Source organism: Meriones unguiculatus, chromosome 10 (genome assembly GCF_030254825.1).
Source record: "Meriones unguiculatus strain TT.TT164.6M chromosome 10, Bangor_MerUng_6.1, whole genome shotgun sequence".
Taxonomy (NCBI): domain Eukaryota; kingdom Metazoa; phylum Chordata; class Mammalia; order Rodentia; family Muridae; genus Meriones; species Meriones unguiculatus.
The window spans coordinates 16,315,559-16,601,283 of NC_083358.1; the positions used below are offsets into that span (position 1 = coordinate 16,315,559).

The window sequence follows — 285,725 nt, forward strand, 5'->3', positions numbered from 1 at the left end:
CAGCTCTGCTGTCCTGGAACTCAACTTCGCAAGATCAGACTGGCCTTGAACTCAAGAGTGATGTCTGCCTCTGCCTCCTGAGTGCTGGGACTAAGGGAGTGTGCCATCACGCCTAGCTTAGTCACTCATTTATCATTTTTAACTAAAACTGTAATATGACTCGGTCAACAGAAAATCTTAGTACTGGCATTAAAAAAAAATCTTCAGATCACTAGGAATGAACTTCCTAGTATGAAGAGAGAGTACTTCTTTTAATGTTAAACGTCAGAGTCAAGCCAGGCATGGTGGCACACACCTGTAATCCCAGAACTTGGGGAGGTAGAGGCAGGTGGATTGCTATGAGTTCGAGGCCAGCCTGGTCTACAGAGTGAATCCAGGGCAGCCAAGGCTACACAGAGAAACCCTGTCTCAAAAAACAAAGTCAGAATCAACTACCTTCAAAAAGAAAAATCCAGGGAGCTGGAGATAGGTTAGTGATTAAGAGCTCTGGCTGCTCTTCCAGAGGACCTGGTGTTCAATTCCCAGCACCCACAGGATGTCTAACAGCCGTCTAACTTCAGTTCCAGGGGATCTGATAGCTCCAAAGGAACTGCATGCACACAGTGCACAGACAATACATACAGGCAAAACACCCATACACATAAAATATTAAAAATAAAAATCCAGTTGTTTACAATTCCAATGCAAAATGAAAAAGCTAGCTGGGCGCTGCTGCGGCACACATCTGTAATCCCAGCACTCTGGGAGGCAGAGGCAGGGAGATCTCTGTGAGCTCGAGGCCAGCCTGGTCTACAAAACAAGTCCAGGACAGCTAAGGCTACATAGAGGAACCCCGTCTTGAAAAACCAATTAAAAAAAACAAAAAAAAAACCCTAAATTTGTAATTTGAAATCAAGCTTCAATTTCAGTGGACAAGGGGAAGTGGAAGAGAATAGGGAAAAAGGGGGAGGGACAGGAGGAGTAGAGGGAGGGGGTTTCAATTGGGATATAACATGAATAAATTGTAAAAAAATAAAATAAAAATCAAGCATCAAATGATCGTTTTTCAGTTAGGAAAAAACATGGTTTGTTTTCAGAGAGGGCTTCCCTATGTAGACCAGACTGGTCTCCATCTCAGATCTGCCTGTCTCTGCCTCCTGCGTGTTGGGAGTAAAGGCTTACACTACACCTGACAGAAAAACCTAACTTTGTAAATGTTAGTCACCAACGTATAGAGACCACTGAAGTCTAGTTTACCGTGGTCTGAATGAGAGCAGCCCTGTAGGTTCACGTTTGAACACGTGGTCTCCAGTTGATGGAACGATCTGGTGAAGATGAGATGTGTTACTGGAGGTTGGCCTGGAGGTCTGAAAGCCCACGCCACACTCACGGGTAGCCTGCTCTCCTTGTGCCCGTGTCTCGCGATGCGCGCTCTAAGCCACTCACTGCTCCCTCCTCTCATGGTGGTCATGGAACTGTGTGAGCCTCGTATCTTGTCAACACCAAGTGACAAGGTGACAGCTAATGCTAAGTCAGGTTCCAAAGGGCGGTGTTATATGGGGGAAAAACAAATACCTCTTCTAAAGGACACAGCAAAAACAATTTCTAAAGCGGATTATGCACATGGTAACTATAAAAAGCAATGAAACAGAGCTCTTGACAATTCTTTTTTTCTTTGAAGTCTCTGAGATGTAACATTTCTGAGCGAACAGGACCCCCTACCCATTTTTTTTTTGACAATTCATAAAGCATTAAGAGGAAGACAGAAACATTCAAAAATAGTTTTCTGAGCACACAGTATTTTGGAAACAGACATGCACTTGTAAACGCTTCAGGGAGAAAGAACAAGAGCATGACAGATGAGGACATGCCCTGTACAGCACAATTCTGTTCTGTAGAGTTCACACCTGCCTCCTTTTACTCTCTAGACCTCACTTATCTCAGACCTTTGCATATGCATAACCCAGAACCAGGCTAAAACTCCAGCAGTACTGCTTTTTCTTCAGCGCAGTAACACTGTCACAGCAACTTGTGCGAGCCAGCTGCAGAGGGAAATAGGCTACTTTAAGGTCCATCACGTCTTTCCTTTAGATGCACACTGGGTTGAAAGGTGCAGAGACACACATGGGGCTGAGTATGGGAAACCTTGTCTGCTGTGATTGAAATTCTCATCTATGGTAGTTTAAATTCCCAGGAGCTATTAAACTTACATAACGGATTTAAAACAATTCGTGTTTGGTGGCATACCCTTACATACAAATCTCTAAGGTACTGTCCATATATGTTTTCTATTTCCTCTGAAACTGTGGACTAGGGGTGTAGATCAGTGGGGGGAAAAAAACCACAAAAACAAAACAAAAATCAACAAACTTGGCTAGCACAGGTGAGACCCTAGATTTGGTCCCCAGCAGCACAAAAAGCCAAAGCAGCTCATGGAAATCGAGCTGGGTATGCGTATTTACAGCTGAATATGGAGAGATAGATACTGAAATACATACACAAGAACATGTGCGCTTTAGCTGGATATTAGAACTTTCAGTATATTTGTTGCCGTATCCTTTTTTCTGAAGTTTTTGAGTTAGGTTACATCTCAATATGATTTCCCAAGTTCCTTTAGCCTGAGGGCTCGCTCTCCCTGAAAGAACTCTGGTGTGGTGGGTTTTCCACAGTGCAGTCTGGCTGCAGCCTCAGGACCTAGCCTGTGTGGAGCCTCTGGTGGACGCTGAGCCGGGACTTTCTGCTGAAGGCTTTCCCGCACTCGGCACACTCGTAGGGCTTCTCTCCCGTGTGGATCCGCAAATGTAACCGAAGAGTTGACCTCTGGCTGAACGTTTTGCCGCATTCAGTGCATTCATAGGGCTTTTCCCCAGTATGAGTTCTCATGTGGATGATGAGCTGCGAGTTCTGGATAAATGATTTTCCACACTCACTGCACTCGTAGCGTTTCTCCCCCGTGTGAATTTTCTGATGTATAATGAGGTTTGACTTCTTAAAGAAGGTTTTTGCACATTCGTTGCACTCATAGGGTCGCTCTCCTGTATGAATTCTCTGGTGTGTAGTGAGCTCAAACTTCTGAGCAAATGTCTTTCCACATTCATTGCATTCATAGGGTTTCTTCTCCATATGTGCTCTCTGGTGCACAATAAGGTTTGACTGGTGGGTAAATGCTTTTCCACACTCAGGACATTCAAAGGGTTTCTCTCCGGTGTGAATTCTCTGATGTTTGATGAGGTTTGCCTTATGGGAGAAGGTTTTCTTGCACACATTACATTCATAGGGTTTTTCTCCTGTGTGTATCCTCTTATGACTAATGAGGAGTGACTTGAAGGAGAAGGCCTTGTCACAGTAATTACAGACAAAAGGCTGAACCAGGTTCTTAATTTTCTGATGTTTAAAGATGACTTCTTTATGGCTGAGAGCCTTTCCGTTTCCATTATATTCTGAATATTCTCCTCCAGCATGGGGCTTCTCTTGCTTCAGATACAGAAGTGTTTTCCCAAATCCATTGCATTCATCAGCTTTTTTTCTTACACAGCTTCTACTGCTAAGTAAGTCTGAATTGTATTTCAAAGTTTTTTCATATAAATCATATTTATAGGGAACCTGTGTTAATGAAACAAAGTCTGTGTTCAGATTTAATGTCTTTCCAAAGAGACTGCCTCTTTCTTCAGTTGGTGGTTGGTTCTTGAGGGTTTTAAGTGGCCTCATCTGCTTCTCAGGGTCTCTGGGATCCTTCTCCACCTGGTCGTCAGCCTTCCACACTTCTAGGACAAAGCACAATGAAAGGTACTTTCTTAATCCCTCTTTGTTAGAGTGGCAAATCCCCACAAGTGCTCCCATCGTAGAGCGGACTCTGGTTTTCAACCCAGTCTCTTAGCATTTAAAAAAAAAAATCTGCAGTGCAAATCTTTCTCTCCTCTTAAGCTTTAGATGGAAAATAAATACATGCTGGGAAGAGGGGGTTCCTGAGGACAAAATGACCTTAAAGTGGGCAGAAAAAGCTGGGCATTGGTGGTGCATACCTTTAATTCCAGCACTCAGGAGGCAGAGGCAGGCAGATCTCTGTGAGTCCAAGGCCAGCCTGGTCTATAGAGCAAGTTCTAGGGCAACCAGGGCTACACCCAGAAATGCTGTCTTGGAAAATAAACTAAACAAAAAAAAAGAAGTGGGTAGAAAAAAAAATAAACAAAGGTCAAAGCTGGGACACTGTGGCTATAATCCTATAATCCTAACACTCCAAATGCAGACTTGAGAAGTCTAGCCTGAGTTTAAGGGTAGTCTGGACTATACAAAAAGATCCTCTCTCAACAACTAACTTCCTCCCTGTGGTCACAAACAAAAATAAAGATCAGCATAAGATGACATGGGAAAACAGCAGTTCAGGAATGAAGATTCCCCAGTCCTCTCACGACACTAACTAGTTAGCCTAGAGACCAAGAAAGCATGCAGGTGATGTTAGAGGAACAGGCCCAGGGAGAGTGGCCATCTGTGACTGACTTCGGTCTAGATGGCAGTGGCATGCCAACATTGGTCCACTCTGCTCTGTACTGTTTTTATCCTTTCTGAGACTGGGTTTCACTATGTAGACCAGGCTGGCCTAAAATTTCCAGCAATCCTTTTTACTACTGGCATGTGTCACAACAACTGGCTGCAAAGAATTTTTTTTTCAGTATGTGTGGGTATTTTGCTTTTGCGTGTGTGTATGTATAGCTGTGTACCAAGTGTGTGCCTAGTACTCACAGAGGCTAGGAAGAAGGTGCCACAGTCTCTGGAACTGAAATTACAGATAGTTGTGAGCCACCATTTGGGTGCTGGGAACTGAACCAAGGTCCTCTGGAAGAGCAGCAAGTAAGTTCTCTTTTTCATTTTGTTTTCTGGTAGCTTTGGCTGTCCCGGAACTCACAGAGATCTGCCTGCCTCTGCGGATTAAAGGCATGCACCACCACTGCCCAGCTGCAAATATGTACTGAGCCATCTCTCCAGCTCTGACTTTTAAAATCTTTTCTTGAGATTGGCTCTTGTGTATCCCAGGGTGGCCTCTAATTCCTTATATAGTGAAGGATAACTCTGAACTCTGGGTCCTCCTGCCTCTATATCACAAGTGCTAGAATTACATGTGTATAACCCCATGACTGCTTTACTATGAGGTGCTATGAATCCAATCCACAACTTTCTTTTTGCTATGCAAACACTCTACCAACATGTTACACCTCTTACATCAAAATATTTAAAAAAAAAAATTGGGCGGGCATAGTAGCCCAAATCTTTAATCCCAGCAGGTGGATCTCTACAAGTTTGAGGCTAGCATGGTCTACACAATGAGTCCAGATAGCGAGGGCCACACCGCCAGACCCTGTCTCCAAAATACAAACAAGCAAAAAAATGTGAGGAAGGAGTATCTTTTCCCTTTGACCTTTATACAGGTTCTAGGATTAAAGTCAGGTCATGAAAGTGGTAGGGCAAGGGCCTTTAGGTACTGTGCCGCCTCACCAGCCCCCAAATAACTCAGAGCTTTTCCTTTTCTTATTTTCATGTACCTGTGATGTGCATGTCTGCATGTATCTGAGTGCACATGCAGGTGGAGATTCATGGTTGATGTCGGAAATCATCTTCCACTGCTCTTCTTCTGTATTCAGTCAGGCAGGGTCTCTCAGTCAAACCCAGAGCTCACTGATGTGCTCAGTCTTACTAGCCCTTCCAAAGAGGCTCCCATCCAGCCCTTCTGTGGGCTCTGGGAATCCACTTGCACAATCTCCCCCACCCTGAAAATAACTTATTTTTAAAACATGTATAGTGCTGGAAAGATGACTCAGAGGCTAAGAGCACTGGGTGTTCTTCCAGAAGATCTGGGTTCAATCCCCACACCCACATGGTGGCTCACAAGCATCTGAGCCTCCAATGTTCTCCAGTGCTCTCTTCTAGCCTCTACAGGCACCAGGCATACACATGGGACACACACATATGGGCAGGCAAACCACCTATACATAAAATAATTTTTTTAAAAGGTTTATTTACTTTTATTTTATATGCATGGGTGTTTTACCTGCATGCTATGTCCGTATACAGACATACGTTTGCAGTGCCCCCAGGGACCAGAAGACCGTTAGCCTCATATAAACGCTAAAAATCAAAACACATATTCTCTGGAGTACTCTTAATCACTGAACTGTCTCTTCAGCCCACCACCACTCATTTCATGGCGAGAGCCCTGGCTACTCTGGAACTCTTCGTGTAGACCAGACTGGCCTTGAACTCACAGAGATCTCTCTGCATCTGCTTCCTTGGTGCTGGTATTAAAAGTGTGTAACACTATACCCAACTTATACTTTTTACTTATTGTGTGTGTGTGTGTGTGTGTGTGTGTGTGTGTGATAAATGTGAGCACCCATGCCTGCATGCCATGGCACGTGAGTGAGGTCAGGGGATAATTGCCTTAAGTCTGCTCCCTCTACCAATATGGGCCCGAGGGATCACACTCAGGATACTGGGCTTGAGCAAGCACCTTTACCCACTGAGCCACCTCCTCACTGGTCCAAAAAGATGTCTGTTTGTCGTTTTTGTTTTTGTTTTTCAAGACAGGATTTGATTTTTGATGATTCTTTGATCAACAAACCCTGGCTATCCTGAACTTGCTTTGCAGACCAGGCTGGCCTCAAACTCACAGAGATCCATCCGTCTGTCTCTGCCTTCCTTTAATCCTGGGATTAAAGGCCTGCACCACCATGCCCAGCACTTGTTTTTCTTTAATGTCTGTACTCAGGCCTGTGTATGGGTACAGGTGCCATCAGAGCCATGGGCTTCAGATCCCTCTGGAGCTGGTGTTCCAGGTGGTTGTGAGCTGCCTAATATGGGTAATGGGAACCAAACTCAAGTCCTCTGCAAAAGCATATAGTATACACTGTTAACCAATGAGTCAACTCTCCAGCCCCACAAAATCACTTTAAAGTGAGCATTTCTCACAGGCCTGCAGAGAAAATTACGTTGTGGTGCTCCGTGCCTCTGAAGACACCTCTCAGATAGACAGCAAGATCTTGGGGTTAGCTGGTCGTGGTGGCACATGCCTTTATGGAAAGACATGCCCTTACAATCACACACTGGGTTTAAGGCTTTCTTACAGAGGCTGCTGAGGGTGGCTGCATTATGATGCTATTTACCTGAACAGATCTAAAGGGGCATTACTCTGCCCTGGTCTAGACCTTTAAAAGCCTGATTGTATTACTAGCCACTCCTTATGATCCTGCTCCTACTTTGTCTAAATGTCTAGTGACATTGATACAATGTCATTCTTGTATTTTAAAAATCTGTGCCAATTCCCACAAGCTAAAATACAAAGCATCATTCTGGTCAACTGAGAATAACCCTAACACCCAGTACTCGTGTGTGAGGCAGGCACTGATAAATGTGGAGAGATGAACATCTGGACGTGTGACAGGATAAGAAGTACAGGTCATCCTGAGTTCTCAGTCATCTCTACATGGTTCTGGAATTGAACAATGGGGTTCAAGGCGAGGCTGGGATAGATGAACCCTTGTCTTAAAAAAAAAAAAAATCTCAAATATGCCCAAACTGTTCAAAACCTCAGATTTCACTTCCACAAGCCTTTCATTTTCCTGCTCATAGCTTCCCCAGAGAATTCTACACTGACCGTTCTAACCACACTCTCTACAAGTCCTGCCATTCCAGCTGAAAGATCCGATCCCCAAGGCTGTCCTTACCCACTGAAAGTAAGTTGCTGTAGTTCTCCAGCATTACATCCATGTAGAGAATCCTCTGAGAAGGGTCCAGTTGCTCCCACTCCTCCTGGGTGAAGTCCACAGTTACATCAGTGAATGACACCGATCCCTGAAATGACACGTTTCGGTCTAACGTGGTTAGCTTTGGGAGACTGAGAAAGGATGCATGAAAACTCACTCTGGCCACACTGGAAGCTGCTCACCGTAACACCAACTGCGCTGCCTGTTCAGCCTCAGTGAGGACCGCTTTTCAGCACAGGTGTAGTGGTGCATACCTTGAACCCTAGCACTTAGGAGGTAGAGGCTGGTGGACCTGAGTTTGAGGGCAGCCTGGTCTACACAACAAATTTCAACCTAGCCAGGTCTCAAAATAACTAGAAAGAGGCAAATCCACACTGATGCAGAGGTCTGCATCAAATAACAGGAAAATGAAGATCTTTCAAAAACACAAGGTCTGAAAAGTATGTTTCTCAGGGGCTGGAGGGATGGCTCAAGGGTTAAGAACACTAGCTGTTCTTCCAAAGGTCCTGAGCTCAATTCTCAGCAACCATATGGTGACTCACAACCATCTTTAACGAGATCTTGTGTCCTCTTCTGGTGTGCAGACACACATGCAGGCAAAAATGCTGTATCAATAATAAATCAATCAAAAAAAAAAAAAAGCGTGTTTCTCACCCCTTCTTATGGAACCACTGAAAAATGCACTGCAGCCAGGATCGTGCCTTTAATCCAGCACTCGGGAGGCAGAGGCAGGTGGATCTCTGTGAGTTAGAGGTCATCCTGGTCCATCTATCCACAGAACAGTGGTTCTCAACCTTCCTAATGCTGCTACCCTTTAATACTGGTCATCCCTCCAACCATAAATTTATTTTGTTGCTACTTTGTAACTGATATTTCTACTGTTATGAATTATAAATATCTGATATGCAGGATATCTGTTAATGGGACCCCAGAGGGGTCACAACCCACAGGTTGAGAACCACTGCCATGAAGTGACCTCATCTCAAAAAAAGAACACAGAAAAGGACACAGGAAGGGACAAATGGGCAGAAATGCCCAGGAAGAGTTTGCAGATGAGCAGCGACTGTGAGGACACCAGACCGCTTCTAGTGTGGACTGGAAGGAATTCAAACCCAGGCATTCTGAGGCCTAGCATCAAGATAGCTGCTGCTGCTGCTGCCAGATTTTAGCCAAGCCTGCCCTCCGTGCAGCTTCTTACTCACCCTGGTTTGTCCTGGGCATGTGCTAAGTACATTTCTCTCCCCCTGCCACACCAAGCTGCCCTGGATCAGAAGACACTCAGTCCACCCATCTAACAGACCTGCCTGCTTTTGACCAACTGCCAAGAGCTGGCAGGCAAGCGGTAAGCCAAGATGCACCAAACACTGAGCATCTCGCTCTGCCGATCGCAGCCTTACTGAACACTAAATACTGATGCACACTCTGATCCGGCCAGCTGCGCCAACAGTGTAGAGCTCTGTGTTTCCTTATGCTTCTCATGACCTTGTAATGACTTCTGTGACCTTTCGGGAAAGCTACTAGACTATGACCCAGGAACTTCTCATGGCTCATATCCCAGCAAACTTTGCATACAAGTCCTAGATAAGTAGGCTAAGGACTGCCTCATTGCGCTTGCCAGTTAGACTATCTTTTATTTTGCCGCCAGCAATGTATGAGTCACTTGTTCTCTCGGCACTGGCTAATGTAATCTGAACACAAAGAAAGGGCCAATGAGATGGTTACTTGGGTAAAGGTGCTTACCGTCAAGCCTGAAGATCTGAATTCCTTACCATATGGTGGAAAAAAAAAACAACCCTTGCAAATAAGTTGTCCTCCGACCTCCACATGTATACTATGGCACAGGCCCCGAACCCCACCCTATGCACACAAAATTTTTTAAATCTAATTAAAAATTAAAAACAATCTCCCTGTCAGAAGGGCTCAGCTGAGATGGCATTATAGGGAGCAGATCACGTCTTAACCCAGGTGTGTACAGATCACCCACACTGCACATGGTTTCTCTTCTGGGGTGTTGGGGGTACTAGGGATCAAGCCCAAGGCCTCAAGGATGCAAGGCAGGTGCACTATTAGCTGAGCTATATCCCTCCCTAGCACTTTATTATGTACATTGTTATTACACAAAGAATTAGGAACAAGGGCTGGCATATGACTCAGTGGTAAGCCTGACAACCCTGAGTTCAATCCCTGGAACCCACAGGAAGGAAAAAGAGCCAACTTCTGAAAACCAAAACACGCATGCTGTAGCACACACACACACACACACACACACACACACACACACACACACACAGTTTTTTAAAACTAGATGCGGTGTTGCAAGCTGTAATCTTAGCAGAGGCAGAGGCAGGTGGACCTCTGTGAGTTCCAGGCCAGTCCTGGAACAGTCCAGGACAGCCAAATCTACAGAGAGACCCTGTCTCATAAAAAAAAAAAAAAAAAAAAAAAAAAAAAAAAAAAAAGAGAGAGAGAAGAAAAGAAAAGAAAAGGTCTGTGAGACAGTCTCATTATGTTGCGCTACTTGGAGCTGAATTTACAGAGGTCCAGCTGCCCCTGCCTCCTGAGTGCTGGGATTAAAGATGTGAGAACCACACCCCTCAAAACATTTAAAAAAAAAATGAAGCAGAGGATGAGGATGCTATCTATGCTCTCCTAAGGAACAACTTCAAAAGACGTTATCTGGTATGGTGGTGCACACCTGTAATTCTAGTGCTTGGGAAGCTGATGTGGGATGACCAGGATTTCAAGGCAGGCTTGAACAACGTGAGCTACATAGTGAAACCCTAGCTCAAACAGAAAAATAAACCTAAACTTAAGCCACTGAGTAATCAAAAAGATGAATTACAAACTAAAAAATTCTTTGTAACCAGTAACCAGGTGTGGTGGCCCATGCCTTTAATCCCAGCACTCTGGAGTTCGAGGCCAGCCTGGTCTACAAAGTCCAGGACAACCAAGGCTGTTACACAGAGAAACCAGAGGTTAAGAGCACTGGTTGTTCTTCCAGAGGTCCTGAGTTCAATCCTAAGCAACCACATACCACATGGTAGATTATAACCATCTATTATGAGATCTGGTGCCCTCTTCTGATGTGCAGGCACACATGTAAGGTAGAACTGTACATACATAATAAATAAATAAACAAATATTTTTTTAAAATACCAAAAATGAAAACATTTTTTTTTCTTTGAAAAGCACTTATCTGATAAAGTATTTATAATGCACAGGAACTGCAGAGATGGCTCAGTGTTAAGAGCACTGACTGCTCTTCCCTTCCAGAGGACCTGGATTCAATTCCCAGCAACCACATGGCAGCTCATCACTGTCTGTAACTCCAGTGCCGGGCATCAGATACCCTCTTCTTGCCTCCAGGAGCACCAGGTACTTATGTGGTACACAGACGTATGTTGCAATGCAATATTCTGAAAACATCTCTTACATTCTAAGAGAATGGAACTTTTGCTGGACCTCACAGCCAAAGTTAGTAATACCCTTAAAATTTAAGATGGCCAGCATGCTGTGCATTCAAACTTCATTTACTCTGTCTTTCCGAGAACAATGTAATAACCAACCATAGTTGGCTTGGGTTTACTACGTAATCAACTTGTACAACCTAAGCTAATGCCTAGCATTAATCTTAAGTATGTTTCCTGTGCCCCTGACCCAGAGTAATCATGTGTATCATTTGCTGAAAGCGGCAAATACAGAAGTTGAAGGCAACTTCCTAAAATCCACCAGAAAGGTTGAAAGCAACCATTCATGGTTACTGGCTGATAATAATGTTTGTTATCTGGGTCAGCTGGGATCAGGGACTTAATCCCTTGGAGCACTCTGTTAAAAGTTTTGGTAGGGTATCCCATTCCCCATGTGATGCTTTCTGGTGTTCGGTAAAGACAGAGCAAAGCCCTGTATCAGGGACAGACCCCACTCACACACAGACACATACTGCACATATAGACACCATTACAGAGCAGACAGACACAGGGACAAATTCACACGGAAGCTGTTGGGCAGATTCAGACTCATAGGACACAGAACAGAAGATATAGGGAGCATGATATAGAGAATTCACACCTGAACTCACTCTGGTTAAATGGCTCCTAGGGGAAGTGCTTTTATCTCTTAGTTTGCTACCAATGCGTTGCTGGTAACTCAGGAAATCACTAACGCATATAATCTGTGAAGGCACGCATCATACAAAACATCCTGTGATGGATATTCTTAATTGTCAACCTGACTACAACTGGAATTAACTAAAACCCAAGTGGCTGGGTATAACTGTGAGGGGTTTGTTTATTTGTTTTTAATTAAGTCATTTTAAGTGTGGAGACCCGATTTTACTTTTGATTCTTCCGAGGTGGGGGGATCCATCTTTCATCTGGACCACACCATCTGCTGGCAGCCTACATAAAGGACACAGAAGAAAGAAACTTGCTCTCTCAGCCTGCTTGCTCTTGCTCTCCCTGCCAAGCCTATTCCTTCACTGGCATTAGAGCCTCTTTGTGATTCCAGCATATCCTGAAGATAAGCTGGGACATCCAGCTTTGAGGACTGAACTACTACTGTATTCTTAGACCTTCAGTTTGTAGACAGCCATTGTTGGACTAGCTGGACCAAAGCCTGCACACCAAACCATTCTAATCATACTCACATGCACACACATACACACATGTGATTTATATATTATAAATAAATATACATTTATTTATACATATTACACTGTATATATAGACATTATATAACACCTGGCTCTAAAGATGAATTTTTTTTAAAGCACCTAGGATAAGCTTTCCAATTTGCCAACACCACCTCCAGTTACTGAAACCTCTTCTAGAAGCTCAGAGAGCACTGAAAGCCCAGGGTGTGGCTTATTCTACAAATTTAGAGGCAAGTTCATTTGATTCATCAAGTGTGAGAAGCTGTCACTAAGTATAGAAAACTTTTGACAATTTGTAGAAAAATAAAGAAAATGATGCTGATCAGTTGCTCCAGCATCTCCATACAATTGAGCTCCGTGATAAAATTAACCCACTTCTAGCATCGCAGGTGAAGGACAAACTCAGTAATAAAAGTCACCGACTCCAGATCTGCACAGTCTAAAGGTTTCCAAGTATACCCTGGAAGAGAATCTTCTCTTCAGCAGCCACAGAGCTCAAGTTGTGGAAAATCAAACCAAGCCCCCATTATAAGGTTGGCTGAATTACAAAGAAAGCAGCCTCAGAGAGTGTCAGCAGTGAACGAAAGGGTTACAGAGTCCCGTAATGGGACAGAGAATCGTGGGAGGACTGAGGCTGAGAACTTGAATCCTCAGATTCTCAAGGGTTTATCTCACCTGATGTAACCCCAGCCCCATCCCTGAAATGTTGCCTTTTCTACTTTTGATTGAGGAAAATAATCCTTCATTGACTACTAAACCAGCAGTGACTTTCTCTGAAGGAGATGCCAGGCAAGACAATACTGACGTCACAGCACTCAACAATAGCTGCCTCTAGACCTACAAATAGCCCTAAGGCTAAAGAGGCCCCGGAGGAAATGTATCCACAGGAGGTGCACTAGACTGAAGAACTTAATGAGTTCACTAGTTTGTTCAAGCAGAAGTCTGAGGGATACGGGTGGGAATGGATTTGAAGGGTGTGGATAATGATGGAAGGTATGCAAAACTGGGTAGGGCTGAGTTTATTAATATGGGCCCTCTGAGTGGAGCTTCTAGGTTTGATAGGGAAGCTTCCACAGTTAAAAAAAAACATGTCAAGCCAGGTGGTGGTGGCGCCCCAACTTTAATTCCAGCACTTAGGAGGAAGAGGCAGGTGGATCTCTAAGTTTGAGGTCAGCTTGGTCTACAGAGTGAATTTTAGGACAGCCAGGGCTACACAGTGAAACCCTGTTTCAAACAAACAAACCAAGGTGTTAAAAGTCTGAACGGTTGGCTGAAGCATTTAGGCTTAGCGTTGATGAAGGGATTTTAAGGCTCAGGGAAAATGCAATGCTAGAGTGGGTTCCCTGTGTAAAACCTAATCCTCCACATTGGGAAGGCCCAGAAGACACGCCCTTCACTAGTCCTGTAAGATGCAAAAGGGTGACGTGACAGGGCCACCAGCACACTGAAGAGCTTTGTTGTTGACCCTTTCCTCGTGCCACACCTTCGGGCTGGGGCTGCTGCTCTGCTGGAGTTTAATCAGCCCCCAGGTAGCAGGGGCCAGGTGGCAGCACGGAATCGCTAAAGGCAAGGTGATTGCACTTATCATAAAGGGCAGCACAGACAAAGCAATGTCCACAACGGCCTAATCTGTAATGGTCAGCACAGGTACAGTGGATTTTGTAATGGCATGACTCACACGGACCTTTGGTACTAGCTAATCAATCATGACAGTTCCAGGAAATAGATAAGAATCCTATTGCCTGTTTGTTTTGTTTTCCTAGCAGCTGTATAAGTGGAAAAATTCTCAAACAAGTGAAAGTGGTCAGGTCCTGAGGAAGGACAATAAATACTAAAAGTTTTACTCTTATCCTTTCCATAGTCCTTCCCCAGAGGGACCGACAGCCTTTTATGAGGGTAACTTACACTGGGGGAAAGGAAGCAACCTGACTATTCTGAACTGACATTTCAGGAGACCCCAAGAAACATTGTTGTCCTCTCATTAAGGTAAGGGCTTATGGAGATCATACAATGCACGGAGTTTTGGTTGATGTCCATCCACTGATCTCCAAATTCATCCTGTGGTCATTTCTCCAGTCCCAGGACACATACTATCAGGATAGCTATACTTACAGGTTGGCAGAATTCTCAGGGCTACATAATGAGACATGAACAAACAATCCTTAAAAGTCAAGAAAACAAATCTCCTGATTAAAAACTAAGCAATAGATCTGGCCACTTCACACACACAAAGGTTGGGAAAGTGTCAGAGAACTGAATATTGCAACAAAGTACTTTTACGTACTCATCAAAATGATCAAATCTAGAATCCTGGCCATGCCAAATGCTGGCAAGAATGTGGAAGCTCTTACTCACTGATGTTGAGACTGCAGTGTTAGAGCCACTTGGAAGATAGTGTCATAGTTTCTTGCAAAAATTGTCATGCTTTTACTATATGGTCCAGCAATCCTTGGTATTCACCCAAATGAGTTGAAAACTTATGCTCCCACATAAAAAGCCCCGCACATGAACTGTCAAAACTCCCTCATTTTCTATAAACATAACAGTCTACAAGCGCACTGAGAAGACAAATGCGTAACAGACCGACAACTCACCTGGAACCCCATCATTTTCTGCGGTTGGGTCAAGGCACTGCAGCACGAAGGCACAACTGGAAGAGAAGAAAAGGAAGCTTGTTACTCTGGATCTGGCCTGCCTGGTACCCAAAATGTTTTGTTCGCACTACTACACAACCTGAACATTACTACCCTGTAAAAGAAACGTTTATATGCCTGGCTCAATTGTTGTCTGGAGGCTCACTGCCTTCTCAGTTAACCTAGGCCTAATTCTGGAAGCGTCCAGCCTCTGTACGATTAACCTAGGCCTACAATGTTTTCAGCCTCCGAGACTTAATGCTTAATTGCTTAATAGTGGCCTTCCCCCCCCCTCCCAGTTCTTACTGAGCTCTGGGCTGGCTGGTTCAACTCAGCTGTTCTGGCTCAAACTCCTCTCCCAGCTAATTTATACAGTCTGGCATTTCTCTTGGTCTCTGAATTGCTGTTTGGCCTCAAACTAAAACTAACTCCAGCAATCTGCTCTCACTTCCTGGCTCCTCATTCTCTGGCTCATTTGGTCTTCACCTACGTTCTCCCTCTGCAACCCATTTCTCTATTACTGTCCCAGTAAAACTAGTCTTCTCTCTCTCATTGCCCCTTCAGTAGCTTTCCCTTCCTCTCTCTTCTCATGAGAGTTGGATGTATCCTAGTCTGTCAGGTCTTTCTCTAATTCATCACTGTTTCTGCCACTCAATTAGACATCACTTTCAAACATGGGTGCTCCCTTCTACAAATTAACTTTAACTTCATTGTTTGGGATTAAAGGCATGTACCACTATGCCTGGACCTAAGCTTTTCTTTACCTGAAACTTGCTCTATAACAGGCAAGATCTGCTTGCCTCTATCTCCTGGATTAAAGATATTTTTATATTCCAGCTGGATCACGCAAACCTAGAAGGTCTTTGGATGTGATCTGCCAGACAGCCATGTTCAGAATTAAAAATTCTCTACACTAGCCCCTGGCAATACCTACTTTCAATCAAACATGATGAGACACACAGAAAAAAAGGCAGAAATAAGACATCCCACCATCAAGAGAGAAAACAGAACCCCAACTCCTGAGGCTGTCAATAATTTAAAGTAACTATGATCTCCAAACTAATATATAACTCCGTGCTTTTTCTCCTGTACCCCAGCTTCCGAAATAACGACTCTGAGACTATATTTATGAATAAACACCTAGGCCAGAAGCTTTGGCTCGTTCCCTGACTAGCTCATAATTTATTTTACCCACGTGTCTATTTAATATGTGCCACAAGGCTGGTTACCTTTCCTCCAGTTTCTGACTATCCCAGAGTTCATTTCTCTCCCTGCTGGAACTCCTATCTCCTATTCCTGCCTCAGCTAATAGGCCAATCAGCTTTTTATTGACAGGTGATGCTTCCATACAGTGCACAAGAGTCTCTCTACAACAGTTTTTAATGTAAAAGGGAAATATGAAAGAATAAGGAACTCCAGCAAAGACAGAAATCACAAGGGGAAAAAAATAGGAAAATGCTAAGGGCTTAGAGTATAGCTCCATGGCTGCCAAGGTTTGGCGATGAGGTGAACCCCTGAAAGGCTCAAAAGTCAAAGGCTTGGCTGGCCCCCAGCTGCCAGGTTCAATCATTGACAAGTGACTGAACCACGAGGACATGCCTTCATCTATGGCTTAATGCCCAATGGACTTTCATGGTAGCATTAGTGAAAACTAGGAGGTGGGGCTTAGTTAGAGGAAGCATGTTGCCAGGGTAGACCCTGGGAGTTAAACCTTGTCTGCAGCCCCTGTCTTCCTGCTTCCTGGCTGCCAGGAAGTGAGCAGAGACGAGCGGCCTCTACCATGTGCCCCGCTGCCATGATGTTCAATGTCACTTTAGATTTAAAAAGATGAGCTCAAGGGACCACTGACTGAAATCAGGAGCCACAATAACCCCCTTCGGAGCTGTTTCTCTCAGGCATTTGCTATAACAAAACACTGAGACAAGAAGGTAGCTGGGGGTGTGTTTTCACACCTACGATCCTAGCAGTCAGAAGGCTGAGGCAGGGCCATTGCCCCGAGTTCAAGGCTAGCCTGGGCTACACAGTAAGTTCTATCCAGACAAGACGAGGGTATAAAGTAAGTTCCATCTAGGCTAGTGTGAGCTACTCTGGGTTTGCTGTCTCTAACAGCAAAAACAAAACAATACTCATGCAGAAATCCTACCCTGTACAAACCAGTTGCTGCACACCTGTGCAAGCCACATGTCAAGCCAACTACATGAGCTTTACTCACTGCTTTCTCAAAGGACAACCCCTCCATGTGCTGCCTCCTGGAAGCTCCACCATAGGCCCTGACAAAGCCTCATCTGATGACAGTATCGGCCTCTTTGTAATTTCTAATTGGAATTAAGCAAAATTCATCATCCGGGCTGAGGGATGGTAACTGTCTTAGTTAGGGTTTCTATTGTTGCAACAAAACGCCGTGACCAAAAAGCAAATTGGGGAGGAAACGGTTTACTGGGCTTACACTCCCAGATCACAGTCCACTACTGGAGGAAGTCAGGACAGGAACTCAAGCAGGACAGAACCTGGAGGCAGGAGCAGAGGCCATGCAGGGGTGCTGCTTACTGGTTTGCTTCCCACGGCCTGCTCAGCCTGCTTTCTTATAGAGCCCAGGACCACCAGCCAGGGATGGCACCACCCACCATAGGCAAGGACATCCCCACTGACCACTCATTGAGAAAATGCCTCACAGCTGGCTCTCATGGAGGCCTTTCCTCATCTGAGGCTCCTTTCTCTCTGATGACTCTGGCTTGTGTCAAGTTGCCACTCAAAGCCAGCCATTACATCACCAGTTATAGGGCCTCCTCCCTGCCAGGCTCTGCTGCTTTCACACAGGCACAGCAGCTTGGTTTTGCATTAGCACCAGGAAGCTAAACTAGCAGGTAGAGTTAACAGCCACCTCACTGCCCCCTTCTCCAAACTAAGAGACAAATTCAACATTTTCGAGGAACGGCAAGTGTACTGGTTGCTCTTCTCACTGCTGTGACCAAACATCTGGCAAAATCAACTCAAGAAAGGGGTTTGTTTGGGCTCACAGTTTGAGTACTGTCCATCAGGACAGAAAACTCACGGCGGCAGGAGCATGAGGGCAACTGATCACAGAGTCGTTGTCAGAAGCACAGATGAAACTGATCCTCTTGTTTCTCCTTTTCACCCAGTCCTGATCATGGGAGTCTCCCCACCTCAACTAACCCATACAAAAGCTCTCTCAAAGACATGCCCTCTTTGTCTCCTAGGTGATTCTAGATCCTGTCTAGTTGACAATATTAACTATCACAAGTCTTCCATTTGTCAACCCGACAGACAAACATTAATTTTAAGCCTCACCTTCCAACTCTTGTCCCTAGATACAAAATGCATTCAGTCAGTCAGTCCAACTTCAGAAGTTCCTTTTTCTTTAACAGTTCCAACACCGTTCAAAAGTGTAAGTGCAAGCTGGGTGTAGTGGTGCACACCTTTAATCCCAGCACTCTGGAGGCAGAGGCAGGTGGATCCCTGAGGCCAGCCTGGTCTACAGAGTTCCAGGACAGCCAAGACTACACAGAGAAACTCTGTCTCAGAAAACAAACAAACAAAAAAACAAAACAAACCCACGATTTCCATATTTCCAGTACATAATGGCACAAACTCTCTTTCTAAAAGGGAGGAATTGGTTTATAATAAGGAAAGATTATGCCAAAGCAAGCCCCAAACCCAGTAGGCAAACACCAAATCCCAACGCTCCATGTCTGAAAGGATGAAGTTTGGTGTGGTAGCACCATCATAAGCCAGCTACTCATTTGCTGGGGGCTTCAATATCATTTAAGGTCAAATCAAGGGCACAGGCATGTTTTCCTTCCATGGTCCAGTAGCAAAAATCAGGATTCAGGGTTAGGATGAGCCTTTATATCTCAGGTTGTACAAGGTACAGCCTTGGAGGTTAATGGCTTATCACCCCCAGAGTTCAGGACAAACAGAATCAACTGGACCCTGCTGAGGACCTGATGGCACTCCTCCCCTTTGCTCTTTTTTTTTTTTTTGAAAGATTTATTTGTTATTTATTATTTATACAGTATTCCTTCTGCTGGTGTGCCTGCACGCCAGAAGAGGGCACCAGATCTCATTATAGATGGTTGTGAGCCACCATGTGGTTGCTGGGAATTGAACTCAAGACCTTTGGAAGAATAGTCAGTGTTCTCAACCCTCTGAGCCATCTCTCCAGCCCCCTTTGCTCTTTTAAGAGTTGGAAATATTCCCTATTTTCAAGGAGTGAGTCCTTGTGAAATTATGTGTGGAAGACCTTCTCCAGTCTGTCCTAGACTGAAGTTGCAGTCTAGGACATACTGGAGGAGTTGCAGAAATATCTAACAGTTACTCCAGTCTGTCCAGGCCCTACAAAAAGATCCAGAAAAATCTGTTCCTCCTGTTGTGAGCAGTGTACCTGCTTCCCACTGTCCCGCACGGGTTCCAGTCTGAGTTAAATGGCATCAAGCAGACTCTCTGACGCCCCTCCGGAAGGAACCTTGTACAATGATCCTGATCACTCAGACTGCAGCTGCCAAGGTGGATAGGATTAATCATCTCATCCAAAGGAAGACGACCCCTTGAATACCCACCAATGGACAATTAAGTGAAACCCCGCTCGCCCAATAAAGCTAAGACTGGTCAAATCTTGATTCTTTTCTGTTGGGTTTTCATGTCCCTGCCTCCGGCTTCAATTATTATCAGCCTAAGGTTTGTGACTGGAAACTACTGAACACTCAAACAGGTTCCATGGTAACCAGGGGAGCTCAGCAAACCCTACTCAGTCCGTTAGCTTTCAAGACAGAGCTTTGCACATTATGGTCTGGATTAGGGAACTAAAGGACAGTCCTGGTGCCTCACTATCTGGGGCCTCAGGAGCTAGAACTACTGTTACGTTGTGGAGATTTGGAGTTTGAAAGGTCTCAATAGGGATCATCATTTTTTATTTCATTTTAGTTTAGTTTAGTTTTAGTTTTTGAGACAGGGTTTCTCTGATCACTTTGTGAACAAAATGGAGACTATCACTGTAAAAACTGGGGGTGTGAATCTTGGTCCTCCTGGTCCAAAGACAATGATCGTTATATTGCTATTACCATAGGGGCCAACAGAACTTCCAAGTTGGAGCTGGAGAGATGGCTCAGAATTTAAGAGTACTGGCTGCTCTTCCAGAGGTCCTGAGTTCAATTCCCAGCAACCACATGGCTCACAACCATCTATAATGAGATCTGGTGACCTCTTCTGGTGTGCAGGTAGGTGTACATGCAGTCAAAACATTGTATACTTAATAAATAAATAAATCTTAAAAAAAAAAAAAGAACGTCCAAGTTTACTGTAACCTTATAACCATAACCCTAAAAAGTTGGGATTCCTTCTAGGAGACGTCTGGGATAAAGGATGGACCTGGGAGTCTCAGGAAATATCAGACAGGCAGAGACCTGGGGACTGAACTTAGGGACAATACTTTAGATCACTCCCAAACCCTGTAGGACCAAATAGGGAGGTCGATCACTCACTCCTAAATCAAAACTAGAGTCTGTGGCCCTGGCAACCCTAGAACAGGAGGCTGACACCCATACATACAGCCAGACACCTGTTTCCCATTGAACAAGAACTTAAAAAGCCCCTATTGGACACCTTGACTGCTACCTTTGCTAACCACAATGTGAGTCAGCCACGACTTACTAAAGATGTTGTCAAAGGCTTTGGTTAGATCCAAGAACCCCTTATTACACAGGGGTGCGGTAACTCTAGTCTCTCTTGAGCCCAATATAACCAACATTCGGCAGAGTCCTACACACCAGATTGGAAAAAAACAAAACAAACACCAACTGCCCGTGGCTCAACCATGCTTCCCTCACACTAGAGGATCTGCAAGGAACAGGAACATGCCTCATGTTCCCTACTTACCCTTTGGTAAAAACTTATTCTCCCAGTTCAATTGTTGTTTCGGAGTCTTACTGCCTCCTTCTGCTAACTGCTAACCCAGGCCTAGAATGTTTTCACCTCTGAGACTTACTGCTTAATAAGCTCAGCCTTTCTTGCTCTTTCAGAGCTCTGGGCTGGCTCAACTCGGCTGCTCTGGCTCAAACTCATCTCCCAGCTGACTTTCTCTCGGCCCCTGAACTTCTCTGCTTGGCTTCAATCTGCTGTAATCTCCTGACTCCTTCGGTCTTCACCTGAGTTCTCTCCCTCTGTAACCTGTTTCTCTCTTACTGTCCCAGTAAAACTGCCTTTTGTCTCTCTCATTGCCCCTTAAGTAGCTTCCCTCTCCTCACTCTTCTCATGAGAGTTAGACATATCCTATTCTGTCAAGTCTTTCTGATTTATCATGGTTTGTGACACTCAATTAGACATCACTTTCAAACATGGGTGCTTCCTTCTACAAACTAACTTTACCTTCACTGTTTGGGATTAAAGGCATGTACCACCACACCTGAACCTAAGTTTTTCTTTACCTGAAACTTGCTCTAGAAGAGACTGGCCTTGAAACTCAGATCTACTTGCCTCTGTCTCCTAGATTAAAGGTATATTTGCATTCCAGGTGGATCACAAAGACCTAGAAGGTCTTCAGATGTGATCTCGTCAGAACAGCCATGTTCTGAATTAACATTCCTCTACCCTCTTTGTCCTGATCCCCTAATCAAGGATGCTGTGGTAACACCTTTCTTTCTTGGGATTTACAGGCTGTAACTGATTCTGGCCAGACTTGTGACAGAGCCCCACTACTACCTGGTTTGCATGCACCCTTGCCATCATAAGGAGAACGAAAGATACGAGGTCTTGGATGTTGAACCAGCAAATATGGAGGGCTGGTTGCACACACCCAGTCACAAATAAAACTCAGCCTGCATATCTGAGAATGCCCCAGTGGCTTATCTGAGCACTAGACGGATTCCCACCACTGCAGCTGGGAGGAGGAAAGCCTGGGAAGCTGAGAAAGGCTAGGATGCTAGCATGGATTCTGAGGCACATAACAGGTATTTGTGATACTGAGAGAGCCTAGAGGCCACCGCGGGCTTTGATAAACTGACACGTGCCACTGGTAGCCATATGTCCCTGCTGCATAAGGGAAATGACTTCTTTTGGTAGATGGGAACCAGCTTCACAAGTTCCCGGGGAATGCTGGCTTTAATTTAAGTGCCAGAAATCCTCCTACAGTCCAAGCTGAGCTTATTTTTGGCTGTTTGGACAGCCTTTTGGAGTTTGGGGAATTAGAGTGTCCTTTAGACCTGACAGCTTTCACAGCTTCCTCCTATGGCCATTTTGCTTGGCCTCAGCAGCCTTCCACAAATTTGGCATAAGCCTCCTGATCCCCTTACTCTCCCATCTATTATACCTATACCATGATGCCAAAGCTTGATTCCAGTGCAGCTTGGCCCTTTTGGGCCAGACTTGTGTCAGCCCATCTGCCTTCCAAGCTTACCTGGAGGAAACACCTTCCCAAGGGGTGGTTTTCAGAGGGCTCCTTCAGTGGCAACCTACTTCAGGCTCTCTGCATTCAAGTGAATGCTTTGTTACAAACTGCAACCTTCTCTAGGGCAGTGCCCTAGAGCACGTCCCCTAAGGTCTTAGTGAGAGCAGGTCTCCCTCTCTAACAGCTGCAGCCGCCTTCTCAGCATCGGCCTCACAGCCTACAGGTTTAAGTTCCCTCCTTTTCCCCACCAAACCACACAGTTTTGCTCTCTTGCTGTTGTCTGGCGCGGAACACTGGGATAGGAGTAGCGTGCAGTAAACTTCATAAAGTCTGCATGTCATCCAAAAGATGGCGTTAGAATTGAACCCAGGTCTTCTCGAGGAGCAGCAGTGTCTTAATCACTAAGCCACCAAACAAATTAATCCACTACTGTTGAATTCAGCCTCACTCAGATTCTCAGGATATGGACAGAAGGCAGCCCGGTTCTTGGCCAGCATATGACATAAATGGCCTCTAGACCATTTCAGGGAAGGCCTTGCCTCCCTATGAAACCTCACTAGCCTTCACTATCTGTGTTCCTCTCCCTTTCTCTCTAAGATTTATTTTTGCGTATGTGTGTATGTTTACAAGTGCATGCCACGTATGTGTGGGTGCCTGAAGAGGTCAGAAGAGGGTGCCGGATTCCCTGGAGCTGTGAGTCCCTCGACATGGCTGTTAGAAACTGAACTATCCTCTCAGCGAATGCAGGGAGCACTCTGAACTGCTGTGCTCTCCCAGCTCCCTAAGTTTCTCCTGGCGCTGTCTTCTGCACTCCCACCAGAGTGGCTCACTACGGTCCGCTTGCAGCATTTTAGGGCTTCACCCCTCACCCCCCCCCCCCCGACAGGGTTTCTCTGTGTAGCCTTGTCTGTCCTGAACTCGCTTTGCAGACCAGACTGGCCTCAAACTCAGAGATCCACCTCCCTCTGCCTCCTGGAGTCCTGGGATTACAGGCAAGTGCCACCGCGCCTGACTCAAGCTTTTCTTGATTAAGGGTGAAGCATCAAAACTTATGTCCTGCAGCGCCCAAAGATAAAGACACGCCACTGGCTTAGCAGCACATTAACACAGCATCACACGCTGATGACAATCCTGACCTGCCAAACACTAAATTATGCCCTGTGACAGAAAAGCGGAATTTGAAAGGGGGAGCTCAGAAAACCACGCCACCGATGTGCCGCTAGCCACAGACCTCACAGCCCTTTGAGCCATTCCTGTCCTTCCTGCCCTAATTGGATTTCTACAACTTGCGTAAGTAAATAGACTCTAAGTGTGGGTCTTTGGAACTACATGCCCATGTGGCCATTTGGAAAGAAGAGTTATTAATGGCCAAAAGCTCACCAGTGAAACAAAGAACGGGCATTTTCTTGCTAGAAACACTGATGCAACCTCAAAAGCAGCTTTTACTCACTTGTAGTGATCACTAAAAAGACCGCTCTTTCACCAGCAAAGGAAATACATGGGCAGAGAAAGCCACCAAGTGGGCAACCTGGAAGCTGAATCAGATAAAATACCGAAAATACTGGCTGGCATGACAGAGTAGTCATTGAGACCAGATCCCTGCTTCTCATCAAAACAAGTGGTTCCTAAAAGATAATGGAAAAAAAAAAAAAAAAAGTTCAACCAGGGCTGGAAAGATGGCTCAGAGGTTAAGAACACTGGCTGTTCTTCCAAAGGTCCTGAGTTCAATTCCCAGCAACCACAGCCATCTATAGTGAGATCTGGTGTGCAGGCACACATGCACACAGAACGTTGTAGAAGTAATAAATAAATAAATCTTTAAAAGAAAGAAGAAAAAACGTCCAGCCTCACTAGCCATCATAGATATACAAATCAAAACTACAGTGAGTTCCATTTGTCTTAGGGTTCCACTGCTGTGAAGAGACCATGACGGCACAACTCTTCTAAAGGACAATACTTCATTGGGGCTGGCTTACAGTTTCGGAGATTTAGTCCATTATCGTCACGGCGGGAATCACCATGGTCTGCAGGCAGACACGGCGCTGGAGGAGCTGAGAGTCCAACATCTTGACCCGCAGGCAGAAGGGGACTGTGCCACACCGGAGACAGCTTGAACATATATAACCTTAAAGCCTGCCCCCGCAGTGACAGAAGTCCTCCAACAAGGCCACACTTCCTCATAGTGCCGCTCCCTACGGCCAAGCATTCAAATACAAGAGTCTATCCAAACCGCCACACACTTCACCTTAGTCAGAATGGCAACCAACCAACCAACCAAGAAACGCTGGCAAGAATGCGCACAAACGGCGGAGCCCTCACACCACCGGGGGAAGGGTTAGTCCAGCCACTATGGAAGTCAGCACAGAGGTCTCTCCAGAAACTGACAGATCGTAGTCAGACGTAGGACTCCGCTACATCACGCCTAGGTCTTCATGCGGAGATTCCCGTACCACAGAGACACATCGTTTTGCGGGGGGTTTTCCCCAGCATCATTCACAAAGAGCTATGTTACAGATCCAACACAGGTGTCCAACAATAGAGGAATGGATAATGAAAACATGACATACATAATTCTTAACTTTTTCATGTGCGCACGCGCACATGTTGGGTTGGAGAACAACTTTCAGAAATCTGCTCTCTAGTTATCTCCGTAGCAACATACGAGTTCCAGGGCTCAAACTCAGATTTTCAGTATTGGTGGGAAGTGGCTTTACCCACTGAGCCTTCTCACTAACCCCACAAGGGATTTTTGTTTAGCTAAAAAGTTATGGGCTGGAGAGATGACTCAAAGATTAAGTCTCTGAGTACTTAATCAGTACTTTGGCTGTACTTCCAAAGGTCCTGAGTTCAAGTCCCAGCCACCACAACCATCTACAATGAGCTCTTGTGCCCTCTTCTGATGAGTAGGAAGAATACTATATAAATTAATTGATTTTTTTAAAAGATTGAGTTATATCATTTGCAGGAAAATGGATGCAACTGAATAGAATCATACTAAATTACTCTCAGCTGGGCACGGTGGCCCACACCTGTAATCCCAGCACTCTGGGAGGCAAAGGCAGGCGATCTCTGTGAGTTTGAGGCCAGCCTGGTCTACAGAGTGAGTCCAGAAGAGCCAAGGCTACAGTGAGACCCTGTCTCAAAAAAAGAACAAACAAACAAATTACTCTCAAAAAGACAAATATGTGTTCTCTGACTTGTGGTTCTTAGATTTTTATATAGAAGCACAAAATCATGTACTGAAATGAAACTAGGAGGTTAAAGGGAAATAGCAGAAGGGGAGGGTTAAGCAAAGGCGACAGCAAGATATGGGGGGTATGCTTAACATACAATATATACGTGTATGAAAGCTTTTAAAAAAAAGTAAAAATCACAACTCTAGTCAGGAAAGTAAGAGGTAAGGCTGGGCTTGTCCAGTTCTCGAGTTCGAAGCCAGCTTAGGCTACATGGCAAGCTGCTGGCCAACCTAATCTACCCAGAAAAGCCAAAAATAAAAAAAATAAATAAACAAATCTGTGTATGCTGAAGCTCAAACCGGAAGTAACGGGGGAGAGGTGATAATTCCGTGACAGTCTAACTGCAAACACCAAGGAGGCTACGGGACGCCGCTAAGCGGGCCTCGGGGGCGTGGCCGGCGGCGTGGGCCCCGCCCCCACCCGCTCGCGGAGGGGCACGCGCGCGCCCGCCGGGCTTCCGGACTCGTTCCCGCGCGGCCCGAGCCCCGCGAGCCCGGCGGAGGCGCGTGTCCTGACAAAGAGGGGCCGGAGGCGGCGGCCGCCGGTCCTCCTCCGAGCGCACGCGCTGGCGCACAGGGACGACTGTCGGAAGGGATCGAGGCCCGACCCTGCGGCCGGGGGTCGCCGCAGCCCGCGAGGCGCCCGAGTTGGGGCTCCGGGCCCGCGCACCCCAGGCCGTGCAAACATACCTGGAGGGGTTTAGCCTCCACTCGCGGTTCCGGGTCACGAGGCGCGCGGACGAGGGGGCCCTGTCACCCACTCGCGACTGCAGGTGGGGGAAGGGCGACCGCCAGCGCGTTCGCGCAAGCGCGCAGATCCCAGAGTCCCCCGAACAGTGACGCTAGTTTTAGGACTACAGTTCCCATAGGCCTCCGGGCCGCGCCGCTGGGGACTCTGGGAAGTCTACGCGTTGTTTGTAGGGCAGGAAATGCTGTTCAAGTTAAGTGAGTCCGGACTGTTCTGATCTCACACCTGACTGTGAGTCCAGTCCCTTCTCTCCTCCTACGCCGTTAAAAACCTGGGTTTTTGGAAATGACACGAGTATTCGATTGCCACTTTTCAACTACAAAGTATGCACACTAAGGCAGAAATCAACCTTAATCTCAAGCGTGTAAGGATCACACACACCTTTCTGGGCGTGGGAGTGCAAACCTTTCATCTCATCCGAGGGAGGAGGAAAGGAGCAGAAGTGACCCCAATGCTCAGAAGTAGAGCATGAGGATTAGTTCAAGGCCAACCTGGAATATGTGTGATGTCTCAGAAAGAAAAGAGAGGAAAATAAATGTTTCTAGTTTGTGATAATTCTGTAATCTTGGCACTGAGGAGGCCGAGGCAGGATTATTTCTGTAAGTGTGATAACGAGCGGGGCTGCTACACAGTGAGTTCCAGGCTAGCCTGGGATACAGAGTGTGGACCAATCTCAAAAACAGGCTTGGAGTGGCTTTAATCCCAGTACTCGGGCGGCGGAGGGAGTTAAATCCCTTTGAATTTGATGCCAACCTGGACTACAGTGAGTTCCAGGACAGCCAGGGCTGTGTAGATTCTGCCTCAAAAAAACAAAACGACAGCAGAAAGAGGGCTGGTAAGATGACTCAGGGTATAGGTGCTTGCCACTAAGCTTGACAATCTAGTTATATCCCTGATCCCCCACATGCTGGAAGAGGGGAACCAACTCCCACAAGTTGTCCTCTGAGCTCCACGCTGGGGCACATTTGTAAGGGCATGCACAAACACGCTCAAAAATATCCTAAAGTGCTTTTAAAAAGAGAATGTGCATTACATCTTCGTTTGTATTTGCAAAAGACTGTAAACAGTATAGGTCTTTCAGTGTTTGTGAAAGTGCAAATAGGATTGGAAGAGATGCTGAAAACGATGTCTGCTGATCACATAATGGAGGTGTCTAATTAACTGAGAAATGAAAAATAAAGGCAGGAATTATATGAGAATCTGTCAAGTGTGGTCCTATTTCGGCTAGAGATTCAATAATTCAATAATAGAACATTTGCTAGCTCGTAAAGACCTTGGGTTTGATTCCTAGCACCACATATACACATCTGCACAGGAATGGAAATGTCCCTATTCTTGTAAAAAGGTATGCATATTTTGAGATGAAGCTGGGAGATACCAAAAGAAGAGTGAAACTCCCCCCCCCACACACACTTTCTCTTATGCTAATACCACCGAATGAGAACTCTTTCTGAAGAACTTGCAAAATTCAATAAAGGAAGAGTTCAGAGGAAGCTGGGGTTTTTTGTTTTGGTGCATTTTTTTTTTTTTTTGTATGTTTGTTTGTTTTTGTTTTGAGATGGGGTTTCTCTGTTTCAGTCCTGGCTGTCCTGGAACTCACTCTGTAGACCAGGCTGGCCTCCAATTCACAAAGGTCTAACCAGCTCTGCCTCCTGAGTGCTGGGATTAAAGGCCTGCACTCCTACCACTACCACCAGGCTCAGAGGAAGGTTTTAAAAACACACTGTGGCTGGAGAGACTGCGGAGTGGTTAAGAGAATTGGCTGCTCTTCCAGAGGTCCTGAGTTCAATCCCCAGAAACCACATGGTGGCTCACAACCATCTATAATGTGATCTAGTGCCCTCTTCTGGCGTGCAGGTGTATGTGCAGATACAGCATTCATATACATAAATAAGTCTTAAAAATGTAGTTTTGCTAAACATTCTTTTTTAACTATTTATTATGTATGCAATGTGTGTTTCCATGTACACCTGCACACCAGAAGAGGGCGCCAAATTTCATTTTAGATGGTTGTGAGCCACCATGTGGTTGCTGGGAATTGAACTCAGGACCTCTGGAAGAGCAGCCAGTGCTCTTAACCACTGAGCCATCTCTCCGGCCCCCTTGTTAAATATTCTTTGTTTCTTCTTTCTTTTCCTGAGACAGGGTCTCAAATATTGAAGACAGTTCTTGAAGTTAGTACCCAGGAGTGGAGTAATCACTATGAAGCCAGAAGAGCCTTAGACCTCTCATTCTCCTGCCTCTTCCTCCTGAAATGCTGGAATTAAAGGTGTGCATTATTACCTTTGTGTAGGTCTAGAGATAGAACATAGGGCTTTGTGTGAACATGCTACCAGTTGAACTATATTCAGTTTGAAACGTGACATCCTCCTCCTTCTCCTCCTCTTCCTCCTCCTCCTTTTTGTAGCCTTGGCTGTCCTGGACTTGCTTTGTAGAACAGGCTGACCTCCAACTCACAGAGATCTGACTGCCTCTGCCTCCCTGAGTGCTGGGAGAATGCTACCACGGGGTTCTCTGCTCCAAAATAAATATCCAGGGAAGTATTTTTACTGGGTCAGCCTGGAAGGCACAGAGAGGCTGATGTAACTGTGTTCCTGGGGGAACAAGATACATCTCAAGCTTGAGATGTTTCCTTGTTGCAAGAAAATGGAACTTGACCATATCTTCCACATGGTAGTGATTTTTTGTTTTGTTTTAAGACAAGAAATATGCAAGAGTAAGGGGGTCACAGAAGTTTGTGCTAAAGTTCCAGAAAGCTTCCCAGTCCATTCAGTGTGTGGCAGAGTCAGATTCTCTGTAGGGAGGCCCTGAGAGACCACTGTATGAAGGTCTGAAGGTGAAGCCTAACACTGCAATGGGGGCTCCAGGATGTTGGAGAGGACAGGACCTTGGGATGTCTGCTGAGAAAATCTGCAGGCACGGATTGGAGCCTGGCCAGTATGTGTACTTCCATAGAGCTATATGGGCAGAGCTGCCTAAGGCTGTTAGAGTCCAGATGGTTCTGTTTTGAGTCCCAGAGGCCAGAGATGGAGCTGCAGGGTTTGGTGTTTGCCCTGCTGGGTTTTGATCTTGCTTTGGGAAATATTTCCTTGCTATCATTTCATTCTTTCTTTCCGAGCTGGGAATGTGCACTCCGTGTCATATTGGAAGTATGTTGTTTTGTTTTATTTTCTGTGGACTCCTGCTTTAGAGATTGCCTTGACTTCATAGAAGACACTGGGGCTCTTGAACAATTTTGGAACAGTTAAGATTTTGGGAACTTTAAATGTAGGCTAAATGAATTTTGCATTATGAGATGAACATGAGCCTTTAGGGATCAGGAGACTGAAATTACTTATTCAAAAGTGATGTGTTTGTATAACCATCCTTACAGGAAAGAAGATAGTATAAACAGATACTGTGTCCCTCCCTTAGGCTATCAAGCTGTTGAGACAATGGACCACAAGCTGGAAAGAGGAAAAGGCTGGGATTCTGGTGCCAACCAGAGGCAAAGCTTGTCTCCCAGAAAGAGAATTCATGCAATTCTGACAACTTGTCAGAACCACCTTGCAGGAGAGACTGGAGCTGGGACAGTGATGATGGACTGGAGGTGAGTGGGTCACTGGATCTCCTGGCTCCTCTTCCTAATGATAATGTTTGTATATCCAACAATAATGGTAACTTATACTGTCCATCCCACTACATGGGAATAGTTCCAAAACTGACTGATTGGATGTCTATGCAAACCATTAATTCTTATTGGCTACAAACTTCCCATAACATGTACATGCCATCCTTTCAAACAGCATGAATAAAGATTTACAGATGTCTTCTGCTCACACAAAGAGCAGAGAGCCATCCTTAATTGATCTGTGCATATATTTATAATTTTAGGACTGTATTTAGGACTTGTAAGAAATTATATATTTTCAAAACAGAAGAACTGGACACCAGTGATGCTGGATCAAACCTGACAGGATTCATCCCTCCAGCATGCTGAGACGCTAACACATCTGTTCCAGCATCCTGCATGTTCCCAGCATTCTACTTGTACTTCAGTTGCTGTTCCTCACCGAAGCCTGCTCCCAAAACAGCTTCAGAGTAAGCTGCTGATCTCAACTGGTCCAGTGTTTCAGACTGTTCCAAACAGGACTTCTATGAAGTCTGGAATTTCTCAACATTTAGAAACTGGATCACAAATGTTAATGCTAGCTTACTTAACTATTTTCCCCAATTTCCTTTGGGCCCCCAAATAGGATTTTTTTTGTATCTAAATCAGGTAGAAGCAACCTTGAGAGTGAAGTTGCATTTTCCTTAAGTTTTTGGTTGTTTTGGGAGGCTATGAATGTTTATTGTCATTGAGAGATGGTTATAAGTTATTAATGGCCTTATTCAGAGAGAAGACAGAGTTAGATTCAGGGATTTCTCTCTTTTCTTTCCTCTATCTTTCTTTTTTAGATAAGGAGAAAAGGGTTGAAAAGAAAGGGAAATAAAAACATATCTTATAGGAATAATAAGACAGAAGGTAGATTATTGAATCTACTCAACTTAAGACTTTGTTATTCTCAAATCAGGTTATTTTTAACTCATTGGCATAGGATTTTGTATAGTAATACAAAAGTAAGTATTTATGATACATTGGTATAAATTTTGTTAGATTGATACAAATTTAAGGCTAACTTTCAATACTTTAAAACTAATATTATAAGCTTTTAGGATATTAGGTAATACAATTGGTAATTGGTAAATGTAATTGGTAATCAACTCATGGTCCTATCAGACACTAGTCTAATCTATCACAGAAATATATATCCTAGATTTAACAGATAGACATGATTCTATACACAGATAGATTATATAAAAATAAATAAGTCTTCAAAAATCATAGAGACCTACAGAACATGGCATTTAAAATGTTTTTATTATTTTAATGATTCTTTAACAATGAGACATGTCATCTCCCGGTAGCACCCAGCCTACCTCAAAGAAGATGATGAGCATCAAAGAACCTCCATGTGGAGATGGCTTCAAAAGTGGCAAACCAGCCACTTGGGCAAATAAAATGCCCTCGCTTCATAACAGACAGAATTCTGCCTAAAATGGGCAAGCTTAAATACAAACCAAGTAGACTGCCGAACTCTGCCAAGACAGGGTAAGCAAGTCCTAAATAGCTTCTGCTTCACATATACATCTGTCAAATATACTGGGCCAGAAGGCTGAAGATGATGCTCCAGTGTTTAAAGAGTAGAGTTCAGGGAGCAAACTGTCTCTGTCATTTTGGTTATTTTTGGAAGCTGCTAGCATGTACTTCATATTTACTCAAATAATTAATTTTATTCCTTCTCAAGTCTCTGATGGGGTTGAAGAACAGATAGTCATAGTTTTCCAACTAGCTTAGTTGCTTAGAAATTAAAGAGATATTTCAGGTCTAGATAGATGTTTTTAAGTTTATAAATGCAAATTATAATAAAAATAACAGGTACAAATCTTTAGACTCTCATATACAGGATAGATATTTTCTTCAAGATAGCCAAATACATTTAGACTAGAAGACTAGAATATATATATATATATATATATATATATATATATATATATTCTTACCTATTAGTTTTTTAATGGTTTCATAATTATTTTTACTATATTAAAAATGGCCTTTTTATTTAGACAGAAAAGGGGAATTGTTGGGGTTGGTCTGATGCTTGTATTTTGTTTTTGTTGCTAATTACTGGCCCTCAAGATCTGTTACTGCCATGATACACCTGTCCTTGTTGTGTAAACCTACCTGATTGGCTGATTAAATGGCCTATTCCTGGGCAGGGCAGAATGGGTTCCCAGGCTTTTGAGGACAGGAGGATCATGGGAAGAAGATGGATGGGAAGAGAGGAGAAAGGAGGATGCCACAGTGGGATTAGCGTGAAGAAGAAACCACATGGGCCATGAGGAAGGACTCCAAGAATGGTGTGGATGGAAAAACACCAAATATAAGCAAGTATTCGTAAGATTGTTGATGGTAGGTAGCCCCAGATAAGGATGGTGAAGGCAGATGCCATTGGATAGGGGCTGGACGGTGGATGGTGAGGTTGTTGAGACAGTGTAGGTAGAAATATCTGCCCAAGGTAAATAAGCAATTCTAAAATCTACCAGGTGTCTGTGTCTTATTATTTGTGATAGCGGGCTAAATACCACCACCACAATAATTATAGGGCTAGTAATAATAATATGTATTTTATAGCTCAACACTCATTTACATTTACAACCACATAATATGGTCACATTTAATAAATCTTATTCTGCTCTTCAGTATTATTTGTTTGCTTAAGTGGCCTGTTGGCAGTGGGTGGCTAAACCTGGCTTGTTAGACATGCCGGGGCCCAGGCTCTGGCCCTAGCAACTCCAAGTCACAATTTCAGTGACCTAACCAGGAAAAGAGAGACTTCTTTTGGTTTTATCCACTTAGGACAAAATGATGTCAGGTGAAGAAGATTGAAGGGTCCCACACAGCTGCTGGTGTCACTTTATTCCAGGACCTTTTCCTTTTCTTCCCATTTCAGAGGACATCAGTTGCTTCTTACCTTTATTGGATGAAATAGAGAAAAGAGTATTTAGACTTCAAAAAATTTTGATTCTTAGTTTCTTTCTAGTCAGTGCATCCCAGGCTTTGCTTTCCTGTTGGTTTGGGGCACCTTTGAGCTGTTTAGGTTCATTTTGAACCATTTTCGTAATTGCTGTGTGGTGCCTGGCTTTGTCTTTTAGAACTCTGAGCTGTTTGGGTTGTGTTGAACCATTTGGAATATTATGCCACTGTATGACGGGATTGTTAATTCGGAAATTTGGGGGCCTCTGTTGAGCCAGTTAAGGTTCTGTTCAACCACTTGAGACAGAAATGAAGGCGTTAAGGAAATCCTTACTGTGATTTGTGTATCTTGATGCCCCCTAGGGAGAAATTTGATTAGAGTTTTGTATGCTCGTGGTGGTTTTAAGGCAGTGTGCAGCAGCACTTAATCTGTTTCAAGAATTCCAGAAAATAACTGAGTTGTAAACTTCTGGCCTTTTCTTTCCTTTTTCTTAAAAAAAAAATTTTTTTTTTAATTTATTATGTATAATGTTCTGCCTGCCTGTGTGGTAGCACGCCAGAAGAGGGCACCAGATGTCATTATAGATAGTTGTGAGCCACCATGTGGTTGCTGGGAATTGAACTCAGGACCTCTGGAAGAGCAGCCAGTGTTCTTAACCTCTGAGCCATCTCTTCTGAGAAACATTGTTCAAAGACAAGGGGAGGAAATGTTAAAATTGAAATGAAGTCACATTGGGCATGGTAGTGCTTGCAGCACTTGGGAGCCTGAGGCAGGAGGATTGTGATTAAGAGGACAGTGTGGGATTTGTAGCGAAACTCTCTGTGAAAGCCAACAAAAATGGAATCACTGTGCCACCCCTTCCAAAGTAACTAAAACCAAGTGAAATGGAGAAATGACTCGAAGACTTGGTTAATGTCAAGTAACTAAATTAATTGTCTTCAGACTTTGATCCCTGCTTGTATTATGTTTGTGATACTTATTTCAGACACAGGCATATTATACCCCAGGACTGAAGTATAAAAACAAAAACTGAGAATGTATCCATCTTGGTAGGGATGAAGATGTTCTAAAGACAGACCAATGCCTTACCCTTCCTTGGTTATCAGAAAGACAGAGTAGCCTGGGGTACTGCACGAGGCTACACCCCTCCATCCTGAAACAGCCCCTGGACTTTCCCTCCCCATGGCCTCTGCCCTCTACAAGCCCCTGATAAAGAACCACAAGAAATGAGAATTTCCCTGGGAATCTCATAACGGGAGAAGGAAATGCCTGCTAACAGTCAGATGGGGAGTTTGTCTTCTTCTTTCTGTCACACCTTGAGAAAAGAAACTAAAACGGAGACCAAACCAAAATGGAGTTACTATTAATGCCGTACAATCAAAGCAAAACTGTAAGGCAACATCAGGCTAGCTTTCCTGCCAGCTGAGATTCCAGCCCACCTTGGTCCTTGTGAGAAGGAAACCCCTGAAGAGAAGGTGGTTGGGGAAGTAAGTGTGGGGTTGTGAAAAAGAACAGAGGTGTAAAGATAGGCATGTATGAGCTGTGACAGTGACTCCCTTTGTAAGCTAACACCAACAAAAAGTCCCCTCTGCTTTAACCTTACCGAGAGGGCCAACCTGATGTTAAACAACCAGTTCCTCCACTCCCACCCCTACATTCTTTGTGAAGAAAGAATCTTAACCCATGTTAAACCCTACTGTTCCGCCACTGTCCACTGGGCCTTGGTCTGATTTTGTAGACTTGGAGGGTGCCTCAGTTCATGGAGAGAGAATAAAAGACAGTTATATCCCTGATTAAATTTGTAATTTTGCCTTTTTTGCTTTGTTTTTGTAGCTCAGGCTGGCTTCTCCTCATCCTAACTCAGTGGCCCCCTGTGGGATTATAGGCGCCTACTGTTGGGATCCGGTAGCAGGCATCTCTACGGCCAGCCCCAAGGGACCTGACAAACCAGATGTCAGGCATCTGTGAAGCTACCTATGGACCACCTGAAGCCACCTGCACCATGCTCTAGGTCACTTTATAAGAGAACTGACACCACCTCTAATCTCTCTCTCTCTCCTGCCCCTTCTGCCCCTTCCCCCTTCCCTTAATACCCCCCCCACGGAACCCCCACGGAACCAGTCGCATGGCGTGATTTGTGAGCCTGCCGTGTAACTTTGCTGCTCAGTCCTAACACTGGTGTGCTTGGCTGGGAATAGGTGCCTCCAGTGGCCATGCCACGTGGTGGTTGCTTTTTGGCGCTGCTACCCCACCTGAGCTGCTAGAAACCTATTTCATTCTAAACCTGCTCGTGACCCAGAGCAACTAGATTGCTATGGACTGGATTGGTGAGTTCCCCTCATTGGTCAGCATAAACACCTCTCTTGGTAGGGGAAGATTGACTGTTGAGCATCCGGCAGCAACTTCCTGCTACCTTTTGAGACAGAGGAACCCCAACCACGGTCTTCACTGTCTAGGGTTGACCCTTTTTCCTGACCTCCATTTAGGGCTTCCCCTTTTCCTTGGGAGAGATTTTTTTCCCTTCTACATGCACAGTTTCTCCCTCTCTCACACTCACCTACGAAAATCCTAGCACTAGGTAAACTGTGTCTCCTACGGGCAGCTGTGCCCTTGGTCTCTGGCCAAAGCTGATGAGTTGTTGGATCAGGTAGGGTCATACTCTCCTGAGTCAAACCTTGCCTTTGGCATGCCTCTGGCAGGTCACTGACTCCTACCCTCCCAATGGGAACTGCCCATTTGTTCGTTCCTCCAGACTGGGATGTCTTCTGGAGAATTTTAAAACCCTACACGTGGAGCCTGAGTTAAAGGCCTCATCGCTCATATGCCTCTGTAATAAAACTTGGCCTACATATTCCTTAGATAATGGTCCAAATTGGCCAATTAATGGCACATTAAATCCCAATATTTTTTAATACTATTGTATTTTTTTTAAGATTTATTTATTTATTATGTATACAGAGTTCTGCCTGCATGTACACCAGAATGACAGAAGAGGACACCAGATCTCATTATGGATGGTTGTGAGCCACCGTGTGGTTGTTGGGAATTGAACTCAGGACCTTTGGAAGAGCAGTCAGTGCTCTTAACCCCTGAGCCATCTATCTCTCCAGCCCCTAAATCCCAATATTTTATGGGATCTTTTTAATCACTTTCAGCGATCTGGTAAATGGGAGGAGATATCTTACGTTCACGCTTTCTCTCTTCTCCGCTCTAACCCTTCTCTCTGCTCTTCCTGTTCTCCTACCCGACTTTTTCTAGCTATAAAGTCTCAATCTCAAGAGTTCGCTACCTTTGACCCTGTAGATGAAACTCCACCTCGCTGTTCTCAACCTCTGGCTTTTTCTCAATCTTCTCTGCTTCCTCCTCTTCCTCTTTGGCTTCTCCAGCACCCTCACCCCAGTCCCTAGCAACAGGCTATCCTAGTCATCTTTCTTTGACACCCACTTTCACCCCACCAACAGCTACTAGCCCCTGTTACCCACGCTCGCTCTATAGTGACACCCCCTTCTTCTACTCAGCATAAACAAGCCCCCGTTCTTCCCTTGAGGGAGGTGGCTGGTGTGGATGGCCTAGTTAGGGTGCATATTCCCTTCTCATTAACTGAACTCTCTCAAGTAGAAAAGAGACTAGGATCCTATACCTCTAATCCTTTTACTTTCATTAAAGAATTTCAATATCTCACTCAATCTTATAGTATTACCTTCCATATATATATATATATATATATATATATATACATATATATATATGTATATATATATATATATATATATGATTCTTACCAATAACCTATTACCTGAGGAGCACAGGCGAGTTTGGGAACAGGCTAGAATGGTTGGGGCTGAGGCAGTGGTGCCCCGGTGGTGCCCAACCAGGATCCACAATGGGATTATAATACCCCGGAAGGCATTTTAGCCAGAGATCAGTTTTTGACCTGCCTCCTGGCTGGTCTCCACAAGGCTGCCCTTAAGCCAGTTAATTATTAAAAGCTCCAGGAGGTCATTCAGGACAAGAATGAAAACCCGTCTCAATCCTAGAGTACCTTACAAAGGCCCTCTTACAACATACTAATCTAGACCCTGAAAGTACAGAGGGCAGGCAACTTCTGATGACCTATTTTTTTTCTCCCATAGTTACCCTGATATCAGGGCTAAGCTTAAATGCTTGGAGAGAGGACCTCTGACTCCACAGGCAGAAGTTTTAGCGCTGGCCTTTAAGGTATACCATGGGAGAGATCAGAAAGCCCACAAGCAAAAATACCAAATGCTGGCCAAGGCTATCTGACCAGCTTCAGCCACTACCCAGGCTCCCTTGCCTACTAGAAGGCATGAGGAACTCATTGTTTCAAATGTGATCAAGAAGGTCACTGGGCCCAGTTTTGTCCTAACCCCCTCAAGGCACCAGGGCCATGTCCAAAATGCCACCAAGAGAGACGTTCGGTTGTTGATTGCAACCGTTTCTCCCATGATATGGGGACATCACTCCCAGATCACCCTTCGGCCGATATCCTAAGCCTAGCTATCGATGACCAAAGGTGTCCGGGTTCCCTTGACCATACTATTGCCATCACTAGCCGGGAGCCACGAGTGATTATCATGGTATCGGGGTGGTCCATCTCCTTCCTTGGGGACACCTGAGCCACTTGCTCAGTCCTGACAGAGTATTGGGGACCAACCTCTTCTTCTAGTTCCCCTATTGTTGGGGTAGGTGGACAGCCTTACCAGCCTTGCTGGACTCAATCACTCAATTGTATTTTCATTGCTGTTCCCTTAACTCATTCCTTTTTAGTGATGCCAACCTGTCCAGTTCCCTTACTGGGAAGGGACTTTTTAGCCAAAGTGGGAGCCTTTATCTCCTTTACTCCATCCATTTGCCTAACCCCAAGTTCACCAGCATCCTCTTTCCTCCTTCTCCTAGCTACCCTACCTACCAGTTATGAAACATCGCTTCCTTTACCAGCCTCGCAAGTGGACCCCCAAGTCTGAGATGTCCAAAACCCATCTGTTGCTAGGCACCATTCCACCTGTGGTCATTCAGCTACAGGATCCTACCTGTTATATTACCCAATCCCTGGGGATGGGAGAAGTAGAGAAGGTAATTAAACACTCCTCTAAGTGTGGAGAGCTGCTTGTCTAGCTACTTTGTTACTTATTGAAAAACAGTTTTCACCCTGGCCTTCACCTTGAGACTGAGAAAAGAGGGAGTTTCACCAAGTTCCTTAAAACTTGTTTGTGTGACCTTGGACCATATCTGCTATAGGGAAGTAGTTTTAGAAAACAAGTTTGGCAGTTCCACGAACGTCTTTCTTGTATTGATGTGACTTGCTTTAAATTTTTCAATCCTCACTCCCCACTCAGGAACTGTTCGACTCTGCCAGCGGGCTCCGGCATCAAAGGCCATTGCCTCTCTGACTTTCCCCCTCCTAAATAATACAAACCTGTCATTTTGTCTCCTACTTCACACTCTCACCTCAGCCTACAAGCTCCTTAATGTGACCCAACCAGGCTTTTTTAAAGCTGGCTGGCTGTGTGTCCCACCTGGGACCAACTCAGAGCTACCACTGACAGCTTCTCCAGTGACTCTGTCAAGTAACCTTACTTCACTATTCATCAACTGCCCTGACTCTGATGTTGCCACAACCCCCCTAACCTTTTTCATATCACCCTCTTTGGCATGGCAAGCTGTTTCAAGGCATCTGGAACATACTCTGTAGGAATGCTAAGTTCCTTAGAGTGTAATAAAACTATAATCCTTGATACTTCATCTCATCCCCAATGCCCTACTGCTAATAATACCTCAATTCTTTGTGGTACTCAGGTCTACCATCATCTGCCTGCTGGTTGGTCAGGAGTTTGCAAGCTGGTGTTCCTCTTCCCGAGCTGGGGGTGATAAATGAAAGGGAGCCCCTACCAATCCCGGTCGTGGACTCAATAGCTGCCAGCAGGATAAAAGGGCAGTTCAAATCCTGCCCCTCTTGGCCGTTGCAGGAATCACGGCAGCTGTCAGGATCGGGACAGCAGGACCAGCCACTTCACTAACTTCGTATCATCAGCTTTCTTCCTAGTTCATCCAGGACCTCCAGCAAGTGGCTCAGACAATACTAACTCTCCAGGGACAGACTGACTCGCTGGCAGCAGTAGTACTTCAAAACCGACGCGGATTGGATCTCCTCACAGCTAAAGAAGGTGGCCTTTGCCTCTTCCTCCAGGAGGAATGCTGTTTTTATGTCAACCAGTCAGGTATAGTAAAGACAAAATCCAACAACTCCAGACAAATCTACAAAAGCAAAGGGCCTCTACTCAAGGCCTCTACTCTTGGGCCTCCGAGAACCTCTTATGGAAATGGATTCTGCCCTTCCTCACAGCTCTTTTGCTCATCTTTCTGCTTTTGCTTTTTGTACCCTGCTTTATTAACTTCCTCTATGCATTCTTCCAACAACAAATGCAAAAATTCTCTAACCAAACCATTAATCAGTTACTCTTACAGGATTATCAACCTCTGCCCACAGAACCAGATGACAATGACTCTCCAATCAACCCTGATGGTGGGGACCAGCTGTACCCTGAGATCGACAACGCCCCTAATCAGCAGCAAGTAGCTTGAAGAGCAAAGGTTGCCCCAATGCCCTCACCACCATCACCGCCTTCCTAGCTCCTTACTTTTTAATAAAACAAAAAGGGAGAAATGTTGGGATCCGGAAGCAGGCATCTCTACGGCCAGCTCCAAGGGACCTGACAAACCGGATGTCAGGCATCTGTGAAGCCACCTATGGACCACCTGAAACCACCTGCGTGTGCTCTGGGTCACCTTAGAACTCGCACCACCTCCAGTCTCTCTCTTCTGCCCTGCCCAGAGACGGTCTCTGTGACCCCTTCCCCCCTCCCTTAATAAACCTCCCACATGGAACCAGTCGCATGGCGTGATTTATGAACCCGCCGTGTTACTTCGCTGCACAATCCTAACATTTATGATACCTGGTATACTTTTTCTCTTCTGACAAATCCATCCTAACGTGGTTGGGAGAGTAGAGAGAGAACCGACTCCACAAAGTCTGCCCTTCACCATGCACAAGTACACAACAATAGTGAATAAAAACTAAGTAACTGAATTTGCCAGGCGTTTGTATTCCTGACTCAAAGCTGTAGGTAGCTTATCTCAACGGTGGCAGCAAAGGCTCCCCCGGAATTGCTGTGGGAGTTGCTTGGAAGCAGCACGGCAGCCACACTGCTCGAGGACGCTCTGGGAAGCGGTCTCCTTCACCTCCACGGGCAGCCCTGCTGCTCTTCAGGACTCCTCCAAGGAAGCCTTTCCAGGGCACTGCACTATGCTACCCACTTCTGTCCTGGAGGGTCGGCTACAGTTTCCCTCCTTGTGGCCACGGTGGCAGCCCACTCTGTGACAGGCTGCTGAGGCCTGAGGGGTGAGGAAGAATCTGCTTGTCGGGGAGTCGGGAGAGGATTCCAGGTGTAGGGTACAGTGTGTGCGCGCGCCAAGGTCGTGAGACCAGCCTAATGGAATAGAAAGAGAAACTGGAGCCTAGTGGTCAAAGAAGAGGTTGGAAGGAAGTGCAGTGGATGGAGAAGTCCGAGAAGCCAGTGGGACTTTTAAAGCCTCCGCACACGGTCTTTGTGTTCGAAGGGCTACAGGAAGCAATTTACTTTTAAGACACAGAAGTGGCTGCGGTCCTTGTTTTTCCGGATCTGCAGGGGCCACCTTAAGCCGGCTCCACCTTAAGCAGGCTCCACCCAGGGCAGCCATTGGGCCCAGCTAGAGGCAGGCTGGCACTGCCTCCCCCCTGACTAGTACTCTCTCTCACCTTAGCGGCGGTTATGGCTATGTTCCTTCGGGTGGCAACCCAGAGGCTGCCTCCCTGGAGGGGCTACTGCTCCAGGGGGTCACAGGTAGAAGTTCGTGTGTGGTGGGGTTCCCGGAGGGTGGAGAGCCTGCCCCGAAGGCTCTGTGACGTCATCCTGCCGTCCAGACCCCGCTCTTCCCTCCTGCCACAGGGCAGGGCTGTGGCTACTCTCTTCCCTCTGACCCGTGCGCTGTTTCTCCCTGCAGGGCGCACTCAGCCAGGACTTTGTGGAGGCTCTGAAGGCAGTTGTAGGGAGCCCCCACGTGTCCACTGCTTCTGCCGTCAGGGAGCATCACGGGCACGATGAGTCGATGCACAGGTACCAGAAGCTGCTGCTGGCACTCAGGGCCCTGGGCTGTCCTCATCTCTGCCCACCACTCTGGCAATTCTCCCCAAAGAGGGAGGTATTCTCTGCCCCACTCTGCTGCGGCCCTGTCCTCAGGTCCATAAACAACTCCAGGTTCCTGGAAAGGAGAGGGCAAGAGGCCGCCACACCTTTTCAAACCTCTGAGTCCTGTCTGCTCCTAGGTGTCAACCTCCTGATGCCGTGGTATGGCCCCAGAATGTGGACCAGGTCAGCCGAGTGGCCACCCTGTGCTACAACCAAGGCGTTCCCATCATCCCATTTGGCACAGGCACTGGTCTTGAGGGGGGAGTCTGTGCTGTGCAGGTATATTGGGGTGTCCTGGGTCTGGTCCCATCATACATAGCACATTTACAGCTGTCTTCACCTGCCATCCTGGAGCTCTGGTCTAACTGCTGGGGGCCTCAGCCCAAGAATGGGGCTCTAGGGGCTGGGTTGGCAACGTTCTTGGTACCCTTGCTACCAGGGCGGAGTGTGCATCAACCTTACCCATATGGACCGCATCATGGAGCTGAATACAGAAGACTTCTCTGTGATGGTGGAACCTGGCGTCACTCGTAAAGCCCTCAATACTCACCTGCGTGACAGTGGCCTTTGGTTTCCTGTTGGTAGGCCTTGAGCTAATAATTTTCTCAGAGCCCCGAGGGATAGGGGGTGCCATCTGGGGATTTCAGAGGGTCCCATTTTTCCCACAAGAGGGAAAGGGCCTCCCCAGTTGCCCTCCGCAGCGTTTTATTCTCTAGACCCAGGTGCAGATGCTTCTCTGTGTGGCATGGCAGCCACTGGGGCCTCGGGCACCAATGCCGTGCGCTACGGAACCATGCGGGACAATGTGATCAACCTGGAGGTGGTGCTGCCTGATGGCAGGCTGCTTCACACTGCAGGCCGGGGCCGTCATTATAGGTGAGCAGGGCTTGACCTCGTAGCTGGGTCTCCTGGATAGGCGGCACTCAGGAATGCCCCGGAAGGAACTCTGTCTGGAGGACCAGTGCTAGTGTTGGAGTGGGCTCTCCCTGTGCAAGGCCTCTCTGGGTCATTGGCGCCGAACGGAGACAGGGCCAAGCCTGTCTTCTGGCTTTAGGCTTCAGGCTGGAAATCAGGCGGCCTGTGCACTCAGCTACTTTTGTGTGTCCCTGGGCCCAGGAAGAGTGCAGCTGGCTACAATCTCACAGGACTCTTTGTGGGCTCTGAGGGGACTCTGGGCATCATTACGTCTGCCACCCTGCGCCTGCACCCTGCGCCTGAAACCACAGTGGCCGCCACCTGTGCATTCCCTAGTGTCCAAGCTGCTGTGGATAGCACAGTTCAGATCCTCCAGGCGGCAGTGCCTGTGGCCCGCATTGGTGAGCCAGGGACTGGGTCAGTCTGGGTGGGTTCCACAGAAAAGGACCCATTAGAAGACCAGGCCTTACATGACCAGCCCTCTCCCTGGTTCCAGAGTTCCTGGATGATGTCATGATGGATGCTTGCAACAGGTACAGCAAACTGAACTGCCCCGTGGCACCCACGCTTTTCCTGGAGTTCCATGGCTCCCAGCAGGCACTGGCAGAACAGGTGCAGCGCGCAGGTGCGCCGGGGAGAGCGCCGCAGTGGGGCCTGGTCTGTCTTATTGTAGGGCTAAGGATCGGCCTTTCTGTTCCTGCTGCAGAGGCGATCACTCAGGATAATGGGGGCTCTCACTTCTCCTGGGCCAAGGAGGCTGAAAAGCGCAGTGAGCTTTGGGCAGCGCGGCACAATGCTTGGTATGCAGCCTTGGCCTTGTATCCCGGAAGGAAGGTGAGCAGGGGCAGGGGTGGGTCTGCAGCTCAGTCCACAATCCCTTTCCTCAACCCACTACTTTACCGCACAGAGAAGGCTGAGGCCCACCAAGGGCTGGCTGAGTGGGCGTGAGGCTCAGGGCCTTGTAGGCCATGGCACCCAGCTGTTCCAGACTGGTCTAAGGGGCAAACTGTTATATGCCCCAAACCTGGGGAAATTCATGGGAGCCAGCCTCAGGTGCAGTGTTGAGCTGAGCCCTTAGAGATTTTATTTTTTAAAAAAGATTTATTTTATGTATATGGACACTGTTTTCATGCACAGCAGAAGAGGGAATCCTATCCCATTACAAAAATGGTTGAAAGCCACCGTGTGGTTTCTGGGAATTGAACTCAAAACCTCTGGAAGAATAGCCAGTGCTTTGAACCTCTGAGCTGTTGCTCCAGCCCCAGTCCTTAGAAACCTTAGACACAGAGGGAAGACCTCATGGGGAAGGACTAGAAAGGAAAGAGGCAAGTCCACCCAGAAGAGAAAGCTGAGATTATGTGGAAGCGCAGAAGTATGGGGTGCTGGGAGCCTGTGGGTGGTCCAGGCTTGGATTCAGGGGAGTAGTGAAGACCTGGATTAGTGAACACTCCCATGGCCAGTGGGCTGCAGGACAGATGTTTCATTCCAGGACCTCAAGGTCCCCTGGACTGGTCATAAGCCTGAGCCTTACAACCCTTACGTTAGGTGATCCTTACTTTAGGTGGGCAGTGGGTGACTGGGAGAACCACACAGCTTGCCTTCTGATTTAGGCCTATTCTACGGACGTGTGTGTGCCCATTTCCCGGTTGCCGGAGATCTTGGTAGAGGCCAAGGAGGAGCTTATTGCCTCAAAACTCACAGGTTTTGTTCTACTTACTTTATTTGGGGACACTGGGGTTAGCCAAGGCCCGGGCAAGGAGGCTAGAGGTGGCAGCGCTGTTCTCTGGGCCCCCTAGGAGCCATTGTTGGGCACGTGGGTGACGGCAACTTTCACTGCATCCTGCTGGTCGACCCAGATGACGTGGAGGAGCAGAGGAGGATCAAAGCCTTTGCAGAAAATCTGGGCAGGTAAGGGACTGAGCCAGGAAGGGGTGGAGGCTGGGGAGGGCAGAGGCAGAGGGAGGAGAGGCTGCTGAGGATTCCTTCAATCGGCCTCCTAGGCGTGCCCTGGCACTCCACGGGACATGCACCGGAGAGCATGGCATTGGGCTGGGCAAGCGGCAGCTGCTGCAAGAGGAAGTGGGCAGCGTGGGTGTGGCGACCATGCGGCAGCTCAAAGACACACTGGATCCCCGTGGCCTCATGAACCCAGGCAAAGTGCTGTGAGGATCTTGTGACTCGGCCCACGGTCCCCAGCACGCAGAGGCCCTGCTCTGTACCTTTTCTTCACGCCACTGACTTTGCAAGAGATGCTATCTCTGCCCGCTGGGTAGAGATACAGACCTTTGTCCTCTGCCGCTGGGGCTCAAGGTGAAGGTGAGGAAGATGGACTCACAGGAGAGCTATATTACCCTGGCTGTTCTCAGGAGCCTTTCACTCCAGTAGAAGTGTCTCTCGGTGGATTCCTGGCTGCCAGAGATGGTGTGGGCCTACTCCAAGATCAGATTCCTTTGTGGAGGCCTCTCCTCTGCAGGGCAGGGGGGTAGGGGGGGAGCATCACCACAATTCATCCTGTATATAGTGATAGGAACACCCCTTTCCTGCAAAGGCAAGGAGCCCCCCCACTGCACAGTGATAGACCTTTCTGTCCCCACCCCCACGAATGTGAACCCCACTTGCAGCTGTACCCTCTCCTCCCCTCCAGGTCTCTGACCTTGGGTAATGAGCCATTTGTTTTAGGCCTGTGACAGTGGCCTGGCGAGGTGGAAGAAAGCTAGCCCTAACCCCTCTGCTTTTGCATCCATGAGGCAGAAGACTGCCTGTGGTGGGAGGTTCAGTTTCCCCACAAGGCTTGGACTAGAGCACTTTCTCCAAGCTAGGCAGGTCCTCAGAAGTAGAGATGAGGCAATCCTCTGTGTAGCACCAGCCTTTACCTTCAAAGTCAGGGTCTTGCCCACTTTGAGGCCTGGCAGTTTTGAGATTCCCTGGCCAGAGTTTCCGTCTGGAGGTACTTGGCAGTTGTTCCCCAGAAGTCCACAAGAGGGCACCTGACACCATAAATCTTAAACATCACAGCATTTGCTTAGGGCCAGCTGCAGACACCTTCCAGGGGCCAGTCTCTATAGATCTTTTACCCAACGGGGGTCCAAGTCAACTGTAGCACCATCTCCCCTACTTCTTCCTAGCTCTTTGCGTTGGAGAAACGGGAAGAAGCCACAGCAGGGAAGCAGCCTCTCGCACCCTTCTCTCACCAGGCCTGGGGAGAGGCTGCCATCCCTATGCTTTCTCAGTCCAATTTCACCTCTCAGGACCCCTTCTCTGTAATGTCTGTCTCATGGTTCCCTGGCTTGCTCCCAACCCACTTCGGGATGAAGAAACCCAAACATCAGCAGCAGGGAAAGAGAGCTCTAGTGAATCCCACCCCTCTAGACACAGCCAAGACTGCTCACTCCTCCCACAAATCTTCCCAAGTTCTGCCAGGCAGGGTTCCTACATACATTGCCCTCCAATAACTGTCAACTCAATAAACAGCCATTTCCCCACAGTTTCTTTTATTAAAGAAAATTCCAAACATACAGAAAAGTTGAAAGAACAAATACACTATTCACTGAAGTATCAGTCGTTGAAGATTCAACAATGGACATTTTTGCCTTATTTGCTTTGCGTATTTTTTTGGGGAACCCTTTGGGATTACACATTTCTTGAAGTCATTCAGCTATATAATTCAGCATCTATCTCCTAAGGAGGACATTCTCTTATGAGCTTCAGTACTATTAAATGGCTGTTAGATGGGTGGTTTTCAAAGAGGGCTCCCAAGAGCAAAGGGGAAGAACCCATCTCTTATTTTTCTCCCCTCTCAGAAAGGCAGAGTAGGGACAACACAGGATTCTAGAGAGCTGTCTGGATGGAAGGTGACAAACACAAATGTCACCTAGGAAGCCAGACAAGCCTAGTCCCACCCTCACACCAGGCACTGGCCATCTGGGTCCAAATTCAGAGGACGTGACAGCCAACGAGAGGGCTTTGGTGTGCCAGGTGGGGGTGGAGTCACTGGGGATGAGATGAGCACCAGCCTAGAGAGCCTAGAATAGCACCCGGTATGGGGCCCAGCACTGCCCCAACCAACTCAGCCACAGCCTTGCCAAGGCCGCTGGGCTCACACAGCCAAGGTGGGTACACAAAGCCTGTCTCCAGGCCTAGGGGTCAGGCAAGGAGATCTCTTTCAGGGCTGGGCCCTGCCCCGCCAGCTCTGCTGGTAGGATTATATATAGTAACAGGGATACACAGTTGCCAGGCAGAAGCTGGAGGTGCTGGGAATAGAACAGTGCCCTTTGCAGTGACAAAGCTACAAGGAAGCCTGCTGTGCCAGGCCTTTGGGGCAGATCCCTAACACTCACTGAACTGAGCTGCATGACTGTATCCCCACTTCACATGCAAGGAATCAAGTTCAGATGAATGAATACTTCCCCACCATTCTGCCAAGAAGTAAAGTGCCCCAGAACAGACTGCTCACAGCTCAGGTCCTGAGGTCTCCCACACTCAGGCTCTAAAGCACTTAGTTCTCTGAGCTTGCCTACCTGCCCTGGCTCGCGTCCACCGGCCTCCAACAAATGTCCTTGCACATAGTAGATGCTTCATGAAGCATCTGAGGGCAGGGGACCTCAGAGCAAGGGTGGTGGCACAGTCCAAACTTGTGGGCCTGTTGGGACTGGGCCCTGAGGCAGCAGTACAAGAGGCAGTTCTGCAAATGGTCATGGTGGAGATGGGCAGCCATCTCCCCCAGAGCTTTCTTAGCTGGCTCTGCAGGAGGCCCTGGAACGCAGCTCCTGGAACCTGGCTAGGAGTCAGGGCAGGTATGCACTGCAGGCCCCTGCCCTGAGTTTCCTGCCCAGCCTGCAATTTGCCAACGTTTATGAGGCTGAGTGGCCGGTTCTGGTTCAGGGACTGTGAGCTGGCACAGCCCCAAACCAGGGCCTCTTTCTGGGCCTCAGTGAAGCATGCCCATGAGTCAGCACAGAGCTGTGGATGGAGCAACAGGCAAGCAGAATGCAAGATGGGGAAGAGGTGCTGAAGGACAGGCTAGGCTGGCACCTGGAGGTACCCACAGTCTTGCAGCCTCTGATGACTGTAAGATCTGTGTCCCAAAATATCTTTCCAGAAACATTCAGTCACAACCAGAGATGACGGGAGACTGACAGTCACTCCATGATGCTTAAGAATTCATCAACTTCAAAGACACACCTGAGCCACCACAACAAGCCTCTGCCCAGGTGTGGCCAAGAGCCCTGCAGGTGCTGAGGGAGTGCTGGGCTGGGCAGGTGGGCAGGGGAAACTGGCCTTTGCCTCCACTTCTTGATCTTGTAACAACACTTCATTAAAATAAAATCACACGGTGCATCTTTCATTAGACATTATTTTAATACCATATCAAAACACCTTGACTGATGAAGCTTTTCTCCCAACCTCTGAACATTTTAAAAACATTTTGTAAGGTTTTGTTTTTTTGTTTTGTATTTTAGTAATATAAATACAGAAACCTATCCTGCATGGGCTAACGCCACATGTGAACATCAATGGCTAAAATGTTCTCAGTGTGCCTGAAAACAGGGGCAGCAGTACATGTTCCTTTAGTAACTCTAAGTTTTCTCTGGAAAAAAATCTCACAAGGGCCTAAGAAAAATGTCCAGGCATTTTTTCCAATGTATTTATGATTGTTAAGTTCTCTGATTAGACTGATCCAGGGAAAGGCAGGGAAAACATAGGGAAGGAAGGGGGAAGTGTCCTTGACAGGCTCTTCTTCATCCTCCTTTCTCTTTTTTGGCAAGAAAATCAATATATCGGGGTTTTAAGAGGAGAAAAGTGCAAAACCAAGCCAGAAAAGTGGGACAGAAAAACAGAAAACAAAAAACAAATCCCCCGGTAGAAAGGTTAGTGATGCAGAGAGCCGTGTGCCCGTCCACCCGCGGTCAGCGCTAGCGGTGAGGACATGGCTATGCTTGCTTCTGTCACTGAGTGGGTTTTAGCTGGGCAGCAAACAGTAATCTGTAAACATCACGAGGGAAAACACCAGTCGACACTAGACTTTTTTTTTTTATATAATTTTGTTGTTGTAAACACTTTAACGACAGACCCACAACGCCTTTCAAAGGTGAAAAAGAAATGCCCTTTCCCTCCTGGGCTGAGGGTGAAGGGAAGGAGAGAGGTCAATTCATTCTTCTCTCAGACTCGCTCTCATCCAGTTGCGTGTCCTCAGGGAGGAGGGAGGACCATTTTCTGGAAGTCAGTGCAGAAGGGATGCCCCGTTCCCTCTGGTGTCCCAAGCTCAGCTCTGTCCAGTGTCCGAGGAGCCTCCTCCCAGGAACAGGGGTGTCTGTCCCTGTGTGGGTCGGAAGAAGTCAGTCGTGCTCCGTCTGGCTGAGAGCTGTGGCTGCATTTCACCGTGGCAGCAGCGTGTCCCGCCGAGGGCAGGCTGGTCTGCTGGGGCGTCTGGTTCAGGACAGGCAGGCCCACCGGAAGCCAAACATCATGCCGGCAATGTGGACCTGCACTCTGGAGCTGGGATCCAATCCCTCTGCCTCACTCTCACCCTTGCTTTGTCTTCTCCCCTTGTCATCAGATTTTGAGGTGAAGGTAAAAAGAGCAAATGTCCCTGATTTGCCTGACACCGTCAGCTGTTCTGGGCATTTACTTGGAATAAATAAAATAAACCTAACAAAAGAAAACAGAACAAAGGAGAGAGAAGAAAAGAGATCCCCCCAAACCTTTGGATGTGAGATGAAGTAGAAAATGGGCTTTCTGGGGTTTAAGTTCTGTCTGCCAGGGGGGAACAAAAAAGACAATGCCACCACAGCCCTCAGAAGGCACAGGCAGGGTGGGTGACAGAATGGGGGTTGAGGAGAGGTGTCATCAGTGAAACAAGGTACCCTGGGAAGAAATGGATGTCAGATCCAACAGTTACACCAGAGACACATATGCATGTGTGGGAGGGAGTTGTCATGCTGGCCTGCTGTTATTATGACATTGTGCTGTGGACAGCTGGGCTGAGTATGGCCTGGAACCCTCAGATTCTCCTAGAAGTGGGGTGAGGTGGCCAGCAGTGAAAAGATCTTAGACAAGCACTTTGCAGTGGACAGTGTCCATTCCACAGGTCATTTATTTAGTGAGTCTTCCCTTCCAGAAATGGAGTCTCAGGGGTGAGGGAGGATGAGACAGCTGCAGAGCCTGGCTGGGACTCATCTGCTTCAGCCCATGCACTCTGCAGGGACCTTTTTGCCAAGGAGTGATTCTACCTTTGCATGGAGTTCTTCATGAGTATGTTACTATCCCTCTCTTCTGCTCTCCCTACCTCCAGGAACATCCCTGCACTTCCTGGGAACTGCTCACTGAGGAGATGGCTTCTGTCTTTCCGTTTCTGCTTTCTCCTTGGTGGGGTGTGTATCAGGCAACCCAGCTCCTCTCTCCCAGCTCCCAGAACTTGACCCTAAACCCAGAGCCCCCTGCCTAGTATGGGCTCACCTTTGAGAGGAGTCAGCAAGCAAGCCCAGCAGGGTCAGTCAGCAGGGTGTTCTGGACAAGATCTGTTCACTTCAAACCATGAGTCTATGCAGCTGGAGTGGGGATCAAAAGGAAACACATTAGCTACTGACAACACTGCTCCTGCCAGGGCGCCTTTCAAGGAGCTGGACTCTCAGGCAAGGCCCCAGGGAAAGTGATTATGCGTCCCAGCCCCTGAAGCAGGAGGAGAATATAAAAAGGATATTCGGAGGGTGGGTGGACAGGCAGGTGGCAAGTTTGAGAGATGGGTCGGTGATGCTGCTCTTCCAGAGGACCCAAGTTTGGTTCACACCCACCCCATGAACCCAGTTCCAGGATCTCTGGCCTTGGTGGGCTCCTGCACTCAGATGCATGTACATACACATGGCCATAATTTAAAAATATTTCTTAATAAAATAATGAGGACTTGGGAGAGGGCTCAGTAATTAAGAGCCCTAGCTGCTCTTTTAGAAGAGCCAGGTTCAGTTCCAAGCACCCACACGGTGACTCAGAAACAGCTCTAACTCCAGGTCCTGGGAATTCGATGACCTCTTCTGGTCTCAGTGGGCACCAGGCACACATGTAATGTACAAATCATGCGAGCAAAAAAACCCATGCACAAAAAAATTCAAAAAATAAGCTCAGTGTGGTGGTGGTGATACATACTTTTTTTTTTCAGTTTCTCTTTTTTTAAAATTTTTTATTAATTACACTTTATTCACTTTGTATCCCCCCATAAGCCCCTCCCTCCCCCCTCCCGATCCCACCCTTCCTCTCCCTTCTTCATGCATGCCCCTCCCCAAGTCCACTGATAGGGGAGGTCCTCCTTTTAATCCCAGCATTCTAGAGGCAGAGGCAGGTGGGTCTCTGTAAATTCAAGGACAGCCTAGGCTACACAGTGAGCTCCAGGACAGCCAAAGCTATATAGTGAGACTACCTCAATAAATTAAATAATAAATTAATTATAATAATTAATAAAAATAAATAAAAAATAGAAAGACAGAAAGACAGAAAGACAGAAAGAAAGAGAAAGAAAGAAAGAAAGAAAGAAAGAAAGAAAGAAAGAAAGAAAGAAAGAATGATCTTGGCTCAGCAGGAGACAGGAGTAGTAGGTACAGGTTCTGGTAGAATCTGGCCTTACAGAAAGAACAAGAGTGGGGGCTGGGGAGGTGGCTCAGTGGTTAAGAGCACTGGCTGCTCTTCCAGAGGACCCGGGTTCTATTCCCTGCACCCACATGGCAGCTCACAACTGTCTGTAACTCCTGTTCCAGGGGATCCAACACCCTCATACAGACATACATACAGTCAAAACACCAATGTACATAAAATGTAAATAAATAAAAAAAAGAAAATTTCTGAAACAAACAAACAAACAAGAACAAGAGAGGCCTTATAAGGTCGGAAACCCAAGTGTTGGGAGCCCAGAATAGCAACTGCTAAGGAGGAGAGAACAGGTGGACTTCAAAGGGCAGAAGGTTAACTGCCTGTAAGGTTTGAGAGGCAGGGAGTGGGGCCAGATACAAGAGGCTGGCTAGTGATGAGGGTGGCCAGATCTGGGATGATGAGAGCGCTCCTGAGTCCCAAGGAGCGCTGTATCTACCTAGCTTAGATACAACGGTAGAAGGGGGAGCTAAAAACTGGAGAGGTGAGGGAGGGAAGGCTGTAGTAAGACCTCACTTTACAGTGGTTATGGTGGACTGTCTGCAGCCAAGAACAAACAAAACTCATTTTCTTTCTTTTTTTAAAGACAGGGTTTCTCCATGTAGCCCTGGCTGTCCTAGAACTTACTCTGTGTATCAGGCTGGCTTTGAACTCACAAAGATCCACCTGTCTCTTCCTTTCAAGTGCTGGGATTAAAGGTGTGTGCCACCATGCCTGGCACATCAGGGCACTTTCAAAGAGAACAACCAGATAATTTTCTTAGGTCTCCCAGAGCCAGGGGTTTCCTTTCCTGCCTCTGGTTAATGTTGCAGGGATCTGTGATGGAAACCAGAGCCACCGTTCTCCCAAAGGCCAATCACATACAGGCACAGCTGTGACACTGAGGACCAGCAGTCTGGGGCTGGGCTTAGAAAAGCCCCTGTGCAAGCTGGAGGAGCAGAGAGCAGGTGCTGGCCCAAGGAACACAGGGTGTCCTGTCCTTGACAAGGTGTCTTCTTTCCAGTTAGAAAAAAGACGAAGGATACTGCTGAAGGCAGAGGACGAATCTTGGCCTGGCTAATTATAGCAGCTCTCAGTACATACAGGTAGTGGCTTCTCCTGCCTCCTGGCCCTTGTGGGAGGAGGGTGCTGCACAGACCAGTAAGGACACTACTTCTACCCTTGACACCTCTAAGCAGGACAGGGTTCAGAGAGGAGGAGGAGTCAAGCTCCAGGTGCCATTTACACACGCCTAAGCCAGGTCTACCCACTGATTTCTATTATCTGACTTGCCGAAACAGAGTAGAGCCTTGAGCAGTTCACCTCTGCTCTGCCCTGCCAGTAACTGAGCCTTCCTGTCATGCCTGACTCCTATCAGCGAGCAAAGACTATACAGGCCATCCTGTAGCCAGAGGACTGGATGACTGGTGAAGGGGTTCTACCCCATGGACGTGGGATTTGGCAGAGCTGTTCTTGCCAGGCCCCTGTACCTTTTGTGATAGATGCACAGGCATGGCAGCCTGGCTATCGTGTCCCCCTGAAGCAGCTCCTCCAGGCAGATCACGCACTCACCCGCATCTTTAGTCAGCACATCATCTGCAAGAGAGACAGGGAGACCAACAGGGTTAATCACCAGTGGGTGGGTGGCAGGCACAGAGCAAACACAGGTCTAGGAGCGACTTGTATGACCTAAATAAACCACAATGCTTTGTGTGAGGGGAACACAGTAATGGGAGAAATATGCAGAGAACTAGACAGGCCTTCTGACCTAGAAGCCTGGGTATGAGGGGCATGGAAAAAAGTGCTTACTCTGACAGCAAGGAAGGCTTTGGAGAGCTTCACAATAATATGAGCCAAAGGAATAGGCTGGGACAGGAAGGATGAGATTCCAGGCAAAGAAAATAGTGTCAGACACCTGGGAGCTTGAGGAAGTCTGTTAAGAGAGGTTGCAAAGACACTAACGAAGCCATAGCTAAGGGTAAAACCAAGTCCCCAGGAGCAGATTCTGGCGCTGTGCTGTGGAATCTCGGCATTATAGGTGGAGTATGGGAACTCCCTCTGGAAGCAACTCTGTGCAGCAACAGCACACAAGCTCCCAAGGTCAGGGCAATAGCATGCATCTGTCACTGAGACACTCCACAGGAAAAGGCAAGGTTAGAGAGTCTATCGGGTAAACACCAATGGAGACTCCAGATGTGGGACAACATATACAGACAGTAGGATGGAGAGACTGTCAAAGGAAAAATTCAGACTAAACTTCAAAAAAGCCAGAGGCAGGCCTGGTGATGCAGAGGTGACATGGAATTACCAGCCACAGAGAGCATCCAGTGAGCAGGCTATGGCTGTTCAGGAAGGAGAGCTTAGAACAGGTCACTTCCCAGCACTATCAGTCATGAGTTGTGTGGACAATACATGATGAGATTCTGTGTGTGTTTTTCTCTGAGCTGCAGATCTAATCAGCTAGCAAGGTACATGTCATGTGTGAGTGATGAAAGAGAAGCACAGAAACATCACATGTCTTGCCTTTGTCAGGAGTCTTGAGAATGGTTGTGCCAAGATTTGGGTACTTTGCTCTAATGACCTTTCTTCCTATTGCTGTCTCTTTGTGTCCTGATTATTTTGTTGGAAAGAAAGCTATTAAGGATTCATAAAATATGGATTATTCATAGGCTAGAAGAGCCTGGCAACTCAAACTTCCCTACCAGAAACCTGGAGAAAATAAATAAAATAAAGTGGCTACTCCCACCCCTTTAAAGCAGTAGATACCATATATAACTGTTTGTGCAGGTAAGGAAAAAATGTGGAAAAATATAGCTTTAAAGTGACAAAAAGGAGGATTAGAAGCAAAGTAAACTTAGGTTCTTTTGTGTTATATTGACTGCTTGAACATACACTGCTTTCATACTTAAAATCCTCCATAAAGAAGTGCACTGGAAACCTGGAGCTGTGGTGCATGCCTGATAATCGTGCAGAGGCAGAGGCAGGCAGATCTCTGAGTCTGAGGCCAGCCTGGTCTACAGAGTGAGTTCCAGGACAGCCAGGGCTATAAAGTAAGACCCTATTTCCAAACAAACAACTAAAACCAGACCAATGAATGAATGAATGAACAATCAAACAAACAAACAAACAAACAAGCAAACAAGCACGCTGGCGTGGTGGTTTGAATGGGAATGGCCCCCATAAACACACAGATTTGAGTGCTTGGTCATTAGGGAGTGGTGCAACAGAGATCAGAAGGTGTGGCCTTGTTGGAGGAAGTACATCACTACAGGTGGGCTTTAGGGTTTCAAATGCGAGGCCACGTCTGTCTCTCTCTCTCTCTCTCTCTCTCTCTCTCTCTCTCTCTTCTAGTTGCCTGATCATCCAGACATAGAACTCTTGGCTACCTCCCCAGCACCGTATCTGCCTGTGTGCCACCATGCTTCCTGCCATGGACTAAATGGCTTCTGAAACTGAAAGTCATCCTCAATTAACTGTTTCCCTTTACAAGAGTTGCTGTGGTCATGGTGTCTCTTTACAGCAATGCCTGATGCTTTTCATGGTGACCTACTGGAGGACAAAACTCTCCCCAGAGATGGGAGGAAAAGTTGTTTAGTCCAGAGATCATCCTTGGAAACATCCTTGGCCATTTCTTCCCCATTCTCTGGGGCATCTCACCCCTGACATGGACTTTCAGGCTATATCCTTTCATAAACTTTGTTTCTTTGTCAGATTCCAAAACAGTTTCCCTTCAGATTCCCCCTACCAATGGGTAACACAGCAGTGAACTCAAGAAGCAAGTTAGACTCCTCTGTGTCCCCAACAGCTCTCCAGACGCCTATTCCATTCTTGCACCTGCGCCTTCTCTAAGAGAGCCCGTGTGGCCCCATAGGTGACCAGTGTGGTGCAGGCGAGCAGATAGGGGTTTTTGTTTTTTTTTTTTTTTTTCCCACATCAAACTAGGCCAGGGAGAAAAGGGTGATTCATTTAGTATCCATGGATAGAAGCTTGAACACTGGTCAGTGAAGGGCTGGCAGACCCAGAATTGAACACCTGTTGATTAAATACACACTTTTTGTGGCCTCTTCACAAAGCAATTGTATTTACCTTACCAGCCAGCCTGGGTGTCTCAGCATGGCATGAAGAACTGAGCCTTGTAGCTGCCCTGTTAGACTGACACAGAGCAGGGAGCACAAAACATTGGGATTGAGGCTGCGAAAGGCCATCTGGAGGCTCTAAGGTGGCCCAAAGGAATAAGAGGCTTGGAATCTGGGTTGGCAAGATGGCTTAGTGCATAAAGGTGTCTGTCACAAGCCTAAAGACTTGAGTTTGGTCTCCAAGACCCATATGGTAAAAGGAGAGAATCAACTGCTACAAGTTGTCCTTTGACCCACACACACATGAAAATAAATAAATGTAATGAAAAAAAGAGAGGCTTAGAATTTGACAGCATGGGGAATCCAGTAGTGACTGCACCTAACCCAGACCTGAGAGAGGAGAGGGCACAGTTCCTCAAGAGATCTGCCTACACTTTCCTGTTTCAACCACCAGAGCTGAGAGTGAACAACCACCAGATGTCAGAAATAGCTGAAGCAGAGGCTTGACTATCAAGCACTTCTGTGAGATTTCCACACTCCTGTGACAGGGACTCTGTGGCACAAAGCGAAGGTCCCTGGACCCAGTACACATGGAGGTAATGTAGACAGACTCAAGTGCTCCGTGACATGCCCAGGGCCTCTGAGGAGGGGGCTCAGCAAAAGCTGGATGACAAGAAGACAGGAGCCTTTGCCTTTGGTTCTTTTCTTGGTACCTCTCTAGAGCTGCTTGCACCTTTCTTGATGCCACAAGCAAAGCCTACCGATGTTACTGCCTGTGGGGAAAAGAAAAGTGAAGGAAGAAGAAGAAAGAAGGAAAAAGAAGAAGGAAGAAAAAGAAGAAAGAGGAGGAGGAGGAGGAGAAAAAGAAGAAGAAAAAGAAAAAGAAAAAGAAAAAGAAAAGGGACCTTGATTTCCTGAGCCAGCTACAGACCAACAACTTTAGAGAACCCTCAGAGACTCCTGCAGACCCTTGGCAGATGGACAACTCTGCAGCTAAGTGACTCTCAAGTTTGGGTTCCTTCAGTCTTGCTACCTTGTTTCCTTTAAAGGTCCAGGACACCATCCATCTCACAGAGAGATTAAGTTTTCCATTTCTGTGAAGTGTATGGGGTCCCCAGGTGACAATGAACAGGGCAAACGAAGGATCAGCACTGATGCCTCTGACATCCCAGGACTTTGGTGCCCCATGGAGTGCTCTGGCAAGGCACTCAGCAAGGGGCCCCAGAACTCTCTGTGGCATGGACTTGGGAGGGAAGGCTGAGGTGCAGCTCAGAGCTAGCTAAGAGCAGGGCCATACATCTACTTTTCCCCTTGTGGCACATCAGTAAGGAGGATGAAAGGCAAAAGGAAAACTAGCAAAAGGTGTAGCTCAGGCACAGATGAGTGCCTGGGCTTACACCATCTCTAGTAGAACAGACCTGCTGCTGGTCCAATGTGTTAGCGGACAGGACAAGGAAGGGGCACCAGAGTCTGGTATCTCGGACTCCTTTCATAGTATTGATGGAGTGTCCTACTCTCCAGAGAGAAGATCTTAAGCACAAAGTGTCTCCTATCAGCAACATCATATCCCAATAACCCTGGACTATGAGGTGTAATCCAATGTTTTGACAAGTTTGGCTGCAATGAGGATAACCAGAGGGGTAAAGAAATTAAATAAAGGAAAAGACTGAGATGTTTTATAGTGGCAAAAGCTGTCCCCGGTTTCTCCATGCAGTGCCCTCTCTTCTAGCCTCCCTGCCGCTCCTGTGTACACATTAGTAGGTAATCTGGCCAGGCTGGTCATCAGCAGCCAGATGAGCAGCTGCCTCCTTCTAGCTCTTCTCTAGTGGAAGGAACATTAGGACAGACACAGCCATAGCAGCCAGGCTCTGGTTACTGCTTCAGCACCTAGCAATAGCTCTAGCCAGAGCCTAACTTAGGGCTGGGCCAACATTTCAGGCAGGATCTGAGTTACCTAGCCTGAAAAGGGAAGAGTACTTCCACCCCAACTATAAAGTCTCTGTCAGTAGAAGACAGGAACATTGTACTTGTCTGCCCAGGTCACTGGCTCCAACCAGGATAACTATAGCAGCTGACAGTCAAAGCTTTCCTGCTTTTAGGAAAGCCAGGCTGCCATCCTTTAAAGAAAGCTGATGTGGGCTAGAGAGAGATGTGTGTGAAGTGCCTGCCTCTCAGGCATGAGGTCCTGAGTTCATATTTCCAGCACCTATATAAGAACTAAGCATGGCCAGGCAGTGGTGGCACACGTCTAATTCCAGCACTTGGGAGGCAGAGGCAGGCGGAATCTCTAAGTTCAAGGCCAGCCTGGTCTACAGAGTAAGTTCCAGGACAGTTTCTACACAGAGAAACCCTGTCTTGAAAAAAGCCAAAACAAATCAAACAAACAAACAAACAACAAACACCCCAAATCAAACCAAACAAGAAATAAACAAAACCCAAACCCCAACATAATGGCACATGCCTCTAATCCTAGCACCAAAAAGGTAGAGACAGGATAATTCATCTAGCCAGCTAGCCTAGCCAAATCTGTGAGCTCCAGGTTCAACAAGAGACCCCCATCTCAAAAAAAAGGAAGAGAGGGCTGAAGAGATGGCTTAGCAGTTAAGGGCACTTGTTGCTTTTCCAGAACCTGGCACACACCTAGAGGCCCACAACTTCAGTAACTCTAGTTTCAGAGTATCTGATACCATATTCTGACATCCAAGGGCACCAGGTATGCATGTGCTGGGCACACACATGCATGTACACAGAGGCAAAACATACATACATATAGAAATAAAAAAAGCAAATCATAATTAAAGTTAGAAAAGTTAGGAAGACACCTGCTGTTAACCTCTGGCCTCAACATGCACCCACACGTCCCACCCCCTTCAGGAAAGCACGCTGGGCCGGCAAGATGGCAGAGTGGGTAACTTGCTGCAGAGCCTGGCAACCTGAGTCCAATCCCCGGAATAAACACGGTCCCCTATTTTGTCTTCTGGTCCCACTTTTGTGCAATAGTGCACACCCACATGTGGACATGTGCGCGAGCACACACAGGCACCCACACTAGATAAATGAAAAGGGAGGGAGAGAGGAAGGGAGGCAGAAGGAGGGAAGGCACTCACATTATAGCATAGAGCTTTGCAGAGAGGGTAACATCCCTTGGCAAAGAAGGGGGAGGCTGCACCCAGAACAGAATCTGAGAATGTACTGAAGCAGTGACTGGTCACTATGTGTGTCCTTGATGCTGTGGCAAACTCCCGCCTCACCAGAACATCCCGGCAGTGAGGAGTCCTGGCAAGCCCTGGAACAACACCCTCGAACGTTCAGTCACCTCTGTGGCATCACAGTGCTCTTCTGCTAAGGAAAAGCCACTCCTCCATCTTAGGAGCTTCTGTATTCCTACATTTCTCATTGGGCAGTACGATGGCCAGAGAAAGAAAAAGAAATAGGCATTGAAGCCAACTGCATTTACACAGGGGTAAACCCTCTGTTCTCCGAAGCTCCCTCAGCTTCAGGGTATTCCTAGGTTCAGAACTGCCACAAGAAAGCTTGGACAGGTAAGAAGCTAGTGGCTGGTGCCTGCCTTTCCTGCTCCTCCAGGCCTCTGCTGGTCACTGGTCTCCCTTGTTTCTCCCTAGCAGCACCATGGGCCAGTTCTCTTTTCTTCTGAGCACTGGTTGGACCAGTAAAACTGGTCTTGCTTTCCCTAAATTAAAAAAAAAAAAAAAATCTGGCAAGCACCTATTGGAGGCCTTCCAACCCTCCACTCAGGCCAACCTGCATATTAAGAAAAATACTACTTTCTATCTACCTCATTTAGAAAGTTTCTACTTTTTACTTTAGTGGTTAACTAAATTTCACCTTACTAACCATCATAAATTCTGTAAAAATTTCAGTTGGTGCCAGCAACTGTGGAGGGCGTGAGTGGGTGAGCGAGGTGTGCGCATGTACAGGTCTCCAGGGCAGTGACCAGGAGACTCCAGAACTTGCTTGTGTGTTCACTCGGGATTACCCTTGCTATCCCCACTCATTTTTTCCTACTTCGGGAAATGAAACAGAGCCTCCCACATAACAGGCAGGCACTCTATCACAGGCTGCATTCTCAGCCCTCAAGTCATTTAAAAAGTTTTTAAAAAGATTTAATTCTTTTGTGTGTATGAAGTGTTTTGTCTGCGAGTATGTCTGCGCACCACACGTGTGTCCTGGTGTCCAGAGGTGGTGATCCTCCATGTGAACGCTGAGAATCAAACTGGGGCCTTTACAAAGAGCAAGTCCTCCCAAGCACTGAGGCAACTCTCCAGCCCCTGCAGTCACCTTCCATGAGAAAACAGAACTTCATCACCACTGAGGAAAGCCACATACTGCCCCGTCCAGAAAGATTCTAAGAGCTTATGCTTTATAGCCAGAAATTTCCTCCTTATTTTTTCTTTAATTTTTTTTTTCATTTTAAAGATCTATTCATGTGTATAGGTGTTTTACCTGTATGTACGTTTGTGTAACACAAGGAAGGCATTAAATTCCTTAAAACTGGAGTTACAGATAGCTGTGAGCTGGCATGTGGGTGCTGGAAATCTAATCAGGTCCCCTGAAAGAGCAGGCAAGCTGCTAACTTCTGAGTCATATATATATATATATATATATATATATATATATATGTGTGTGTGTGTGTGTGTGTGTGTGTGTGTGTGTGTGTGTATCTATAATTTTTTTTTTAAATAGATAAGGTAAAGTATGTGAGATTGCGGTGATGAGAAACTAGGAAAAACATGTTGCCAAAAAAAAAAAACCCAAAGTAAGCCCCAGAGTTCATGTTTTGTCTGAATTTGAAACATGTTCTAAGCACTCCAGTCTTCACACAAACCTAGGTAGCAAACAGTGTCCCTGAGTCCAAGGAGAGCATGCTGGCACAGCCCCCTTTCTGCACTGAATGTTTTCCTTTGTAGGAGTTGTCATGGTCATGGTGTCTCTTCACAGCAATAGAAACCCCAACTTAGACAGAAGTGGTACTGGGAGTAGGGTATTGCTGTGATAGGGCTGACCATGCATTTGTTTGGAGGAATGTAGACTTTGAGACTAGATTAGAAAAGAAATTGGATGCTTTAAGTGGGGCTTAATGAGTAATCCTAGTAGGAACATGGAAGACAGTGGTGCTGAAGGCGACTTTAACAACTGGGGCCTGGCCCAAGAGGTTTCAGAGGAGAAGAATATTAGTATGTAGCCTAGAGACCATTCTGGCTAAGAATGTGGCTAATTTCTGCCCTGGTCCAAAGAGTCTACTTGAGGCTAAATTGAAGAGTTCTGGATTAGTTGCATTGGCAGAGGAAATTTCAACACAGCATAGCACTGACTATCATGTGTTTCTTAGTATTCACACTTAAGATGATCTTTAATGAAAAGGAACAAGCTGAGTAAGAGAGACATACAAAACATACACTTAAAAAAAAAAAAAGTGGTACCAGGAAGTAGAATGGAACTAAATCCTGTGGTCAAGGAGATAAACAGATTAAAGGAAAGCCTGATATTAAATGGAGTAAGAAGTGTGCTGACCTCAGATTAAGACCCCATCCAGCCAAGCTTCCAACTTGTGAAAAGAAATTAAAGAACAGCTTAGCTCCAGATGCACTCAGATAATCCCAGCACTCAGAAGGTAGAGGCTGGTGGATCTCTTAAGTTTGAGGTCAGCTTGGTCTACAGAGTGAGTTCTAGGATAGCCAAGCTTAGGTGGTTAAGGAAACCATCAAAAACAGAAAGCTGGTGAATATGTAATTGCACCAGGACGCCATGTTCTAGTCCCAGCAAACAGCAGAACCTGGCAGCTTTGGCCAAATGCTTCTGGCTTTAGAGTTAAGGACAGAAGAAAGAGGTTACAGAATTTCCCTTTGTGACTAAGGAAAGCCACTGAGGCCAAGCATGTATAAGGGGTGTTCCTGTATGGAGGCCGAGAGATGGTATTGTGTGAACCTGTGAAAGTGAAGCCTGGATTGCCCTGGAGACCCCAAAATGTTGGTGATGCAGGGCAGAACCAGCCCAAGAGAAAGAAGTGTGTTACAGTCAAAAAAGCTGAAAGGAGTTGGAGACCTGAAGAGCATTTTGACATCAGACATGAAAATGTAGAGTTTGAACTAGGCCCAGCTGGTTTTCTGTCTTGCTCTAGTCTAGTATTTTCTTACTACACTCCCTTTTGGAATGGTAATGTACATCCTGTGCCATTACATGTTGGAAGCATGTGATCTGCCTTTTAATTTTGATTTTATAGGGAATTACAATTAAGAGATTACATGAGTCTCAGAAGAGACTTTAAACTTTGGACTTTTAAACAGTGCTGATATTGTGATAGACTGTGGGGGCTTTTAAAGTTGGACTAAATGTATTTTGCATTATGATATGGCTACAACCCAATGGGAGTAGGGAGTGGATTATGGTAGTCTGAATACAAATGGCCTCCATACATCCATTAGGAGTGGCACTATTAGGAAGTGTTGCCTTGTTGGAGTTGTGTGGCCTTGTTGGAGGAAGTTCATTTTTTTCCTGCTGCCTGCTGATCTGGATGTAGAACTCTCAGCTTCTCCTCCAGCACCATGTCTGCCTGCATGCTGCCATGCTTCCCGCCATGATGATAATGGACTAACCTCTGAAAATGTAAGCCAGCCCCAATTAACTGTTTCCCTTTGTTAAGAGTTGCTGTGATCACAGTCTCTTTACAGCAATAGAAACCTTAACTTATCATGTGAGGTGACTTTGATTCTGCCACAGACATTATTACAGACTTCTCCCCATGGATTCTAACAGCCAAGTTCTCTCAGGCCAAGACCCATGTGAAGCTTCTTTGTGCTGTGACAGCAAAGGCAGTGTCTTCAGAGAGCTCTCGCCAGCAGACCACAGGACAAAACAGTCTTCATAAGGTCTCGACACATGTGGGACAGAAGTAAATGCAGTACTTGAAGCTTCGGCTGCCGTGAGCTCTGAGACACAAGACCCATCCTTCCATGGTTCCAGGAAGAGACAGGGATAAAGCTGAGCCTGAGCAGGGGAAGACTGGCTAAAGCAGTGACATCAGACCCAGGAGGATGGCAGTCACAGGGAAAAGGAAAAGCTATCTGCTAGGGAAGAAAGAGGTTCAAAGACAGGGCCACAGGCTGGCCTGTAGCTGGCCCTCTTGCACATCTCGAGGTCTTCAGGCCACATGTACCAAGAGAGATAGCATACCCTCCTGCAACTGGCAGGAGGAGATGTAAGACAAGTAGGCAAGTAGGAGATATAAGACAACCAGGCAAGTAGGAGATATAAGACAACCAGGCAAGTAGGAGTATAAGAACAAAAGTCTTGTTGGAAAATTTAAAATATATTTAATATTATATTTTACAAGGCCCTGGATTCCATTCTAGCACCTCCCCCCATATTTTATATTTGGAGCACTAGAATGGAATCTAGGGCCTTGTGCATGCTAAGTGAACATTCTACCACAGAGCTACACTTGTAGCCCTTGAAATTTTTGAGTAGGGACATGATAATAAAAATTTTTGGATTCTAGATTGTTCACGTTAGAGGTGTATAATTATTTATGTCTATACAAATGTTCAAAAATTGGGAAAACTCCAAAACTTAAAACATTTCTGGCCCTAAGAATTTCATGTAAGATCAACCTGTGGTAGGATGATTTTTTAAGAGAAACAAGCAGGTTACAGTCATCTGATTTATTTTCCAGGATTGCATAGGAGTCATGAGCCCTCCCTAGGCTCTTGGAGCATCCACACTCTTCCTAGTGCCTGCTCTGACTTTAACCTGTGAAGGTGGGCTAGGGCTGAAAGCATGCATCCATCTTGTAGGGAAAAACACACTTTCCTGGCAAACACTGTTAGACCAGACAAACACAGAGGGATGGAAAGCCAGAGATCCCCGGCAGCACTGTCTGGGCAGCATGAAGTCAGTGAATGCTGTGGAGCCTTGCTTCTTCCATGGCAGCTGCAATTTCCTAAATATTGCTATGTGTTGAGCTCTGTGCTAGAGGGCTCTATGTGCAAAAGTTGCTATCCTTATTTTATGGTCAGAAAATGAAGGCAGCACTTGTCTAAATTATATAGTCGGTGAGCGGCAGAGGAAGACTGACCTCTGATCATCTGAACTACAGAAATTTACCTACAATATACCAGATAGATCTGGCACTCAACTTTATCCCCAGAAACATGTTAGCATGACCTAGGTGTCATAGGATCCCCTAGACTATGATTCCATCCTTGCTGGATTCATACTCAAGCCTTTTTTAGTTTTATTTTTTGAGACACGGTTTCTCTGTGCGGCCTTGGCTGGCCTATAACTCACAGATATCTGCCCGGCTCCGCCTCCCGAATGTTGGGAATAAAGGTGTGCGCCACCACTGCCTGGCACATCCTCAATTACAGGGCAGCCTCTAGGTAGGAAGCCATGGTAGGGACAAAGACCCTCCAGCACTCAACTCCAAACGAACCTACCAACTGAACATTCATTCCAACTACTGTCACGTGGCTTAACCAGGTGCTCACCTGAGCCGCAAAGAAAACAGGAAATGATCAATTCCCTGTGGGTACCTCCAGCACCATCCTTTTCCTTACCCATGGAGAGAAGGTATTATCTTTTGACTCCTCTGATGGCTCTTAGAATGAGTCCAATTGTCTTGGAACTTGCCATGGTCAGGGGCAGCGTAAATAGGGAAAAGAATGGCCACGCCTCCCAACCAAAGGCCATAGAATGGAAGTGCAGAGAGCACAGGACTGACTGAGTGGCTGAGAGCCTTCTCAGCACTGTGGCCTGACTGAGTGCTTGACCCAGGACTTGGATTCCCTGGCTTCACCTCATCTACTCCAATTTATAACCAAGGCTCTCTGGAACAGCAGGTTCCTCATCACCAAAGATATTGCTGCTAAAAGAAAAGTATACAGGGGTTGGGGATTTAGCTCAGTGGTAGAGCACTTGCCTAGCAAGCGCAAGGCCCTGGGTTCGGTCCTCAGATCTGGAAAAAAAAGAAAAAAAAAGAAAAAAAAAAAAAAAAAGAAGTATACAGCAGCTGGGCGTGGTGGCACAGGCCTGTAATCCCAGCACTTGGGGAGGCAGAAGCAGGTAGATCTCTGTGAGTTCAAGGCCAGCCTGGTCTACAAAGCCAGTCCAGGATGGCCAAGGCTACACAGAGAAACCCTGTCTCGAAAAACCAAAAACTAAAAAAAAACAAATAAACAAGCCCCCCTCACCTGGAGGCTATGCCTCCAACTGTCCAACTCATCTTGACATCAGGAAGCAGACAGACAGACAGACAGACAGTCCTTACCATTGTAGGACAGGCGAGGTTTGCTCAGACACATTATAAAGTGCATTTCCATCTCATCGGACGCCACAGACTTGGAGCAAATGGGGCACTTGAAACCTGGAAGAGAGGAAACAGCATGAACTATCTTCTTCAAATGCAGCTATCCACAGTCAATGCTCAACCACAATGCTGAGTGGGGTCAGCACTCAGGACAGTGACAATGTGGACAGTGGAGACCCATTTGCCCGAAAACACTTTGCCACACACCATTTAACAGAGGTTGCTGACTTGTGTTTCACGTTCTTTTAGACCGTTTCAATGAGGTCTAGTAGACAAGGAAGCAGCAAACTAAGGCAGCTGAATAATCTTTAAATATCAGAGCTTACCATGCATCAGTCCCTCTCAAGGGAGGAATCACTACTGCCATTTGCACCTCCATCCCTCACCTCCTCACATACCTAGCAACTTCGACATTCACCCAAGCATCTTCTTGCCTCTTGAAACTAAGGCAGCTATATCCTTTAAGAAGTATGTGAGCAGTTAAGGGAGTTGGTGGTGGGGGCTCTCCAGAGTGTTCCTAAATGCTAAGTAAAGCAGCTGTTTCCATAGCCAGGCAAACACAGCCATTGTAATCTGTTGCTTTTTCCCAGGGCAACAGATTGTTATGCACTGTTATGCACCAAAGGGCTTCCTCAGCACTAAAGCAGCATTGGTAAGTTCTGGTTGAGGATCTTCTGAGTTGAGCTACAATTAAGCAAAGCTAACTTCCTTTTTTTTTCCCCCCCCAAGAAGGGTTTCTCTGTGTAGCCTTTGGCTGTTCTGGAACTTTGCTTTGTAGACCATGCTGGCCTCAAACTCACAGAGATCCACTTGCCTCTGCCTCCTGAGTGCTGGGATTAAAGGCTGGGGCCCACATCACCTGGCAGAAAGCTGCAGAAAGCTAACTTCCAGATGGATGAGCGCGCACGCGTGCAAACACACAGTTGCTGCCTCACCAGCAGGCTAATGTACTGATGAGCAAACATGCCCAGTGATAAGATTGATAAGACAGTTGAATTATTATTCCAGTCTTTTTCATTTTATATTACTGAAACATTTTCAAAGAGCTCAATTCTTTGCATGCAGATTCTACCACAGATCCACCAACTCTGAAAAATTATTGATTTGTCAGCACCCATTTGTGTACATCAGTGTCTTTTTTGGTGACAGTGACTCTTACCTACCTGGTCTGGATGTACTAACATGCCATAATACATCTAGTTTCAGTTAGAGTTTTCGTAGTCTAATGTTGATAATGGCCATCTACAGTGTCTATTCATTTTAAAGATGTGTGTGTGTGTGTGTGTGTGTGTGCTGCTTGCATATACATTGTGTGGGACATACATGCCTAGTTCACATGGAGGTCAGAAGAGGGCATCAGATTCCCTTGAAATGGCATCGCAGATGATTTGAGCTGCCATGTGGGTCCTGGGAACCATTCCTGCGTCCTAAGCTAGAGCAGCTAATGCTAGTAAACTACTGAGTCACCTCTCTAACTCTACTCCCCAACCCTTGCCGTTTTTGAGACAGGGTCTCACTGTACAGTCTTGGCTCATCTGAAACTTGCTATGTAGACCAGGCTGGCCCAGAACACACAGATCCACCTGCCTTTGCCTACCCTGCAACATTCTTAAAGAAACAGTAAAAGGCCAAACAGTCAAATACATGGTCGTGAGTCCCAAAATAAATGACTTCACACCTTCTCCAGTGGTCCACACATGCCTTGCTAATCTGTGTGGAAAGCTGTGACTGGGGTAAAGTGGCAGAGAGACAGGAAGCAAGTCACACAAGGTACTTACTTGAAGTCTTCAAATCTTTTTCTCAGTGATAATGCTAAAAAATATATATGCATATATATGTATGCTAAATGCTAACTAACACACACACACCACACACACACACATACACAGTCCTGGAACTCGCTATGTATACCACAGTGGCCTCAAACTCACAGAGACCTGCTCGCCTCTCTGATTAAATCTCTCTGCTGGGATTAAAGATGTGTGCCACCAGAGCCAGTATCTATAATGCTACAGGACCAAAAGCAGACGTGGTGTTCAGCTAACTCCAGCTGAAGTGGACTCCATGGCATAACTCCTATCCCCCTGGCCCATTTAAAAATTCTCAGCATCTACATCTCACCAATACCTGACCTCTGCTTGGTTACAAGTTCACAAGTAGCAAAAGCAGAAGACCAAAAGAAGTTTGAGAATGGAGTTTCCTGGCAGAACCAGGCTGCTTACTTTTTAAAACTAGCTTAGAAATGTGCAGATTAGTGTCACATATGCAATGGAGAGATGAGGGATAAACCTGAGTCTCAGAATAAAGACACTCTTCATTTCTAATCTAAGTCCTGTGTGATTACAAAAGATTTTCTGTTGTTTCCCACTCACAAGAGCAAGGGTTCTTAAGGATTTAAATGGCTTAGAGAATAGGTGTTTGCTGCACTCCCTGAGTTATCGCCCACATGTAGCTGAACGCTGGGGCTGTAGTGGTAGAGGGACCACAGGTCCTCCAAACCTAGCCTGGGCACATACACAAAGGTGTATTCAAGTGATCTGTCACTAGAAAAAGTTTACACTTCCCATGCTGCGTATTTCCCTAGCATTTCTGAGAAGATTTAGGTAATTCCCGAAATAACACCTGTATTCTAATGTGAGGCACTGAGTGAAAGAGAAGGGGTCAAATTACCAAAGATATTGGCAAACAGGTCACTCAGCGAGGTCTAAATGTCACTAGACATTTATATCCTAGGGAACAACAGCTGAGACTCTTAAGTTTAGAGCTATCTCTTCATTGTACTGAAGAAGGAGCAGGCCCCCATAAGGCCTTGGTGCAGTGTAAGGTCACATAGGAGACACTAGAGCCGAGACTACACCGGGTCTTCTTGGGTCTCTAAAGTTCTTTCCATGAAGAAAGAAAACCCTGGCGTGGGATTCTGAGAAAGAAGTGAGCTGGGGAATATTACCTCTGGTAGATGAAGTGCAATGTGGCAGGGACCATGTTTTAACTAAACCAGTTAGGGTCTGTGCCTCTCAGTACTTTCCTTTTAACTTATTTTATAAGGCTCATGAAATAATTAGAACTATTTTTTATGCAAGACAAAGGAATTTTCTAGACTCAAGACTTTGGCAGGTAATATATCCTTTCTTGGCCCCCAAGTTTTATTACTAGAAAAAACGGAGGAATTCATCCCATTGCAAAGACCAAATAAGATAACATCATCAGGCCTAGAGCAGTAAGTGAGGAGGAAGAACAAGAGGCTAGCGGAGGGACTGAGGCTGGGAACTAAGGTGATAAACACAGACCAGGAAGGGACTACTACTTTCCACACTGCCTGTGGAAGCAGGTCTCTTCTTACAATATGATAGTAGGTAAACAGTATTTTGTGGGGTCATTTCCAATGATAGCCACTGTGCTTTACATAGCTTTCTTCTTCTTTTTTCCCTCCTGAGACGGTTTCTCTGTGTAGCCTTGGCTGCCTGGACTCGCTTTGTAGACCAGGCTGTCCTTGAACTCAAGAGATCTGCCTGCCTCTGCCTCCCTGAATACTGGGATTACAGGTGTGCACCAGCTCGCCCGGCTACAAAGCTTCTTATTTATGGTACAACATAAGTACTATCAATAGGCATATGCTATATTACTCTGTTTCATAGAAACACAGTGAAGGTCAAATGCTCAAGTGACTTGTTCAACAGAGCTGACATCCAGCAAGTCTGACCTCAAGCCAGCACTGTGCTGTTCCACTGGCCCACAAGAAGGGTCAGCCACAGCACAGGGCAGACACAGCTCTTCAGATGGCTTCAGATTTCTTTGTTGTCCCACACCCATGGCTCTAGAAAAGCCCTAAACATAGATAGATAATACCTTTTTCTAGGAAGTCTGCTAAGAAGGTCAGAATTCCAGAATTCAGCATTCTACTTGGCACAGAGCCTACAGCATTGGCTGTAAGATGCTGAGTTTGCATATTAACTTTCAAATGAAAATAAAGGGCAAAAGGTAAGAGGGGCAGGAAAAAAAAAATGGAGAGCTAAGGGGAAAAAGCTAATGTCCCCACCTTCTTTCCTGAAAGGTCATCCGATGATCAAGACGGATTCTACCATTTTACTGCCCCAATCTTTTCTCGTATCTGTCCAGTCTTGATTCAGCACCAACAGCCCTATGGAATGACAAATACTGATATTTATGAACTATCTGAAGGTTAAAACTTCTTTATCCTGTTTTGAAAGGAAGTCTGCACTGAATGAAAATCACCTTTGCAAACCAAGGTAAACCAAAGGTCTGCAGAGTGGGCCAGTCCACATGATTTTCTCACACCTCCTCAGTGCTCCAGACTGGCTAAAAGCAGCTTTATTTTTCTTCAAGAGAAAACCACAGTAGTCTCTTCAAGGTGCTCCCCCAATTTTCTGATGCATTCACCCGGCACACCTAGAGGTGGCCACTGCCTCTAGTTAGAGCTTGCGCCTGTCTCCAGACGGTGGCTTATGGTCCCTTGACCTGATCTGCTAATGTCTCAGTAAGGAAAAAGTGCATTGACACGCACTGGCCTGGTTCTGTGGTTGGTGGTTCTATATGCAAATATTGCTACAAGATTCAATCAAGAGTAGCCAAAAGTAAGCTGGGCCTGGTGGCACATGCCTGTGTTCCCAGCACTCAGGGAGGCAGAGGCAGGTGGATCTCTGAGTTCGAGGCCAGCCTGGTCTACAAATTGAGTCCTGGACAGCCAAGGCTACGCAGAGAAGCCCTGTCTCGAAAAAAAACCAAACCAAACCAAACCAACCAACCAAACAAACAAAACCCAAAAGTAGCCAAAAGAGGACAGAAACAAAACAAACAAAAACCCCAATTTCTTCCCTTTCTTTTATGCTTTCTAAGCCAGAAAAGCAAAAGAAACTGAATCTCCAGAGCCCAGCTGCTTCCTTTCTGCAAGTGCGTGGTTCAAGTGGGAGTCCTTTGGCATTCAGTTACCTATCAGAGACGCAAGCCAAGAGAAGATAGGTCTGTACTGTGCCAGGTCAAGGGAGCCTGTTCACAATGTCAGGTTAGGACCACTGGCAGGTGAGCCAAGAGTGACCTCAAGAAAGCTTACAGAGTCATGTGGATTAAACACATCTTCCTGGGGCAGGCTAACCTGGCCTCTCAATCTGACAGCACTGGAATAAGGATGGAGATAATGGGTTCTGAGTGCTCCCGATCCACCTCCACGTTCTACAGTCTAAGTCAGCAATCTCCACGCTCTGGGCACAGCTGTACTTCTCATTTTTCCAAACTGAAACCTTCTCCTTTAAGACCTGATTTCCTGGGCAGGACCAAGAGCTGATGCTTGTTGCTCCAGTTTCTCTCCCCACCCTCCCTGCCCCTCCCTGATGCTGATGAGCTATTTTAATGGCTGCCCCAGTTCTGCCTGATTCTGGGATCACCTAAAGGTGGAGGATTCAAAAGAAGTAACCAGGGTGAAGGAGCTGCACCCCCTGGGGGGGCTCCTGTCTGAGAAAGAGTAAGGAACAATGTGGCACCCTCCAGCTGGGAGATCCAAGGACATCATCACCTCTGTTCTCCCCATCAGCTCCCAGATGCCAGGGCTCATTTTTCCTGCCATATCCTGTGATGGTTACTGACAATAAAACAGGACTTGGATACACAAACTGACTAAGTGGGATTTATTACAGACAGGTGACAAAGACGCCATGGGGGTTGATCCAGACATTTCTATACCATAGGTTCCACATTCTTCACGCACAAACACACATATATTTTCTCTTCACACTCTTTCCCTCTCAAAAACCCAATGTATAATACATCTATCGACAGAAAAATTGAAGTTTGAATTATGTCTCCTGAAGAACATTCTGAATATAGAAAGGCCCAGCCATTCTAATTCTTTTCATTTTCATCAACCCTCTTCTGGACTTGGCATCTGCAGTTCACTTTTAGAGGTCAGGGGCAAACCCCCATCCCATAGGCATGCACATGAGCATATGTGTGTGTGTGAGAGAGAGAGAGAGAGAGAGAGAGAGAGAGAGAGAGAGAGAGAGAGAGAAATACTGTGTGCCAAGAAAGCTGGGTTACAGGGTCCCCAGATATTTGGCTGAATATTATTCCTGGGTGTTTCTGGAAGTGTATTTCCAGAAAACTTGGCACCTGGCTGAGCAGACCCTTCCCAGACCCCCCCCCCCCCCCAGTGTAGGTCTCATACAATCAGTTGAGGACATGAATACAACAAAAGGGCTCGCTAGGACAGACTGATAGCACTGTGTTTCCTGGAAACACCACTGGCTTTCCTGATTTCCAGTTTACAGAAAGCAGACTATGGGATTTCTCAGCCTCAATAATCACGTCAATCAATTCCTATAATAAATCTCTTTACACACACATGCACACACACAGAGAGGCAAGTGTGTGCACAGTTTCTGTTTCTTTGGAGAACTGTAATACATTTGTGTCCATCAAGATGTCAGATAATAAAACTGACATTACCAAATGCCAGTGAGGATATGGAACAGCTGTAACAAGAAATGCTGGAACGACAGCCATTTGGGAAAAGGTGGGTGTGTTTCTTATAAAACACACTCCTAACCTATGATCAAAGCAATTCCTCTGTCCCTATCCCCACCAAATGAAAGCATATGTCTATAAGCAGACATTTATATAAGATTATATATCATTGCTTTATTGACAACAAGCAAAAGCTGGGAACAGCCTACCTGTCCATTAACAAAGTGGAGAAAAATGCTGTGATACACATACAGACTACAAGGGGAAAACCACTCAGTAGCAACAGCTAATGACAGCTCATACATGCAACAACATAAATGCACACTAAAAACCTCCAGTGAAGATCATTAGGACACACAGAATGACTCTAACTAGAGGACACTTTAGAACAGGCAAAACTAATAGACTGTGAGAAGAACCAGAACAGTGGTTGCCTCTTGGAGACAGCAGCTGAGACACAGTTGACAGAGAGGGAAATGCGAGAATTTCCCAGGGTAATGGTGATGTTTTACGTTAAGTGGACGTTTGGATTACACATGCATAGCCATCTATCAAAATTGATCAAATAGACACTTTAGATTTGAGATTTCATTGTTTCAAAATTTTATCTGAATTAAAGAAACGTGTACCAGGCGTGGTGGTGAATGTTATATTCTTGGCGCATAGGAGATGGAGGCAGAGGCAGGAAGATCAAAATTTCAAGGTCATCCTCAGTTACACATTGACTTTGAGACCAGCCTGGGCTACAAGTGACTGTCTCAAAAAAAGCGTAAGGAAAAAGAAAAAAAAAAAACATTAAAAAGCTAACGTGTAGTGAATGACATGCTGCTGACTCGTGGAGGCTTAGGTGCTTACATTAAAATAAAAGCAGTGAGGGGCACAGGCTAACCAGCTCTCAGCTTTGCTGTGGGCTGGAGGTCTTCACAATGAGCCACTGGACCGAGGGTCAGGCAGCAGGCTGTGATGTGACTGCAGACATAGACGACCTCCAGGAAAGAGCTGACAGTGAACAGAGATGCCGGCCCTTCAGAAGAACAAAGGGCTGGGGAAATCTAAGAACACATCATGCAAGCATGGGGCCTGCACTCAAGCCCCTGGCACCTGAGTAAAAGGCAAGAAGGTCCACACCAGGAATCCCATCACTGGGGAAATAGACAGGAAGTTTCCTGGGGCTTCCCGGTCAGCCTAAGGGTCTCAAAGATGAAGTGGAGAAGCAAGTGAAGAAAACATCTGGCATCAACCTCTGGCTGCCACATGTACCCACACTCATGTGCATCCACACCCATGTAACCCCCCATATACCCACATATACATGTACCCACATATATGTACCCACACTTATATACCCCCTACATGTACCCCCCCACATGTACCCATACTCATGTGTACCCATATGTACACCCGCACTCGTGTACGCACAGACATGTGTACCCACACAAGCACGGGGATACACGTGCACACACACCTCAACAGCAAGACAAAGCATCTAGGCACATGAGGACACAGACAGTGGGGGAGAGTGGAGCACACACTCTGAATCCCTACACAGGCTCAGAACCCCTTCTTCCCCTCTGAATATGAGATTTCTCTGCATTCCTTTAATCCTTTGTGGTCTACAGAAGAGATTCCCCATCTGCTAGCTTCCAGGTGCGGCAAACAGGCAATGTGGGGGCAATTTAATTCTTTTTCCTTTGTAAATAGTTTGTTCATTTGGCCTGAAACGTGAAAGGTTTTTCTTCTCACAATACCAGTTCAGAAACATTATTAGGATGTACTTTTCCCGTTCTGACAATATGCAGGCTCAACTTTTCTCTATCCTCTCGTTATTTCCCTCGTGGTAAGTCCTGAGTGCGACTGCTCAGTTACTTCTAGCTTTCCAGTACAGAGCAGCACTGAACTTGCTTGTTCCCCATGAGTTAAGGGTGGGTTTGGAAAACACTTTAGGCAATGAAGTGTGAGTCCACTCTCACAGCCAAGCAGACGTCAAGAGTCAGTATGATTCACCAAGCTACTTGCAATGCAGGGAGACCGAGCTTCTGTCAGCTTGGTTCCCTGAGTAACAACTGCCAAGAGTGGGCAGAGTCCCAACTCTTGACTGGCACTGCATACCGTATGAATGTGTTGAGCGCAGATCCCGAGCTTGCAGGACTGCTTGTTATGATACTACAACCTAGTCCTAGCCTACCCTGACTGATACACCGTCTCCTTTTAGTATTCCCACTATTTCTATGTTGAGTATCTCTTCCTCATAGCTTCTTTTAGGTTGGGGGTTTTTTATTGTTTGTTTGCTTTTCTCCCCTGAAGCTTCCTACTGTCCTCTGGGCTCTGCCTACATGCTCCAAGCACCCTGTTTAGCTAAAGAAAGCAAAAAGATGGCAGTGGAAGTTAAGGAGATGTGCCTATGCCAGAGCTCTCTGCTCAGGTAGTCCTATTCTTCCTTACATACACATATTTAGCACAGTATGGAGGCTCACTCCTATAATCGCATTATTTAGAAGGCTGAGGTAGGAGGACTGTTTCAAGTTCAAAGCCAGCCGGACTTCATACTGAGTTCTAGGGCAGCGTGGCTACACTCATACCCACACTCATGTACCCACAGACATGTGCACCCACACTCATATACCCACACTCATGTACCCACAGACATGTGCACCCACACTCATATACCCACACTTGTGTACCCACACACATGTGCACCCACACTCGTACTCTACACTTATATAATTATATGAGTGTAGGTGAGTACTCATGAGAGTGATACCCTACTTTAACTCCAAAGACAAGCCAGTAATATTCTACACTTTTTATTTTTAACATCTGTAGCACATGTTGACATATTATGTTTATTTATCTTTCTGTTAAGAGTCCCAGAACTCTCAGAACTCTCCCAGAAGTAATTTTGATTCTCTAACCAGACTATATTCCAAGCTTGACACAGTTTTTGCTATTCTGGATTCTGCAGTAGCCTGCAGGAAAGAGAGCCAGACCAGAAACCAGAAAAACAAAAAAAAAAAAAAAAAAAAAAAAAAAAACAACCAAGCCCCAGAACCAGATTTTGGCACATAATAGCCAGGTGGCCTGTACAAGTTACTTAGTGATATTCATGGAGTACTCTGCATACTGTCTCGCACTGTGACTTGTGAATGTTCCATGGGAGGCAAAAAAATATGAATGACATGTGACTGTTGCTCTTACGGCCTGTATCTGGTACTGCTTATTTATGCTGGTGGGGTGAGAGGGTTTGCTGATTAATCTACCTATTTGAGGGAACTGACAGAATCTTCACATGAAAAATCAATAAATGAAGGTGTGCCGTGTTGGCACAAGCCTTTCAATCCCAATGCTCAGGCAGGAAGGTCTATGAACTCAAGGCCAGCCTGGTCCACCAAGCTACTTCTAGAACTGCCACTGCTACACAGAGAAACCCTGTCTTGAAAAAACAAACAAACAAAAACAGAACAAAACAAACAAACAAACAAAGGAAATTGAAGAATGAGGCTGGAGAGACGGTTCGAGGGGTAAAAGTTACTGCTGTGCAGACCTGATGACCTGAATTCTAATTCCAGATCCCATGGAGGAAAGAGAACTTATTCCTAAAAGCTGTTCCCTGACCTCCACACATGTACCATGATGGCATATGTGTATACATGTGAACAAAAATAGTTTATTTTTTAAAAACTGAAAATGAGTTGTGTATATATACCTGATATGTTGTGGACTGAGGTCATTGTACAAGGGATGGTACTCACACCATTATCAGTTTTTCACTGAGTGGGGGAAAAGCTATCAGCTATAAGTCTAGGTGTCAGACAACAATCCGCCCCCTCCCCCAGGGGTTCTCTGTGTAGCCTTGGCTGTCCTGGAATTTGCTTTGGAGACCAGGCTGGCCTCAAAGTCACAGAGATCCATTTGCCTCTGCTTTCCAAGTGCTGGGGAGGCATGTACCACCACTGTCAGGCTAAACAATTTTGTTTTTTGAGATAGGGTCTATTATTATGTAGAACTGACTGTCCTACAACTTGATATGTGGACCAGGCTGGTCTTGAACTCACAGAGATCTACTCGCCTCTGCCTCCCAAGTGCTGGGGTTAAAGACGTGTGCCACCACACCAGGCCATATGCCAATTTTTTGAGTTGCTAAATTTTGAGCTATATATGCAATGACCATATAAAAATGCATACTTAAACAAATTACAGGCTCACTCACAGAGCCAGTATAGTTATTATTTCCACTTGCTGCACACCAGAACAGGTTCATTGAAGATATCTACAACTGGAAGCAGAGGAAACCGTGTGCTTAGAGGTCCTGGGAGCCGCAGAGCATCCTGCTGCACGACAAATCTAGGCTGCCACAGCAGCATTCCAGCCACATAAAGACCAAGAAAATTACCTGCCAGGAGCAGGAGCTCAGGCTAGTCCCTGTTGTATATCTCTCTCTTCCCTTAACCCATTTCTTGAAACAGTAAGAAGGGCTGCTTAGCACAGAAAGGATGGTGAATGGGAACAAAAACGTGATGAGCCAAGCCTGATCAGGTACAAGCAAAAGAAACCTTAGCCTGAATGTGAAATCAGGTTTCACATTTTTTTTTTTTTTACCCCTTGAAATGACTGGTAAAGTTGAACACTGGTTTATTGTTTCTTGTCACTTGGTTACCATGCTTAGACAAGTTTATAGGCATTCCAACTGCCACACACAAAAAATGTGGGTGTAAGGTCTCCAGAGGGAGCATTTGGCTTGCATATTGGAGATGTCTTATTTAAAGGATGGACCATCTGTTGAAAGGGAAAGACTGTCCAGTATCCAAAAGATCAAGCCAGACTTCTAGTTTTCAGACAGCAGGGATTACCTAAAAGCTAGGCAATTACAATAGATAACTCTAACCATGAAATGCTTATTTAGCTGAGTTCTAGGTTCTATTCTCACCAGACTCTCCCATGTTCACTACAGTCTCTAACATGCCACATACCTATTCTCCTGGTACTCAATAATCCTGCTCAGGCCTAGTGTGGACTTTCCAAAGAATACTCTTCAAGAACAGAAGAATTCCCTAACTTGTTCCAGTCCAATGACCACTTCCCCAAATCAGAGTCAGAAGTAGTGGTGGCCTATAATTCCAGCACTCGGGAGGCAGGGGTAGGTGGATCTCCATGAGTCTGAGGCCAGTCTGGTCTAGTGGGTTCCAAGACAACCGGAGCTACATAGTGAGACTCTACTTGAAAACAACAAACAAACCCAAAGTCAAACAAGGGGGGGGAAAGCTGGTCTCTGAGTAAACAGGGCAATTAGCAGCTCTCAATGGTTGTGGGCTGTCTCTATATTACAAGAGAAAAGTGAGCCTCACTTACAGCACCCATCCTTAGCAAACTGCCCAAAGAAAACTGACTGGTCTTGCAACTGCCTTAGGGCAGGCTTTCTTCTCCACTGGACAGAGAATGCTTTCTAAGTCATGGAGCTCTTTATTGATACAGTTAAAAATCCCAATATTCAATTCACGCTTCCCTCCGGCAAGAGATAACAACTTTGGATCCCCCCCTTCCCAAGACAGGGTTTCTCTGTGTAACCCTGGCTGACCTGGTCTCACTTTGTGTATCAGGCTGGCACTGAGTTCAGAGATCCACTTGCCTCTGCCTCTGGAGTGCTGGGATTAAAGGCGTGCACGACCACATCCAGCTAATGATTCCAATTTATTTTTATTTTTTATGTGCACTGGTGTTAGGCTTGCATGTATGTCTATGTGAGAGTGTTGTATCTCCTGGAACTGGAGTTATAGACAGTTGTGACCTGCCATATGGGTGCTGGGAATTGAACCAGAGTCCTGTAGAAGAGCAGCCAGTGCTCTTAACCTCTGTGCCATCTCTCAAGACCAGCTTTCCTTTTTTTAGTCATGGAAAGGAGAGAAGGGGAGGGAGAGAGGGAAGGAAGGGAGGAAGCAAGGGAAAGAATGAGCACAAAAGCGTTTGGGAGAAGAAAATGTCAGTTAAGAAAAAAGAAAAGGACAAAGAAAGAAAAATAATACCAAGAATCCATACTGGACCTATTTCTGGGTTTCTAAAGGCACTGTCTACCCCATTTGCCGATTAGAATTTTTCAATGACAAGAGAGAAAATGCTTGATCATGATAGTATAATATTGGACTTATTGGCAAACGACTATGATACTTATACAAATGATTGCTCATGTAGAATAAAACTGTTTGCAGTGTGCAACTTAACATCTGTTAAAAGCACTGGTCCCGGCCTTTACATCACTGGAAGTCAACTTAGAAGGTTCTTCTGAGGTACACATTATAATCCCAGATTGCAGAACATATACTGTTCTGTTCATTTCTCAGGAATTACCAGCTAGTAGAAACAATGACAATTTGGATTCTTGCTTGGATTTAGCCCTGGCTCATTCTCTTGAGTCTGTCCTCTGCTCAGTTGTACTTATGCACTGAAGTGCTGGAGGCCAACACTCGAGACATAGTCCCAAAGGCCACACTGTGTTTTGAAATGGCACCTAAAGAAAACAACGCCAAAAGTGTACAATGGAGTTTTTCTGAAGGGCAGAAGTAGGGCAGCTCTACCAAAGGGAGTGCCAGGGTAACATTCTTACTGCTTTTCTGTCACCCACATCCTAGAGTGCTATAAGGCACTAACCAAAGGGTCAAAAGGAATTTCCTAAAGAGTCCCTGGGTACAGCACAAACAAAAAGGACTCCAGTTCTAAGATCCCTAAAACAGTACATGGTCTCTACTGAGGCACGAACAGCACAGACTGTTCTCTGGCTCAGATTACTTGACTCTGGTAGACAAGAATGAGAAAGTCAAGGGTGGGTACAAGGAGGCTGGAGGAAGACTCCAACATGGGAGGGGGAACAGGAGCACAGCTCATTAATCTCCACTGCGACAACAGAGCCAAAAAATAGAAAGCCAAGGACCTCCAAATGATAACAAGAGGTCTATAACAGGATGCTACATCACAGTCAAGCACAAGTCAGCAGACAAAATACCATGTCAGGATGCAGCCTGTGTGCCGGACCATTCCCTCATGAACGCTTATGAAATGGGAGGACCACAAAACTGCAAATTCCTTCTTCAAGTTGACATTTTGTCTTGAAGATTATTTTTATATCGGCTTTAACATTTCCTCATTTCTAGTCAGCACATCAATTTCCCAGAAGATTGTCTTCAGGAACATAAATATTGACAAATACTGCTTCTGAAGTGTGTGTAAAGAATTAAAAAGCAAGCATCCAGACAGAACAGAAATAGACTCACCACTCTAGTATTCTTATGCTTTCTTTCTTCTTTTTTATACAGTGTTCTCCTGTATGTGAGCCAGCAGGCCTGAAGAGGGCACCAGATCTCATTATAGATGGTTGTGAGCCACCACGTGGTTGCTGGGAATTGAACTCAGGACCTTTGGAAGAGCAGCCAGTGCTCTTAACCTCTGAGCCATCCCTCCAGTCCATGCTTTCTCTTCTACTCAAGAGAAATGAAGCCAACACCAGGGCACGTCCCCTCCCAAACTGTGTGCAGGTGCACATGTTTGTATGCCATGTGTCCATGTGGGGGTCGGAAGGCAATCTCAGGTACCGCTTCTCAGGCATGTCTACCTTTTTTCTTTTTGGGGTGGGATGGGATGGGGTAGACAGTGTCTCTCACTGGCCTGAATCGTGCCAAGTAGGCTAGGCTGCCCAGACAGTGGCCCCAAGGATCTGCCTGCTTCTGCTTCCTCAGCCCTAGTACTAACAGTATGCAGCATGAAGCCCAGTCTTTTTGACATGTGTTTTGAGACTCCTATTCAAGTCCTCCAGGTAAGCCCTGTGCTGAGTGAACTCCCTCTGCAATAATCACGAGTGCTTTTACTAGCCTAACCATTAAATCAGAACATACGTGTTCACATTATACAGTGTGTAGTGGGCAGAATGATGGCCCCACAAAACATCAACATCCCAATCCCAGAACCTGTTGCAAATGTTACCTTACATAGAAAAAAGAAGAAAAAAAAAAAAAAAAAGAAAAAGAAAAAAGAAAGACTATGCCACTGTGGTAAGAGCCTTACACCTTACAATGGGATGAGATTACTAGGTGGATCCTATATAATTCCCTACAAAGAAAGGAGGGAGGCAGGAGATTGTCAGAGGAAGAAATACAACTATGGAAAGCAGCCAGGAAAAGAAGGGGTCACAATAAAGGAAGCAGATGACCACTAGAGGCTGGAAAACTAGGGAACAGATTTTCTCCAAGGGTATTCAGAGGGAACCCAAGTTGATCTGTTTGGGTTTTTTGTTTGTTTGTTTGTTTGTTTGTTTTGAGACAGGATCTCTCTACACCACTCCGGCTATTCTAAGACTCACTATGTAAACCAGGCTGGCCTTGAACTCACAGGGATCTGCCTGTTTTTATCTCGCTAAGTACTGTGATTAGAGATATGTGACACCACATCTGACTCAAAGCATCAGACCGAGTTAAAGCCCGGATGGTGGTACATGTCTTTAATCTCAGGAAAATGAAACTAGAGGATCTGAGTTCAAGGCCAGCCTGGTCTGCACAATGAGTTCCTACTGTGGCTACAGAGATCTTGTCCAAAAAAGAATTTACTGGTCACGGTGCTGTATGCCTTTAATTTCAGTACTCTGGAGGCAGAGGTAGACGGATCTCTGTGAGTTCCAGGCCAGACAGGGTTACAGAGTGTCTCAGAAAAGAAACAAAACAAAAATAAAAACAATAAAAAAAGCATAATTGGGATTCCTTGGTTCTGCTAAAAATTATCTGGGCTATTTTTGTCAGTTTGGCTTGCTATAACTAAATACCGTGAACTGGGTGGCTTAAACGGCAAACACTTATTTCTCGTTGTTTTATTGACTTGGAAGTACAAGATGCAAGGTGGATGCAAGGTGGCTAGCAGGTGTGGTGTTTGGTTCCTGGCTTGTAGACAACAGCCTACACGTTGTGTCCTCATATGGCAGAGAGTGCTGGTGTCTCTATTTCTTCCTCTGAGGACACAACCTTATCTAAAGCTAAACACCTCCCACAGACCCTCCCTCGGAACACCATCACAGTAGGGATGATGGGATTCCACACAAGAGTTAGGGTGGAGCATACACTTTTAGCTCAGAGGGTACAGTATGTTCTCTAGGTACCAGAGAAAATGTAGCTGCCAACCACATCCAGGATGGGCAATTAAATCAGTCAGTCTGTCCATTCACATTTATTCTACATTGAATAGTAAGGATATACAGCAAAGCATTAAATATAATTTCTAGTCTTGGTGAGTAAATGGCCACTATTAGGGAAAAGATTTTCTGAGAAATGGATCCACAGATTTAGATTGTTAAAAGGGCCTGAGCTCAAAAGTTCAGAATATTTGCATAACAAAAATTATAGGTGGAAGATATTAAAACACAATTATAGATATTTCAGGAATGGACCAACCATTTGTGATTTACTTGATGAAACTCTAAAGGATGAAAATAGGCCTTCAGTGTTCTACACTCCAGGATCAAGGTCATTTATATTTGCTATACAGTTTAAGAGGGGGTATGCGGTGGTGGCAGGCCTTTAATCCCAAGCACTCAGGAGGCAGAGGCAAGCAGATCTCCGTTAGTTTGAGGTCAGCTTGGGCTACAGAGAGAGTTCCAGAATGGCCAAAGCTACACAGAGAAATTCTTGTGTTTAAAAACCAAAAAAAAAAAAAAAAAAAAAAAGACTTTAAGAGAATTGTTTACGATGAGTTCCACCAAGCATACTATAGTTTGCATCTAGACTGAGACACATATACCCTGTTCTTCACACAACACTCTATCATCTTCCCATACCTCTAACAATGCTTTCTTTACAACAAAGCCAATAGAAAAAGCTGTTTGCACTGAGTCTCTTTACTTCTCTCCTTCCTGTTCCTCTTATACCTATCCCAATGACCTCTACATGCTCACATCCTAAAGCTGATTCTTGAACCCTTAGCAGCCTGTGAGAGATGACCTCCTTTCCACTTGCTTATACCCTCCCTTGTTGCTACTACTTTTTTGGTCGCTGTCTGACACCTGCATAGATAACCCATCCAGCACAGCCCCTTTCTCCAATCTCAGTCCCCACCCATTTACTTTTTTCTTAGCAGTCACTACTGCTGCATCTGATGTCAGGGGCCCCAGCGACAATTAAGTTCCTCAGAGGTAGCCTTTCTTTTACTACTGTATCCTCTAAGCCTGGCATACGAGAGGGTATCCATTGGACGAATGTGTCACACTTCGTGGAACTGTGTGAAGAAGGACCATGCTCAAAGACATAACCAATTATGGGCACGGAGCCTATGCTGGAGCTTGCTCCCAGCAGAGGCTGCCTTCTACTCCTCAGTTCTAGCAACTGCTGAAACAAGAGTGAGGGTTAAGTAGGACAGGGAAGTGTGTGTGCCACAGAATGTCGGTTAAGAGCCCACTGTCTGCAAGCTGCTTTCTGCACAGATAACAATCACATGTGCCTGTGTACAGATCGCTAGTAGGCTGTCGTATGCATGTGAAGGGAACTATTGCGGTTGGTCCCTGGGCAGGCTGAACCAAGTCACATTGGGCTAGAACGACCTGCAGTTTCTCATTCTTCCAGTCAACAGGAGCAGGCGGAGCCCTTCTATCAACTCCTCCAACTCCACCTAGAGGTGCCCAGGGTGCAGCCGGCAGCAGATGACCTAAGCTTACTACTCTTAATGGGCTGGCAAGGGACCCAACAGCCATTTCCTGAGCAATAAAGACTATTTTTGGAGGGTGGATGGGGGACAGGTATCAAACCCAGGCCCACGTGCAGGAAATGCTCCTTCACTGTACTGAATCCCCCCCAGCTTGACAATGGAGACTTCTGAATGCTTTAGCAGTCTACACATCTTCTAGAAATCTTTATTATGGAAATCTTCAAACAAAAATTAAGATGAGCTTCCAGATACTAGTCACCCAGCTCCAACAATGATCAGCTCGGGGTCAGTCTCATCTTGTTTCTCCTGGGGTATGCATGTCTAGGTTTGCTAGGACAATCCTGGTTATAACTTGTTATCCTGGTATAATTAATAGCTCTCTCCTTTAGTCTTACATGTGTCTGCTTTTGGATGGCAAATTTTATACTCATTTGATCTCCACTGTACCCACTTGCCCTGCCCCAGATTATTTTGAAGCAAATTCCAGATATAAGTCCACCATAAATGTTTCATACAACTTAGAGCAGTGTGTTCTTTATTCTAAATACCCGTGCTGTGGCTTTTCTTGCCTCCCAGCAGGACGGAAGAGATGGGCAGATTCGATGTATGCTGGCAAATGGACTCCTGATATCCAGCCTGTGGCCTGGGGGCCTGCCTGCAGCTTATGGATGGAGCTGGTACACACAGAGAGAAGCCAAGTATGTGTCCAGGTCAGCGTGCTCCACTGTATAACCTGCCTCTGTACCTTACTATCTCCAAACAGAGCTCAGAAACAAGTTACAATCTCAGGACAGGAAAATAAGTCTCTGTAATTAACAGAAAGAACAGCAGGCATTTGAACAGTTCAAGGTGATTCAAAACAGTTCAACCTTCAAGAAAATAAAACCCAGCCTTTCTCTCTACTCTCTGAGAGATCACTGGAAAATTCTAGATCCAGGGTAAAGCTGGACATCTGAAAGCAACTTTCCATCCCATATAGGAAAACAGGAAAATGGGACACAGTAACATCTTAGTGCTTGGAAGAGGCCCCAAGAAGTTCACTGCTCTATGACCTAGCAACCCCACTTCTGGGTTACTTCTTAGACACAGATGTTTGTCACAGCATAGTGTTGGGCAGCCCATAATAGCCCCATGGAAGACAGGCATGTGCAAAAGAGACACGTGTATCATGAGATAGTACAGTAGATCCTCCCCTACACCCACCAACAAGCAAGCACAAACAATGGACTAAATACACATACAGGAGCAGCTCTAAAACAAAGGCTGAGGAACGCGCGCGCGCACACACACACCCCCACATACACACAGAGAATTGATAGCACCATGCGATGTACTTGAGTTAAAAACAAATACACACACACAACTATTTAAAGTCCTAAGGGTCTGAAGAGATGACACAGTTGTTAAGAGCACTGGCTGCTCTTCCAGAGAATTTGGGTTTGATTCCCAGAATCCAAAGGGACTTCAGTAGCTCTGGTTCCAGGGATCTGACACTCTCTAATGGCAACTGCTGGCCCCTGAGCCATCTCTTCAGCTTCCTCCCCTTGGAAAAAAAAAATGCTTTCTTGGCTGGGCACAGTGGCACATGCCTATAATCCCAGCACTTTCAGAGGAGGTGGGTGGATCTCTGTGAGTTCAAGGCCAGCCTGGTCTACAAAGCAAGGATAGCCATGGCTAAACAGGAATCCTGTTTCAAAAACAAACAAACAAACGCTTTCTTTTATCCAACTAGATAGTTGGCAAAAATGATTCAGGACCTGAGGGCTGGGAAGGAGAGCAGGACTAAAAAAAGATGTTTCAGTTCTTCCTGTAAGTCACAGAAAGGTGCTCTTCTTGCAGTTCACATATGGGAATGATATGACTAGTGGCTTATGTGTCCAGAACTGGACTTAACCCCCTTCCCAGCAACCTCTCCTATCACAATGAGGGCCTAGGATTGCTGCTCACTGGACCGTCTACTTTCAGTTAAAGGACTCCATTATGTTTATATTTCTAACCTACAAAAGGAGAAAAGACAATCTAAAATTGCTTCCTGTTCTAACACTTCACTGGTTGCAGGAGAGTATGTGCCCAAATATCCTAAACTATGGCTAATTCCTATGTGTTTTACATTGTGTTTGGTATACACATAATTGTCTCTAATAGGCGGACACTAAAAGCTGGATCTGTTTTCTCTGCTTCACCGTGGCTCCCTATACACTAGACCCTGGGAAAATCTGGGCAGGCACACAGGGAAGGGAAGATCTGTTTTATGGAGCACCAACTCTGACAGGGGACAAAGACAATGAAATAGGCAAAAACATGCTTCATAGTCTGTATTGTGGTAGGGCCAAGACAAAGAGCCAAAACAAGAAGCGGGACTTACACTACAAGTTTTGGGGCTAGGATGGCAGTAATGTCAGGAAAAGCTTCTTGTTAAAAGAAGAGAAGACTACTACGTTGTGACTAAAGGCAAGGACAGGCCAGTCAGTCTTGAGGTGGCCAGTACACCAGATGAGGCTATCTCAGAAAGGAATGACATCATCATATAATATTATACTTATCAGCTGGAAAGTGTAATGTTTTCCAAATGGCCTAAGCACTGTTTTTACTCTTACACACTTCCAGAATTTCTGTGGTGTCCTTCAGGGCTAGAGTCTATTTTTCTTACCCTTGCACCTGAGTGGGCTTGAAAATATTCGGACCAAGAGTATAGCAGTTAAGTTATGTTGTACAAGGCAGGGTCATAAAAGGATATGGCTGCTGCTTAGCTTTTATAGGACCCTGCCCTCACAACTAATCATCAGTCTAAGAGGAAGCTAGATCACACAGGGACCTTGGGTTGACAAGCCTTGCAGAGGCCTTTTCTGAGAGACAGGCGAATGAATGAACCATCTGTCCTAGTTTCTTTTGTGATAAGATTTCATGACCAAGACAATTTATAGAAGAATTTATCTGGGGCTCACAGTTTCAGAGGATTAGAATCCACAGACATTATGGCAGGTGGCATGGCAGCAGGCAGCATGGAGGTGGACAGTAGCTGAGAACTTCCACCCTGATCCATAAGCAAGAAGCAGGGGAGCTGAGTCAGAGTGTGTGGGCTTTTGAAACCTGAAAGAGCAACCCCAGGGACACACCTCCAACAAGGCCACATCCCCTAATCCTTACAAACAGCTCCCCCAACTAAGCATTTCAACAGATGAACCTGTGGCGGGCAGGGCATTCTCATTCAAACCACCACACCACCCAAAGATATTCCCCTCAGAATGTCGGCTGAGACTTCAGGCCTCTCGAAGCAGAGGCGAGCTGCTCCTACCAAGCCCACAGAATAGACAGTGGTTGTATACCATGACGCTTAGGCTATTGTTATGCCTGCAGTATAGGAACAAATGGGTAAAGTTCGGTTCATTCACATAATGGAAACTATCACAGCAAAGCTAATTAAAGGTCTTCAGCACCACATTACAATATGCTGGCTGGCTCTCACAAACATCGCTCAGTGAAGGAGGCCGACCTATAAGCACATACTGTTTGATTTTATCTACTCTAAGTACAAAAATAAGCCAGGCAAATCTGTTCTAAGGCAGGAACAGCAATTACCCCATGAGGGCAATGACAGGGAAAGGGCAGGAGGCAGCTCCTAGGATACAGGTCATAAGGAAGTGTTCAGTTTGTAAAAATCCATCAAGATACTCACAGTCTGAAGAGATGGCTCAGTCCATAAAGTGAGCCCAAGTTCAGATTCCTTTTTTTTTTTTTTTTATTTCTTTATTTTACATATGAGCGCTCTATTTTTGCGTATACATCTGCATGACAGAAGAGGGCACCGAATCTCATTATAGATGGTTGTGAGCTACCATGTGGTTGCTGGGAATTGAACTCAGGACCTCTGGAAGAGCAGACAGTGCTCTTAACCTCTGAGCCATCTCTCCAGCCCCCCCCCTTTTTTTTTAATTATCTGTGTCTGTGTGTGTCAATGTGTGACTGTGAGTGTATGCACAGATGTCTGCCAGGGACAGAAGAGGATGTCAGGTCCCCTGAAGCTGGAGTTACAGGTGGTTGTGGTTGACAACCTGGGTACTGGGAACCAAACTCCAGTCCTTTTTAAAAAATATTTATTTATTTACTATGAATACAGTGTTCTGCCTTCATGTGTGCCTGCACACCAGAAGAGGGCACCAGATTTCATTATAGATGGTTCTGAGCCAGCATGTGCTTGCTGGGAATTGAACTCAGGACCTCTGGATGAGCAGACAGTGCCCTTAACCTCTGAGCCATCTCTCCCAACCCCCAAGTTCAGATTCCTAATGCCCATGTAAAAAGCACATGCCTATAATCCCAGCGCTGGGGGGTGGGAGTAGAGAGAGAAAGCTCCCTGAGCCTCACTGTCTCGTCAGCCTGAATCAGCTGAATCGGCAAGCTCCAGGTTCAGTGAGACCTTGTCTCAAAAATAAGGTAGGGAGTGATTAAGAAAGACAACTCAATCACTAAGTCAATCTCTGACTTACATATGCATACATGTACACACACATTAACATGCACATACCCACACTATACAAATATGTACACTCATGATATATAGTACTTAGTTTTTTGTTTGTTTGTTTGTTTGTTTTGATACAGAGACTCACTCTGTAGCCCTGGCTGGCATAGAAATTACTATGTAGATTAGGCTGGCCTTGAATTTCCAGAGCTCTACCTGCCTTTGTTAGATTAAAGATGTGCAAGCATGATCCTGAGTTTGGATCTTCAGCACTCACATAAAAATATGAGGGCATGCACCTGTAACCTCAGCAATGGGAGAGGACAGAAGCAGAGAAAGGCAGAGTTCATCAAACCTAGCACAATCAGTGAGTTCCAGGTTCACTGAGAGATACAGGGCTCAACATTAAAGTGAAATACCAAGAAAGACACCCACAAAGCTGATCTCAGTGCTGCACACCTTTAATCCCAGCATCCTGGAGACAGAGGCAGGTGGATCTCTGTGAGTTCAAGACCATCCTAGTCTACAAAGGGAGCCCAGGACAGCCAGGGTTATTACACAGAGAAACCCTGTCTTGAAAAGACAACCAAACAACCAAACACAACCAAACAAAAAAAGACACCCACATTAAACTTTCACTCACACACAGACACATACAGGAGAGAAAGGGAGAACGAGTGGGTAAGAGTAGTCTGGGAAACCCTGAAGGCCTGTAGAACAGTTAAAGAGTTGCTGCTCTTCAGTCTGTTGGTCGTGTGAATGGAAAGAACCAGGCCTCACCGCCCTGCCAATCCCTGGTAAACATGAAGGTCCCCTATGCTACTGGGGCCTTGGGCTGGTGCCCAGTGGGCCATCTGGTGGACTCAGAATCCAGAAAGGACATCTGGCTGACTTGACTCTGAACAATTATTTATCCTGATTACTGAGCTTTTTGGCATCCACTAATAACTTGTGCCAGTCTATAGTAGCAAAGTACACAGGTTAGCATAGACATTGCCAGTAACAGTACTAACTTGGAAGATTGAGGCAGAAGGATTACAAGTTTGAGATTAGCCAAGGCTATATGGCTAGACTGTGTCTCAAACAACTCCAGCAAGTGCATTTCAGTTTATAGTTTAAGACACAGAGAAAACCAGCTGGTGGTTCTCACGAAGATGGGATCCTAGGAAAATGGCTACAGTCCTGATCTTAGAAGCGATCAGGGCCTCAACGCTCCCTCCTGCCGTGACTGCTGATTTTCTACCTGCTCGCCCTCCTGAATGTCTAAGCGCTGAATATCATCTGTGTTGTTGCTTTGTGGGGCTTTTTCAAGTCTTTCATTGCTTATCTAGCACCCACATTAAACTTTCACTCACACACAGACACATACAGGAGAGAAAGGGAGAACGAGTGGGTAAGAGTAGTCTGGGAAACCCTGAAGGCCTGTAGAACAGTTAAGGAGTTGCTGCTCTTCAGTCTGTTGGTCGTGTGAATGGAAAGAACCAGGCCTCACCGCCCTGCCAATCCCTGGTAAACATGAAGGTTACCTTATATTTTCTTATTCCTTCTGGCATCTTATTCATGAACTTGGGACCAGCAGTGTGGGTTCAGACCTCTCCAGACTTAAGATCCCATTATAGTGCTCATGTAGTACCCAGTACTCATGTACTTACCACCATACGCATTGCTCACTGGGAACCGCTCCTCAAGAAATTGATGCCTTAGTTGGGTGGTAGTGGAACATGACTTTAATCCCAGCATTTGGATGGCAGATTTCTGTGAGTTTAAGGCCAGCTTGGTCTACAGAGCTAGTTCCAAGGCACCCAGGGCTACAAAGAGAAGCCCTGTCTCAAAACACCAAAACACCAACAGCAACAAAAAACAAACTCAAAAGAAATTGCTGCCTCAGATGACCACTGTCTTAGGGTGTTATTGCTGTGAAGAGACACCATGGCTTTCACAGGATGCACCTACTCCAACGAGACTATACCTCCTCATAGTGCTAGTCCCTATGAGCCTATGGGAGCCATTTTTTATTCAAACTACCTCAACCATTAAGTTTTATCATTAGATGACCATCATCATCAGTCATTTGGTTGCTGCAGAAGTGGACATCTGCAAGCCACCAATTAACAGTTTGTAAAAGTGATTAGCTCACTGCAATGGGAGAAATGAACCTTTACAAGGGAAAGATGTGACAATCACCACAATAACCAAATGACCAATTTACAAGAAACAATGATGGAAACCTGGCATTTGTTACATGCTGCATCACATCATGATAAATAAGAAGTACATGCCAACAGCACTTTTGTTTTTGCCCAAAGTTTTGCCTTAAACTGAAACTAATCAAGTATTTAGACACAACCTAATTTCCACTCTATAAAAAAATAAAAGGGACAGAGGAACAGGTTAAATAAAAACCCTGAGGAAACAATAAGAAAATATAGAATAAAGGCTATTCTAGAAATCAACTGGTTCTGCCTTTAAAGGAAGTCAATGTAAGACTGGAGGTGTAGCTCAGCAGTGTTTCCCTGTCATACACAAGGCCCTACCTTCAAATCCTAGACAGCGTGCGTGCACGCGCACCCCCTTCCCCCAGAGGGGAGGATTTCTGGACCAAAAAAAAAGAAAAAAGCATGACAACCAAATATAATACATGAATTCTACCAGATCTTGGTTGAATAAAGCCACCTAAGGAAAGAAATTCCTGTTCCCTCTAAAGTCAGACGTTCCTGGGATTAGAATCAAAGGTCTAAATCTAAATTAGAATCAAAGGGAACACAGGCCTCTTTCCAGAAGGCATCCTCAGAAAGCTTTGTTTCCACTAGCATCATACTACACTTTCCAGTGTGGTTTATAACAGTAAATGTTAATAATGTTCACTAAGCATTACTGCTCAATGCAATAAATGATGTTCAATAAACACATGTTGAATAAGGAAAACATTTTTTAGCATAAATGGAGGAACCCAGTGTGGAATGGCTCTAGGATGGTTTATAGCATTGCTGAAAGGCCATGCATGATGGCACACATCTGTAATGACAGCACAATGTGACTGCAGGAGGTAAAGAAGCTCAAAATCATCCTGGGCTATATAGCAAGTTCCAGGCTAGCCTAGGCTCCATAAGACCCTGTCTCATAAAAAACAAACAAACAAACAAACAAAAAACTAAAATCATTAATTAAAAAAAAAAAGGTGCAGTAAAGTATTTGTTCATATTAAATAAAATGAATAAGGGAGGCTGGAGAGATGGTTCAGCAGTTAAGAGCACTGACTGTTCTTCCAGAGGACTCAGGTTCATTTCCCAGCACCCACATGGCAGCTCACACCTGTCTGTAACTCCAAGATCTGACCCTTCCCATAGACATACATGCAGGCAAAACACCAATGCACATAAAGTGATATTAAGTAATTATAAAAAAAATTAAGATGTGTAAGCTTATAAACAGTTTCACCTCAGCTCAAGCTTTCAAGCCATGTGGGTCAAGAATAAGTGTCTGGTATTCAGAGTGTTCAGATTTCAGGTTTGTGGATAAGGGATGGTTGAGATGTAAAAATTCATTTTACAGTATGAAAAATTCTCATTAGGTCTATAGCCATCTATAATCTACTACCACATGTGGCTTCCTATGAATATGTAGTTTTGTTTCTCCATCTACTCTGGCAATTTTCTCAGCATTATCTACGAAGAACCTGTCCTTTTTTAATTGACTTGTTGTGCCCCCATTATGTCATACTAAGTTTCCATGTACATAAGAGTCTGCCTCTGAGATCTGTGTCTATCTTTTTCCATTACCTGTGCCTGCTGACACCATTCTGCTTTTTGGCTTAACAGCTTATAAATTCTAATACACCATTGCAAAAGTTTACCGTTCCTGTGCTGTTGAGGATTGAACCCAAGGCCTCGTACTATGGGTTGTAAATGCTATGTAAATGCTCTATTACTGAATTATCTATCTAATTTCCTATCCTCTTTAGTTTTGATTTTTTATAGTAACAGAGATTAAACTCAAGCTTTACCCATGACAGGTGAGTGTTCTGGCACTGAGTCACATCTGTGGACTTATCTTCTTCAAACAAGGTTTTGTGCTAAGTTCCTCGGCCTCACCTCAAATTTGTAATTCTCCTGCCTCAGCCTCCCAAATAGCTGGAATTACAGGCATGCACTTCTATAAAACGCTTTTTTTTTTTTTTAAAGTTAGCTAATCCTGATACACTTAGCAATGTAAGTTTTTTAAAAAGTCCAATTAGAATTCTGGAGCTCGTGTCTGCTGATACAGACCTGTCCAACTACACAGGTGTGGTGATATGAAGTTCAAGCTCCAACAACTGGGCAGGTGTAGTGGTACACCTGTGTTAACTCCCAACAATCACACAGGTTGAGGCAAGAGAATTGTAAGCTCCAGGCCAGCCCGAGATACACCTTTCTTAAAAATAAACAGAGTACAAAAGCTTCATTTAAAAACAGAATCTGAATAGACTTGTACTTTGTAGCACACTGCTATTTCTCCAAGACAGATGTGATACCAGGACTCCTCTACCAAGAGCCAAGATCTCTATGTTCTTTTTCACCTGAAGTCATCTTGCACCTGAACCAACAAAATGTGCAAGAGATGATTCTATATAACTTCCAAGGCAAGGTTAAAAGGGAAATGTGAGCCAGGCACAGTAGCAAACGCCTGAGGCAGGCGGATCGCTGTGAGTCTGAGGCCAGCCTAGTGTGAGTCCAGGACAGCCAAGGCTACAGAGAGAAACACTTTCAAAAAACCAAAATGTGAAAAGTGAAATGTGTTCAGGTGTAGGACACATGATAAACCCCCCCCCCTTTTTTTTTGAGACAGGGTTTACGGAGCCCCTAGGTGTCCTGGACTCACTTTGTAGACCAAGCTGGCCTCGAACTCAGAGATCTGGCCACCTTCTGCCTCAAGTACTACCACTTGGCCAATTACAACTTTAATTCTAGCACTCAAAATACAGAGGCAGGCAGATCTTTGGGTTCTAGGCCAGTCTAGTCTACAGAGAGTTCTAAACAAGTCACAGATACATAATGAGAGCCTGTCTCAAAATAAAGTAAAATTTGATGCAGATCCTGCCAGGTTCTTTTATAATGACAGCCTTAGCCAAGTTAATTTACAATATATACAGCTACCCAGAGAAACCTTTGAGGCAGGTCAAGTCACATACAAAAACTACACAAAAACAGATGGTAAAGAATCCTAGCCATTCGTGAGTCTCTGCAGACGGGTGGCAGACATGTAAGCGAGGAAGCCTTTAAGACAGTCACCATCCAACTGCAGCTTCATGGAAGCTGTAAAGGCCCCATGCCTCATTGAGCCTCCTAATTTCCTGCCTTATAAGTACCATGAGAGATAATTGTTGTCGGCTTAAACTATCAAGTTTTAGGTATTTTGTTATGAAATAAGATATGCCATAAATTATTAGTGACACTGTTCTTTGTCTTGTAGGGGAGGCTTATCTTGGGAGAACCAACTTTATAGACTTAGCTAACTACAGAGAAGGGGGAGGTGAGAAGAATGTGCAGAACTAGAGGCAGGATAGCCACGTGAGCATCTCTCTGCTGTCTGAGGGAAGAGACTGGAATTTGGATTATCTCTTTCTGAAGCTAAACACTACAGAGAAAAGACTTGTGGATACTAACATCTAGTTGTTAGAAAACGTGCGAATGTTGAGAAACGTAGGAAGGTAGAGAAATGTGCGCCTGTGGAGGTTACACGCGGGTCCACAAATCACACCACAAGATCGGTTCCACGTGGGAGGTTTATTAGGGGAAGGGGGGTTGCAGAGAGAGGGAGGGGGGGGAGAGAGAGAGAGAGAGAGTAAGAGTAAGAGAGAGAGAGGAGGTTCCGAGAGTTCTTATAGGGTGACCCAGGGCATGGGCAGGTAATTCCAGGCGGTCAGGGTGTCTTCACAAATGCCTGATAACTGGTCTGTCAGGTCCCTTGGGGCTGCCTGTAGAAGTGCCTGCTTACTGATCCCAACACTAGTCACAAATGGAAAAGCTCCCTGGCACCTCTATTACACAAAGGCAAATACACTAGAAGGTAACTGATGGCGGTATTAAAGACACTTACGTCACAGAAAGTGTAATTTCCCCCTAAATACAAGGTCTCTTCTACTGCTGTGATGGAACACCATGACCAAAAAGCAAGCTGGGAGTAAAGGGTTTATTTATTTGCCTTCTATATCATTCACTGTTCATCATCAAAGGAAGTCAGGACAGGAACTCTAACGGGGTGGGAACCTGGAGGCAGGAGCTGATGCAGGTCATGGAAGGGTGCTCTTAATGGCTTGCTCCGTCTGCTTTCTTCTAGAACCCAGGACCACCAGCCTAGGGATGGCACCACCCACAATGTGCTGGGCCCTCCCCTTCGATCCCTAATTAAAACAATGGCTTACAGCCAGATCTTACAGAGGCATTTTCTCAACTGAGGTTCCTTCTTTTCTGATGACTCTAGCTTGTGTCAATCTAAAGTCCTTTTTTTTTTTTTTTTTGTATTTAAAATTAGGCAATACACAAGGAAACCTTACCATGTCCATAGACCAAAGAGGCGAAAATGATTATTTCAATTGGTACAGAAACTAGTTGGAAGAGTCCATTACTACTTCATGTTTATAATTCTCAATAAAACAGAAAGGGGAATACTTAATAGAAAAAAATATATAAATATCTTCACCAAAAATCGCAGCAAACTTACACTCAATGGAGAAACTGTTGTTGTTCAGTGGAGACACTGATCCATAGGTTAAGGAGGGAAACATAAACATACGAGTTATACAGGAAGAGATAATAATTGCTTTTCTTTTTCAAGACAGGGTTTCTCTGGTTTAGCCTTGGCTGTCCTGGACTCACTGTGTAGACTAGGCTGACATCAAACTCACAGAGATCTACCTGCCTCTGCCTCCCAGAGTGCTGGGATTACAGGCGTGTACCCCCTGGCTTGAGACAGGGTTTTATGTAACCCAGGCCAACCTCAAACTTGGTCTCATAATTAACCTTAAATTGATCCTTCTGCCTCTACTTGCCAAACACTGAGATTACAGGCTTGTACCACCCAGCAGCTTCGTAAGCAAGGACACACGTCTCAACTCCCACTGCACAACCTGAGCAGGAGAGGTGCAGAAGAGATTTAACCTTTTATTTTGGTTGTACTATTTGATTTTTTGTAATAATGAACTCAAATAATTAAAAAAAGTTAAATCTCTCCACCTCACTTACCTCAGGATGACTGAGGTCTCAGCTAAGCCAGCATGGTACAGATTGTCACTAAGATATAAGCAGATAGTCTCGAACCGTGGCTCTAGCAGAAGAACCCCGGGGTAGTTGGGCAGAGTGGTCATTTCCATACCTAAGCAAGCTAACACATCCACTTCATGGCTGCAAGAACAGCCCAGTGCCTTAGCCTACAGAGACCATACTAGAAAGAGAACTGAACAGCTTCCCTAGGCTCTCGGCATCTGTTTTCGGATCTGACTGCCTGCATTATCATATTACTATAACTACCAAGGCAATGGGATTTGGATAATTTCTCATTCCATCAACACATATTATTCCCCCTTCCCTTATGAAAGCACAAGGCTGTGGAGCAGTAGCCATAGGAACATGGCCTGTTCTCAAACCTGTGAATGGGCCCTACCCTCTCAGCTCTGTATTTCAACAATCTTGAGTTATATGAATGATGCCTGTCTATACAACCTGATCTGTGATCTAGTGGCCCATCCACGTTTTTCACTGCTCTTTGCTGGGCCCTGTGAGAAACACAGCCAGGCACACACTGAGTTGGGGCAGGCTGGGCAGTCAGTCCTTTGGAAAAGCCCCAGTAGCTCTCATTGATACAAGACACATGGAGTGCCAAGAACTGGTACTTCAAGAATAGCCAATTATGGCCAGAAAACATCTCCATTCTCTCTCCCCAGCCACTCTGAGCTTGTTGCTCAGTCAGCTTCCCATCCACCTAGGAGGGTTGTGGGAGGAAGGAAATACAGCAATGGGAAGAAAAACACAGGCAGCAGCTATGGCATTCCCATGTGTCAACTCTGTTCTGAGTGTTTTACATTTAAGTTCTTGAGCCTCTGGGCATGCTCTGACTCATTCTTATTGCTACCTTACAACTGAGGAAATCAAGGTAGAGGGGAGTGAGGGTAAGTTAGCTGTGAGGGACTGGACCCCAGTCATACATCTGATCCCCAAGTAACAGGCAAGAAAATGCCTAGGGTCTGGTGGTGGTAGCAGAGGGTGGGGACAGAACAAAACAAAATTTGAACTTTTAGCAATTTGGTTTAAAAATCAGGCTCATATCTCAAAGATTCTCTATTTGGAGACTTGGATAAAAGAAGTTTCAAGGAATAATATTATTTGTGTGACACAGAAATATACAAGAACTAAAAGAAACAGAACAGAGCTGATATTTTAACAGAAAATCTCAAGTTGGAGATCAAGTCCCACTTCTTCATTCCACACAAAAGGAAGGAGACATGACAGTGTTGGCTATCAAAAGGCACCTCACCTTCCTCTACTGGCCTTTTTTCCCTTCTCAGGACCCGCACTGGACTAAGAGCAGGACAGGTTGACAATACGCTCACAAGTGTTCATTTCTCCTGACATCTGGGGACACAGAGGTGTCAAGTGTCACCAGGTAAGTGGGGTTTCCAAAGTATTCAGAATGATTTCATGAGATGCATCATTCACTCTCAAAACCACCCGCCTGTTCTCTACCTTCACCTATTAATTCAAGTGTGTTTAAAGGGTGAGCACGGTCTCAGGGCTAATCATTACTATTTTGCACAGCACTAGGGTGCATGTGAGAGACTGGGCCCACATTAGAGACATGTACTGCTACTACTGAGCTAGATTCCTCACTCTCATCAAATTATTAGGGCTACATAATTCTGGCCCTGGGCTCATGCAGTAAGCTAAGGTCAGGCTTTGAACTTCTGACTCTCTTGCCTCAGCCTTAAGTAGCTGGGATTACTGGACAATTGGGCTAAAATTTTAAACCACTATATACATTTGAACATCATAATATCACCTTTGTCTAAGGCAAACACTGTGGGTGCCATGGCAGGGCTGGGCTCAGAAATGAAGGGAATGAGGGAAAAGTGGGCAGTGTCTAGCTGGAACTGGAATCTGCTGGCTCACCCACAGCATGTGCATCCACCTGCAAGTGGGCAGAGGTATTAGCCCGGACCTCCTCCACCCTCCCCTGACTCCACAGCAGGACTAAGCCATAACTTTCACACAGACAGCACATGAACTCTTAGAAAATGTCCCAACTACTGTTGTGATTCTGGAGAAACCTTGGTGTCTGTTTTTTGGGACAAGTCTCATTACTATATTACACTGGCTGTACTAGAACTCGCTCTGTCGGTCAGGCTGGCCTCAAACTCATAGAGCTCCACCTGTGTCTGCCTTCTGAGTGCTAGAATTACAGACATGCACCACCATGCCTGGCTCTATTTTTTTTCACCTGTAAAGTGAGATGAAGAGACTAGTTTATCCCTCTAAATTTTCTCCCAGTTTGATGACTCTGTGCTCCATGTGGGTGCCTGTTGCCTGCAGAGGCCAGAAGACAATGCCAGATCCTCTGAACAGTACTTATAGACTATTATTAGCCTTCATGTGGCTACTGGGATTTGAACCTGGGTCCTCTGGAAAAGCAGCCCATGCTTTTAACCATTGAGCCATCTCTTCAGCCCTAAGGACTGGGTCTTGATATAAAGTTCCGCACCTACCAGCAGCAAGGCTAGAGAACAGCTGGGAATATAGAGTCAAGAATACATCTATAGGGGCTTGGAGAGATGGCTCAGTGGTTAAGAACACTGGCTGCCTCTTTCAGAGGTCCTGAGTTCAATTCCCAGCAACCACACAGCAGCTCACAACCAGCTATAATGAGATCTCATGCCCCTTTCTGGTGTGCAGGTGTACATGCAGATAGAGAACTCACATTCATAAAATTAAAAAAAAAAAAAAAGAGTACATCTATAGTAAAAATTTGTGGGGGAAGCATAATTTTTCCATTAAGCTACACAAACTATGGATGAGAGGGCGGGTGACACGGAAAGGAGTGCTTTGGCATGGAGGGCAGCACTGATGGGGAGATTCTTGGGGCTTCCAGCCCAGCTCAAGTGAGCAATGTGCAAAGTATATGTAAAAATGACGCAGTGGTAACAGGGGTCACTTATCAGGCTTTAAATCAGGGCTAATGTATATTCAGTCTTACTGGTTTCGGCCAATAGCTGTTTAACTGATGTACTTCTTTTATTCCCTATCTCATCCCTCTCTCAACTTTGCTATCATTTTTAGGGCAATGCAGAATTTCCATTTTTAGCAACACGAGGACTATAAACATCAACGATTGCTCCTCATTCCTCCTCTGTACTAGGTACAGCCAGGGCCATGGGATGTCTCTCCCAGGATGCTTTACTGAATGAACTCCTGTCCCATGCCTTTTAGGTCTACCATGTACATCCTGCTGGAGCACAGAATTCTCCCAGGGATGCTCTGAGGATGACAAGTGACGGACTAGCAGGCTGCCCCAGGCACAAGAGCTTCTCTAGGTGACGCCTCCTGTGCACCCACTATCATATGATGAGACAGCAAAATGAATTCAGACATGCGAGGAAGGTAAAGACACACCTACGTTTGCACTGTTTCGAGCATCCCTTTTAACTGACCCTTTTTGATAAACAATTCATTTCCCTTCAGCAACTCTCAACTTTAGCAAAAGGTCAGAGTATTGACCATCAGTCACTGACAGTGGACACTCCTGTGCTGCTGTCAGAGAGATCAGTGCTGTGTAAAGTGTCCGCCTCTAACACCCTAACCAACCAGGGCTGGGCTGGTTGTTGTTCCAGTGAGACACTTCAAGACATTGCCCTTCTAAAACGCCTTTTAAACACATCAGGTTCAAGGCTTGTTATTACAAATGAGCTGGAACAGCCTGTCAAAGCCAGTTCTTTAAACTGTTTCAAGTCCTTTGAAGTCACTGAACAGCCATGTGCGCAGAGTGTCTTGTGTGTAGCATCACAGCAAAAACAAGGGCATTGCTTGCTTACATTTTGTCAAGAGTGTAACCTAATTTTATGTTTCTCTTACAGATTAATTTGAGAAAAATGCAACAGAAGCTAGCATCAACTCACTCCTCAGCAGCAAGCTCAGGCAGGACAGAAACTAACACACAGAAGACTCCTGGATTTACTTTAAACAACAACAAATAAACAAAAATTGGGTTTCCACTATTCAGCGCCAGCTGGCCTTAAACTCACAAGATCCACCAGTCTCTGCCTCCAGAATACTAGGATTAAAGGTGTGTGCCATCATGCCCAGCTAGATTAACTCTTTAAACCAAGCTGAGGACAAGTAGATTAATTCTATGGAAAAAAAAATGTTGGAGGGATTATATTGGGATATAGACATCAATGATAAGCCTCATACTTCTAAGGTTTTCTTCCTTTGACTGAGCTGTCTTGTTCATACAAAATACCAAATCCCAACAATGGCAAGAATGTCAGGGTCTGACTTTAGCAGCATCCCTCAAATGACATCACCACGGGCAGCTTTATGTAGTAGATTTTCCCTTCTTTGCTTAGCAACCTCCTCCTTATACAGTGAAGGAATTCTAGTAACCTCATATAGCATAGAGAAGAAATAAAAAGATGACCCAGAAGTCTTACCTCAAAATGAAGGGTATCAGCCAAGAATAAAATCCAGGTTTTTTAAACCTTAAACTCTCACTTTAAGATTTCCTGTGTCCAGTACACTAGGGTGGATTTCATGGTCCTGATGCTCTTATGTGTAGATTGACATTATTCCCCACTCCTGACACCAGGCTGAGAACTGTCATTCCCTCTTGGGTCAGCTATGGCAAATCCAAGCACTTGTGGTGTTTTGTTTTGTTTTGTTTTGTTTTAAACAGCTCATATTGCTGGACTGAACCAAATAATTAAACCAGTATGCTTGGTCATATAATCCTATCCAAACTGTACATGCAAAGGAGTGAAAGGAGAAATGACAGGAAGGAACACAAAGAATATAAATTCCAGAAATCAAAGGAAACAAAGCCAGCCTGGAGAACGGAGAGGAGCCAAATCTATCTGCTTAAAATCTAAGTCCATTTTGAAACTGATTTATGTAATTTCCAACCACTACTTGGGGTAGAAGAACTTTTGGCTCAAAATACTTCTTTACTCACATCTAGAAATGGAAAGATCAAGTAAGACTTGAAAACAAACTTCAAGAGAGTGGAGTCTTTTGATGGCCAAAAAACAAAAAACGACAACAACAAAAAACAGAAAAAGACCCCCCCAAAAAAAACCAAACCAAACAAACAAAAAACAACCTGGGCCAGTTCACCACAAACAAAAGTAAAAAGGCTCTAGTCTTCTCTGATACTACCACAGTATCTGAGATTTATCATGCTGTTCTTTTTGAAATTTTGCAGATACTTGGTGCCAAGGCTACAATAGGGAAGGGTAGCTACAATTACCTGTAAGGAGTTCCAATGTTTCCTCTGAATTAGCTCAGACAGTAGGCTGGTCTTACAGCTCTTACTATAACTAACAAATCTATAATACTTAAAAATTTTTCTGTTTATTTTATTTTACATGTATGGGTGTCTGTCTGTGCACCATGGTTCACACTGAGGCCAGTAGCATAGCAAGTGTCAGATCCTCTGGAACTTTAATTACAACAGTTGCTAGCTGTCATGTGGGTACTGAGATTTGAACATGGATCCTCTAGATCATCATCCAGTGCTCTTAACCACTTAGCCAATTCTCTAGCCCCAGGCCAGGGTCACTTTGAATGTTTCCTTTACGGACCACAGAGTGGCAGGATTAAGGCCAGAATCTGGTCTTTTACTTTTCAATATGAAAAGCCTAAGAGGTGCAGCTCTTGACAGAAAAACTTGGTACAATTCAGAAAAAAACTGAGGAAAACCAACGTGGCCAAATACTCCCAACCAAGGCCCAAAGAAAGTTATGTTCATATTCTGATCAATGTGACCTGGTTTACTTAAAGGAGACAATGAATATGAAATAGGGCTCCTGGATTCAACCAGCAGCGCAGGAGTGAGTACTACTACCTACTGCCTATCAGGCCTCTTGGTCTCATCTGCAATGGGGTACCAAATCCAACACAAGTTATCCTGCCTCATGCAATGGGCTGAGATGCGCTGTTCACTTTCTACTAAACTGCTCAAAGGGAGGTTAGGATTTCCATTCAACTGGTCTGGAAAAGCTGCCCTCATCTTTAACCATTTATTCTCATTGCTCTATGGAGCCTTGGTCACTTTATCCCTCCCTTTAATTCCCACTGCCCTCAGTGGTGCTGAGCCAGCTGATTTATACTCTGGTGTCATAGTGTTAGTCTTACAGTGATTCCTGCAAGCAAAGCTACTAAAACTAACACAATACATATATGGATGAGATCAGCCCGCCAAATGGGTGCAGCCCGAGACTACCATCAGATCTACACATTCCTATAGAGAGAGTAAAGGGGAATTCCCACAGATATCAGTACACTGATGACAGGACAAGAAGGGGGAACAGAAGTTCTTTATTATGCCCTGTTTTGTCGAGGGGCTTTTAAAAGCACTGATACCCTTCTTTATACACAGCCCACCATGTATAAATAGCCATTTCCAAGGCAAATAGAACATTTCCTCCAAAGGAGCTGCCAGCGACAATTCTGAGGCTGGAGAAGAGGAATTCCTCATTTGCTCACAGAGTTTCAATTCCACTTGTGAAGCCAGTTTTCACTCAATCTCTGTCTTTGGAAGTAGAACTAGAAGGTTTAAGGATGTGAAAGAGCAGAAGAACTGGACTATCTGCTGCCCTGCTACAGAAAGGCTCTTTATTTTGAAACTGGAGTTTATCATGCACTTCTCAACCCAGGACCAAGTTAATTCATTTAAAATGTCTCCATGTAGTTATCAAACCTTTAGTTCTCAGCCAAGCATGGTGGTAAATGCCTTTAATCCCAGCACTCAGGGAGGAAGAGGCGGGTGGATCTGTGAGTTCAAGGGTTAGCCTGGTCCAGCCAAGGCTACTCAGAGAAACCCTGTCTCAAAAATAAAACAAAACAAAACCCATTAATTCTCAAAGAGCAAACAAGAAAACAAAAATTTGCAGCCATCTATGTTTGCATTGGAGTAACCTCACTAAATGCCATTTAGGTCAGAAAACCGCTTGGCATGCCTAGCACAAAAAATGCATTTGAATTATTTTAGAATCATGAAAGCAAGGCGAGGGAGGAGGAGGAAGGCAGGCTGGAGGTAGTCTAAGAAGCCTTAGAGCTACTGGACTCTGAATGAGGAAACCACAGGAGATTCAGAAAAAAAAAAAAAAATCTGAAAGAAAATGCAATAGCAATTCTCTGTAAGAAAAACTGGGGGCTGGAGAGATGGCTGTGCAGTTAAGAGCACTGGCTGCTCTTTCAGAGGATCCAGGTTCAATTCCCAGCACCTATATGGTGGCTCACAACTGTTTGTCACCACAGTTCCAGAGCATCTAACACCCTCCTCTGGTCGTCATGGGCACTGGGCATGACACGATGCACAGACAGACATGCAGACAAAGCATTCAGAACATAAAATTTGAAAAGTAAGGAGGAGGAGAAAGCTGTCATAAGTGTAAACGTGGAGCTCCAGATGCTTACTAACTTGATCTGGAACTCAGTGACACTGAAAGTCTTTCTCATGAGACCAGTCCACAGGCTGTAGAGATGAAGTTTTATCTTCCCACACTGAGTGGGAACTCTCACTTCTTTTTTTTTTTTTAAGATTTATTTATTTATCATGTATACAATGTTCTACATGCATGTACAGAAGAGGGCACCAGATCTCATTATAGATGGTTATGAGCTACCATGTGGTTGCTGGGAATTGAACTCAGGACCTCTGGAAGAGCAGACAGTGCTTTTAACCTCTGAGCCCATCGCACCAGCCCCTCTCATATCTTTTAAGTCTTTCTATTATGGTCAAAGAATAAAGATACCAGATTTATTCTTTAACCAGGAAAGGTAAACACCAACAGGCAGAATTATAGATTTGACTTTCATACACCTCGAACTTTATGAGACGGTTGTCACAGAAAATGATGGCCTCTTGATCCAAACTGAGCCCTTTCAGAGCCTCTGGACAGAGCTGTCTAATGGAAGTATGACAGACATAAAGCTAGTTGGCTTGCAGCCTGGGCTGTAGGGAATAGGGTGAATTCTTTCACAAGGTCAGCTTCTTTAAGGCTTTGCTTCTAAAGAAGGCTTTCAATTTATTTTTATGGGCACTCCAAAAGAGACACCAAAAGGAGGTCTACGGAGACATGGGGAGTGAGACCTGAAAAACTAACTCTTGCCTATACATATCTAAAATGAGTTCCTAAATTTACTCCAATATGTATAAATAGAACCTGCCTGTTTGGTAAAGAAATTGACTATAAATTCTGAACACCCTAAGGATGCCTTTGGGTTATCAGACAGGAATTACCAGAGCAAAAACATGCTTGTTTTCCTTGAAGCTAATGGTCCCAAGGAAGACTCTCTTAGTCCTTCAAAAATAGAAGGCTGTTTTTTTAAATTAGAAAACCAATAATTAGTTCACAAGACTGCATGTACATGTTTTTAGTCTATTCAATCAAAGCCATTCTGTCAATTAGTCCACATGGAGAGCTGCTCCCTAAGTCCTGAGGTCAAGAGACAGTATTCTTACAGCAGAAATGAGTCGCTGCCAGGTGGGCAGCCGACATGTCCATAATACCTATTATGTGAGCCATAGGGACAAAAGAACATTCTCTTTTCTTCAGTATAGTATGCAATTCTGAGGAATAAACTGGAAATATGCAAACAGGTGAAAAGAAATACTTTATTAACATAAAAGTACACAGACTCACATGAAGTATGAAATTATAAAGGGCCACATGGTTGATTTCTGCAGCATTCTGGGCTACAGAAAAAGTAGGGGTTTGGCATGTCTAGGGATGTGATGATAGAGAAATAGGCCCTAGGACGTCTAAGTGCTGAAGGACCCAGGAGGGTGGGCGGAATAAGCGCACTGGGAACAATGGCTGTCGTGCTGTGCAGTTTTTCAGAGAAAGACTCAGAAGAGCAGACGGTGCTAGCAGGGAAAGCCTCTTAGGGCGAGGTGTCAGACTCCGAGCTCCCTTTCCTGTGAGTTAATCTCTGTTTACTCAGACTCCATGGAGGGAGCCTTTGGTAATCTCACATCTACTGGACACACATCCTTTAGTCAGGCAATTCCAGACAAAGTTTCTCCTTGAATCTGTTGCTTTCTGAGCTTCTGAGTTTGAAGTGTGAGTGGGTGGGGGTGGGGGAGCACTGTACTTGAGAATGTTGTCTGGGTTTCTACAGAACAAAGAGAAGCCTCTCTCCCAGAGAGAAAAACAGTGTCTGCCATCAAGCCCACAGTCTAGCCCACAGTCTATCAGAGTAGACCTCATGGTCTGAGAACAGGTCTTGTCCTATGCCTAGCTCAGCAGCATAGAATGTACTGGACACCAGGTTCTTCAGGAGAGTTATCCACCCTTTCAAGACAGGGCCCTGTTCTACTTCAAGACAATAACACCCAAATTATATGTGTGTTAGTGGTAGAGGGACAGGTAGGAAAACAGAATGGATATATGCTGGCTAGTTTTATGTCAACTTGACATAAGCTAGAGTTATCTGAGAAGAAAAAAAACAATCACAGTTGAGAAAATGCCTCCACAAGAATACTCAGGCAAGCTTGTATTGTCTTGATTAATGATTGAAGAGGGTCCAGCCAATTGTGAGGGGCACCACCCCTGGGGCTGGTGGTCCTGGGTGCCATAAAAAAGCAGGCTGCACAAGCCATGAGACAGAAGCCAGGCAGCAGCATCACTCCAAGGTCTCTGTGTCAGATCCTACACCTCCAGATTCCTGCCGTGAATTTCCTTGGTGATGGACTACAATATGGAACTTACTCTTTTCTCCCTAACTTGCTTTTGGTCCTGGTGCTTTTATCACCGCAATAGAAACCTACCTAAGACAGGAGACGTGCACTAAAAGCGCTGCATTCCACTAAGCCAGCATTGTACCTGCTTGCTTTCCAACATCCCTACCTGCTGCAGGGTGTGGCTGGCATATACCCAGACCCCTATCCTGAACTGGCCAGCCCAAGAGCAAGGGTTTCCCCTCCTCCTTCACTATATAATGCAGACATTTTGGTTCCACTGCTCTCTCTGCTTCTCTTCCCTTGACCCCCCCTTCTCCCTTTATTCCCTCCCACCCCGCTCCCAATAAACCTGCATTTATATACTGTAACTTTGTCTCGTAATTAGCTCAATCAGTGTTTCAGTCATCTGGTGTCCATGACTTGGGGGTAATTTAACCTTCTCAGGTCTCTGATGGGTTTGAAGATCAGATTAACAGCAAAAAAAAAAAAAAAAAAAAGCTTCAGCTGTCTTCTCAGAAAAGTGTGAAGTTTATGTAAGTTAAGAGGATCTAAGAAAGTGTTTGAGGGTCTAAGAAAATGTTTTAAGATTGGTAAATGCAAGTTACGAAGTTTGGAGGTAAATATCTAAAATTTATCTCTTTTTGTAACCTTAAATTCTTGTAAGCTGCAGGGAATCCACAGCCAAATGGACTCCAGATAAGTACTGTCAACCAACAACAGCCTCTTTCCAACTATCTGCCTTTCCCTGGTCATGGGATCTAGTCTCCTCCCCCTGACCCAATTAGATTCAAAGACACACCTTAATTTTTTTTCTCTCCCTAAATTCCTTAACTTTATCTTTTGCCCTTAACATATATCTGTTCCAGTGTCCTGTCAAGTACAGGTGCTTCCTCAAGACCTACATCCAGAGCACAGTTGCTCTGGCCTAAACCTCATAGACTGCTCTAACTGGGCTTGTACTTTCCTAGCCACAGATGGTCTCACAGATCCTAGACAGTAAGTAGAACAGCCTTCTCTTCCCAGACTTGGCCAACAGTAACTTTATTTAAACAAGAATAGTTTCCTTAGAAAGCACTGAGATGGGAAGAAGGGCAAAAGTCTAAATGATATGCCTGGAGAGGCCAGAAGGGAGCACTGATCCCTTGGGGCTGGAGTTACAGCTGGTTGTGAGCTGCTTGATGTGGGTGCTGGGAACTGAACTCTGGTCCCCTGCAAGAGCAGCCAGTATTCTTAAACCCTGGGCTATCTCTCCAGGCCCCAAGTCAGAATGTTAGTCTACATACTTTCCTGAGTTGTATGATGAAACCTTGTTCCATCTGCTTGAGATATGAATCACCTCTAACCAGTGTAGCCGTGCTGTATATACTACCCACGGTTAAGTGTCAGCTATCATAGCAACGGTGTATTAAAAAAAAAAAAGGGGTTGCTTTACTTAATGGCTCCAAATTTCAAATGGAGCAATGCAAAGGAGACACCACAACAAAATTTGGAAAGACAGATTACCCATGATTAGCTCTAAGATACACAGAGGAACACTTTAAATTTAGTCTGTGATCCTAGCAACCCACTGAGGACCTTAGAAACTATCCCTTAAAGAAAAGGAGAAACTACTATGTTGTCTAATTGCTAAATTAATGATTTTGTCTTACCTTTCTAATTAGAGATATCTTACTCAGAGATCAGAGTTAAAGCTGAAACAAAAACCCAGCAAGAGGACCAATAGTCTTACACAACAATTTTTTCTATGATATTACCATTTCTATCCTTTGTCACCTCATCCTCTGTGGACCTGCTGGGGGAATTATACCAGGATCTCAGACAAAAAAAGGATGCACTGGGGCCAAGCTTGATCCCAGAGCCAGAGATCAATAGGGTAGACCAGAGAAAGGTCTAGCAAAGCCAAGCCACATCAATTTCTTCCATAAGGCCATCATTCTTCTCACACTAATTTCCAGAACTAGAGATCTGAGAATGGTCCAGCCCATAACAGCAGTTGTTGAATTCTAGTTTCCTTCTTCAAGTCCAAACCACATTTCTGAAGGTTCACAAAGCTGAAGGTTCTTCACACTCTTGAAGACAATGTACATACGTGAAACCACTAGCTTAATTACCTTCACAAGGACTTCTGCCTTTCCCAGTAGAACCACAAAGTCACAGAGAACTAGGGGGCCTTGCTAGAGGAAGGGAAGGCATTAATCCAACTGTCAACAAGGAGAGAACAAATAATTTTAAGTGGAACACACCATTAGCTCAAAATGGAGTCATCAAAATGCAAAGTTCTGGCTACGCCTGGAAGACTGATCAGCAAAGGAACAGACACTGGAAGAACTTGAGTTGCTGTATCAGGATGAGCAGAACGAGCCTACTGTGCCATCGACAGTAGCCCAGGAAGAACCTACAAAAATGCTAATCCTTCTTTGCAAAGTCAGATTTTCTTTTAAGACGTGACAGGATATGTTAAAGTACACAGACAGCACAATGGAAGTTTATGAGGAAAAGTCTAGTTCAGATAGTCAAATTTGCTTATTTAACACATGAATTATAACCAAGGTCAGTGGTACACACCTGTAATCCCAGCACTCCCCTAGGGGATGCTGAGACAGGACCATCTTGAATTAGGAGTCAGTCTGTGCCACATAATGAAGACTCTGTCTCAAAACCAAAACCAATCAAAGTAACATGCGAGTGGTGTTTCCAGCATGAAGTACTTATAGCCAGAGTCATGGATGTGCAGGGAGGAAAGCTGTCAAGGCTCAAGTAGCCCCTGACAGCTGCAGACACGAGGAGGCAGCTGCCATTTTTATCTTTGCAGTTGGAATCCTCAAGTTAGAGAACATGGGTTCTTTTCTGACCCTCTGTTCCCACCTCCCATGTATATTTAGATAATTGGTGTTTAACTTCATGGTTCTAGCCACCCACCTGAACTAATTTTATAAGGTAGGGTGGGAGGTGATATAAAATCCCTTAGATTCCCTCTGAGGCCTATAAATAGTGCCTCAGGAAGGCAAAGAGCCCACCTTAGGCAGGACTTTCAGAGTCCAGTTTCCTCAGGAGGTTCCTCCCTCAGGTCCAATCTAGGCACCTCACAGGGCTAAGTCTGAGCACGTCTACACACGTCATCCATGTGACAGCCAATGAGAAAGCTCCTGTCTACAGACTCAGGGACTCCTTTTCACAGGGGCCACCAGTTCTGCTTGCATGTGTAAGTCAGTGCTCCATGCAAGCAAAATCATTGACAACAGAGAGTACATTTAAAGTCTGCATTGGACAAAATCCTAAAGATAAGATGAAGGGCGGAAGGGAGGCACAGATGATCAGTCTGTGATAAAGCAAGTGTGGGAAAGCAAAGGTGTGTGCAGGGACCAGGCACAGGGGTGGGGTGGAAGGTGGTGATGAGTGGCTGCTTCTCAATTTTACTGCAGGAGCAAGGCTAGCACTCCACCAGAGAAAAAAGCAGCGAGCACTCCTGACACGGTAAGCATCAAAACCGGAGACACCACATGCCGGGGTTCACTGTAGGGCTCTAAGATGGGCGGGGAATGTGAACTCTTGTCTAGAGAGGTATTTGGTTGGGCTGAGAGGAAAACTCGGTGAACATATACTATGTGTGTATTTTATTATATATAAACTTTACACAGAGAAAAATACCACTGAAGTACTGCATTAAAATACTCAGAGATGAGTCTAGGACAGTCAAGGCAACACAGAGAAACCCTGTCTCAAAAAAAAAAAAAAATCAGAGGTAAGTGTACAGTTTATTTGAAAATGAATCAAAATAGGTTAATGGATGGACAGAAGAACAGAGACAGATAAATATATGATGATAAACAAGATAATAAATGTGCTGAGTCATGACAGATGCTTCTTGGTTTTTCAGGTGCTGGAGACTGAAGGAAGGAATGGCTTCTGTCTGCTGGACAAGCACTGCCGCACTAACCCTTGGAGCTTTTCAGGGAAGAGTAAAGGGGGAGGATTGTACTATAGAGCCCGGGTTGATGATCTTCTTGCCTCTCTACTTCCCTAGTGATTATAGGTGTGCATCACAATGCCTGGAACCCTGTATTAGTGTTTTCTTTGTTAGTTTGTTTTGTTTTGTAAAAAGTACCTCAGATGAGTTAAACAAATGGCTATCCATTCACACCATGGAGTATTATTTATCAATAAAAAATGAATTAACTATAGATACTTACAACAGCTTGAATAGAGATCATGTTGACAATGAAAAGCTAATTCCAAGAGTTACACTCCACATGATATTAATTACATAGGATTATAAAAATGGCAAAATTATAGTGATGAAGAACATAGCCGTTTTGATAAGGCCTAATGATGGGGGAGGCAGAGGAGAGCGGTAATACCAAAGCACTCTCTCATATGTTGAGATTTTTTTATCTCTGTAATGTCGAACACACGAACCTCACAAATGATAACACACATAACATATAAACACACATACACAAATGAGGCCATGTAAAATCCAAATAAGGCTTGCCAATTGTACCAATGGTTCCAAGGCCCATTTTCTCATTTTGAAAACCATACTTATATAAAGTAAATCCTTGCAGGAAACAGCGAAGACTCAAGTTGTTTTTACAACTTTCGACACATCTATAATAATTTCATACTAAAAATTTTAAAATGTTCCTCAAATGATTGTGAAACACCTGTGGTTAAGAACTACCAATTTAGACAGGCATGGTGGCACACACCTTTAATGCCAGCACTTGGAAAGTAGAGGCGGGTGGCTCTGGTGCATTTGAGGCCAGACTGGCTTACACAGGGAGGTGTTGTCTCAAAACACACACACACCTAATCAGTACTGTAGAGACGTCCACAGGCATGTCAACTACAAAAGTTTACATCTGTTCTAATTCTAACACCAAAGGAGTTAATGACGGAAATGCTCACTGCTATTTCTGAGCCATAATAGATGAATAAATACTCTCCTCCTTCTTTCAGATAGTAAACCTGGCAATGCAAACCTTTGTTCCCTCAAGACATCAGCACGTGACAAGCCAAACAGGTGGTGACGGTGTAAAGGTAGTTGAAAGACAAAAGAAAAATACAGGCGTTTCCTATATTTATATTGGGGCAGCTGCAATCTGAACTCTAAAGCAAAGATATGTTTGTTTTGAGACAGGGTTTCATTTTTTAGCCAGCCTGGCATGGAATTTCCTTTGGAGCTCATGCTGGCCTCACATCATGACACTCGGATGCAGCCTCCTCAGTGCCGGATGGTACGTATGCATCTCTACACCCAGCTGCTTGCTTTCTTTTGTGTTTTCCACTGAATATCTGACACCTATTATACGGCTTGAATAAATGTCCTTTAAAGCCCAAGTGCTATAAAAACAAAACAACAAAACCAAACACCAGTCCTGGGCACTAATGAGAAGACTGTAGAGCCTTTAAGAGGTGGGTCTGGTTGCAAATTTCCAGTCATATGGAAGCGTGCCCTTGAAAGGGATTTGAGGTGCCAGAGAAATGCCTCGGATACAGGCGCTTGCTCTGCAAGCCTGGAGACCTGGATCTAAGCCTGGGAACTGACAGAGATGGAAGGAGAGAATCAGCTCCAAAGGTTGTCCTCTGACCTCCAAATGCACACTGGGAATGTGCTCCCCACAGCCCACACCATGTATACACACACACACATGCAATAATAATACATATTTTTTAAAAAAGGGATACCGATTTATTGGCTTTCTGGACCATCCTCTTTCTCTTTCCTTGCTTTCTGGCTGCCAGATAGGAGAAGCTTTCTTGTACTACATGTTTCTCCCATGAGTAGCCACAGGCCCATAAGCTATGACAAAATGACCATGGACTAAAACCTCTGAAACTGAAGCCAAAAGCAAACTTTTCTTCTTTTTAAATGGATTATTTCAGTTATTTTGTTATAGTAACAGAGCTGAAGACCACAACAATGCCAGGTTCTCAGCTACTACTTGCTGGTAAACTTAAGCATGAGGTAGTATGCTCTACCCACAGCTCTTTCCATTTGCTGTTAGAAATAAGACACTGGCTTTTAAAATATGTGTATTAAAAGATCATAAACTCTAGAAACCAGAGGCTCAAAGGAGTGAACCACGAGCCCCTTCATTTCAAAATATAGTAATTTTCTCAGGTTTAATTGTACTAAAAAGACAACCATGCTTTTCATGTTTTAAATGCAGATACACTGATGTCCATAAGAACTAAAGATCAAGCAGAAAAGATACTCTAAGATGTAACTTAGGACTTGCCACCATTCCATCCCTTCTCCAATCTCTAGTCATTAAAAAAAAAATAACTTGTAAGACCTCTGTAATCAGGGTTAATCATAATTTAAGAGTCAATATCCTAGGACTTTTTAAAAGATGAGAAAGATATCAACTATAGTTACATAAGAAAGCTCACAGAAGAGCATAAATTCAAGTCTTAAAACCCCTTTGAAGTTTGAGTCTCAATACTGAAAATGAAAATCCTGGGAACTTCCAGTTACAGCAACACAAATCAATGCCCATATAACAGAAAACCCTGTGTTTCAAATACCTTATGCTGATGTAGAACAAAGAAAGAACTGGAAATCCCCAGGTAATAGAAACCAAAAGAGAACTGATATAGGGGGAAAGAAAGAAGAGGACATTTCTGCCTGTGCTACACATGGACGAGAAAGGTTTCCCTCCAATTGGCAGTCACAGGCACCATCTGTGTTCTCTGTTTAAGATGACCTCACAGTCAGTTACAAAAAAATTCCAGGGGCTGGAGAGGTGGCTCAGTGGTTAAGAGCACTGTCTTTTCTTCCAAAGATCATGAGTTCAATTCCCAGCAACCACATGGTGGCTCACAACCATCTATAATGTGAACTGATTCCCTCTTCCAGCAGGTGTAAATGCAGATAGAACAGTCATATACATAAAATAAATAATCTTAAAAAAAAAATAAAAACAACTCCAACAAGAGCAAGGGGCAGGAGATACTGTAGTCTGATAGATTCAAGTAAGTATACCTCAGGCTGACAACAGAAAAGGTAAGACTCAAAAATCCTAGAGATACCATTGAAAGCCAGGTTTGTTTGGTGGCACACATATTAAGCCCAGTGCTGAGAAGTAGAGACATGTGGATCTCTGTGAGTTCAAAGGCAGTCTGGTCTACTTAGAGAGTTCCAGGCCAGCCAGGCCTGCATAGTGAGGCCCTGTCTCAAAAAATATAATAATAATAATAATAATAATAAATAACAAAACAAATACTATTGCTGGGCGTGGTGGTACATTCCCTTGGGAGGCAGAGGCAGGCAGATCTCTATGAGTTCAAGGCCAGCCTGGTCTACAAAGTGAGTCTAGGACAACCAGGGCTACACAGAGAAACCCTGTCTTGAGAAACCAAATAAACAAACAAGCAAATAAATAAATAAATAAGCAGGTAACCAAATAAATAAGTAAATAAATGAGCTTGAGGAGAGGCAAACTAGCATCATAGTTCAGTAGCAGAGATGATTATTAATGACCCTAAAACTCTTGGGACCAAGATTACTAGGATATGAGACAGCCACAAGTTATCAAACCACAGATATCCTTTGCCTAGCAGACACAGAAGAGTACACATCATCTGCAGTTCTTGTCTGCAAAGGACATTTAACCCGAGTCTAAATCTAAGGGAAACAATCTGACAAACCCAGATATACAGCATGTCTGGTCTTTGTTCTTCAGAAATGTCAATCTGTGAAGAGAGAAGGGCATGTTCTAGAATAAACACAACCATGGAGACATGATAACTTATATGTATAAAACATGTTCCTTGACTGAACCTTCTGTCCATCTCTGCTTTGTCTTAGGTTTACTGTTGTCATCTGAGAAAGGTTCATCTAGCAGAGACTGGCTCCAGCCTTAGGCTAATCTTTCTTGAACTGAGCTGAGATCACTCTATATGCCACTATATCTGGAACAGTGACTTAATGTGGTTTCCATCCAAGAAACTTATAGACAGATATATCAGAAAGCCCTGGGGGTTCATCTGAGAATTAGTTTAATTCATGCAATCTGGATTCCACAATTCCTAAAACAGCAAATAGTATGCATTTGTATTAGATCATCTAAGGAAATGTAATTGCCAACTTCATCAAAAGATCTAAGAATAATTCACAATTCTATAACTATGAATCCTGAATACCAAATTACCATAAGGCTTCTTATTTTAATATCAAAGTGGAAAAAAAATATCAAAGTGATTCTTAGAAAGAAACAACACAAACAGGATAGAACTATTCTTCAAGCCAGGCACGGTGGCTCATACCTATAATTCCAGTACCAGGAAGATGAAGCAGAGGGATTATTTTGAATTTAAGACCAGCCAGGTCGTCACATAAGTTCTAGTCCAGCCTAGGCTACACCAGGTTATCTTGCTACTGCCCTCACCTCCCTCCCTAAAAGTCTATGATTAAACAGTTTGTGAGAAGCTAAGCCTGTAGTTCCAGGTACTTGAGAGGGGTAAAGGGCAGAGAATCAAGAGTTCAGATTATACTCAGCCACATACTAAGCTTGAAGCTAGCCTGGGATACACACGACCTGTCTTGAAACAACAAAACAAGCTTGAAGGATACATTTAAAGGAAAACATTTCCACTTATTTATTTATTTATTTATTTACTTATTTTGGTTTTTGAAGACTGGATTTTTCTGTGTAGCCTTGGCTGTCCTCAAACTCACAGAGATCCACCTGCCTCTGCCTCCCTGAGTGCTGGGTAGAAAATATATATATATATATATAAATCTATACAGACAGAAAGTACACTGCATTGGACTACAGAAGTTGGAGGAAATGGATCTCTACAGGGCATGAGAGCTGAACACAGGTGTACACACTGGAATTCTTAGGATGCTGAGGCAGAAAGGCTACGCAAGTCCAAGGCAAGCAGGATAAGGACAAGATCTTGTCTCAAATAAACAACAAATAAAACAACCCCCTCTCTGATATTTTTAAAATATGGGATAGGTCAAACCAGATGCTCAGGAGGTAAAGGCACCTGAGTTTGATTCCTGGGACCAATATGGTGGAGAGAACTGACATTCGCAAGCTGTCCTCTGACCTCCACACTGTGCCATGGCGTACATGTTTGTACACACACACACCCCATATGCGTAATTTTAAAGGATAATTAGTATTTTTTTAAAGGTGTGGGAAATTTTCCATTGGGGTAATAAAAATGTTCTAAAATTAAGTATTGTGATGGCTGCACAGCTGTGAACACACTAAAGAAAATGCATATGCTAGGAAGTAACAACAACGGGAACTTAGCGCCCAGGGAAGGGGCCCAAAGTAAAAAGAAGACGAGCAGACCAAAGAAGGCTCCTAACAGCGAGCAGAGGTGTAGTGACAGAGCAGAAAGAAGCCAGATGAAATAGGGGGTTCCCACAGAAACAGTGAGGCGTAGCAGAGCAACACTGGGGCACAGACACAGAATGGAATGGAACCTTTGTGCTTGTGTCTGGCCTGCCAAGTACACATGCCTTTTTCTGCTGTTCCCTGCTCTGTCTGAAGCTCCTGTCTTCCAAATCACCCTTAGAAACAGCCCATGTTATCTTTCTGAACCTTTCTGAGCTCATAAAACCAAGTTTGCTGAGCTCTAACTTGAGGCAGGCCTCATGCTCTCCCTTCTTGAGAACAAAAGGACACAAAGAACCTTCTCTGATCTGATGAACAATATCCACAATAGCCTCCTTGTACTTGTCACGCTGAGTGACAAGGCTCCAAGAGCATTCCCCTTGCAAAAGAACAAAGCAAGGGGTCCATTTTATTTGCTTTAATCCAAGGATGTGTTAGAAGCCAAGTCAGCATATTTAAATGAGGTTCTAGGGTAGGCCCTAATTATTCTTGTAAGAGATTAGAACGCAGACACAAAAGAAAGACCACATAGAGACACATGGAAATGTGGCCATCTGCTAGCCATAGACAGAAGCCTCCAAAGAAGCTTCAAACCAACAGTTTGATGATGGACTGTAAGACTCTGGAGCAAAGTACTCACTCTGGTACTTTCTTACAGCAGTCCTGAGCATGACAAAAATGGCATAAAGGACTCAGGTTAAAAAACACAACCGTAACAAGACCATCCATCTGCACTGGGAGACACAAGAGACCTCTATGCAAAACCCACAGCACCCTCCATGCTAATGGGTAGAAACAAACAGATAGAAAGGTGTTCACTTGACTCTAAAGGCTAAATGTGGTCAAATTGGCTCTTCCTTGTGCATACGGACTAATAAGGAGAGCTTCATGCCAGACAGGCAAGCACCATCTCAAAAACACAACACAGTACTAAATTTTAAAAGGAAATTTCAAAGAAGCAAACATGGTGGTTTGTTTTGTTTTTGTTTTTTTTTTCCTTTTCCTTTTTTCAGTATTAGGGACTGAACCTATATCTGTATTCATACTAACACACAAAACTATGGGGACTCCTGGAAATGGCATGAGAATAGAGAAATCCAGGCCGGCTGTGCTGCCTCACATTTATGATGTCAGTATGATGAGAAGCTGAGGCAGAAGGATTGCTTTCAGTTCAAGGTAATCATAAACTATATATTGAGTTCCAGCCTAGCCAGAAAATCAATAAACAAACAAACAAACAAATAAAATATCTAAAAGACATAAAGACACATAAAAATATACAGATACTTCATCTTGGTAATAAGTATATATATTTGCTCTACATGTGTGCATGTGTATATATTTGAAATGCTTCTCTCTCCTCCCTCTCTGTATGGTTAGAACTCAGGCAGTCAGGCTTGGTGACAAACACCTTTATCCGGTAAGCCATCTTATCTGCCTAAAATCCTACATTTAAAAAAAAGTGACTCTGGTATCTATCTGCACTCAAACACTAAACTCTAAAGGGTTATAATTAAGCATGTTCTACTCTGCTGCCCATTACCTATATATTATATGCAAAGGCCTCTTCCAAATTATAAAGCTCACTACCATCTTTCTGTTATACCAGCAGTGAATGTACATACGGGGAGATAAAACCAGCAAGAAAAGCAATTTATTTTATAGTCAGAATATATACCAATCTTGGGCAAGAGCCCCTTGCCAGCGGTTTGAATGCTCTCCTACAATCTGAGAGGTACATGGATAAACATAACATTGTCTCCTGGGGACTGCTTGGTGAGCTCATTAAGGAGCAACCTAGCACTGGAGGAGCAGCACAGGTATCTTGGCCTGGTTCAGGAGAGTTCACACTCACAGTCAAGACTACTATGGCTTATGTGGGGAAAGCCAGGGAGTGAGATCATCATAGCATCCTTATTGTTGAACTAAAACTATTTTAAGTCCAGCAAATTTTTACCGGCCCAGATATGCTTATTAACAGCAACCTTCCTGCTTTCTCAGCCCCTTACTATGTCTAGGATAACTACTCCAAGTGTCTTCTTCCCAGCCATGTCCTAAGAGATGAAAAAAAGGCTCAGGACTTCCCAACAACATCAAAACGTAAAGCAAAGGGCAAACTGAGTTTAAGCATTTAATTTTAGGTTAGTTACCAGGTTTTTCTTGATCCCTAGCCAGGGTTATTCTGGTATTGGCACTGGAAACATGGATTGCACGTGTGTGGGCAAAATTAAAAGAAAACATACTCACACCAAATGCTTAAAGAACATGTGCCAAAGCCAGGTCCTTGAGGCCACCAGACAAGCACCATCCTAATATATCCAACTAAGAAACCTGACAGAAGATTTTCTAGAAGTGAAGTCCCACCCCTTTTAAACAGGATGGAAAGGGAGGAGTTCCAGGACAGTCATGATATAGGGAGGGTGTGTCCAGGAATTAAAAGAATTCCATTTTTAAGAAGTCCAGGGAGGGGGCTGGAGAGATGGCTCAGTGGTTAAGAGCGCTGTTCTTCCAAAGGATCGGGGTTCAATTCCTAGCACCCACATGGCAGTTCACAACTGTCTGTAATGCCAATTTCACACTAAAACACAGAAAATAAAAATTAAAAAAAAAAAAAAAAAAGAAGTTCAGGAAGAAGCTGGGATAGTGATGCATGCCTGTAATCCCAGCACTCAGGGAGGCAGAAGCAGGTGGATCTCTGTGAGTTTGAGGCCAACCTGGGCTACAAAGTGAGTCAAGGACAGCGAAGGCTACACAGAGAAAATCTGTCTCAGAGAGAGAGAGAGAGAGAGAGAGAGAGAGAAAGAAAGAAAGAAAGAAAGAAAGAAAGAAAGAAAGAAAGAAAGAAAGAAAGAAAGAAAAGTGGAAAATGATTCACAGAGGTGGAAGACGCTGTCCCAAAAAAGGTAAAGCACTGCAAAAGATATCCAGGGTTTAATACCAAGAGTCAAGGTTTTATTGTTTATATTGGGAAGCTCCCCCAAGCCCAGCAGGTTCTGAAAGCTGGTGGCCACGCTACTCCACATGCTGCCTTTTACAACTACTTGTGTGCTTATACTTGCTAACTTTTACTAAACTGTCAAGTTCCATAACAAGAGGCACGATTAGCTATTCCTACACACTTAATAAGATCTAAAATGGCTCTTGTCTATTTAAATTCTCAATAAATACTGGTTAAGTGAACTGGGCATGAAAGGCCTGATGAAGAAGGAAGATGGCAACTTTTGTTAAGATACAATGTTCTGCAAAGTTACCCCAGGGGAAGAAGCACTAGTGTGTGCTGTGCGCTTCCTCTCACAGCCTCCTGAAGAGACAACACTTCTGCCTGGGGGGTACTGTGCTAGCCACTTAGGCAAAAACAGACAAGGAACCTGATAGGAGGAATCACTAGAAAATTTGCCCATCTCTCAGGGAACAGGAAACCTAACTTAATCAGGTAGCTTGGAAACTCACTGGTACAAAGATGGCTTTAAAATAAAGAATGGCAGGGGTGACCTTGAATTCCTGATCTTCCTGTGTCAGCCTCCCAAAAAGATGGAAGAGAATCCTTAACTTTCCTTTATGGCAGACACCCTGCTGCTCCTATACAAGCATACAGGAAGCCAACTTAACAATGAGATAGAGTGAGGACACTAAGTATGTATGGAAGTGATGGTTGAAGTGATGGTCCTTTTAACAAATGGTTTTGGATTTGTAAGTATTTTTTAAAGATCCTTAAATTAATGCATAGTATATAACATGTATGAGCTAAAAAACAGAAACAAAACTTTCCTCTCAATTTTGCTGTGAACTTTAAAGACTGTTCTAAAGTGGCCCTACGCCCAGCCACGTCCTGCAAGAATTGCAGCTTCTGCCTTAGTCACTCAGAACGCTTTTCTCCTGGAATCCAGCTGTCATAGAGAAAACCCAAGCCAGTTAAACAGAGACGGGGCCCTATGGAGAGAGGGGCTCCTGCTTCCTTATCATGTCACTCAAGGTGGCAGAGACTCCAGCAGCTACTGTAGACATTCCAGCTGCAGTCATTGTCTGAATGCAGTCACCCCAGCTGCTGCCACACAAAGAACAAGCGCACCGAGCCCTGCGTGCGCTCCTGGGTCAAAGAATACGGTTGTAAGCTACTACTAAATTGTGTGTGTGTGTGTGTGTGTGAGGTTTTGTGTGCATGTGGCTGCAAGTGCGCATGTGTGCAGAGGCTGAGGATAATCTCAGGAGTCCGGCCTCAGGTGCTGCCCAGCTGTTTCTTTTTGAGGCAGGCTCTCTCAGATATCTGGAATTCGCCAAGTATGCTAGGTTGACTGCCCAGCAAGCCCCTGGGACCCGCTACCTTTGCCTCTGCAGCACGAGGGTCACAAGCACACACCATCGTGCCTGGCTTTTCCCATGGGTTCTGGGGACTGAACTCAGGCCCTCATTTTGTACAGAAAGGGTGTTATCAACTGAGCTACCATCCCAACCCATGTTTTGAGACAGATTTTATTACCTAGAAAAAAAAAGGGTTTTGAATCAGCTCTCAAATTCATAGAGACTTGGAATCAGGAACCCAACTACCATGAGGAAAGAAGGGTTCCTGAGCCAGTTCCAACTAATTGCCTTAGCGTAGACTGTTCTGTATCTGTCAGCAAAAAGTTTTGTGGTGTCTCAATTTCTATCTTAAAAAGCAAGTTATGGGGGGCTGGAGCAATGGCTCAGCAGTTAAGAGCACTGACTGCTCTTCCAGAGGTTCTAAGTTCAATTCTCAGTAACCACATGGTGGCTCACGACCATCTGTAATGGAATCTGATTTCCTCTTCTGGTGTGTGTGAAAACAGAGCATTCGTATACATAAAAAAATAAATAAATCCTTTAAAAAAAAAAAAAGCAAGTTATGGGCTGGAGAGATGGCTCAGCAGCTAAGAGCACTGGCTGCTCTTCCAGAGGTCCTGAGTTCAATTCCCAGCAACCACATGGTGGCTCACAACCATCTATGAGATCTGGTGCCCTCTTCTGGTGTGCAGGCAAACATATAAGCAGACACTGTATGCACAATAAATAATCTTTTTTTTTAAAGCAAGTTATCCCAGAAGGTGGGAGGCAGAGGCAGAGGCAGAGGCAGAGGCAGAGGCAGAGGCAGAGGCAGAGGCAGGTTGGTCTTTTTGAACTCAAGGCCAGCTTGACTGTCTGCATTATGAGTTTCAGGTCAGCCTGAGATACATAGTTAGACCTTGTAAAAAAAAAAAAAAAATTAGGAAGTGGAAGGAAACTCCAGGGATTAAAATATGAAAAACTGAAACTGACATTACACACATGAACCTATCAGTGTGGTCCCATTTTTAAGAGTTTGTTAAAACAGGCCAAAGAGAAGATCCCAAAGAGCTCATCAATATCATCTGTTTTTACTCCTCCCCCCACCCCACAGCAACATTTCCTGTGAATTGTCCAACAGGAATGAGAACAAATACAATCACATTTAAATGCTGCCCATCCTAAAGGTTGTGAAATACAATGCAGATGTCAGACAGAAATTGTGACGGAGTAATTTCCCACCTGTACGATAGGAAGTAATTTCCTTCTATGTTTGGGATTGTTATAAAGGAAAAGGGAGAATGCACGTAAAGGTCTGTACCTGTGCCTGGCACAAATCACGCACTCAAGAAATGTCAATGATCCCTTTCTTCCACCTTACATCAATGCAATTGGGCCTTTCAAAGTGCTACATAGCCCAAACGTTTTCTTTAAACACATTACAGAAACTGACCCACACATGGCTTCATTCTTTAAATATGCTGGTATATACAAACACATACCGTCAATGAATAAATTTTAACTGTCCAAGTACCAGCGTTCCTTTATAAATGTTTAAAATTTTAGTAGCTCAAAGGAATTGAGCTGATTCAACATTTTTAGTAGACTTTCAGGATAAGAGAACAGATAACTTGGCTGACAGAGGTGGGTCCTTAAAAGGAGAACCTGAGATGAGCCAGGAGCCTAAGGGAGCTCAGCAAGTCTTAATGATGCCCATGCCTGACAGAGAGCTGGCTAGTGAATGATGACAATGAAGCAACAGGTCCTTGGATTTAGCCCCTGGCAAGACTGAAACAGGATAGCTGGTTTTCAAACTCAGAAGGCTAGCTAGCAGTAAGAGTTCTGAATTTAGAAGACTGAGCTTCCCATGATCCTTCTGCATTCTTACGTAAGTGGGACCTGCACTGCATTAAACTGATAATGGCAGCCTCTTACTAATTATAGCTCAGCCTTCATCTGTCTGTTAGATTAAAACATCCCTCACTCCTTGAACTACTTGAAGCACAGAATCAGAAAATGAGGCTGTTTGTGACTTTCAAGTGTTTTCCTGTAGCTTCATCTTTATTACCTCCTTACTTCACATGTCTGCTTTGTGAACTGCAAACTCTGGGTTTTATTTTTTCAGCTCCTACTCATTTGCTTTACTCTCAGGCAAATTTGAGACGGTAAATATTTGGGGATCTGCTGAAAGCTGATGGGTGTATTTATGAATTCATTTAAAATCACATTTCTTTAAAAGATAATTAACTGGTTAAAGCAAAAGTAATAACCAACAACCAAAGTAATGTGAGGTGGTGTGTGTGTGTGTGTGTGTGTGTGTGCAAACATAAAATACATGAAAATGTCATAGAGGTCTGGAAGAAATGAATGGAAGAATATTATGAGGTATGGCTAGTTGGTGCAGCCTCAGCATGTAGGGAGCCCTGGAGAGGCAGAGGCAGGAGAATCCAAAGTTCAAGGTCAGGGCTGTGTACATAGCTCTGAGGGCAAAAGAACCTGAGTTCAAATCCACAGCAACTGCCTAGAAAGCTGGCTGCATATTCATTTGGACCTGTAACCCCAACAATGTGGGGGAGGAGACAAGAAGACTGATGTCACCTGTTGGCTATCAGTCTAGCCCCAGGTTGAGTATGAAATCATTTGACAAAGGAATAAGACAGAAATTGACAGTGTAAGACACCAGGGTCCTTATCCTCCTTTGACTTCTGCATATCCTCCTACATTCCCAGCCACATAGTGAATTTGGGGCTAGCCTGGTCTATATGTTTCAAAAACAAACAAAACCCTAACTAAAGATACACTGTAACAGCCTGGTGCTGTGTTGCTCACCTATAATCCCAGAACTCAGGAGACAGAGGCAGGTGGATCTCTGTGAGTAGGAGACCAGCCTGGTCTACAAAGTACAGGGCAGCCAAAAAAGATACATTGTAACAAGTAAAAATAAATCTATATTTTAAAACCTAGAGTAATACCTTCCTTCTAAAAGCTAAAAAAGCAAAATTAATAAGTTGGAGTGAAGTTTTTGTTCTCTGTTTTTTTTTAATTTTTGAGACAGGGTTTCTCTGTGTAACAGCCCTGGTTGTCCTTTGTAGACCAGGCTGGCCTTGACCACAGAGATCCGCCTGCCTCTGCCTCTGCCTCCTGAATGCTAGGATTAAAGGTGTGTGATACTTTCCTGGCTACTAGAGTAAACTTTTAATTTAAAAAGGGACTAGAAGGGGCATAGGGGAAGAAGAGGGACGAAGGGTGGGATTGGGAGGGGATGGGAGAGGGGGCTACAGCTGGGATACAAAGTGATTAATAAAAATAAAATTTTAAAAAAGTAAAAAAAAGGGGGGACTAGAAAAGTTGAGGAGAAACAAATGGGGAGAAATAAACATTGCACTAAATGTGAAGTTTCCAATTTAAAGCAAATATATATATATATATATATATATATATTAGTCTGGGATTAAAAAAAAAAGTAAAATGCCTTTAACTACCAGAAAAATCTCTATAGATACAGATAGTGCCTGGAGTGGTGGAACCTGGAGCACACCTTTAACCACTGCTGAAACAGGAAGATAAATTTCCTTGAGTTCCAGGCCAACCAGGGCTACATAATGAGACCCTAAAGAAACACACACACACACACACACACACACACAAAGAGAGAGGGGAGGGGGAGGGAGAAAGGCAAAAGCCAAAGGACAGACAGAGCTAACCACAACCATGCAAATGCTTATCAGTGGAGCTGGTGTGGCTTTTTAACAGTTCTCTGCAATTAATTAAACAAGCAGACAGAAAACCTTTATAGTTCTAGAAGAATTGAAAAGAACTACCCAACCATCAATGACAGAACAAGGCTCCAATGGCAGAAAATACTTTCTCTTCAAACATGTGTGCAACATTCACTAATCTACCATATGTTCTGGACCCTAAAACTGGTCTCAAAGAAAAGGTGAATGGAGGTAGGTTCTAGAAACCAAGCTTGGTTTTCTGCAAGAACAATAAATGCTCTTAACTGCTGAGCCATCTATCGAGTCCCGGAATGATAATTCTTTTTTTCTTTTTAATTCTTATTTTTATTTTTTTATGTGCATTGGTGTTTTGCCTGTATGTGTCTATATGTGGGAATCAAATCCCCTGGAACTGGAGTTATAGATACTTGTGAGCTGCGATGTGGGTGCTGGGAATTGAACCCAGGTCCTCTGGAAGAAAATCCAGCACTCTTAATGCCTGAACCATCTCTCCAACCCCAGAATGAGAATTCTTTGGGAGTTTTGCTATCCTAGAAATAGTGAAATGAAAGTAGGATATAATGTTATTGCTATTTTCAAGTGGGAGAAATGCCAACAGTTTGTACCAGTGCTGATAGGAATGTGTCAGAGAAGCCACATTTAGGAAGGGGCAGAGGACCTGGAGATCAATTGCTATGGATTCCATAATTATGGAAAATGGCTGAAATTTAATATGCAAGGAGAAGGGTCAGCCTTTGCAAAGAACATGGATAGCTCATACATACTGCTACAGGAAAGACAAGGACAGCAGAGATGTACAGAGCTGGGTAATGGGTAGATAGGGTAGTTAACTTTTCTTGGGGAGAAAGAAAGGTCTTCCCCAAAGGCTAAGAGGGGTGAGGAGAGATTGACAAAGGATCTTATTAATCTCATTATGCATCCCAGATTCCCCTAAAACTAGCAATTCTCCTGTCTCTGCCTCTCAAGTATTGAGACTGAATACCTGTGCCATCACAGTCAGGTAAGAAGGGAGTTCTGAAGAGACAACCCTCTAGGAAGTTGGAAGAAATGATCTATAAAAATAGGTCAGGGTGCTGGAGAGATGGCTCAGCGGTTAAGAGCACTGTCTGCTTTTTCAGAGGTCCTGAGTTCAACTCCCAGCAACCACATGGTGGCTCACAACCATCTACAATGAGATCTGGTGCCTCTTCTGTCATGCAAGCACACATGCAAATAAAATGCTCATATGTAAAAATATATTTGGGGAAGCATTTCCTCTCTCCCAAGACTACAGCCACATAGCAGGCAGACTTGATTTAACCAAGGCTGTGACTTGGCCAAATTGTAACAAGTCAGAAGAGGAGCAGGGCACTGAAAATGACTTGCCACTCCTAACTGTGGAACTTAGCTATTTAAAGGGGAAAACACAGGCAGGAGAGGGAGAAGGAAATAGGGTTAATGGACCTGCTGGAGTTAAAGGTTTTCAAGGGGACTGGCCACAAAAAGGAGTAAAAGAATGCAACTTTCATGGATGACAGAGGTAAGACAATGTTTTATTTCTCCATTTTACAGAACAACAAAGGTTTGTAAATTGAGGAAAAGCCCATCAGGACTAAAAAAGAATCCCAATAACTCCATTTCTGAATGGCCACTTTATTAACAGTACGAGGTGCCATTAATTAGAGCCACACCACTTTCCTGCTTTGTGACATTCCGAAGTGCTGGGTCTTAGTTTCTGCATTTGCCAAATATGTCACAGGACAAAGAGTGAATATACCAAACACATTTAAACAGTGCAGACTTTTAGCAGACATTCCTTAAATAAATGTCTTCTGTCAGAAATATTGTTATCACATGTTACTATTTGTTACAATTCTACTTGCCTACTTTAAAAAGATGCACTATCTAACAAAACCCAAGCAAGAGTCCCAGCAGGGAAGAGTTCAAGTGTTCAAGCACTATGCCTCGCTCAAGCTCAAACCATTACAGAATCTCCCCAAGTGGCTTTTTCTAGTCTGCTCATTTCTTCACTTTCCCTGGGAAAGGAGGGGAACCGACACGTCATCTACCAGAACTCAATCAACAATAGTCCTGCTGTTGGGTAATGGTTCAGCTTCACTCTAAACCTATTAACAGGTTCTAGGCTACAGTACCTAATTCTTGCCCTGCAAGGCTTCAGTCACCATGTAGTAGCAACATCTAAAAAACCAGCACCAGGCCAGTGAAATGGCTTAGTGGCTATGGGCTCTTGCCACCAAACCTAATGACCCGAGTTTGGAGAGAACTGACTCCTGCCAAGTTGTCCTCCGACTCCACATACTTGTGAGGTGTGTGCTCGCTCTCCTCCTCCTCTCTCTCTCCTCAAATGTATTTTATTTTAAAAATGAAAATAAATCCAACACACCACCAAATGTGGTAGCACATGCCTGTAATCCCAGCACTTATTTGGCAGGCTGAGGCAGGAGGATGGGGAGCTGAAGCTGAGACTTACTGAGACTTTGGCAGAGCACTGTCTAATATGGATAAGGTCTCAGGTTCAATTTCTTGCACCAAACAAAACCCTAATACTTAGAAAGGGCGCTCTTTCTTACTCAGGGATATTTCACATGTCCTCTTGGACACAGCAACAGAGCAGAGGTCTTTTGTAACTCAAAAATGCAGTTACTGGTCATTTCATGGTCTCACAGGTTACTAGAGGAGCCAGGGACCATAAGGACAGATGCCAGACTGATAGTTAACAGCTGCTCAAAGCTTGGGGCTGGCAGACTGACCTCACTCACCTAAGATCCCTCTGTGTGATCCGATACAGTTCCAGTCATAGGCCAGACTGCAGCAGATGACTACAGGCCCCACCAAAACGCTGCTCCTTTGACAGTTTCAGTGTGTAGCATCCCAAGGAAGCAAAAGCATTTTCTTTTAGAGCCAGTCAGATTGTGAATCCAAGACATAAAAACAAAGAAACAACTTTATGCTCTAGTCTAGTCATTGGCAGGAACAATCCCACTAGATACATTAGATAGAAAAATGGAAAGAAACAATAAGCAAGTCAGGCCCAGAACTGAGGGTTGGGAGAGAAGGGCTCCTTGAGCCCCACAGCTGGTATTTTTCAACACATATTCCCTGCAGTTGGAACCCAGTTCTGAACTCTTAAAAAAAAAAAAAAATTTTTTTTTTTTATAAGTGAGGCCAGGACAGCCAAAGCAGGCAGGTGGATCTCTGAGATGAAGGCCAGCCTGGTCTACAGAGTGAATTCCAGAATAGCCAGGGCTACACAGAAAAACCCTGTCTTGAAAAACCTAGGTAGATAGACAGATAGATAGATGATTGATAGATTGATGATGGATGGATGGTAGGATGGATGGATGGACGGACAGATAGATAGATGGGTCCAGATTTACCCCCAAAAAACAAAATCACTCATTTAGAGACCACAAAGTGCTATTAACTTTTGTTTATGAGTTCTCTGTATAAATGCTGCCTCTGAATTTTTTTAATTCCCCTTTCATCTCACAAACCATCTTTTTGTCTTCAAATTAATTTTTCCCAGGAAGTTAGCTCCAAGCCACCTTTGCCAGCCCTACAAAACCATCAGAATGAACTTAGCATTTGACCTTTTTTATCACAAATCTCGTTTTTCTTAGCTTCTTTTTCATTTAAGTACCTAATCAGTGCCTTGGGCTATGACTGCTCATTCTTTAAAACTCTTAACTAATGTACTTGGCTTACATTACCAGCATCATTGACGCTCTCTGAATACAAAACCCAAGACTCAAATTCCTGGCAAAGGATAGCAACAAGGAACACGGCAATGCCATGGATGGAGTTGGTATGATGGACACCTTGAACACTGTTCAGGAAGGATTCTGGGTCTCCATGAGCCCTCCATAATAGAATGAAATAAACTTTGACATTATCTGTCATGAAAAAAAAACTAGGACGACTCTTCATTTTGTTCACTGCCTTTTTGGGTTAGGGCTAGCGTGACCCATATTATTCTTAACCTTTATCTATCTGGATTTCTGCAAGGAAAATGCTACTATATGTGAATGGGGAATGAGATTCGGAATGTGTGTGTGTGTCTGTCTGTCTGTCGGTCAGATTTCAGTAAGATCTTATTACTGGCTTTCTCTCTTTGGCTTGCTCAGCTTGCTTTCTGACACAACCCAAGACATCTACCCAGAGATGGCAGTGCCCACTGTATGCAAGGCCCTTCTGTGCCTATCAGTAATCAAGAAAATGCCTAAAGACAGGCTCACAGGCCAAGTAACAGAGGCAATTCAACAACTGAGGTTACCTCTTTGCAAGTGAGTCAAACTGACAATGAAGCAGCAGTGAGCCTTACACATCATAACACAGAGCACACACCTTACATATCAAGCGCTCTCCCAAATGTTTTAGATTTTATCTTTAATTATGTATGTATGTGTGGAAGAGTACTGTGACATGAGTGCAGTGACTGGCAGGAGAGAAGAGGGTACTGGTTTGTTGTTTTTTTGTTTTTTTTTTTAAACCAGGTGGGGTGGTTCACACCTTTTTTAAAAACAAATAATTTATTTAATTTTATTTTATGTGCATTGATGTGAAGGTGTCAGATCCCTTGGAATTGGCAGTACAGACAGTTGCAAGCTACCATGTGGGTGCTGGGAATTAAACTCGGGTCCTTTGGAAGAGCAGACAGTGCTCTTAACCACTGAGCCATCTCTCTAGCTCCTGTTGGTGGCTCACACCTCTAAGCACACAGATATCTGTAAGTTCAAGGCCAGCCTGGCTTACAGAGCATGGTTCAGGCCAGCAAGGGTAAGACCCTGTCTCCAAAAAAGAGAAAAAATAAAAGTAAAGAAAAAAAGAAAAAAAAAATAATAATAAAGAAAGAAAAGAATAAGTGGGAGGCTGGAGAGACTGCTCAGCAGTTAAGCACTGGCTGCTCTTCCAGTAGGTTCCAGTTTAATTCCTAGCACCCACATGACAGTAGCAACTGCCTGTAACTTCAGTTCTCTTGAGAAGAGAGAACTCAAACATCTTCACACAGACATACATGCAGTCAAAACACCAATGCACATTAAATAAATAATCTTTTTTTTTTTTTAAGTGTATTTTAGCCAGCAAGTGAAATAACTGTTCCAAGCTGGTGTGATGGAACACACCTTTAATTCCAAGACTCAGAGAATCGTAGAAGTAGGTGGATCTCTGAGTTTGGTGGCGGTCCGATCAACAAAGCTAGTCCAGGACAGCCAAGGCTACACAGAGGAACCCTGTCTTGAAAAAACAAACAGGCAAATAAACAAAAAAACTGGTCCCATTCTATTTTCACGCATATATAAACTTTTCATTAAGATGAGGTAGCTTTCTTCAGCCATCTCACAAATTTGTCCTCCTCCATCTTAGCTTAATCACAGCAGCATAAAATCAATAAATCCATGAAGAAGCTGGTCTTCACTCTCCCCAAAGCTTACTTAACATGACCTTTCTATTTTCCCAGTTCCTCCTCTTCACACAATACCAAACTACAGGTAAAACCAGTGGGCTGGGGATCATCAATGAACCACACAAGCCATTCTCAGAACTCAGTATCTTCTCCGGATTTTCTAAAAATACAGATGGTGAAGAATGGTGGTAACTTGAAAGAAAGCCTTCCAGACTCTGGGCACCAAGAGGTTCACTGAAATCACACACTTCTAGCAAATGAGTTATTGTGAGAATGCTGTGGTAGAGTTTAGAACCGTACCATCTATAGGACTTTCGACAACTGTTCTTTATGTGTGCTGCCCTACTGAGACACTCCCTAAGCCATCTGCTAAGCCCTGGAAATGTAGGTGATGTGACTCAGCAATGGAATTTTAAGCTGGCACAGTAGTGCACAATGACCCCAGCACTTGGGAGGGTACGGCAGGGGGACTGCCTTGTATTCACTGCCAAGCTGGACTACCTAACATGGTTCTGTTCAGTCCAGTCTGGACTAATAAAACAATTTCTTAAGATATTGTCTCAAAAATAAAAACAAACTAAAAAAAAAAATCAAGAAACAGATTTTTAAATTTAATTAATTAATTGTAACTTAAATGACCACCTGTAGCTAGTGGCTACTATACTAGACAATGTGGTCTAGAAGGGAGAAAATGAATCTAGGCTGCAGAGGCCACAGAACCCTCTCAAAGTTTATCATGCTTCTTCTCTGCATATTCTGAGAACAGAGGAAGAGTTAAGCCTTCTGTTGCTATAGAAACGGATTCCTGCCACAGCTGTGAGCCCCCAGAGGTACAATGCTGTAAGGCTTCCCCACATGACTCAGGAGCTGCTCTTCCTCTGGGAGTGGAGCACAAAGCCATGCTGGGCTCCAGCTTCCTGCCTGCCCCATGCTCAGAGTGCTTGTTTGCTCAACAGCATGATGCCAGAGTGATAAGGCTTCATGGAATTTTTGAGCAGGAAGAGAATGTAAAAGAAGTTAGCTAAACCCCACCTACTTTCCCAAAAAGGAAAAACAAGAAGAGCATAAATAAGGTGATTTGTTCATTTTTGTTTGTTTTTATACAACTGAAGGCAAGAAGTAAATAACCCACTTTATTACTGCAAGGAAATACAAAGGTGTAAATTAAAAGTGGGTGAAGAAACAATCTGTGTATTGAAAGTCAGAGGTAAGAAATTCAAGCACAGGACAAGAACTGGAAAAGATGAAAGTAGAAGAATACAAAGAATAGAAGGAGGACCAATCTAAGAGGCCAATGATTCCTCAAAGGAGAATTCCAAGAGGATTTAAGAAAATAAATTAAAAGTAAAACTTGTAGTATAAATGCAAGGCACTTTCTTAAGTGTTTTAAAAGACATGAGATCTTGTATTCATGTAAAAAAAAAAAAAAACCAAGCAAGACAGAGAAAAGTAAATCACATGAGAATCATAGTAAGCTTGCAGAAGACCAAGAACAAAGAGAATAGAGCAGCAGATAAAGATTAGCTCTAAGAGTATAGAAGCAGACCTCACTATTGCAACCTTAGAGACTAACAAAACACAGCAGTAAAGTTGTCTAACTACTGAGAAAAATGAATAAACAAACCTACAAAACCAGACATACATACATATACATATATATATATATATATGTATCAGTTATATAATCCAATGGTCATGACAAGTAAAAATATATTTCGGCAAGCAAAAAAAAAAAAAGTTTAGCAGTAGTAGACAGAAGAAAAAAATTGTATAGCCCACCTATAGTAGCAAGGAGTATAGTACTGAATCATGAAGTAAGATGAAAGAAAGAACAGGAGGCAGAGGAAGGGTAAGCAGGTGGGTGAATCCAAGTGAGCAGACATTATCAAATAAGAATAGCAATAACTAATTCTAGGGTATGAAAACAAAGTGGATTATAATACGGAACCAAAGCTATGTGTCACACAAACTGTGGGTTCTTACTTAGGAGGCAAGCAGAGACCTAACTTTAGGTTTTGTTGAAGTACGTAGGCCAAACATCTAACAGGAAAAACTAAAAGAACTGAAAGATTCCAGATGGTAGGAAATGGATGGAAGCACAAAATAAGGACAACCCAAACTTATCTAACAGAAGATAGGAAACAAAACTGGCACACACCAGTAATCCCAGCACCAGGAGGCAGAGGCAGGTGGATCCAAGGCTACACAGAGAAACCCTGTCTGGAAAAAACAAAAAGAAAGAAAAAGTTGTCTTTAAAACAAGTTTCTAAATTATTTTGTAAGTATCGATGTTTTGCCTGTGTATATGTCTATGCACTGTGAGAGTGAGTGAGTGAGTGAGTGTGTGTGCGTGTGCGTGTGCATGCGCCTGGTACTCTTAGAGGCCAGAAGAGAACATGGAATTCCCTGCAACTAGGGCTACAAACAGTACCCACCATGCAGGTGTTGGGAATTGAACTCATCCATACCTTTCTCCATGTAGGTGCTGGGTCTTCCACAGGAGCATCTAAGCACTCTTAGCTGCTGAGCCATCTCTCCATTCCCCTAAACAGGCTTTTTAAAGCCCTTCTTTTAATAGACTAGCTCAAAGCACCAACAGGGAGCAGAGGCTGTATCTATTTTGGTTCACATAAGGACACAGATCAACTCTCATTAAAGTAGGTCTGCGTTAGGCCTAACACCCCTTCAGACCCTGTGTCACTTAAGATCACATGGTACTCCCGCCCCCAGAACAGACCAACATGGACTTTTCAGGCTTTTGAAGTTTCGCTTGTTAAGACCGTAAGGGGTTTACAGAGCCAAAACCTAATGCTTGTCAATTACTTGTATTTCTGGTAACATCTGAGGATTTTAAAGCCATAGGTGTATATTATCTACTTGTAAAAGTTCTGAAAATAAGCCAGCCAGTGGTTGGTTGTGCATGCCTTTGATCCCAGCACTTAGGAGGCAAATGCAGGTGGATCTCTGAGTTGGAGACCAACCTGGTCTACAGAGCAAGTTCCAGGATAGCCAGGCCTATACAGAGAAACCCTGCCTTGGAAGAAAAAGAAAGAGAGAAAGAGAGAAAGAAAGGAAGAAAGGAAGAAAGGAAGGAAGGAAGGAAGGAAGAAAGAAAGGAAGGAAGAAAGAGAAAGAAAGAGAGAGAAAGGGAGAAAAAAGAGAAAGAAAGAAGTCATTTATATTCTTGGGGCTGAAGAGATAGCTCAGCAATTAAGAACACTGGCTGCTCTTTTAGATGGTCTATGTTCAAATCCCAGAATCCACATGGTAGCTAAGAATTGTCTGTAACTGAGTTCCAAGGGATCGGGCACGCTTTGGCCTACATGGGCACCAAGCACACATGTGGCACACAGACACAAAAGCAGGCAAGACACTATATACATAAAATAAAGTCAATCTTTTTTTAAAAAATCAATTCTTATACCTGTAAATCCAGTCCTCTCTGTTATAAAGCCAGAACTGAGGGGTCATGGAACACACCTGTGACCTCAGCACCTGGCAGACTCTGGCAAGAGGACTGCATATATCCAGGCAAACCTGGAACTCTAAAAAACAAGCTAGTGAAAAATTAATAACAACGACGAAAATATGGCAAAGGAGTGTGATCAGGATAAAATTTCCAGTAGTTTTTTTTTTCTTCATAAATACTAACAAAGTGCATTCTAAAGTGCCCCAAATAGGCTGTTTTTATTGTTGTCTGAAAACTCAAAACTGTTCTTTGTGCTAAAAAGACATAGGGAAATGTTGTTTGTGCAATACAGTAGAGGAGGAAATGTGAAACGGGCCATTAGGTCGGTGCACCGGATATCCTGTCACTAAGAGCCCTGCAATAAAGCAGCAGCTACTGGGACTTTGTCCTTCACTTCTGTGGTCTCGTCTGGATCCCTTATTTGAAACCCTAGAAACTTGCACTTAGGTAACTTAGGTTCTGAAAAAGAATTCAGTGAGGTCAAATAATTGCCCTTCCCACATCACTAATTAAATTAGCTGGGCCTGGTGGTGCAAGCCTTAAATTCCAGCACTTAGGAGGCAGAGACAGATGGATCTCTGTGAGTCTGAGACCAGCCTGGTCTACTTAGACAGTTCCAGGACAGCCAGGGCTACGTAACAGAGAGAATCTGCCTCGAAAACAAACTAGAGTAATCAAGACTGTCAATCATCATAAGGAGAGACAAACTGACCCATGGAAAAGAACAAACAGCCCATCGACAAATACGCATTGAAAGACTTTACAGGATAGAGGAAGAAAGACTTTATTATTGCTAGCAGAATGTTGAGAGAGCTGGTTGTTTATATGAAAGAAAAAAATCTATTAAAAAATTTTATTCAGGCATAGTGCACACCTATAGTCTATAATCCCAGTCCCTGGGAGGTGGAGGCAGGAGGGGCTAGCCTTGGTTATCTACAGGAGGAGCCAGCCTTGACTATCTAGCAAGGTTGAGTATAGCCTGGGCTACATAAAACTCTGTCTGAGAAAACAACAAACTAATTCTCCATATGTTAAGATATTTTAATTAATTAACTCGTGATTAATTAACAACAGTTAATTAATTAATTAATCATGAGTGCTCTGTCTTTATACATATCAGAAGAGGAAATCAGATCCCATTACAGATGGTTGTGAGCCACCATATGGTTGCTGGGAATTAAACTCAGGAACTCTGGAAGAGCAGTCTGTGCTCTTAACTGCCATCTCTCCAGCCCCACATATCAAAATTTTAAATATGAAAGCCAAAAGTTTTTTTAACTTTTAGATGAAAATATAAAATATTTAAAACCTCAGAAAAAGAAAATATTTACCAAACAAAATGCATAAGCAATGAAAGAAAATAGGATAGTAGTCAGTTATACTAAACCTGAGCTAACTACATGAAATCAAGAGAATAAAGAAATAAACTCTGTGGGCACAGTGTCATTGTCCACTGTGTGAAGATTCACATGCTGATTTCTGTTCCCCACCCCCCAATATCTGGTTGCAATCCTTGTACTGAGAAGCGCCTGTGTAAACTTTGCTCTTCATTTGTTCCCTGATATGTCAATAAAGCAGCCTGACAGCCAGTGACTGAGCAGGGGAGAGCATAGGGCTGGACTTCCTGCCAGCCAGGGGAGGAAAGAGAGAGGAGGAAAATAAGGATGCAGCCGGGATGGGACATGTCCAGGAGACATGAGGAGCTAGCAGCTGGATCAGAGAAAAACCATAAAATGCAAGTATCTCAGTGGTTTAGGCTGGGAAGAAGCCAGATTACCTTAGAGGGTTAAAATAGATTAATACTGCTCAGCTCTGTGTGCCATAAAACTTATTAAACAAATATAATAGTCCAGTCTCAATTATTTAGATGTTAGCCAGGTTAAAAGAAAAACTGCAACACATTTTAAAAATAACCACTAACAAAACCAAAAGAGACAATACTTCTATATTACATGACAACAATGCAAAACCAAGGAAGAATCAATACAAAGAGATGTCTCAGTGGATGAGAGGGTGCTTGATACCAAGCCTGACAACCTAAATTCAATCCCAGGAACTCTAGCTGTCCTCTGAATAACACACAAAAGCTATAGCACAAAAACACATGTACATTCACAGGCTATAAAGCAGAGAGAGGTTAGCTGGGCGTGGTGGCTCATGCCTGTAATCCCAGCACTCAGGGAGGCAGAGGCAGGTGGATTTCTGTGAGTTCGAGGCCAGAATGGTCTACAAAGTTAGTCCAGGACAGCCGAGGCTACACAGAGAAACCTTGTCTCTTAGAAAAAAAAAAAAGAGAGAGAGAGAGAGATGTTAAAAGAAGAATGAGCTGCTAATATTAACATGAGTAAAAGACATGAACTGAAAAATGTTTATATATAAAATGTTAATATACATTTATTTTATCAAATGTATAAATAGCAAATATAATAACAAATAATGATAATGCCATTCATACCCACCACAGCTTGCCAAAAATTAAGGTCTGATCCTAAGTTAACTTTTTGACAAAAACATGAAATAAGGAAAGCATGCTATCAGTAGAGCACAGACTAACCTGTACCCTGGATATATATTGGGTACTACTTAATTAAGAACCAAAGTTACCCATATACATACCTCTATGACCCAGCTATTCAGGACTAAGGTTATGCCCTAGAAAAAATAATTTGGGTATCAGAAGGCCAGGTATAGTGGCTAACGTTTTAATCCTAGCATTTGGGAGGGATAGCCAGGAGGATCAGAAGTTCAAGGCCATCACTAGCTATACAAAAAGAGTTCAAGGTGATGGTAGTGGCAACTATGCAGATCTTTAATCCCAGCACTCTGGAGGCAGAAGCAGGCCTCGTCTACCATGCTGGTTCTAGGGCAGCCAAGGCTACTCACAGAAACCCTGTCTTGAAAAATGGTAACAACAACAAAAGCACATAAGGAAACATAAAACCATTCTTGAAGCAAGTCAACATAACATAATGCTTATTCATTAAAGAAGGTAACAAGAGATGGTAATGCAAAGTCATCCAATTGTATGGCAGTAAAAAGTGAGCTGCTTTGGTCACAAGCAAAACCAATTTACACACTGCATATACATATATGTATGGATGGATTTAGACATTAGGATCTAGCAGTCTATACAAAGTATAGACAATTAACAAGTACAGTAAATACAGTTTTGGACAAATGTAGCAGCAGAAATAATGTGTGTACATACACATACATATATAAAAATAAATACCAGGGTCAGGGCAGTGCTTTATTCTTGAGAATGGAGAAAATGAGAATGGAAAGAATATATACAATTAAGTCTATAATGTTTTAATTATTATCTACCTATTGGGTTAAGTATCTCAGCTCTTAAATTTCTGAAACAGGTCATAGTTTGAAAACATATCAAGGTACCAAAGAGCTCCTAATCAGGGTCACACCACTATCTGATTCCTGGAATGTACACATGAAACAGCACCTGACTTAGCCATTCATCAATCACAAGACTAAGCCTTCAGAGCTCAAAGTAAAGGGAAGGAAAGAGGAAGGGCTTCAGGCTGCAGCTGGGACCGCAAGATAAGCACCCAGCAGGCCTCCAAGCAAGAGAGCGAGGAGTGACTCCTACCACTAGATAAAATACCCCTTTCCCTGAGTGTTTCCTTCCTTAGACAAAAGCCACTGATTTTCTGCTATATAACCTGAGTAAGCTCTTGCCTTGTATAGGAACTGGTGTAGGTCACCCCAGGACCCAGAACTCCCCCTCCAAGTACTGGTGGCCCTTTCTCTACTAGTTGTTACTTTCATGCATCAAATACGAACTTCCTGTTTTTCCCCCTTTTTGGGCCTAGAGATTTGGAACTGGTATGTGGCTTTGGGGGAAAAAAAAACAAACCTAAGTCAGGAAAACACAGAAAGGAGACAGCCATGACTTTTTGAATCTTAACAACTGTAAAACTTCTCAGATTTTCCTGTATGTACATCTTACATGAAGCAGTAGTTCAGAAGTGAGTCCTGTGGAACAGTCAAAATGAAGGCTCAGGAGATGGCTGCAGTGGTCATCCCTGTACCTGACATTAGGAAGGTGAGGCAAGAGGACTGTTAGCTTGAGGCCAGCATGGGTTACAAAATTATAGGAGAGTATAAGCAAGACTTTGTGTCTAAAAGCAATGGAAGGTAGCTCAGTTAACACAAACCTTGTCAGCAAGCATGAAGCCTTAAATTCAATCCCCAGCACCACAGAAAACCAGGCACAGTCAGCCTGGTGTGGTGGCTCAAGCCTTTAATCCCTGCAATCTGAGAGGCAGAGGCAGGCAGATAGTTCACTGCCAACCTGGTCTACAAAGCCAGAGAAACCCTGTCTCAAAACACACACACACACACACACACACACACACACACACACACAAAAACAAAAACAAAAACAAAACAAAAAAACTAATTCATGTCTGCTATTCCAGCAGCCAGCAGGGAGGCAGAGGCAGGAGAATCATTTGAGTCATCTTCAGCTACACAGTGAGGTTGAGGCTAGACTTGAACAAACTAGACCTTATCACAACCAAAAAGAAAAAACAAAAAACAAACAAACAAAAAAACCCACCAAACTTAACCTTGGGTTTGGAGAAAGATTTAGGGCAAGTGCTTTTGAATACTAGTAAGTTGATTCATTCTAAATTAATTTTGTTTTTAATGTGAGTTTCCCTGCTATGTCTGTCTGTCGGCATATGCACGCAGCACTCACAGGGGCCAGAAGAGGGCACTTTAGTGTACTTTAATTGTACAAAATAACATTTCACAATGACATTTTCACAGGGATAGCAGCACTTTGGGCACACCAACCCTTACCCTCCCTTGTGCTCCACCCACCCACTGTTCCTTTACTCTTCTACTTTCCTATCTTCCTCCTTTTTTAAAAAAAAAAATCTAAGCTCCACATAAGAGAAAACAGGCCACATGTGTGAGACTGGTTAACTATAGATAACAGGATGATCTCAAGTTTCATCATTTTCCAGATGGTTCAAACGAGATGATTTCACTTAATAGCATGTTTTTTTTGTTTTGTTTTATTTGAGTCAGGGTCTCTGTACATGAGTCAGGGTCTCTGTACATAGCAAAGGCTGTCCTGGACCTCACTCTGTAAACCAGGATGGCCTTGAACTCAGAGATCCTCCTGCCTCTGCTTCCCAAATGCTGATATTAGAGTGCCACCAGACCTGGTAGTCTATCTCTTTTCAGTGGCCGACTAAAACTAAAGTGTACACAATCCACCTTTACTATCCGCTCTACTGATAGGTGCCCAGCTTAATGCTCTACCTTCACTATTTGTGAATGGTGGAAAGACATGGCATGTGCAGATATGCCTAATGTGTGGTGTGTTTAGATTCCTCTGTAGGGGCAGACTGAAATCATGCAGTGGTTACCGCACACAGTGGGTTTTTCCGAGGAACCTTCATACTGATTGCCACAGTGACTAGAGTAATCACATTTCTACGGGGTGTGTTATACACCCTCCTTCCTGTCCCAGCATTTGTTTGGTGCTGCCAAGAATGCATACAGGGCCTTGCTCCATTTCAGGCAAACACTGCGTCAAGGAGGTATATTTTGTTGTTTTTCTTTTCTTGATGGTAGACTCTCAAAGGAGTTTTGATTTGTATTTCTCTGGTAGTTAAGGAAACATACTAGTATTCCTTTTGAGAGCTGTGTTAGATTCCTTTGCTTACTTTTGATTGAGTTATTTAAGTGCTTTTTTTTTAATGTGACTTTACATATTCTGGTATTAATCTCCTGTTGGATCAATAGCTGGCAGAATTTCTCCCATTCTGTAAGCTTTTTCCTTCTTTCTTTCTTTCTTTCTTTCTTTCTTTGAGACAGGGTTTCTCTACGTAGCCCTGGCCTAGAACTTGTTCTGTAGACCAATGCTTTCTATGCAGAAGCATTTTCATTTAACACAACCCCATTTTGAGCCAAAAGTTTTAAGGACAAAGAAGAGCTCTACAAATCCTCTCTTGGAATGAAGGTGCTGCCACCTTGTATCTGCACAGACACCGAAGGAAAGAGACTAACCACTGTGACCCTAAGACAGGCAGCATTAGGTCACTGCCATCCCATAACCTAGAAAGCTGATATTCTGCCTCTGTTTGGCTTCCAGTGCTCTGACCCCAGCCCTGCTTCATGATCCTTTTACACTGCAATGGGATTTGAACTGATTTAAAATGTTGAGGCTCCAATCTCATTGTTCATGCTGCTGCAGCCATTCACTAACCCAGGTTTCTCTGTTCTGCTGGCCTGCATTTTGAATTCAGAGCTTGGTGTCAGCAAGGAAAGCTCCAGAGTTGTCATGCAGCAGCCTTTGGCTATGTTCTACCAAGGGATGTATCATCCACAACCTACTCACATCCCTCCCCCAACAGCTACCAAAAATTCCCCTGGTGAGAAATGCTATTATAAGAAGGGGTGGCTGCTTTGTGACTCACACTGTTTCATTAAAAAGATTTTTTTTTCCCAAACAAATTTTCAGTAAAGAAATCCAAAGGTTTTCCAAAGCCACAGCAAAATAGAACAGCTCATAATAGTATTTTTCATAGGTCTGCCACTTCACTGGAGATTCCTATACCCAAACATAGGAGACATTTATATTCACATAGCTCACTGTGCTGCATTTGGCCTTCAGGTTGAGATAAGAGGTAGAAAGCTGATGGATTAAACCCAGCTAACTGGGTTTGTCAGATGTGAAGATGAAAGGCACCTAGCCTGCAAGCCAGCCCTCGCCACAGCTCCTAAAACTTACCTACAGCTCTCCAGTGCATCTGCTGACAGTAGTAAGGGTGCTTCAGCCACACCTGAGCAGCAATGAGTAAATCCCCCCTCTGACCACGGACGAGTGAAACCAATGACCAATGGCTTACATGGGCGTTGGGAACAATTGCTACAGTAGTGACAGGTGTTTCAGAAAGCTTTCCATCTAGTTTAAATGGTGTTGTATCTTTGAGGGTGTAAATAAGGAGAATGAACAATATTTCACAATACTAATTTGTTGGTATCGAATCCCAAGGGTTCCTTTAAATTCCTATATAATTTCCAGAGTCCTTAGGGGAGGGAGAATCAGGATGAAAGAATACAGTAGCTATCCGAGATGGGAACAAACAAAATTGTCTCCAAAGAGCCCAGAAATGTGGGCAAAATGACCACACAGGCTTGGGGCCTAGGGACCTTCTAGCTCTGTCCCAAATCATCTGAGTAACTGTTTCTCCCACATGCTAAAAAAAATTACCTTTGACCTCAGACAATACTGAATAGCAGTGAATACAGAAGTGAGTAACTTTGAAACAGCTATTTGTAAAGTATGTTTTAATCATATTTTATAGAGAGAAGGGTACTTCTACAAACAAGTTTATGGTTGTATTATAAGTCTAACTCACCAAGACCAAGATGGCAAAGAGCACACGCGTGCGTGCCACACCCACAGTAACACTTCACCAAAAGTCACTTTTCAGAAATTAAAGCATTATCTAACTGCCAGTTATCAGAGTCTTTCAATAAAACAAAAAGAAAAAAGTTATCTCATCATGGACTTTTTAAACTCTTCATTTCCAGCAAAAAGTATTCTTATGCTTATGTTATTCTTGGGGATTACCACAGGCACTGGTGTTAGTTAACACACGAAGCTCAGATAAATTACCACAAACAAGGATAAAAGAAAAAAACAAAACCCAACCTGATTCAAAGATAGACAGAAGAGGCTTAGAGAGATGATTCAGCAGTTAAGACTACTTGCTGCTCTCCCAGAGGACCCAGGATCCATTTCCAGCACCCATTTTTAAGCAGCTAACAACCTTTTTCTAACTCCAGTTCTGGAAGACTGGAGTCCTCTTCTGTCCTCCAAACAACCACAAATGTGGTGCACAGACACATGTGTGGACAAAACACACATACACATGAAAAAAAAAGTTAAATAGCAAATGACCTGAATATGATATGTATTTCTACAAAGACATGAATGGCTAGGGAAAACAAAATTAAAATTATCAATCACCATGACAGAAATGTAAACTACAAGACACAACATCACGTCCATTAGGTTAGCAACTATCTGTCTGGTCCCCAAGAAAGTCCTTTTCCTAAAGTCAGCATTTAGACAAAGGCCCCCCATTCTCTGGGGGGGGGGTGGAGTGGGGAGAGGAGGAGAACTTGGAGAAAGTTCTAGCTTGCTAAAAAAAAAAAAGTCTTTCTCCTTATCTCTGGCAGGGGGAACTTGTGGCCCTGCCATTAACATGACTGTGGTGCCTATTAACTTGCCAAGGTCAATGCTGGCATCTAGCTCCTTCAGCCCCTGCTCACAAGCCCCACACCCTAGCTCACAAGCTCCCTTTTCTCCTGGTCCCATTTAACCCTGAAAATCTTTCCTAGTCACTTTCTCCATGTTTCCCTAGAGACAACTTTGGCAATTTGGAATAAACTTTTTTTCTTTTCTCCAAGAAGTGGGTATTTTGGTTTCTTTATTGTGCCCATTTTCATTCATATCAAAAAGGGAGGGGGGACTAGAGAGATGGCTCAGCAGTTAAGAGCACTGGCTGCTCTTCCAGAGGACCAGTGTTCAATTCCCAGCACCCACATGGTAACCCACAACTGTCTGCAACTCCAGTTTCAGGGAATCTGATACCCTCACATATACATATACACAAAACACCAATGCACATAAAATAATAAATTATTTTTCCTAAAAAGCCAATTACATGACTCCAAGCCTGTAATCCCAGCACTTTAGAGGCAGAGGTAGGCAGATCTCTATGAGTTTAACCCATCAGGGTCTACAAAGAATTCCAGAACAGCCCAGCAATAGAGCAAGACCTGAGAGAAAGAGAAAAACGAAAGTTCTGAAACAAGAGCTGGAGACAGCTCAAGCTGGTAGTGTTTGCCTTTAATGTATGAAGCCAAGTTCAGTCACCAGCAATGAACAAACTGGGCAGGTAATTCTAGCACTCAGGGGGTAGAGGCAGGAGGATCAGATGTTTGAGTTTATCCTCAGCAACACAGTGGGTTTGTTGGCTTGGACTATATGAAACAACAAAAACCCAACCTGATTCAAAAATAGACAGGGGAGGGCAAGAGAGAGAGAAAGGGTCTCAAAGAAGTATCTGTACATTCACAGCAGCATTATCCACAACAGCAGGGACGCAATTATGTGTCAGTGACAAATGCACGGAGAAGAAAATGAGGTATGCATTCTGTATTATATACTTTATGATACACATTCTGTGGTACATGTTCAACCCTAACAGGGAAGGAAATTCTGACTAGAGATAGAACAACATGGATGAAGGTTAAGGGCATTATACTAAGTGAAGTAATAGAGTCAGAAGAGAACTTTTCGCTACTTATGTTCAGTTTTTATTGCACCACTCAACTATACAGTTAAAAATGGTGAAGATGGTCAATTTTATTACATGTATTTTACCACAGTAAGAAGCAGGAGGAGTGGGGCACTAAAGTATCAATACTGTGGAACTTGGAAACCTACATTTACCAGACCAAGGGGGAAATTTCCTAAGGGTATTTTGTAGCTTGGGATAAATTTTACAAAGACAAATTTAAAAAGTGGTGAATCATGCCTTTAGAAAAAGTGTCCAATGACCAGGAAAAAAAAAAAAAAGTAGCACTAGGTATAACAAAGATACTGAAGTCCAAGGATAATCACGACAATTTTGAAAATTAGCCCTTTTCTTCTAGATGTTCTCATTGAGAAAACAGAGGGCCCCTTCACTGGGTCACACAAGACATTTCTTAGTTTGCTAGAAACACAAAGCTCACCTGCCCAGAAATATTGTTTAGGAAACAGAAGAAACACCTTGCAGCCTCACACACCTGAGTAAGTCCATGCAGCATAGGACTGAAAGAGAAACTCTAAAGCCATAAGAACACTCTCAAAAAGGAAGCAAGCAGAGATTCTTGAAAAGTGCCGATCATCTTTATGATAACACATGTTCCTAGCACCTGCAGTGGCCCCTGGTACACAGTACGTACTCAGTGGTACCAACCGGCTAAATAACCCTCTTGATGGATCAGTTTCTACACAGGCAGGGGGGCTCCTGCTTTGAGACGGTGAGGGGAACGGGGAAATTTGTAATGAGTCCACTTCTGGATCATGATTTGTCCCAGATCTTGAGCTCTCTAGCTGCTGGGCCAGGCCTGTATGTCAGAGGCCATAACTCAGTAGGCCCTTCAGCTGGGCCTTGTATGAAAAAATCAGGGGAGACAGGCACAGAAGGAGATATGGCTACATTACTGTCTGTTCTGAGTCACTCACTTCTCAAGACCATGGCAGACTGACTTAGGCCTTTTTGCAGCAGACAAATGCTTAGTTTCGTGTGGAAAAACAAACCAACTATGAAGAATGTTCTTGCTGGTGAAAAACACTTGTATGGATCCTGTCTAGAAAATACCTAACTAGTTTAGCAATATCAAAAACAATGTTGGGAGCTGGAGAGATGGTCCAACAGTTAAGAGCATTTTGACTGTTCTTCCAGAGGACCAAGGTTCGATTCCCAACACCCCCATGGCAGCTCACAACTGTCTTTAACTCCAAGAGCTGATACCCTCACACAGACACATAAGCAGGCTAAACACCAATGCACATAAAATAAAAAATAAACAATTAAAAAGAAAAACAATGCTAATGAACACAGAAGGAAACATGAAACCCATGACAGTGCTGAGTTTCAAATGTAGATATTCTTCTAACTACACTCTCAGAATCTGTTTTAAATTTAGATTCTGGGGCCTGGAGAGATGGCTCAGAGATAAAGAGTGCTGGCTGCTCTTCCAGAGGTCCTGAGTTCAATTCCAGGCAACCACACAGTGGCTTCCAACCATCTATAATGAGATCTGGTGCCCTCTTCTGACCTGCTGGCTCACATGCAGGCAGAACACTGTAAACATAATAAATAATAAATAGATAAATAAAAAAAGTAAGTAAATGCAGAGCTGATGCTTTAAGAAGATTTTAGACTCTGGCTCACTGGATTCTGGTGGTGGCTCCAGTCATCAGCATTGTTATAAGACTCCACAGAGGCTACCAGGCGCAATCATTTAAGGAGGCTCTGAAACAATCCCAGTTAACAGAAGAGCTCTCGTCAGTATCTGTGGCCAACCCTGCACTGTAAATTCTTGTCATACATCTCCCCAAACCTGGAGTTACAGATATAGCCTGATACTGTGACTTTGCCCTTCCGATTGCCTCCCAAGACTAACAAAGACAGGGAGATCTCAAGGTAAATGTCCTCATCAGTCCAGAAACTATCCCTGTTGAAGATTTAAAATGACACTTGGTTCCTTATAAACCTTCTAGTTGACCATTGGTCTTCACTCCTTATCCAAACAGCATATCAGAGACTGGAATCCAACTCTTGGATGCAAAAATAAACCCAATTATTTTTCTTTTTTTACTTTGGTTTTTCAAGACATGTTTGTTTTTTTGTTTTTTTTTTTTTTTTTTTTTTTTTTTTTTTCATGTAGTCCTGGCTGTCTGGAACCCAGAGAACGGCCTGCCTCTGCTTGCTGAGTGTTAGGATTAAAGATGTGTTCTACCATGCCCAACTAGTGATAAACCTGGTTCTTATGAGCAAAAGATTGAGAAGTCAAACTGCTAGGTCTCTGATAAACCCTTCTAGTACTTAAGCCTATAATGTTAAGATGTTAAGAACCAACCATTTGACTTAGACTGGGCCACAGCAAAGCGTAGGGGGAAAAAATGAATAAAAATTATACTCATCTATTATTCTAGAAACTAAGGTTAGGACTCAGGTTTGGGGCTAGCTTCAAGAGTCTAGTACCATAATCTCAGAGACCTACTGTCATTAACCTAACTTAAGGTTTAGTAAAAGCAGGACCAACATCCCATTTAAGTCTGGTTCCCTATGATTTTTTTTTCTGCTAAATTTAAAACTATCACAAATTTGTAAACATTTTTATGTGCATATATGTGTGTAAATATGTATATGGACATGTGGGGGTCAGAGGACAACCTGGGAAAGTTGGTTCTCTCCTTCTATCATGTGGAGCCTAGGGACTGAACTCAAATCAAGCGTGGTAGCAGGTACCCTTATCTGCTGAGCCACGTTGCTGGCTCTAATTGGGTATTCTAAAATGAATTCAGTGTCCACTGAGCTTGGGTGAAATATCACATATGTAAAATACGTGGCATGTTCCTTCTCAAGAAGGGAGCTAGTGCTCTTTCTTTGGTTATGGGTGGCCTGGTTCAAGTACTCCTTGTGACATAGCTGGCAATGAGTCTTTGTTTAATATAAAAAATATACATATCCATAAAGCAACCATGTTAACAATTTAGCCACTGATGCTTGCAATGCCTTTCAGATCTCAGGAGGAAGAGTTAACCATAACTCTTAGGATATTATCTTTGCCTGAAGCAAAGCATGGAAAATAAGCCCCTGCTGGTAATAGAAAGCTAAAAATCCTGCATTAAAAACAAAGTCTTCATTAAGGCTAGAACTTATTTGCAAAGGTAGGCAGGGGATAGAGCTAGCTCTTTAGAGACCACAAAATGCTTTTCCTTCTTCAGAAAGCTTGAAAAGGCCCATTACTTCTAGCATACCTACAGTGAGACACAAAGAGGCTTTCTGATCCACTCTAATAGAGTTCGCAACTGTCCCTCATTATTTAAGACTAGGAAGTTAAACCTTTTGAAATCCTAGTTAATGGCAAAACAGAACCCCGAAGAAACCCTGCTAGCATATTCAGACACTTATCAAAGTCACCGCATCAAAGCCCCAGTCAACTGATGGCTTGGTTAAAACTCAACAAATTTGGAGTTTTTTGAATATACACATGTATGCACATATATGACTAAGAAGCCACACCAAACCAAACCCAATAACCAGACATTTTACAGTAGATCTCAAAAAACAGCAACACCATCTAACATGGTGGATACTTCATGCTTTCTTTCCACATTTGGAAACTATTTAAAAGGTTAACAGGACTTATACAAATAATGACCAGGCCTATAGCATAGCATCAGAAAACCAGCAGCTACAGAATCCCCTCAGAACAAACCCAGCAGATGAACAGTGAAAGGAGGGAGCTATAAGTGCTTCTCAAAGTTCTCCTCTGGCACTCACGAGAGGGATTGGATGGAGGGCAGACGCTGAACAGCACACCCTTCGTCTGGGGCCTAAGTTCCCATACCTGCAGACTTCTCTGCCTCTAAAGTTCTAAGGAGACAGAGAAGACACAGGTCAATAGCACTGTCCCCACGAGGCCACTACTAGATTTCTGTTGCCTTTTGTTTTTGCGTATACTGTCACACAAGACCCCCACAATGACACTGCAGGACTCTGAGGACAGACATCTACAGATGAAGATATAACAAACCTGGGACTTCATGATTGTCTGCTCAAGGTTACAAGCTAGGCACTTCATCATGAGCCTAGTCAGTCTTACTGGCTAGTGAGTTTTCAGGGTACTATTTCCTTAAGTTACAGACAAGAGGGGCCAGAGTGATGTCTAAGACCTGGACATAAGCAACATATACTTGTAACTGAAATGATTCAGATGGTGAAGGCAAAAGGATTAAGAGTTTGAAACCAACCTGTATTATGTAAGTTTGAGGTCGGTTGGGGTCACATATTAAGACTGTCTCAAAACCAACAAACCAAGTTAAGTAGCAAAGAGCTAGGGTTCTGGCAGTGCCAGGCCAGCACTCCAGTCCACCTCTGCTACCTACCAGTCAGCTGCCTGGGTTTCTAACCTCCCCTGTAAATTGGGAGTAGCGTTACAGTGATGAATGAGAGATCGTGGACATAAGCCCATTCAAATTCTTTCATTCAGCAAATACTTGTGTCAGGCATAGTGTAAGAGTTACAGCAACAATCAAGAGATAGTTCTGGGCTCACAGACCTGAGAACTCAGTCAAACTAGAAAGATAAGTAAGCAGACAAATAAATGCTTACAAAATGTGCTTTAAAAATTAAGACTACCACAATTGATTAAAAACAATCACAGGAAGGGCCAGATGTTAAGAGTGCCAACTAAGGATAATTTTCTGTTGAGCCCTGAGGGGTCCAAAGGAGCTATCTACTTGAAGAATGGAAGAACACGCATTTCTGTCATAAGGAACTCACACTGTGCAAGGGTCACAGCATGAGGAAGGCACAGGGACACGGAAGACAAGCGCGATTGCAGTATATCCTCTCACAGGGTGTGGAAAACAACCATTACAAGCTGCCACCACTGAGGATTACCACGTCTATTTTTAAAATAACAAAGATGAGCCTAGAGAAAGGTGCTGTGTCTTGTCCAAGGTCAAAGCTACTCAGAAGAGGACCTGAGATTAGAATTTCTCTGTATTCTACTTTCAAACACGGCATAAGCACTGCTTTGCTTTGACTTATTTCACTAATGTCAGCTTTCTGCGCTACGATGATTCCCCAAAGCACCTTGAAAACACAAGTTATAACACTGTATCAGTTTCCAGGCTACTGGTCTGTCAAGCAAGAAAGCCCCGTGGCCCGAATCTTACCATTGTGAAAGCTGCTCAGGCCTAACTCAGACTTCAGGGTGGAAACCCCTTCTTTTCTTGCAGCCATGAAGGAGAGAAAAGGATGCCCCTGAAAATCCCAAGGCCTGTTCTAAGAAACAGAACCAGTGCTGCACATGAATACTCACCTCAAGTGAACAGCACAGGAAAAGCTAATTACTCTATCTGTATTAAAGAACAAATCCCTTAAAACTGGTTCTCAGGCAGGCTGGCACACCCACCCCAGCAAAAGGCATTTGGGAATTCCTGGAGGCAATCTGAGGTGGACTGCAGGAGGCTATTGGCATTCAACAGGCTCAAAGTCTTGCAAAAGGACAAGATGGTCCTATACACTAAAAATAAATAAATAAATAAATAAATAAATAAATAAAAATATTACCTATAATGTTAATAAGAGCCTGCTGGCCACATACACTTTAGAGGCACTAAAGATTAATATGTCCAACTTTTTTTGCATTCCCGTTGTTCACTGGTGCTCCCTACTCCCATGACTGGATGGAGGTGTGGTGGTGGGGAGCACTAAGGCTTCACAGCTCAAGAATGTGAAATTTTGGACTTCAGTTGTGAGCTCATAACTCTATCATGAAACCTGGCAGTGGAGCAAAATTAAAGAAGTGTTTTTTTTTCGTACCCCCATATGAGCGTCTATAGAAGTACAGTTGTTTGCTACAGAGAACCGATTCACACCGTTTTCAGCTTTAAAAGCATACCAAGGACAGTTCATTTACAAATGTGATCACAGTGGCTTCACAAATGCGGCTGACTACTCCTGGACTCAACTACTTAGGGAAGACTATTTATTCCAAGATGCCTAAAGCAGAACAGATGCCTAAAGGGTACCAAAGGCAGACATGCCTTGTATCCCATTTCCAACGGCTTAACTAAAGTCATAAAGGCTCTAGATTAGCCACTATACCCCACCAAAGTTACTTCACAAATTTAAAATTATGGAATTGACCAGAAGAGAGAGAGAGAGAGCCAAAAAATAAACTACCCTGCTGTATGTTACAAGAGTAACCCCACAGGTAAGCCTTCCACAGTGTACCCTAAGGACAGGAGAACACGCTCTCCTGCACGGTATCTAAAATTTCCCAACTCTGCTTCACCGCAACCGCTAACAGCCAACAGCTGACCCACACCCCTTCTGACCAGTTGTCTAGAAGCCTGCCCTGGCTTCTCGGGACAGCCAAGCAGACAGACCTGTTTTCCTCCAGCAGTGCCTGCCAGGCCTTCTCTGCCCTACCAGCCGGAGCCTGGGAAATCCCCCTGCAGCCTTTTCCTGGCCTGTCACCAGAAGTGCACAGAAGGAGTTCATCTAGATTCTTTCAGACTTCCTCTTCCCCAGTCATGTGCCGACGGCCGGGCAAGAATACCCCACCTTGTCGGTGCCCTGTTTTTAAAAAAAAAAAAAAAGATGCAGAATCACGGGAAGAGCAAGCACTGAGCATGGAGCAGGAGGAGAAAGAAGATGGAGGGATGTGAGAGTCACGGAGCCAAGCCTACTGCATGCAGCATGACAGCCCAGAACCCTGGTCCTGCAAAATCCAAGGAAGGAGGCTTTCCATATAGCAGACCACACCTGCCTGAGCCAGCCTCCTGCTCCATTTTAAGCAATTTATACAGCTACCCAGCTGGGTGGAAAAACTAGCCACCTCCCTTTCCTAGCAAGGCTAAGAACCCTAACCCAAGAGCCCCTCGCCCCTAGTTTTATTTCTTCTCTCACTCTTTGCTTAGGAGACACTATCTCCCTAACCAGATAGGTAGGCACCATGTTTCAGTGGCAGAGATGAGGGGTCCAAACTGTAGGCCAAACAAGAGGACCTCTTTTCCGAGGATCACGATGCCAGTAAACCCGACTTGGGTGGGCAGGTTCCACTCTGCCATCCACAAGTGAACACATGCCTGCAGTCCTACAACACCCGGCTCCGCAGCACGGTGGACAGCTTTTCCCTAGGCAGGAGTTAGCTCACTGGATCCTATTCATCTCTGGCATGGAGGGAACCAGGAGTGAGCTTCCTTCCCATACCTTAGCCCACTAAGAGGTCTGGAGAGCCCCGGCGCGCCCTCCCCTGCACTCCACCCTTCACCGAAGAGGCCTCTGTCACCCCCGGACTCACCACTATGCGAGCTGAACCACCTGGGTGCGATGTGCAGAGGTAGAGCATCCGCCAGCGAGGCTCGGGAGCCCAGGTACAGCATCCCGTCTCTATGGTGACCGCCGGTCTCCTGGTAACCATTGCCGTGAGCATAGGTGGAGTCCGACGTGGACCCTCCGCCACCCGGCGCCCTCTCTGAGTCGCCGGTCCCGCGGGAGGCGGGGGTGTAGAGGCCAAAGGGCACCCCTCCGGCCGTGCTGGGGTCCATGCCCATGCCCGCCACCGAGCTGACCGAGCGGCTGCGCAGCCCCATCGCCCCGCCGCCCGTCCGGTAGTGCCCAAAGTGGGGCGCCCCTCCCGGCGGCGGCACGGCGCTGTCATCGGTGGAGACCCCCGGGAAGGGGCCCCGAGAGCGGGCCGCCGTGCTCTGCTTGCCCCCCATGTTCGCCCGGGCCCCGGTGGGGCGGGAACCAGGAGGCCGAGACCCTCCCCCACCACTCAGAAGCGGGTGGAGGGCTGGGCGGACATAAAGGCGCGGGGTGGGGTGGGGGGGTGGTCACAAAAGAGCCCCGAGGAGAGAAAATGAGAGAGAGAAGAGAAAAAAAATCCGCGGGGCGGAAAAAGCGAGCGAGCGGGGACCCCAAACTAAGAATTTCAAACAGTCCAAGCCGAATCCATGTTCTCCTGAAGGTCCGGAGACGCGCGGTCCGGAGCGGGCGCCGCGCGCCACAGGCCGCCCCCGGGCTCCGGAGCCTGAGGAGCCGCAGCGAAGGGAGGGAGGCGCCGGAGGAGGCCGCCCGCCCGCCCGCCCGCCCGCGGCAGGAAGCAGCGGGGGCTCGGGGCGCCGCGCGCGTCCCCCGTCTCAGGACTCGACGAGCGGGGCCGGCGGCCCGGGCTCCCGCAGGCCTCGGGAGGGCTAGCGGCGGTGGGGCGGCCGGGCGGAGCTCTGGAAGCCGCGGTCGCCTGGCGTCGCGCTCCGGCTCCAGCCGCCGCCGGCCCCGCCAGCCAGCCGCGTCGCCCCGCTCGGTCCCGGGCTGCGCTCGCCGGCGCTCCTCGCCGCCGTGGAGACAATGGAGGGCGGCAGAGCGCACGCGCGGCCCGCGCCCCCCCCTCCCCCCCTGCCGGGTTAACCCCTTCGCGGCCCCTGCGGCGGGGCGGGCCGCTGCGGCCCTCGGCGGTCCCCGCCCACCCGCCGCCTGCGCCCGGGGGGCCGTCCCGGGGACCGGCCGGCTCCAGCCGCGGGGCGTCTGCGGCGGAGGCCGGACTGCTTCCGGGGCCGCGCGCGGCTGGAGTCTCCGCGAAAGTCGAGTCGCAATAGTCCAGAAGAGACCCTGCGTGGGGGGAGGGGCGGCGACGGTTCCAGCGTGTGGGAAGGAAACACCGGGAGGAAAGAAAACCAACTGGTGAAGCAGCGCACCTGGGTTTGGGGGTCCCTGGGCGAGCTCCCCTCTCGCCACTAACCTGCCCTCACAGCACCCTCTGGTGGATGTGCCGGCCGTTTGTTTGGAGGTTCCCCATCCAAGGACCCCAACCAACATAAAGAAGTTTTGCATGGGGGCGGGGGAGAGGGGAGTTTGGACACAAACATAAAGAGTCTTAACATTTTGGGGTTGGCTTTGAGGAGACACAAGTGCCCTAGACGGTGCACAAGGGCTTTTGCTGACGTTAGATCAGAACCAACAATTTGGGTCTAAGCAAACGAGTCTATTCCTTAGGCTAAAATATAACCCTCAAAATCAATAGGTGAATAAAAAGCATGGAAATAGAACCATGCAGCTAAGAAGTGGTTTTAGAAACTCCTTGCCCAAGGCCGTTTTGTTTACCATGTGTTTTGACACTGAGCCACAAGGCAAGGACACAGTGAGTACTCAATAAATATTTGTTGACCAAATTGCATTTTGCAATAGAGAATCGCCTTTCCAGTTCAGTCCCCATCATTCTCATATAGCTACCTTCGCTTATTCATTGAACAAATAATCTTTCAAGTGCTCAGCGCTGGATATGAGCATCTCCCAGGCACTGGCCTGATTTTGTCACTCAAGAGTGTGGAGAGTGGAGTGTGGGGTTGGAGAGAGATAAAAAAAAAAAGGGGGGGGGCTAATAGCCCTGTCTCTTCCAGTGTGGCTAGCCTGGAAGGCCACAAGAAGATGGCTGTTTGCAAGCAGAGAGTACCTGGAGTGAGCAAAAAGCACTGAACAAGAAGTTGACAGCTTTATACAAAATAAAAATGCAAGAAATACCGTGGCTCTGGGAGATTTAAATCCCAGCACTCAGGAGGCAGAGGCAAGGAGATCTCTGAATTCAGTGCCAGCCTAGATTACAAAGCAAATTCCAGTATAGCCAGGGCTACACAGAGAAACTGTTTCAGAAAAACCAAGTGTGTGTGTGTGTGTGTGTGTGTGTGTGTGTGTGTGTGTTTGGAGATTCACACTGGTATCTTAACCCCATCTCAGGGGCTAAGAGCACTGTTCCTTTAGAAGCCCCAGGTTCGTTCCCAGCACCTATGTGGTGGTTCACAACCATCTGTAGCACCAGCTCCAAGATACTGTATGTGCATGCAGGCAAGGCATAAGTAAGCCTAAAATTTTATAAAGATAAATATAAAACACACACATTGAGATGATATCCAGGATATTAGGTGTCTAAATCAGGAATGTGTGCACTTCTAAAACTGGAATGAGTGATCTGAAGAAATTAAAGAAACTTCCAGAGGTTGCAGGGATGGCTCAGTAGAAAGTGCACTGCTCTTGCAAAAAAATCTATGAAAAGGGAAACATTTTCTTCTCAGAAGAGAGACTATGGTATCAGAAAAGGGGTGGTTCGGTACTGTACAGAAAAAAAAAAACTAGATTCTTGACACATCTATTTTTGAAGTTAAATACATGATGACCATGTTAACAAAACAACTTGACTTTATTCATTCATTACACATATATGTGTGCACTCGTGTGTGCATGTGTCTGTGTGTGTTTGCGTAGATACATAGTTATCCTCCCGCTCATATGCTGCAGATGGAAGCTAAGGCTTCAGGCACACTGTGCATGTGCTCCACCAGTGAGGTATGCTCCACCCCCTAATAAAATATTTAGTATCTGAGACGTCCAGACATTCTTACAGATTCTAGGAGACAGCGAACTTCAAAAACTTCAGAACAACCATTTTGCACCCACTTGAATGTCTGTAATCAGAGAAAGATGGTAGGAGCTATTGAGAAACAGAAAGATCGGAGCCTCATACCTTCCGGCTGGCAAAATTAAATGGTGGATTGCTTTGGAAAATCGCCTGGCAGATCCTCAGAAAGATTAAACAAGCTGGCTGTGGTGGGCACACACTCTTTATCCCGGTGCTTGGAGACAGAGGCAGGAGGCCGTATGTAAAATTAAGGCCAGCCTGGGCTACATAGTGTGTTCCAGGACAGCCAGGTCTACAGAGAGACTCTGTCTCAAAAAAAAAAAGAAAAAAAAATTAAATGAAGATTAAACATAATATGACCCAGCCATGCCATTCTTAGTTTTTTGTTGTTATTTTTTTGTTTTGTCTTTTGTTTTCTTGAGACAAGGTTTCTCTATATAGCCCTGGTTGGTCTGGAACTTAATCTGTAGACCAGGCTGATCTCAAACTCAGAGATCCACCTGCCTCTGCTTCCTGAGTGCTAGGATTAAAGGCATGAGACACCATGCCTGGCTTTTAGGTATGTTTATTTCTAAGAAACTGAAACAAGCATCCACAAAAGAACTTATAGAGCAGTGTGCAGAGCCTCATTACTTGGGGTGTGTGTGCACGTGCGCATGTGCGTATGTACCTGGTCCTGGGTGGGGATACACAAGCATGTGGAAACTAGAAGTGGATATAGGGTGTCTTCCACATTCACTTCTCTGCCATGTTTCTTATTTTGGGTTTGGTTTGGATTTTTGTTGTTTGTTTGTGTTTGGTTTTGTTTTTCAAGACAGGGTTTCCCTGTATAGCCTTGGTTGTCCTGGAACTCATTATGTAGACCAGGCTGGCCTCGAATTCACAGAGATCCTCCTGCTTCTGCATCCCTGAGTGCTGAGGTTAAAGGTCTGTGTCACCACTGCCCAATCTGAGATAGACTCTTCACTGATCCTGACGCTCATTAGCCAGTAAGCCCAAAAGATCCCCCTACTCTGACCTCCCCAGCACTGGAATTACAGAAACATGCAGTTGTGACTGGCTCTTTAGGTGTGTGCTGGGGATCCCACTAGGTAGAGCAAGTGCTCCGTAAGTTATCTCTCCAGACCTGTTTTTGTTTTTTGGAGATCAGGTCTTACATGGCCCTGGTTAAGCCCTTTATTCCCTGTATAGACATGCATGACCTAGAATGAATTTCTGATCCTCATGCCTCTACTTCCCATGTGCTAGGACTATAGGCTTGCACCACCATACCAGGCTGGAGCATTATTTGAGATAACCAAGAAATGGAAACAACCTACATAGTCATCAATGGAGTAAAGCAATAATAGTATCCATACAATGAGCTGGGCAGTAATCCCAGCACTCAGGAAGCAGAAGCAGACGGATATCTGTAAGTTCAAGGCCAGCCTGGTCTACAGAACAGAGTTTCAGGACAGTTTCAGGGCTACACAGCAAAACCCTGTCTCAAACAAAAACAAGAATCTAATCAAAGAATTAATATTCATCCACAAAAAGGAATAAACTGCTGATAGATACTACAATGTGAATAAACCTTGAAAACACAATAGTACATAGAAGAAATTGTTAATTTAAACTGCATTTTTGCCTGCTTGTATTATTCTACTTACATGAAATGTCTAGAGTGGACTAATTCATTAAGATAGAGAAATTAGGGTCACTTGGGCCTGAAAGGAATGATGAAGAGTAACTAAAATGGGTTTCTTTTTCAAGTGATGAAAATATTTTAAAATTAGAGTTGCATATGCTTACAAATATACTAAAAATAGCCATTGAATCACACATTGTGAAGACCAGTTTTCTGTTACATAAAGTTTGCTACAATACTGTATATCTGGCCTAGGGATCTAGATCGGTGCTAAAGTGTTTGCCTAGCATTGTGTATGCAACGCTCTGGGTTCAATCCCAAGCACTCCAGAAGGGGATCCCAGAAGAAAAAGATGAAACAAGGATGACTTGAACTTCTGATCTTCCTGCCTCGACTTCCCAAGTGCTGGGATTACAGGCTTAACAGTGGTAGTGCACTATAGATAAATATTTGCTATGTGAATGATTGTCTGTCATGAAAGAAATTAAAAGTGACTAAGAGACAGGTGGCCAGCAGAAGTGCAAAGAGTCTAAGTGAAGACATGATAGATGAGTTAAGAGGTTAGGAATAAGCTGGGCATGGTGGCACGTGCCTGTAATCTCAGCACTCTGGGAGGCAGAGGCAGGTGAATCTCTTTGAGTTTGAGTCCAGTCTGGTCTACAAAATGAGTCCAGGACAGCCAGGGCTACACAGAGAAACCCTGTCTTGAAAAAAATATATATCCTTTTTTCTCAGTTAAAGAATGGTTTTCAGCACACACAGAGATATTCATGTATATTCACATACAAATACATAAGTTGGAGAGATACAGGAAGCAACATTGTGGTCCCCTTGGGGAGAGACAGTGGGGGATGGGGACTTCTAGGTAACAGAACAGAGGAGAAACAGTTGCCACATGTGTTTTAGTTTTTATGTGTTTTAGTATTTGTGTATCTATGCATCATGTCTTTTTCTAAACCTCTTTTTACATGTGTGTAAATGTTCTGCGTGTGCGCATATATGAGCACCCGTGCGTGCAGCACCCAAAAAGATCAGAAGACGGGAGTCAGATCTCCTGGAACCCACTGGTGCTTCTGGGGGACGGAACCCAGGTCCTTTGCGAGAGCAACAGGAGCCATCTCTCCAGCACCTTGTTTTTATTTGTGAAGCAGAATCTCACTGTGCAGTCTCCAGGCTAGATTTGAATTTTTGATCTTCCTACCTCTGCCTTCTGAGCGCCAAGGTTATAACTGTTTACCGCCATGCTCGCTGTACCGTGTAGATGTAGATGGATGGGTAGATGACACACGCCACGTGCCACACAGCCAGCACGAGCGGAACTGAGCTGCTATGCTTTGAAGGGAATATGCTCACCATGGGATCTCCAGATGACAGTTTTGTTTGCTCTGTATGCTTTTAAACAAAACGGCGAAGATTGGGACTGCTTTAAGCTGTATTTCTTTTTTGCAAATGAGCCATTTGGCCTGTAGTTTTATATTCTATCCTACTGTTTATTAAAAAGGTTACTGCTCATAGGCTTGCCACCCAAACAGCTGAGCCAAACTGACTCCTAGAACATACTAAGGCTGAGCTTTGGTGCCTGTCTCAGAGACAGCCCTTGTCACCACCCACTATATGTACCCAAATTTTCTCTTAGAAGGAATAAAGAGTTGGGGTTCAGAGGCTGAGTCTACCCTTTCTTTGGGGGGTTATTATTATTGTTATTATTATTATGTTTTTTGTTTTTTGTTTTTTGTTTTTTTTCTTGAGGCAGGGTTTCCCTGTGTAATAGCCTTGGCTGTCTTGGACTTCATTTGTAGACCAGGCTGGTCCGGAACTCACAGAGATCTGCTTGCCTCTGGTTGGGTTAAAGGCATGCACAACCACACCCAGCTTCTGAGTCCACCCCTTTACCTGGCAGTAATTCACAACATTCCAATGGGCAGGCATGCACCTGGTCCTGAAGTGTTAGAGGAGTGTCATGTTGTCATTTGTCCCATCAAGAGTCTAATGTGAGGTATTGGGGAGATGTAGGTAAAGTGTTTGCCATGCCTGCATGAGGAATGTGTGAAAGACAGCAGACTTTGGAGCCTCAGTACCCACGCAAATGCCAGGCATGCACCCTCCCTGTAATCCAAACACATGGGAGGTGAAGATGCTAGCCAAAATGACAAGCTCTGAGTTCAAGTGAGAGAGCCTGCTTCAACACACAAGGTGAAGGGTGTTGGGAAAAGACACCCGTTATCAGCCTCTCCTCTGGACTCCGATGTATATATGTGCGTGTACCCCCCCACGCGCCAGTACACACTGGACATGCAGATACACGCATATGCATCTACACCCACACAGAGTTTGGTGTGAAGCCTGGTGACAGACTGGTGACATGGGACTGTAATCCGAGCCACTTGAGAAGCTGAGATAGGAGAATTGGGGGTTCAAGATCCACCTGGATTACACCATGAGTTCAAGGCTACCATGGGTAACTTAGAAAGAACCTGCCTAAGGGTGGGGGAGGGAGGTTTGAGACCATAGCTCAGTGGTCAAGCACTTGTATAGCCGAGGGCCCTGGCCTAGATTCCTAGCACCATGGGGTCGAGGGTATTAATGGGTCTGGGAAAGGCAGCAAATCTTTTCTTATGTGTTCAGATGCTATGAGTAGAACAAGGACCCTCAGGGATCCAAGAGACAAATGGAGTCACAGAACCTAACAATATTCTGTTACCCCTTAAAATACAAGCAAAGCCTCTAGATGAATTGGACTCTATCTTTAAAATGTATTTTTTAATTTAATTTATGTTTATAGCGTGTGTGTGGAGGTGCCTGGGTAGGCCAGAAGGGTGTCAGCTCCTCTGTGGCTGAAGTTACAGGCAGTTGTGGGCTACTCAGCATGGATGGTGGGAACCAAACCTGGGTCCTCTTGGAAGACCAAAATGTGCTCTTAACCGCTAGCCATCCCTACAGCCCCTTGAACTTGTCCTTTCGCTTTTCTCTTTTTATATTTATGTTCTTAGTGCTTACGGGTGAGCTAAGCCGGGGTTAAATGAATATTGATTGACCCACCTTCCACAACAGGAGAAAGAGCTACTAAAATAGGTATTGCACAAACCCACTGCAAATGTGAAAATGCAGGTAACTGCGCCGCAAAGCCTGTTTCAGACATCTCAAAAGTATACAAGAAGTCCGGGACTTGCGCAGTTCAAACAAAAAGGGAGATGGATTGTCAGGGCCAGGCGCTGGGTATCTATCGGTGGGAACCTCCCCTCTCTGTCTCTGTTAGTCAGAAGATGGGAGGGCTTGCCACGGCTTGGAGGGAGCCCCTGGCACCTCCACCAGGAAAGACAAAACTCTCCCACTGAGAAATGTCCTCCTGGCCCCTCTCAGAGCCCTTTATGTTTCGACCATTTTGCTTGAAAAAGAAACGTTTGAGCAGAGAAGCAAGCAACCAAATATGCAAAGCCGGAAGGCTGAGCTTGTGAGCACATCGTCAAATATTTGCTGATTGACAAAGGGAGGAAAATTACTAGTGGGTCTCAGACCAAGGGTCCAAGGTTTCCAGGTGTAAAAGGATCCGGCAGTGGTGGTGGGGAGTGGTGAGCTACCAGTGAGCTACCGGGGGTTGGGGGGACAATGAGCTGAAAAGGGGGCAGAAGACTAGGAAGAGGAGGGGGTGTTTCATATAACATGGAGATCAGAATCGAGTTTCCTCAAAAAAAAAAAAAAAAAAAAAAAAACCAAATAGATGTACCATGTGATCTAGCTATACTACTCCCGAGTATTTACCGAAAAGATTCCATGCCAACCTGTCACACAGGTACTAGCACATCAATGTTAACTGCAGCTCTATTTACAGTAGCTAAGTTGTGGAACCAACCCTGTTTCTTTAAAAATTTTTCATTTACGTTTATACTTTTTGGCGTGTGTGTGTGTATGTGTGTGGTGTGTGTGTGTGTGTGTGTGTGTGTGATCTGTCTGTGGGTTCAGGTGTCAATAAAGGTCAAAGGCATTCTTGCCTCACCTGGGTGCTAGGAACCAAATGTGAGTTTTGTGCAAGGGCAGTGTGTGCTCTTAACTACTAAGCCACCTCCCCGGCACCCCGAGAAGAGGAAAAACAGAGCTGTGTTTAAATACTGTGGCTAGCTGCTGTTCAAAGCCAGCCGAGGCCTGGGGGTTTTGAGTTCGCTATGTATCTTGCCTTCCTGTGGCTTGGAAAGACGGGAAGGTAAGAGCCCTGTTGTGTGGTCAGTACATTGGGGTCTATGTGACAAGGACCACCATGGGTCCCTAGCCTCTGCCTCAGACAGGAATCACCCGTGACTCTCAGAGGTGCACAGGAATGAAGTAGCAGCCAGGGAACTTCTGATTTTACTTTAGAGTCCCCAGTCTTTGATGACAGAGTCATGACATGACTTCGTGGGTGGGAGACCACGTGGGTGGAAGATGTTAAAGAAGAACCTGAGGAGGCAACTGGGAAGGCACAGCTGCTCCGTCTCCTTACCATTCTTTCTACGTGAAAGGAAGAAAGCGTTCAAAGAACAGAGAGCACCAAGGACCTCACATCCAAAGTACTTTCTGTGCTTGCAGCACATGACATGATTTTGAGGACTAGAAGCCAGGTGTGACAGCACAAGCCTGCCATCCTGGCACTTGAGAGGTGGAGGCAAGAGGACCAGATCAAGATCATTTGAGCTACAGTGAGCTCCTGTGTGGCAGGCCTGGGCGACACGAGACCCTGTCTTTTAAAAAGAAAAAGCTTGGGAGAACTGGAGAAATTCTAACAAAGGAGCTGAGGGCACAGTCAAGGGTGACCCAGCATATTGCCGAGCTACCTGTGGACAGACAGAGCTTTGCAATAAATTTATCTCTAGCCACCCCTTCCCCCCACACAAACCAAACTCAAACACATAAGCAGGGGCCTTCCTAACTAGTTCTTTACCCTTTCTGGATGCAATTCCCCCTACTTCCTGTCATGCTCTCTTAAGTAGCAGCCATCCCTGACGGTCACCAATCATTCAGCGGCGTTACAAAGCATTTACTACTTCCAGCTAATAGGCAAGGAAGAATACAGCCTGCTAGGTAGATTAACACATTCACTGGTTCTGACATGCTTTCATAAACAGGCATAGACAGTGTTGCACATCCTGGGTGTGGTACAACATGCCTGCAGGCCCACTTCTTGGGCTGAGGAAGCAGGATCACTGCTTTGAGGACATGCTGGTCTTTATCTTCAGAGCAGCCATGGTCCCTTGTGATAGACAGTTGGGGCTGGGAGGGAGCTGGGTGACGGAAGGAAGCCTGTTAGAGGAGTAGAGAAGAAGGGAGTAGAGGCTAGAACAGTTTCTTGTTTAGGGGGAGGTCTCACTGTGATGCAGAAAAAATAAATCATTTTGTTTATTTGTTTGTTTTTGGGACAGGACTTCACTATGTAGCTCTGGCTGGTCTGAAACTCACTAGGTAGACCAGGCTGGTCTTGAATTCACAGAAACCCAACTGTCTCTGCCTCCTGAATGCTGGGGCTAAAGTCATGAAATTTTAAAAATATAAATTTTTTTTTCGAGGCTCGGTTTCTCTGTGTAGCCGTGACTCTCCTGGACTCCCTTTGTAGATCAGGCTGGCCTTTGTCTGTCCTGAACTCATCCTGTAGACCAGGTTGGCCTCAAACTCAGAGATCCATCTGCCTCTGCCCCCCAAGTGCTGGGATTAAAGGCATGGGCCACCACTTCCCCACCTGTTTTAATTCTTTTAAAGAGGTTCAGTATGTGAGAAAAATCTGGTGGGTGGATGAGAAAAAAAGCATTCAGAAAAATGACTGGCAGTTCTATGTTTTCTCCTAGATTTACAGAATTACACAGAGATGAAGAGATGGCTCATTACTATACTGCTCTTGAAGAGGACCCAAGTTTGATTCCCAGCACTCATACCAAGCAGACCACCAAGTACCTGTAACTCTAGCTCCAGGGTATCTGATGCCTTCTTCTGGCCTTCTTGGGCAACTGCACTCATCTGTACATCACTCTCCCCCAAACCCCCACACATACCCTTCTATACACACACACACACACACACACACACACACACACACACACAGAGTTAAAAATAAATAACTAAAACAAACCTTTTTGAAAAGAGTCATGCACAAAGCACTTGAATAGTTTTGAAGTTACTTTTGGTTGCACAGAGGGTTACCCTTCTGACTTACAAAGCTCTCTGAGATCATTACCATCTGCTGCTCACAATCAAACTCACAGAGCAGGCTTTCTATGCAGTAACAAACAGAATCCAACAGAACGGACCAGTGTTCTGTTCTGAAGCTTGGAAACATTAAATAAATAATTTTTTAATTAAACAGCAATGTGTACTTGAAGAAGCATTGTGCCACAGAAGAATTAAATTGGTGAATGGCCTTATATCTTTGGGCCACGACTTGCTTTATTCACATTCTTGCTTGTTTTTTTTTTTTTTCAAGACAGGATTTCTCTGTATAGCTCTGGCTGTCCTAGAACTCACTCTGTAGACCAGGCTGGCCTTGAACTCAAAGATCCACCTGCCTCTGCCTCCCCAGTTCAGGGATTAAAGGTGTGTGCCACCACCAATCGGCACTCTGTTCACACTCTTAATGAAATACTTTTTCTTGATACTTTGATAGTATACACTATCAAAATCTTCGTATACTGAAACACTCAAACGTCACCTTCAAGGTGCCATTTTTCAGGTCCTCAATTTAAGTTATCTCATCCTGACACATTACTTGCAAGTCTATTATAATGTGCAATTCATTAGGCCAAATATTTATCTACTGGGGAAGGACCAGCTGTTCCAGCTTTCTGGTACTGAAGGGTTTTCTGGGATGCTGGTCATTGTGCTAAAGCCTGGACTGTTCCAGTCAGGCAACAGTGAGATGGTCACCCTAACGGCAGAAAAGTTTGCCTTCTCTTGTACAACCAGGATTCCAGGGTGAAAGGAGCTAATATTTTCTCTCCGTTGCGCATAGGACTCGCGCATAGGACTCGCGCATAGGAATACTGGCACTAGTAAGAACAATAGTTTATGCCCAGTGCCTGGCTCCTGACATAGCTAAATAAGACCAGCCATTTCCACGTCTGCAGAGAAAGTGATGCTAAGCCAGTTAACCCAGCATTTCAAAAGGTAGGACTGAAGAAAAGTCAACTATCATCTACTATGCTAAACTTCTTTATTATTTTTTATTTCACCCTCAAAAATTATATAAGACTCCAAAAACTGTTTGTGAGGACTAACGTATTAGAAATTAAGGCCATGAATTAAAAAAAAAATTATGCTTAAATAGCAACCATCGTTAACATTAATTACACATCGTAAACGAGAAAAATTACTACACTTTCCAAAACCAGAACAATGCAATGGAAAACTGGCAAGTCTTTTAACATTCTGCATAAATCACCTCTCTGGGTACCTTCCTGGGGAGAACTCTACCGCACACGAGGGAGAGAAAGTGAAAGTAACGTGTCAGCAGGATTATGACAGTGTTTTACCTTTAGAGACTTGCCTCTCCGCCCTCGCCCCCCTCCAAAGTGTCAAGGAGAACCCCAGGAGCTCTGACCCTGAAGAGGCGAGCGAGGCGGTACGACACGAAACAGTAAACTGTGCACTCAGATTTTTCAAAGCCTCGATGGCAGGCACTAGAAGAGGTGTTCTCCTTTGGTGCGGATGTCGGTTTCGTTTATAGGTTGTGTGTAAGCTATGGGATATTACAGAGCGCCTGTAAGAAACTCCGGCTTTTCCTGGGTAACCGACACTGTGCGGACCTTGGACTACAATTCCCGGCAGAGCTAACGGCGGCGGGGGCGTGTCAGCAGCCGCCGGGTGCCTGGGTGACTCGTACTGATGACGGAAGGAAGGGGCAAGGTCCGCCATTGGGGGAGAAAGCAGGAGAGGCGGAGTCTATCATCGGATTAGCCAATGAGCTGCGGCCAAGCGAAAGGCGGGGAGATGGGCGTGGTCGGAGCTATCAGCAGGCGGTGTGGCGTTTACTAACCGGGGAGTCTCGGGTCCTGGGGTGGGGGGTGGGGGTCGCCCCCACGTCTGGCTAGCGAGATGGCAGCGCGCTGGAGCAGTGAGAACGTGGTGGTGGAGTTTCGGGACTCTCAGGTGAGCTGTGCGTGAATGGAGCCGCCTGCACATGCGCTTTCCGTGCTAATGCCGCTCCCCACCCCCCTTCACTCCGTTCCATCCTTCATCTCCTCGCTCAGGGTGGGGAGATGGATCTGGGGCTGTCAGAGTCAGGAGAGCCTAGGGGAGCTTTGTTAACTGCTCAGGACAGTTAGGGCAGGCGTGTACGGTTCCACAGGGTTTATGGGACTTGGGTCACCGAGATACCCATAGGAAATGCTGAAGAGACTCCCCTTGTTCGAGGTAGTGAGCCGGGGGAAGTGTCCACTCCCGAGGCGGTCGACTGCACTTGGAGACTTCGGGAAAGTCGCAGAACTTCTTTGGGCCAACCTCGCCTTGTAACATTTTGGGGGGTGAACCTGTGAAATGCTGTTGTGCAGAGCATCTGTTTCAGCCCCCGATCTGCTAAGTGGTTGCTGATGTGGAAAATACTCCGTCGTTGATAAAATCCATGTGTTGCTTAGACTGGACACCTGTGTAGCCCATCCCTGATGGTCACACCTTACAGTCAGTGTTCTTATCTGTAGAAGGGAGGTCATACTTACAGGACTGGCCTGAGAATTTTATGAGGCTGCATGTTTAAGATGTGCAGCATGGCACATGGCAAGCTTCAAAAATTAACTTTGGGGGGCCGGCAAGGTGGCCAGTGAAGGCATTTGCTGCCACCCCTGCCAACCTGAGTTCAGTCCCCAGACTCACATGTCAAAAAGAACCAGCTTCCATACATCATGCTTTCTTCTCTATACACGTGCTGTATAGCACATGCATACATAGTAAATAAATAAACAGAATAAAAAAGTAAGCACGGCACACGACTATAATCCCAACACTCAGGGAGGCAAAGGCAGGCAGATCTCTGTGAGTTCAAGGCCAGCCAGGTCTACAAAGTGAGTCCAGGCAGCCAAGGCTACACAGAGAAACCCTGTCTGGAAAAACTAAAAACAAATAAATAAACAAAAAAATGCCTTTTAAAAAAATGTTAGCATTGAGCCCTTGAAGTGTGTCAGGTAGAGAGGCTCTTGCCGAAAGGCCTGACAACCTGAGTTTTACCTCTGGAACCCGCATGGTGGAAGGACAGAGAGAGTAACTGCAAGTTATTCATTGACCTCCACACACGTGTGCTCACACTCACATACTCACAAAATAAATTAAAAATATATAATTAAAAAATTTAAAGCCAGGCGTGGTGGCACACGCCTGTAATACCAGCACCCTGGGAGGCAGAGGGAGGCAGATCTCTGTGAGTTGATGCCAGCCTGGTCTACAGCCAAGACTACAGAGAGAAACCCTGTATCAAAACACAAACAAAAACAAAACAACAACAAACTTTGCATTGACTAAATATTTTTATTATTTTTTTGTTTCTGTCATTTTTAAATAAAAAAAAAACCCTTATTATAGTGAGTATATGATGTGTGTGATTGTGGGTGCATTAGAGATCAGAGGAGAACCCTTGGGAGTCCGTTCTCTTGCACTGTGGGACTTGAGCTCAGGTCAACAGCCATGTCTAGCGAGAAATGTTATGGGTCATCTTGAAGGCACTCGTTTACAATTTTAGGTGTGTGTTTGTTTTGCCTGTATGTTTTTGGTTTTTTTGAAACGGTTTCTTTCTGTAGCCTTGGCTGTCCTGGACTCATTTTGTAGACCAAGCTGGCCTTGAACTCACTGAGATCCTCTGCCTCTCAGAGTGCTGAGATTACAGGCTTCTGGCTGCCTCTATGTTTATATATGAATCATTTCCATGTCTAGTGACTGCAGAGGCCAGAGAGGGTATGGAATTCTCGAACTAGAGTTGAGAAGAACACAGTTGTGAAGGCTGGAGAGATGGCTCAGTGGTTAAGAGCACTGACTGTTCTTCTAGAGGACCCAGGTTCAAATCTCAGCACCCACATGATAGCTCATGACTGTGTAACTCCAAGATCTGAAACCTTCACACAGACATACATGCAGTCAAAACACCAATGCACATAAAATAAAAATAAAAAAAAACACTAAAACAAACAGTTGTAACCCTCTGTATGGGTGCTGGGAACCTAACCTGTGTCCTCTGGAAGAGGAGGAACCAGTGTAGCCATTCCTCACCCCATCCCACCTTAAAAAAAAAAAACAACCAGGGTTTCATATGTAACTCTGGCTGTCTTCGAACTCATTATGTAGACCAGGTAGATCTCATAGAGACATCCTTCTGCCTCTGTCTTCTGATGCTTGGGATTAGACTCTTTTTTTTTTTGAGACAGGGTTCCATGTATCCCAGGCTGATTTTGAACCTGATGTATAGCTAGGAGATCTTGAACTTCTGATTCTCCTATGTTTGCCTCCTGAGTGTTGAGATCATAGGTGTGCAAGCACTCAGGGCTCTACATGCTAGGCAAGTACAATGCTAACTGAGCTACATCCCTATGTTTCTATAATTCCTCTGTATCAAGTCTTCCATATGCCAGGCTTCATACGAGGGAGTGTATCTGCATGTTCTTTTTCCACTTAATGAAAGACCCTTGCAGGCTAAGTAGGTATTATCCTTTCATACCAAAAGGGGAAGCGGATCCCTGTTTGGCTGATCTTGAGAGACTTGGCTAAGGCCAGTATGTGACTGATGGCTTTGGGATTTGGACAGTCTCACCCCAGAGCTCATTATATTACTTCATCTCTTAATAGCTCATAATGTGTCACACATAGGTCCATAATAAATATCGCGTCTCTGTTTCCTGATACCTAGGGCATTTCTTGGCAAGTTTTCCCATTTATTCAACAAATATTTAGTGAGTACTTTCTTGTGTTTGGTTGTGAGCTGAGCCTTTATTGGCTGAGCCTTCTCTCCAGCCCTGAACACGTTCTGTGTGGCAGACTTTTATTTATTTAGTCAAAAGATTTATTTCAGTTTTGTGGGGGGTTTTTTTGGTTTGTTTATTTGTTTTTGGCTTTTTGAGACAGGGTTTCTCTGTGTAGCACTGGCTGTCCTGGACTCATTTTGTAGACCAGCCTGGCCTCGAACTGAAAGAGACCTTATGTGGTGCTGTAATATATGTGGTGTGCATATGTGTAAGTCTTCTAAAAGTCCCTCCTGCCTTTTGCTACGAAGGCTGATATGTGGAGGAGCCGCCCACCAGTCTGCTCTGTGGTACTCTCTGATAAGTAGTCCCCAGGGAGAATTTGACCAGCAGCTTTTTGGATTAAGGGATCTTGAAACACTTGGTGCTGTCAGCATTGTCAGTGTGGGGTCTGCCTTCCCGAGGGAAGTGCCAGATTCCTAGGGGGAAAATCATAGTGCAGTTACCCGTCTTGTTAATTGCTTTCACTGGGGATCAGGACAGAACTGAACATGTGTCACGTGTCTAAGCCTGCTAATTTGGAAGATGCTAATCTATAAATCTTTTAATTCTCATAAAAACCCAGGCAGTTTCACTCCTGTTTCTTTATAGAGATGTAACTGGAGAGACCTGCAGAGAGGGTGCTGATGACACCTATATGGGAGTGCTATGAAGTAGGGGCAAATAATTAAGCCTAAACAGCAGTTGACATAGCAGGAAAACAGAGTAAATTGGGTAATTTAACTGCCTTGAGGGAGTTTCTGTTTTTCCTTCAGATTTCTCTATTTGGTTGAACTGGTATATCTATAGTGTGGGTTTGCCAGTTTTGTCAGATGTTGATTGGCGGGAGGCAGAAACCTATTTTATTAGCTTTCTACTGTCTAGAGAGAAGTCAGTGCATCCATCATGTTTCCTCTCTGAGAAAGATGGCCAGAACAGTAAACTTCTTAAAATGCTTCATTTTCTTATTTTATATTCTAAAATAATCTTAGTAGGCTGTGATGGTTTGAATGAGAATGGTCCCTATAGACTCATATATTTGAAGTCTGTAGGAGCCATTTGGTGGAATTGTTTGGGAAGGATTAGGAGGTATGGCCTTGTTGGAGGAAGTGTGTCACTTGGGGCCAGCCTTGAGATTTCAGAAGCCTGTGCCATTTCCAGTTAGCTTTCTCTGTCTCCTGCTTGTGGATTAAGAGACAAGCTCTCAGCTACTGCCCTAGCAGCTCGCCTGCCTGCTGTCATGCTCCATGTCATGATGGTCATGGAGCCCTCTGAGACTGTAAGCCCCAAATTAAATGCTTTCTTTTCTGGGCTGGGTCTTGGTGTTTGTCACATCGATTGGAAAGCAACCAAGACACAGGCCAAAGTGCTTGCTGTGACCACCTGAGTTGGATCCCCAGGGACCACACGGTAGCGGTAGAGAACTGACTCCTGAAAATTGTTCTGTGAGTTCCACATGGGCACTGTGGCATGTGTTCTGCCCCCCCGCCCAACATACAACTAAGTAGATGCAAATTTTAGAAATTATTTTAGGGCTAGGGATGTAGCGAATGGGAGAGTGCTTGCCTGGCATGCTCGAGGCCCTGGGTTTGTCTGTTTGTTTGTGTTTTATTTACTATTATTATTGTGTATGTAATCCACCTCTCTTTACCTGCTTAGCACTTAGATTACAAGCATGTGCTAAAATACCTGGCTGTTAAGGGGGAAAAAAAAGACTGGAGGACCCAGGTTTGATTTCCAGCACCCATGTGGGAGCTCAGAACTGCCTGTCTGAGTGCAGGTGCACACCTGCCATGGCACATGTGTGGTCAGATGGCGGCTTTTAGGGGACAGTTCTGGTCTTGCACCGTGAGATCCGGGGGACTAACTCAGGTCTTCAGGTTTGCCCCACAAACACTGCTGTTGTCTCTCCTTTGAGTTCAATGAAGTGTTTCTCAGCTCTTGGTGAACTTAGCTTGGTGGGGGTGGCGCTAGGATCTTGGAAATCCAATGGCCTTCAAAGCCACAATCACAAAGAATGATGAATGAGGACACTAGCCAAGTTTCCTTGCGAGGTAGAGTAACAGCTCCCTGCATCAGGGAGGAATCTCAAAAATGAGTTGTCATCTGGCTTCCTGCCACAGTCCTTTTATGTGCTGAGTCTCATTGGTTCAGCCTGTGTATGAGTTTGGTGTTGATGTAGGATGAACCTGGGAACACACATACACACACAAATGTAGAGGCCAGAAGTCAGCCTAGGGTTTTAGTCCTCAGGGACCATCCACCTGCCTTTGCCTGCTTACCTTCTTAGCACTAGGATTCAAGCTCACGCCATGACATCTGTCTGTTAAAAGGGGGGAGGGGGGTTGGAGAGATGGCTCAGTGGTTAGGAGCACTGTCTGTTCTTCCAAAGGACCTGGGTTCAATTCCCAGCACCCACATGGCAGCTCACAACTGTTTCTAACTCCAATTCCAAGGGATCTGACACCTTCACACTAATGCACATAAAATTAAATACATTAAAAAGAAAAAAGAACCAGAGGATTCTGGTTTGATTTCTAACACCCATATGACAGCTTACAACTGTCTGTAGCTGCACTTACAGGGGAACCAACAACTTTTCTGGCCTCCTCCAGCACTGGACACACACATGGTACACAGACAAACTTACAGGCAAAATACACATAAAATAATAGAAGTTGTGTGTGTCTGTGTGTCCACATGTGCTTGTACACACATGGTAGTGGATAACTGCAGAGGCCAGAGAGGGTACCAAATTCCGTGGCCCTGGAGAGTCACGGGAGGTTGGGAGCCACCTGGGAACCGAATTCAGGCCCTCTGGAAGCAGTAGACCCTCTTAACCACTGAGTCTTCCCTCCAGCCCCACACACCTGGCTCTTTCTAGTGGGTGCTGGGAACCAAACTCTGGTCCAGGCACACTTGACGAGGGGGTCACCTTAGCCTGTAACTCCGGCTCCAGGGAATCCAAGGTCTTTGGTTTCTATGGATGCCTATGCTCACATATAAAGTCTCCTCTCCAAGAGCCATGTAATTAAAAGTGAAATACATTTTGAGAAAAAAAAAAAAGTTTGTTCATTTTGAAAACATTAAATAGAACTGACTCACAAAGCTCTGAATGCTAAGTCTGTAACACCAGCCCCTGGGAGGTAGAGGCAGGAGGGTAGGAGTTCAGGGTCTTCTTACACTGCACAGCAAGTTTGAGGCCAGCTTGGGTTTCAAGAGAAAGTATCTCAAAAAGCAAAACCAAACCAACCAACCAAACAAACAAACAAAAAACCCCGAAACCAATACAATAACAAAAAGTAAAGTAAATCACAGTACTAAGTCGCATCACGGTAGATGTGAATTACTTCTTTTATAAAAAGTTTAACGTAAGGATGCAACAAAATAGTGAAAAACACAGTCTAACGCAGAGGTCAAGGGTTAGGAGCCAAAGAGCTATGCTAGGATGCAGGTGATGGCGCCCTTGGGCCAGGTGACCTCAGCTAAGTCACTACCTTTCGAAGCTTCAGCTTCTTCATCCATAAAGCAAGGCGAACACTAGGCACCTGTGTCTGCACCCCCCCCCCCCGAGCACCCCAGGATGAGGAGTACAGCAAAAGACTACAAAGCAAAATCAAAGAGCAAAGCCACAGGGACTAGAGATTGGACAAAAGGAGCCCCACCTCCCCGGGGTCCATTCATGGTGGAGTCACACGGGACATTTTTTCTTCTAGTGCCGGTGCAGGAAGAGGTGTTGGAGCCCGCTCGGTTAGGGCCTGCAGCATGTCCCAAGAGTGCAGACCCTTTTCAGGAGAAAAGCGTGCTCAAGGGTAGCCACAGGGAGTCACTCTTACCTGCTTGTGTGAACTCTTCCCAAGCCAGGTTCTCAGAGCAGGTCTTCTGGAGGCTGGCCCAGGCTGTGACTGCAAGGAAGCCTTGAGAAGGCTGGCCGTCCTCTTCCTTGCACACGCCACTTGTAGAGTAGCTGTGAGGGTTAAATGAAGATATCTGTGCAGAGCACTTAGCACATATTTTAAGTGCTTGATACATGCTGTTACTGCATTGGAAGTCTGGCCTAAGGAAGTAAAAAATGTGCTTCACAGAATAGACTTTAGGAGCTGAGATGCTGTCTCATCTGCCCTGGTGTTTTCTGCATCAGGAACCTGAGTCCTACAAGGATGGGGTGGTTTCCCCAGTGACACCTCTGTGTGGCACTGAGTTTGCAGGGAGCTGAGACGTTCCCATATTGAAGAGGGAGATTTCCCAAGCAACACCCCTCTCCCTGGCTGTATAAATAAGAGTCTTGGATAGTTTGTACTTCATATTAGACAGTGAAAAATGGCTCAAAGACAGCTTTGGCAGCAGTGTCTGTCTCTATGTAGAGACAAGCTCTTATCCCGTGAAATGGTCTGATTCTTGTTCTGTCAGTGGATTTCAGCCTGTGGCTTCAGGCTGTGAAATCTGACTGACAGTGCATTCACTAGGTGATAAGCTGTTGTTAGGAGAAATGACCCAGCTCTGATCTGCTTTGGTTAGAAGCATGAGCAGACAAAACACTTTTCTTCCTTCCTCCCTCCCTTCCTTCTTCCTTCCATATGTGGCCTAGTCTGGCCTTGAACTCACTGTTTAGTTGCAGGTGACTTTGAACTCCCAATTTTGCCTGCCTCCACCTTTTAAGTGCTGAGCTTACAGGTGTGTGTTGTCATGCCCAGTCCAAGATCAGTTTTCTAACAAGACTTTTTGTATTTGTGCTAATATTTAACTGCAAGTCCAAAATGGATTTGTAATACAATCTATTCCTGTCATTCGGTTATTATTAAGTACATAATTACCTGCTGTTGTCTTTTTTTTTTTTTGGCACGTTCTCACTATGTAGCCTTGGCTGGTTGGAATTCATTATGTAGATCAAGCTGGCCTTGAACTCACAAGGCCACCTCCCAAGGCTGGGATTATTATAAGTATTATTATTACCGTATCCAGCTGTGGCTTTCCTTGTTAACAGATCTTTGAGCTGTAGTTAATTAACCAAACAATCCACCTATTTAAAGTGAACCTAGTGTAATCACCGTTATTTTTAGAACAGTCACTGCAACTGTAATCTGTTTTTGTTTGTTTATTTGTTTGTTTTGGTTTTGTTTTTTTCGAGATAGGGTATTCCGTGACAGTCCTGGCTGTTCTGGGACTTGCTCTGTAAACCAGCCTGGCCTCAAACTCACAGAAATCTACCTGCCTCTGCCTCCTGAGCGCTGGGATTAAAGATGTGCACCACCATACCCAGCTCACTCCTTTTTTATAGTTGAGTAACAGGCCATTGTATGGCTATCCAACTTATTGTTGGACAGTTGTTTCCGGTTGGGGGGTATTTTGAGTAGTGTTACTGTGAACACTGATGTGCAAGTTGTTGTATAGTAAAAGCATTTCAGGCTTACAACGGGCCCAGTGCCACACACCTGTAATCCTAGCACTCAGGGAGGTAGAGGCAGTCCGATTTCTCCGAGTTCGAGGCCAGCCTGGTCTACAATGGGAGTCCAGGACAGCCAAGGTTACACAGAGAAACCCTGTCCCAAAAAACCAAAAGGAAAAAAAAAAAGACTTAAATTGCCTTTAATACCAGATACTCATTGAATTAATGTGCTATTGAATATCATGTGCTAGCAAATTGATTTTTTTACCCTCAAGAAAATTACAATCTAATGGATGAATTGTACTAATAACTAAATACCATTGTAGTATCTCAAGTGCCAAGGAAAGAGAGATCCTAGGTCTGGTGGAAACACAGAAGCAGCTACTTCATATTAGGTTTGTGTGAGGGGATGGTCCAGCAAAACCTTAGAAAAGTCTGTACTGAATCCCAAAGGGTGGGGACTTGAGGATCTAGGTAATTGCTGTGAAAGCCTTCAGAGCTGAGTTTGGGTCCTGCTACCTACATAAAAAGTCGAGCATGCTGGTGCACCCGTATGATTCCAGTCCTGAGGAGGTGGAGATGGGAGGATCTTTGGAGCTTGCTGGCCAGCCAGCCCAGCTGATGAGTTCCAGGTTTCAGTGAAACTCTGTAAATAAATAAGGTGGACAGCAATCGAGGAAGATTCTCCATGTTGACCTCTGGCCTCCACACTCAGGAAACTGTACCTACCACACACCACACACTCTCACAGACACTCAAGAAGACAAAGGGTTGGCCAGATAACGAATGGACAGAAGTGTCTTCCGGGCAGAAAAGCCATTGGTGTAAAGGTCCTGAGGTGAAAAGGGGAGGGAGAAGGGAGGGAGGAAGAGACTAGGTTTGGAGGGCTGGGGTTCATTTTGAAGAATTCCTAATGGCTGGGATATCGGGACAGGGTTTGGAGGGGAGAGATGGGCGACAGGAAGGAACAGGCAGCTCTGTGGTGCGTGACGCCGCCCCACGCTCAGGATGCACTCAGTCCTGCTGACTCCGCAGGGCCATGACCAGATTTAGCTTCAGCAGAGGCGTTGAGATTACAGAGAGCACAGCTGGTGGAAGGCTCCTGACCTTCCCGGCACCTTAGACAAGGCAGAGGATGGGAGCAAGTGGCTGAGTAGGGAGAGGAGGATGGTATGTCCAAACTTAAGTGGGCTCTGAGTACAGTTGTATCCGGAAGCAAGGTGTTTTAGGTCAGGAATGATCATTGATTCGGATCCCGTCTTAATTTCTTCACTAGGTCATTTTGATTTTGTTTGTTTTTGTGGTTTTTTTTTTTTTTTTTTTTTACTAAATATAGCCCATGCTGGCTTTGAACATAAGGTCCTCCAGTGGCAGCCAGCTAAGTGTTAGGATAACAGATAGGTGTCACCGTGCCCAAATTGTTTGCTGGGTGTGTGTGTGTGTGTGTGTGTGTGTGTGTGATGTGTGCATGTGTGATGTGTATATGCGTGCATACATAGGTATGGAGGTCAGAGAACTGTTTAGGAGTTAGTTCTCCCATCTTGTTTTGAGGCAGTGTCTCTCTTGTTTCTGCCACCACCATAGGAATGCCAGGATTATAGATATGTGCTACCATATGAGGCTTTTCACCCACATTCTAGGCTGTCAGGATTGCCTGGCAAGTGCTTTTCCTCACCGAGTCGTCTTTCTGGCCTTGTTGAAAGTTACTTTTCTTCTAAAATTTTACTTAGTCCTGTGTGTGTAAGCATGTCGTGCCTGTGCGACAGCACACACTTGGAGGCCAGGGGACAGCTTTGTGGAGTAGGTGCTCTCCTTCCGCTGTGGGTTAGGTTGCCAGGCTTCCATGGCGAGTACATCTCCCTGCTGAGCCATCTCCCTAGTCCTCCATATAAGTTTTAAGAGGCGGCGTAAAATACCACTGTCAGCTAAGTCTCTGGTCTGGCGTAATCAGCAGTAAGGCCCTTCCTGCAGGCAGACAGGAAGTTCTGTCCGAGCTACTTTCTGCAAGTGTTCCTTTCCTCCCTTGCACTGGGTTCAAAGACCCCCCCCCAGCCAGGTAGCAGTGGTGCACATCCTTAATCCCAGAGGCAGAGGCAGGTGCATCTCTGAGTTTGAGGCCAGCCTGGTCTACAGAGTGAGTTCCAGGTCAGCTAGGGCTACACAGAGGAACCCTGTCTTAGAAAACAAAGCCAGAAACAAACAAACAACCCACACCCCATTCGTGTTAACTGCTTAGCACCTTCCATTCCTTTGGACCGTTGCCCCTTGTCCCTACAGATGGGAGGCTGCTTCATGCTTTGTTGAGACTTCCTTCCCTCCATTTCTTCATTGGGAACCCAGAATAATCGTCTTACATGTTCCTACAAACATAGCGGTAACTTTTTTTTTGGTAATAGTTTTTTTAAATAAATACTTTACTGGGCTGGGAGATGATCCAGTGTATATAGGCGCTTGCCACCAAGCTTGGTGACCTCGCTGAAGCTCTGGAAGGAGAGAAGGAACGGCTGCAGGTTGTTACCCTTAGATCTCCACGCACATGCCGTGGCACGCATGTGTCCTCAACCCCCAGGAAATAAGTAAATGTGTAAAAGATACCTGAACATGGTGATTTATGACTTCCTTGCAGTTTTGAGGCATTTTCATATTTTTAAAATGTTAGTAGAATCATTCCATTGTCTAGGTATGCATACTCATTGTTAGTAAACAGTTCAAAAGACATTTACTGTATTTTGCAGTAGAAATAGAGGTAGAGCTCCTGAGACATAAGGCTTGGTATTTTGGGACTGTTGCCAGATCATGTTGCATTAGCGTTCTGTACATTGCACAGTGCAGATTTAGCAACTTTAATCAGTAGGCATCTATTACCTTAGATTTCTGTGGGTCAGAAGTCCAGGCACTGCACAGCTGGCATTCAATGCCTTACTACCAAAATCAAGGCATCTTTGAGCTGTGTTTTCACCTGGAGGCTTCACTTTAGAGGAATCCATTTCCAAGCTTGTTCAGGTGCTTTTCAATATCCTGTCTCCTAGGGTCTAGGACAGAAATTCCTGCGTCCTTACTGATTGTTACTGAGGGGTTGCTCTCAGCTTCCAGAGGTCACATTAGGTCCTCGTTCTGGGACCCCTTCCACTTTCAGAGGTGGCATAGGGAATCCCCTCTCCTTTCCAACTTCCAGACCAGTTTAAATGATCAGTGTGATTAGGTCTTTCTTTTTTAAAGATTTATTTATTTATTATTATGTATACAGTGTTCTGCCTGCATGTACACCTGCATACCAGAAGAGGGCACCAGATCTCATTGTAGATGGTTGTGAGCCACCATGTGGTTGTTGGGTATTGAACTCAGGACCTCTGGAAGAGCAACCAGTGCTCTTAACCTCTGAGCCATCTCGCCAGCCCCCTGTTTAAATTTCTTGATCTTAAGGACAACTGATTTGACACCTTAATCATATCAGTTAACCACTGGCAGCTTTAGCTAGAGTAGTATTTTAGTAGCTTTGCGTAGTAGGCAGAAGGTGTGTGCTTCAAGGGCCCAAATCATGGGGCTGTGGTAGGATTCTCCATGAGATGCCCTGTAGAAAGATTGTGTTCCCTGTTGGAGAAACCATCTTGTCCTCTTTACAGCATTAGTCTATAAATTACACAGAAGAGTTCTGGGGATGGCATGGCAACAAGCTTGCCTTTGTAGCCAGGCTTCTCTCTGCTCAGGACTTAGGGCAATATGAAGGATGCATTTTAATCACTTTTCAGCCCCTGTGAGAGCATTCTGCCTTCATGTCTCCAGTATTAGGTGGCATAGTTTTTGAGTGGTAGGTAAGCATGAGAAAACCATTGGTGAAGCTAGTAAGAGTGAGGGGGAGGGATTGGTGTTCACCATTTGTAGTTTATGAGTGTGGCTACATGCACAAAGTGAATTCTCCCAGCATGCCCTCTCGGAATAGATGACACACAGATGACAGTACAAGGCTGTAACTGCCAGGATTCAAGTCAGACACATGCCTCACCGTTGCTAGATTTGGTGCAGTCTTTTGGAGATGAGGCACTGAGTCATGGCAGTCATGCTCAGGAGGAACTGGGAGACTGAATTTCAGACTGAATATGAATGGGATATATTAATAACAGTATAACCATGGAGGATAGTGGGGAATGGGGTGTGTGGGGGAATATGTTCAAAGTACATTATGAACTTGCATGGAAATGGCCTTATGTAATCCTGTATAATAAAAAAAAAATGGCTAAAATATTGAATAAAACCTTGGATCTAAAAGGGATAGTATTTGAAAAATATGTCCTATGGCTTCCCTTGTGCTGTGGAAGGGAATGGGTGTGTTCGCTGGGTTTGTAGGTAGCAATGTCCTGGTTACCTTCTTGGGAGAGACTGTTTACTAGCTGTTCTTGCTCTGAGCTATTCAGGTTCTCTAAGGGCTCTAGAAGGTCTGTCTCCTCAGCTTGAATGTGCGGCCTTGGCTGTGTCTAGTCCTGCTGTGCGTCGTGTGTGAGTGGATGTGTGCCCATGTGCCTGTGCGTGTTATGTAGAGAAGCTGGCATGTTGTCAGAGAGAATTTGAGATTTGGGTGGGAACTGTAAGGACTTAAACAGTAGTTCTCAACCCGTGGGTGGCGACCCCTCTAGCAAACCTCTATCTCTAAACAAAATTTACATTACAATTCATAGCAGTCGTAAAATCACAGTCATGAAGTAGCAACAAAAATACTTTTATGGTTGGGGACTGTATTAAAGGGTCACAGCATCAGGAAGGTTGAGGACCACTGGAAAGTGTCCACTGCAAAATAGTAATACCCGATAATTGGTGACTGTTAGCTGGGGGCTTCCTGGGAGATAAGAGGAGAAGCCAAAGTAGGTCTGTCTTCTCCCCTGGCTGTTTGGCTGGCAGAACTGAAACTGTATTTGTTTTTCACAGGCGACTGCCATGTCTGTGGACTGTCTTGGGCAGCATGCAGTGCTTTCTGGGTAAGTGAGCTTCCACAGTTGGCCTGCCACACATTCTGGGGAATACATTTAAAGTTTCTGGGAAACTGGGAAATATCCTCATGTCTGAGGACTATGAAAAGGTTTAGAGCTCACATCTAAGGACCACGAGGGCACCGGCCAGGAGCACATCCCTGACTGTCTTTTAGCCCTGTCTTTTCGTTGTCTCCATTTTCCAAATACACTGGCAGATCTGGCTGTACAGTCTTGGGACATGTTACAAGTGAAGATGAGAATCTGTGACTTTGACTCTGTGCTCTGTAGGCTGTCCCCTGTCTGGCATCCCCTATTTCCTGCTGTTGTCTGTAACAATCGTTAAGGGTGAAGTTGGTCTTTGGGGTTCTTCAGGCCTCCCCCTCCCTCAACTCCTGGGGTTGAACTCAGGGCCTCACGCAGGCCAGCTAGGTGTTCTCCTGCTCAGCTGCATTCCCACACATCCCCCCACTCCAGCTTCTTCAGACTGCTTTGCAGTGTCATGCCAAGTTGTGCTGGCTTTGGACTTGCCATCCTCCTGCCTCAGCCTCCTTGAGGCACAGTTATGCAGGCATTCTAGACTCTTCATATATGCTGGAGTTGTCTCACCAAAACCTTTACAACTCGTTTCTTTCTAAAATTTGTGAAGTTTTCACCATGGCTGCTTTGGCCTGTGTCTGGGCAAAGCAGAGGACCTCCTGTCTTTTCTTGGGTTTGTGTGTGTGTGTGTTACATGTATGTGTGGAGGGTGGAGAACAGCCTTATGTGTCATTCCTCAGGCATGGTCTGCCTTGTTCAGGCTGGGATTCTCGCTGGGCTGGAACTCACAGAGAACACAAGGCTGGATGGGCAGTAAGCTCCAGAGAGCCACCTGTGTCCCCCTAGCACCGAGGTTGCAGTGTTTGCACCATGCCCATCTATTGTACATGGGTTCTGGGATCAGACTCAGACCCTCTAAGCTGTCCCCTCACCTGTGGTAATGTTCTAAGTAAGTGGAAGGATAGAAATACTTTGGCATGTACACACCTATATTATTTTCCAACCCAAATTTCATTTTCTTTCTTTTTTTTTTCTTTTTTAAGATTTATTTTATTTACTTATTACATATACAGTGTTTAGCCTGCCCACCAGAAGAGGGCACCAGATCTCATTATAGATGGTTATAAGCCACCATGTGGTTCTTGGGAATTGAACTCAGGACCTCTGGAAGAGCAAAGCTCTTAACCACTGGGCCATCTCTCCAGGTCCTTGTTTGTTTGTTTGTTTGTTTGTTTGTTTGTTTTTCAAGACAGGATTTCTCTGCATAGCCTTGGCTGTCCTGGACTTCCTTTGTAGACTAGGCTGGCCTTGAACTCACAAACATCTGCCTTCCTCTGCCTCCCTGAGTACTGAGATAACAGGTGTGTGACACCATGCCCAGTCTATTTCAGTTTCTTCTGTAAGGACCTTTAAATCAACTCAGCAAGGGACATTTGAATTCAAATAGACAGAAGCAGCAAGCACAGGGCCCACATAGGTCTGCATCACGTCCTCTGCATACACACACACACATAGTATGGCTTTTAGCTGAAGATTTTTATGGGATTTCTAAGTGTGAGGATGAGTGGGTCTCTGACTCTTGTCCCTGTTCTTGGGACTCTTTCCTTCTGTTGGGTTGCCATGTCCAACTTCAATGATAGTTTTTGCTTCATCTTATTATATTTTATTTTATCATGTTTGGTTGTTATCTCTTTTTTCTGCTTGTTTGTTTGTTTGTTTGTTTTTTGAGACAGGGTTTCGCTGTGTAGTCTGGGCTATCTTGGTCTCACTTTGTAGACCAGGCTGCCCATGAACTCTTGTTATCTCTTAAAAGCCTATTTTCTCTCTCTCTCTTTCTTCTTTCTTCCTTCCTTTCTTTTTTCTTTTTTCTTTTTTATTTTTTTATTTTTTTTTTCTTTTTGAGACAGGTTTCTTTGTGTAGTCCTGACTGTCCTGGAACTAGCTCTGTAGACCAGGCTGGTCTTGAATTCAGCGATCCAGTTGCCTCTGCCTCTGCCTCCCAAGTGCTGGGATTAAAGAGGTGAGTCACCACCACCGAGCTGTTAGATTTTCTTAATTTTCAACTATTGTTTTAATTTTCAAGAACTTTTAAAAACTTGAATTACTATTTAAAGTGTAAAGCATCATTTCAGGAGAGACCCTGTCTCAAAGGAATAGGCAGAGAGTGACAGAGAATGCTGTTTTAACTTTTTTTTTTTTTTAAGATTTTTATTTATTTAATATAAATGAGTGCTCTATTTGCATATACACCTGCATGCCAGGAGAGGGCATCAGATCCCTGTTTAGGTGGTTGTGAGCCACCATGTGGTTGCTGGGAATTGAACTTAGGACCTCTGGAAGAGCAGACAGTGCCCTTAACCACTGAGCCATCTTTCCACCTCCCCTCCCCAAATCTTAAAAAAAAAAAAGTGGTTGGAATAGCCATTTACACGTGTTCAGAAAATTTCTTTTTCTTTTTGGTTTTGGTTTTTAAGACAGGGTTTCTCTGTGTAGCCTTGGTTGTCCTGGACTTGTAGATCAGGCTGGCCTTGAACTCACAGAGATCCGCCTACCTCTGCCTTCCAGAGTGCAGGGATTACAGGTGTGGGCCACCAGGCCTGGCCAGACAATTCTTTTGTTTTGTTCTATTCTGCTTTTGCCTCCCAGCCCCATCCTTCCTCTTTGCCTTAAGAAGGTGCCACCAGGTCATACACTCAATCAGCTTGATCCTGAGACACTTCCTGTCTTCAGCAGTTGGGCTCACTATCAGTTGCCATTTGTCCATATGCTTTCCCCTCCAGTTTTCTTTGTTTTGTGGCTTCCTGTTTTGTTTTGTTTTGTTTTGTTTTGTTTTTCTTTGAACTATATTTTGGTAGGGCTTTAGGGATGGGGGAATGAACATAACCGTTTAGTCACTAGTGTCTATCTGAAGAGCCCTCTTTCTGCTGTACTTACCTCCTTCCTGTGTTACTCTGTTATTCCTCTTTCTTGGGTCATTAGTTCTCTTCCTGATAGATCTGGTTTTGTTTCCAGGTAATAGACTTGCAGAGGAAGTTGAGATTTTTCTGCAGGATTTTAGCCCAGTAACAAGTCTGCTTTTGAATTTATTAAATATGCAGCTCTGTGCCTGGTGATACGGGGCTTTCAAAGACATTCTAGCTACGGTGTAGTTTCCAGGTACACAGGTGAATTGAGACAAGAGCCTTAACATTTGGTAGCCTTCTGTAGAGAAAACACAGTTGAAATGTAGATCCTGCAGTGGGGTTCATGTGGAACTGGAAATCAATCCCAGCGGGGCCCTGGGACAGGATCGGAGAGGAACATATTGGAGCTGAATACAGAGGGAGCAGACACACTTCTGAGTGGCTGTGGGTAATGAAAGCCAGCTATGAAAGTAGCTTTCACAGGGATACTGTTCCACTTTGCTTAACCATCGGCCTGGCTTACACTTGTCACTTGTATGCCTTTCAGAGTAGATAATTGTCGTATGTATCTGCGAGGTTTTTGGAGCACTGCCTGCAAAGTGTTTGCATGCGACTCTGAGCGTGCTTTGCCAGCTTAACGCGCACGTTGTTATGCCGTTGCTTGCTATAATGTTGATGTTGTTCTAGCCGAAGATTCCTGTACATCGTCAATCTAGATGCCCCTTTTGAAGGTCATCGGAAAATCTCCCGACAGAGCAAATGGGACATTGGAGCTGTACAGTGGAATCCTCATGACAGCTTCGCACACTATTTTGCAGCTTCGGTGAGTTCATTTAAGGAGTGTCATCTTTTAAACTTGTTATTGAGGGCTGGCAAGTCTTGAGAGAAGGATGGGGGAGGTTTGTGGGGCTGGAGAGATGGCTCAGTGGTTAAGATCTCTGGATGGATGCTCTTCCAGAGGACCTGGGTTCAAGTCCCAGTACCTACATGGTGGCTCATAACCACAACTGTCTGTAACTTGAATTCTAGGAGATCTGACGCCCTCATCTAGCCTCCCTGGACACCAAGCGTACACATGCTGTAGAGATATACATGAAAGCAAAGCACCCATACACATATAATAAAATATGCAAATCTTAAGGAAAAAAGAGAGCTTTGCCTGTTTCTGAAAGAAGAGGCAAGTTGCCTTGTTGTTTTAATATGTATGTGTGTATGTGTACAATTAAAATGCTGGCCTCTGGTCTTTGTTAGGCTTCGTATTTTTAGGGACTGACTCCAATTTTTAAAATTATTTTTTATAATTAATTATTATTATTATTATTATTTTACTTTATATCCTAGTTGTAGCCTCATCCCTTCTCCCCTCCTATCCTCACCCTCCCTTCACCCCCCCCCAATCCAAATTTTTAAAGGGAAGCAAGTAGATGCTTTCATTTTTGTGTGTAGTGAGTTACCTTCCTTAGTGACAATGTAAGCCAGGGGCTGCACAGCAGATAACGGAAAGATGTTCTGAGGAGGAGGAGGACACGCTGGTCTGGATCAAACTCCTCATCTATCAGCTAGAGAGATGATTCAGCAGTTAGAGCCAGTAGTGCCCTTTCAGAGGACCTGAGTTCAGTCCCTTGCACCCACCTTGGGTGTTGTGCCGTTGCCTGTAACTCTAGCTCCAGGGGACCTCTGGCCTCCTCTGGTCTGTGTGGGAACCTGCACTCACATGCTCACACACCCCCCATACAGATAATTAAACACAAAATAAAGTAAAACAAAAACATCTCATCCGTTCCAAGGGTGGGATTCTTTCCTAGTTGGGGGGAATTAGATTGGTTAACATTAGTGGATTTTTGAGTGCCTTTTTATATGTGAATTCCCCAGAGTCTAGACCTAGCTTCTTGTTTTCTGAGAAACTTATCACTCCCCAGAAGATTTGGGGATGTATCACCTCTGACATTTTCCCCCTGCGTCTTTGTCAACATTCTTTTTTCTAGCTCATTGGTTCTCAACCTTCCTCATGCTGAGACCCTTTAACACAGTTCCTCATGTTGTGGTGACCCCCAACCATAAAATTTTGTTGCTACTTCATAACTGTGATTTTGCTACTGTTATGAATCGTAGTATAAATATCTGATATGTAGATGGCCTTAGGTGACCCCTGTGAAATGCTCATTTGATCCCCAAAGGGTTAGCAACCCATAGGTTGAGAACTGCTGCTCTAGAGCAACTATTGTGTTCTATGCATTTCATGATTATTATTATTTGTGTATGTACATGTGGATATGTGTTCACACATGTGTGATTGCATGTGTGCACACATGTGTGTGGAGGCCAGAGGTCAGTGTGGGATGTCTTCCTCGACCATTCTTCTCCTTAGTTTTTGAGGCAGGGTCTCTTACTGAGCCTGGAGCTCGCTATCTTGGCCTGGCTGGGTGGCCAGTAACCCCAGGGATCCTCGTCTCTCCATTTCCCCAGCACACACATTCTGCACCTAGCTTTTTAGGTGGCTGTTGGACATTGATTCAGCCTCTTTGCTGCCTGGGCTGTGTCCCAGCAGTTGGTAAGAACTTCTGTGCCAGTGTGTGCTGAGCCACTCACTGTCTTCTCATTCTTGCTCCTTTTCAGAGTAACCAACGGGTTGACCTTTATAAGTGGAAGGATGGCAGTGGGGAAGTTGGCACAACCTTACAAGGCCACACTCGAGTTATCAGGTAGGCATTGCCCCTGGGCAGCTCCTTGGCCTGTCTCACTGTGTCACAATCCTTGGATGAGCGAAACAAAGATTCCTGCTCTTCATTTGCTTGACCCGCTGTGTTACTGGTACCCTGAGTAGCCAATAGGGCCTCAGTCTGCCAGGCAAAGTACCGACAAATAGTCTAGAGCATAGCCAGTTAAAATCTAGGAAATACAACCCAAGTCCCAGGAGACTTGGCTGCACCTCAGACCAAAGAACAGGGGCAGGGCTGATTTCTGTTGCATGAAGAAGTTGTTATAAAATAGAATCTCCCCATTCAGGGTCCTTAGTGGCCAGAAGTGCAAGGAGACACCAGGCAGCAAGCAGCCATGAATCACCTCACAGAGCTCCTGTCATGTAGCTGCCTTCCACATGGGGCTTTACAGAGTGCTCTTGATCCTCTTTTACAATGGGTCACTATTTCCTTTTCCCGGAGAGTAGTAGCAGGGAGTGTAGGGCTGGGGAAGATGACCTGGAAGTGATAGGAAAGGTTAGATACTTATATGGGCAGAATGTCTATGGAATACTGCCTTTCCTAGGACTGGGAGTAACAGGCAGGAAGTTTGTCCTGCTTAAGAGGGTTTTACCCAAGGCTCCAATGGCTGATAATTCTGAGATCACACTGTATGTTTCCTCTTTGTTTTGTCTGTTTATTCAGAGAGAGTGGAGAGGGGGAGAAAGAGGAAGGAGGGGAAGAGAGTTGGGCTCCTGTACATTTTATTTGTTAGGAGAGGGGAAGGTCTTATGTTCTATTTGTCGTTGTTTTTAAAAGTTAAGGACAGTTTAATTTATTAGCGTTTAAAAGAAAACCTCTAAGGTTAGATAAGGTGTAGATCTCACAGCTGCCTGGAGGAAGAAGGTGGAGAAGAGAAGAATAGAAAAGGCCATGCCTTTTGAGGTAAGCCTGCATGGAGGGGCAGCCACATGCAGAGGGCAGAACTTTAGAGAAAGTGTTAGAGAAAGCATGCTTAGAAAGAGTTGGAAAGAAAAACAAAAGGAAAAGGTATGCTTTTCTGAGGACTCAGAAAAGGCAGGCTGGACAGAACCTTGTCGGACTCTGTGGCGTCTGCCTCTGTGCAAGTTTTAAGTTAAAATGCCCCGTTTCTTTTCAGGAGCAGGGAGAATTGTGGTTAGCAGTTCTAGGGAGAAGGACAAGAGCTTGAAAGGAACCTGAGCTCCTTCTGAGCAGAGTCATGCAAGGGAGCTCATTGTGAAGCTGTTGTGAGGTGACTAGAGACTGGATTTGTTATTGCTTTTGAACCAGATGTTGAAGCTTTGTCTTTCTGTTGTTCTGTTTTGTCTCTGCCAGCGACCTGGACTGGGCAGTATTTGAGCCAGATCTCCTGGTCACCAGTTCTGTGGACACCTACATCTACATCTGGGATATCAAGTAAGAACAGTGAAGAAGCACAGTTACTTGGTGGACAGTTTGGGACTTTGTCGTAGTTTGATTCCTGTGGATGCAGATCCCTAGCCCAGGATGTGAGAGGAGGTATAATGGGAGATAAGAGGAGAGCCTCCAGGGATGAAGAAGACAGGAAGATCTAGAAGGCTGTGAAGAGCAGGCGCATCCTTCCCAGGTGCCACTGCAGAGCTTAATCTTCCTGGGCAGCACGGTCTCTGGTGGGAAACTCCTTCCTCAGCTGTGACCCACTGAGGGCTGGGAAGCAGGGTACTGCTGTCAGAGCTGATGGCTGCCGTCAGAAGTCTGAATTCCCCAGCTCTACAGGCTTGTCACGGTTCTGCAAAGCAGTCCTCTGAGGCCAGGCAAATCCCCATGGCAAAGAAGCACAGATGCTGGCATTTGCAAGTTGAGCTGTTCTGCTGAAGTGGCAAGTGATGAGTTGCTAAGACATCTGCTAAGACACCAGCTCTTACTGGCTCTTTGTTCCCTGCCATTAAGGGGGGGTCGGGAAGGAGTGCTAATGGCCTCCTCACATGGTGGCACCTCATAAACTAAAGTTGAAGGAGCTCCCAGCCTGAGGTCTGGCTTTTCTGGGACCTGCCCTTCTTTTGCTGATGGTTAGAGCTGGCCATTCCGAGAGTGCCGTCTGTAGACGATGCTGTGTTGTAGGCCCCCCTGCCACCAGGTCACTGCTTCTCTCATGGCAGTAACTCTCGTTATTTTACCCTGTCAGCTGGGAGAGTAGATAGACAACAAGCCAGAGATGGAAGGGGACAGACTAGTTAAACCAGCAAAAGCCATCTAGGCAGTAAGGTGTGTGTATCCGGTCTGGCCAAATATGGCCTCCTTACCTGCAGACCTGCCCTTAGGGAGAGGCATGGAATTCAGAAGTGAAGAGGAGAGCCTTTCCGCAAATAAAAAGTCCGCAGGGAGCAGAGGGCAGGGTTAGGGAGTGCCCCACATTTACATACAGCAAATATTTTCATCTTTAAAGACACTGAATTAGCCAGGTATGGTGGTGCACACCTTTAATCCTAACTCTTAAAAGGCAGAGGCAGGTGGATCTCTGAGTTTGTGGCCAGCTTGATATACAGAGTGAATTCCAGGATAGCTAGGGTTATACGGATCCACTCTGTTTCAAAAAATAAAACAAAAACAAAACAAAAAGACACCAAATTGACATTCCTTTCCCATTATTTTAAGTCACAGCTGAATGTGGAAGGTTGTAAAACATTTGACAACAAGAAAGGATTTCTGAACATTTGACCTAAAAATCCAAAATTGAACACAGAATGAAGCCGAGGTGTTGATTTTATACCTGTTTTATATAAACCTGTGAACCCCAGAGTCGCATAAAAATTTCTCAGGTGAAAAGGGAATGTCAATTCATGAAGCTTAAGAAACTCTAAGTAGGGGGTCTGGAGAGATGGCTCAGTGGTTAAGAGCGCTGGTTGCTCTTCCAGAGGACCCAGATTCAATTCTCAACAACCACCTGGTGGCTGACAACAGTCTATAATGGGATCTGATGTCCTCTTCTGGTGTGCAGATGTACATGAGGACAGAGCATCCATATACATAAAATACCTAAATGAATAAATGTTTAAGAAAACCTAAGGGGGGAAAACAATAATAATAAGAAGAACAAAGGAAATGAAACTCTAAGTAGTGAGTCTCCTCTGCACCGGGGAGCCACCTGCTTCTCTCATATGTCTCTGACTTTGTCGTCTGCTGTTGAGCTGCTTTATAGCAACAGTAATTCTTTTTTTTTTTTAACCAAAATCTCAATGACATATAGCAAAATTTGTCAGCATGACTGTTTTTGAGGCTACTGCTAAATCATAACTATATCTGCCTATTCCTGAAACTTGTGTCCAAAGCTTTACTTTGAAAATCATAAACTTTACACAGTAAACAACCCTCCATTCCCTCCATCACTTGGAACTGGGAACTCAGCTCTTGCCAATTGTGTTTCCAGTTTCCGTTTAATGGGCCTGACCACCCAACTACCTCCTAAAGAAGGTAGTTCTTATAGGGAGGGATTCTGATTCTCTTTTTGAAACAGGGTCTCACTATGTACTCTTGCTGGCCTAAAACTTGCTGTGTAGACCAGGCTGGCCTCAAACTCACAGAGATCCACCTGCCTCTGACTCCTGAATGTTGGGCTTAAAGGCATGCACCCTTGGCAAGCACAGGATTCTGGTTCTTATGGTTTTCTCCTCTGCCACAAATGGGGAAAAAAAAGAAATTAAATTGACAGCTCTTTTCCAGTTATTTAAGTCACACTGGAATGTGTGGGGTTGTAAAGCATTTGGCAACGAGAAAAGATTTCTGAACATTCATTGACCTAAAAATTAATCCAAAGTCAAACACAGAATGAACCTGAGGTGTTTTGGGATTTTACGTCTATCTGAAAGACCGGTGGACCCCAGGGTCACATAAAAATTGAAGCAAGGACGGGGAGACAGCGTGTGGCCCAGTACACGCTGACATAGACACTCCCTCCCAGCTGCTTACGGTCAGGGTGACGTCCTCTAGAGGCCAGCTTGGACGGCAAAGTCTTCAGGTTAAACCTGGGCAGGCGGCAATGTGGCTGCCTTACAGGCGTGAGGACCTGAATCAGTGCCCAACACCCACCTAAAAAGCTGGGTGCAGAATCTCTGTGCTGGGGAAGTGGAGAGAGGAGAATCCATAGGGTTCCTGGCCACCCAGCCTAGCCAAACTAGTGAGCTATGGTGAATCTCTGTGGACGCACCTGAATGATTTGAAACCCAGGCTCTTTCTTCCTTGAAGTATCTGACAAAAAAAAAACCTCAATGTTAAGTCCAGATGTCCCTAGCAGAGAGTACCGAAGTGTGAGCTGAGAGTAAAGTGCACTGTCTGGCTGTTGGTACTTGATAACAGCATTTGACTTCTCATTTCTCTGTTTCAGAGACACAAGGAAGCCTACGGTTGCGTTGTCAGCTGTAGGTGAGTGTGTCCACCCCTGGCTGTCTTCTCTGGTTCCTTCCTATTCAGCTATCCTCCTCTCAACTCCGACTACCCACAGCTGTGCTCCATCATGACTGGATGGAATTCTAAGTTCCATGGAGCAAGATGCTTGCTTCAGGCTGGCCTAACCTCAGTCCTGGTCCTAGGTTATCAGCTGTCATATTCTTACCATTAGCTTCAATAATTGTCATCATATATCCAGTCTTGTTTCAGTCTCGTTACTTTTGTTTTGAAGCAACATCTGGGTATTGTATTACTTCTTCAAATATTTTATTATGCATTTGCCCATGTGTGCACACACACACACACACACACACACACACACACACACACAGAATCTCTGAGGGCTGAAGAGATGGCTTATTTGGCAGAAGGCTTGTCTTCCAAGCATAAACACCCTAGTTTACTCCTCAGAACTCATGTGAAATAAGCCAGTGTGGTGGTGTGTGCTTATAATCCCAGATCTAGGGAGGCAGGGACAGCAGGATTCCTGGGACTCTCTGGCCGGCAAGCTCAGCCTAATTGGTGAGCTCCAGGTCAGTTCACATCATCCTGAATCCATGTGCACAGTGCCAGTGGCCAAAGCTAACTGTGTTGATGGGGAGGAGAGGCAAGAGGGTTGGGTAGAGCTGGGTTTAGTGCTCACAGGCAGGAGTAGCTCCGTGAGTTCAAGGCTAGCCTGTTCTACATAACAAGTTCCAGGCCAGCCAAGGCTTCACAGTGAGATCTTGTCTCAGTAGGGGGGTGGGGTGGAAAAATGGCTCAGTGGTTAAGATCACTGGCTGTTCTTCCAGAGAACCCAGGTTCAATTCCCAGCACCCACATGGCATCTCACAACTGTCTGTAACTACAGTTCCAGGGGATCTGACCCCCTCATACAGACATACATTCAGTCAAAACACCAATGCACAGAAAATAAAAAAAAAACAATATATATATATATTTATTTATTTATTTTTTCCTTTGCAGCTGGTGCCTCCCAGGTCAAATGGAATAAAAAAAACGCTAACTGCCTTGCCACTAGCCATGATGGTGACGTTCGGATATGGGATAAACGGGTAAGTGACCTCTCCTTTGTGATCTTTCCGGGTAGTTGGCATTCAGTTCCCCCACAGAGGGTGTGGAGAGGATGTTCTTGAGTCCCAGGACTTGTCTCAGTAGAGTAAAGAATCCTGTGGGGTGTGGCAAGTTGCCCTTGTAACCAGACGGCATTTGCTTCTCTTCCGAATTGCTGTTGAAGGAGGGTAAAAAAGCAAGGCATGTGATCAGTGGTTAATAAACGTGACTTGACCTAAGATAGAGCCCCGCTTTGCTGCTCCCTTTTGGACATCAGGGAAGCCACAGTAATGGCCTTCCTGTCTTTGTCCATTTGTGTGTGTGTGTGTGTGTGTGTGTGTGTGTGTTTATATTTTATTTTTTTATTATTAGTTACATTTTATTAACTCTGTATCCCAGCTGTATCCCGTTCCCTCATTCCCTCCCAAACCCTCCCTCCCTCATCTCCTCCCTGCCCCTTTCCAAGTCCACGGATTGGGGAGGACCTCCTCCCCTTTCATCTGACCCTGTTTTATCAGGTATCTTCAAGACTGACTGCAAAGTCCTCCTCTGTGGCCTAGCAGGACTGCTCCTCCCTGGTGGGGGGTGGGGAGGTCAAAGAGCCTGCCATTGAGTTCCTGTCAGAAATAGTCCCTGTTCCCCTTCCTATGGGAAACCAATTGGTTTCTGAGCTACCATGGGCTTCATCCGAGCAAAGGTTTGGGTCTCACTGTATATCTGTGCCAGGCTTGGAACTTACTTTGTAGACCAAGACTATGTAGACCAGGTTGGCCTAGAACTTGCAGCTACCTGCCTCTGCCTACAGAGTATCGAGATTAAACTCGTGTGTTGCCGTGCCCAGGGTGCTCCCTCTCCCATTCCCCTCCCTCTTTAGAGAATCTTCTGCTGCATAGATGCCTCAGGAGTTAAGAGCACTGGCTATTCTTTATAGAGGACCCAGGTTCATTCCTTCATTCCCAGGATCCACATTGCAGCTCACAACCGTCTGTAACTCCAGTTCCAAGGGATCTGACATTTTCCTCTGGCCTTCTTAGGCACTAGGTTCTCCTGTGTTACATTTCAATGCAGGAAAGACACCCATACACAGAAAATTAAAATAAATAAACCTTTCAAAAGAGAGAAAGAGAACCTTGAAGTCACTGGGATTACAGGCATGCCACCACCACACCTGGCTTCAGAATCCTTGTCTTCAAAACAGAGATAGTAACAGCGAGTCCTAAAGTTCAAGCCTTTAGGTCCTGCTACTTGTAGAGAATGCCAGCATGCCTCTTATCTCTACCCCTATTTGCTAAGTCAAAGCTAGTTGGTTCACGGCGCCTACCCTTCTCAGTACTTCCGGCGTAGATCACTGAGGCAGGGCACTCATGCTCACCTTCTCTTTTGTATACTTTGTCAGCCTCGAAATAGCCTCAATATATTCTTACATCAGCAGCTTGTGTACCAATAAGCACGAAGAGGTTGCCAAGTTGTGTGTATAATGGAAAGTCAATTGGGAGTCTGCTGTCTTGGCATTAGTGAGGAAGTGAGGTGGGGGAGGCTTTCCCCTGCACCTTCCTGCCTGTTAGTTCACTGGGTAATGGCAGGTAGAGAAGTCTGCTCTGTATAGGGGTGTAATTACTGTTGCATGCTTTGTGAAATTTGTGACTGGAGGCCCTCAGGCTTGTCAGGAAGGGCTTCTTCATGGCTGTCCTAACCCAGGTGCCGACAGTAAAGTTCTGGCTGTACAGAGAATGCTGTACACATTTGAAAGGCAAGAGGGAAATGAAGGAGCTTCGGGGTGACTTCTCCAGTCTGCTGGCTTAGCCTCCAGGACCTGCTGGGGCTGTGGTGTGCAAGTGTGCAGGCTGAGGTTGCTGCCTTCTGGGGCTCTCGGGGAGAAGGTGATTCCAAGCAACTGGACTGGTGTAGCAGTATCTTTTTGTTTTCTGTATCTGTGGTCCAATCTGCCAATAGCCACCTTCCCTTCTCTCTTTCTCCCTCCTTCTCACTTCCTCTTCCTTCTTTCCTTCTTTCCTTCTTCCCTTCCTTCCTTCCTTCCTTCCATCCATCAATTTGTAATTGATTTTATTCAGTTTGTCACATACTTCAGTTTAAGTAAATGTTCTTTTTTAAAATTTTTTTAAACTTTTTATTTTTTTAATATTCATTACAGGTTATTTACTTTGTATCCCAGCCATAGCCCCCTTTCTCATTCCCTCCCAATCCCATCCTCCCTCCCTCATCTCTTCCCTGTCCCTTTCTAAGTCCACTGCTAGGGGAGATCAAGTAAATGTTCTTAATACGGCCTGGTTTGGTCCACATGTCTGTAATCCCAGTGCTCACAGGTTGAGGGGAAGAAGATTGTGAGTTCACATAGTTAGAGTATAATTTGTTCAACTTAATCACTTCCTGCTTACCGGTTCCAGAAGTTGCTTCTGGCATTCTAGAGCTCCAGATACCACTGATGCGAACATCTTTTGTATCTAAATCTTCTATTGAATTTGGATTACTCCCTTTAAAAAAGGAAACTTTTACTGAATTTCTTTTTTAACATTTTAAATTGTGTGTTGGGGTGGAAGGTGTGTGTGTGTGTGTGTGTGTGTGTGTGTGTGTGTGTGTGTATGTGTGTGTGTGTGCGTGCGTGCGCACGCATGCACATGGAGGGTGTTTTGAGGATCTTAGGACTTGGTCACTAGATGACAAATGCTCTTACCCTCATGGTTGAGGTTAGGTTGCTTTGACTGTCATAGTCTCTTCTAGTGTCAGGAAGGGGAACAGAAATGTCCCCTCTGAAAGGCTGAGAAACAGCCACTACCTGTATCTTTTATTAAAATCCTGCATCAGGCTGGAATGGGTAGAAATGAGACTTGACAGACTTACCCACAGGGCATGTGAGGGAGATATGGCACGTCTTCTGTTGTTGGGTTTATTTGGTTTAAGCAAAGAGCTTATGAAGGGTGGAGGCCACAGCTGTCCAGCAGTGTGTAGTGCCCCTTCAGCGCCCAGCCGACTGTTCTGCAGCAGACATTCAATGAGTTCTTTCCAAAGTGACAAGCCCATTGCCAATGTGTTGCAGAAACCCAGCACAGCAGTGGAATATCTGGCAGCCCACCTCTCCAAAATCCATGGCCTGGACTGGCACCCAGACAGTGAGCACATCCTCGCCACCTCCAGTCAAGACAACTCTGTCAAGGTGAATAGTTCCCACCGGGGCCGTTGGAGGAGCTGTGTGTGGGAGGCATCAGGGATACGCGATAGCATCTTGGAGTGCTTCATGAGTGCGTGTGCTCCCTAGGGGGCCCTGACTAAGTCAGCCTGGCCCTACTGACCAGCGGAAGGGATGGCATGGCAGCTGACTGACGAGCCTCGGGATTTCTTCAGATTTGTCTTTCCATCTCTGAAAGTCAGAGGCAGAAAGCATTTAGGAAAGAAATGTTTACCTGAAAAGAAGTTGTAAAGAAGCCAGATGTATACACAGAGGTAAAGTCAAAGAGAAGCCCACACGGTGTTAAAGCCACCAAAGGTATACTCTGTTCGTGGTGGCGGCAGTTCCTCACACGATCATCATATGAGGAAAGTTGCGACCTTAGACAATAGCATGGCCAGGGTAGAGTTCTGCTAGTATTCTCTAATGGAAGACCAGCTCAAGGTTTGTGTTCAGGAGCCCTGCCATTTTTTACTTATCTTAGCAACAGCGTTTCTCCTTTGTTTGTTCCTTCAGTTATGGCATTGGTTGTGCACTCTTGATCAAGGGGGTGACAGGGCAGGGCCATCTCTGCTCCAGCATCCTTCTGTGTTCAGGTCTCTATCTCTGCTGGTCATAGAAGTTGGTTTAGCAATTTTGTGATACGGTGATGGTGATGATGATAACATTTTATTGGATTTACACAGCTGTAATCTTTCTGGTACAGTCAGCTAAACTCAAGTCTTCCATGCCTTTCTGCGTAAAGGACTGAGAGTGTTTCTGTCTGGGGCTTTGTAAATCCCCTGGCACTATGCCCAAAGTTTGTTTGTTTGTTTCATTTGGGTTTCTGTCCCTAATCTCCCAAGTTCAGGAAACAGAAACTTATCCCATTCTGCATTTGAGAAAGAGATTAGTAAGGGCCTGCAAGGTTTATTGTAAAGATGGGTAAGGTTAAAAGAAAAGCTTTAAATGTCTGTCCAAAGTAGTGACTTGTCAGGGCATGTGCCTGTTAGTAAATCCTTTTTAGGTGTAAAAGGAATGCAGGACCAAAACCTGCTATTTTTACCTCTTAACTACAAGGGTTATTTGATAGGCAGTTGATCTTCCCCTTGTATTCCTGGTGAAGTCTAGAAATCCTCCTGTAATGTTGATAGATGTAAAAAGAAGGGTTCTTTGTGTGTCTGACAGTACATGGTTATGGAGGTGGAACTAAAAATAAACTATTGAAATATTTCTTTGGAGGACAAAATGCAATGAGCTTGAAGGCCATGCTTACTGCAATAGTTGAGTTTTTTTTTTTTTTAATTTTTGTTTTGTTTTAATGGCATTTATTTCACAAACTTTCTTTCTTGTAGTTCTGGGATTACCGCCAGCCTCGGAAATACCTCAGTATTCTCCCTTGCCAGGTGCCCGTCTGGAAAGCCAGATACACAGTGAGTGAGCCACCCCACCTCTTGTCTGGAGTGGCCGTTTACTTGTTTTCTTTGTAAAGCAGTTTCTCCTTTTGTCTTGGTTTGGAGTATGGTGAATGCAGTAATGGCATTAGGTACTTACCTTTGGAGAAGCAGTCTTGGGATATTTATTCACCAAGGTAGTTCAACAAGGTAGGATGGAGAAGAAGGGCCGGGGTGTACTATTGTGGAAAGAACTCTGGCTTTAGAGTCAAAGGACCTGGTCTGGGGCCCAGCTCTACCACTTAGTGGTTTGTGGCCTTGGAAAAGATACTTTATTTTAAGCAGTAATTTCTTCATTTGCAAAGTTGAAGGATACTTTTCACTCTGCCCTATAAATTTTTTAAAGGATTTGTGTTTATTTGTGTGTGTGTGTGTGTGTGTGTGTGTGTGTGTGTGTGTGTGTCTGTGCGTTTATCTCTGTGTGTGTGAGTATGAACATGTGCATGTTGGTGCCCACAGAGGCCAGAAGAGAGTGTTGCAGCCTCTGGAGTGGGAGTTACACACAGTTATGAGCCTGCCGACACGGGTGCTGGGAATGGAACTTGGCTTCTCTGAAGAGCACCGGGAACTCTTAATTGCTGCTGTCCAGTCCAGCCCTGCCCCTCACTTTTATTATCGTGATAATATTTGCCATTCTAAAGTGGACAATTCTGTGGCATTTGGAATATCACAATCTGCCTTCCACTTGAAATCATGTATATGAATGTGCTTTGTAAATCACAGAATGCTACACAGAGCCTGCTCTCCACCTCCAACCGTTTTTCCATGGCCACATTGATAGCTGTGAGTCAGAGATAAGTGTGTCTCCTTTAATGTCACTTTGAAAGCAAGCACAGGGATGAACAAAGCTACGTTTATGCATTAGGGCTGTCACCCTGGGACACTGGAGCAAAGAAGATAATTGGACATTATGTTGTTTTTGCATCTGGGATCACTTGCCAAGAAATGAGACACTGATCTAAGGAGCTGGCATCTCTGGATTCATGTTTGCTTTAAAAAATAAACATGAAAGTTGGGGAGTGTTATCAGGAGGAGAAGGGAAGATAAATAAATGTTCTTGTGTAACTGTTTTTTCCTTAAATAACAGAGGCTAGTTATAAACCAAATGGGCCCCTCAGCTCCCCTGTGGGCCCGGTTTTGCTAAGTCAAACTGCTGTCCTGGGGTTGCTCACTTTTCTTTGAGGCATTGTCTCACTGAGGCAGTGGGAAGGCAATGCTTCATGTGGATGACATTCAGCTGGTCTTTCTGCAGATTTTCCCAGTGAGCCTTGCGTATGCATTCCTGAGCAGGAGCTCAGGGAGAGTAGGTAGTACGTGGACTAGAAAGAGCCATTTACTTACTGTAGAATCTTCAGAGTTGTTCAAACATTTGGCCCAGGCTTATTTGTTATTTGCTGTGTTCCATTCTGTTAGCATAGAGAAAGGTATATGTGGTAGACAGCTCTTGAAAAAAATTTCCCCAGATGAGTCTGAGCCTTTCATAATTTTTTTTTTTTTTTAAGACAGGATCTTAGCCGGGTGGTGGTGGCACACACCTTTAACCCTAGCACTTGTCAGACAGATCTTTGAGTTTGAGGCCAGCACGGTCTATAGAGTGAGTTCCTATAGAGTGGAGAAACCCTGTCTTGAAAAACAAACAAAAAAGCAACAACAATAACAAAAAGATAGATTCCTGTGTAGCCGTAGCTGGGCTGGCTTGGAATTTGAGATGTAGACCAGGGTAGCCTCAAACTTGCTGGCAATCCTCCTGCCTTTGTTTCCTCAGTGCTAGCATTACAGGCCTGAGCCACCATGCCTGGTGTCCATCATGTCCTGTATTTCAGTTAGGAACAATTTCCAGCTTTGCTTTTGGCTGATTCTCCGCCGAGTAATCACAGTTTTCCCTTCTCAACTGTAGCCTTTCAGCAATGGATTAGTGACTGTGATGGTCCCCCAGCTGCGGAGGGAGAACAGCCTGCTCCTATGGAATGTTTTTGACTTGAATACTCCAGTTCACACCTTTGTGGGGCATGATGACGTGGTCCTGGAGTTCCAGTGGAGGAGACAGAAGGAAGGTGAGTGAGAAGGTGGTTGTCTGGTTTTCTTTTCTGGTGCTCTGGTGGACAGCTGTACCAGTCATGTGGCACAGTGAGGAGGCTACTGTTTAATCGTAGATGGCTAAAGGGAGTACATAGTGTTTCCCTGTCCCTAGACCTCTTCTCCAGCTTTCATTGAATTTCTCCAACTTGGAAGACATCTGCTCCAGTAAGAGGTCAAGAGGGTTATCTGGTGAATCATTTCAAGGGCCAAAAACTCTAGAACCTTCCAGAGACAGGCCCTAACAATAGCAATTTTCACCAGGTGTGGTGCCACACATCTTTAATCCCAGCACTCAGGAGGCAGAGGCAGGAGGATCTCTTAAGTTCCAGACCAGCCTAGTCAACAGTGCTAGTTCCAGGATAGCCAGGGTTACACAGAGAAACCTTGTCTCAAAAACAAACAAACAAAAAACCAGAGACTCCCCTCCAACAATACCCCCCAAATAACAACAAAACCCAACAAACCAATAGCAGTTTTCTTCCCAAACTCCTTCTCTTCTCTCTTACTTCTCTTTTGTCTGTTTAATGATTGATTGGTTGGTAGTGGAGAGCAAACCTAGGACCTTACACTTGCTACCGAACGAACCATGCCCCTGGTGCTCAGTACCAATCTATGAATTCCTAAAGCTGGTTTAGACCTGTCTGTTTTCTGAACCTTTCATAAATATGTATTCTTAAATTTGACCTTCTTCCCAACCTGAGGTTGCTCCGGCATGTTTTCACCACCATGTCTCCTCAGTCAGTTCTTTTTTTTTTTTTTTTTCAATGCAGTTTATTCAGGAACATTGAACAATCCTCGGACCCCGGGGAAAGCCAGCCCACAGCTTAAATAGCCTCTGGGTAGCCAACCCAGGCGTGCCATGGGGGCAATGCAGATAGGTCCACATACATGGAAGCAAGCCAGATCCTCGGCCTTAGCCAAATGTGGAGTTGTTCGTGACAGAGAGCACTCACCATCGGGAAGGTGGAAGGCGGAAACCAGCTCCATCTTTAAGGCATAGCATTCCGCAGCTCTCTACAGTTCCCCCTTTTTGTTTTAGACGCATCAGGCAAGAGTAGAGGTCTGATCTCTGATATTAGAAATAAATTGGGACTTTGTACAGATGTTCATTTAGGTGTCATCCACCCAAAGAGCATCAGACCGTCCGATACCTTTTTCTCAGAGGCGGGACCTGGGGCATCAACCCGCATGCAATCAGACATGCTCTTCTCTGGGTCCAAAGCGGCTGACCCTGAGTGCAGTGCTTAGCCTCGCATCCCCTCAGTCAGTTCTTACTGGACCACCTTAGGTTTTGGTTTGGTTTACACTGTGGGAAAAGGATCAGGGTGTGGTAACTAAGCTAAAGGATGACTTTGAAATGGGGCATTGCTTAAGGATCACAATGGACAGTGAGGGAAAAAAACATTCAACTGAACAAAAGCTGTTTGATCATTAAGAGAGAAATTCCAAAGCAGACTGAGGCTAGAAGCCAGATACCTAGACTGTATAAGTGAGGCAGCAGGAGCTTTGTTTGTTACTTCCAAGACAAGGAGTGGAATGGGCTTTTGTTGAAGGCAGGAAGAGGCAAGAAAGGAAGTCAGTAGAGCAAGGCCCCTGCGAATGAGTGGGGATGGCATGGAAGGTTGTTGTAAATTAAAAAAAAAAAAAAAAGGTGTTGAGCTATATATTATTTATTATTTGCCCCAAGATTATCACAGTGGTATTATTTAATGGCCATCACAAATAATAAGACACAGACACCTGTTAGATTTAGAATTGCCTTATTTGCCTTGGGCCGTGCAGATATTTTCCTTACACTGTCTCAATAACCTCACCATTGATCTCCCAGCCCTTATCCAATGCCATCCACCTTAATCCTCATCTGGTCTACCTTCCATAGTCCCATAGTGCTTGCTTGTTTTCTTCACCTGGGCCTCTCTACGCCATTATTGGAGTCCTTCCTTCAGGCCCACATGGTTTCTTCTGCAGGCTAACCCAACGTGGCATTCTTCTTTTTCTCCTCAAAAGCCTGGGGACCCTAGCCACACCTACCCTGTTCTTCCCTGCCCAGGTATAGGCCGTTTAATCAACCAATCAGGTATGTCTTAGGCAGGTTTATACAAACAAGGATGGGTGTATCTGGCAGGCAGAAACCAGATCTTGAGGACCAGTAATTAGCATTAGACCAACCTCCAACAAAAGGCGCAGGGAGGTGCTTACGTATCTTTTTCCCTCAAAGCCAGTGGTGTGTGAAAAGGAGAGCTGTAGGGTCAAAGCATTTAAGATCATGAACATGAGACTGCATGGTGACACTCAAGAGTGATTCAGAAAGGTTGCTCTGGTTAGGTGTGCCTCAGGAGATACTGAAACATCGGGAGATAATGGTTGGTTTAAGGTGGTGACAGAAGGGGCTTTTGAAGGAGAGAACTCACCCTTGGCCAAAGCCCACTTATCTCAATACCTTGTACAGATCATGTTGTCTGTTGCCTCAGTTTACTCCTCCATGAAATGAGGGAATTGGGGTGCTCTGTAGTCACCCCAGGTATCCTCATCTTTATAAGCTGTTTCATGAGGCACCTAAACTTTGAGTCATCCCCTTTGACTAAAGCCGGTATCTAAAAATGTGATTCAGCTAAGTAAGAGGATTAAAAGGTTGATTATTTACTTTATAAAGAGATGTATTACTTTACCAAAATAAAAAAATATTTTAAACAATGAGATACCATGATGTATACATAGAAAACATTTTTATTTTTACAGAAAATCTTCATTTATAATAGCTCCTTGGGAGCACATTTTTAGGGGTAAAAGCGTAGGTGACCTTGGGTCTTAGCATCACTCTTTCTCTTAATTTATTAATTATTATTTCACCTTGTTTACATTTCTGCTCTCATGGGACTTCCCTAGGGAGTCCTAGCTAAAAACAGCTCCCTTATCAGTCTCTGGTGTTATTTTTCATGCTACTTAGCACCAGTATTTTATTATATTTGTTTGCTGTTTTTTTTTCCACCATTGGAACATGAGCTCTATAAAGATAGATAATTTTATTTGTGCTACTGTTTGGGGCCTTGGTGGATAACTGCCATAGAATAAGATGTTCAGTAACTCTTTGATGGATATATGTATATATGAATGATGAATGAGTGAGTGAATGAATTGTATTTCCATTGCTGCCTGTAACAAAGTAGATGTCAAATCCATGATTTTTTAAAAACATTCTATTCTTTGTGAGTTTCATGTTATGTACCCTAGTTCCATTCCTCTCCCCATCTTCTCCTATCCGTCCTCTGCCCTTGCAACCTCCCGTCTGAGAAAACATTAGCAAACAATAAACAAACGATAGACAATAAACAAACAAAGCAAAGCAAAGCATTGAAAACCTCTCATCGTGGAAGCTGTAATGCGTCCCAGTATGTCCCACAGTATACCCTTCTGCCCACACATTTTCACTTGCAAATGTTCGTTGCAATGAGCCATTGGTCTGGTTTGCGGTCTCTGGCTTCTGTGACACTATCAGTATTGGCTCAGAGGATTTTTGTTTAGGATTTTCCTTTGATGGTTTCTAGGGTCCAAGGACTACCAACTGGTCACATGGTCCCGGGATCAGAGCTTGAGAATGTGGCGGGTGGATTACCAAATGCAGAGGGTACGTATTCAATGCTATTATCCAGAAATACTAAGTGGATACACTAGAAATGTAACCAAAGGACAAGAAATTAGAGAATATATTCTGACATTTACCATCTGCCTGAGGTGGGCTGATGGCTAGTGTATGCCACACTGGCTTGGGGGTCTTTAAGAACCAAAGTATTCTGCACTTTAAGGATAAAGATTATTTTTTCCTCTTGTCCCACTATGAGACAATGGATGGGTGCAAGCTGAGAAAATGGCTTAGCCTCCCGCTTTTTTCTCTTTTCAATGGCTTGAGAAGCCGGCCCTTTGCGCCGCAGATGTCCAGAGCCCCTCATGCATCAAGCACCTTCTCTATGCAGCTCCCTCCGGTGCGTGCACACACAAAGCATTTGTTTCTTGCTTATGGAAGTAGCACCTGCGCTGTCAGGGGCATCTTCTCGTCCAGTGATTGAGCGGCCTGGTGGTGAGAAATGTGGCTCACTAGTGTTTCATACTCAGCAGCGTTTCTCACACCAGCTCCCCGTGACCGATGGGGAATGCTGGGTGAAATTTGCAGCCCTGCTTAGTCTAAACTCACCTCAGCATTTTGCTTTAGTCCCATTATCTTATCACCTTTTAAATCTTTTTATTTTTTCCCAGAACATAACATTTGGTTCAAATGCTTGGCATTATGGTATTTTTGCTTGTGAATTAGCTGAATAATTCCATTAAGACTTGGGATTTAAGTTGATTTTTTTTCCCAGTGTTTTTACTCTGATCATAGTGGAAAATGTGTGGATTGTAGTAGAGAGTCTATTCTCCTTTTTATTTAACCAAGGAATGTTGGTGATGGGAAAACTATTTTGATTATAGCAGGTCTTAGCTGACACATCTCTGATCTTTATGATTGATATTTTTAAGCCAGAGCTCTTTTAGCCTGACCATTTCTGTCACTTCTCTAGCCCTTCATCTTTGTTTCCATGTTTGCTTTGGTTTTGCTTTGGTGCTGCTGTCAGTCCAGCTCAGGGTCTTAGGCACGTTGGGCAAGTACTTCAACCTGAGACACGGTCTCCACCATCCCCTGCCCTTGCTTTCAGCTCTGTGCCAATGACATACTAGACGGTGTCGATGAGTTCATTGAGAGCATGTCCCTTCTTCCGGAACCAGAGAAGACCCTGCACACTCAAGACACAGATCACCAGCCCAGCTCAAGCCACGGAGAGGAAGATGGTAATGTAACTGATATCCTAGGTGAGGGACTCCACTTTGTTTTCCAGAGTTACATGGCAGATATCCCAAAATGGACTCATTTTCTAAAACATTTCCAATATTGCCTGTCTCTCCTGGTAGCCATGAAGGAAGATCCTCCCAGCAGTTTGCTGGAAGAGAGGAAATCAGACCAGCTAGGCCTGCCTCAGACCCTGCAGCAGGAGTTCTCCTTGATCAATGTACAAATCCGGAATGTCAATGTGGAGGTAAGTCACAGTAATGCCCTGGGCTTCATGCTTGAGGTTTGAATGTTTGGAGTACGGGCGACTGGTGTGTCGGAGCTGGAGTTAGAGGCAGCTGTGAGCTGCCTAACACAGGTGCTGGGAACTGAACTTTGGCCCTGTGGAAGAACAGGAAGCATGTTTAACTGCTGAGCCATCTGTTTAGCTCCAGGCTTTTTTTTTTTTTTTTTTTAATTTCTAAGTTTTTAAAAGAAATAGATGTTTCACAAATGCCGGACATTTCCTGAAGCTCATACAGCAGAGTGTCTCCTTAGCATCTCTCCAGCCCCTTACTTCACTGTGTGATCGTGTTTGCTCTGGGGAGGCTTATGATTGACAGGATTATGGGGGAGGTTAATGGCAAAGCTGAATTTGGAGCCAAATCTCTTTAAGTCTCCATGTTATTGTACGGTGCTGTCTTTGTACGGTGCTGTCTTACCCTCCTTCGTGAGCTAGTTTCCTCTGATGCAAATTCAGAGTAAGACGGTGACTAAAGCCTCTTGCTTCGCTTAGTACTTGGAACAGACCTGGACCAGCAGGTTGTTCTTCAGTGACAGGGTCTTAAGAGGTCTTAAGGAAGCCAGGAGATGAGATGCTAAAGAAGACGTAAATCTGGGGTCTGGTTTTGCAGAAGCTAGGTCTCATGCTAAGCAAACTTATTAAGAAGTACAGCATCTTACATACGGTGTCCAGGGGGCCCGTGGGGTGAAGTTGGCAGGAGCTGTCACACAGTGGCACAAAATCAGCAAGATGCTAATAAAGCAGTATTGCACGGGAACACAAGCACATCACAGACTGACCACACAGCGGCCTTGGGATTGATAACCCCGGCCTCTTCAAGGGGAAAAGCCAAGGTCCCAGGAACCAAAATCTTAGCTCATTCAATGCCCAGGCCCCAGGCCCAGACTAGACCTTGTCAAGTCTGCCCCCCTGGGCAAAAATACAAAACTTTTCTTCTGTCATTTCATCAGGACCTTTGAGAAGCCTTGGATTGGCCTGGCTCTCCACGTGGAACAATTAGTCAATTAGTGTGTGTGTGTGTGTGTGTGTGTGTGTGTGTGTGTGTGTACGCAGATTTCAAAATTCTTTGTTTGAGAGAACTAAGTATCACTCCAAGAAATGATTTTGAGGCTTTGTTAAATTTTTCTTTAGAGTTATAGAGTTATTTCACTGTTGAACAGGCATGTACTTCAGTGCTATGATTTGTTTGGTCTTTAAAGCTGTTTTGTAGCATGTAGTGTTACCGTACATTACAGATGAGGAAATTGAGACACAAGATACAAAAATAATTTCAAAGGCCAGCAGTTGTTTGGTGGGAAGATATAATATTTGAATATTTGAATTTAATTGAACTTAGTTCTGTGGCTGAAGTTTTTTGCTTTCCCTTAGGTTAGGCTCTCTTCACTGTAGTTTACATCTGTTGCTTTCTCTAGTTGACCACATTGGAAATTAGCAGGGCTAAAGGCTACTTTAGTTGCCGTCTGCATCAGCGTAGCCTATGCTGCTGTTGTCTAGTTGAGAATAGCAATGGTCTGGGTTTAGAAAGAGATTTTGACTTGGAAGTTGTGCAGCTTTCATCACTGTCTAATTCCATAACCTCCCCATCACTCCCTCCCTTCCAAAACCAAAAACAAAACCCTCCCAAACAAAAGACCTCTGTGTCTTAGTTAGGGCTTCTGTTGCTGTGAAGAGATACCATGACCATCGCAACTCTTAAAGAGGAAAACATTTAATTGGGGCTGGCTTACAGTTCAGAGGTTTAGTCCATTATGGTGGGAAACACGGCAGTATGCAGGCAGAGATGGGGCTGGAGAAGGAGAGTTCTACATCAGGCAGCAGTGGAGAACTGACTTGAGCATAGGAGACCTCCAAGCCCACCTCCACAATGACACACCTCCTCCAGCAAGGCCACACCTACTCCAACAAGGCCACACCTCCTAATAGAGCCACTCCCTGCTGCCAAGCATTCAAACAGCACATCTCTAAACAGCAATGTGCGTAGTGGCATACTTCTGTAGTCAGGGAAGATCCTGAGTTCAAGGTCAGCCTGGGGTATATAGTAAGACCCTGTCTCAAACAAACAAACCAAAACCAAACACCACAAAGCCCTCTTTATGCAGCTGTAGAGATGGATCAGAGATTAGGAATGCTGGTTACTCTTTCAGAGGACACAGGTTTGATTCTCAGCACTCACACGGCAGCTTTCAACTGTCTAACTCTAGTTCAGGACATCTGACACCCTCCTCTGGCCTTCGTGGGCATGGCAAGCATGTGGCACGCACTCATACAGAGAAATAGAAAGTCTTTTCTGGTTTTTTTGAGACAAGGTTTCTTTGTGTAACCGAGCCCTGGGTGTCCTGGACTCACTTTGCAGACTGGAACTCATAGAGATCTGCCTGCCTCTGCCTCCCAGAGCTGAGATTAAAGGTGTGTGCCACCATGCCTGGCTAGAAAGTCTTTAAAAAGAACATCTCTACCTGTTAACAGTTACTCTTCATTGCCTGCCCCCCACCCCCACACCTAATGGTCACACCTAATAGTTTATTTTTTGTCTATACGTTTTTTCAGGAGTTCTTAAGTTGGCTAAGGTTACAGCTTTAAACTTCTTGCTTTATTTTTTCTCATCACAAAGTAAGTATACAAGTTTTAGTCAACATTGTAATTTTGAGTTGCTTTTTTAAAGATAAAGTATTCTGAGTTTGAGGCTGGAGAGAGAGCTGTGGTTAAGAACACTTGCTGTCCTGAGGTTCTGAGTTCTATTCCAGCATCTACATGATGGCTTACAACCTTCTGTAACTCCAGTTACATGGAATCCAGTGCCCTCTTCTGCCCTCTGAAGGCAGCAGGCACATAGTTGGTGCACAGACATATCCATATTTATAAAATTTAAAAATAATATATGTATGAATTTATTTTAATGGGTACTAAAACTTAAAAGTCTGTTCTTAAAGTAAATTATCTTTCAAACTCATTAGTTTTTATAGGCACTTTATTTATTTATTTTTTACTCAGTTACTAGGAACACTAGCATTTGTGTTAAAATTCCTTTGTATCTTGTTGAGGGTGTGGCTTGTGGGTAGAGTGCTTGTCTTGCCTGCTCAAGGCCCTGGGTTTGAGGCTCAGCACTGCAAATGAAAATAATGCCTCTGCCTCTGAAGAGCGTTTGTCTCCAGCGTGCCTTGCACTTGTGTCTTGCAGATGGACGCTGCGGACCGGAGCTGCACAGTGTCCGTGCACTGTAGCAACCACCGAGTCAAGATGCTGGTGACCTTCCCAGCACAGTACCCCAACAATGCTGCTCCTTCTTTCCAGTTCATTAACCCTACCACTATCACGTCTGCTGTGAAGGCCAAGCTGCTGAAGGTGTGATTTAACAGAGGCGTTGGTGAGGCTGAGCACAAACCTGGAGCAATAAGATTTAAAAGTTGTCTGTTCCCCATATGCTGTGGCATTAGCTGCATAGCTGCTCTCCAGGCCTCCCACTTGGTGCACACAGCAGTAGGCCAGGAGTTCTTTCTTTTGTTTCTGTTTTTTTTGTTTTGTTTTGTTTCTTTGTTTTTGAGACAGGGTTTCTCTGTGTAGCCCTGGCTGTCCTGGAACTTTCTCTGTAGACCAGGCTGGCCTTGACCTCAGATATTGTAGGGCAAGGGTTCTTACCCTGTTTTTGTTGTTGTTTTTTGTTTGTTTGTTTGTTTGTTTTTGTTTTTTTAATCTAATAAAACCTGTTGACTTTTTGTTAGAAAACTTTTACAAGTATTGGACATGAAGGATTTTATAAATACTGCATGAAAATACATGAACTACAAGTAAAGTTTGTGAATTCAGAGCTCCGCAAGGCAGTTTCACTTGTCTAGAAAGAATATATCTTGCTTCCAGGCAATATGTATTTTGAAGCCAAAAGGTATATGATAATTAGAAAAACCATATGTATAGTAATTTAAAAATCTCAGAAAATGAGTCCTGTGGGTTCAGAAACAGATGTGTATGTAAAATAATTTCAAGATAAATTACTTTTAATAGTACTTTTATTTAACCCAGCCCAGCTAAAATAATGTTATCATGTCAACATATACTTAGTGAACATGAGCCAGGCAGTACAGTCCTGTAACCCAGGCACCTAGAGTGGGAGGCAGGAGGGCTAGGAGTTCAAGGTCACCTTCAGCTACAAAGCAAGTTTGAAGCCAGTCTGGGCTACATGAGACCGAGTCAACCCTCAAAATGAGATAATTTACCCTTTTTATTTTATATATCAAGCCTTCTGTGCAGTTGTGAGTTTTATACGTGCTGCAAACTGTGAGTTTGAAGGCGGCACATATCCTGTGCTCCGTGTAGGCAGCGACTTCAGGGGTCCAGTTCCTGGGCCTGTCATGTTGAATGTCAGTTCATATCCCTAGCGTGTACCTTAAAATGTCAGGGGTCACTGTTTTAGCTGATAAAAATATACATTATAACTTTTGCTGAAGTCTTTGCCCTGGCTTATATCACTCCAAACAGTTTTCTCCTAAGCACAGGGATGGTGTTTCCAAAATGATGAGATTTCTCACGTGTGGAAGCAAAACTGTAGAACTTACTAGAAGGAAAGAGTAGGCGTTCTCTTCTGTCCAAGGCCGAGGAAAGTTTCTCCCTTGAGCCCCTGTGGGCAGCAGCCTCAGGCCTGGCCGTGTGCCGGCCTCCCAGTGCCATCACGCTTCCAGGCATTTGGTGGAATAAAGTCAAGCAGGAAACATATGGACATATGGTTCTCTCCCTGATGGTGTTTGGCTCTTTTCCAGATCCTAAAGGACACTTCCCTGCAGAAAGTGAAGCGCAACCAGAGCTGTTTGGAGCCTTGCCTGCGCCAGCTCGTCTCGTGCCTTGAGTCATTTGTGGTGGGAACCGTGGACTTGTTGAGCCAATGCGCGCTTGAGTGTCTTGTGCTTCTAACCCCCGAGACCCTGGTTCCCTTTGTGGTGCTGCACCATTGTGTTATAATCCAACCTAACACTGGGCTGTGGGTTCTAGTGTGCTTATCTTTGATTTCAGAACCAAGAGGACAGTGCTTCCAGCAACCCATTTGCACTCCCAAACTCTGTGACACCGCCCTTACCAACATTTGCACGAGTGACCACTGCCTATGGCTCCTACCAGGATGCCAATATTCCCTTTCCTAGGACCTCTGGGGCCAGGTTCTGTGGAGCAGGTTGGTCTCTTTGTTGTCCTAACTCTTAACTCTGAAAGGATGTAGCTAAGAAAGGCTTGTATTCTGCATAATTATCAGAAAATGTTTGTTTTTAACTTTTCAAGAACTCAAAACAACGGTATAATGCTAAGTTGGTATCTGTGAACATAGCCTAAGGATGGCTACAAGGGTTCTAGAGATGGTGCAGCCACACAGAGCACCATCATGTCCAGCAGCTCACAGGCACCTGGACACACAATAGCATACACACAGAGAGACACATACACATAAGTAAAATAAATCTTTGTAAAAAGGAATGTTTGACACAATTGAAGTCTTAACTGTTTCAGTCCTGATGACCCTGAATTTGTAAATTTGTATCTACTTAGACCCCAATTCTTTCACCTCTCCTGGATCTTACAGATTTTCATCTTTGTTCCTTTTAAAGATCAGTATAGTCACAAGCCTTGGCAATTTATGGAGATGTGCCTTAGGTTTTCTGAAATAGAGAAAAAAGACTGCCTGTCTGGTGGTAAGAATACTTAGTTTGTGCCCACATTCAACCCCTAGTGCTACCAATATATATATGGTACAATTATTAATCCAGGCATGGAGGCTCATGCTTTAATCCCAGTACTTCGAATGCTGAGGCTGGAGGCTTACCTCATGAGACCCTGTCTGAAGGAACAAGAAGATTGCCCAGTCCTGCCATGGAGTTCTCCTGTCCAGCTCACTGACAGCCCATGCTCACGTGTCTCATCTTCCAGGTTACCTGGTGTACTTCACAAGGCCCATGACCATGCATCGAGCAGTTTCTCCAACAGAGCCCACTCCTAGGTGAGTCTTCCTTTGCACCTCTGGGCTTCTCTTTGCAAAGTTTAGTTTGGGTCTTAAATTTTTCTTATAAGATCCCTTCTTCAAAGACTGAGGTTTGGGCTGGAGATATGACTCAGTGGTTAAGAGCACTGTCTGTTTTTCCAGAGGTCCTGAGTTCAATTCCCAGCAACCACATGGTGGCTCACAACCATCTATAATGAGGTCTGGTGCCCTCTTTTGGTGTGTATGCACACATGCAGGCAGAACACTGTATAAATAATAAATCTTAAAAAAAAGACTGGGGTTCATTAACTCATTTCTACTGTACAGTTAATCTCAAAGCATTTGGAAGACAGATTAATGAAAGCAGCTGTGAAGGCAAATTTGGGCTGGGATGTAAGCAGAGCATAAACAAAGGCCTGGGTCCCATTCCTGAGACTAGGAGGGAAAAGGGGGAAATTTTTTAAAAATGTGTTTTACTCCCATTGCTAAATTTCTCCTTAATTTTATTATTTAATATTAATCTGAAATTAGAAATGTCATCTATAGTCAAACAACACTAAATAGGCCACTTCTAAAATCAGGATGTATAATTTTTAAAGCTGTGTGTTGGAAAAACACTAAAGTTTTAAATTAAAATCTCAAAGCCCTGTCTCTTTCTCCCTGTGCTGGGAGAGCCACTGCTACAGCAGAGCAGGGTCTTAGCCTCACCACTATTTGTAAGCTTTTCTGATGGACAAGCTTTTCAGACAGGGTGCAAACTTCAGAGCCAAATTACCCGAGTCTCCATTTTGGCCCATTGATTCTTTGACTGTAGACAGTTTATCTAAACCATTTTATTTTATTTTTTTTAGCAGTCACCTGGGAAGATCTTTAGTTGCCAGGAAAGTTCAATCATTGGTCCCCATAACGACAGTGACAGTGTACAGGCTGTTTGCTGCTGAGACTTCTCCCTGGTGTCTTAGACTTTAACAGTGTACAGTAGACTTGTGGTTCTTTGGTCTGATGACCAAGGTAACTTGTAAATCTCCCTGCTAGAAACACAGTGTTGTATGCAATATGCCGCAAGGACTGCCTACCAGGTCGGCAAGATGACTCGGTGGGTAAAGGTACTTGCCACAAAGTCTGATGATCTGAGTGTGATGCCAGGGACCCACACAGTAGAAGGAGAGAATCCATGCCCTTAACTCGTCATCTGACCTCCACATACATGTGGTGGCTTGTGACCCTCCTCCCAGAAAAAAATATAATACGTTTTTTTAAAAGAAAGGATTGAATGCCACATGTGAGTGGACACCATTGCTTGAGAGGGAGGTTGCCAGGTTCAGCACTAGTGCAGGCAGGTGAACCTCAATGCGTAAGAACTGAGGCTAAATTCCCAGGGGCCCTGACTCCTACTCTCAGAGGGAAACCATGAGTTTGCTCTTGACTTGGGAGCCCATGTTGTAGTGGGGACATTTTCCAGCTAGCGGTCTTTCAGTGAGGTAGAATCGGCAGTGTGAAAGCCTGGAGTTGAGTGCTCAGTGGCCAGCACTCAGAGCAAGACACTGTCCTGACCTGTAAAAGCTCTTGGTCCCTTTGCCAAGCCCCAGGGGAAGCCACTGTCCTGACGTCTGTCACCCTGTTTTAGTTTTGTCTATTTTTAAACTTCATTGAGTTAGAATCATGCAGCATGAGCTGTTTTGTGTCTGGCTTACTTCATTCAAGTTAATGCTATTAAACTTGATTTGAGTGGCTGCGCGGATCAATAATCATGGTACGGACATAACACAGGCTGATTCACTCTCTTGTTGATGGGTACTTGGATCATTTCCTGCTCGGGGCTGTTAAGAGTAAAACAAAATATACAAGCCTTTTCCCCTCATAGATATACTAATTTCTTGGCCCAAAGAGTGGAACTGCCGAGTCATAGGAGAGGCATGTGTTTAACTTTGAGAAAGTTTTGGCCCAGTGGCGAGGGCATCTTGTCCTTTCAGCGAAGGTTCAGAGGAGTGATTACTGTACACCCCCTCTCTGTCTTGCCTCTCTGTTGGACGTCTGTCACTGTGGTGGGTGGGTATCTTGTCTTGTCGCTTTAATTTGCATTCCCATGATGATGACTAATGCTGAGAGCAGCTTCTGTGTGCGTGTTGACCATTTGGGCACCTCCCTGGATGGCGCGCCTGTTCAAGTACATAGTGCGTCACTTGCTCGGGGAAGCTCTCTGTTTTGACTGCAGATCTTTTGCTGGGCATATGCATTGACTCCTTCCTAATCTATGGCTGGTTTTTCCCCCCCTCCTTAATCATGTTCAGTGAACATGGTTTTCAATTTCGATATTGTCTAATTCATCATTTTTTTAATTTTATGGTTAGTGATTTTTGTATTGTATCAAAAAGAAAAAAGAAACCTCAATCTCTGTCAAGGTCACAAAAATGCCCTTCTGCATCTTTTTCTGAGAGTTTGTAAATTCCTTGTTTAAGGTCATTGGTCCATTTCGGTCTCTTTGGTGTTTATGATGTGCGGTAAGGGTGAACATTTGTTTTATGCAGCCGGATTTCCTTTGTGGATGAAAATTGGTTGTCAGTTATTCTGTTATTCTGTTAGTCCTTTTTTTTTTTTTTTTTTTTTTTTGAGACAGGGTTTCTCTGTATACCCTGGCTGTCCTGGACTCTCTTTGTAAACCAGGCTGGCCTTGAACCTGCCTACCTCTGCCTTCCTTAGTGCTGGGAGCACAGGCGTGTGCCACCACACGCCCAGCTCCTGGTTATTCTTTTGATCTATTTGCTTCTCATTACTCAGAATGTAACCTTCTATGGTAAGTCTTGAAATTTGGAGGTCTAAGTTCTCAGAGGTTATTCTTTGTAGTTTTTGGTTGGCTGTTCTAGCCCTTTGCGCCTCCATAAAATTTCATCAGCATGTTAGTTTCTACAATGACTGCTCATGTTTTGATTGGAATTACACTGACTCTTTTTTTCAGTTGAGAGAAATCTGATGTTTTAACAGTGTAGAATTTTGTCATTTCCTGGTATGGTACGTCTTTCCATTGTTATGTATCTGCTTTAATGACTCTTAGGAATATTTTGTTTTTTTCAGTACATATTTTTTCATTATATTTGTTCCTAAGTCATTAAACTTTTTGTTTTTGAGACAGGGCTCTCCTCAAACTGCCCTGAATTTTCAAATGATCTTTACATTTATTTGTGTATGTGTGTGTGCACACATGTGTTTTTTATCAGCTGAGCCATCTTGTGGCTCTCAAATGATTATTCCTAGTATCAAAAACACATTAGGGTTTTGCAGGTTAGCCTTGTATCTAAAGCTGCTAATGAGGTCTGATAGTTTGAAAAGTCCTCTGAATTTTCTGTATGGACAGTCAGGGAACAGTCTGCAGTTTTCAGCTCTACAAGTCTTCACTGTTTTTGTTTCTTTGTCCGGATTCCTTTTCTTCCCACGGCCTTGTTCCCAGTGTCGAAAACAGCCCATATGGATAATTCTCTTCAACCACAGGTCTCTGTCAGCCCTCTCTGCTTATCACACTGGCTTGATTGCACCAATGAAGATTCGCACTGAGGCCCCTGGGAACCTGCGTTTGTACAGCGGGAGCCCAACCCGCAGCGAGAAAGAGCAGGTCTCCATCAGCTCCTTCTACTACAAGGAACGGGTACGTGTCTGCGCCGTTGCCTCGTATTCTTACCCCTTCTGGGTTCCGGTTTCCTGTCCTTGGTGTGCCACGCACAGTAGTTAAGTCAGCGGTCCTTTGGTAGTCTTTCCCTTTCAAAAAAAGGCCGTGGCTCTGTTGCTTTGTGTTGGTTTGAACCACTGTAAATGATGGGGTGGAAGGTTAGTTCTTATACTATGAAGAATACACTTCACTCCCCACTGAAAACCTGCCCTGGGAAGCCCCACGAGTGGAATTGATTCCCTATTTTATGTAGAAGAATTTAACTTTGGGCTTCCCATGATGCTCCTGTGCCTGTCAACACACTGAGAGTTGTTTCCTCTGGAGATCTTGGAGTTGGAACTTTGTAGTTGTGGGTGTAAAGTTGATCCCTAGGAGATTTTCCATTTCTCCTTAAGCCTACCCTTAAAGTCTCATTTGAATGGAACAGCTAGTACAAAAATTACCTGAACTTGCGCCCCATCCCCCTTTTTAAGATAGGGTTTCACTATGTAACCTTGGTTGGGTTGGCTTGGAACTCATAGTGATCCACTGGCCTCTGCTTCCTGAGTGCTGGGATTAAAGGTGTGGGCCACCATGCCCAGATTTTCTGGTGTTCTTAAGGAATGCAATGACCCTAAAGTACTTATTGTTGAGCTGGCAGGAACCCACAGAACCAGGGAATGCCTGGAAGTCTCTGTGTGGTCAGGCTGATAACCTCGTATCAATACTGACAGTATGAACAGTCGGTGTTTCTGCTGACCTACTGCCCAAACTCGGTCCTTAGGAATCCTTCAAGGGGGGCTGGAGAGATGGCTCAGAGGTTAAGAACACTGGCTTCTCTTCTTAAAGGTCCTGAGTTCAATTCCCATCAACCACATGGTGGCTCACAACCATCTATAACGAGATCTGATGCCCCCTCTTCTGGCAGGCAGAACATTGTATACATAATAAATAAAATAAATCTTTAAAAATGAAAAAATCCTTCAAGGGGGGTGGTAAGATGGCTCAGCAATTAAGAGCACTCACTGGCTGCTCTTCCAAAGGTCCTGCGTTCAATTCCCAGCAATCACATGGTGGTTCACAGTGCCCTCTTCTGGTATGTAGGTGTACATGCAGACTGAACACTGCTAAATTAAAAAATAAAATAAAACATTAAAAAATCCTTCATAGTTTCCCATAAAACGGTAATAACAACTGTCAGTAATTAAAGTCTGCCTTAAAAATGGAATCATTTAACATAAAAAAGTAGTTTTTCTATCAAGTATTGCAATTGTCTTCATATGTGTGGCAGTGGAGTCTGCCTCCAGCTCCCACTGATGGCTGACCAGCGCTGACTGAGCCTAGTCTCAGGGTTTACGTGGCTGAAATCAGGGGCAGCAGCTGGTATTTGGAGCTAGACTAATCTTGGGCAAAGCCATCTAGCCAAACAGGAATATGGTTCTAGCTGCCTTTGTGCCTACCTTCAGCTCCCGACACTCCCTCTCCCCGTCTCCCTGAGAGAGTTCTGTTCCTCAGGCTGTCACAGACCTCTGTCAAGCACCCACAAACCTGTATCTCCCTTAAGTCATTTGTATTAAAAAACATTAGTTTCTAGCTGGGCGGTGGTGGCAGCTTGCGCCTTTAATCTCAGCACTCAGGAGACAGAGGCAAGTAGATCTCTGTGAATTCAGAGATGCCAGCCTGGGCTACAGAGTGAGTTCGAGGACAGCCAAGGACATGCAAAGAAACCCTGTCTCGAAAACCAAAACCAAAAATTAGTTTCTTTCCCCCTTTTTCTGAAAGGCAGCTGTTAACTGGGTTGGTGCATTTAGTTGGCATAAGAGCCATGTAAACTTAAAGTTAGGTAAATGAGGGTTTTACTCAGGACAGTTTGAAGAGATCCCTGAGTTAGAGACAATCCTGATTGCCCCTTTGATCCATGTCACGTGCTACCACCCATGCTTGCAATTTGATTGGCTGCAATAGACTGACCTACATATTTGACCTTGTGCTCATATAAAGCCCACCTGTAGTCAGAGTGCCTGTGGCTCCAAGACTGGGGCATCAGTGATGCCGGCATTCGTGGGTACAGTGGTCTGGCCACTTTAACCACCAACACTGTGTTCCTGAAGAGGTACCAAGACAGCACAGGTGGGTCATCCCATCAGTTAGGGAGGACTGTGAGATTTCAGGGTGGAGCAGTTCCGAGGGCGCTGCTTCTCCCCAGGAAGTGGCTGTTCTAAGAGTCTGCTCTGACATAGAAAGTAGGCTTTAAGGTTTATTTTACATAGCAACCAAATAAAATGGGGAACACTTTTTTTTTTTTAAATCACAGTGCAGCAGGAAACCTTTGTGCCGATCTATACCCCATGCATAGTGGAGTTAGTTGGTCATGGATGTATAGTGTAGAGAATTATCATGCAGCCAAGTCAAGAAGCAGAACACTAAGACCTTCAGGAACCCTGGGGGCGGGGGAGACGCTTTAAAGAACAGCATATAATAATCATGGAGGGGAACTGTGGGCACTTGTTTATATTTGGCCACTGTGATCTAAAAGTCTCACGTGGCTCCATGTATTTAAGGTGCTGAAAACAAATGTCAGTTGTTTTATGATGAATTTGAAATAAACTTATCTCTCTCTGAGGCTTGTTCATGCATTATCCTGTTTAAATAGAGCAGAGCAACTAAAGAAATGGAAGCCCCCATGCTCTCTTCCACAGGGACCCTGGTCCTCCATTCACAGGTCAATAATTCTTGAGGACTGTTTTCTCTTCAGGGAGAAATGCTTTTATTTTATTACTTCTGGTCTGGAAATGTTTCCAGCTAACTGGAATTTTGTGTGTCCACATTTTTCTTCTGTGTACTTTTATATCCTTTTAGATTTCAGCCCCTGAGAGCACTAAGTGAGAGAGGGAGAGGACTAAGATGGGCCTGCATTGAGGCCTAGCAATGAAGAATTACAGTGAGATTGTAGAGCCTCCTGCAGCTGCCTGGAGACTGTGGTTTTTGTCTCTTGTGTTTTTAATCTGCCCCACTTAGGTTGAATTTATATTCACCCAGTGTTCCCTAGATGAAATTACAAGGTTTGCTTCTAAAAACTTAAGTGTGATTGACCTAAAGACCTGTCAAGTCTCATATAGGTCAGAAAGCACAGATAGTCACAAGGGCATATTTGGCAAATAGGCCAATGATTACCAGCTAAAGAAATAGTGTTTATTCTGGAACTTCTTATAAATATGGAGCATTGGCTGGCAGGCATTTTTTTTCTTTTTCAGATTTTGTAGCCTCTCATCTCTGCTTCAGTTTATGTTATTAAAATAGCTCTGATGTAAGTAACTGGAGAGGTCTTTAAGTTAATATCCATGATCAGTGTGGTGTACTGCCTGCCCCACACCAGACCCTCCAGGCTAGCTGGAGTGACCAGAGAGTGCTCCTCCTCAGCTTAGCTCCTCTCTCCCCCTGGCATTCTTGAGAACATAGTTTGGCAGCCTCGGTACTGAGACATTCAGTGCCTCCCCAGCCATGCTGGGGACTGAGCCTGGCAGGAACAGCACTGTGCTCTGCTGTGTTCTTCACACCTGTGAGGAGAAAGAGCGTGCTTTACTTGTTTCTCCTTGCAGCGAGACCTTAGCCCCATCAGAGTCCCTCATACCTTCCTCAGGGTTCCTTTGTCAGAGCTGTGTTGACATCAGCCTCCTTGTATCCTGGACAGTGACTAAAGAGCAATACAACTGAAGCTGGGCTAGAGGCAGGTGGGCTGGGGGAGGGGAGGGGCACAGGCACTGCTGTGCATAGGTTCAGCTTCTCAGTCCCCTCCCAGTTGCCATTTTGCAGCACATATATCTCTTAACTCCATCAGATGTGGAGGAAACTTTCATTTTATTCTATATTTTTCCCTTTTAATTTTCTTGGTGTTTTTCTTCCTCTTCCTGGGTGTAACGTTTTCACGCACAGATGTCTCCTCGCTCTGCCCGGCGACGTTGGTCCATACAAGCAATTAACGACTTCCCGGTACTGTGCGCTGTGCAAATGCTCTCCTTGACTAATCCTGTCTCTACCAAAGGCCCAAGAATAAAGTGCCACCTGCCTGGCTTTGAGGAACCTGAATGACAGGCTGGCTGGTGTTCAGGACCAGCAACAATAAATTTTTCCCCCTGGGGAAGCAGGCACCAAGGACCGCCTCCTTGCCAGTCATGATATTTCAAATGGGTAAACACTTAAGGTTCACTAATGGGCTTCTTTGCAAATGAAACTCACTACTGGAGTCTTGGAAGGGACCCTGATCAAATGGCTTCCCACCTGGAACACTTCTGCAAATTGCATGGAGCTTTCAAAAAACCTCCCGTTGGCATGGGGGGAGCAGAGGAAGATAGAAGAGGCTTTTGCCGTTTAGTCTGTTTTTATAGTCTCGGTCTGATTCAGAGAAGGAAGTACCTATTTGCTTCACTGGCATGCTACACGAGCTGGCTTTATCCTTTGGGTATTTTCTGGAACAAATTTTTCTTCTTTCCATTGGTATTTTGCATTCATACTAAAATTTGCTATGGACATCCTGTGTTCCTTCCTCCCTTTCCTATTCATTCCTATTGGCCATCTCCCCTCTTCTGTCTTCCTCTCCCGCCCCCTTCATGTTTCAGTAGTGCCAAGGCGTCCTCAAGGTAGCCTTGAGATCTTTTATTAATTTTGTTTTCTATAAAGAATGTTTAGAACAACAGATCAATATCCTTTTCTTATAAAAACCAGTTGAAACCAGGAGCCTGGAGTAGGGAGAACCACTGCTAACAGCTTGCAGGTAGAGCCGCCAGTATGGCCTCTTTTCCTCAGAAAGCTGCTTCCATCCGGCTCACTTGCTGAGTTCCACTGGTCTCCAGAAGCCCGTTTCCACCGCTCTTTAAATAGGAGCTCATTTGACTTCCTGCCCACTCTGCTGATTATGCATTGTTGATGGGGTTGCTGCGAAGCAGTTGGTGGCTTATTCTTGGGCTGTTTTTGCATTTAACCCATTTACTGGCATCGATGTTGCCTCCTGTTGTAGCAGTAACAGTAGTGGCGCAGTCACGAGCTGGCTAGTGGTTGTCATTTAGTGCTCCCTCCATCCGGCCCCTCCTACCCTGTCCTCTTTGCCATCCTCCACGACCTCCCAGGATGTTCTCGGGAGCATCCCAGAGCTCATCGTGAAATACCCTGTCTGCCTCGCTTCGTCTCTCCCTCAGTCTCCTCTCATACATCTGTGACAAAGGGCATTGTCTGTTGATGGAGGCCATAAAGGCCGAGAGTCCTTGCCTCTCATATTGCTGTACAGAAAGGAATCTACCTTGAGACCTATCAGGACAGGACTGAAGCAGTGTAGGACGGCCAGGGGCAGAGTTTTAGACTGTGGTGCTCTTCCCTGACCTGGACAGAATAACTGTACTTTAGCCTTGGATGTCTGTTCTCTACAAGCAGAGACTCTCAAGAGAAACCCAGTGATGCTACTTGACAGCTCTACAGATGGCAGAAAGCCCTCAAGTACCTGCAAGGTATTAAGGAGAAAGTTAGGTTTAGGGGAAGAAACATGGGGTAGGAATGTTTCTTATTACCCAAAGTTATAGGAAAATCCCTGAAAAAACTGTCTTCTCATCAGGGAGCAGCCAGGACCTAAGGCCCCAGCTAACATCTGTTTACAGATTTATCAAGTCTTCATTTAGGCAGCTTTGTTGTGTTTGAATTTCTAGACTTGGCCATCCGGAGGCACACTGAATGATCCCTGTAACCTGAAGGGGAGACATTAGAATTGGCACCCTACAAAACTAAAACAAACGAAAGAATAGCCACCACCATTTTGCCCCTGCAGGATTTTGAGCAGCGTTTTACAGTTATTCTTTGCTAAATCAAAACAAGCAAAGAAAAAACCCACAGAAGCAAAAACATTAGTGCTCTCCCGTAACTGTGCTTTGAATTTTATCTCCGGTGGCAGCTAAAATTAGGGTGACCTTATGTTGGGGAACCTCCTTCTAGTGCAGGCTGAGCCAGCTGTGAGGTTCTACAGTCATTTTGTAGACACCCAATACAGATCAGATGGAAACTCCTAGAAACTCGTTGTCTTGTGAAGTCCCAGGAAATACAGACCAATTTCCATAATTCAGTGAGGGATAATTGTAGAATTTTCTGAAGACCACTGCCTTTCTGTTTTCCAGGAATTGGCAGCTCACATCTATTTGTTTCTACTGATTCTGTAGCCCAAGTCTGCAAATGGGAGAAGAGTCTTAAGACATCTCTTTGGACTCTGGGTTTTCTTTTGTGTGCCTAATCCTAATAAACTCACAAAAGATCACATACATGCACAGGCACATACATAAATGAGGCACATTCTCAAGCCCAGCTTGAAACCCAACATCCTTGTCTGAATCTGGCTTGCCTCAGGGAAAACTGTGTTACTCTTCTCTTAAAACTAGAGACCCCCAAGAGGAATCCTGGTGCTGTTACTTAACATCTGTGCAAACAACAGAGACTTCTATAGTACCTGCAAGAGGTTAAGGACAAAACCAGGCCTTCAGCAAACTACCCTGGGTTAGCAGAAATGCACTCACAATGCTTGAGCAAAAAGTAACAGGAAATTAATTACAGAAGGATGTTTTAGGGTCAATATCAATAGAATCAAATGTCAATCTCCTTATGTACTGAAATTGATCTGCTGAAAGACAGACCAAACTATTTACACATTTTTCTGAGAGAGCTTAGTTAGGACTTAATTTTGATTAATTTTGGTTGATGAAAAGCAAGTTAGCAAAAATGGGCTGATCTGGAGCTGGGTATATGGCTTAGTTGGTAAAGTACTTGCCACAGAAGCATGAGGACCTGTGTTCTGATCCCTAGCACCAATGTAAAAGCCAGGCACAGTGACCAGGCCGGTGTCTGTAGCCCTAGCACTGGTAGTGGGCAGAGACAGGCTGGTGTCCAGCCGGTCTAGCCCAGTCTGTGAGCTCCAGGTTCTGTGAGAGACTCCACCCTCTCCCCTCCCCCCAAATGGTATAATTGAGGAAGACACCTGATGTTGACCTCTGACCTCCACACACACACATCACACACACACACACACACACACACACACACACACATGCACAGTAGCTTGATGGGCCTACTCAAACTTCAGTTTCATACCATGACCTTGTATAAGGTTCCCGTCTCCATTTACAAAATGGAGGCTATGCCTCTAATCCACGGAGCTGCAGGGAGGCGCCTCCCAGCTCTGCATGAACAGTCCAAGCAAGGAGTCACATGAGTTAAGAACAACAGGAAAGGCTTTAAATCCTAAGTCAAATATTGGGATGCTTGGACCTGTTCCATTATCTGTTGCCAAGTAGCTAGTCTCCTTGCAAATGAGCTGCTCCTGGCACTCGGGCCCTTCACATAATTGGTAATACGCTTTTGTTTGGTTTGCTTTCAAAGTCAGGAAAGCGTGGCTTTGAGTGTTCTCTAGAAACCAGCAGGCCCCATCCACCCTTCACGAGGCCTCCATTTGTTTCAATTGTATAATCAAATGAACTTTTGTGAGTTGCTAAACCGTTCAAGCAACTCTTACTGGGTTTTTTGTTTGTTTGTTTAGTTGGCTGTTTTTATTTTTGTTTTTTTTTTTTGGAGTACAGAGCCACAGTGACTTCATGTTCACGGTGTTTTAGAAGCCTTCTGTCCAACCCAGAAAATACACTAAATGGATCCTGTTCCCTTACGGATGGCATCTTTTGGGCATTCAAATTAAAAGGGAAGCTTTTTACATTTCGTGTGTATGTGGACGCATGTGCACATGAGAAAACGTGTCACATGTGATGTCAGAGGACCTGTGGGGGCCAGTTCTCCTTTCCACTAAATGGGTTCTGGGGATCAAACTCAGGTTGTCATGGTATCACCACCACTGACCTAGCTCACATACTGAGAATTTCTGTTTTTAAATACAGCATTCTAAATCTCATTTGAAGTAGTCAGTTGTTGAGGACCTGTGGACATAACAGTTTCTGGCTACGTAAGCATTTTGTGCTGCTCTGCAGGATAGCCATGTGCTAGGCAACCCCACACCCTGTCATGGCATTGAACGCTCCTGTCTTATCTCCATTTACACCACCTGGCTGCAGCTCCTTCCTCTAGGGGACCCCAATTAGATAAAAAGATAGTGGTTCTGGAGTGTGGGCACAGTTCTTTAAGAGATCATGGCATGTAGGAGACTGAATTCTCCCCCCTAATAACAGGTCAGCACACACCCCCTTTGAAGAATCAAGAAGAAACAAATAGTAACAGCTGTGATCAAATGGATCCCAGTCCATAGTGATAAATTATGATAAGCAATTTATAGATGTCTCAGCTAATCTACCTCACCTGCCTACCTGGAACCCAGGTGGCCCGAATTTACTAGGTCCCAAGACATATTGATTGGTATGGGAAGTAAATACAGTGGACACTTGGGACATCAGTAGCCAGAAATGCCTGGATTTTAGACATAGATAGATTCATGAAAGAGTGATTATACCAAAGTCACTAGTGGAAAAGTGACTGTTGGGTAATGGGAAAGGTGATGGTTCCTGACCACTTACATACATTTACAGCAATGGTTGCAGTTTTCAGTTTATACAGTTTGCATCCATGTCTTGTCATGGTACCTTAGTGACCCCATGAGACTGGATAACAGAAGAACTCAGCATTAGCCACAGGTTACCAATACTAAAGAAAGATTGACGCGTATGAGACTAAATCCACAGCAAATGTGTAACCAGGGTTAGACTGCCTAGGGCCATATTAGGCCAGAACACGGGTACCTTAGTTTCCTGGTGTCGAAGGGCAAGCCCCTTTTAGCTGCTCCTTATGCCTCCTTTGTTAATAAATGTGCTGCTCCCTTGCTTAGTCAAGTGACTTTGGTGACCTCCTTTTCGACTTTTGGAAATGAAATAGGATGTTGCTCCCATGATTGGCTGTCATTTTGAAGACACCAGCTGGGGCCACTCTCCGTTACTTTCTGTTTCCCAGGACAGTTCTCGTTTCACATGAGCAGATGCCTCACAGCCATTCCCTGGGACAGCTCTGGGAGCTGAAACACATGTCCATGGTCTCCTGTCTCCATACCCAGTTTCCCCAACTAAGTATCTTTGACCTTCAGAAATGATCACTTTTAGAAATAATTCTGGTCTGCTACAAAAACAAGGCAGTTCTTGTGCTACCAAGTTTCTGTGTCTTCATACATTAATGTCTGCAGAGGCCACACTGTCGTGTCTGAATTAAAATACCAACAAATCCCGTTGAAACTGTCTAAGAAGAAGAAAAAACTTTGAATCATTCCAGGCAAGAACTTTGAGCCTAGTACTGAACACCTTAAAGCCCTCCATCCCCATTTTTTGGGGATCTTTACTAACTTCTTTACCTGCTATTTTAAAAATTAATTAATTAATTAATTAATTCTGGCTTCCTGGTGTCTATTTTTGAGCACCTGCAGAACATAAATAGTCCTGTAGTAGGTGCTTGTTTTCCTCTTAGGGTCTTGGATCGAGAGCTCTGTACCATTTGTTATCCTTTTATTTCCTACAGATGCTGATTCATGTAATTGTGGGCATGATGTAATTTAAAGTCTCTGCAAATTACCAATGACCCAAATATTATGTACTCTGCAACTGTGGGTTTCCACTCTCCCAAGTCCCCATTAGTCACATCTTGTCATCTCCCCCAGAAATCAAGGAGGTGGAAAAGTAAGCGGGAAGGATCAGACACTGGCAATCGACCCATTAAGGCGGCCGGGAAGGTCATCATCCAGGATGTCTCTTGCCTCCTTCCCGTTCACAAGTCCCTGGGAGAGCTGTACATGTAAGTCTGTCTGAGATTACAGGTACACCAAGCTTGTCACTTAGGATCTGCAGATCTTCTTAAAGTTTGAGATGCTTTGGGGAAACTCAATGTGTTCGCTTTTTGTTGGTGCCCAACAGATTGTTACAAACTGCAGCCTCAGAGAGTACATATCTATCTGTCTGTCTGTCTAGTCTGTCTGTCAATCTATCTGCCTGTCCCTGTCTGTGTCTTTCTGTCTGTCTGTCTATCTATCTATCTATCTATCTATCTATCTATCTATCTATCTGAGACAGGGTTTCTCTGTATAGCCTTGACTGTCCTGGACTTGCTTTGTAGCCCAGGCTGGCCTAGAACTCACAAAGATCTGCCTGCCTCTGCCTCCCCGAGTGCTGGGGTTACAGGTGTGCACTACCGCACGCTGGTGAGTGTGCACTTATCACCTCACTATTTCTGTAGGTCAGGAACCTAACTTCAGTGGGCCCCTCCTTTCCCAGGATCTCATCTAACTGAAAGTACGACCTTGGCCCCACCACAGTCTCGTCAGTGCTCAGGGTCCAGCAGGCCAGTTTAGTTAGCTAAATTCAGACCCTCACAGCTATAGAGCACCTGGCATATTTCGTCTTTGAGACCAGCAGAGTGGACCACAGAACCGTCGTTTCTTTTGAAGGTCCTGTCTGACTTAGGCCGCATGGACTCTTGTGCCTTTTGACAGACTCCAGGTCAAGGGCTTAATAATATAATCATGAAAGTGATTTTCCAGGAATTCTGGCAGGGACCATCTGAGAACTCTGCTTCTCACAATATGCAAAGCAGATCAAAGCAGAGTTACTTTGGCGGAAAGGCAGGCAATAAGAGCAGAGGCTGGCCTGTAGGTCCCCTGTGTCTTCCTGAACTTCAACATGTAGCAAAAAGTGTTTTCTTTTGTAGTGAAGTCACAGCACGTACTTTTATGTGGAAATCACAGTTAGTTTGTACATATATAAGTCCCAAACCTTGGGAACTCAGTGGAAAAGCGATGGTTAATTAGTATTTTCCTTACTCCCTCCTCTGTACCTGAGAGTGAGAAGTGATTCCCCCCGCCCCCCGCCCCGACACACACACACACACACACACACACACACACACACACACACACACACGGTAGGAACCCACAGCCCTGGAGCCCCAGCTCTACATCCTCCTTCTCTCCTTGTCAGATAGAAGGGAGCATTTCGAGTGTTGCAAAGAGCAGCTTTCCAGTCTGTTAAATCAAGGCGAATTCTTAGGAAATTACAGTCGAAACCTTCTTAATCTTTTTCTGTTTTAACTTCAGATTGAATGTGAATGATACTCAGGAGACGTGTCAGAAGAACGCCACTTCTGCCATGCTTGTTGGAAGGAAGGATCTTGTCCAGGTATGGTAATCCTGTTGGTAAAGTTCTGGCCTTGACAGTTGTAAGTTAGTGACATTTATAGGGTGTGTCCCCTCCCCCCCCATTTTGAAGTTATTTTTTAAATTTTCTTTACCAGTCTGTAGGGCTGGAGCAGCTTCCAAGGCTTTACCCTGGATATTTTTCTTATTAGTACTATGTGGGGAGGTCCTTCTTGTTTGGTTGGTTTTTTTTTCTTTAAACTATATATGTTTCTATTTCAGCGCCACAGTTATTGTTGTATGCCTAAATTTGAGTATCTGTGCCTTTGTCATTTTACCTCAGTTATTTTTTAAAAACTTTAAAAAATATTTCATAAGAATGTTTACCAGAAGCAAAGCCTAGTGGCACATACCTGTAATCCCAGCATTCAGGGAGGCAGAGGCAGGGGTATCACTGTGAGTTTAAGGCTGGCCTGGTCTATGAAGTGAGTCCAGGATGGCCAAGGCTACACAGAGAAACCCTTGGGGGGTGAGGGGAGAAGGTATACCAGAGTGTTTTGTTTTGTTTTGTTTTGTTTTTTTAAGATAGAGGTGTTCAATTTTAAAATATGAGTTTGTGGGACTTGAGAGATAGTTTAGTAGTTAAGAGCACTGGCTGCTGTGATAGAGGGCCCTGGTTCAATCCCAGCACCCTCATGACAGCTCACATCTGTAACTCCAGTCCCAGGGAATCTAGCTCCCTCTTCTGACCTCCTCTGGCACCAGAAATGTGCATGATAAACACGCATACATGCAGGCAAAACACTAATATACATAAAATAGTAATAAAGTTTTTAAAAGTAAAATAAAGATTTCCTTCATCTTTGTAGCTTCCCCTATATTGCTATCTGAAGTTTTTTGTTTTTTTGTTTTGTTTAATTTTATTTTTTTCTGAAGTTTTTTTTATTGAGATACAGTGGCTTATCATGAGTCTGCTCATTTAAAATGTGCTAGTTAGTGTGTTCTAGTATTGTCAGAGTTGTGCAATTGTCATCAGAAACTGTTCAGAACATTTTTTTTTTATTACCCATAGAAGAAACCCTTGTCTTAAGTCTGTTCTTTCCATCAGCCCCGGGCAACCACCAGTCGAGTCATGTCTTTATTTCACTCTGTTCTTTAGTTACCAATTAGACTGAGCTTTGGAAATGATGAGCAGTTGTCTCTGCAGCTCAGTGTTTTCCCTTATAACTAAATGAATCAACACTAAGGCCTTCCCTTGATTTTCTTTTGATTAAAAACTCCCTAACAATGTACCTAATAAAAAAAAATTAACAAAACAACAACTCTCTAACATTTCCATTCTTCTAGTAATGAACATCACAATGCCTCTCCCTGAAAGCCTTTAAAGAACTCTCTTGTGGATTTAATCTGTTTCCACCAGCCCCAGCCCACACAGACTCTCTGAACACTAAAGACGGCAGAATGAAGTGATAGGAACAACATGGACTTTATAGTGGAGACCAAGTCCAGGGTCTTAGAGAGCAACCCAGGCCAGTTATTAGACTCTCAGCCTTTGAGGATGTTTATAATGGGAGAGCCCGAAGATTTTCCCCACAGGATGGTGAGATTGGTAAAGGCTGGCTCACACCCCCAAAAACATCCTAAACATCTGCTTAAAGCTCCCTTGTGTTCTCACTCCTCCTTTGCTCTTCTCTTAGTGCACTCCTCTTTTCCTCACATCACTCTCACTTCTCCCCTCTCTCCCTTCTCCTTTTTCTTTGCTCCTCTCCCCAACTCCCCCTATCCTCCCCTTCCCCACTGCTTTTCTGGCAGAATTCATATGTAAACTAGGCCAGTCTAAGTGTCAAGGGGAGGGAGACTCTTGTCTTCAGGCGGGCTCTGCTTGACTCTGGGCGCCACTTCTTATGGGTGTGACCCCAGGCGAGCCACCCAGTCTTTCTAAATGTCAGGGTCCTTGCTGTAAAAGGGAACAGTACTTCTGAATTCACTAGGAAGTCTTAGCTGTCCTCTTAGCTGTCAGGTCATTGGAAATGCTTACTCTCTAGTACATTTCCATTGCTGTTTTGTGATTGTTATTTGTGATTTGATAACATTTAAATACAGAGAGATGACTTGAGTGACAATGAGTGCTTGAAGAATTTTGCTGTTTCTCTTCATGCCGTTGATAAAGATATGGTTACTGTTTTGTGTCTGTCACATTTACATTCTGTTGAAGGCCTTTAGGAAATGTATGTGATAGACAGAGAAACCAGCACAACTTTATTGTCAGCCAAGTGGAAGACCCGTCCTACCCCAGAATTTCTTTGAGCATCTGTTGAAGTGGGTTGGTTGGTTGTCATGGCAATAGGTGTAAACTCCATGTCCCTCCTTGGAGAAATACTTGTATGTCACTTTCGGTGTGTTGCCCTCATGCTGTTGATCTTACATAGCTAATGTTTGCTTTTCAGTGTTTTTATTTGCTTGCTCATCTCAAATTATAGACTTGATTCAAAGTTTGTGTCTTCTTCCTTTTGGGATTAGAATAGTGTGTTCCAGTTAGTGGGTGCAATGACTATATTGCTTTTCCCAAACCAAACCAAACAACAGCAACGACAACAAAAACTTTCCAAAAGTAGCTTTCAATTTTCTGAAGGTCTCAAGGGGTTGGGGCACTTTCTGTGGGCAGTGAAGATCTGGATTTAATAGACAGTTTTTGGACATCTGTTTGGTGATTCTAAGCCCTGTCTGATGGTAAGTAAAGGCCGGGGGTTTAATAGACAGTTTATGGACATCGGTTTGGTGATCCTAAGCCCTGTGAGGTTTGAGGTCTGAGGTGATCATCAGACTTCATGTCAGTATGAAGAAAGCCAAGGTTGTTTCGATCTTAGCCTGTTCTTTAGCTTTAAGAGTGTGCTAAGGGGCTGGAGAGATAGCTCAGTGGTTAAGAGCACTGCTCTTCCAGAGGTCCTGGGTTCAATTCCCAGCAACCACATGGTGGCTCACAACTATACTGGGATCTGATGCCCTCTTCTGGCATGCTGGTATACATGCAGATAGAGCACTCATGCATAAAATAAATAAATAAGTCTTAAAAGAAAAGTGCACTAAAACTTTTGTAATGGAGACAACAAAGTTTTCCTTTCATTGTGCAAAGACTAGGTCTTTAGAGGGATGTAGACAGCTCTTTACTCTCTGCCAATCCAGTTCACCACTGAAGCATCAGAAGAGGCCAGGACTGATAAGGAAGCTGGCCCTTTGAAACTGTGACACTGTGTTGTTTCTCTGAAGTTGGCTTAATGGAAGAAGGCTTTTCTTCCATATTTAGTTTGAGGCGACAGGATTTTGCCATGTAGTCTACATGCTGGAGTAGAACTCTGTGTAGCCTGGCCTTCTCCAACTCTCTGCAGCCTCAGCCTCCCAAGTTCTGGGGGTCGCAAGCTTGAGCCACTAGTGGTGTTTGTCTTTTAATGAACATTTTAAGGCTAGTGTTTCTCAGCTTTATAGTACACCCAGTCACCGAGGAGCCTGTTGAAATGTCATCTCTGACCCATTAAGTCTGAGAAGGGCTGAGAATTCTGCAAGACAGCTAGCCCCGGCTTCTGCCGCCCTTGTGGTGAGGTTTCAGGCTGTAGGGGGAGGACAGAAAGATGGGGCTCCTTTACAGTTTTTGTTCATCTCTTCAGCGGTTTGAATTTGACCATCTTTCTTTGGTCTGTCCAGGTTTGGTCACTGGCTACGGTAGCTACAGATCTTTGCCTTGGTCCGAAGTCTGACCCAGATTTGGAAACACCTTGGGCTCGACATCCATTTGGGCGACAGCTGCTGGAGTCCCTGTAGGTTCTGAGAGCTAAAAGTGAGGAAAACGAGTGATGTGGATCGCAGGTCTCTTAAACACGTTAAATGTTACTGCCTCGGTGAGGGGCACAGAGGCCAGAGGCGTGAGGGGAAGAAGGCCCTTTGCTTTTAGCGTGGAGATAGCCTCTGTGCAGAATGAGCGTCTGGCAGCATGAGGCATTGATAGCACTTGTCACCCACAGGAGCTTGAAAGCCCTAAAGAGTCCAGTGTGTGTTAGAGTGTGTTAGTCCTTCACTCGCACCACTGGGCACATGGGCCTTGGGGCTCTGGCCATGGTAAGTTTCTTCATGGTGCTGTGTGTTTTGGCTCCTGGGTACAAAGACAGAACTGTGTTGTTGGTATTCATGTTCTCCGGATCCTAGGACCCTGTTAGACAGCTCATAAAAGCATTGGATTTATGTCCGACTTACTACTACAAAATACAGCAAGTCAGACCGTACAAAATAATGTTCCATTATGTAAGCCACTAAAGCATTGTTCCTTACAGCGAGGCTCAGGGCCTCAGCAGGAAAACTCCACTGCTTCAAGCTGAGTTTGCTTTTCTGCTGGTTGAGGCTAGACCTCGGGCACCTGATCATCCTGTCGTTGCCTCATCCTTGAGGAAGGGATTATAAAGCTGTCTCTGCTTAGTTTACATAAGCCTCAAGACAGAGTCCTTCTTAATCTCTAAGCTCATATTCTAGCATGGTGGTCCTGAAAGATAAAGGGGATGAAAATCTAAGGCAAACGGATTCCTTGTCATTCATAATCCAGGAGGCAGAGTCAGTGGTTTGCCATCCTGTGGTGATAGAGTGTTCTCTGAGTGCCTCCTTCTAGTATTCGGTCAAATGAAGGACACACATAGAAACTTATCACAGAGCAGGGGGATTCTTCCTGGAGCTGGGGAGAGTGTGGGCCACCTCTCACAGGGGCTAGGCCAGTCTGCTCAGCTGTGGAGAAGCCATGTTGTATCGGAGCCCATGCCTGAATGCCAGTCAGAGCTTTCAGATTCATACCTAGGTTGTCACTAACATTCTGAACATTATATACCAGAATGAATGGGACCCAGCTCATAATAGGTGAGGTGCTGGATATGTATAAAGCCCTGTTCCTGACAAGGTCAGGGGAAGGATGGAAAATTACCCAGCCTAGCCCACAGTAGTAGTTTTATGCCTGGTAATAGTCTTTTCCTTGATTCCTCCTCTTGGCTTGTTTTTTTCTCCTCCCATATTTTACAGATTGGCTCACTATTGCCAACTCCGAGACGTTCAGACCTTGGCTATGCTCTGCAGCGTGTTTGAAGCCCAGTCCCGGCCGCAGGGTTTACCAAACCCTTTTGGGCCTTTCCCTAATCGTTCTTCTAATCTTGTGGTGTCCCACAGTCGCTATGTGAGTTCATCGTTTTCTGGCTTCCCCTGAGATCTCTGCCATCCCCCTGCCCCTCAGTGTAACATTGAAATGGGATAGTGTTCTGATGCCAGTGTGCCCTCCTCCCTTCTAGCCCAGCTTCACCTCCTCGGGGTCCTGCTCCAGCATGTCAGATCCAGGGTTCAACACCGGTGGCTGGAACATAGGTTAGTGAGGGGATGGCGCAGCCCACCCCGGACTTTGGCTATTCCTGAGGCTTTGTGATAGCTTTCACACGGGCAGTGTAGTGCACATTCCCCTTGCTTCTCTTTGGCTATCACTTCTCCCTATTCAGTCTGTCAGGGACAGTATTGGCAGCAGGGCCTTCCATGTCCAATGTACTCATGTCTGGGGGGGTCTTAGTGCTACTCTGGGTTGCTTGAAAGGCTGTGACAGGACTTGTTTCATTCACCACAGTAACCTACCCCTTACCCTGCCACATGCCTATTCACATGCTCCCTTTTCCATGACCATCTGCCACCTCCCGTCATCCATTTCATCCATGGCTCCTTTCAGTGGAGAGAAATAAAGCTGGGCTGATACCAGGTGGCCATAGGGCTTGTTACATGAGGTAAATATCTTTGTGTTTCCTGGGTTAATTTTTTTCCAGAAATGATCATAATTTTCTTATTTATAAAAATAGAACATGAGTCAGGTGTTGTAGAGTAATTTTAATTTAGAAATTGGCTTGCCAAGAGATCACATCCAAAGACCTTCTAAGTCTGTATGATGGAATACAAATACTCCTTTAATCCAGGAGACAGAGGCAAGCAGATCTGAGTTCAGGGCCAGCCTGGTACAGAGTAAGTTTCAGGTAAACAAAAGTTTAGGTCCAGGTGTGGTGGTACATGCCTTTAATCCCAAACAATGAAAATAAAGTTAGTTTGTAGAAGGAAGCACCCATGTTTGAAAGTAATGTCTAATTGAGTGGAAGAAAATGTGACAAATAAGAGAAAGACTTGACAGGTGCACCCAACTCTCACTAGAAGAGAGAGGAAAGGGAAGCTACTTAAAAAGGCAATGGAGAGAGAGACGGAGGAGAGTAGAGGCAGAGGCAGTTTTACTGGGACAGCAATAGAGAGACAAGTTGCAGAGAGAGAACTCAGGTGAAGACTGAATGAGCCAGAGAATGAGAAGGAACCAGGAGATTAGAGCAGATTGCTGGAATTAGTTTGAGGCCAAGCAGAGTAATTCAGGGGCTGAGAGAGAAGCCAGACTGAATAAGTTATCTGGGAGAGGAGTTTGAGCCAGAACAGGAGAATTGAACCAACCAGCTACGCACTCAGTAAAAACAAGAAAGGGTGAGCTTATTAAGCAATAAGTCTCAGAGGCTGAAAACATTCTAGGCCTAGGTTAGGTTGTTGGAGGCTAGAAGCTTCCAGAACTAGGCCTAGGTTAGTAGATAGGCAGTAAGCAACCAAAACAACAATTAAAACAGGCAAATAAAAAGTTGCTCTTACGAGGTGTACTAATACACATCTGTCATTCCAGTTTCTCAGGAGGCTCAGACAAAAGGCACACAGTCTATGAGAGTCTAGCCTGGGCAACACAGCAAGACCTTGACCCCTAGAAAATAATCCCAGCACCCAGGAAGTGAGGGCAAGAGGACTGGGAGTTTAAGGCTAGCCTGGGCTATACAGAACAATCTGTCTACACCCCCCCCAAACACACATACATCTACCTGTGAACACACATATATACCTCATGTCCAGTAAAGAACAAAAAGTATCAGAGAAAAAACTAATGATGATTGATAGCTCAGTGTCTCTCACTTAATAACATGTGTTAATATCCCAGAACATTTTCCTCCTCACCAACCACCCCGCCTTGTGTGTGTGTGTGTGTGTGATTTATGCTGCTTTGTGCTCTGCTTTTAATTTTATCATGAGCGTGTTCTCATGTCATTTAGCAAGTTTTTATAACACATCGTTGCATAGCATTCCACTATATCATTATGCCATAATTTGCTCAGCTGTCACGCGTACTTAATTACCAGCTTGTCTTTGGTGATGAATACCTGGACAGAGGTATGGCTAGAAAAGAGCACCATAGGCTTCTGTTCCCCAGAGCCTTCAAGTTTGGTGCATTTTGCGTCCAGAGAATCTAGTGGACACCCATGGGTGTGGGAGGTGGGAAGGGCTGTTTTCTGCACCTCGCCTGACTGCTGTGTCCTCCGTTTGCTCTTCTTTAGTGGGAAGGGAGACAGAACACTTCTCCTCACCTTGGGGAGAGTCTTCGCCAGAAGAGCTCCGCTTTGGGAGTCTCACTTACAGTGACCCCCGTGAGCGTGAACGTGACCAGCACGACAAAAACAAAAGGTAACCGTCTCCCCCCCCCCCCCCCCGCAAAGGGTAGCCGCCTTCCCTGACGGCAGCTACGGAAGTCACGGCTTCAGAATCAAGTGCTGGCTTCAAGAAGACAGCATTTAAGATCAAATGCCGCTAGGTATTGCACTTCCTTTTCTCTTAAAGAACTGACAGGGAACCTTTTGGATCTGTCCAGGCTACTGGACCCTGCCAATACCCAGCAGTTTGATGATTTTAAGAAGTGCTATGGAGAGATCCTCTACCGCTGGGGTCTGAGAGAGAAACGGGCAGAAGTGCTGAAGTTTGTGTCCTGCCCTCCTGACCCTCACAAAGGGATTGGTGAGTATGAATTTTTTCTTTCCCTGTCACTCTGTCTGGAAGGCCCTACTCTCTAATTTCACCCATAACCTTGGGTTTGGAAGGCTGAGCTTATTTATAGGCAGAAGATTCTGAAGCATTTGAGTCTTTTCTAAGCTTCTGAAAACCTTGCATTTCATAACAAGATTCACTTTGTATCCTGACAGCAGTGTCTTAGACATAGTACTCAATGCAGACAAGACATAGAGATGATTATTCATTTAATCAGCTACTGTGTATCAAGCCCATGGCAAGTACAGTGGAACCTGTGGCAGAGGAGAGGGAAACTTCAGCAATTAAAAACTGTGATAACTATATTGTAGCTGGAGAGATGGACTTAAGAACTTAAGGGCACTGGTTGTTCTAGAGGACCTGGGTCCAGTTCCCATCACCCATGTGTTGGCTCACATTGGGCTGTAATTTCACGCAGAGGATCTGCAGCCCTCTTTCAGACCTCTGTGGGCACTGCACAAACATCCATGCAGCTAGCACAACACCTATGCACAGAGAACAAAATAATATAATTTATAAAAGGAGTAGACTCAGCCAGGTCATGGTGGTGCACAACTTTAATCCCAGCACTCGGGAGACAGGTGGATCTCTGTGAGTTCGAGGCCAGCCTGATCTACAGAGTGAGTACAAAAAATCTACTACAAAAAAGGAGTAGACTTAGTGTGATTTGCTAATAAGTTGGATGTGGGTTAAGGAAGAGGAACAAAGCTTTGGTGATTTCCTAGGTTTCTAGCTAATGAGCTGAGCATATATATAACAGTGTTATACCCACAGATAAAAAGAGATGGAAGGACACTAGAGCTCGGGGTCACCAGGGATGTCAAAAGACAGGGGTCTAGAGAAGTCACACAGTCAGTCAGATGTGATCTGGTTCTCAGGAGAGATTGTATCCACCTAGAGCTGGCAATTAGGGATCTTCACTATAGCAGTGGCATATAAGCCTATTAGAGCGTGTGTATTATCCAGGCACAGTGACACACGCCTTTTAAGCCCAGCACTCAGAAGGAAGAGACAAGGAGGATCTCTGAGTTTTGAGGCCAGCTAGGGGATACATAGTAAGTTCTTGTCACACACACACACATACACACACACACACATACACACACACACACACACACACACAGAGTCTATTTTTCTGAGAGCTGAGGATGGAAAGGAAGAATATAGAGAACACAAGCAAGGAGCTTCCCAGTGTGGATCTTGAGAGATATGAGCACTTAGCGTTGCATCCGGGAGGATGATGAGAGCTGGGACAAGACGCCAGTGAGTTTGGTGAGAAGCCAGTGGACTGGCCATACATTGTCCCCTTCTTCCCTCAGACTTTGGCAAACATCTGCATAGAGGTTTCTGTTTTGTTTTAAAGGTGTTAACTGCACAGGGAGAAGTAACATTGGCAATACATTGGGAGCCATGAAATGGATAAGTTATTGACAGATGACTTAGGAGGCCTGAGCAAACCAAACCCTGAGCTTTCAGTCAGAAAAAAAAAAAAACAGCCATTGTAGAACCCTGCCATGGTTTAGGAATCAGGCACTCTTGGTTCTCTGGGAGGGGCTCAAAGATGATATAAAAGCTGTTCTTGTTTGATGGCTCTGGGAGGATGCTCACGTTTCCTTTTCCCAGTGTGTAGAACAGGTCATGAACCCAACAACAAACTATAAGCTTGTTTTGCAGAGAACAGAAGCTCATTTGCAGATTGGGTGGCTCTGTCTACCATAGCACATGTAGAAAGACCAGGGACCCAGAGGGATCTAGAAGCTTCCAGAAAGAGAAAATGGTTCAGAAATGAAGGACAGGAAGGTGACTGGCATCAAGTCTGAGGACTGACCCAGGCAGCAGACTCTCCAAAATTCTCAAGAAAAGAATTTCTAACCTAGAACTCTGGACCCGAGTTATCAGCCATGTATGAAGCAAACTCTGAGTGTGAAACAGGGCTAGATTCAATCCAGAAACCTACAGGATCAGAGAGTTGATGGAGAGCGCTCACTGTGACAGACCTAGAGATAGATCGGTGCTCCAGGAGCCTTGGTTCCAAGGAGAGAACTTGAAAAATTAATCGAATGTATTCCACTCTTGCATATATTTATAGAAGACAGACTTTTGAGGCAGAGATTGGCGATGAATTATTGATAAGTACATAGCAAGCTAAGCAAATGAAAGAGTGAGGCAGTTGCTAATTCTGGGAAAAACAAAATGTGCAAGAAAGGAAAATTGTCATAGAACATGGTTTGAATGATGTTTGCTTAGGTAAATAATGTATGAACCAAATGTGGGCTAGCCAAAACAGAGCTTGGGGAAGACAGAGCCAGGTGGTGCTGGGTATGGTGGAGGAGACTGGAGGAGAGAAGAATTTTCTGCTCTGGCAAGCCAGTAGACAATACTTGGATATGGTACTTAAACATTCGCTTTGTGATACAAATCTTTAATCCTAGCTCTTAGGATGCAGGGGCAGATGGGTCTCTGAGTTCTATACCAGCCTGGTCCACTTAGTGAGTTCCCAGCCAGCCAGGGCTACATAGAGAGACCCTGTCTCAAAATAAAATGAAATAAAATAAAATAAAATAAAATAAAATAAAGTAAAGTAAAGTAAAGTAAAGTAAAGTAAAGTAAAATAAAGTAAAGTAAAATAAAATATAAAATAAAATATAAAATAAAATAAAATATAAAATAAAATAAAATATAAAATAAAATAAAATATAAAATAAAATAAATAAAATAAAACATAGCTTTTTGCTCACCTTGGTAGCTCATACACACTAACACACTAAAATTAGGAGGTCTATAGATAAGGTTAGCATGGGCCGTACCCAAGGAAAACATAAATTCATGAAGCATTTAACTGTTTTGTTTTGTTTGTGGGGTGCATATGGGGGCATTGAGGGGACTGAGGGGATTGAGGCAGTGTCCTCAATAGCCTGTCCTACATAGCCTGGCTGTCCTGGAACTCACTCTGTAGTCCAAGCTGGCCTCAAACTCACAGAGATCTGCCTGTCTCTGCCTCCGGAGTGCTGGGATTACAGGCGTGTGCCACCAGGCCTGGCTACATTTTCTGTTTTCAGTCATTATATCATGGAGTTACTGGCGCAGCAATGATTATTGCAGCCTGGTTTGTAATAGCTAAGCCATGGAACCAGCCTGGGTTTCTATCAACCGAGGAGTGAGTGGAGAAATGTGGGGTCTATACACAGTGCAATTTGATTGTATTTAGCCATAAAGAATGAAAGTGTGTCATTTGCAGGAGAGTTGATACATCTGGACATTATCCTTTTAAGCGAACTAATTCCATCTCAAAAAACAAGTATCACATGCAGTTTCTGACTTGTGGATTCTAGATTTTAATGTACATAAAAGCATGTGTATATGACATGATAGTAGAAATGAAAGTGCCTAAGGGACAAAGGAGAGGAACAGGAAGAAAAGGGTAGGGAGGGAATATGGGTAGAACAGGATCAAAAGCACATTCTGTGTTTCCGTGAGCACGTCCTTATGAAACACAGATTCGTTTGCGGTGGCTATGGGGGTGTGCATAAAGCCGTCTTTAGAGATGAGACGGTGAAAGGAAACAGTGGAGTGAGCAGGGAAGACTTCCTCTGGCGAATAGCAGGGAATGCTGGGTTTGATAAGATGGATGAACGTGTTTGGCTCTGTATGTGTGCGTGTCTCTAGTCTCCATTTGAAAAAATGAATCAGAGCATCATTTGCAGGAAATAACTAGGTTGTGTTAGTAAGTTGTACCTAGGTATATATCCTTGAAGAACTGCAAAGATACAAGTTTGTGCTTTGACAATGTGTTATTTTTTTCAGAGCATTTAAATACAAGAGAGTGTACCAGGAAGAGATTAATGGTAGCCTGCAACAATTTGTCTTTTAAAATTAGTTTTTAGGAAAACATATGAATCATGCCGATATGGAACTGATGTATGACCGTCAGTCAGCCAAACCCTGTTGACATCTCCTGCTCTGTAAAGCCCTGTGTAAGACTCTGCCGGCAACACAAAGAAATAGGTGCAGGTGGTGTGTGTGTGTGTGTGTGTACGTGTGTGTGTGTGCACGTAATTCAGAGAGCCTGAAGTATAAGACAGATAAACGATAGTAAAAAATTATTAATGCCAGGTGTAGGAGTGCACACCTCTAATCCTAGAGCTTGGGAGCTAGAGGCAGAAGGATTGGGAACTCAAGGCCAGCTTCAGCTGCATATTGAGTTTAATGGCAGATTGTCTACATGACACCCTATCTCAAAAAAGCAAAAAAAAAAGAAAAAGAAAGAAAACAAGATAAAAATCCAAACAGAAAAAAACAGATTTAATGTATATCCTAGTACCAATGAATTCATTATTGCAGGATCATAGAATGAGAGCAAGAGGGTTATGAAAGAGGCTCACAGACAAAGTCATTAACATAAACAGTGACTGTAAAACCGTACAGAGGAGTCAGTCCATCTAAATTTGGAGGAACTAGCTGCCCAGGTACAGAACACAGCAAGTGCTGGAAGAAAAATACTCTCTAGGATCCTTTTACGAAATACAGTGGAGAGAAAGATGGCAGCCCAAGACTAGAAGTCTTCCATGTGTGCGCACACGTGTCTGTCGAAAGTCCATAAATGACAGCAGAGCAAAGGGGAAAGGTTGGTGAAGCCAGATGGCCTCAGCCTCAGTGGATAGTAGCCTGAGGACAATGATGGGACCTGGTATCCACCTTTCCTGTTGCCACAGGACTCAAGAAATGGCCTTTCATTCAAGGCCACCATTGACAACCAGGATTTGGGTAGTCAGGTGCTGAGGGCATGGTTCTGAGAAGAACAGATGGGGCATGCAGGTTTCAGTCTGCGCAGCCCCAGAGCAGCCAGGGTGAAAGCTGGGACATGCAGGTGGGCACACCAAGTAGAAAGTGAAGCACACCAGGTCACGTGATGGGGATAAACCTCCCAGGCTCTTCAGGAGGTAGAAACCCTGTCCTGGCACAGCAGTGGAACAGTGCATGGTGTCCTCACGTGGGCCAGCTTACTGCTCAGCCACCAGGATCACCACTTACAAGGAGGTGAACCCCATCAGCTGCCAGCTAAGTGTTTTCTGCATCATTCATCCTTTCTACAACGAGGAGTGAGAGGCAGCCAGCTACCCCTGGTTGCAGAGCACTGGCTTTCCCGCAGGACCGCAGAGCCAGCTGCTGGCTATGCCCCTATCCCCACTCTAGAGGAAAGACAGCTCCCAGTCACTAGACGCGTCTAGATTGTGGGATTTTAAAAAAGAAAAGTGGCCTTCCGGGCATGGTGGCCCACACCCCTAATCCCAGTACTCGGGAGGCAGAGGCAGGGCAGATCTCTGAGTTGAAGGTAAACTGGGTCTACAAAGCAAATTCGAGGACATCCGGGACTGCTCAGAGAAAAATTGTCTTGAAAAATCGAGAGAAAGAGAGAGAGAGAGAGAGAGAGAGAGAGAGAGAGAGAGAGAGGAAGGATGGAAGAAAAGTGAGGCTGAAGAGAGGCCCCAGTCAGTAAAATGTCTGCCACATAAGCAAGTTCTCATCCCCAACGCCCAAGTGAAAATCCAGTGTGATGGGACTGGGGGAGACAGGGAGCCCTGCTTGCTGGCCAGCCAGTCTAGCCACTGTCTTGAAAAGAGTAGGGGGAAGAAAGACACCCGACATTGACATCTGCCCTCAACATTTACGAGTGCACCTGCACTCACACATACGTTACACACAGACACAAAATGAAAAGGAAAGCAGAGCTGGGCTGTAGCTCAGTTGGTAGAGTGTTTGCCTGTCATGGTTAGGGAGTGAACCAGAGGCTAGCACCACATAAAACTGGGCATGGCGGTTTACGCTTGTAGTCCTAGAACTCATGAGGTAGAGGCAGGAAGATAAGATAAGGAATTCAAGATCATCCTCAGCTACATAGTGAGTTCAAGGTTAGCCTGGGCCACACAAGACCCTACTTCCAAAGCTGAAAGAAAAGAGACACCACTGTTCTGTTGGACCCTGACAGGAGCCTGAGAGGAATACCCAGATTCTGTTATTAGAACCAAACTAACGATGCCTCTTGCTCTGCCCATCTCCACCCATTTTCAGAGCTGGGCGTGTACTGCAGCCACTGCCGGAGTGAGGTCCGAGGCATGCAGTGTGCCGTCTGCAAAGGCTTCACGTTCCAGTGCGCCATCTGCCATGTGGCTGTGCGGGGGTCGTCCAACTTCTGCCTGACCTGTGGCCACGGTGGCCACACCAGCCACATGATGGAATGGTTCCGGACCCAGGAGGTGTGTCCCACTGGGTGTGGCTGCCACTGCCTGCTGGAGAGCACCTTCTGAACTCCAGGGATGATGGTACTGTCTGGAACCCCAGAGGACTCGGTAAATGCCGGAGAAGGCTCTGGCGCTAGTGGTGGAAGGTTCCAGAACTTGGGTTATCCCCAATGATTCAGGAGCAGAGCGTCGTCCCCCCGGATTGTCACAGCATCCGCTCCTCATGAGCCTTTGCCTTCCCTTCTCCTTGGCTGTTGGGGCATGGGTGGTGCTGAAAGAAGGGATGGAGACCACAGAGCTGGCCATCCTACACTGTTGAGTTCACGGTGGATGTTTTCATGAGGAAAAGCACCTGTTTCCAGAGCCAGAGTAAGCCTTCAAGATGTTGTCCCAGAACCCTGGGCTCTCCATTGCCAGTGCAAAGATAGGCCAGCTGCAGCAGTCTCCTGAGCAAAAAGACGCTGGCTGTTACGGTTCATCTACAAGTGAGCCTATGGTATTTATGACTCTAGAAGTTGGTACTTTTGCTTATGGCCTTATAAAATACAATACTGAAGTGTAATATATGATGTACATATAGTCAAGATTGTTTTTCCATGTGCAAGGCTTGAACTCACAGCCTTGCACATGTTAGTGAGCAGCCACTGAGTTCCATTCCCAACCCCCTAAGAATTCTTAAGATGTACATATATTTTAAGTTTCTCCTCCATCTGCTTTCCCTTGACTAATAAAACTTTATACTTGTTTGAGCGAGAGAGAGAGAGAGAGAGAGAAGAAACAAGCAGCTGACCATCTCGGTGATTCATTTTGCATTGTACTTCTGCTTGAAGTACTTCTGTTTTGGACAGGGCTAGAATTAGTCCCATGATTTCTAAAGGAAATGCTGTTTGACTTTGATCATCTGACAGGAGGAAATAGAATCTGACATTAAGGTTCTTCCTAGCTGCAAGAGTCTCATAATTATTTCTTCTAGCAAAAGGGAAATGAGATTGCATTTCAGCAATGATACCAAAGTCTCTCTGCCTCTGGGCAGGCTGGCTGGATTCCAGGGCTGCCTTTTTACTTGAACTCCCTTGCAAACTCATCTCTGTCACTCCTTCAGGATTTTCAGAGTTTACACACACACACACACACACTCACACACACACACACACACACACCATACATGTATAAAATTCCTGTCTCTTAGAAATTTAAATTACTTGGGCCTGTGATATGGCTCAGCAGGGAAAGGTCCCTGCCACTAAGCTTAATAATCAAATTTTGATCCTCAGGGCTCACATGATAGAAGGGACAACTGACTCACGAAAGCTGTCTGACTTCCACACGTGTGCAGTGATATGTGAATATACACACGCACACACACCAAAAATGTGATTTAAAATTATTATAATTCCAAATTGATTAACCTGAGAGATATATGTAATTTGTGTCATTGGAGTATGGTTGCACATGTCTATAATCCCTTCATTCATGAGGCTGAGGTAAGAGGATTGCAAGTTTGAGAGCATCCTGGGCTGCATTGTAAGTTGAAGGTCAGTGTAGTCCATATTGCAAGACACTGTCTTACAAACAAAAAGCAAACATAATGAAAACAAGATCTGAGGAGATCTTGAATGCTTGCCTAGCATATACAAGGCCGTGAATTCCATCCTCAGCCACACAAACACACAAAAAAAACGAAACACCTACATGTGCCATAATAACACACTTACATGTGTGTCTCACTTTGTTTGAAACTACGATTTACAAGAATGATTTCTAAGGCTTTATTTGTATGTGTGTGAATCTCCGTGTGTCTGTGTGTTGTGTGGGACAGAGGAGGTCATGTGGCTCCTTGGTACAGGGGTTTGCAGGACTCCTTGCTTGTTGTTACATGTGTGCTCAGGAGCCCTAGCTTGGGTCTTCATGACTGCAAAACAAAGACTCTAACTGTTGAGCCATCTCTCCAGCCCCCAAACTGTCATTTAAAGGAAGGGAAGTGGTATGGGAGAGGAATGATCGTGTATCCACACACACAAATTCAGTTTTGTGTAATTTGTACACCCACTTGCATTCATATCTTATGAAGTTTGGGGTTCACCTGTCCCTTGTGTTATTGATTGTTCAAGAGACTCCATGGCATAAGCTTCGTCTTGACCCATGTGCCAAGTTTGAGTAGCAATGTGTCAACAGCATGTGCGGGAGCTGTGCTGGGGTGAAGGAGGAAGGCCCAGGACATCTGAGTGTATTTAGCGCTGTTCTCTTTCAGCCTTGTTGGTGTGGTGCTGCCATGATGGTGGTCTTCAGAGAGTTCACACCGCTTGCAAAGAACAGTCTCTTCCTCTGCCCCGCTGTGAAGCTAATGGAAAACCTGTCCCTGCTGAGAACGAGATGGATGGTTTTCTTGTGTGCATTTTTTTATAAGAGCGCTGTCTTCCAAAACAGAAAAGCCTTCTTAGTGACCGTGACATCATTTCAGGTTTAAGGTGTTCTGCTGGAGGCTGGAGAGGTGGCTCGGTGATTAAGGGGCCCTTCAATTCCCAGCACCTGTATGCTGTTTACAGCCATTTGTTACTCTCATTCCGGGAGATCTGATGCCCTTTTCTGGCCTCTGCCAGCACCAGGTATACACATGTATATAGACATACATGCAGTCAAAACATTCATGCATAAAATAAAAAGAGCGTTATATAACATCTCTCAATATGTCAGCCCTGTTTGTATTTCCAAGCTACCAGAACAAAAATTTAATATTCTTTCAAAAAATATCCATGTTTGGAAACATATTGGTATGGATTCTGGCTAGGGGCAGTATCCTCTCTACCTCAGAATGGATTGTCACAAGTAGCCAGGTCCCTTTTTTTGTTTATTATGTTTGTTTAATGTCTCACCCAGCTGGCCTTGAATTTGAGACCCTCACCTCCAGAGTACTGGGAAGCCAGGTGAACACCACCTGGATTTTGTTGGCTCTTTAAAACGTTATAACCTATGTTCTAAACACCTTTGAATTTGCCAAGGAAAGCCCTAGGCATGATGGTACATGCCTTCAACCCTAGCATTTGGGAGGCAGAGGCAGGAGAATCTCCATGTTTGAGGCAAGCCTGGTCTACAAGTTCCAGGACAGGCAGGGTTGTTACTGGAACAGCTTGTCTTGAAAAAAACCAAAGAAAAGAAAAAAGAATTTGCCAAGGAAAGCAATGCCTGGCTGTTTAGCATACCAAAGGTTTTGTAGCCAGCCTGCCAACCAGAACGGGCCATGTTTTACAGGTTTATCAGCTTGAAGCCACTCAGAACACATAATGCTTTCCTCATGGATGCCACGTGGAATCAGTTATAGAAGGTGTTTACAATGTAGACACATACAGTCCGAATTTGCTGGATCCACAGTGGGCATGCCAGCCCTTCCCAGCGCTTCCTGAAGGGGCTGCTCCTGGGACTGAGGGGAGAATCCAGGTTCTTTTGGAGGTTTAACACAGAAGGAGTTAAGGAGACAATGGCCTTTCCCTCTGTCAGGAAAATGGATGTCGTGGCCACCCGTGGGTTAGAGGTTGCGGAAATCATCTAAGCAACAGAATACATTTAGAATCATTTTCATTAGCCGTGGAACAATAGTTTAGCAAATAGGGCTATAAATCACACACCCATTGCTTGATATTCACCTGTTCCATCCTCAAAGCTAGAAGCAGCAGGTGTTACACACATGCTCAAAGGATAAAGGGGATAAAACACATCGTTCTCCTCATTCTTAGGATCTAGTGTTCTTGTTAGAATCAGAAGCAAACCTATTCCACTGATAGTCTATGTACTGGCAAGTTTGTGTTGGCACATTACTGAGTTTTTGGTTTTCTTAAAATCTCAGAAGGCCTGTTTTATTTATCAAGTATTTAGTGTGAGATGGTCTCTGTGAAAGAGATGTGTTGCACCCTGTGGATTCTGCCAGAGGGGGAGTCTAGTGGGAAGTGTGTTTGTGTAAGTGTCTGTATCTTGCGCTCTAGCCCCCAGGGGAAAAGGGATGACTAAGCGTTGAGGGTATAGGGTGGGCAGGGACGTAAGGCTGAGCTCCTCTAATGGCTGAGTGATTTCAGTAGGAAAGAGAGGAAGGGCACAGGAAGCGCTTTGCCAAGGACAGAGAGAACACACAGGAAGGGCACGTGCTGGTGCTTATCAGTGGACACAGACCGAAGCTGATAAGCAGGGCTGGGAGAGGCAAGAGTCGGAATGCCGCGCAGGGAGTCTGGGCTTTATCCGTAGCCTGGAGTCTCCATCTTTCCTGGACTCTTTCCTGAAGGTGCTGCTGGGTCCTTTCCTCCTTATCCACTTGCCCTGCACGCATGGGACTCTCCTGCCCACGCTGCCTTCGTGGAGTGGTGTCACCTTGCCGTTGCTCCATCCTCTACTTGCCCAGGGCAAGCAGCTGTCCATTTGGACTCCTGACACAGTGCAGTTTGTGTCCAAGGCGTAGGCCTTGTGCCCCGTACACCAAGACATTCTCCAGCAAATACCAGGTAGGTGTCCTTTGGTTCACTTTAGATCTGAAAGATCACAAGACCCAGCCTTTCAGATGGACTGACTTGCAAGTGAGGCCCTTGCACCACACCAGCTGGAGGGTAACAGGTGTGAACTCAGGTCCTTAGGCCTTCACAACAAGTGCTTTACCCACTGAGCCATGTCCCCGACCCCCTTGAGACACAGAGTTTAAAGAAAAGAACCAGGCATGGTGGTGCACGCCTTTAATCCCAGCACCCGGGAGATAGAGGCAGGCAGATCTCTGTGTTCCGAACCAGTGTGGTCTACATAGTGAGTGCAGGACAGTGGGACCCTGTCTCAAAAAACAAAGAAGTAACAAAAAAGAAAAGTATTTTAAGTGTTTGTCCTAATCACAGAAGTATATTAAATTTCACCAGTTCTATTCTTTCTACCCAAACCTCATGTGATATTTCATTTGTAGATTTTCTTTTCTTTTGTATTTTCACAAATCAGAAAGGAATCAGAGGAGAGCAAGAGAGGAGGCACATCCAGGCAAACAAGCCATCCTCCATCCTATTATAACACCCACCTCCCAGCAATCAGTGATTTCTCCCGTGTTTTTTTGTTTTTGTTTTTGTTTTTTTCTGAGACAGGGTTTTTCTGTGTAGGCTTGGCTGTCCTAGAACTCACTCTGTAGACCAGGCTGGCCTTGAACTCAGAGATCGGTCTGCCTCTGCTTCCCAAGTGCTGGGATTAAAGGCATGGGCCACCACTACCTGGACAGTAGTTTCTTGAATAGAACAATAATAATACTATTTCAGGAGAGCTCTAAAATGGCACAAACACGGTAACACACACTTTAAAACCCAGGACTTCGGAGGTAGAGGAGGGTCAGGAGCTCAAGGTTGTCCTTAGCTATATATTTAAAGCCAGTCTGGTTGCAGGAGGCCATGCTGAGAGTTGCAGGAAGGGAAAAATGGAATTGTACTGAATAGTAGTGTCACTAAAAAAAAAAAAAAACCAAAACGTTTATTTATTTATTATGTACAATGTTATGACTGCATGTATGCCTTGCACACCAGAAGAGGCACCAGATCTCATCATAGATGGTTGTGAGCCACCATGTAGTTGCTAGGAATTGAACTCAGGACCTCTGGAAGAACAGCCAGTGCTCTTAACCTCTGAGCCATCTCTCCAGCCCAGCAGTGTAACTTTTTGAGATTTTCACCTAGTGTAAGTCCCTTGAAATCCAGACAAGTTGTTGTCTATATTAGTGCTTTATTGGTGAGTACACCACAGGGTACTTGGCCTTTCAGCAACTGGAGGGCATTAGGGTTGTTTCCGTTTTTAGCATTTAACATTTATTTTTATATCTGTGTGTGCCTGTCTGTGAGTATATGCCACACACGTAAGGGTGTGCAGAAGCCGGAAGAGGGTATCAGATCCCTTGGAACTAGAGTTATAGATAGTTGAAAGCTGCCTGACGTGGCTTCTGTTAGTATTTATTTAAAAATGATGCCACACACACACACAACAGATATTAAATGAAAGAGATTTGTTGGATGGAGGTAGGAAAAGGAAAGAGAGAGACAGGGTAGGGTCCCCTAGGAAAGAAAGCGAGGCAGAGAGCACAAGAGGAGAGTAAGAGAGTGGCAAAGTGGTGGGTTGGTCCTTTTATAGCTTTTATTTACCATAAGCTTAGGCGCTGTAGCTGGGCAGACTCTCAGCTATTCTAACCTGACAACACTGGCCAGGCCTATGTCCTGCCACATAGCCCATCACCTCGCCCTAGTGCCTTAGTCCTGGCACTTGTTTCTTCCTCTGTGGCTGATGACTCTGCCCCCTTGATCTTTCCCAGAGTCTCCATTTCTGCCGGAAGTCCTGACTTCCTCTCCTCTCTTTGCTCTCAGCCAGTCAGTTCTTTATTAAACCAATCAGAAGGCGAGGGAAGTGTATGTTTACAAAACGTTGAGACAGGCGATGTTTAACATTTTCAGAGTCCAGGCTGCACTAAGCTCTCTGCTGGTACAGACATCAGCATTTGAATGATACAATCTTTACACAGTTTCCAGAAGATCCCCCCCAACAGAAGCCGAAGGATGAATGTAGATGACAATAAATCATGGAATTTGAGAACATAGAGAGAATATTCTCAGTCTGAATAAAGAAAGTTGACTGGAAATAAAACGAGTGCTTTGGGGACCAGTGGGGCAGTGACAGAAAGATCCTTGAATCACTAGAGCCCTAAAAGAGGACTTAGAAGAAAGGAGTTTGAAAAAGTGCTGGCCAGAAACGCCTGAAATTTAGTGAAAAGCATAAGTCTACTGATTCAGCACAGCTGAAATCTATGTATGCATCTAAAAAGTTTATCTGGGTCTACATCGATGGTCCCAGAGCATTTACTACCCTTCAGAGGACCTGAGTTCAAGTCCCAGCACCTAAACCAGGCAGTTCACGATGCCTGTAACTCAAGCTTCAATAACACACACGTGCGTGCGCCCATGCACGCACGCGCGTGTACACACACACACACACACACACACACAAACGATTGAAATGTTTTGAAAAGATCGCATACTGCTGTTGCTGAGGACCTGAGTTCAGTCCCGAGCACCTATCCCAGGGAGCTCAGAACCGCCTGCAACTCCAGCTTCTAGGGATGCTCTGCCCTCTTCCAGACCCTGCACACACGTGTGCATATTCCCCCACACAGATAACTTAAAAAAATATTTTTACTCAAATAGAATAAGCTCAAATTCATGTCGAGAGACTTCATACTTAGCCACCTGAAAACTAAAACGAAACAAAAGCAAAAAAGGAAGAGAAAGCACACATCACCTACAGGAGAACAACATTCTGCTCTTGAGGCGGTGGCGGCCAGGAGGAAGTGGGTACCACTTTTCAAGTATGCAAAGAAAGAACCTTCTGCCCAGAATCACATACCAGGTGAAATGATCTTTGAGAGAAGGGGAAATAAAGACATTCAAAGAGGACTGAAAGCAAATGTCATTCTCAGACCACCCTTATCAGTGGTTAAAGATCTAGTAGGATAGAAACGGGATCATTTGGGTATGAAATTGTGTCATATCTTGGTTGTGGTGATGGATACTTATGTATGTGATGATACCACATGAAACTAACCATATAACCACGCATGGGTACAGGAAAGATTGGGAAGCTCTGAGTGACGTGGGTGAGTGATGTGAATGACAGTAATCACAGGTGTGCAATTACACTGTCATTTTGCAAGGCATTGCCGCTGGAGGAAACTGTACAAAGGCCACATAGATGTCTTTGCATTGTTTCTTAAAGTTGCAGGTGAGTCCTAGCCATGGTGATGCACCTGTACTCCCAGCACTGGGGATGTTTAAATAGGAAGGTCAGGAATTTGAGGTCAGCCTTGGGCTATATTATAAGTGTTACAGCTCTGGAGCGGATGTCCATGTAAGAGCTACCCAGGACAGGTGCAGATAAGACATAGAGGAGAAGAGAGCAAGTTTAGATAGAAAAGATTTTTGGATAATTTGTTTGGTCACTGGCAGAAGTCTCCACTATTGAAAAATCAACTATGTCAATATCGGCCATTGAACTGTCCTGAGGCCGAGCTGTTTGTGGGTACAGATTGAGGCTTTAATAAAATCTGAGTCTGTGGAGGAAGAGAGGAAGGGTTGCAAAATGAGCTCTCCAAGTGGGAGCTGAGAAGCCCAGGAGGGCACAGGGAAGCTGTGAGGTCTCCAGAATAGAGCTAAGAGACAGGAGAGACAAGGTCATAGAGGCCTGGAAGGGGTAAGGGACTTAGCAGGCCGCTCCTAAGGGGAACAGCTGGGAAGCCTGGGAGGAGGCAGAAGTGGGGAGTGAAGGAAATAGAGACTCCCACTCCAGCTAGGAGGCCCCTTCCCAGCAAGGGCATGGGACAGGCTGGCGCTGCCTGGAAGGAGTAGGTAAGGGGGAATACACTTTGTCTCAGGGTTTCTCTTGCCAGGAAGAGATACCATGACTGTGGCAACTCTTATAAAGGAAAACATTTAACTGAGGCTTAAAACTGTTTGGACTTTCTATGCCCGCCCAAGCTCTGAATAATAACTTGGAGATTTGAATTTATTTATAATAACTTTAGGCCTTAACTTATTGTTGCTCTCAACTAGATCTTGTAACCTATGGTAACCCATTTATATTAGGTTCCTAAAACTACATCAGGACCAAAATACATTGTCCTGATACCATGATGACTACCCTAGGCTTCCTGTCAGAGATGGCTGGGTGCAAGCCAATGAAGCCTGGCCCCTTCAGTCCTTCATGGCCAGACCTAGGAGGTTGGTTGGAGGGCGATTTGTACTTGATGTTCCCATGCCTCAACGGACATGAGGAGTCAGCAGCCCACTTTCTCTCATGGTGGAAGTGTGGGCATGACTGGAATGGTTTACCAGGGTTCATAAAGGCCCGGGCCGAAAGACTCTCCTGACCGCATTTGAAGAAGAGACTCAGAGGTTCTCGGGCTTTGGGAGGCCAGAGAGCCTGGGCAGTTGCTATGGCCTTGGCTAGCATCAGGTATTTTTGGTTTTAGGCTTTTTTTTTTTTTTTTTTTTTTTTTTTTCATTTCTCCATGGTACACCTTGAAGGCCATATCCTGCCTGTGGACAGAGATTTTGGAGGAAACCTTTAAACAGGCACTTAAAGCAGTGCCCCTGCTCCAGAGCCAGCTTTTAATTCAAGTGGGACAGCATGAAACAACAGTCTAATGCCACTCAGACCTAAAAGACGCTTAAAAGGCACCCAGATCCTTGTAAAACGGAATTCAGTAAGCAGAAAACAAAGAAAGCTTAGAGACTGGAAAAATTTGAGCCTTGGTCATAGACAGAGGAAACTGCAGGAGGAAACTGAGGGCTCTTTCTCCCAGTCCTACCAGGGCTGGCTCCCAGCTCTCACTTTGCTACAAATTTACAGATCAATCAACGATAATTTAAAAGGTTAGACATTACACAGTGTGTGTGTGGTGGCAGGAGTGTGTGTGTGTGTGTGTGTGTGTGTCTGTGTGGTGGGGGCAGGAGTGGAGACCAGACAAAACCAAACAAGTTTGGAGCAGAGGAAAGAGAAAGCTTGAATGTCAGGAATGGGGAATCTCTCTCCATTCCCAGGATCATTCACAATATTTGTAAAGGTCCTGAATAATGTTGGGATCTAGGGTGCCCTTAAGGGGCCATTTGGGTTGATTGTCTAAGGGATAATGAGGCCAAATTTGATGCCAAAAGTGAATAAATTTGGGGCCCTTCAGGCCTGGTGTTAGATTGAGAGGCTGGACGTTTTCTGAAAGGCATCCCAAGAGGCACTGAGAGGATATGGAAGACAGAGAATATGGAAGGCAATGAGAGGAGGGGAAGGAAAAACTGTCACTGCCTCTTGTAGTCATGGACATCCCCAGGACTCAGGCAGGACTGGAGGAAGACACAAGCCATTCTGTGTGTCATCACTGCACTCAGTGGGGGTCAGGGCTTTAGCCTGGCTAAGCCTGAGGAGAGACCTGGTACCAGGTCTTTCATGGAGGCCAGAAGGCAAGGACAAAAAACCTGAGCTCTAGAAGGGTGTGTGTGTGTGTGTGTGTGTGTGTGTGTGTGTGTGTGTCTCATCCACAGGAAAGGGTTGGGAATGGGGTCACAAAAGCCACGAGGGTCCAGAGAAGCTGTGAATGTATGGCCAGCTCCAAAGGGAAGGCGGAAGAAGAGAGCAGGAGGAGATGCAATGGCATGGTGAGGCCTAAAGAAACTGCAGGATCGAAGCCCTAAGGGTGGTGGGATGGGGTCAGCTGAAGCCAGCCAGCAGTAGCCTTAAAGGCCATCCCTGACTGGGGATACCTCTACCTCCAAGAGGGCCAGAGGGGTGGCGGCACCTGGAGGGACAGGCCAGGTCCCTTTTGGCTGCTTTAATTAACATGCCCAATCAGGATTAGTCAACTCATCAAACACAGGGGCTCTCCCTTTCCCTTCATAAACTGCCATTTGCCTATGGGCCTCCGTCTCCTCTCTATCCAGAGGCGGTCCTTTGTCCCTCTAGGACAAATGCCCCTCTCCCTCCCTCTTGCCCCCATTCCCTTCTCCCTTGTCCCCTGCCTCCTGTCTTCGTCTTATGCTCTGCTAAATAAATCTTTTTTGTGCTGAGAACTTGGTCTTGGTGTGTCTTGGGTCCCTACTTGTTCTTTTTAGGCTTTTCCAGTGTAAGCGTTGCAGCTCTGAGGGGAAAGGCATCCTGGCAGTCAGAAGCCAAGAGATACCACAGAGTCACCTGGCACAGCAAGCCTCACACAAGAGATGTGTTGGGAGAAACACAGGAGGGTGTCTGCTTCTCCTCGGGTGAGGGGTGAGAAGCAGCAGGAGACTGAGCAGAAGGCAGGCTTTATGTAGGTTGGTTTTTTGTTGTTGTTGTTGTTTTTGGAGTGGGCAGAGCTTTCCAGGTGGCCTGATTACCTTGAAGCTAGAGATTGGTGGGATTTCATACTCAGGGGTAGGTAGGTTTTCATAGTCAGGGATTGGTGGGGTTTTTTGGTTGGTTGGTAGGTTGGTTTTGGCTTGTTTGTTTTTGCCCTGGTCTCTGCTTGGAGTCAAGTCAGGGTCAAGGTGTTTTTTCCCTTGGCTCTGGTGTTGGGCTCTAGGTGTTCTTTCCCTTGGCCCTGGTCTCAAGGTCCAGTCAGGGTCAAGGTGTTCTTTCCTTGGCTCTGAACTTGGGGTCAATCAAGGTCAGAATGTTGTGTCCTTGGTCCTTTTACCCTATATATTTAAGCAAAATCTTGTTTCAAAAAGAAACAAAACCTAAAGTGAGCATACCAGGTGCATTTATAATTATTTCAATTAATTTAATATTAATTTAATTATTGAAAAAAATGGACAGTAATGAGTTCTGATAAACACTGATAGGTTTTGAATAACCCAACCACGATAGACCCGTGCTAGGTACGCAGACTCTCTGGGTTAGAGATTTCCTCTAATAGTGAGGGTTTCTATTGCTGCGGGGAGACACCGTGACCAAAGAAACTCGGGAAGGAAAGGATTTATACAGCTCACACTTGCGCATTGCCGTTCATCACCAAAGGAAGTCAGGACGGGAACTCAAACAGGGCAGGAGCCTACAGGCAGGAGCTGATGCAGAGGCCATGGAGGGGTGCTGCCTCCAGGCTTGCTCTTCCTGGCTTGCTCGGCCTACTCTCTTACAGAACTCAGGACCACCAGCCCAGGGATGACCCCACACACAGTGGGCTGGGCCCTCCTCCATTGATCACCAATTGAGAAAATGCCTCACAGCTGGCTCTCATGGAGGCATTTCCTTAGCTGTGTCAAGTTGACACAAAACTAGCCAGAAAACTCTTATTTTATTATTATTATTTTTTTATATCTCCAATTTGTGTATGTGTACAAATGAGTACAGGTGCCCATGAAGGCCAGAAGAGGGCATCGGATCCTTTGGAACTAAAGTTACAGGTGTTTGTGAGCCAGCTGCCATGGATGGTGGAAACTGAACTTGGATGCCCTGGAAAAGCCTCAAGTGCTCTCAACAGCTGAGCCATCTCGCCAGTCCCAACACCTTTTTTTTTCCTTGACTAATGTTCAGCATGGCATTTGCAGGGGTGGGGCGTGAACTCAGCCTGGGTTGCCTGGGGAGCAAGATTTGGTCTCTGAGGCGCCATCAGTGAATGCTTCTTGCCTGGTAAGCACAGTAGCTTATTGTGTGAATTGCCATCTGGATTCTGTCTCTTCTTTAACATCGCCTAAAATGAGCTAGTAACCAGTGGTGGGATTTCCTCGAATTATAGGGGGGATGGAGAGGAGGACTTCTGCTTAGTGACAGGGTAAGAGTCCGCTGCCACTTAGGGTGGGGGTGGGGACAGAGGGGAAGACATTGGGAAAGAGGCACACTTTTTTTTAAACCTTGATTCTCTCCCCTGGTGGTGGTAGTGATCGCTTTCCCACAATAACTGAGGCTGAAAAGAAATAAAAACTTCGAGTAGGCTAGATAAATTGACACACTCCTGATAGGAAACAGGAAGATGGGTCTTAGGCCAGCCTGGGCTACATAGCAAGTTCCTGTCTCAAAGAACGCCACCACCAAAAGACCTTGTAAGAACAGTGGCGGTGTTTGCCATCAGTTTGAAAGCACACGGCTCACCTCGGAAGACTGGCCGTTCCCTCCCGGGAAGGCCTGTAGGTAAGCTCGCCTCACGTCGAGCTAACCGAAAACTACATAAGGAACACAGGGGCCAGCAGCATGGCTCAGTGGTTAAGGAGATTTCCGCCAAACCTGACAAGTTAGCACTTCTGGTTCAAAGGCAATCCTTGTCTTAAGGTAACAAGGTGGAGGGCAGCAGGCAGGACCCGCAGCGTCACCCTGGCACATGCCCTAGACCGCAAAGCCAAAACCTGGCTTTCCTTCTATGGCAAACATTTTACTCCCACAGCAACAGAAATCACCAGCGGCCTCCAGTTCCTGCCTTCCCGGAAAACAGTGGGGTGGCAAAAACAGCTCTTTTCTCAGAGTTTTCTTTTCTGTCTGCTTTGGCTTGTCATTCAGGAGCTCTGGCTCCGCCTCCCGCCTCCCGCCCCCCACCCCGCCCTCAGCTGCAAGTCTGAAGAGTAAGTAGCCTTTGAACTCACACTGGGAGCATCACTAGTTTAAAGGCCCAGGGCTAGACAGATGGCAATTTCTCATGTTAGAGAGAACCATTGATGGGGAGAACCCAAGGCCATTTTGTATACCTCCTGTGTTTAACTAGCGGAGATCCGAAACAGGAGAAAACGTAGGAAGATCTATATTGGTGAAAGAGTAAGTAGGTTTCTTTCTTATCAGGAAAATATCTCAACGACTAATGTTCTTTCTAGGGCGTACCACAATCATTATTGTGAAGGAATTAGACACCCCTCCCCCCGTACAGTTTCAGAACACCCGAGACAACGGTGCTTGCGTACGATCTGCCGTAACATTTGTTTAACACTCAACAGTTTCCTACTTTAAAGCTTTTTAAAGAATTGTTTTGGAAGCTGGGCCATGGTGACACACGCTTTTAATCCCAGCACTCAGAGAGGCAGAGGCAGGCAGATCTCTGGAGTTTGAGGTCGGCCGGGTCTACAGAGTGATTTCCAGGACAGACAAAGCTACACAGAGAAACCCTGTCTTAGAAAAAAAAAAAAAAAGAAATTTTCTGGGCTGCCATAGAGTTAGAAATCCTGGAAATGGGCAACAACAAGATTTTCAGATCCAGAACTTCTGAACATTCATGTTGATGAGCGTTTTGTCTGCACGTATATACATATACCACATATGTGCCTGGTGCCTGTCGAGGCTAGAAGAGGGTGTTGGATCCTTTGGGTCTGGAGTTACAGTCAGTTGTGAACTGCCAGGTGGGTGCTGGGAATTGAACTTGGGTCCTCTACTGGGTAACAGGGGCTTTTAGCCACAGAGACATAGCTCCAGGCCACGAACATTTGCATCTTTCAAGCTGAAGTTAAAACACTAGGTGGCAGCAGAGATCTTACAAACTTGAGCCCTTCCACCTGCCGTGGATAGAGCGCAGTTAATCCAAAATACCTGCCTTGAGAGAGCCGCACGTTTGGTGGGACACGCCTGTAATCCCAGCACTCCAGAAGGCAGAGGCAGGAGGATCTCTGTGAGTTCGAGGACAGCCAGGTCTACAAAAGTGAGTCCAGGGCAGCCAAGGCTACACAGAGTAACCCTGTATCGAAAAACAAAAAAACCAACCAACCAACCAACCAAAATACCTGCCTCTCTGGTTGTAAAATGAAAGCTCCGCATTCCAGGCACTTTCCTCATTGCTGTTGCAAAAGACTCCAGAGAAGGGTTTGACCTGGCTGACAGTTGGAGGGTACAGTCCATCACGGCCAGGGCTCATGGTTCAGAAGCTTTGGGCTGCAGTCTGTGTCTGCCCTCAGGAGGCAGAGAGCCGCCTGCCAGTGCTCCGCTGACTGTCTTTCTTTTCTTCCTTCCTCCTTCCTTCCTTTCTTTGACCAGGGGCTCGTCTTTTTGTTGCTTCTTCAACCCATCCAGTAAAGCAGATTTTGAAATGTTCTCTTTATAGGTTCACCAATCATTTCAGTGACTGAACAGATACGGTCTCCCAGCAAGGAAAAGCCGAGAGAAATCCTACCCCTTCGTTAGGAATGAACACGCTCCTTGCAATTATTGTTTAAATTAAACCATTTGACTTTTTAAAGCTGCATTTTACATTTATAAAAAATTTTGGTAGGGGTGAGTTGCTAACGTGACACACAAGCTCGTTCTCTCTGTGGAGCCTGGGGACTGAACACAGGTGGGCAGGCCTGGCAGAAAGCGCCTTTGCCTGCTGAGCCATACGACCAACCCCTTAAGTTTCACGTGTGGTCATTTCTACACAGACTCACCAGAAAACACTCATGACGATGAAAGCCAGGCGTGGTGGCACACTTAGGAGGCAGAGCAGGTAGAGCTCTGAGTTCAAGACAAGCCTGGTCTGCATAGAGCATTCTAAGGGCTACGTAGAGAGAATTTGCTCCAGAAACAACAAAAACAGTGGTTGATGACCCCCGATGTGGTGATACAAGCCTACCATCCCAGCACTTGGGAAGTAGAGGCAGGAAGATCTGTTTAAGGTCATCCTCAGCCACATTTCCATTTCAGAGCTAGCCTGGGCTACATGAGAAAGAACCTGTCTCAGGAAAAAAAAAAAAGAATTATAGCAAAAAATTAGGATATCTTTGAGTTGGTAAGGCGTAGATTTAGAAACAAGCAACCCGACTTTCAATGACTAACAGTAAATTAATTTATTCTATAATAAATATTTTTCTACAGTGAAAAATAGGAGTAATGAAGCCAAGTTACAAGGATCCCTATTTCAGCTTAGTAAAGGGCAGCAGTTGGTGGCAGGAAGAGTAATACACTGGAGGAATTGCATTGCCTTGGAGTGTCTGTCTAGGGAAGAACCTGAGCTAGCCTGGGCTATGCATGGGAATTGCTATGTACTCAGAAGGCAGAGGGTACAAAACAAAAGCTGTTTCCCTGACTTAGAGGATGAGAAGAATGTTCATATTCAATGGGGAGCTACAGAAAGAAGAGATCGAAAGAAATGTGGCTATCCTATGGAACCGGTTATATTTAGGAATAAATATGTATATACATGTCCATTTATGCAGGCAACAACAATTAGTGTGTGTGGGAGAAGCCTTGAATCTGAAAGAGAGGGGGAAGGGTAGACATAAGGATTTGGAGGGTTTAGAGGGAAGAAGGGGAAGGGAGAAATGCTGTGATTATATTATAATCTCAAAAAATAAAATAAAAAGAAATGTGAAGAGGGCTGGGAAGGCCTAGTCCCCCAAAGGGACACAATGAGGAGAAATTTGCCGATACCTGACTAGTTTCTTAAAGCACTGGTCCTTCACATTAAATGCCCCCTTTCCCCTACTACCAACCCTTAGAAAAGTATGCCACCCACAATGACCTTGTTTTAGGGGAATGGAGAGGGCCAGAGATCAGGACAAGGTGAAGGAGTCAACAAGAGAAATCAGCAGATGTAGGTGCTAATTTTAAACTGAGGCCAATCGTGTTGGCAAGGGAGCAGCACCTTGGGCTGGATGGGTAAATACTGAGGTGCTGGAGAAAGCTGGCATGGCATCAAGTGTGGTGTTGCATGTTTGCAATGTTAACACTTGGGGAGGCTGAAGCAAGAGAGTCAAAATGAGTTCAAGGTCAGCCTGGGTTACATAGCAAGAAGATCACTGGGAGTTTCTGATTTCCAGCCCAACTAAAAAGGCTCAAGCCCCAGGTTCAGGGAGAGACCCTGCCTCAAAGAATTAATGGAGAGAGATTGAGGAGGGTAAGCAACACCCTCTTCTGGCCCCCATGTCACACACTTCCACAGAACTAAGTCAGAGATCTTACACCTTTTACTTAAAGCGTTTTAACGTCTTTTCTTCTCAGCATATTCAAAGGACCAGCACCATTACTCTTGTGCTTTGGAAGCATTAAATAAAATAAGGATTACACCCTGACAGACATCTGCTAACTGAGATGGTTGTTGAGTGAATGACAGACGGTAAGTATTTTCCAGGCAAGATGGAGCAGGTCAGGCGCTGGTGCTACTCAGAAGGGCACGGTGCAACATGTGTGTTAGTTCTCTGTCTCCACGACAACACACTTGACATATGACTTAAAGGAGAAATTACTTATCTTGGCTCATGTTTTCAGAGTGTTAAGTCCATGGTCAACTGGCTCCCGTTGCGTTGGGCCTGGAACAAGGCAGAATACTGTGGCAGAGAGCATAAGGGGATCTAAAGCTGCTTGCCACAGGCGGTTGGGGGAGGGGGTGAGAAAGGAAAGGAGGGCCCATGGGACAAGATATGCCCTTTCAGGACATGCCCCTGGTAGTCTGCTTCCTCCAAGCAGGACTCACCTCCCGAAGTTTTACCATTTCCCAATAATGCCACTAAATCATGATTCCCCTGATGAGTTAATCCATCAGCGAGGTCAGAGCCCCATGATTCAGTCATCTCACAAAAGCCCAACCTCTGAGCCCTGCTGCACCAGGACCCAGCTTTCAACACACCAGCCTTGGGGAGTCACTCCAGAGTCTAAGACTGATGACTTATCTCTGGAAATTTCTAAACAAGGGTGACTTTGGGTAACTGAACCTTTAGGACAGCAACCCAGAGACAACCCTCCTCCATAGCCTGATTCCGGCGGTGCTGGTCCAGCCCCTCTGAGCATGGATACCACCTGGCCAGGCCTGGGCCGACTTTAAAAACCTGAAAGCGCTGTCGATGCTTTGTATCACCTGTCAAAACAGAGGTCTTGAGAAGAAGTCCAGGGCCGGCTAGGTGGCTCAGAGGGTAAGAGCATTTGTCATGCAAACCTGATGGCCCTGGTTTGAGCGCTGGGTTCCCCGGCAGGAGAGAACCTCTTTGGACCAGTGCTCCTCCTCTAATATTAAATAAACATTTTTGGGAGGAAAGGAAGTCCAATAGCTAATTTATCTAAGAAAAGATGCCAGGAGTGCTGGCTTCATGTCCACTTGACACAGGCCAGAGTCACCTGAAAGGAGGGGCCTTAGCTGAAACGATGGCTGTAGGGCATTTTCTTAAGAGTGATTGATGGGGGAGGGCCCAGCCCATTGTGGGTGGTGCCATCCTTGGGCTGGTGGTCCTGTATGAGTAAGCCATGGGAGCAAGGCAGTAAGCAGCACCTTTCCACGGCCTCTGCACCAGCTCCTGCCTCCAGGTTTCTGTCCTGTTTGAGTTTGTGTCCTGGCTTCCTTTGAAAGGATTAGACTAACTTTGTAACCTGTATGTCTTCTAAAGCCTATAGTTTCGAGTTTTAGGTTCAGATTAAGCTAAAGCCTCTTAGTACCTTTCCAGAGAATGAAGAAATGTGACCCTATCTGTGAGGACAGAAAAAAAAAAGGGCAAGCAAGCAATGACCTTCACTCAGCAAAAAGAAGGACTCTTGTCTTTGAGATAGCATTTCTTAGCAATGAACCCAGACTTCTTCTGAGTAGCTTTTGACCTCCAGCCAAAAGTCTGCAGCCCCTAAGCTTCAAGCATGAGCTAACCACCCCCACCTTAAATTTCAGCTGCATCCACACTTGGCAGGACTGGTCAAGCTTGAGCACCTAAGACTAACCAATTATCTTACTTTATAGCTTCCTCATCCAATCCTAAATTGCCAAAACTGCAACTTCAAATCTCCCGCAATTTTTCTTTTAAGGCCTTTGTCTCCCGGTGCCACTCTTTGCTGACTGGCAGGGGTGACCTCATTGCGCAATGGTTAATAAACCTCTTGCTTTTGCAACGAGTCGTGGTCTGGAGGAGTTTCTGAGAAGGGCACGATCTTGAACTCCTGAGCTGTGAGACCCCAGGTCTTACACCTTCAATGATGAACAGTGATGGGGAAGTGTAAGCCAAATAAACCCTTTTCTCCCCAACTTGCTTGGTCATGATGTTAAATTGTAGCAATAGCAACCCTAACAAAGACACCAGGGAAGTGAGGACAGAGGAACACTGAAGAGGCACTGAGCATAATTGTTAGCATTTTGACATAGCCTCTTCTTGTTGCTTGTTTCTCGAGACAGTGTGGCATGCGCTGTCTGTGAACTCTATGCCCCTGCCTCAGCGTCTCAAGTGCTGGGACTGAGGCCTTTGTCAGCATGCTCAGCTTGTGTATAATTATTAAGAATGGGCCTGCTCCTGCACTTGCATCCCAGTCTTCCTGTCTGTGCCTCGGGCTCTGTGCCTGGGCTTCCTCCTCTATGAAGTATAGGTACAACTACTTATCCTGGTGGAGACTGAATAATGTTCCAAATTTCCAGTATGCTTCCAAGTTCTTTATGCTCTGGCTTAGAGTTGCTCACGCTGTCTTAGCAGGGTCTCCCTGAACTCTAATGCTCAGTCTTATTACCTCAGTTTCCTTGGGTAACTGAGACCCTCCTCCTGGCCCGTGTTCTTGTTTATATCAAGAATTTTGTAAATCTAACTCACTCAGAAAGGCTATCAGGTTAACACCAACAGCGACTCTTGTCAGTCATGAGAGCAGAACGTTGATAGCAGCAGGTCATGTCAACCATGAGACAGGACCATTGGTATAAAGGTTAACATCAATAGCAGTGACACGAAAACCTACTTGATGTGAAGAGAACTCTTGACCTCTCAGCTCACCCTCTCCTAAACACGGGGCCCCAGATACTAGATAAACAATCAGAGAAATCCCAAGTGTGGGACATTCTGTAAAACCCTTCAGTCAGGTCTACAAAGCCATGGACTGCGGTTTTGCCATCTGGAGTTGCAGCAGAGGGATTGCGAGTTGGCAGGCAGCCTGGGCTACGGAGCAAAACCATATCTTCAGAAACCAAAGCAAGCAAACCAGTCAGCAAAACCAAGAGAGAGCTGCAAAACTGCTGCCTTCCGGAAATCAGAGGAGGTGTGGCAACTAACTGTTGTCTGAATAAAAATGGCCTTAGATCATCACAAGGTTGAAGTATTGGCCCACGAACGGTGACAAAGCTACCGACACATTTATGTATGAGACCAAGGAATGGAGTAGGGCTAGCATGCCGCTTAGTAGTAACATGTACCTGAGTGGTGTGAGGCCCTGGGTTCAAAACCCACCTAGGCTACATAGTGAAATTGAGGCCAGCCTAGGCTACATCAAGAAAAAGTTGAGACAGAGCTGGGCGTGGTGGAGCACTCTTATAATCCCAGCACTCTGGGAGGCAGAGGCAGGTGGATGGCTCTAAGTGTGAGTTCAAGGCCAGCCTGGTCTACAAAGTGAGTCTAGGACAGCCAAGGCTACACAAAGAAGCCCTGTCTGGAAGAAACAAAACAAAACAAAAATCAAAAAATGTTGAGGGGGTATTTGGTGTGTAAGTTTACACAACAGAAACCAGACAGGGGACAAGATGGATGCATTTCGGGTATGCTGGCATGTATGATGTAGTGGTGGGAAGCAGGTCCCTTAGAAAACAATCTGGCAGCTCTCTAACTATTCAGTGTCCAAGTCCATTGTTGCTGGAAGCGAGGGCAATCCTGAGCTTGTGTATCTGAGGACCTAGTGGTAGGGGACTACTTCAAGTGAGGTTGGAGCTGCAGTTGGTGAGGCAGCAGCTGCCACTCAGTGGCGTGGAAAATGGTTCGTAGTGTTCCGTGGCCCGAATGGAGCTCAGGTATAGTCTGAGTACAGATGCAGTCCCCAGGTGGTCATGAGCGTTATGTTTTAAGCTGCTAACCCTGCACTGCCTGGCGATAGAAAACGAGTGACATCAGTCTAAGGACAACTTGAACCATGTCTGTCCGTCGACAGCTAGTGAGCTAGAAATGTTGGTAAACGCAGTCGTGGGTGTGGAAGTTTACACCTTCAAGCGAACGTGCGGTTTCTGCTACGCGCTTGTTAACAATTGCCATGTCCAGCTGGGTATGGTGACACGCTCTTGTAATCCCAGCACAGAGGAAGCAGAGGCAAGAGGATCGGGAGTTCAGAGTCATCCTCAGGAGGTTCAAGCTCAGTCAGGATACACAGAACTCTGTCTCCAAGGCAACAACAACAACAACAACAAAAATATATTTATAAAATTACACATCTGTCTGTGGCTAGAAAGATGGTTCAGCAGCTGAAAGCAAGCAGTGCTCTTACAAAGGTCCCAAGGTCAATTCCCCTCACTCCCACTGGGCAGCTACCAACAGCCTGTAACTCCTGCTCCAGCTCTAGCCTCTCAAAGCACCTGCACTCATGTGTGCAAAGCCACACATCGATACTCATATATTTTTAAAAATTAAAATAAATTATGCTGGGTACGTTAACACAGGCCCTTGATCCTAGCACTCAGGAAGCAGAGGCAGGCAGATCTTTGTGAGCTCCAGGACAGCCAGGGCTATGCAGAGAGACCTGTCTCAAACAAACAGACAAACGATCAAAAACAAGAGCCCATGAATGAAAGTTAAGATGAAAGCTTGCCTGCAAATGTTTGAACCCGCAGAGCATGGAAAGTGAGGTAATAACAGATGAGATTTACCTGGGGTTGGGGAGGTGACGTGACTTCTTGGCCAAGAGCACTGGCTGCTCTTGCAGGAAGACCAGAATTTAGTTCCCAGCACCTGAACAGCAGCTCACAACTGTCTGAAACTCCAGCCCATTAAAACAAGACAAACAAAACAAAAAAAAATCCCATAAACCTGTATAAGGTACTTAGCATGAACAAAACTTGAAGTTGTTTTTTTTTGATGATAAATCAACCCTAGCTCACTGTAACCTTTTTATTTCATACACCTTAAAAAAAAAAAAGCCCTTCAACTCCTAATAGCACTTCACCTAAAATGCAAAAGACACATACTACAGAGCCATACAACAATTTTTTTTTCATTCTGTATATCTTTGTTCTATAAGCTTTTTAAAATTATGTCCCTGGAGTTTAATTTTAAAAATCTGTTTTTGTTTTGTTTGTGTACATGAGTGTGTGTGGTATATGTGCATGGTTCGTGTGCACATGTGTGTGTGTGTGTGTGTGTGTGTGTGTGTGTGTATACAGGTGCATATGTCCGAACATCAGGTGTCCTGCTCTGTCATCCTCTACCTTATTCTCTTGAGACAGGGTCTTTCACTGAACCTGGCGTGAGGCCAGCAACCAGCAAACCCATCATCCTCCCGTTTCTGCCCTGAACAGCACTGGGTGGCAGGTGTGTGTGCAAACATAGTTGTTTTGTTTTAATGTGGTTGCTGGGGATTTGAACTTGGCTCCTTTTTCTCTCCTGGCAAGCGTTCTTACCCACTGAGGCATCTCCCCGGCCTTTTTAAACTTCTGTTAAAAGCCGAGACTCGAGCACACACCTTAGCCTGGGCTTGCTTACACAGCATTGTCTCAAACCTTGATGACTAGGCTGTGCTGTGGTATTCTTTTTTAAAAAATTACTGTATTTGCTTGTCTACTTTATCACATTTACTTACTTATTGTTTGTTCATGTGTGGGGCACAGTGAGCCTGTGGAGGTCAGAGGGCAACTTTCAGGAGTCCTTTCTCTCCTTCCACCGCGTGGGTTCCAGGGATGGAATTCAGGTCGTCAGGATGTCACGTACTTTTACCCACTGGTCCATTTCATTGGCCCTGTGATATGTTGATGACCATGATGTCATCAACAATTGCAGTTCTTTAGCTCTATCATTATCTTGCAGGAGTAGGGCCAAATGTCTGTCCATTGTTGACCAGAAGTGTCATTGTGTGCGTCATGACTGAATGGGATTAGAGATGGGAAACATTTCTGTCTGTTAAAAGCCAAACAGAGATTTAGAAAATCAGAACTTTCATCGTCTGAGTATTGCTTACATTATTCATCATCATCATCATCATCATCATCATCATCATCATCATCATCATTGCCTCAATAACATATTCTGTTAGACACACTATGTGCTAGGGCCAGACCCCAGCAGCACCCTCCAAAGCTCATCTGTAGGTTCAGCCTGGTTTTTCCCATCATGCTCCTGAGGGACCCTCTCTGCTCATCCCCCACCCTGGTTCTAAAGTGGAACCTTTCTTCTTTCCAGTGAAACAGAATCTTCAAGGGATGGTGGTGCCCATCCTCAGCAGAACCATAATGGCTCCCTTGAATAAATCCTCCTGAGCAATTCTGGGGCTGTTAGATGTCCCAGAATGTTGCAAACAGCAGGAGACCACACACGGCGAACAGGAAGAAACAGAGAGACTCCACAGCACACACTCTTTCAACATGTTCTTTCTTCACTCCACTGACCTGTTGTCTTGCCCTTTTAAGCTGGGTGAATGTCTCAGACTTACTACTGTGTGTGTAATTCAGGCAGCTGGCCAAAGGCAGCCAGCCCATGGGAACCTGAGGCTGTCAGACTGCAGGTGAACTAGCCCAACCTGCGCTCAAAGCCGCAGCTTCACCCTAGAATTAACTTCTCAATCCAAAAACCTATGTGTTCTCATCATCTTTCAAATTTTATCACTGTCAGTGTCTACATTCTGATTTCCATAGACAGAATTCAGCAGCTCTCAGTGCCTACTTTAATTTCAGCCAGGCTCCCCGAGTCCTGTGAGTGACTCATTGAATTTTCTATTCTTTGATTTTTCTTTTCTTTTCTTTTCTTTCCTTTCCTTTCCTTTCCTTTCCTTTCCTTTCCTTTCCTTTCCTTTCCTTTCCTTTCCTTTCCTTTCCTTTCCTTTCCTTTCCTTTCCTTTCCTTTTCTTTTCTTTTCTTTTCTTTTCTTTTCTTTTCTTTTCTTTTCTTTTGTAAAGTCATTACCGAGTAGTCCAGGCTGGCCTTGAACTCACCATCTTCCTGCTTGGCCTCCCAAGTACTAGGATTAGAGACAGGAGCCAGCAATACCACATGGCTGAATTCTGTACTCTTTTGGGAGGAATCGTATTTGATTTTTCATTTCTTTTCAAGATATGACATACACAGAATTGGGATGGTCTTTTACAGAATAAAGTCAGTTCATGGTCAGACTCTCCAGCATCCCTGAGTGGATTAGCTGAGGAACGCTTCCACCCCCTACCAACCTGCTGGGGGCCTTTCACCTTCTGCGGTCTGAGCTCATCTGTCCTGACTGCTGTGACCTATGTATCCAAAGAGACGTGGAATATGTGATGGAACCATAATGGTTGGTAAGAGGTCGGAGGTTGGCTGCTCCACCGAAACAAGCATCCCAAACTTACCTGTTCCTACTAAGAATCTCCTCCCTGGATGTCTGCATTCTCTTTGTGTTTAGGATAGCCACTGATCCCCATTCTGTAGCCAATTGTGGCGGTTCTAACTTAGAACCAGTAAAATGCCAGTCTTGGGGTACAGTCCAGTTGGTAGAACGTTTGCCTGGCATGAGTGTTGCCGTGGTTTATCCCCAACACCGCACAAATTAGGGACTGTGACACATGCTTGTCACCCCACTCCTTGGGAAGTGGAAGAGGAGGATCCATGTCATCTTTGGCTATCTAGTAAGGTTAAGGGCATCCTGGGCTATTTGAAACCCCTGACTCCAATTAATGACTCAGTTAGCTAGAAAAACGTGAGGCGTGTCTCCTAGTTAAGTTTCTCATCTTAAAAAAATTAAATATTTTATTTTATTTTATTATGGAGGGTAGGGCATACACGTGGATGCCAGAGGGTTTCGTGGGACTCGGTTCTGTTCTTCTATCATGTACGTTCTATGGATTAGACATAAATCACCAGGCTTGGGAGCAGCTGCCTTTGCCTGCTGAACCATTTCATCAATCCAACTGTCCCCTCTTTATGGATATTTTCTAAAGGTAAAGAAATAGCCACCAAAAATAAAAGCGCCATCTTAGTGGGTCAACAGTGCATGACTTGGTCCTTTCATTGCTTACATGCTTTGGGTTTGGTAGCCTCATCCACTCTTTATCTCTCTGCCTTCTACATTTCTTCATGCGTATGGGTGAGAGACCATTGGGACAAGAGTGAGCTCATTTATAAAGACGCTGTGGTGTAACGCGCTCATTATCAGGCCTTCACACTCAGTGTTTGCCAAATCACTAATGCTGACAGCCACTGACATGTTAGAGTGAGTCTTGGGCTTTCGGCAAAAACACTGTTTAAGGAAACCTGACCCGTCCACTGTGCCACTACGCAACGCCCTTCCGTTAATGGCTCTTATTTTATTGAGCTCATTGTTAGCCCGGCCTTGTGGAATTTCCACCACACAGGAAATGAGAATGTGCCCAGTTCCATGGAGTAGTCTATACACAACTCCTGTACGTAAGAGGTTTAAAATATGGTTTAAAAAACAAAATGGGTGGTTGATTCTACACAGTAACATTACAGCTTAGGGCATATATTTAGTTAATCTTTTCAGAGGGGTATAAAAATGGCTTTTAGTTATTCTGATTTTTTTTTTCCTCATGGACTTTGGTTTTTTTGTTTTCACTATTTTATGTACTGTTGGGACTGTAAAGTGCTTTGCAATCAGAAATATTCTTATCAAGTAAAATGCGCTCTCTTTGGCCCACAGTAAAGCAGGAAACTCTCAACATCTCTAGCCATTCTGAATGGTGTTTGTGCAGCTCAGTCAGGCCTTTGATAATTTCATGTTATGTGTTTTGATTACATTCACCCCTTCCCTCAATTCTTCCCAGGTCTACCCCTGTCCCAATTTTGCATCCTTTTTTTCTTTTTTAACCCATAGAGCCCAGTTGTGCTGCCGACATATTTTTGGAGGTGTGGCCTTCCCCTGAAGTGTGGTGGTCTCATCGGAGGCTACACCCCTACAGAAAGCCGTCTCTCCATCTCCCAGCCACTACAATTGCCAGTAACTGCTTGGCTAGAGGTGAGACTCCATACCCACTCTTTCTTCGCGGCGGGATCTGGTCCGTTCTGAGCCTGCACGGGCTTTGTGCGTGCTGTCATGACACTGTGAGTTCATCTGTGCAGTTGCCCAGCTGTATCTGAAAGATGCTGTTTCTGTGTAGTCATCCAGCCCCTCTGGCTCCTATACTTGTCCTGCCCCCTTTTCAGCAGTGATCCCTGAGTGTTGGGAGGAAGGGGTAAAACAAAATTTGTTTGTTTTTTGAAGCAGGACCTCATGTGGCAGAGGCTGGCCTTGAACTCCTGATCTTCTGCCCCTCTCCTGGGAACTGAAGCATGCACCATCACATCTGGCCTGAAATTCTGTTTTCTATCTACTATTACAAGCATCATTATGGGCTGGAGAGATGGCTCAGAGGACAAGAGCACTGTCTGCTCTTCCAGAAGTCCTGACTGAGTTCAGTTCCCAGCAACCCTATGGCGGCTCACAACCATCTATACTGGAATGGATGCCCTCTTCTGACATGCAGGTGCACATGCAGATAGAGCACTCATACATGAAATAAAACAATAACAAAACAAAACAAAAAAAACCCCAAGCATCATTACAGGTGGCTTAGAAAATAAAAGCTACCTGTAATAAGCATAGTGATATTCCCCATGAAGCAAAAGGCTCTGGTTGCCACTTCATCCCATTGCATTCCTGCTGCAATCTCTACTGCTTGCACAAGCCAACTGAAACAAGACATGCTACAAGTTAAGTGAAGCAACTTGATTGCTTACAGATCATCTGGAAGTGAAAACAGAAGTTCAAGAGTCAAGGCCAGCCAAATCCCCAGGGCTCAGGCAGGCTGCCCAGGGCAGGTGGAATCTTGCCTGCATGTACTCCCTTCGCACCACAGCTGAGGCCTTGAAGAGCAGCCCGTCCTTGGTTTTACCCCTTGGATATTCCAAGAGGCACAAGAACAGAAGCACATTCTAATTCTACACGTCAGTGATTGTGTTACCTTCTGTGGAAGAATAGACTTTGCAGATGTGACTGAGTTAAGAAGGTATCTAAGCTGGGCATGGTGGCGCACACCTTTAGGCTCAGCACTCAGGAGGCACAGGCAGGTGGATCTCTGTGAGTCTGAGGCCAGCCTGGTCCACATACATAGTGAGTTCCAGGCTACATAGTGAGACCCTGTCTGGGGTGGGGATATGGACCGTTAAGCAGGCGGTCTGGTGTAATCACAGAAATCCTTTCTAAGAGGGGAGCAGAAGCTGGGCTTGGCATGCATGCCTATAATCCCAATACTTAGGCGGTAGTGGCAGGAGGATCCTGTTACATTCAAGTTCGAGGCCAGCCTGAGCTGCATGTAATGCTGTCCTCCGCTTCCAAAACTGAGAGGAACAGGAAGGTCAGAAGCAGAAAAGCGATCCAAAGATGTAATCATGTGTTGCAGTGCCTGGAAGGTGGACGATGGAGCTCTAAGACAAGAATTGTGTGAAATTTCTAGAAGCTAGAAATGGCCAAGAAATAGATTTTTCTCTAAAGCCTCCAGAGGAAACACAGCTCTTCCAGCTCCTGATTTTATTTGCCTTAAATAAAAATATTTTAAAATTATTTTATTTTTATTAATTACAGTTTATTCACTTTGTATCCCAGCTATAGCCCCCTCCACCATTCCTTCCCAATCCCACCCTCCCTTCCTATCCTTCTCCTATGCCCTTCCCCCATCCACTGATAGGGGAGGTCCTCCTCCCCTTCCATCTGACCCTAGTCTATCAGGTCTCATCAGGACTGGCTTCATTGTCTTCTTCTGTGGCCTGTAAGTCTGCTCCCACCTCAGGTTGAGGTGATCAAAGAGCCAGCCCATGAGTTCATATCAGAGACAGTCCCTTTTCCTATTACTGGGGAACACTAAGCTGCCATGGGCTACATCTGTGCAGGGGTTCTAGGTTATCTCCATGCATGGTCCTTGTTTGGAATAGCAGTCTCACAAAAGACCCCTGTACCAGATTTTTTGGTTCTGTTGTTCTCCTTGTGGAGCTCCTGTCCCCTCCAGGTCTTTCTATTTCCCCCTTCTTTCATAAGATTCCCTACACTCTGCCCAAAGTTTGGCTATGAGTCTCAGCATATATTTTGATACCCTGCTGGTTAGAGTCTTTCAGAGGCCCTCTGTGGTAGGCTCCTGTCCTGTTCCCTGTTTTCTCCCTCTTCTGATGTCTGTCCATTTGCCTTTCTGAATGAAGATTGAGCATCTTAATTAGCTTCCTTGGGTGTACAGATTTTAGTATATTTATCCTATATTATATGTCTAATCTCCACTTATAGGTGAGTATATACTATGTATGTCTTTCTGCTTCTGGGATACCTCACTCAGGATGATCTTTTCTAGATCCCACCATTTGCCTGCAAATTTCATGATTTCCTTGTTTTTAATTGCTGAGTAGTATTCCATTGTGTAAATGTACCACAATTTCTGTATCCATTTCTCAACTGAGGACATCTGGGTTGTTTCCAGGTTCTGACTATTATGAATAAAGCTGCTATGAACGTGGTTGAGCAAAGGTCCTTGTTGTAAACTTGAGCATTTTTTGGATCTATGCCTAAAAGTGGTATAGCTGGATCTTGAGGTAGCACTATTACTAATTGTCTGAGAAAGCACCAGATTGATTTCCAAAGTGATTGTACAAGTTTCATTCCCACCAGCAATGGAGTAGGGTTCCTCTTTTTCCACATCCTCTCCAGCATGTGTTGTCATTTGAATTTTTGATCTTAGCCATTCTGGTGGGTATAAGGTGAAATCTCAGGGTTGTTTTCATTTGCATTTCCCTGATAACTAAGGATGTTGAGCATTTCTTTAAGTGTTTCTCTGCCATTTGATATTCCTCTGTTAAGATTTCTCTGTTTAGCTCTGTTCCCCATTTTTTAATTGGATTACTTGATTTGTTTCTGTTTAACTTCTTAAGTTCTTTATAGATTCTGGATATTAGCCCTTTGTCAGATAAAGGGTTAGTGAAGATTCTTTCCCAATCTGTAGGCAGTCGTTTTGTTTTGATGACGTTTTGTTTTGTTTTGTGTCCTTTGCTTTACAGAAGCTTTTCAGTTTCATGAGGTCCCATTTATTGATTGTTGCTCTTAGAGCCTGTGCTGTTGGTGTTCTGTTCAGGAAGTTGTCTCCTGTGCCAATGAGTTCAAGGCTCTTCCCCACTTTTTCTTCTAACAGGTTTAGTGTGTCTGTTTTTATATTGAGGTCTTTGATCCACTTGGATTGTTAGGTTCTTCCTGTTTAGATGGATTCTTACAAACAACTTGAATTATATTTTATTTACCTGTGTGTGCGTTGCTGGGGTATAGCCAGTCTTTGCTACTTTGTGGGTTTTTCTTTTTCTCACCCTTTATCCCCCGGGTCTCATCCCCTAACACTAGATAGGAGACAGACAAGGAGAGAGGGGAGAGAGGAATTAGCAAAATCCCTGAATCTGATTTCTTTCCTTTTGTTTCTTCTCTGACCATGGCTAACCTGACATTCAACCTCCCTAAATGACCAACAACCACTGACTCCACCTCTCGGGGCCCTCACATTTATATACCATCTGAAAAGTTCCCAGAATTCCAATGTCACACAGTCACGGAAACTATCTGCAGCTGGCAAAACCATGCTTCTGCTCTAGCTGCAGACAGTCGGAAGCAGCCCCACATCCCTACACATTCTTTTATTTCTGTGTTTTTGAAGAAGCCAAAATTCCAAAATTCCAAAATTGTCACCACACTGGGACACACGACAGCCTACAGGAACCTACAGTTCCTGCCTAACCTCATCTCAAGGAAGAAAGAGAAAAATCAGGAGATGAAGGTAGGGAAAGGACAGGGAAAGTAGGGAATTCCGTCAAAGCTTATTATACACTTATGTGAATATGTTCTTGCAGCCGGGCGTGGTGGCAAAGTGCTCAGGAGGTAGAGGCAGGTGGATCTCTGTGAGTTCGAGGCCAGCCTGGTCTACAAAAATGAGTCCAGGTGAGCCAGGGCTATTACATAAAGAAACCCTGTCTCAAAAAAGAAAGGAAGGAAGGAAAGAAGGAAGGAAGGAAGGAAGGAAGGAAGGAAGGAAGGAAGGAAAGAAGGAAGGAAGGAAGGGGAAATGTTTTTGTGAAACTGAGTTTTTGTGCAACAAATGTACACCTCTAAAAAGTCACATTAATTTGTTCATTCATTCATTCATTCAAGGCTACACAGGGTTTCTCTTTGCAGACCAGGCTGGCCTCGAACTCACAGCGATCTGCCTGCCTCTATACCTGAGTTCTGGGATTAAAGGTGTGCACCACCACGCCTAGCTTTAAAAGTCACTTTTACGAAGAAAGATCTGTTGAGTGGGATGGCTCAGAGGTAAAGGTGCTGCTGGCCACCAAGCCTGACAACCTGAGTGGGGAAACAGAACCCAGGTGCAGTCGTGCTCGTCCCGCAATCTCTTTCCACAACCACTCCCAGCATGGTGACCCTGCTGCCTCCAGGGTCCAGTCATCCAGCTTGAGGACCATACAGGAACTTGCCCTACAGTGGAAGCACTCATGGGAGCGGAGTTTTAAGTGGCTCCATCTTTTGTGACATCAGGAGAGGATCCAACTTGGTCCAGGTTGTCAGCAAGAAGCATTTCATAAAGTTAAGCCTTGAAGATTTGGCTCTATGACACAACTGTGGTAGCCTTCTTTGTGGACACTCAACTGTAAACATAGTAAGAATAAACACTTTACAACCAAATCCCTTGTAGATGGTTCAAGAGCCCTAGGTGATACCCAGTCTTTTCTTGGCCAGGAGTAGTGGCACCTTGGCACCTGCTTTTAATTTCAGCACTTGAGAGCCAGAGGCGTGTGGATCTCTGAGTTCCAGGCCAGGGAAACTTAGTGAGACCCTGTCTCAAAGAGAGATAAAGGCACACACACACACACACACACACACACACACACACACACATACACACATACACACACACACACACACACACACACACATGAAGGGGTCTTAGGAGACAGGAGACACATTTAAGACTCTGCCTGTTGTTTATTCTCAGAGACTTGTCCAGAGAGATGAAGGAAGGGGAAAAGGGAAAAGAGAGAAAGAGAGGGATGGAGAGAGAGAGAGCATGAGAGAGCGTGAGAGAGCGTGAGAGAGGGAGAGAGAGAGCAGAACACCCTTTGTGCCCTTGGACTGTCTTCTGAAGTCCCTACCATAGCTTACAGGCTTTGTGTGAGCATCAGACTCATGCACCGTCCATCTCCCACTTCATCCTTTCAAGTTGAACCATTGTTCGCCTCCAGCTCCCGTCAGCTTACCCTTTTTTCAGACACACCTCTCTCCACTGATGACTTCATTTCTGTTAGGTAAATATTTTCTAAGGTGTCCTTTTAATACCTTGGTCATCTTGACTGTGTATTTTGGTTGTTTCAGAGACTGTCATGAGAATTACAAAGAACGTCTTAGAAGATTTAGATCTGATTCCTGCAGCCCAGTCTCAGGAGGGTGCAGGAACTTTCTCCTATATAACTCCACCCTTTCTACCTTCCTTTCTGCTATTCTTCATCAAGTGTATCTGTGTACGTTCCTGGCACATTAGCATTGATTTATCACCATGCAGTTGTCTTTTAAATCATATGAGACATAGAAGAGAGTTACAAAATCCTGTCTTTTATGCTAACCTGTATGCTTCCTTTTATAAATGCTCTTCATCTCCTTATGAAGATTCAAGTTACAATCTAGTGTAGTTTTATTTCAGAATATAGTATTTGTCACCTCCAGTTTGCATGCCATAGTGTTCGTTTCATTTCTCTGAGAATATTGAATTTCTTTTTCTTCTTCTTCTTTTCTTCTTTCCTTTTTCTTCTCCTTCTCTTCATTTTGGACCTGTGAATGAAGCTAGAGCATCACCTAGCAAACACTCCACCTCTCAGTTATGTTCTTGGTCCCTGCCTTTCCCTCCCCTTTCCTCCTCCTCCCTTCTCTTTCTCTTCTTCTCTTCTTCCCTTCTTCCCTTTTCCCAACCTTCCTTCCCTTCCTTTTCTTTCCTCTTTTCTCTTTTTTCCTTATTCTGAAACAGTGACCAGCTATGCATCTTGGGCTGAAATGGTATTTGTCACATAGCCCAGGCTGGCATTGAATTTAAGATCCTTCTTCCTCAGCCTCCTACCTAGCCTGATTTCCTTTTCAAGTGTTTATTTTTAGCACATAGTAACTATACTGAATAATGAGTTTTATCGCAACAGCCTCCTAAAAGCATATTAACACTCTTGTGGCCCTTGCTGCTAAACCCTATGACCTAAATTCTATCCCTAGACTCTATGTGGTACAAGGAGAGAGCCAGCTCCTAAAACTTTACCTGCTCTTTACCACTGCTTTTGAGATTGTGTCTGCCTTTCAACAGCTTGTTGATCTGTCTTGCTGTGGATTTCCTTCTGTTTATTCCTGGCACACATGCGGAGATCAAAGGTCAGCTTCCGGAGTCAGTTCTCTCCTTCTGCCTTGTAGAGGCAGCGCTTCTCCCAGGCTTTCTGTGTCTTCTCCGTCACAGTGTACTGTAGCAGCCCCATGAGCTTGGGACTGATCCGCCTAATGCTGCCTGCCACTTCACACTATGAATACTGGATGACGAGGAAGGTTACTACAGCCAGCTTTAGAAAGAGAGGGAAAGAGAGAGAGGGAGGGAGGGAGGACCTGTGAGAGAGAGAAAGCAAGCAAGCAAGCAAGCATGCATGCATCTTGGATCTTGGGTTATCCAGCTTGTACAACAAATATTTTACCCACAAGTCAACTTCCCAGCTCTGTTGCCCAGGTGAGGGTTGGAACCAGTTCTGCACAATCTTCAGACATCAACAGGTCCCCTGGCAGCAGCCCAGACCAGGGACATCTGCCTGGCCTTTGGTGGTAACAGACCCCTGCTGCTGCAGGGCGGTGGACCCAGATGGGGCCCCTAGTGTCAGCATAGGCCAAGATCCCACCATGGACCCAATGGCATGCATCAGGCTGTTCCTCTCCAGTTGTGTCTCTTACTGTCCGCACACCCTTCCGTCTCTTTTCCGTCTCTCTACCACTTACTTGCACCTCTCAGTGGTGCCCGGGGCTCTCTGAGTATCTAGGTCATCTCAGGAGAGGCCTTGGCAGTGCTATGGCCCAGCTGTGTATTATGGTACTAGGCAGGTCCTCCGCCCCGCCCCAGGCCTGCGTGGTGCCGGACTGGTGGTCCTCTCAGGCTTGCCCCTTGCCCAGTACCAGTGTGGCCCATGGAGGGGTCATCAGTCTTAGGCTCAGTAGGCCCCAGCAGGGTTCTTTCAGTTTCTGGCTCACTGCCTGCCCTGGGAGCCTGTCTGCAAGTGCGCAGCGCCCAGTGTCGGACTGGTGGTCTCTCTTTTTTTCCAGGCTCACTTTTTTTCCAGGCTACCAGTCTGCCACCTGCTGACACACATGTGACACAGCAGTCACACCTGTTAACGACTCTATATTTTCAGTTGTATTAATCTGGTTTTTGGAGTGGCCAACTAGTGAATAAATGATGAGAACCAGTAACTCTTTGTCACAAGGTTCCATGCACATATTGGGTCATGCCTTTGGCATTCAGCAAGGTGGTTGGGAACTTGGCCTTACCCTCGATTTTTGCCCCAAAGTTAGCCAGAGGAGAAAGCCCGAGGCCTTTTCACTTGCTCTTCAGCATATGCACAGCTCTACATGCAAATAGCCATCCAGAGTTCTAGAACATGTCAGAGCTTGTCAAAACAAACCCTATGGTGGCCTTATTCCCCAGCTTTTCATTTTAAGCTTTTTCTTTTCTTTTCTTTTTAAATCTAGCTCTTGCCTCAGCTATTATATAATGAATGTACTCATAACATTAAATAATCACCTCTCAGTGGTTTTGATAAATGCTCCTGGGAAAAGTTTCACTGGGCTCCAAGTCAGGTAAAGCCAAGACAGTTTTGCAAGTGGGTCTTCCAGGAAGACAGGTCAAGGCAAGTCAAGACAAATCAAGAGATGAGAATTCTCTGGGTGGTAGATGTTACAAGAGTGCTTGTCCTAATCCTTTCTGGTGGCCGCAAGATGGCCAGATACCCTGTGAGCGTTGCCTATTGGTTTTTAGGCACACCAGGGACTGCTGGTGGTGGGGTGTACGATGTCATCAGGATGTCAGGACTGGAGCGATGGCTCAGAGTTTAAGAGTGCACACTGATTTTGCAGAGGTCAGAACTGTGTGTTCCCATAGGACAGCTTACAAATGCCTGTAGCTCCAGCTCCAGGGGATAGGACGCCCTCTTCTGGCCTCCTTGGGTAACACTTGCACACGCATAAACTCACACGCATAATTAAAAAGAATAAACCTTAGGGGGAAACCAAGATTTTGTTACAAGATTTGGCGAATTTTCTTGAATAAACGCTTCTTGAGTCACGTCAACTGGTTAATTTCTAGAATTCTGAAAGAAAAAAACAACAACAAACAGTTGATTCTGATGATTTTTGGTTTTTTGTTTTGTTTGTGGTGTTTGTTTATTTGTTTTGTTTTTGAAACAGAGTCTCAGTATGTAGATCTGGCTGTACTGGAGTTCACAGAGATCCACCTGTTTTTGCCTCCCAAGTGCTGGGATTAAAGGCATGCACCACTACATCCAGCTGATTTTTTTAATAGTTTTTTTTTTTCACTGAATAATGGAGGAGAGAGAATTTTTTTGGAGTTATTATAGATTTCTGAGACTCACCCTAGTACTTCTGAGGCAGCTGTGAATAAAACTCTTCACTTTTATAGGTGTCACAGGTAATCCTTTATCAAATCTGAAAAACTGTGAAATGATTTCTTGCCCATCCCATTTTAAAATCAGCCTTTCTGGGCTGCCAAACCAGTGGGATTTCTATGAAGCCTGAGCTTATTTTAAGGGCATGCAAGTGAGCATTAGAGCACGTCTTCAGCTTCTACCACCCCTCCCCTGAGGATCCTTAGTCTTAGGAATGTCTTCAGACAGTGTAGAAATTGAGGCCCTAAACACGCTTCTGAATGATACTTGCTGCCCATAGCCCTGCATGCTACTGGTGAAGGCTGGAAGGTGAGGGCGATGTGCTGTGGCAGAGTTTAGCCTTTGGGAGGACTATGTAAATCGTATTGCAAAAATGTGGATAGAAGTCACAACAGTCATTCTTGTCCTGGTTGAGCTCTACCTGGAAATTGCCAACCCGAATAACCAGAAATCGTGAGTAACAGTCAATGATGAAGTAAATTGTGGCCTTTCGCTTCTGAACAACATTAGATAAGTGGATAGAGGTGTACGCACACCCTATTGTTTAATATTCAAAGTGGCTCTTTTTATGTGGCACCTCATAGGCGCTTGAGTCAAGGTGAAGCTGAAGAGCTTCTCAGCCACTGCTGTCAGACACTCATTGATGTGGGCAGGAAGGCAAGCTTTGTACTTCCTGTAAGAAGCGCATGGCAGGGTGCACCTCCTATTGAGTAAGGGACATTCTTGTGAAAGTCCAAGGAGAACCGGAGAAAGAGACAACAATGTTCAGCAATGCACTGTGGATGTCAACTTGAGTGTTCTCAACTTGGTTGTTTTGTTTGTTTATCTGTTTTTTGAGGCAGGGTTCCTCCGAGTAGCCTGGGCTGTCCTGGACTCTCTTCGTAGAGCAGACTGGCCTCACACTCACAGCTCTCTGCCTGTCTCTGCCTTGCAGAGTGCGTTTTTTAAAAACAGTACGGAAGGATATTCATGGACTAACAAATGCTACTGCATCTTGACAGCTGCTGCCCCAAAGAGCTAGCAGAATCCACAAGCTTTTTAATCACTTGAAAGATGATATCCACCTTGTGGGCAGGTAGAACGGGACACACCCAGAGGTCCGTGGGCTGCCACACAGAGCGAGTGGGTGATACCACGACGAGCAAGCATGTGGTGGAGAGATGGGAGAGAAAAAGAAGCAAAAGGTTTGCACATGACGAAGACAGGCAGAACTGGAAGGAGACTCGAGGGTGGTGAGGAACAGCCTGATGTGAGTACCACTCAGGTGTGCACTGTCACCTGAGACCGTGCTGATGTCCAGGCTCGTGCTGCTGCCGAAGGCCACGTCTTGCTCCATGGCAGTGCAGCGGTAGTGGTCCGTGTCCAATGTCCATGTCCCTTGTTACCACCAATGGCCATGATCTGGGCTGCCAACCAGGGCCATGTTAATGTCTTAGGGCTGCCCAGAGCTGGCCCTGTCCCTTGCCTGGGCAGCATAGTAGAGCTGGCCCTGGTAGCATGGGTGTGGGAGAGTTGTCTCTACCCTTCACTGGGGTGGCATGGGAGAGCTGGCCCTGAGAGCATGAGATGGGGGCACTGGCCTCACCCCTTGCCAGGTGCAGCACTCATGTGGGCAGCAGAGCAGAGCTGGCCCTGAGGGCATGAGATGGGGGCACTGGCCCCATCCCTTTCCAGCTGTAGCACTTGGGAAAATGAGCATCACAGAAGAGCTGGCCCTGGTGTCATCGATTCAGGCGAGCCAGCCTGGAGGGCATGAGTGAGGGAGAGCCAGCCCTGCCCCTCACCTGGGCCGCTGATAGAGCTGACCCTGGGGCATAGGTGCAGGAGAGCTGGACTTTCCTCTCTGACTGCAGCACTCAAGAGAGTGGGTCCACACCTCCCCTGCACAGTAGAGTTGGTCCTGGTGGTATGAGAACAGGAGAGCTAGTCCCTCCCCTTGCCTGGACAAGGCGGGAAAGTTGACCTTGGCGGCCCAGGAGAGCTGGTGGGCTGACCAACTCAACTACCACACAGGCCCAGATCCAGGGCTTGAGTTGGTCCACCCCAACATCTACCCCATCTGTGAACTGCTGAAGTACATGAAGGGGCCAGTCCTACAGAACCAAAGCTGCAGGATCTCCATGACACATGGCAGCAACAGGTTATCCAAGAGAAGTCCCGGGGAAGATCCAGTACTGATGATGGTGTAGCAGGAGCCAGAGGCCTCAGAGCAGATGACTCATTGCAAGGAGCATTTGCAAGTAAAGCTGTTTGGGCAAAAGGGTATATACTGTGGACACACCATGACACACCGTAGCTTCCATGGTGATGGTTTTTGTGTGTGCGGGGGGCCAGGGGAAGTGGTTGCAAGGGCAGAGGGTGGATATGGAAGGACAGGGAGGTGAGTGGGATTGGGATGCATGTTGTGAAATTCACAGAGAACCAATAAAAGTTTTTTAAAAATGATATTTGCCAAGATATTCTTAGAAAGTCCTTTAAAGAGGGTAAAAAGCCCAGGACCAAAGCCCCTGAGATTAAATGAATTGTTACATCACCTTTCCTGCAATACAAATGCCGTCACATTGCTCAGAAGAAATAATGCGCTAAATAAACCAAGGGAGACGCTGAAGACTGCTAAACTTTAGCGAAAAAAAAAAAATGAAAAAAGTGAACGAAAAATGGCAGAAACAAATCACCAAGAGATGTATTCTGTCCCCATTGAGAGCTTCTACCTCAAGTAAAAAATAAGAGTCTTTAAGAATAACAAATAAGGGACTGGAGAGATGGCTCAGCAGTTAAGAGCACTGTCTGCTCTTCCAGAGGATCTGGGTTCAATTCCTAGCACCCACATGGCAGCTCAAAACTGTCTATAATTCCAGTTCCATGGGATCCAACACTCTTGCACAGACATACATTCAGGTAACACACTAATGCACAGGAAATAAAAGTAAATAAATTATTAAAAAAGAATAATAAATAAACCAGTGGTGCACGCCTGTGATCTCAGCACTTAGGAGGCAGAGGCAGGCAGATCTCTGTGAGTTCGAGGACAGCCTGGTCTACAGAGTGAGTCCAGGACAGCCAGGGCTACACAGAGAAACCCTGTCTCAGAAAGAAAGAAAGAAAGAAAGAAAGAAAGAAAGAAAGAAAGAATAACAAATAAATGATCAGACCTTGGAAGGAATAACATTTGAAGCTGTTGGTGGTGCTATGCTAGTGAGGATTCAAATGGCCAAAGTGAATGCATTAAGCACGAGATGTTAGAAGGTACAAACTTCTTTTTCTGCTTGTTTTAAAACACTTTTATCATTTAAAAGCGCGCGCGTGTGTGCACGCGCCTGTGTGTGTGTGTGCGTGTGTGTGTGCGCGCGCGCGCGTGTCTCGTTGACAGGGTCAGCTGTTGTTTATGGCTCTTTGCAACATCCTGCAGACTCGCTGGCTCTCGCACTTCTGGCTGATTCTGCCTCTATCTCCCATCTCTGCGCTAATATTAAAGATGCAAACCATCTGCTTTTTGTGTGAGTTCTGGAATTAAACTCAGGTTGGTGGGGTTTGGGCCACAAGCGCTTTACCCACTGACTGAATTATCTCCCTCTACCTGTGGTAGTTACATTTCCATTGCGGTGATAAAAACACCCCTGCCAAAAGCAGCTTTTGGAAGAGTTTTCCTGGGCTTACGGTTTCGGAGGGAGAGTCTACTATGGCAGTGGGGTTTGGCAGCAGGAAGCCAGAGCAGGAAGCTGAGAACAGAAAAAGTGAAATGAAAGTGGGGTAAGGCTACAGGTAAGCCCATTCCCCAGCCACGTACTTCTGGGAAGACCGCAGCCCCTAAACCTTCCCAAACGGTCTCCCAACTGAGGACCAGCTGTTCTAATTCCCACCCAAACCCTCGCCATGCCCAGAGATTACCGAAGCTCTAGACCTCATCAGAGAAGCTTGAGTCCCGGACAAGCAGGAAGTCACAGCTGCTCATGGTGCAGGGGTTAAGCGTTTGTGAACTGCTCAGCCGAATCAGACCACCCTCCCCTCAAGATGCACAGAGCATTGTGGAGGAAATATGACTAAGACGGTGAGGCTGAGGAGGACAGGAGTGAAGCAGCGTCTTCTGGAGAAAGTAGGATGGATGAGCTCAGGGCAGCCCAGACGTCTGCACAGGAGCCAACCAGTCAGCGTTGCAGTGTAGGAGGGGGATGACAAGACTCACACCTGCCGAGGAGTTATTGACAGGTGATGATAGCTGCTAGGGGAAGAAGGATATGTTTTCTCTAGGTGTGTGGTCCCTGGTAGGTAGACCACTGGGTGACCCCCCAAGCATGCATATTTGGGCAGCCACAAACTGAACTCAGCGGCTTATAATTTCTTTTTTTTTTTTTTTAATATGCCGAAGTTGTAAAGTGATTGGGGTAGATACGGGAGAAGTTAGGGCGAGGAGTGGGAGGAGGTAAATATGATCAAAATGCATTATATGTGTGTATGCAATTCTCCTCTAAGAAATAGTGAAAATGTTATAACTTTTTTTTTTTTAAGAACCTGCTTTGCAACATGGGAGGTGGCTGTGGCTGTGGGAGGCTGTTTGGGGAAGCAGCTTCCATCTGAGGCTCTCTGCATTGGCCCCTTTGCTTAGTAGCTGTGTGACTGTTGGCTGGTTTCCTAAGATTTCTAACCCTTGGTTGCCCCATGGAGACAGTAAGCGTAAAAACGGTGCCATAGTCACGGGGCTGTTAAGAGCAGCAAGTGCAGCAATCAAGTAAAGCCCCGGCGTGTCACCTGATGTGATGTAAGCACGAAACGTCCAATATAGATGATTACCGTGGTGTCAGGAGGAAGTGTTCAGACTGGTGGCTGCTTGTACCCGGCCATCCTCTGAGCCAAACAACCCCAAGCTTCCAAAGTTCAGCTGTGCCCGCTGCAAAAATATCAGCCCAGCTGGATTTGCTGATGGCTGACAATCCCTCATAGAAGGAGGGGGTGGAAAGGGTCACGGGACCCTCACCGGGGCATTCCCTCCCCCCACCACCTGTTGTAGCCAATTTTGACTAATTGCATGTGGCCTCGGGGCAGGGCTGGAGCAGTGGTTCTCGACCTGTGGGGTTTGAGCCTTCGCCTAAGACTGTCTGCATATCCTTTATTTACACTACGATTCATGACAGTAGCAAAACCACAGTTATGAAGTAGCAACAAAAACAATTTAATGGTTGGGAGGATGAGAAACGGTATTAAGGGGGTCACAGCATTAGGAAGGTTGAGAACCACCAAGCTATACAGACAGGGAAAGAACAGTGGAGTTGGCTCCCGTCTGCGCGTCTGTGGGAAAGTCTCTGTTGAGTAAAGACTTTCTAGCGTGTCCTTTTCTGGGAAGAGTACCCACAGCTCCTGTGTGTAACCCCTCACCTCTGCTCCATAAGCGAGCCCAATAAACTCCCTGGTGCCTCAGGGTAAACTTTGGTGGCATCGTACCCTGTTCTGCCGTTGGGAGGCATCTTAGCAACACCTGGCATACTGGAAGAATTCAGCAAAATCGTTGATGCCTGCGGGAAAAGCAACACTGTCTCTGGTGTGAGGAAGGAGACAAATGATTGACTTCCGGTTGTGTGGAATTTCAGGGGAAATATTCACCCAGTGGTCTGTCCCTATAGGGCTTATGGGGGAGATGGGAAAACCTGTACAGAGCATAGCAAGACATGTAACTAAGTTGAGGTCGCTTGGGTGGGGGATGTCGGTGGACAGATTCCAGGATGACAGTCTTTTAGGTGGTATGGTGTACCTGTTTGATGGGGGGAGGGGTCCACTCTGGATACATGGAGATGCTTTGAGAACAGCTGAAGGTTTAAAGCAGACATCACACGCCCTGGGACTGTCAGGTCATAGGCGGAGGTATCAGCAAGCAGGGGCAGAGGCAGCCGGGCCACTGCTGTGGGTAAAGGATCTATTTGAAGCAGCTGGGAGGGAGCGTTAAAGGAGGAAGTGCAGAGAGATAGATATGAGGCTTTGGCCTCTGACTCAGTGAGTAAACTGTATAAAAAAGAAGGGTGGGGAGATATTGGCATGGCTGTTTTTATGGCTAAGAGTCAAAAAAGGAAGAGAGCCCAGGCTAGATTGCTAACACAGAGCCCTTCTTGGGACCCCTAAACCCAGAATCCCTGGGAGGAGTCAGGTAGCAATGCAGGCATGATGTAGATCTTAAAGAAGCCCCTTAGGTTCAGCCTGTAACACAAAGAAAGGGAAAGCTGTGGTCCAGAATGTTGTTGGGAGGTCTTAACAATGGCACGGTGCCAGAGACGGTGGCAATCAGAGAATGCGTAGCACCAAAGTCATCGGAATCAGGGAAGACTTTGAAATGAGCAGTGAAGGAGTCCCTTAACACAGGCAGAGAGATCAGCCTGAGTGCTGCCAGGACAGAGAAGCCGAGCAAGGTGACCACCCATCAGTCCTCGAGACAGAGGCTTCACGATCTAAGGGATTTCCTCAGGAGCCTCTAGGAACATTGGTTAACTCCAGCTGAGGTGCCCGTGACTATCAGGAAGGACAGGTGACTCAGCAAGGACCACAAGACTGGTACGGAGCATTAGTGGCAGTGCTGAGCCCCATGGTAGGGAGGGGCGGGTATAAAGCAGGAGAGGTTTGGCTGCCCCAAGGGATTTAGATCAGAAAAGGTACTAAAAGCCAGTAGGAACAAGTGAGAGGAGTGAGCTAGGCAAGAACACTCGTGTGGTTGGACTTGCACCTATCTGGGGTCCCTAGGGACAAAACTGATGGGCAAACAAACAGTTTCACCGAGCCTGTGGAGGGACCTTTGGGCCAGACCAGCGATTCGCCACAGGAATAAGGGGAGTGAGTAACCAGGAGGTGCGGGTGTTTCTGCTCTCCTGCTGCAGAGGAAGATCTCTCGGGATGAGCGCCTCCTTAGGCAATCACCTGAAGGGGTAGCCAAGGCCGCCTACAGGCGAAGGCTGTCCAGGGTGACCGGAGACCCCATGTGGGAATGAGAGGTTACCAGTAGCCCCCCAACATGCAGAATGCTGGGCCCTAGAGAATGTTGGAATGGAATGTACATACTGATTCGTGGTAATACCCCAAAGCAACAGGGCCAGAGGGTGGTGGTGTATGGGTCTGGAGACAAAATAGACAGGTGAAGTAGAATAAAATTCCACCCCCTCCCCCAGGAGTTTCTGTGCACATCCCTTCTGTATGAAAGAACATTCTGGGAGCAAACACCTTACTAGGATCCACACTGCAGACAACCTCCGGGGAGTCTTAGTCGACAGTGAAGGCAACGACACAGAGTGCTGAGGGGTAGGGGGAAGCCCAGAAAGCTACCTGATCCACAAACAGCAGCAAATACCCGGGTTTAGGTGAGGGTGATTAACAGAAACCTTCCAGGAGCTAGACCTCATGGAGATGGTCTGCTCAGCCCCGAGCCCTTTCAACAGCCCCGTGTAGCCGAAAAGGAAGCCAGATGGCTTCTGGAGAATGACTGTAGATTTCAGGGAATTAAAGAAGGTGAGGCCTCCCATTCACGAAGCTGGGTCCGATATTGTTCTTTTAAATATGCAGCCGGTGCAAGGAATGGTGTCTTTTCACACAGTAATGGACCCTGATGATTAATTTTTTTAGTGTCTGCTTGGCTGCCAAATCCCAAGACCAATATTCATCCACTGTGGACCTTTAGAGTGCTTCCCCAAGCTTAACTGTCATGGGACCTGCTGGGGTCATGGGACTGTAAGGACCTGCTTGGCTATCCTGCCATACCCCTCCCCTTCCCATGACAAGGGTCCTCTCTATAGATAATATCATGTTTAACCATTTGTGGGACATACAAGGGCATCCGGAGGAACATCGGTAAGCAGTCCCCATAAAGTGCAAAGGCCTGACCCAGGAGTAGATTTTGGGGGACTGTTGTGGTCAGTTAGGACACCCATGATACCAGACAAGAAGACGTGCTAATCTGCTCCAGTAGGGACACATCTGTTACAGCAGCTGCAATGGAAGTCACTACTTGATTGGGTTTCCGATAATCAACCATCATTCTCCGTGATCCAGCTGCTGTTTGCACTGGCCAGAGAGGAGAGTTAAAGGGAGAGGTGATGGGAACCACCACCCCTGCATCTTTCAAGTCCAAAATTTTTGCAACACTGGTTTTGACTCACTATTGTCCTTGGCAGAGGCAGTTCTAAAGGCCATTCTATATTTATGATGTGTTTGCGATTGTCCATGGGATAGTTATAGCATGTTTGGGCATAAGTATGACCTGGTTTTTGTTTTCCTTTGGAAGTTAATTATGGCATAAGGAGATATGATTGTGTGTCAAAGTTGACAAGGGGTGGGCTTGCGGTTATTTTTGGTTGTCAACTTGACTACATCTGGAATAAACTAAAACCCAGATGAATAGACATACCTGAGGGATTGCTGCTTCATTTGAAGTGGAAAGATCATCTTCCTTCTCCTCTTCTCCTTCCTTTTTTTATTTTTGAGACAGGGTTTCTCTGGGTATCCCTGGCTGTTCTGGAACTTGACCAGGCTGGCCTTGAATTCACAGAGATCCTCCTGCCTCTGCCAAACATTAGGAAGGTTGAGAACCACCAAGCTATACAGACAGGATTAGTTCTGGGATTAAAGACATGCACCATTACCACGTGGCTAAGAGCCACTTCTAGTCTTGATCTTTGAGGTGGAAGGACCCACCTCTAATCTGGGTTACATCTTCTTCCAGCCTAGGACTGGAAGAAGGAAGGTTTTGCTCTTTGCTTTCTTTCACCTTGCTAGCAAATCCATTCTTTCACTGGCATCAGAGCCTACTTCTTTGGGATTGTGGTACATACTGAAGACCAGCTGAGACATCCAACCTCATGGACTGAACAACTACTGGATTATTGGACCTTCCATTGTTAGACAGCCATTGTTGGATTAGCTGGACCACAGCCTGCAAGTCATTCTAATAAATCTCAATAATAGTTTCTGAACTGATTACGCATTGCTTTGATAATTTGGGGTAGATTGGTTAAAAAACATAAACAATTAATTTCACTGTATCTGCTTTTACCTTCTTAAATCTGGCTGCCGGAAAAGCCAAGCCCTCATGCATGGGGTGTGGTTGGTAGAAGCAGCGCTCCTTGAAACGTCTTGAGATGGGTTTTTTGTAGACACTTCTCTTGCGTGTGGTCCTAGGGGTGGATGCTGGGTCTTATGACAGCTCTAATGGTTTGAGAAGGTTCAGATTGAGTCACCACGTCACTTTACATCCCCACCAGTGCTTCATCCTGCATTGCTTACTCCTGGAAACCTGGCTGGAGTGATGTGGGGATGAAGGAGCAACAGACATGCATGCAGAAAAGCTGCGGTTAGGCAGGCTTCGCACTGCCGGACGGTGCTCACCTCCTACACAGCCCTGAAGCTGAGCACACTTACTGTGTACAGGGCGAGAAGGGAAGTTAGCTAGTGTCTGTGGGAGGCATTTGTCAGGGAGCGGTTACAGACTGTAACCATCCCGGGGGAGGAAGCCTTGCTAGTGTTTACACACATTGGTCAATCATTTGTAAACACCCATACTTGGACCAGAGGACCAGAGGCGTGCCTTGCTCTGCCTCTGAGGTCAGCTGGAGCTAGAATGCTGGCAGTTGAGAGCTCCCAGGGTGGGTGCTGGGAGTCAAACCCAGGTCCACGTCAAGGCCAGCAAGCGCTACAGGACATCTCTCCAGCCCCTCATTTTGTTTTGTGAGGCAAAATTTCACTCTAGCCCTGGCTGACCTGGCGCTCACTGCAATCATCCTGCCTCAGCCTTGTAAGTACTGGGACTGTAGGCATGTATACCGCCCTCAGCACAGTGTAACATTTGGATATGCTTATGAGTCATGTGATGATTAAAGCTGAGGAGGTCTTCTGTCACTTCACACGGTGCTTCCTCTCTCCTGCCAGAAAGGTGGTCAGATGGGCGTTAGTGCTGGTGTTCACTAGCTTCAAGAACAGCTCTATTGCTAGTTATCCAAAATGTTCTAAAATAGAGAGGTAAAGTCAACACAGCTGTTCTGATCAAGGGTGTTCTCATTCTGTGTGTGTGTATGTGTGTGTGTGTGTGAGAGAGAGAGAGAGAGAGAGAGAGATGTTTGTGTGGCTATGTGCTTGTGTGTGTGCATTCTTCTGGAGACTGTGGAGTATCTTCCTCAATTACTCTCCACCTCATTTCTTGAGGCAGGGCTGTGGAACTATCTATTCAGCTCGGCTGTCTAGCCAGTGGGCCCTAAGGACCCTGCTGTCTCTACCACACTCACTGACTTGTGGCAAAACCCTGCCTTGGTTTCCCTCATGTACACCTGTGCCATTGTAAGCCACCTCCTCACAGGAGTTAAGGGGCTTCTGGCTACCATATCATCCAACTCAGCAAAGTGCCGTGCCACAGGCCCTGTGACGACTGCTGCAGTGTCACTGTCTGCTCCTCTACCCAGCAATGCCTCTGGATCCATGCTGGACTCCAGTCAAGAATATTTCCTTCTGTCAGTTTCTTTAGGGATTCTGTTACAGAAGTTTGCTTAACCTGGGTTTCTAGATCACCCAGTGGGGTCCTTTCATATTCATACATATATTTCACATACACAAACACACACACACACACATATGGCTTTATATGGCCTTGCACATCCCAGGCTGTCCCCAAAGTCAGGATGTAGGTGGGGGCAACCTTGAACTTCTGAGTCTCCTGCACCCACCTCCTGAGCATCGTCTTAGTATATGCAGGGCTGGAGATGGACCGGAGCTGCAGAGCTGGGCAAGCACTCTATGAACTGAGCTGTATCTCCGGCCCAGCACGCCTTTTAGAAATGAGAGCTCAGTGGAATATCCACCATATGGTTTTAGTGACAGAAATGGACATTGCAAGGCAGGGTTAACTTAGCTTACTCCTTGTTCTTCCTGACACACCGACTGACTGATCAGGAGACGCTTGTCAGCCACAGACAGAGTCAACTTCATACATAGCTGCATGGTCACATAGAGCCCCGTGCCTGGTTAATGTCCTCCTGCACCGTTTTGAAATTCATAACCATGTTTGCATTACATAGATGATCCTGGACTTATACAGGGTGTAGAGAGAGCCCTAGCAGAAAGTCGTGGACACCATTTGAGAATTTCACCCTAAACTCAGCTCACCTGTGTACTCTCTCTCTCCCCCTCCCCTCTTTTTAAAGGATTTAATTTTTTTTTCATGTACATGTGTGCATGCTTGCATGTCTATATGTGTACCACATGCATGCAGGTACCTGTAGTGGCCAGAAGAGGATGTCACATTCCCTGAAGCTAGTGTTACAAGCAGTTGTGAACAACCTGATATAGGCGCTGGGAACAGAACCTGGGTCCTCGTGTAGTCCTGGCTGACCTAGAACCCAAAATGTAGGTCGGGTGTATTCTCCCTTCCAAAGCTTTGACCACACCCCCACCTCAATAAAATAAAATTGCTAAGCCTTGAGCATCTGACTGAGCTAGGAAGATGCTAAGAGTGTACAGTTCTTTGGACCTAGGCTCCTCCTGTCGTGGGGTACTATTTTGCTGGGCAGTGGTTCCTTGCTCAAAATCTGTTTCATACACAGATGTACCGCAGTCCCAGTAGGAGGCGGGCTGCTTTTCTAACTTTGGGTTCCAGCTGTCTCTCCTGTTTCATTATCACTCTCACCTCTCAAGGCTCCACGTTGCTTTGATGAGCTGCTGCTCCCTGGAAACATAGCAGGGGTCCCTTGGATGCCTCCATGCTGTCCTTCTAACAACGCTTCCCTAGAAATCCACATAGGTCATTCTTTCTCTCTTTAAAGTCTTGGTGTGGCCCTGACGACTTCCCTTGCCTGCTTAGGGAAGTTGACTCTGTCTGTGACTGACAAGCGTCTCCTGATCAGTCAGTCGGTGTGTCAGGAAGAACAAGGAGTAAGCTAAGTTAACCCTGCCTTGCAATGTCCATTTCTGTCACTAAAACCATATGGTGGATATTCCACTGAGCTCTCATTTCTAAAAGGCGTGCTGGGCCGGAGATACAGCTCAGTTCATAGAGTGCTTGCCCAGCTCTGCAGCTCCGGTCCATCTCCAGCCCTGCATAGATGCCTGCTTAGGGAAGGTCTCTCTTTCCAATTACCTCCCATCTGTCCCTTAGAGTCAGAATGGGGACACGGATATGGATCATGGGTCCTAGTCTAAGTCTTGAGACACTGTTGAGTAATGTCTGCAAACAATGATTGATCCTGCATGACCCCTTAGCCGTTGGGCACTGAATAGAACCAGCCTTTCCTCGGACGGCCAGCTCCTCGAGTACTGACGTGGAGGCCTTTTGTATTTGTTAGGAAAGCTTGGCCTTAGCTTAGGCTTGTTCTTGATTTATCCTGTTTATACTAATCTGTGTTCTGCCACGTGGTCCGTTGCCTCTCAGTCTTAGTCCGGAACTGTTTCTTCCTCCACGTCTATCTGGCCAATCGTCCATGTCTGATTCTTTCCCAGAGTTCCTATCTCTTCCTGGAAGTCCTGCCTTCCTTTGCTATAAGCTGTTCAGCTCTTTATTAAACCAATCAGAAGGTGTTGGAGGGAGTGTTTACACAATATGATGCAGGCAAGGAAGAGCAATACCAAAGTCCAGTCTGTACTCAGCTCTCTGCTGGTACAGAAATCAGTGAATTATACAAAGACAATCTTTACACAGTGCACAAAAGATCACCCCAACACTGCTCCCTTGTGTGCGTGTGTGAAAGAGAGAGAGAGAAAGAGAGAGGAGACTCCCTCAAACTCTAGACAAACTGATGAGCTCTGTGTTGCATGAGAGACCCTTCTCAAAAAAAATAAATAAATAAATAAATAAATAAATAAATAAATAAATAAATAAAATAAGCCAGAGGAGCTGGCTCAGTTGGGAAAGTGCTTGTCAGAAAAGCATAAGGACCTAAATTTGGATACTCAAGCCCCATGTAAAAGTTAATTCAGCCAGATGATGAGCTACAGGTTCAGTGAGAGGCCTTATCTCAAAAAATTCAACAACAAAGTAGAAAGCAGTAGAGGAAAACACCAGAAATCAACCTCTCTTTATTACGTGCACATATGCACGAGTTCTCAGTTATGTCCACATACATGTACATGCACACACAGAGGGTAACAACATATAATAATAACGTGAGGGTGACTGAAGAAGACACCTGTCTTAGCGTTTTTTTAAAAGATTTATTTATTTATTATGTATACAGTGTTCTGCCTGCATGTACACCTGCATGTCAGAAGAGGGCTCCAGATGGTACTGATGGTTTTGAGCCACCATGTGGTTGCTGACGTTTGGGAAAGCAGCCGTGCTGTTAACCTCTGAGCCATCTCGGTAGCCCCGTCTTAGGGTTTTATTGCTGTGAAGAGACGCCCATGGCCATGGCAACTCCTGTAAAGGAAAGCATTTCCCTGGGGCTTCGGAGGGTTAGTTTATTGTCAGCGCGGTGAGAAGCACGGACGCGTGCATGGAGGCGGAGCGCTGGAGAGGGAGGCCGAGCGTTCTGCTCTCGATCTGCAGGGGGAGAGAGAAGCCTCTGGGCCTGGCTTAGGCTTTTGAAACCGCAAAGCCGGCTCCCAGTGACTCACTCCTTCCAGCAAGGCCACACCTACCGCAACAAGGCCACACCTCCCGAGAGTGCCACTCCCGATGAGCCAATCAGGGGCCACTTTCATTCAAACCACCACAGTCGACGTCTGGCCCCCACAGGCGTGTGCCTACCTCCGCACATAAACACAGAAACCACAGTGCACAACAGCAGTTACTTCATTTCCCTGTAGCTCTCGTGCCCCTGGGATTTGGACCGAGGCGGACTCAGTTTGACTTAGCGAGTCTGGCTCCCCCTGTTTTGTGGGCTCCCTGCAGAGCGGGCTGGGAGGCCCCAGACTTGGGCCTGCTGCAGTCTCACCGGGAGGAACCTCGCGGTGCTTCCTCACGGCTGGGCTTCCTCTGCGAAACTCGCCACCTAGTGGTAGGTCAGCTCTGTGTCGTGAGGCCCAGGAAAGCCGGCGCTGGAGTGTGTCTCAGCGCCGCAGTCTCTGCCCGAGTTCACTTGACCGTCTGAACCCGAATCCCAGGCTGGGGCTGATCTTCCAGCCTCACTTCCTGAGAGGACTCCGAGTTTACATACTCTCCTAGGTACCTTCCTGTGGACTGCCGAAGGCAGACAACTATCCAGACATACATTGCTCTTTGATCTCTAAGTGCAGCCAGCGCTACCCTCTTGAATCCTGCCATCTTATTGGATTTAAAGTTGCCATAGTTAGGTTTATTTTTATTTATTTATGCGTGTATGGGACAACGCGCAGGTGGAGGCCAGAGAGCAACGCTTAGGGAGCCACGTCTGTTCCACCTTGTTTTTGAGGCGGAATCTCTTATTTCCTGGTGCTACGCTGTAGACAAGCTTCCTGCTGACTTCCCACACCACCCAACTTTTCCCATCTTCTTTCTGGGACTCAGCTTTTAAAGACCAAGTAATTACATTAAAAGAAAACCAAAGCCAGGTGTCACTGTGGCTGAGAGCTGTAATCCTCGTTATCCTGGAAGCTGAGGCTGAAGGACCTCAAATTTAAGGCCGTCCTGGGCAACAGTAGGGATACGAATGTATCAAAAATGTATCAGAGCAAATCGCCACATGCCTAAGGCAGCTCTAAGGATAAATACAACAAAGAAGACACCATTACATTATTCCTAACGAATTCTCAGTGGGCTGTGGCTGGAGAGCAAAAGCTCTTATCTGGGCAGAGCGAGAGCATCATCAAGCGAAGGCTTTCTGGCAGCGAGATCACTCCACCCTTGGGGAACACTGAGGGAGGCAGGGCTCGCAAGTCTAGAATTCGGCTCTGGGATCTAGGATCTTTTTTTTTTTTCTCGCTCGCTCTCTCTCTCAATTTTTATTTTTGTCTTTTAAAAGAGTCTTTCTCTGTGGCTCTGGCTGGTCTGGAACTCATTATGAAGACCTGGCTGGCCCTGACCTCACAATAATCCTCCCATCTCAGCCTCCTGAGTACAAGGATTACAGACGTGTAATCCCTGAAAGGCTCTACCGCTGATGCCCATTTTGGAAGACTTGCTTTACCCTGGTAGATCTGCAGCGAGCCATTCCTGGACTACAGCAGGGAAGCCACAGGTACATTACTTCCGCGTGGGGCAGATTTTTCTGGGTAGCAAGACAGGAGTGTGCAAACAGGCTGTGGGCAGAGATGGCTCACAACCTCCCTGGTGGCCAACATCCTCCCTCAGCAAGTTCACGGCCTCGGGTTGGTGCCAGGACTCATTGCTCCAGCCTGTATTTACCCACAGCGTTTCCAAAGGGGAGTGGGAAGGGATTGAGTGAGGCTCCGAAGGCGCCGAGAATTGGGGTTGGTGTGTGCACGTATGCAAGCCTATCGTGAGAGCTAGGGAACTCTCAGAACACGGTTGCATTCAATCTGAAAATCAAATCAGGGAGAACTGCCTTCCTAACACTCTTCAGTAGTCCAGTTTATTATTTTTCTAAGCAGGGTCTCCTGTAGCCCAGGCTAGCCTCAGGCTCATTATGTAGTCAAGGATGACCTCCACCGGAGTGCGTTTCAATACTTAGAATTCCTCCTAAATTTCTCAGCCTTGTCTTATAGTTATTAATAGATGAGCCCAGAGCGACTTATCAGATATGTTCCTATTTCATATTTTTTTTTCTCTTTCTGGCCTGGTGGGTGGTGGGTGTGCCTTTGCGTATGGATATTCATGTACGTGGATGAGTGCAGATGAGTGCGGATGCTCATTATGTATGAAGCCAGGGGTTGGCACCTGGCCTCTTCCTCTCCTCTCTCTGCCTTGTATGTTGAGGCAAGTCTCTCACTACAGCGAGGCTAGTTGTTCAGCTTGTTTTGGGGCTCCTATCTCTGCGTCCTGAGAGCTGGGGTTACAGGCAGCCACCAAGCCTGCCAGGCAGATATTTATGTGTGTACTGGGGAATCTTCCCTGTAGTCCTCATGCTGGTATACCGAGCACTTTACCTACTAAGCCATGTACCCAGTCCCTCTGTTTCCCCTTTTTTATGCTATATTAAATGCTTTTTTAAAAATTTCAACTCCTGACCACTTGTTTCTAGGATATGGATTTAACAAAACTTTAGCAATTAAACAATACGATAAATGGTCTGTTGTGAATAAACGGGGTTTATTTCAGGTAGTAAAGTTTAACGTTAGGAGCCAAGAACCATTCACCACAAAAACAAACGGAAAGATTCAAAGCCGTGTGACCATGAACTGAACGCCAAAAAAAGCACTTGTCATAATCTAGTCAGACATTTTCACCATCCGCTGTCTCCTCCCTGCTGTATATAACTGATTTCTGTAAATTGACCTTGAATCCTTGCTAACCTCATTCATTCTAGTTTGTGTGTCTACGTCAGCTTTTAGGGAGTTTCTCCATAGACCATTGTGTGATCTCCCAATAAGGACAATTCGATTTATTTCCTGTAAGCCTGAAGAAACGCCTTTTCTTTTTGTTGACCTTTGCACTGGCCAAACCTTTACTACAAGGCCACACCTTTGCTATAACGTCCCATACCTGTAATCCCAGTCTGTGGGAGTGGAAGCAGAAAGAGCAGGAGTTCAAGGTCATCCTTGGGCACATAGAGAATTGGAGGCCAGCCTGAGGACACTTGAGATCCTGACCCAAAAAAAAAAACAAAAACAAAACAAAAGCCAGGTATGCTGACTCATGCCTTAATCACAGCACTCTGGAGACAGAGGCAGGTGGATTTTGGTGAGTTTGAGGCCAGCCCAGTCTATTTAGTGAGTTTTAGGACAACCAGGGCTACACACAGAGACCCTGCTTTAAAAATATCTTTTAGGAGCGTGCTAAATAAACATGGTAGACGGTGGCACCTTCACACTCTCCCTGACACAAGTGGGAAAGTATAGTGTTTTCACTATCAAGTGTGACACGTGTTGTGGGATTTTTGTAGATAATCTTTGTCAGATTGGAGTTGTGCTGGCTGTCCCACCGGCACAGAAGGAGACAACGGGTGACAGAAATATGTCTGACTAGATTACAACAAATGTTTTTTTGGCATTCATCTGATGATCACACGGCTTTGAATTTTTTTTTTTTTTTTTTTTAGTTTGTTTGAGTGGTGGGTGGTACTTGGCTCCTAATGTTAAACTAAACTTCATTACCTGAAGTAGACCCCGTTTATTCGTGACGTATTATTTCTCATATTGCTATATTGCTAACGTCTCATTAAGGCGTTGTCTGGGGCTGGGGAGCTGACTCGGTGTAAAGAGCACTGCCTGGGTTCAGACCTCCAGAACCCTTGTAAAGCCAGATGTGGCAGCACACATCTGGAACCACAGCACACCCACAGCCACCGAGAGGCAAAGACAGGAGAGTCTCCCGAAGTTCGTATTCGTAACTGGCCTGGTATTTGTGGCGGTGAACAAGAGACTTGCCTCAAACCAAGCGGAGGGCAAGCACTGACACCTGAGGTTGCCCTCTGACCTCCACATGTGTGTCCACCCATTTACACACAAATACACAAAGAGAAAATTTCCAGCAATGTTGGGGAGTGCTACTGCTCTATGGCTTTGTGTGTGTGTGTGTGTGATGTTTTGATCTGGTTTGGGGCTTAGAATCATGCTGACCTCTCTATAAGCTACTTTTCTGTTGCTCTGATAAAATGCCATGCCCAAAAGCAAGCTGTGGAAGAAAATGTTTGTTTTCGCTTATAGTTCCAGAAGGATGAGAGTCCATCACAGTGGCGGGGCATAGCAGCAGGGAGCAGGCAGCTGGGGGATCACATCTCCCAGAAGTAGAGAAGGTAAACTGGAAGCAGAGAGACAAACTTCCGAAGCTCGTGTGGCCACGCCTCCCAGACCTCCCCAGACAGTGCTGCTGGCTGGTGGTGATGTCAGATACATGAACCTAGGATAGACATTTGCCATTCAAGTCACGACAATCTCTAGGTATGAGGTGGAAAGTATTTACTTCATGCTCAATTTCTAAAGGAACGGTGTCCTTTTTCTTTTTGAGGAAAGAGTTGTATTTATTTTTATTGATGTGTGTGAGTGTTTCGCTGGCGTGTATATATGTACCATTCATACCTGATACCCTCAGAGATCATAGCAGGGCATCAGATCCTCTGCAACTAGAGTTACAGGTGGCTGTGAGCCACCAAGCGGGTGCTGCAAATTAAAACTGAGTCCTCTGCAAGAGCAGCAAGTGCTCTCAACGGCTTAGCCATCTCCCTAGCCTAACTTGTTATTTTTTCAAGTATTTGCTAATACTACCAGTAAAGCCAGTGCTTCATAGAATTAGCCAGCAAAGCCCTGTGACTCTAAAATTTCCTTTGCAAGTTTAAAAGTAGTCAAGCACAGTGGTGGCGCCTGTAATCCCAGCACTTGGTGAGGCAGAGAATCTCTGAGTTTGAGGCCAGACTGGTCTAATGAGCCCAGAACATCCAAGGCTACACAGAAAAACCCTGTCTCCCCCTCAAAAAAGGTTTTAAAGCACGTGTTGAGTTTTATCCGTAAGCATGGGGCCATTCAGTTCATCTATTTCTTCTTTAATGGATTTTTACAATTTGCATATTTGAAAACAACTAGCTCACTTAATCTAATTAGCAAATTTATTCAAGGAACTTACTCATAATTTACATGTATTAACCTTGGGGTGATGGTGAAATGGATTGTTCTTAAACTTGGCTTCTCCTGACTCTATCGCCCGAGTGCTACATTCGCGTGGATCTGCCACCATTCCTGGCCCACATCGTGTTTTCTAATACCCTTACTCAGTAAGAGGAATAGAGAGCTGTGGGGTGTGTGTGTGTGTGTGTGTGTGGCTGATTCTATCTGCAGGAATATATGAAAGACACACGGGAGCTCCCAGTGGCCCGGAGTCTGTGCAACAAATAAAGCAGAATCGTATTATACCAAACTATAAAATGAATGTTGAACGCGTAAGTATATGAAGGAGAGTATGTAAATCTCATATAGGAAAAACAATTCTGCTATCAAGGAGGTGGGGATTTTCATACAGTACTCAAGGGAGTGTAAAACAGTATAGTTACTTAGAAGCTAATTTACATTATCTTGTGAATTTAACACTCGTATATCCTAGGACACAGTAATTTACATCTCTAGATATATAAGCTGTAGAAATTTTTACCAGTGTGTACAAGAATGCTTACAATAGAAGAAAAAGAAAGAGCCGTGGATGGCGGCACACACCTTCAATCTCAGCGCGCAGGAGGCAGGAGCCTTCCGCTATCTATGAGCTCCAGAAGAGCCTGGTTTACAAAGCAAGGTCTGGGGCAGCCAGGGCTACAGAGTGAGACCCTGTAATGAGAGACCCTGTAATGAAGGGAGGGAGGAAGAAGGGAGAGAGAGAGAGAGAGAGAGAGAGAGAGAATGTGCTTCCCATACAAAGACCAAGAAAAATGGGTACGTTCACACAGAGGAATAAGACCTGACAATTGCTAGACTGCAGTGATGGGCAACAACACAGATGAACCCCAAAACACTATCAGCTGAAACACATACAGCAACACAGTGACAGTAAATTTCATGTGCCTCTCACCGAACACAAGACCAACTTAATTCAAGCAACACACGGTACAGGCACACACAGGTTGTTAACATAGACGATAAAGAGGCCGGGGAGATGGTGCCAAAGGTAGAACGCTTGTCATGAAAGCGTGGGAACGTGAGTTTGGCACCCTAGAATGTGCGCAAAGCTGGACAAGGCATGGCAGGCTGACTCTGCAATCCCAGCGTTTCTGTGATGAGAGGAGAGGCGGAAGTTCTTTTAATTAAAAAAACAAAACCAAAAAAATGATGCTGGAGAGATGGCTCGGCAGTGAAGGGTGCTTGCTGCTCTTCCAGAGGGCCTGCATTCGACTGCCAGCACCCTACTAGGTGGCTCACAACCGCCTGTAGCTGATTCCCAGAGATCCAGACACACACACACACACACACACACACACACGTACACAGCTCGGAGTGTAGCTTATCGGTAGAATGCTTACTTGGCATGTACCTGAGATCAACCTGCAGCACAGGAAAAAAACAAAACAAAACAAAACAAATCCCCCAAAACCAAAACCAAAAAACCAGAAGCCATGGTCAGGGGCTATCAATTGATAACCAGGAGGCAGAATGTAGACAGTTTGGTACAAAAGTAGATTCAAAGTTCTGTCTTAGTTAATAATACTGTTTGTTTTAAAATGTACACATACCCTTTTATTTACATAAAATATTTTTAAATACAAAATGATTCAGAAATAACAAGGCCAGGCACAGTGGCTCATGCCTTTGAGCCTGGTATCTGGGAGGCAGAGGCAGGCTAATCTCTGTGAGTTTGAGGCCAGCCTGGTCTATATAGTGAGTTTAGGGCCAGCCAGCCAGGATTACATGATGAGACCCTGTCAGAATGCCACACACGCTGTTCTTATTTCAAGCCGGAGAGAGATTATTCGTCCTTAGATCATCCTTCCCTCAGGATTGATGTTTGGGATGTTTCGACTCTATAAACCTCTACACCTTGATATAGTATATCTTCAAGACCGCGCCTCTAGACATGGAATGACTAGGGCCAAAATGTGAGCGCCACATTTCTGAATAGATGGTTAATTTGTTCTGCTCCCGACCATAAGCATTTCAGGCGGTGGTGAGAGCCAGCAACAGTAATGGAACTTCTCCATGGACGATACTGGCCAACACGCACAGGAGCCTGTGCTTGTCTGCTTTTGCCATGCCACGTATTTGGAACACAGGTGTGAAAATGGGCTTAGGGTGGCCATTCAGGTATTGCTGCCCATGCCTGAGGGCTAGCTGTCCCTTGGCAGACCTAAAGTCACAGCAGAACTCTTACCCATCCCTGGAGGGTGAGCCCGGCTAGTCTGACTTTAAATCCTTCTATTGTCGAGGTGGCCCTGAGGCTTCGGAGACAGGCTTACCACATAGCGCTAGCTTTGTCTGGCCAACAAGCAGAGGCAACCTGGAAAAACTTTTCTGAGTGGATGGGCGGGGTTGTGCGGGTGTGTGGGGTGTGAGCTGGACAAAAGCCAGCTGGATGGGGAAGTCCCGCACCCAGGAGACTGATTACAAATCAGGGTCTCTTGCTAAGCAGGTAAAACTGTGCTGCTTTCCTCGTTATTAACAAGGTTCTGATAACACACCCAGTCCACAGGCTTTGCTTCTAAGGCCCCTATTTTTCCTCATGGAAAGGAGGCACCATTCCTTGTTTCCTCTCCAGGATTCTCTTTCAGGAGTCATGATGTAAGACAGAGCGAGGCACCAAAATTTTAAAGCCTACCAAAAAAAAAAAAATCCAAGATAACTTCAAATTTCAAAATAAACGTTTTAAAGTCTTTTTTTTTTAAATTATGTATGTTGCTGAGTGTGGAGGCGCACACTTTTGATCCTAGTACACAGGAGGAAGAGGCAGGCAGAGCTGTGTGAATTTCAGGCCAGGCTGGTCTACAAAGTGAGCTCTCTATTAGCTAGAGTTATATCGGAAGAAGAAGAAGAAGAAAAAGAAGAAAGAAAGAAAGAAAGAAAGAAAGAAAGAAGAAAGGATGGAAGGAAGGAAAGAAGGAAGGAAAGAGAGAGAGAGAAAGAAGGAAAGAAAGAAAGGAAGAAAAAAAGAAAGGAAGGAAGGAAGGAAGGAAGGAAGAAAGAAAGAAAGAAAAAAGAAAGAGGAAAGAAAAGAAGAGAAGAGGGGAAAATGTGTGTGTTTTCATGGAGGCCAGAGAGGATACAGGATTCCTTGGAGCTGGAGTTAGTTATAGGTAGTATGAGCTTCCTGCTGGAAAACGAAATCTGGTCTTCTGGAAAAGAAGGGTTTTGTCAACTGTCTCTTCAAACCCAGCATAAATATTTTTTCCTTCTTGAAAATATTTCAGGTTTCATTCTTCACTCACCAGATGGGGGCTAACCCAGAATCAAGAATAAAAATATCAGTCAGAATAAAAGACCTCACAAAAGCGATGAAGAGGACACAAACCCATCAATTGCCAGGCAGGCCAGCAGTCCGCTTCTACCTGAGGAGGTCTCTAAAGGCTCTGCCCTTCCCAAACAAGAGGAAACTAAGGAGGAGGCTAGGGAGGGCATTGAATCAGTTATGGCTTTATTACGAGATTGAGAGGTGACAGAGCTATGCTGATAGAAGGATAGATATATAATAAATTCACAAGGCAACAAAGTAAACAGTAATTCTCAAGGTAAATACTTCAGTCTTTGACAATTCAGAATTAATGCAAAATGAACATAATGAGCAAAAAAACAGAAAACCTTTAAGTAAAAACACAGTCTAGCTGTGCACCTTCCCAGGGCTGTCTTCCTCATAAGGACTATCATTTCGATAAAACACGATTTACAAAAACAACTGGAGAGATGGCTCGGCGGCTAGCGCTCTTGTAGACAAGGGTACCAG

At 45.1% G+C, this 285,725-nt stretch overlaps 4 protein-coding genes and 1 long non-coding RNA gene across 21 annotated transcripts; 3 read left to right on the plus strand and 2 right to left on the minus strand.

Annotated features, from left to right (window-relative positions):
* Positions 1 to 1,633: 1,633 nt before the first annotated feature.
* Zfp1 (ZFP1 zinc finger protein) lies at positions 1,634 to 26,477 on the minus strand. 8 transcript variants are annotated; one of them, XM_060391946.1, is made up of 4 exons: positions 26,342 to 26,477; positions 14,979 to 15,034; positions 7,695 to 7,779; positions 1,634 to 3,740 (listed from the first exon to the last, which is right to left on the minus strand). In XM_060391946.1, the coding sequence occupies exons 2-4, from the start codon at positions 14,991 to 14,993 to the stop codon at positions 2,674 to 2,676; spliced, it is 1,167 nt and encodes a 388-aa protein (XP_060247929.1). In that variant the 5' UTR covers positions 14,994 to 15,034; positions 26,342 to 26,477; the 3' UTR covers positions 1,634 to 2,673. The 8 variants fall into 8 exon arrangements, with proteins under 8 accessions (XP_060247929.1, XP_021488250.2, XP_021488248.2 ...); XM_021632575.2 differs by having other exon boundaries at positions 1,634 to 3,743; XM_021632573.2 differs by having other exon boundaries at positions 7,695 to 7,821.
* LOC110546037 (uncharacterized) lies at positions 26,292 to 39,862 on the plus strand. Of its 5 annotated transcripts, XR_009594547.1 has the most exons (7): positions 26,299 to 26,424; positions 28,545 to 28,668; positions 29,814 to 29,988; positions 30,317 to 34,967; positions 37,090 to 37,174; positions 37,874 to 39,195; positions 39,465 to 39,862. It is a non-coding gene; the product is annotated as an uncharacterized LOC110546037 (long non-coding RNA). The 5 variants fall into 5 exon arrangements; XR_009594546.1 differs by having other exon boundaries at positions 30,273 to 34,967; positions 37,090 to 39,195; XR_009594548.1 differs by having other exon boundaries at positions 37,090 to 39,195; positions 39,431 to 39,862.
* Positions 39,863 to 40,698: 836 nt separating this feature from the next.
* Positions 40,699 to 45,711, plus strand: Ldhd (lactate dehydrogenase D). Its single transcript, XM_021632514.2, has 11 exons — positions 40,699 to 40,857; positions 41,018 to 41,130; positions 41,340 to 41,481; positions 41,642 to 41,783; positions 41,919 to 42,078; positions 42,319 to 42,518; positions 42,614 to 42,742; positions 42,824 to 42,951; positions 43,728 to 43,818; positions 43,914 to 44,025; positions 44,118 to 45,711. The coding sequence occupies exons 1-11, from the start codon at positions 40,786 to 40,788 to the stop codon at positions 44,281 to 44,283; spliced, it is 1,455 nt and encodes a 484-aa protein (XP_021488189.1). The 5' UTR covers positions 40,699 to 40,785; the 3' UTR covers positions 44,284 to 45,711.
* Positions 45,712 to 47,454: 1,743 nt separating this feature from the next.
* On the minus strand, positions 47,455 to 145,973 carry Znrf1 (zinc and ring finger 1). Of its 3 annotated transcripts, none has more exons than XM_021632516.2 (5): positions 145,553 to 145,973; positions 64,090 to 64,185; positions 52,221 to 52,326; positions 49,573 to 49,664; positions 47,455 to 48,433 (listed from the first exon to the last, which is right to left on the minus strand). In XM_021632516.2, the coding sequence occupies exons 1-4, from the start codon at positions 145,971 to 145,973 to the stop codon at positions 49,607 to 49,609; spliced, it is 681 nt and encodes a 226-aa protein (XP_021488191.1). In that variant the 3' UTR covers positions 47,455 to 48,433; positions 49,573 to 49,606. The 3 variants fall into 3 exon arrangements, with proteins under 3 accessions (XP_021488191.1, XP_021488190.1, XP_060247932.1); XM_021632515.2 differs by having other exon boundaries at positions 47,455 to 48,765; XM_060391949.1 differs by having other exon boundaries at positions 47,455 to 49,664.
* A 12,263-nt stretch (positions 145,974 to 158,236) lies between these two features.
* Wdr59 (WD repeat domain 59) lies at positions 158,237 to 232,028 on the plus strand. 4 transcript variants are annotated; one of them, XM_060391950.1, is made up of 27 exons: positions 158,237 to 158,393; positions 171,528 to 171,577; positions 175,198 to 175,333; positions 177,127 to 177,212; positions 178,545 to 178,625; positions 181,570 to 181,607; positions 182,598 to 182,686; positions 185,740 to 185,856; positions 187,203 to 187,280; positions 189,199 to 189,355; positions 192,926 to 193,005; positions 194,069 to 194,222; positions 194,322 to 194,446; positions 197,660 to 197,824; positions 199,234 to 199,329; positions 199,484 to 199,640; positions 200,387 to 200,456; positions 203,925 to 204,078; positions 208,012 to 208,068; positions 213,746 to 213,879; positions 215,174 to 215,255; positions 218,912 to 219,024; positions 220,265 to 220,415; positions 220,528 to 220,600; positions 222,625 to 222,751; positions 222,936 to 223,078; positions 229,178 to 232,028. In XM_060391950.1, the coding sequence occupies exons 1-27, from the start codon at positions 158,340 to 158,342 to the stop codon at positions 229,411 to 229,413; spliced, it is 3,003 nt and encodes a 1,000-aa protein (XP_060247933.1). In that variant the 5' UTR covers positions 158,237 to 158,339; the 3' UTR covers positions 229,414 to 232,028. The 4 variants fall into 4 exon arrangements, with proteins under 4 accessions (XP_060247933.1, XP_021488192.1, XP_021488193.1 ...); XM_021632517.2 differs by having other exon boundaries at positions 194,069 to 194,201; XM_021632518.2 differs by lacking the exon at positions 208,012 to 208,068.
* The last annotated feature ends 53,697 nt before the right edge of the window (positions 232,029 to 285,725 follow it).

Coding starts and splice junctions, on each gene's coding strand:
- Zfp1 (XM_021632569.2), bottom strand. Junction 3,744..7,694: donor CAGCAACTTACTTTCAGTGG/GTAAGGACAGCC, acceptor GCTTTGTCCTAG/AAGTGTGGAAGGCTGACGAC.
- Ldhd (XM_021632514.2), top strand. CDS start 40,786: ATGGCTATGTTCCTTCGGGTGGCAACCCAGAGGCTGCCTCCCTGGAGG. Junction 41,131..41,339: donor CACGATGAGTCGATGCACAG/GTACCAGAAGCT, acceptor GTCTGCTCCTAG/GTGTCAACCTCCTGATGCCG. Junction 42,519..42,613: donor AGTGCCTGTGGCCCGCATTG/GTGAGCCAGGGA, acceptor CCCTGGTTCCAG/AGTTCCTGGATGATGTCATG.
- Znrf1 (XM_021632516.2), bottom strand. CDS start 145,973: ATGGGGGGCAAGCAGAGCACGGCGGCCCGCTCTCGGGGCCCCTTCCCG. Junction 64,186..145,552: donor GTGGTTCAGCTCGCATAGTG/GTGAGTCCGGGG, acceptor CCTCTCTTCCAG/GTTTCAAGTGCCCCATTTGC. Junction 52,327..64,089: donor ACCTCGCCTGTCCTACAATG/GTAAGGACTGTC, acceptor TCTCTCTTGCAG/ATGATGTGCTGACTAAAGAT.
- Wdr59 (XM_060391950.1), top strand. CDS start 158,340: ATGGCAGCGCGCTGGAGCAGTGAGAACGTGGTGGTGGAGTTTCGGGAC. Junction 178,626..181,569: donor ATCTACATCTGGGATATCAA/GTAAGAACAGTG, acceptor TCTCTGTTTCAG/AGACACAAGGAAGCCTACGG. Junction 189,356..192,925: donor GTGGAGGAGACAGAAGGAAG/GTGAGTGAGAAG, acceptor GATGGTTTCTAG/GGTCCAAGGACTACCAACTG.